General features: G+C 31.5%; 2 protein-coding genes across 2 annotated transcripts; both read right to left on the bottom strand.

Moving 5' to 3' along the window:
* Window positions 1–1,782: 1,782 nt before the first annotated feature.
* LOC137919384 (multiple C2 and transmembrane domain-containing protein-like) lies at window positions 1,783–7,790 on the bottom strand. The gene is made up of 14 exons (XM_068762446.1): window positions 7,281–7,790; window positions 7,033–7,192; window positions 6,793–6,941; window positions 6,574–6,714; window positions 6,302–6,491; window positions 5,799–5,977; window positions 5,137–5,341; window positions 4,180–4,325; window positions 3,764–3,915; window positions 2,996–3,054; window positions 2,798–2,907; window positions 2,611–2,720; window positions 2,424–2,521; window positions 1,783–1,888 (listed from the first exon to the last, which is right to left on the bottom strand). Exons 1-14 carry the CDS (start codon window positions 7,724–7,726, stop codon window positions 1,835–1,837), a joined length of 2,199 nt encoding a protein of 732 aa, XP_068618547.1. The 5' UTR covers window positions 7,727–7,790; the 3' UTR covers window positions 1,783–1,834.
* Window positions 7,791–71,927: 64,137 nt separating this feature from the next.
* Window positions 71,928–237,063, bottom strand: LOC137919157 (collagen alpha-1(XVIII) chain-like). The gene is made up of 26 exons (XM_068762139.1): window positions 236,861–237,063; window positions 142,149–142,228; window positions 138,850–139,397; window positions 99,595–99,666; window positions 99,293–99,343; window positions 96,186–96,273; window positions 94,278–94,324; window positions 93,769–93,879; window positions 86,483–86,638; window positions 85,656–85,853; window positions 83,169–83,336; window positions 82,318–82,435; window positions 81,572–81,658; window positions 81,419–81,462; window positions 81,093–81,302; window positions 80,329–80,472; window positions 79,973–80,071; window positions 78,013–78,271; window positions 77,043–77,143; window positions 76,613–76,705; window positions 76,109–76,252; window positions 75,595–75,725; window positions 74,876–75,055; window positions 73,760–73,903; window positions 73,384–73,467; window positions 71,928–72,209 (listed from the first exon to the last, which is right to left on the bottom strand). The coding sequence occupies exons 1-26, from the start codon at window positions 236,872–236,874 to the stop codon at window positions 72,104–72,106; spliced, it is 3,477 nt and encodes a 1,158-aa protein (XP_068618240.1). The 5' UTR covers window positions 236,875–237,063; the 3' UTR covers window positions 71,928–72,103.
* Between the last annotated feature and the right edge of the window lie 9,185 nt (window positions 237,064–246,248).

The raw sequence follows: 246,248 nt of genomic DNA, 5'->3' as shown, positions 1-246,248 counted from the left end.
GGCAGCAACACGTTCAACACATTAACTTTTTTTATCAGAGTATTTTTTTTAAATCGATGTCAATTGTTCTGACATTAACATAACTTTGTAGACTATCACAAACCTCCGACACAACACAGTTTCAGAAAAACTTATATCCGGTCTACAGCTTAACATCTTGAGGGATCCGAATATTTCTGCAGTGCAGGTGACAATTTTAACTTTGTAGTGCCTTGTTATTTATACCACCAACAAGACTAAAAAAAATATGTGTCTTCATAATCATTTTAATCGAAGGTTATCCACTGTTGGACATGGGCCTTCCTCATTCATGTCTAACAAAACTTCCAACGAAGCGACCTGCTGCTAGTATCTTTCGACTATTCTAACAACATATTTAATGGAATCAGGCGTTATTTTTCAGAAGTCCATCCTAAGTAAGAAAAGGACCAATATTTAGCCACTTCCGCACAAGCAGTGGTAATTGTGCAACAAAGTGCACCGCCCGCCAGCCCGCTTATCGGTGTAACATAACTCCTGAAGATGCCCCGTGGAGGGGTGAAACAGGTGTTGAGTGATTTAACGGTGGTAGTTGTGTAATCCGCATTGTTTGCCGCATGCGCATTTATCAGCGGGCTGGCGGGCGTCGCACTTTGTTGCACGACTACTACTGCATGTGCGGAAGTGGCTAAATATTGGTTCTTTTCTTACTTATTCTAACAACATTGTGTATCCATCCTGTTCGTTGATATCCGACGTTGTGTTTGCTGGTTTGTTGTCTTCGCTTTAACGCTTAAGGGGCTATATGAATAGATCTATTTTATAATAATTAATTTTTAACTTTTATACATATTATGTATTTGATTAGATATTGTCAAGTAGCATTCGGTTCTAAACTCGTGTAGCACTTGAAGATTAATACAGGATCAGTATAACGTCGCCGTTAATCAGTTGAGTAGGATATTAGGTAAGGGCTCAATGTTTGCATACTAAACATGCGATCACGATGGGTTTGCTAATAGATGTTTCCCTGGTTAGCGCGAAGCAGTTGCAATTAGAGCAGGCATTTGTCACCACTGATGTATTATGATATTCGAGTGTAATGTCTAGGTAACATTGATATATCGATATGAAAGATAAGTGGAGCTATAACATTAAGTGCATAGGACAATTTACAATTAAGCGATAATGCTTTTGTGACGTTCAATGTTTAATAATAGCAACAATTATTATATAAATAGAAATTAAATTAAATAGGCAATAGATGAAGTACAATGGGCGGTGTTATCGCACACAGTGGTTTCTAGACAACTTCTGCAAGGATTTGTTTATTTACACATTTCCTGTCGCGTGGGCCGTATACGCCCCGCGATGGACTTTCAAGCCATTTGGTATTATCATTATAATGTAGCAGTGCAGGGAACGTGTTAAGAGGAAAAATAGAGCAGGTACATAACAGATTACTTATAATACGTATGTCAGCAAAATAACTGTACATTATTATAATACATAAACTCCACAGTAAATATATAATATATGCCTATGTTAAGCTATAAGTAGCAGTATACATCTTTGCTTGTTATTGTAGTATATAATACTACAGTGACAAGCAATGATGTTTAGTTTAGATTCAGTTTTAAAATGTAATTTTTTGAGATCTTCAAAGAAGCCTAATAATTTAAAAACAAAATTCCTCTTATATTAAAACAAGGTCCAGTTGTTTTAAAATTACCATTTTTAAATATCAACGTATCAAGGATTGCAAAACGATTAAGAATACAAGAAATATTATGTCAGATTATCTATTTTAATTCTTAAAAAATGTACACGCATTATATTAGTCAGATCTTGAATGTCACAGTTGTTCATCTTCAGATAAATTTTCCACTGTAAACGGTTCCCAAGTTATCTGTAAGTGAAAAGCATAAATTAAAATATGGATAGTATGTAAAATATTATTAAGTATACAAATATAATTTATTGACGATATGATTTAGATGAACTAGAATATTGAAATGGTAGTGGGGAGGTCACATAGCGTGCAGAATAGGCGGCTGTTGGGGCCTTATGATTCTGGAGTGGAGACCACGAACCGGCAAGCGCAGCGTGGAATGGCCACCTACAAGGTAGATAGACGATCATGTGAAGGACGTCTGAAATGCTAAATGCAGCCCGCTTTCAACCGGTCCTATTAGAAATTTGTGGAGGAGGCTTTTGTCCAGCTGTGGGTGTACTTACAGTGTCAAAATCTAATTTCGAGAAAGATGGATTCAGTAAAAATTTTGGCTTTGCCCAAATAGATGAGACGAACCTTTATATAATATTATATAATATTTCAAGACGATTATCGCTGGAGGGATCCTGAGCAAATGAGAAAAAAAATCTGGTGTGGGAACGTATTGTCACTGTCTTTAACATCGCTTATAGTGGAGAAAAATAATTACCAATGTTTCGTCATCAGGCACTCTTGACAGTAAATCTAGTACTTCATTATTTGGTACTCTGTTTGGTTTAATAATTTTTCTTGTAAATTTGTGCACACCTGAGAATACAAGTGTAATATTCAAATATTTACATTTTATAAAGAAAATAAACAAAATAATTTTACTTTTAAAATAAGATCGTACTAACCCCATATCATTAGTATGTACTTAAGCGGCACGAGGTACATAACCATTGTTATGAGTAATATTAAAAATATTGCCAAACAACTCACGAATGGGACGGAGAAATTGAAAAGGCTGAAAAAGGAAAACGCTCTTTAGTATAATAGGGAAGAGGACGCTGATCGTAAGTGTTAATTAAATTTCATTTTTACTTTTTAACGCTCTCTCCGAGACTCGCAAATTTTCCTATTACGTTTTGTACCGTTTGTACCATATCTTGAAGTGAATTAATTTTCTGACGAAGTGTTAAATTCTTTTCTTCCTGGAAATATAATGGATTTTTACTAATAACACGTATTAAGTCAAATTATAAAAAAAATATTACAAAAAAAACTTTTTATTTATTCTACCTTTTCTTGTTTAGAAGTGTCATCGTGTTCGATCGAAACGTGCTGTAGCCTTCTTCTCACTGTAAAATTAATATTTAAAATAGGAATATATTTAAATAAATTTTAAATTATATTAAGTATCTCCAATAAAACTGCTTGGTAACAGTTTGCGTTTTCCGTCCACCTTGATAAGGCTGTCCTTCTATGTACTACTCCAGTATATACAGCAGTGAACATCCTAAGAGTATAGTGAAGATGATGAAAAGATCAAATAACACCGCACCTCCTAAACATGTAAAAAGAAATTTGAAATTACGTCATTCCGTAAATGTTAGCTTTTTATTGTTTTGATACTCTTTTCAAAGGTGTTAGTTAAAGATACTATTTCAATTGCAATAAAGCAACGTCAACCAAACCGATATTCCCTTAAAAAATCGTCAGTGAAAATTTTAATCTATAAACAATCAAAACGATTTACAAGTTTTCGCCAGAAGGCTTATATTTAGAAGAGTACTACGAGTATTATTTTACTCGTAATATACGTATTTATTTAAACTTCTGCTTGTACCGTAAACCAGCAAGACCAAATGTATCATGTAATAGAGACAGTGTTGTATAAGGTTTAAAAAATATAATCAGAAGTTTAGTTTAGTTAAGAAATCTACGGTGAGGCCTATATTCAACAGTGGACGTCATTCAGAAATTTATATAAGAAGTTTTTTTTTTGAGGTTGTCATCTAGGAATGAGATAAAAATATAAAAACCGAAAATAAATTGTATAAATCATACCATTAAACATAGGGTTATTTGAAGGCTTGTACCAAGCGAAAGGGATTAGAAGAAGAAGGGGCAGCATCCAGATCTTAAAGAACCAACAAAAGACTAACCACGCAGCCAATGCCAGTATATTACATTTCATTGACTCCCATTCGAACATAGTCCTGAAATATTCAAATTAAAGATGTAATATACACAAAAACAATTTTATTTTTGACTCATAAATGCAACTTTATTATAAGTATTGCAACATTAATGAAATTAAAAGGAGCATAGCAGTATTTACATTGGTACCAACGAACCATGAATAGCGTGAAGCGAATCGAAACGTGAACGAGCATGTCTATGTTTAATAATAATAGTATTGCACGTTGCATTACGAAATTAGAATGAAAGCATTTAGGTACACAAAGGAAATAAATTCTTACTTAAATATTTGGAATGCGCTCATAAACCATGAGATAATTGCTTTCGCCCGTGATATGTTACGGGCAAATGTATGCCTGTCTAATTTCTCTTCTGTTTGCAGTAAATTGACTTCTTTGGGATTAACAACACGAACAGATGCTTTTACCTGAATAAATAAAAAATAGCAAGAATGGTAGAAATGTATACACTTAATTCTAAAAATGATTTTAATAAAATCCCGCAATGTGTGAAGATGGAGGTCTTTGACCATTGAATTTTGCTGGTTATGACATAGATTTGAGTCGTGGTTCTTTACGCTGGTCTTTATAAAAAGAATCACGATCGCTCAAAGAACAACGGAGCAACAGCTTCGCTGCGAGAACGACACTGGAAAGAAAATTTTATTGGAAGAACCAATGTTACTGTCGCCGAATTGTTAGTCTGAATTGACAGTGGGTGGCGTACGTCGCTCGTACAACCTACGAGAGTTGAGATTGAAAGGTTTTCAAGCTGCGAACACTAGCTTGTAGACTCGGCATGGGTAAGTCTCCCAATAGAACCGACGATATAGTCAAGATCGCTCAAAATCGCTGCATTCGGGTAGCGCAATACTGGCCGTCGTGGAGATGTTTGTGGTAGACCTTTGCCTTGCAGTACGCATACATCGGTTATTATCACACTTATTTCAGTGAGATTAAGCGTTTATCTTTCAACTAATATCATTAGTTTTTTTTTAAATACATTAATTATTATAAGTTTTATATATATAAATGACTTATCTATATTTACTCTACGTTAGTTAAAATGCCAAAAGAAAACATAAATATACAATGGGCACATAAACCTATGTTCTTTGTGTACATATACAAAAAGAAAAGAAATCCTATTATAATCATAAATGCCGAGGAACATTTTTATTTTTGTAAAACGTAACAGTTACGTCTGAAGATCGAAAAATATCTTAACGATTCACTTACGAGATTCCAAGTAATTCCCATTTCCAGCAGTATTCTCGGATTATTTCCCTTTGCCCTCTCCCTTTGATTGATTCCTTTGAGTGCGTACCATTTTTTACTTGGGTTTTTTATGTTCAACAACGGTATTGAAACCTTTCCTACTTCCTCTGTTCGTTTTTCATCCCAAACTATGACTTCTAGCACCGATGTTATATCTGTTACATTGCTATAAAGGTAAGCGCAACTATTAATACTTTTAACATTTTGTTAGAAAAATTGCTAGAAAGTCTACTTGCGAAAATTTTTTAGTATATTATGGTACGCAGAAGAAGCTACGCACATCCTCTAGAATTTGTGAGCACTGGTGATCCTGTGTAATGAATGCAAAAAGAGGCCAATAAGTAGAATTAGATGATGCGCCATGATCTAAGAAGAGAACAAACTCAAACGGAATTTTTTGTGACCACTTTTACAATATCCTTGACACAGAGGTAAAGCAATTCATTCGAAGCATTATTATCAATAAAAACTCCTTCACACAGTAATACAATATTCTTAAGCTTTTGTTTAAGCCAAAGTAATATTGTTTAAATAGAGCCATTACATAGGAGGGTATTGTAAAACTTTACTCACCATAGTTGCCCACAAACCTTAATATGATATAAAATTCGCACTGCACTTACAAAGCAAAGACTTTCATCCAATTAGGGGAGTTTGTTTTATACTCTGTGTGCGTGTAGAGCCTCTCGTTGTCCAGCTTTAATATACAGCAGCAGTCGCTGGTGGATAATCCTTTAGCACCAAAAGCAATGACTGATAGCCAGCCTACGTCACTAAACTTTTTCCACGTTCGGTACCATTTCTGAGGAAAACATAAATAAGATATTGAAAAAGGACACAAGATACATAAAAAGATCAATCAATTAATTATTCGTCTGCATGTAATGGCAAGTTGGTATGTTTCGGATTGGAAAGTAAAGTAGCAAGGAAGTTTAGCGGGGACCAGAGATCGATAAACGCAGAGTAGGACATCCGCCTATAAAGTGAACACACGATCTCGTATAGGTCATCGGAAGATACAGGATGCCTGGAAAACGGTCCTCTTGACTTATGAAGAGGCTCATATTCAGCATTGGATCCTAAGGCTGAAATGATGATGATAACAATAAATAAAAAAAAAACTTACAAATTGTTTTCGAGCTACACTCATTCTACGTTGGATGTTTTGGTAATCATCAAGATCGCAAATTGTATTGATCAGCGTTGTTCCACTTATCGTTAGTAAAAAGAATAATTGTATGGGCGCACCATCCTCCAGATCAATTCGCATCTTATGTGTTTGCTCATTTCTTAAAAGGGACAAATCGATCGTAGACCTATAAAGTAAAACGTAATTGAAATGAAATAAGATTTGGATAACGTTACAGCAATCTTGTAATGTAAAATCGATTCACTAACTTGCCAATGAAAACGTCCCGATCCCATAAGGAAATTTCCAAAAGTGTTTCATCATACATGTTCATATTTATTAACTCTTGCCATTTAACCACAGATTTGCTGCTTTTTACTAATTTTGATTTTCTTTTTTCGTTACCTAATCTATAATTAAAACATTTTGTAATTGTATTTTAAGGTATTTTAGCATCCAGTTGATAATGTAATTAATGTTGTTATTACCTTAAACGACAGTACAAAAAGCGAAGTTTTTCATCAATGGGTAGCATCTCGAAACCGGATGCCTCAATCAGTGCAATAGTTAAAGTTGCAAACTTAGTTCTTTTAAAAACTTTATCGAAGTCATGGTCGGGAGTGTTTGTAAAAATTAACTGAAACGTTTCCAAAATATCAATGTTTTTATAACTACTTTGATCGTAATGAAACAAATTTTCATAGTCTATCTTAAATTATGTATGTTACCTTTTCGACTCTTTCACGAGCCTCTTTCTTTTTCTCCTTATTAGCATTCCGTTTTTCCTTTACTGCTATAATTCGTGAACCAATTTTTTCGCGTATAAATTTTTTAACAGGTGTTGATGGCGGATTCATCTCATCAATTTCCTTGTCGATATCTTGCAGTCTAGTAAAATAGGACAAATAAGAATAAGAACAATGCTACAATTTTTTATGAAAATTTAGAGGATTTACTTGATTTTAGATTTACTTACGACTCTAAACTTGTTTTCGAAAAATTGCTCATATCAGCAAGAAAAATTTTTTCAGTGGAATTATCTTCATTTTCACTTTCAAATTTTTCATATTCTGTGACACTTGATTCATGTTCAGTAACGATTATTTCATTACAAGTAATCTCCTGATACGTGGCACTAACTTTTTCCATATTTTTGACGGTCATCACTTCTCTTTTCAGCTTCTTACCGTTTTCAACACTATTAAAAAAAACTTCGTTTTCTTTTCTGTCGTCTTCTAAACTTAGATGTCTTTTTGGCTCCATGTAAATGAAATTATCGTTGAGGGATGTAAGCATGTCGATTGATTTAGATTTCTCAATCTTTTTCTGCATTTCATTGTACTTGTTTTGTATTCTTTCGTGAAGTTTAGGAAAATGCCTTTTTGCAATGTTACTGTACTCCTCCTTGTGCACATCATCCATTTTACACTTTTTTCATATGAGAAATTATGCTCCTTTGCCACTAAACCCGGATAGGAAAACACCGCTTTACGTTTAATAAACGACTGCAACGTTTCGCTATTGATTGAATCACGTAATCTATGTCCATTTTATCTTATCAATTGTTTAGTTATTGATTGTGTTATATATTATACTATCTTTAGCGATTTTTATTAAAACGAATATTTTGGCAAAATCATTACTTTTTTCGTTAATAAAACTTTAATAATATATTAATATAGAAAGTTGCTTTTACAAATTTACTGTTTTTTTTAACCAACAAAAACAAGATATTTATACTTTTTAATTATTTATGTACTAAACATAAGTATATCATTATTTTTTAAGTACATGACCGAATTTTGGAGACCATGGATCGGGAAGCACAGCGTAAGACTATAAGGTGGACAGACGACCTTGCTAAGGTCGTGTGGAGATGCTGTATATGGGGCAATTTCCATCTTATTGGAAATCTTTATAAAAGCCTTATGTGCAGCAGTGGAAGTTCTACGGCTGAAATGATAATTAAAATAATAAACTGACTCTTTTATAATAGAAGTTCTCAAATATCATCTATTTTTAATTCTGCGTCTTTTATGAAGTTAATTTTTGTGTGCCACAAAAATTAATACTAACATAATGACTGGAAGTGTTACTGTATGTTAATAAAGTTTTAAAATTTAATGTTTATTGTATGTATATAACATAGGGAATATACTAAAAATAATACGATATTTCCTTTGTTTATCCACATTAAAACAAGTTATTTTTTAAAAAAAGTACCTGTTTAATGAACTTAATAACGCTGACCTGAAATCTGTAACATCAATACTTTTACAGCGATAAATAATTAATAAATATTTGAGAAATGCATTATAAATTTTATCTTATCATGTAGCGTTCAGATAGCGTGAATTTTCCGGTGATTTTTTTTAAACTGTCACCAAAAATTAATTGGAAGACACAGATTTGTAGATGCTTCACTGTCTGTTCCTGTAGTGGAGTTTCTTCCTATAATACCCTGCGAATCGGAGAAGAGACAATAATAAAATAGATTAAAATGTTTAATAATAAGTTGACGATCAATAAGAGTACTGTTTAAAGTTTCACTGTTGAATAAATGAATTTTATTTATATTTTACTTTTTATATCTGGTATTGCACTGGTTAAAAAGACATTTATTGTGTCGTTCCTTGGGCGAGGTTTTGCTTAGCAGTATACATCTATCGTTTAACATAATTAAGAAAAGGACCAATATTTAGCCACTTCCGCACATGCAGTGGTAGTCGTGCAATGAAATGCACCGCCCGCCAGCCCGCTGATAAATGCGTATGCGGCAAACAATGCGAATCACACAACCGCCACCACCAAATCACTCAACACGTGTTTCATCCCTCCACGGGACATATTCTGGAGTTAATATAATGATGATGCTAATTGACCCGACAGAAGTTTTGTCCTAGCTGTAACTAATCAATTCTAAACTTAATAAATAAAAATATGTTATTTTATAAACACGCTGTTTATATTAATGCTTTTTATACAAAAATTTTGCACTGTATGATGCGTAAATAAATAATTTTGTTGTTTTTCGAACATGGGAACAGGCGACATAAAAATGGTCATGTTAAAACATGGATTTTCTAAATGAAAACCTCAAATACTTTATCGGCGATACAAAAGCAAGCCCGTCTGGAAATTATAATTTAATTTCATTACAACATTCTATAAAGTATTAGGAATCTGATACTAAGAAGATGAATGAAATCCAAATCCTTTCACGCTCTGTGTCCTCAATCCGGTGGAATTTGTAAATGGCAAATAAGCAACAGTTGTAGATCAGGCCAAAAAACAACTGACAAAAATGGACCCTGTGATATTTCAGTATTAATAATTTAAATTGACTTTTAGAAAAAAAAAATTTTACATTAACGCCTTTCATTAATGTGGTAGCAATTAAACTTATTTTAACAAATTTATAAGTTACGTTTTTCTTAGTTATTAGAGTATTGAATACAATGATTACTATTCATTGCATATCATGCAATGCAACCATTTAATAGCAGTTAAGTAATATTTCATATCTATTGCAGATCAATTATTCTCGCTCAATAGAATTCATTCTCTTCGTTCATTAATTTCACGGATGACGTATATATATATAGATTTAAAGACAACATTAGTACGTCCCTCAAAGTGAAGTTTTTTGATAAAAATAATACATTACCCTTACATTCATATTATTAGACATTACTTTATAATATTATAAATAAACGCTATTTTGCAAATTCATTTCTAGGAAGTTACAATTCTGTTCGTTATTCATTCTGCAGTTAAAATTAAAGCTACATTGAAAAGCTTTTTATATTCAACATGAAAGTAAATTTTAACACAAGACGTCTAATTCTGGCCTGCGGGATCTGCTTAGTTGTAAAATAAATGTACTATGACGTCACCGCGAGGTTGAAATATTGCCGTGTCGCGTGCGGGGGAATCCCTGAATTTTGTCACGTGCGCCGCAAATTATATGTTCCGGCTTGCAGCTCTGAAATGTAAGAGGTTTTTAATGTTTAACAGAAAATCTTTTTCCGCCTAAATAATGTACGGCTTTATCTAAAATTACGATGAGTTGTATCTCGCACATACCAAATTTTTTGTTAGATTTTATACGTTAGTAAAATATTGATAACTTATAATAACCTAATCTAATCAACGATGCTATAAGAAGAATATTCATTATTCTATAAATGACGTTACACCTTTGGCGTTAGAGAGAACATAATTTGGATGTATCGTTTTCCTTATCAAAATATATTTATTTGTTTTATTTGTGCACCAAAAATGTTATTTGCCTTTTGTTATATTAACCAGTTCAATAATGTGAATAAATCAGTCACAAATATATCAGACAAATATATTCACATAATGTTATAAATATTTTTGTACATCAAAAGAAGTTACTGCTTTCTGGCTATTTCAGCCAAGTTATACTGAAAGAAGTAGAAAAACCTTATTATTAATCAGTCACAAATACATCAGACAAATGTAACCTTATAATATATATTTATTGATTGATTTTTGTTAATTTTAGTCAAAAAAAAGTAAACCACGACAATTATTTACTTAAAACAAATATTTTCCTAAAACAAATCTTTGTCAGCTTTTTTTAGTCCTTGTTTTTTTGGAAAAAAATTGTTTTCCTTTTAAAAAAATCGTTCATAATTCATCCAAGAATTAAAAGAAAAGAATATAGTTTTGATTTTTATAATAAAATTGTGTAGATGACAGCTCAAAAGTTGATCGCAAAAGATGATGTAGTGGATTTGACTTGATCTAATTTCGATATTTTATTAACATACAAGTGACGTTTTTAATACATGATTTTGAAAGTCCTGTCAGGCATAATTATGATTCGACAACCAAGCCGTAATACGTTTATGTGTTCCGGACATATCTCTGCGAGTACAGGACATAACTTCATCTAACTTTGTCATATGAAATTGAGTTCCAAGCTTTGGTTCGTAACGAGCTTGCGATTAAAATTTTGCTCTTCGCCGTGTAGTTTTATTATAATAATTACTTCGCATGCAATTTCGGCGATGTTTTGATGATGTTTTTAAAACTGTACGTAAATTTGATATTAACAAATTTAAAACTCATTACATGAATATTTGGGGATGACGATACATAAATTAAAAAAAATATTTTTGGACGTCGCAATTAGTTGTGTGTATTTCTCATAATGAGGATAGTAGATCTTACTGTTCAATGACCACTGTTCTGCATGAATCATATCTCTATCTCTTGCACTTATGAAAGACTGGTCCAGAACGGCATGATCTTGGTCTGACTTTGCATGAGTCAGCGTTTGTAAGTGTAAACGTTATCAAAATTATTAAGAAATTGGCGCTCGATTTGTCTATATCTATCTCTATGTATATTGATCAATAAATTGCTACAAAGGATTTTACAATAGAGCTTAAAAAAACATGAATCGTCAAATAAATTGTCTAAAGATTTGTAAAAAGTAGACAAACATAAAAATCACTTGATAGTAGCCACCTGATAAGTCACGTGGATATATCTCTTCGATAACAAAAAATGTCTGTTGGTGATTAGATTTCTGATTTCCTACACGAACCTCTATATATATCACGGTAGCATTCATTAAAGATCTTGGTAACCGAATAAAATTATTTGAATTAAATTTTATTTATTGTTAAATTTGTTTAAGTTTAATTGTTATAATTATGGAAATGTTTCATAGTGAATTATTTTCATAATTATAAAGCAGAAACCAATGTTATCGCTAAAGAAGTCATAAATGACCTGACTACTATTGTTTCTATAGATGTTGATACTGTTAGTCCGGGAGCTTATATAGCTTCATTGGTGCCAGATTATAGAACGAAAAGGCCCGTGAACATATCAAAAATAAATATTACTGGTCGCACGCATTTCAGTGTCATGATGATGCTCATAAATAGGACACAGCCCTACATTTATAGAGGTCTGTAGTGTGATAGTTATGTTTGCGGCTTTGAGACGGCAGCGTGGGCGACTCGGCGATCCAAGGAAAGATCCGGATCCTTCCCCGGATTGCCAAAGCTATTCGCGATAAGGGGGCGTAGGTTGCCCTCCAATACGGTTCGTGTGGTGTGGTGAGTAATGGTTTGTTCTATTGTGAAGTAAGCGGTATCATGTGCGGTGTGTCGCAGGTGCAGTGATGTTGTATGGTTAGAGCTCGTTGGGTTGTGTCTGCAGCGTGTGGGGTGTGGTGCTTGGATTGTGGGAATCCTAAGATTGGAGTTGGTGTCCTTGGGACGCCTTGTTTTGGTATTGGTTTGTGAGTAGGTACGGGGGAAGTAGCGTAAACCACTTGTTATGACGGGGTAAATGACCTGAGTGAGGGTGACTTAAAGGGCAATGGAGAAGAAGCCAGTACGTGTCACTCTCAGGGACTATAACACAAACAAGGAGTTCAGAAATCAAAGCGAAGTCACAGTCTTAGAGTGGCAAAAGTAAAAAAAAGAGGGAAAAGGCCACATTTCCAGAAAAGGTAAGGTCCTGATACAAGCTCTTGCTGGAATCGAGACGATAAGACCCAAAAAACAATATGGGGAAGACCATAAATGCGTTGGAAGGAGTAACACAAAACATAGATCCTCACTGGCCAAAGCAAGAAAAGAGAAGAAGTGAAGGAAGTCTACGTTAAATTTATAGTCGAAGAAGGCTAAAAAAGAAAGAAAAAATCCTAGAAATTATTCAAGATTTAATTTTTTTTGGCTTATAATTTCAAAAGAAGAAATTAGACGCTTAAAGAACATTTGCCGTGACAAAGACGTCATTAACATACAAAAAACTGTAAAATTTAATGCTCTGCTAATTACAATAATCCTTAGAAACTTTAGCCACAAGGCGTTGGTGTAACGATTGGAACTCCTTGTTAAGTTGTGAATAGCATCTGTTAAGCCACGTCCGTTGTTGGATCGCAAATGTCTTGCTTTAAGATAATAGTTTCAGTTAAGTTGATTATGTAATGTTATAAATGAAACGAAATTAAAAAAAAAACACGAGTTAGTTTATCATAAGTTAGGTAAAAAGAACTAATTATTTAGTAGAGTTATAAAAGATTTTTAATCTTCATCTATATAGTAATATATATGCTTTGGGATAATATTAAGGTACTCTTCTGTAAAAGAGTATCTATCGAATGGGACCAGCAATATATAAACATACAACAATAAAAAATGTGGTAAATATTTACGTATTTAAAAGTACTCTTATGGAGTTTCTCATCGGTAAATGCTTCTATTCCAATGATCATTTCTTACATAATAATTCATTATTACTGTTATTTTAAAGTAATATAATTGATTAGACTACGAAGTTCTCGATATTTTATTTATTTTTACTTTTGTAAATATTGTGCCGTCCAGTAATGTCCCCGACTTGTTCTTTTAATGTGGGCGACACCAGTAAAACAAATATGAATCGTTTAATTTTCATAAATGATATTACAATCTATTCATATATATTACAGCTTACTATAAATTACAGCTTTGTTGGTCTACGTAAGAAATTTTGATACTATCATCACATCTATGTTCGTTACTTTTTTTCGTAGTTTCCTGGTAGAAACCGCGAGTAAAACTTATTGCGCTAAATGTCTTTCATGGTTGTATCTACTCCTCAAACTTGAGTGTTAGTACAGAGAAAGCATGTAAAGATAAGAGCGGACGCATATTTTCTATCGGCCACTTTTCTAAATCATTACTTTTGAGCCTAAACCGGAAAGGGGACGTTTCTAAAGTATCTCGGGTTTCAAAGTACAAAGATATTTTACGACCGCTTAAGGTACAAAGTGCTCTTCGGAGAATGTCTGCAAAGGGACGGTTCTGTTGATCCTTATCAGTTTACGCTTTTTGCCTACGAAATTGTTAGAGATCATAATAAAAGTTGATTGAGGGTAAAGTTTTTAGGTTTTTTTTTTAAAGACATCTGCCGCAAGAGTAATTCTGTAACTCAAAATTTAGGCAGCAACCAAACTATTTTAGTGCGTGCTAGTCCTAGTATTCTACAGACGTATGTGCGTCGCAAGGCGGGGCAGGTCTACAAGCGTCAACTTCTCAAATCGCAAATATCTCGTGTGCGTCGTGACATTTACATCCTAGGGTATAATTATGCCGTTTAGGAAATTTTAGATTTTCGAATAATGATAGCGAGTACGATGCGTAAACTAAGCAAAAGTGAGATTGTGATCTCATTTTTGAATTTAAAAACCTAGCCATATGCTTATATTGCTTTACAATAATTGACGGTAACAAAACTCATCTATCCCTTCACTTAAAAAAGTGCGGTTAAAAGAATGCTTCATTAACGTAGCGGGTAAAATATAACGGCAGCGAGTAAATAAAACCAGACATTATCACTAGTATTATTTTTAGAAAACGATACCATTGCATCCCTCGTGAACGATGATAGGTCGCCTTGCGTTCCTCAGGCTCTGCAAGATAGTGTTACAATAGACAATCGATTAAAATAAGGTGTCAAAAGTATGGAGCAAGAAATATTTAGTAAAGGATGTGAAGAAAGGGAAAAAGAATTTGTGAGGTAAGAAATCTGAAATAAGATTTTTACCAGTAGTGTAGCGTCCCTGTCCCACACATGGCAGTAAACAAATAAAAAAGTCAATGATGCCCACGGCTGAACATAGGTCTTTTCTATTAATTTCCAATAACACTAGTAAGAAGTTTCCCTCTTACGTCTTCTAACGGTCTTAATGAGGTCCTGGGTAGACAGACTTGTAGGAGGATGGACGCTGCGCTTGTACCCTGCCCATTGACCAGTTCAGCTACGACAACAAGTCAATGTCGGCTACTTTCGCTTGTTGATCTCCTAATTTCTGATTCGATCGTAGAGAATATTCTAGAAACTTATTGTTGCCGTCACGATAGAAGACTGACAAACCTTCATTAACAACTATGATGCTTCGATAGGCATCTTCTAGAATAAAATATATTAATGTAGGATTTAGCATTTTGTATTTAGTCCAGTCAATAATTTTTATCACATATATGCTGATAAAAAACAGGAGACATCCCGATGACAGTTCTTGATACGGATTTCAACCGAAGAAATACGGGCGTAAAATTGGTCAGAGCCCGGTAATAACTCAACCGATTGTCGATAACAGCGCCGCTTCGAATTTCTTTTCAAATTATTTAACTCATATTTGCGTATGATTTAAATGAAATCGACGAGATAGATACTCAATTAAAAATTTTAAGGTAATTAATGCGATATAAATTTTTAGTTATACATTGTTAATTTGCATATGTGTGAATAAATTTAAGTGACAAAGAAGTTTAATTATTCAACATTTTAGTTAATGTACGAACATACCAATCTATATATAGAGTGTATATATTGAAGTTAAAACCGATTTTTTTTTATAAACATCTCAATCTGTGCAAAATCAAATGTCTGTCACTACAAATAAAAACTAATATAAAATAATGTAAATATATGTTTGTATGTATTTAAGTGCGTATATACATGAATTTATATAGTGGAAATGTTTGAAAAGTCGTCTCTGAAGGGAGTTTTCATAACTGTTTGTTCCCTTTGAAAAACTTTTAGCTAAAAGAGAAGGCCTGCTTAGTGTCAGCTTAAAATATTAATTTGTAACGCAAAACAAAGTGCTGGGGTTTCCTGGAAAACAGTTACGGAATTGGTAACAATATTTTTGTAATTCTTCCTTTGAAGAGTCGGGTAAAATAGCTTTTACCACGGAAGCTTAAAAATACCTGTGATGAAAGCATGAACATTGTGTTCCGATCGGAAAAGTCTTATGAAATAACTTTTGTAGTAAATGATTACGCCTACAAGCAATGAAGAGCAAATATATGCTTTAAAATTACAGACAAGTTATAGCTCGAAAAAATATCAGGTATCTTAAATTTTAAGTTATATTTCGTTTATTTCATTGATTCGTTATCCATTACAATTTTATATAACGTTTTTTTCCGCTTTTAACTACCAACTCTCCTGATGGAAAGTGATGTTGTCGAAGATGAAGCACGCAGACTTAGTAGGTATCTATTTACTCTGACCCTAAATAGACTTGGGTTATAACTTACTGGAAATAAGGACGAAGACAGAAGCGTTCCTTATTTGGACTATGTGGATCAGAAATGTTGAGTCGAAATGCTTGGTAAGCCTCCAAGGAAACTCCACAGAGTAAGAGAAATAGTAGACCGACTTTCTATTCGTTCTACGGAGAAACGGGGATGGTGGTATAAGGCTGTGAAGTTCCGCAGCGCATTCGCCAAAATGAATTCTGTAATAAATTTGACAGGCTTGATACTCGCCTGTGTTGTTCAATTCATATTACTGTACATATAAGTAATGATTCGTGTAGGTTATTAGAAACAGGCTAGGCTTGAATTGAAACGAGATTCAGATCGACTTCACTATAATAGCATTTATCAACTTTAAGCTTCCAGGGTTAAAAAAAATGAGAGCACCATCCGCACAGAGCCCACAAAAAATTCAGACGGGTTTTTTATTACTGTATTCGCAATAACTTTAATGTCGTAGTAGGGAAATTCATTCTTAAGCTTTAATGTAACTTAAAAAAAATCTTTTTGACTATAATTGCACAATTTATATCTTTTTTGTATCAAACTGTCTCATTTTATTACATTTATAAACAAAAATAATTGATCGCTTAATTTGATGAAATTCAGCTGTGAATCGATCTACCATGATAATGGTTTTACAATAGAAGTTTATCTTGTAGAGAATTGAATCGAAGCTATTGGAATCGCAAGCAACTTTAAAACGTAAGCTCTGGCTTGATTGATAAAATAAACCCGCCATGTTTTCAATGCGTGATTAAAAATTGATAAAAGAATCGACTTCTGCATACGTGGTAGCAATAGACCTCTAGTTAATATAATGTTTTATCATTGCTATTTACTTGTACCTACTATTAGTGTTTTGTTATTCTTCAAAGTCGTAATAAATGAGTTTTATATAGTCCAATCCGTTGTACCTTGACATATGTATGGGCGCGGCGAGACGAGGGGAGTTTCGGCTGTTCCGTTGCGTCAGTCTATCATCAACGGTCGCGGCGGTGGCGTTCATGTTCTTTTTATTTCGGCCCCCATCGCGCTGCGTTTTTTCAATGAGCGGTACAGCGGTTTCGGCACCATAATAATTTTTTTCTTTAATCTAAAAACAAATTGCTTGTTGAAATATTAATACAACACGCACCCTAATCCGACTGTGATTCGTTTTTTCGACAAAATACTGAATCATCAATCTAATATATTAGGTATTAAAATATTTCATTTTCTTCGTTTCTATGGCTTATATTTGATTCGGAATTTCCGTCATCGTCCCGATTGACATTGCTATAATGAGTCGGAAGGCAGGAAACAAGAATTGCGTATTGAAATAAGAGATATTTTTAAAATTTCAGTCGAACGAGGAAAATTAATGTTATGGATTTACGCTCCTGACTTTTTTTCCTTAAAATTTACCTTATTAGTACAATAAATGGAACAGATTTCGTCAAATATTGATAGGAAATTAATGAGCTTGCGTTCAAACGCTTTGTAATGATTGAAATTGAATCTTTATTTTTTCAAATAGACGAACATTGAACAATTTATTTAAAAATTTGGGTAGTATTTTAATTTTAGTAGTATATATGTATATCATTATTATTTTAGTATAAAAGAATAGAAAGACGCTGTATGTAGACCTTCCAACCGGTTCTATTGTAAATCTATGGGGGAAGCCTTTGTCTGTTAGAGAAGGTTCTACCAAAATGATGAAGATAATGGTGATGATTAAACATGCGTTGCTTCATAGAATGATGAATATATTTATTTTATGCTTATAATTAATAAAATTTTAAAAATAAATATAAGTCTATGGGAGAAGCCTATGTCCTGCTGTGAGCATTCTATGGCTGGAATGGAAATGATGACGTAAGCCTGGTTAAAAAATTACTAAGTAGTAAACAATAGGATTTTTACCTAAGAAAGCACGGATCAATTCCTTTAAGTAGATTTATTTTTAGTCATTTTTAATTTGTAAGTTTAACGTGTATTACGAAACTTATTCGTTTATTTCATACTTTTTAAGAAATTTTTACAATTAGCAATACTGTCGACCAAAAAGACGATGACCCAGCATATTGCCGTGCGTTAAACCAAACACTGCAACGGCGCTGTTCATCTGTCAGGAATATTTACTAGTTATTGTATAATTGTAATTTTTTATTAATAACGGATACTTCTATTTAAGATCTTACAGGGACTAAAGGAGACGCTGCAGCATATGCTGTCCAGCCGGTAATTGAAAAACCGCTGGTTTTTACCCTTGTAAAACTCAATGTTTTATTGCGCAAATTTAAGTATTGCTAGACCATTGTAACAAACGATACTCTAGCGGGAGTGTATATGTAAAATGAAGATAAAAAAACAAACCGTACTTAAACCATGCAATTAATAATTACAACAATTCTTATGTTATTATCATTCACATTCATAATGCGATATACAAAGACCTTTCATAAAAGTCCCTCATAATTCGATTACAGCGAGGGTCACGGGACTTCCGTTCACGGCGCAGGGTTTTCTTTGCAAATTTACGACGACATTTGTAACAGTAAATAGGTTAGTGAGTGCAGATGTGGCTCCTTTTATTTCATTTTCTCTTCTACCGCCTCGAAATGTTTTTACGTTAAAGATTATTTTCATTAAATATGGATAACGATATTACTGATTTGTACGACTCCGAAGAATTAGCGTTTATTGAAGATTGGTATGTTCGATGTAAAAATACAATAAGCAGATGGTTCATTGTGTTATCGAATCGCCGAAGCGCAAATAGAACTATAGGATATTTGAATCCTTTTTTTACTCTTGTTGTGCTTGAAAATTTTATGATAAGAAGAATTTTTGCGATTCGCATCATATGTATAATCATAATACTACGTACTGTACAATTCATAGTCGGTATATATATGATAATCAGGTCTATGACATTAACAAACTAAAAATATAAAAAAATAATAATGAGGTGGTATTCCTTTTCTCTAGACGTAAATTATTAGCTCTCTTTTGTGTACGGTATTATAATACAAACTTTAGTGGCTGTTTCAGTCCATTGATGCCCGTTGTAAGCGATACGCCTCCCCCAAAAATATTTAATGGGCGATACACCATCACCGCCTCGCTTGGCAGGCAGGTTGGCGATCGCAGTGTGATGTTATGATACGCAGAGGACGCTGTTGCTCATACTTTGGTAATTTGTTTGTGGGCAATCCTATATAATTCATGCACCGAGTGTCAATTATATATAAAAGATTATATGTATATATATATATATATATATATATATATATATATATATATATATATATATATATTGTGTATCACGAGAATCGAACACGCGACTTGTGATCACAAGCCCCAGTTCTCTATTGCTGCGCCACCACTGCTCAATACTATGCATATATAATTAACTGCAAAAATACTACTTTTAAATAAAATTATATGTCTATAATTATATGTCGATATGACATGGTCTGATACCACGATAGTATTGAGATATTTGGACCTTAAAGTATTTTTAAGACTAAAAAGTCTCTATTAGGGCACAGGCGAGTTACGTCGGAAAGCCTATTATCGCGGTTTGTTCTGGTAAAATGTGATGATATCATTACTCAGCCAGTTGTGCGATACCTAGATTTAAGAATAGCGGAGTTTTAATATTTTATAGACTAGATTCTTATTTTTCGTAACGGAGAGAGGTAATAAAAATAAAAAATAAATAAATAAACGAAAATCTCTTTCTTTAATTTATTTTGTTAAATTTTCTTCCAACTTCATTTAATTAAAAATATTATGTTGTTGTTTCGAAGTGAATCGCTAGGAACCGAAACAATAAGCATCAAAAAAGCTATTGATTAACACTTAAATGTGTTTTGCAATAAAATTAGGTTTATCGAAATTTAAAAAATATAATTTAATATTTCATTAAATACACCACATTTTCCACAGAACAATAAATTTGAAAGTTCCTTTAAGAAAATACAATGCTTCTTTCATTGCTGTTGACCTTTGTATGAATGAAAATAAAATTCTTCTGGATAAAAGCAACAAAGGGGAGTAATAAAATGCAATACGTAAAAGCTTTCGTACTGTTACGATATTGCACAAACGACTTGACCCAAATCACTGTCGAGTCATATAAGAATGAGGCCACTGTGTAATTATACAAAACTGTTTCTAGTTTAATGGGAAGTGATATTTCCGTTGTTCTGTTGTTAATGTTTAATTAAAACTTCTGTAGCGGCAAAATTTTAGAGAACTAATTTAACATATGATTGTGAGAAACAGAAATTAATTAATTTTTTATCGTTCTTTCGTAAACTAGTATAGCGCATCTTAGATATTCGCGCGGTAAGACGGGGAGTATCAATTGTTCCGTCCCGTCATTCCGCTGTCAGCGTTCATGCTTGTTTTTTCTTCAGCCTCCATACGCCACGTTTTCTTAAAACAGCGGTACAGCGGTTTTGGTACCACTACAGCAATTATTTAGATTACTTACATAAATTATACAAAAATAAATATTGTAATTATTAAGTTATCGCAGTCAAGTTCTAAATTTTAAATTATTGACGTTAGTAACGTGCACAAGAATGCGCCTTGACCGTGAATCTTTTGTAAAAGATAGTACCTACTTTGATATCATCGCGATACGCATCCTCTTACGTTTTCGCGAAACATCGAAGTTTAATGTAAACTAACTCATGGCCAACTCTGTATAATCGTACTTCTGATACTCCGTTTATGGCAACCTCTCCGTTCTTCTCATAGAATCACAGTCGCTCTCTGTTAGTTCCGTCTTTCTGTTTTTCAGTAAAGGTGTAATGTCAGCTCCTGTAAAGCCCATCTCGAATCCGAATTTGCTCTTATTCAATTATCATCTTTTCATCCTTAATCTGATAATTCAGAATTATATAACTAAATTATATAACTTTGAGAAGGAGGTCAATTGTTCACAGCAAAGTACAAAAATTCTTCTAATTTAATATCCCGTGGTTTCGTCTTAAACCAAAGTCTGCGATTAATTTGCATAACCAGTGTTAAGTTACTGAATTAAAACATGGTCTCTCTTTAGCATCTTCGGTAAACTCTTAGCTATCAAATTTCTCTATCGAATTAGGAATGAGAAGGTTCATCATAGACGGATAAAAATAACCGATATAGCCAAGCGGATTAGTGATAGCGGGTAGTTTAATTAGCAGTGGCAGAAAAGATAGCAGCTGAGGCCTTAAAGACCGCGGACCTGTAAGGGCAGCATAAGATCTTGTTAGGTCGACGCTGAATGCAGGTCGCTTCTAGCTGACCTTATCGTAAATTATTGGCAGAGGCCTTTGTTTAGCAGTGGTTGTTCTGCAGCTGAAATGATGACGGTGATATTAATAAACAAGTGTCGAATGAATTTATTTAAAAAATATGAAAATATTGTAATTTTTGCATACAGAGTAAAAAAATAAGTGATATAGACGTCAAATCTTAAATTGTATGCAATAACATTTTTCACAAGTTTCCATAACGACGTGCATATTTCAATGTCAAGATGAAACTTATATTTTGCGGAAACGTGACACGCTTCGCAGTCGAACAGGCGGGCGCTGTAATTCAAGTGGGTCGGCAAGTTGCAATAAGAACGTTACTGCAAGCTGAACTGGTGCTTATAGCTGTTTATTAAATTTTATTTTTATATGATGAAAAGATTCATATTCCTTTTTGCATGTACAAATAATTAATTATAGCAGCATTCATTTCTTGTTCAGTGAATTTACAGATTATCTTTCTTTGATTTCTATGAAACGCTTTGATTCTTCTTAAGAGATATATAGTTAGACATGATAATTTAAATGTTTGCCGCATACGCATTTATCAGCGGGCTGGCGGCGGTGCACTTTGTTGCACGACTACCACTGCATGTGCGGAAGTTGCTAAATATTGGTCCTTTTCTTACTTAGGATGGACTTCCGCAAGGTAACTCCTGATTTCATTAAATAAATAAGAAATGTGTAATTGTATTTGTGGTTAGAAATTATTTTTTTAGAAATGATACGAAGACAATTGTACATCCAGTGACAGCATCAAGAGTTTAGTTCATTGAAGCAGTTTGCAAAAATGGAATAAAAATATTTTGATTACAGTGTTAATATTTTAATTAAACCTCTTTATCAAAACTTAAAAAACGTTTTAGTTTTAATCTTAAAGATCACACATATGTAAATTTAAATTTTGGTTATGTATTTTATTCTATTTGTAAAAAGCAGTCATTTTTATTTTTGATCCATTTTTTTAGTACTGGCTTAACAAATTTTTTTTTACTGAACTTTACTAACCTATGTTACCGGTAATATACATACATTTGTACAATAGATAATAAAAAAACGACTTTAGCAATTATTAATTCAAAGTTAAAAACTAAAACAAATGAAAAACTTCTACTGGAATATTAGAGAACAAACAGGAAAGTAAAGAATAATTAAAAATTCAGACATTGTAGAAGACTATGGATTATTGGGATTTAATAGGTTAAAAAAACCGGCAAAAATAATGAAATCACTTATCATTTAATCAAATATTGATTAACTTAGGTTTCAGTAAAATAACTTTTTTACTATCAAGTAGAAGGAAGGACGAGAAAATTCAGTTTCCTATTATGAAACAAAATTTATAATAACAACAATCGGGCTTAGTTACAAACTGCAGATTGTATTCAAAGCGACTGAAACTTGAAACCTTTTGGTACGCGATGTCAATCACCAGAGTGCTAGAAATTGTACGCGGACAATTTCAAAAACCGTATTTCTTGTTGAATCGGCAAAATATAATATTTATCGTAGTTCATGCTGTTAATAGAAGAAAAATATAAACAAAAAATTGAAAGTTAGTTAAGACTTGTCTTCTTAAGTTATTTTTTACATCAGTTTTGTGAATCAATATTAATAATAATAAAATAAAGTGGGTTTATTTTATATTTATTTATTGTTTTATTATAAAATATATATAAGACCTTTCCAATCTTTTATAGTCGACAACTCAAAATTAAGTTAGTTCGTAAAGCGCCATCTACTGAGAGAGAAGAAAAACCCAGTGGAGATTCTATCATTTTATTTTTTAATAATTTAGAAAAAAAGAAAAAAAAACAGAACAATTAATTTCCAAACATCTCTATCGGGAATATACGCTGAAATAGAGTAATATACCTGTTAGTAGAGTCTGCGCTTAATAAACTTATTAAATTTACCTACAGAAGAATTACTCGCTTCGTTCGGTAGTTTGTTAAATCGTATACATTGACCTACGAATGAATAAAACATTTTATGTAGCCTAATAACGGGCATAGCTAGTTTAATTTTATTACTTAGATCAAGTCGATTAAATATTTAATAAGACTTCTGTCGCTTGTACATGTCTTCAAAAATTTCGGTACGTGATCAAAGTTTTAATAATTTCTAGTATAAACTTTAGTGTTTTTTAGTTTCTGATTGGGAGCAAAACTACTATATTTGCGATATAACACAGTCAAATTAATTTTATAATATTTAAAGCGTTATGTTTTTTCGACAATGTGCTTCACATTTTTATGTTATAAACGTTATGGTTGTAGTATATTTTACAGCTTTGCAACATGTCGTGTCTCATATAAAGTAATCATTAAATTTGTAACCGTTTTTGTGTGTACATTTGAATTCTTATCGACCTTAATTTAGCGTGCTAAGTCAATTATTAGTGAAGAAGTCAATGACTAGGGCAATAAATTATTGACGGACATGTTTCGTCGAATTCATTAGGAATAATAGAGGTTTAAATAAGTTTTGTCATTATAGTTTCTTTGCGTCCGAGTTTGATTCACCTTTTCTCAGGTCTGAGGCATTCATAATCCGAACTGGTGGTAGATGCATCTTGACGTCAATAACTGTAATATTCATCCTGTACTTAATAATAAAATCTTTTTACACCATTGATTATTCACAAGTGTAGTGATAAAAGTTATATACAAGTATCGTATTTGCAACGCACTGTCTCCGCGTTTATTACGTCGCGGAAATTACTTGAGTTCAGGAAATACAGTTTAAGATTGCCACCCCTTCGCAATATCCCGTGCAGCACTGGAAAAGTCAAAGTGTACAGCGACGTGATTTCTAATAAATTATTACACTCTTTTCAAACGAGACCTAGAAACATATTTATAAGTTAAGAAAGCGTTCCTTTTTTATTATTTATTTAGTAAGATTTGCTATTAAATTGAAATTTCTTGTTAACGTCATTGGATATAATTTACGAAGGAACGAATTTAAGCGTCGGAATTCTTCATTAAAAAAAAATAAATTTACGTTTTTTAGTCACGTATTTGCGTTATATGTATTCATTTATACTATTGTCTAGTGTATTATAAAATGATCATTTGTGATCGTCATGAGAAGCTGGAAAAGTCAAATTGAATAGAAACTATAATTAAATTAAGCTCCCTTTTAACGACTTCTTTTTTTAAAGCTTTGTGGATTCCAATTGCGCTTGGTCTAAGGAGTACCCACAAAAAACTCAGACTGTTGCTTTGTGATGGTTTTCACAATATCTTTCACTGGGTCCAAGGACGAGCGCTGATGATGATTTGCCTAGACCTCTTTATAGTAGCTAAGGTCGGGGGCTCGCGCAGATTTCTTGTCTCAAATCTTTATTTTATATATTCCACCGGATTGGGAGACCGATAAGCTCTAGATTAATTTTAAAAATGGTTTAAGGAGTGACTGTATCCTTAGGGCCATCTTAAAAAACTTCAGCTTGGACTACCTATTGATTCGCGTTTAGCTTGCGATTTATGGTTGCCCGAAGGTACAGTCGGTTGCTTTTAATGTATTATAGGGAGAGTTTCTTCCACTAACAATGCAACCACATTTAAAGGCGTAAACTGTGCGTGTATTAGAAAACCGTGGTAAGTAATGGTTTTATGCGTATCTATTTCAATTGATGATGAAATATATTCTTCGACACGATCATAATTTCAACCGTAGGACGTACACAGCTGAACGTGGGCATCACAGTTGATTTCCAATGACCTCAAGTTAAAGCGTCCAGCATTCAGATTCCGACGAACTGTACAGCGTCGTTTGTCCATTTTACTCGTCTTACGCTGCACTTAACGATTATAGGTCTCTACTTCAAAACCTCAAGGTTACAGCGATCATCTATTCTGCACGCTATGTAGCCTGCCTATTGCCACTCCAAAACATTGAATTTTAATTGAAATAAATTCTAGTTTTTTGGTATCCACAAAGCACTCATACATTATTTTAAAAAGCTAAAGGCGCCTTTGCTTATAAATCACTGAAATTAATTTTCGTTAGCATTATGTGAAACCACGTCCACTTCTGTGTGGTTGGACAAATCCAAATAAAACAGTGTCCTACCGCAATAAGCTATTATTAAGGAAATATACTAGGATTTTGATGATGTAAGTATATCATGCTTTTATGTCCGACCTCCGTAATTGCTTGTAATAAAACGTCCTTATGGGGTAGATAGCTTTCATTATTTCTAAGTAAAGGTTGTTCGTTGTAGAATGGTCAAGCATAATATTTTATTTCTGGTATGTATAATGTTTACCACTGTCATTACAAATTTCAGTGATAATCGTTGGTGGGTTAGTCACTTTGTGTTCACAAAATAATCGTTGGAATGAAAAACGAAGGGACTATTTTCTCGTCTGTAAAATTGTTATCGATGAACATGACTCAGAGATAATTTGAGTATGTAAATAGAAAAAATGAAAAAAAAAATTATAACAACGTTCATGATCGTTACCATTTAAGCCGTAAGAATTCGTCTCTGACAGGTTTTAGACGGAAGGGGTAGGAAGTGGCCAGCTACTAGCGTCTATCGAAGATCATATAAAGAGTGTACCTTGTTGGAGAGCGTACTACGAACATTTTAAATTTCCAAGACGCTGGGCTATTTCGGTTACATTCGTTTGTCTTGTGATGTCCTCATTGTGTTCGATTTCGTAGTGAAACGCCGAGCAGAGCTTTCTTCATGACTCATCGAGCGGCTGTGGGACCGAAGTGAGAGACCACGTATCACAGAAGTAAGTCATAAAATTAAAGCTATGGGAAGTAAAAATATTATTTCAGAAAATTTACAGTATGTAATATATTGAATAAATATCGAGAATATGAATTTCGCATCCGTAAAATTCATATAACTAGCATTCAATTTACTTTCTATTCAAGATTTATTTGTTTTATAGTTTTAAAGAACAAACACTATTCTCTGTAATTCAAATATTTGCGGGTTGTATAACTTCTTTCGTTTTTTTTTGATTGTAGTATAATAACTTGAAATATTAAGGCCGCATTTAATGATTATATTATATAACTTTATTACACGCATTTATTTTACAATGTTTGATACACGCAGTAATTTAGATATCATTATTAATTTCATCTAAATTGACTCAAATAAAATAATTGTGCCTAACAAATGTAAAAGAAAACTTATATCCTTTTATTAATTACTTTGGAATAAACTTACCTTCTGATTTAAAGAGTCTGCAAGCTATTACATTTTTAAAAATAAAATTCGAGACCTATCGGCGGAAGAATCGACGTAACGTCTCTCTAATTGTGTATTAGATAGTATATGTAACACAGTTTTTGTATAATATTTACACACTTGCCTACTAGTTACCTCTACACCCTGGCTTGAATGTTAGAGAATGCCAGTAAGGCTCGAGGCCTTCCTCCATAATACGTTGGGTGAAAGAGTAAATAAGTGAAAAAATGAATATGAAATCTTGTTACCATATCGTGTGAAGGTCGACGGGAGAAGGTGTGATAGACTCACACGAGATATTTGAAAACAGATGGCTTGACTTTTATGCACCTCCGACTTCTGTCATTGACATACCTCAGGAGTTGATTATCGTGCTCGCGCTTTCTAATAAACTGTTAGACTATTACTGAAAGGTGTAAAAGAGAGTATACGTATATACATCATAATTTTATTGAAGGTTTATAATCTATTTTATCTAATGTTTGGTGCCAAAATATTTACACGGTGATTGGTAACAGGTGGAAAAGCTTCAAAGGTTACACACCTTATACTGATACTGATTTATGTGCAAAAATATTTACAGCTTTTACTCTTGTTTTCAATGACCTATATGATCACTCTGACAAGTGTCACATTAACTTTTTTCTAATATTCTATTAAAGTATGTATTAAAAGAAATGCGATAGACCAATAACTTCTGGTAGCTTAATCCTCAGGGACTTTTTAAAATTCTTTTCACGCATTACGTTATTTATTATTTTTGAGACCACTGATTTTTTATAAGCTATAGTATTATACAACAAATGAGCTATACATTCACCCCTTTAAACCTTTACATCTTGAACCAATCACCCAGTATATAATACTTCATAACACTGCGTGTTCTATTATGCGATTCACGTTTTCAATGTTATTAGAATTTTAAATTCTTTGTAGCGGTTCAGCCGGGCTTTATTTATGTTAACCTTTATCTGACCTATAAAAGTTTTAATACTGCTGACAACTCGTAACATCTGCGCCAAATACTGCTACTCGAATGTAGAATACAACACGGGCAAATCCCACTGTAACGCGAAGCTGGGGCTTTGTCGAAAATGTTAAGGTTTTGCACGTATGACACACTAAGGCTTTAGTTCTTCTTGCATAAACGACTTCTTAGGCAAACAAAAACTTATGCTAAACCCTGAAACGGTAATAAAGAAATTTTCAAAGTAATTTCCATACTTTCTTTTCTATTTTCACATGTGTAGATCTGTTTCAGCTATTGAACTTTTTCTAGACATCTTTAAGCCTCAAGCGATTGTCTGTCCCCCAAAACTTTTCAGAAACAATTATACTTCTATCTTTGAAACATGTTATAAAAGAAACGTATGTTGTACCCGCGAAAATTTGTGCCGATGCAACTACCGAAAACTTAAAATATTTCATTTGCATGTATAAAGTCATTGAAGGTGTCTTACATATACTAAATTTTAATAAAAGTTTGTGATTACTAATTTTGGCTAATAGATGGTTATTTTTATTTTAAAAATAGTGCATCTCTATAATTACTTTTCAACATTCGCTAGCCTTCTTATTTCGTGTTGATAAATTACGAAAAATATTTATTTTAAATTTTTTTAATTACTTGGAAAAACAGAAACTGTTAAAAATGCCTTTCTAAAGTTTAGGTAAGTGAGCGTTCTTTTCTTTATGCACGGTTTTTATAAACATTTGTATGTACTTAAAAAGGATTATTTAGTACATTGATCAATTTCAAAGAAACTAAAAAGACATCAGTAGAGGTAAGCAAAGACGCTATCTAAATTCCATTTTTTTAAAACTTACATTTGCCGAATTCGAGGTTTTTCTGTTTTTATACAATTTGGGATACGCTCCAGAAAATCACTAGGCCTAATGACCTGAGAGAGAGAGGACTTCAGCTTGCTTTGTATCTCGAAACGTGATTGGCATTACGATTCAACCGTATGTAAAAGAGGATTATCAGGAGAATGTGTAAAACATTTGTATCGTTTTAGAAAGTATTAGTGCTTGGAGAAGTAGTCAAAAAAATCATTACAATGCTCACTCATTATAAGATTAAAATCTGCATACTACGTCGCGGGATCATCAGTTTACAATCGGGCAACGTTGTCGGCGAAGATGAACGTTGAAAAAAAATGTATGATAAATTGACATACTTTTAGTTTAATCAATTGTATTATTACCGAAACCCTTGTACTGTGTTTTAGGTACGGGCAATATGGACATGCTCTTTTTTCCTCGGCTCTAACTCGTTACGTTTTCCTAAAGCGCAGTACAGCGAGTTCGGTAACATTACATCAACTTTATTACAGAATCTGTGCAAGATCAAACAAATGTACGAGCTATAATGTAAATAATGTAAATGCACGACTACGACTGCATGTGCGGAAGTGGCTAAATATTGATCCTTTTCTTATTAGGATGGACTTCCGTAAAATAACGCCTGATTCCATTAAATAAATGTACGAGATATTTTGGAATCTTTAAACATGATGTTATATTTTGTATGACGCTTTCTTAAAATCATTCATTATTAATATCAAAAGTTAAAAAAACGTTACAGTTTAAAAATAATTATTAGTAATGGTTACAATATGAATTTTAATAGTAACCACATATTTATATCTTTATTTTTTAACAAGATTTAGAACTATATAATTTAACCTATCATGTTTTTTCAAGTTTCTTGTCATTATGCTACTTTCAGATAAGATTCTATACCTCCAAAACGATCACGTAATCGACTATGTTCCGTGTTTTCTTTAAATCCCATAACAAAAGAAACTATCGTAGTTCGTAGAGCGGACCACGTGTATTTCTCTTCCCTTGGCGGAGACTTATTTCCGTGGCGGACGTGACACATCGCGAGCGCGCAAATACAGACAGTGCCATATTTTGTATGTATACATAGCGTAGAAATCGTTTGTTCTATGAACAAGAATTGACAAGAAAGTAAATAAAAATCTAAAATAACATTTACGTTTTGCTGCATATTTTATGTCATGGCTAATGTTGTTTAACCCGTCATTTATAGTTTAATGAAATATTCCGAGGTGGCAGGTTAAATGCATATCTTTTATGTTAATTTAGTACTTTTAGTGATGGTAAGTTTTAGTTTCACAAAAAATAAAAATAAGTATCTGCTTATGAAAGATTTATTGTTCTTCAAAGGTACCTAAAAAGTGCAAAGGGGTTCCTTGTACCTCTCAGTGCGAGGCCATTTTTATCATAGGTCTAAATAATCTTAAAAAATATTTTAAATTTGACTCAAATCAATTCTAAAGCTTGTTACATTTTAATGATAGGTAACTACGAGTATATCGTCAGTTTACTCGTATGTAGCACAATTTTGTTTAATCATTGTTGAAGTGCGTGTCTTACGGCGATCATCACTGAAATTAGTGTAACAACGTTTGAATTTGTTAAAATAATTGTAAATTCTGGTACGAAAGATTTTAAACTTTAAACAATAAAAGTTTTATTAAATCCATAATGATACTGGATTGTAATTTTTAATTTGTCGCCTATTTGTAAAAATTTCGTTTTATAAAATTTTACTTTATATATAAACTGGCCAATAATAAAAAAAATCATTGTCACCAATGCAGCTCGAGTGATAAAGTATCGGCGTGCGACATTACGTTATTTGTTTAACACTGATTTCCTTATCCACTGCCATGCGATCATAAATCATGAATCATTTAGATGAATGTTCTATTCAGTGACTTCGTACAACGGCCGCTAAGAGGAGATTTTGGCTCAGACTGTCATTTGATAGTTGACAAAGAATTTAATATTATAATTTATGCATACACGCGGGAACTTTATTTCAATAGGTTGATATTATCGGACTATATATATATTTTGAAGCTATCTCTTAAATCTATATGCAATGCATGCACTAAAGATTCTTGGCGTAATTTGAACAAGTATATATTGAGAAATAAAATTTCTTTGTTCCGTTCGTAGTTGTATTTCACATCCAAATCAAAAGTGGCAGAATGCGGTTTGAACGTATAGGAGTGTCAACTGCTCGCTGACTTATTGTATCCATTTTGATAGATGGGCAGTGGTTTCGCACTACAAGGATATCGCCGCTAGAGCCAGGGTTTAAAATTGTGGTCGCTTTTCTCTTCTAAAACGGATATTTGTCTCTGTAAAGAAATATCGACGCTACACGGATGGTTGAATTTAAAGTTTGAAAATTTCGATTTGATAAAAAATATCTGTTAGACATTTTTGTGACACATATTATAAACGACAAATGTTTCATCCAATTTTTTATTCAACAAAATCTGCGTTCGGATTATATAAAAGCGTACAATTTGTTCTAGATAATTTTAGCATTATACATAGTGAGCAGAACAGATGGCCGTTTCCCAACAGCCCAAGAATTCTTTTAGGATTGTTCAAAGACCTACTTTGAATCAGCCTCGACACACCCTAATCCTCTCATAGTTAACGCAACACGCTTTTCCTCTCGCACCTCCTTCAAGACCGGGAAGAGATATTCTATGGATGTCCTCAACGACCCCATCGCAGGGGTTCCTCAATCTAAGCGCAACATCCTCTGCAGGCACTCAAGACACACTCACATTTACTAACCTTTATACTCACACGTGTATAGTCCTGTATCTTCGTGGGATTGTAAGTGTGCAACTAGAATTACGAATCAGTATATTTTGATATGTTTGCGGACCTTTCCGCGATCTTGTTTCCGATGAAGCTATACAAACCCCCTGGGCTAACAGCAACTAGATCTTCAGAAACAATATACATGACCGTTGTAGCTTTAGGGTTCCGAAGAGGAGAGATGTTCAAATGTGAAGATATTGAGTATCAAACAAAACGAACACTGCAGTCTACGATGTTTATTAATTATAAAAAAGATTATTTTTTATTTAAAGAAATATTTGACGTGTAACGAACAAAAACGTTCAGGCATTAAATAGTAATTTTCCAAAATCATCATTTCTGCCTATTAAACTTCTACAAAATGCGACCTATTAAAATTTTAACACCAGTGATAACTCATAACATCTGCGCGGAATAGTACTTAGTGTTTTAAGCATACAAATTTTCAGTAATGTTAAACGAAATGAACTTTCCGTGTTCATTTCAAACTTTGTGCTGTTAAATATTTACAAAAAACTTAGGGTTGGAATGTTAAGGGTTACGTGTTATTAATAAACAAGTTTGAACAACTTTTATTTCAAATGGCATTTTTTGTCGTGCTCTATCAAAAAAGTCATATCAACCAAAAATGTTGTTTGATATCTCTAATGTAATAGTAATTAAATATTATACAAGAAAACAATATTTTTCTTCAAAAATGACGGAAGGAGTTGAGCAATGACAGCTCGGCAGTAGAGTTGCCGGGATACATTACATAATTGACACTTTGTGTATTGATTATATAGGATAGCTAGTGCTCATAAACAAGTTTCCTCTTCTTACCATAATGCCACACTATGACCACCAACCTCCTGCCAAGCATAGCAATATAGATATATCCCCCGGTAGATATCTTTGGGGGAGGCCTATGCCATGCAATGCGCGTCTACGGGTCTATACAACGATGCTATATCGGAGAAACAACCTCGATGATGTTATTATAAGAGTGTTGTCAGTGAAGCTGATATAATTTTTATAGTCACAACATATTAAGAAAGCTTCGAAAAAGATTCTCCGAAATTTTCTTATAATCGAATAACAGCGTAACAAAATTTTCACAGACCCGAAAACTTTTGCGGTACAAGCAATATCTCCTTATCGCCTGTGTCATTGGTGTTTCGAAATTTATTATTTACAATTGTTTTTAATAATCGCATAATTACAAAACATGTGTCTTTTTTAGAAAAATCAATTTTCAGCAATTTCACAATTTTATGCGAACATATATTTTTTATATTTAATTTAAAATAAAGAATATTGTAAAAAATGTGTATCTCATCTTAACTTAATTATAAAGAGAAACCCAAATTGTCACTTTAATTTACGGATGGAAAAAAAACTTTTGGCTCTATTTATAATACAACATTCTATTCACTTCTTTTTTCCTAGATATTTAAACTTAAAAAGTAGAAAAATTTTTGGTTATAAACATGATAAAATGAAAGTGAAAACAAGGTCAAATATAAATTGACATGTCATCAATAAGGTTCATTCTATGCATAAGTATTATTAGTTAGTTTTGCTTGATTACTTTTATTTATTAATAGTACTTTTTTCATCATTAGGAAAAAAATAGATGAAATAGGCAAAAGGAAGCTAAACCGCAAACGTAGATCTTTTTCTGTCTATTATTAAATAGAAAACAATTTTACGATATTTCAATGCGATAGCTTATCAAGTCTAAAACCAACAAACAGAACTTTACAGTGTTATTGCGCCTGAACGAACGTCGGGTGTACATGAACATGCATCAATCAACTACGACGTCAATTAATCTAGTCGTAATGAGGCAAAGCCTACGTAATATCCAATTTTGTGTACTGTCGAACTTTGTACGGAATGTTTCATAACACGTGCGGCAAACCCCATACTGACTTGTTTTCTAGCGTGATTATAATACCGAAATGTGTAATTATTACTTTGTAGCTATCACGCTTCTTATCGCTGGCCACTACGCTTGGTTTCGATTGAAGTTGATGCTATTAGCCCGAGGACTTTTATAGCTTCATCGGAATTGAGTTAACGGAGCGGAATGGTCCGTGAACTTAAAAATAAAACAGAAGCTGGACAGACGCATTCCAGTTGTACGTTGACGTTCGCACGTAGTAAACCGCTCTACCCGAGAAGAGCTGTGTAGTGTTGATGTTGTATATGCGGCTTGGGACGGCAGCGTGGACCTCAGGCGAGCCAGGGATGGATCCGGATCCAATTTCGGTTCGCCCACGTTGCTACCACGGCCACAAAACTTTTATGTAAAATAAAGTAGTAGTAGGTAGGTCACGTTTGCGCAGAACAAACGGCTGCTAATGCTTTAAGATTATGGAGTATATATCTATATATATGGAGTATATATATCACTCATAAGGTGGTCAGAGGACCATGGTAAGGTCATCGGAAGGCGCATCCTGCGCATAGGCCGCGACCAACGGTGGCCTGTGTCAAGCAGTTGATGTGATGTGACTGACACGATGACTTTGATAATAATAATCTATCTATCGTTACGTAATTTTAGATTTTACATTTAGATTTAACATTACTGTTTGACAAACAGCAATGTTAAATTATTACTGTTTACTATTTTCAAAAGTTGCGAAAGTTAAAAATTTTAACTCACTCAACAAAGCTGGTTTTATAATTTTAAATTTTATTTGAGCACTACGTGAATACGATTAGTATATTTTAACATACGTTGAAAATAATTTTACAGTTTATGTAACGAATAAAACATCTAGTTTAAATAAAACACTCATTGAACATATACGTATTATATTAATAGTTATTTTAATTAATCCTTTTTGCAACAAAATATGTTTTGAATCTGAATTGAAATTGAATAATAAATAAAACACAAGCGCTTTGAATGGTGGAAAAAAAGTTTTATTTGCTCAAAGGCAAAGCATCTGACATCTGTCGCGTGACGTTAAGCGTTGACGAGGTCTACAACGGTACTTGCGTGCCTAGAAGATACCTATTCATTCGTGACTTCTAAGTTACAGCTAGCTAGAAATAACGACGCCGGTAAATGTTCCATTCCTGGCCTATTCGTACTATGAAAGTTGCAGCCAAACGCTTAGCGCGAGTTTGTTTGGATTTTTGTTGATTTGATTTGGTTGGTATGGATATCGTGAATCCGTGTGTTTTGATGCCCAATGGAAGGAGGGAGATAAGGGAGTAAAAATATAACAATAGGGTCAGTCTACGAGACAATGAAAATTCGAATCACCCAAACCTTGACTCAAAAACTTAACAAGAAGACTGCGGTTAACGGTAATATCAGAAACACTATGTATTCAACAACATCATCACCTTTAGCCACAAGACGTCCTCTGCTGGACATAGGCTTCCCACGGGGACCTCCAAAAGGACGAGTTGGAAGGGGCCTGCATCCAGTGTCTTTCGACGGTTTTAAGGATTATTTACTATGTGCTAGTATTCATAATGAAATCTCATCATTTAAAAATAAATTTAGTTTGAAAGGAATATATTCAATATCATAATGCATATGAATTTCACAAACAATGTAATTAGATGCTTGCCTTAGGAGAGGCGGTAAGGAATCTCTAGTGTTTTGCGATAATTGTAACCCATTCATTAAAAATAATGGTTTATAGTAGAACAACATTAGTTATTACACTGGGAGGTCTCATTTCGCATGACGCCGTTCATTAATCGACGTTGTAAATTTGAGCCGCTCGCTCATTCGACATGGGTTAATCGGGATTAAAATATATCGGTCTGCAAATTGAAGTCTGATTCTGCGGGCAGATAGCGTAATCCGTACTGTTAATTGGTTTTGTGACCGATATTATCATTCTTAAATTTATTTTGATTCTGTATGTTATGTACATATATATACAGATAATACGTACGACTTAATGTTTATTTCAACTCGAAATAATCGTCTTTTATTATGAAGAATATTTCATTATGTTCAGCAGGATACTAATAGCTATTTATTATTTTTAATCCATCTCCAATAGTTAATATTCACTCATACGGTTTCCTTAGGTAGACAATAAACAAGAAAACATTTGAGAGATATATTCATACACGAATGGATCGCCAAAATCATATAACTTTAATTTTTTGATTTAATTAATTACTTAATGTATCAAAATAAAAGAACATCTTAATTGCCGCAATGGGTAACCTTAAAGAGAAACGAAAAAGCGTTAATATTTATTCTCAATATTGTCATATATAAAAATGTATTAAAAATTAAATAGGTATACTATTACTAATGGATTTAATCCTTTTTACTAATAAAAGTAAACAAAAATGATGCAGATAAATCTGTTCATACTAACAGTTATTTATTTATAGCAACACTATCCCTTAGGATGAAAAAAGCCAATTGCTCAGTAGACTATCTCTGTAAATTGGTTTTGTATTTGGGTTGCTACGTTTGCAGAATACCAATATCGAGTAAATACATACTTCCACTTTTTTTAAATAGATTCCCGGAATAATATAATTTTCTCATACATTTCTGAACAATCGCACGTACAAACCGCGAGTATAAAAATGTTTATAAAATATTATTTATTCTTTTTATTATTTTGTACTCTATTGTACACCATAGATAATAATTAAACAAGAAACAATTTAAATAGAGGTACAAGAGGCGGTCTAATCGCTTGAGGCGATCTCTGCTAGACTACTTTTGGATGGAGGTGAGAAACATGAAGGAAAGGGCAGTTTTGGGTGTACATTCATACAAATAATTACAGTCAAAGTGTAATTGGAACAATAATGGTTTTAATTATTGTTAATCATTTTGGACCTCATGACTATGCTCGGAATTTTTACATGAGACTGAATGAAGGATGAGGAAATCCGTGTACGAACGAAAATAACATTGCTCAACGGATTAACAAATTGAAGTAGTTTGATATATAGCGCGCAGAAGAAAGACTGCAGGCACCTTAAATATATAGAGTCACATCACGGAAGGCAAGCTCATCGTGGGAGATGACTTTGTTAAAGTTGTGGGAAGATCTGCTTGAAACATGGGGCAATGCCAGCTGTGAACGCCTGTATGGCAGGAATGATAGTGAAGATGATATATCAAATTTGGAATACTGGCTACAGAATTGTTACTTTTTTTTAAAGGAAACAGTCATAGGATTATTTAATTTATCATCTAATGGATTCAGGCGTTATTTCGCGGAAGTCCATCCTAAGTAAGAAAAGGACCAACATATAGCAACTTCCGCCATGCAGCTGTACACGGTACAACCGTGGTCTTTATATGTGCTGATTCAATTTCTTCATAACAGGTCAAGTCAAAATAATTTACCAGTCTAATAAATCAAAGGTATATTGTAATTACCCTTATTAATTTAAACTTTTACACTTCATGTCTAGTCAAAGCAATATTTGGATAAGGAACAGTTCGTTAAAGTCCTCAAACCAAGTAATTTCAAGTAATTTGAGGTACTAATCCAAAGTGAATCGGTAAACTTACTTAACAAGAATATTAAACTAAGTTGGATGGCCTACTAACGAAAATTTGTACTCAATAAATAAATTACGATATTAATTCCGTTCTATCAATTTGTACTGAAAGAAGTAATAAATAACTCAATTCAAAGTAAAAGATTTGTGAAGTATCACCTTAAAATTAATAACTTGTATCGTGTTATTGAAATGTAATAAAAAATTTACACCAAAGATATTTTCTTTCTTAGATATCTTGTAATAACTAATGGATATAGATACGAGATACAAATTATTAGAAAATTAATAAAAAACGATTGCATGTATTGATGGGGTCGTGCTTATTGGGTGTGGTACTTGGCAGGCGGGTTGGCAAACGCAGTGTCTAATGGCATCTTTTGCAAGCTTGTTTGTAGCTGTGGCAACCTCATATAATTAATACACGAAATGTGAATTAATTAAGATTATATTCCAGGAATCGAAACCGCGAACCACAAAAGCCTCTACTGTAGGGCTACCACTGGATTTATATTTATATATAACTAAAATGATTTTGTTTATTACAACACATTTCTGATACAAAATTCGGAGAACCTTCTTTATATATCCAAATGCTCTGGCGGTTCAAGTGACAACTCTTTTATTTGTGCAATCGGTGCGTCGTTACACTATCAAAAATATCTTTTTAATTTAATTTTAGTGACTGTATACTTAGTCTCATACGTTACGTAAACACACGCAATTCATTGACAAAAAGGAAAAAATATGTGTATACATATTTGTTTACATAAAATATATACATACATAACGCTGGGAATGTATAAAATATGTTAGAATTACGTGATCAGCGCTATTTGTTATATACGAGTTATATATTCCAAGTAAAAATTTATGTGCGTTGTATTTAAAAACCAAACATACATCCCAACGTTTAAAACGAGAATAAATTAAGAGGAGGTTGAGAACTAAACAAACTGCGGCAGATAGAGCAGAGAAACAGTAATTAAATGAAATACGGAAAATTTAACCGCGTTTCGTTCTATTTTCATCAAATCTTTTGGTATCATATTAATTTATGTAATCGTATTTCTCAACTTACGTAATCTCCAGGGTAAAAACTGAAAAAAAAATATATACATACACACAAACACACACACACACACACACATATATTTCTTTAACATATGTGGGGCCAGTAGTTGTTTTTTATCATACTTATTTATTAGCCGCTTAACATAATTTGGCGAATTATTTTCTTCTTTATAATTTTATGAAATGTATACGTAAATTGAATTTAATATGCTTGTTTTATGTTGACAATATTATTTAACCTGAACGTAAACAAGCTAGAAGATGTTTTAGTGGTCATGTTATAATTTAATGAGATTAAATTATTCCTCGATGAGAAGCAAACATTAGTTATTATTAATCTTAATAATTAACTATCTTGTGAATTGCGTATTAGTAAGATAATTACGATATTGACCAGAAATATGTATTGAAAATAATTAGACCTAAATTTTCAAATTTAATACCTGTAATACAAGGTGATTGGTTTTAAGTATACGAGCTTTGAAAGGCTTAATATATTGCTGTCAATTGGTGTATCGCAAACTCAGTTCAAAAATGTAATGATAACACAGTAAGATGAAGAATCTTTGTAATCCGAATTACTATTTAAATTCATTATTGTCTAGCGAAATAATCACAGTTGTCAAAATGCTTTCGTTTATCTGTCAATCCATCGGTCCACGCAAGCGCAGTCTAAGGACGCGCGGCGTATGATTGGTAGGCGGTTGTCAAAATCGCGTCTCACGCCGAAAAATATTATGAAATATAAGAATGGCGAACGGCGTCAAGTGACATATGTGTTGTTGTTTGTGAATTTTTATTAAATCTTTAGTGCTTTATGGAATATTGAATTAAAGACAATCTTATATTAATTTTGAATCAATGTTTAGTATGTACAAATGAGTGGTGAAAGTTTTATGTAAAAAATTATTTCATTCGCATGACAAATAATTTATTACGGCGTTGATGTGTCTAAAGTTGTAGGTGGATGACTTTTAAAATAAACTGTCCATCTTTCATCCAAGCGTTTTAAATTTTGTGCTCCAGCTCGTTAGGTGTTGTCTCTAACATTGCCTACCGAACCTGTTAAACTCCACCACATTTTTGTGTAATCTATCCTGCAGAATTTGTAATACTGGAAATTAGTAGCTTGCCGCATTAAAACAATATTAATGCAACATATTTCACAGTGATCACTTTATACAATATGAATGGATGTTGTTTAAAAGCTTTAAAGCTTTTGCTGACAAATGAGCTTCGCTTTCGATTATTTAATGCTTCTCCACCTATAACCAACCAACCGGTGTATTATTAAAAAGAAAATTTCTCAATTATTTTCAGTATTTCATGTTACTTCATAACATAATGACCTTTTGTTGGATTATTTTATTTTATGGCAATGTTTATTGTAAAAGTAATTGTTACAAACATCTCTAATTAATATTTTATTATACTAATTAATATTATTCATTTAACTATGTGGATTTTGGTAAAAAAAGGGTTGAGTTTTACACGTGGGAACGATGTCTGTAACGCCCGTGTCATGTTCATTGTTAAAAACAATGCGAATAAATGAATTTTAATACATTTTTCGTTGAACACAAAACAGTTTTTAACCAATAGGAATTTACGTCAGCTATTAGACTCCACTATGTATCGCTGAAATGGTTTCGTAGAAGTCTAAAAAATACATTTCACATTCAATCACTGGGATTTGGCCAAGTTTCATAACTGCGATATATTTTCAACGTATAAAGCCACGTTAGCAATAACAGGGTTTTCTTGAAAAGTTTCATTGCAGTCCACTTTCGTTCGTTAGATTGCCAGATGCTTCTAAAAGAGGTTTCTGGTGTTACTTGCTTGAAATATATTGAAAGTAAAATAAGAAATATACTTTGAAATATATTTTGATTCCACCTACCGATTTTAGTTGTATTGGCGTTTAATATAAATTAATGCATAGTAAACTAAATAAATAATAAATACCGAGCAGACTAGACGAGAACTAGACGTTGTGGAGAACAAACTCTCATTGACAACGTTCATTAGGGCGATGGTACTTAACCAGCGGCCATGAACCGGTGGTATAACCTTTTGCGAAAAAGTAATGTTGTAGAAGAAGGTAGCAGAAAGAGAAGAGGAAGAAAAACATTTGATCTCCTCATACGTAGCCGGAAACCTTCACGTCGGAGGGGGTTATACCGCACCCTTCTGCAACCCATAACAAGGCCTGAGCGAGGGATTATGGGTGATCTGCTGCACGTATGTCCTGGTTCTGCGGTAACGCGCAAGCTAAAACTCGAGTGTTTATAATAACGGGTGGGAGTCTGCAGCTCTATCCTAGGGAGTTGAGGAACTAGGGAGTTGAAGAGAAACTACGGTAGTATGCGTGGACATCTCGGAGGTCCAAAAAATGGCATCGAGGATAATCGTGCGTTTTTAACCGAAAGAAATCAGGCGTAACTCTTTCGTTGCCCCTGTAGCGGAGGCGTACCCCATGCAGTATTTCCACATGAGAAAAAATGTCATGGTTGCATGCCCTTAAAATTTCAATTAGACTATTCATTTTAATTCAGTTATGTTAAATAAATATAGACAAAATTAATAAAACATTTAATACGGAAAGAATTAAAACATTTCAATGACAGCGATAAACTGGATTAAATTTATAAGGAACTATTGACGTATTTAATGTCAGGCGTATTTTCTACTATGTACCGATATAATTTCATTACACCGAGTTCCCGGCTTCTATAGATTGTAATGCGGAATGGTGGTTAACGAAATTATTGCGATTTATATTAAATTTCATAAGAGTATTAAGTTATTGAGTGGTCATTTGAGAACGTAATTAAAATTGTTTTCCTTTGTCGTATTGTAATCATTGTGAAGTTTATTTAAATAAATTTATTCAAGTAAAGATTTACATGCACTTTTGAATCGTCAATTAATTTTAATATTATAAAATGGTCAGTATAGTCAGTTAGTGAGCAAGCTATCACTGATTCAGAATGCAGGTCTGTTGAGGTGACCCGACCAGAAATTGAACAGTCGCTCTTTTTAAATAAAATTTAACTGTGTTCGATATCCTTATTATATCAACATTGCAAATGAGTCAGCAAGTTTAAGCATTATTAGCTCAGCGCTAGAAGACTAAGACTCGTTGGTTTAATAGTAGGTTCGATTCCCGTAATGCAATCTTATATAATTCACTCTTTGTGCAGTAATTATATAGGATTGCCATTATTCATAGACTAGTTTTCAGAGAATGGGCAATAGCTTCCTCTGCATACCATAATATCAAAGCGATCGCCAACCTATCCGCCAAACGTGGCGATTATGGAATATCCTCTCAAAGATAGTATTGAGTTAGGCCTATGTCTTTCAAAGGGCGTCTGTCGGTTGATAAAAAAACCAAGTTCCACATAATTTAAATCGACTAATAATTCTGGAATGCTATACTAAGATTTACTAAATCTTAGATTTATGTATTACTGTTAATAAATCATTTTTTATTTATGTTGAAGTGATGATCAAACTTTGTATATTTACTTTGTTAATATTCACTGTTTTCGTATACGCTTACTAAGCTCGAGAAAAGAATCAGTATATTAAGCTTTCATATTTAAGCAGGAACACATTGTTATTTGTACGAAAAAGGGAATGCTAGTGAAGGCTTTGTAAGGCTAGTGATTCGGTGCATTCGTGAAAGGTTAAAGAAAGGAATTTTAGAATATGTAGCGACAATAGTAAACAAAAATTTAGAAATTCATTAGACGTGTCGTTCTAAAATTTTGGTACAAAATTTCACCTACATTCATTTTTTCTATTTTTATGGTTGTGTTTTAGCAGCGGTTAAAATTTTAACATTATGATGCATAAGAAATTGTAATGAATAATTCAGTACTAATTTTATAACGTCTTACTTTTGATAATGAATTTGATGATTTCATTAAAAAGTTTATTCTATTTACGATATTTATAGACTTTTAGTATTGTAATTGTTTGAGAAACAAGTCCAACTTTTAAGTACTGAAGGATAGTAAATATTTATCTCAGCTAGAACATAATTAGATATGTATTCTGTCAATCATATCATAATCATTATAACTATCATTATTTCACATATAATCGAACACATCACAGCCGAAAGATGTGTTCTCCTGGACAAAGGCCACTCTCCCAAAGATTACCAATAGGATTATTTGGAAGTAGCGTACATTCAGCAACTTCCAACGACGTTAACAAGACTGCCTGTTCACATTGTGGCTGGACATCCAACGCTCGTTTGTCCGTAGTCTTCACTCCAGAACCTAAAAGCCCTGACGACAATCCCTTCTGCACGCTATGTTGCCTGCCTACTGCAACTTCAATTTGCCAATCCGCTGGGTTGTCGGTTAATTGCGTCCATTTACGGATCTCGTTAAAACCTCCAGCTCTTCATAATTCCTAAAGCTCACAGTCGGTTTTCAGATGATTTTCAGTGCCGTAAGTCACCACACATATCGTAAAATTGTATTAAATATAATTATTATTGCATTGAATGTAATAACAATTGAATTTATGCTCTGTGAAGGAATCGAGTGACCTATTTGTATACATTAACAGAGCCCTTTCATGTTGGGGATCAAACTTCTTAATTGGTAATTAAAGAAAATACTAAGTGAAAATACAATAGCAACTCTCTTTGTTTTAAACAAAGCGTTTAATTTATGAGAGGCTTCCTTCGTTTTATATTAACAATTGTAATAAAAAAAAATTGTTATATCAAAGACTACAGTCATTTTCCCACCCAACCCACCTACCACCTTTATATCCAATAAAAATATTTAGATATAAAATATCTTGAGTCTTTGTTTTGCTGAGCTTAGAGCCAACTCGAATTTTGTCCTGTGGTTTTATCAGGTACGGTTTTTAGGTTTTCAAACTCATTTGATTTTGAGCAGCTTAATTACGTACTATTTGACATAAATATTCTAAATCGATTTGAAATTGAATAAAAATATCACGTGGTTTTAAAACAGATGAGTAATATTTTCGATATAAATCACATCGACCAAGTGATTATTGTAATTTATTGAAGTAACAACTATCTACAATTATTGACGTAATGGTACAATATAGCCATTACTAATAGATACGAGGTTTTAAAAAAGAATAAAAATAATTGGTTTCACAATTACGTTTATGTCCATACCTTAAACTATAATTTGAATACCGTGTTCGAGTTGAAGTTGACAAGCGGATATAAGGCTTTCAGAAAGTACTGTCCCGTTTTTATAATTTTATGACTATCATTATCATGTCGGCCGATGAACGTTCACTGCTAGGCATAGACCTCCCATATAGATCGACGCGATGAGCAGTTCCAGCTACTTCTCGCAACCTTGACTATGTCGTCGGTCGTTCGAGTGTGGAGTTTATTCACGCCGCTGCTTTTTATTATAGGGGGGCCCCCACCAAAAAGGCCACTCTCAAAGTGGCCAAGACACGCCCAACCAAGAGGGCACACCGAACAGCTACTGCCAGGAGGCAGTAGCGAGAAGAAAATCAAGATCAAGACAGAAGACGAAGAAGATAACGCCGACGCAGACTCCATCACCGCCATCGAAGGAGGAAGCCGCAGCAATACAAGCAAGTCCCTCGCAGCGCAGCCACGCGTCGAGAGACGGCAGTAGGATAGTCTAAAAAAATTTTTAGCTCGCGGGTCTTCGACCCGCGAGCCCTGTATCCGACGAAGCTGTGAAAGCCCGCAAGGCTAACAGCAAGAACATCAACAAGAAAACTGACTTTTTATTATAATCCAAACGGTTAAGGTGAATAAGGGTGATGATATATTATTAACGTATGTTGGCTAAAATAATTGTTTCTTAAATTATTTGGTAACACTGCATTAAAATAATATAATTTAATTGCATACATCAAGGGATTTTCATTTATTTTTACCGTGAAATTGCTCAGGCCCTATTTATGGAAATTAAAATTTGTATCGTCAACTAGGTGTACTTATAATACAGAATTATTATTACAATATACATAAATAATACTATACGTATATCCTTAAAAAAATGAGTTCCATTATAATATTTCTTTAAAATGATATTACTGTTATATATCTTTTATCTATTATTAGGTTAATACAATAGATGTGAATGTGCCCGAGTGAAACTGGATCCTCACTTTAAAATAGGAAAAAGTAGTGGCAATATCACACAATTAATGCACAAAGTGTGAAATATATGAGATTTCGAACCCGGGGAACCGATTTTGTATACCTTCGCTTCGACTTAATCGAGTTTGTAATTTTTTCAATAATAGGATCCTGTCTACAATAGAATATATATAATAGGAACTTAAACAATATTTAGAAAGCTTCTATCGATAGGTTTGAAAGAATTGTCGTAGAAAGTTTGTGTGCAGAGAGGTACACCGTAAATGACTTCAAAGATTTTATATTAGAAATGATATATTCCTCTCTAAGCTATTTCATTGTTTATTAAATAAGTAAGTGTTAAATTATTGGGAAATATATAAAGTGCCTCGGACATTCTTTCATGTTCATTCATCATGACGTCAATAAGAGAAGGGATCTATTATCCTATGTCAAATAAACAATTTTCGAATTTGAATTCATACAAACGGGGTGTTTCTTACCATCGGATTAAAAGCAAGTACACCTAATGTAAAATAATTAAATTAAAAGCAATAGAATTTAATGTAACGTTGAAATATTGTTCTGGCAGGACTGAACTATTCATTTTAGTTAGAAACTGCAACGGGTACGCCGAAGCTATTGAAACTTGAAATCTGTTCGAATGAGATGTCAAACGTTAAGGCGATGGAATACGGAAATAAGTTTTGATTTAATATATATTTGTTGCAATAACATAATCCTTGTATTAAAAAAATTAAATATACATAGATGATAATTAATATTAACCATATTTGGTTTTCTTGTTGCTAAAAAATAATAAATGTTTTAAAAAATAATAAATTGAAAACATTGAATTCTTAAATAAGGAGTGATTCAAGAAAAAACTGTTGTTCGGTGTCGGCTAAAATAAAAAAATAAGTGATATTTATAATATTGTATACAATATAGCGTTTGTGGTACCCTTTATTGATTTACGACCTTTTATTACTAACACTAAGATTTATTACAAAAATAGCCGAATACTCATGAGTGTGAAATTTATCTTCCTATAATCTCATGCACTTCCCAGATTTTTGAACTTTGAAACTCTGGATAAGTTATTGTGAATCTTGCAAAAGTATAAGCATAGAAACATTACAATAACAAGACAGAAATACTATAGGCGGTCTTAACACAATACGAAATTTCTTACAGATAACCTTTTGATTGATTGAAAAAGATTTGTATTTCAATACAGGCGTGTCAACTAAAACAAAATAGAACAATTATAAAATTTATATAAATGAAGATGTAGCTGTTAGTGTAAAATTATCTGATTATGTATAAAATATTGATAATATGTATACATCGAATGTCATAAATATAAAAAAAAAAAATATTTGAAACTATTTAAAAAATAATTGCACAATACATCGTTACAATTTTTATATTTTGTTCACTGGCACAGTAGTATTTAAAAGGTAATTTAAAATAAATGGTAAAGAATATCAAAGGTAAATCGACGTAATATAGGTGGTTATGTGAAAAAAAACTCCAATGAAATCTTGTTTTCATCGTCGAAAAAAAATAATACATTCTCCAGAGTAATTTGACATTGCCAGTTTGTTGAAAATCGAGAACAAAGGATTCACAAAGCCTTTAAAAATATAGGTGCCGTTAATTTTGTTTGATGATAAATTAATAAAAAAGTTTCAGTGGGGTAACATCATTTGCATAATTTTGCATAACAATCATCCGGCTTTGTTTGTATCGGCGGAACCCCTAAATGAAGCGAAATTAGTTAACGTACCGTAATTTATCTTGCAAATATGTTTTCTCTAGTATAAAGTTAATTACCAGGGGCAATCTTATATTATCAATGAATAAAGTTTGAATTACACAAGATTAGATCCCGGGAATTGTATCCGTGATCCAATCTTGTGTAATTAAATCACACAACACGTGTTTCACCCCTCCACGGGGCATCTTCAGTAGTTATGTTACACCGATTAGTGCCAAACACAGAGTCTCTGTTAACACTAACGGGGGTAGTTGTGTAATTCGCATTGTTTACCGCATGTGCATTTATCAGCGGGCTGCAGGGCGGTGCACTTTGCTGCACGACTACCACTGCATGTGCGGAAGTGGCTAAATAATGGTCCTTTTCTCACTTAAAAAAGCATTTGTCAAAATGGAAAATGCAATAATCTGCAATGCGTATTGATATGCTCTATAGCGTATTACATGTAATACGCAGTCTTAAATATTTCCGGGAATATGATCTATAATGTTCTTTCATAAATATTCATTATTATTTTATGTATAACCAATTCCAGCGTTTCTCTGAAGTTTACTGAAAAGCTTAAACATAAGAAAATTTGTGGTATCTTTTCAAAAATGAGTTTAAATAATAAGAAGGAATACCTTTTTTCATTAAACTGATTAACGTTAATCATTCATTATCAACATTATTATTTCAGCCGTAGTACGTTCACTGCAGGAAAAGTGGAAAGTGGTCGGCATACAGCATCTTCAACAACCTTATCATCATCATCAGGTCATCTGTACACATTGTTCGTGGACTTCATTAATGTTTAATATCCCATAATATCACTTTTTACCTAATAAAATATAAACCAACGATTAATTAGACATTTACTAGGCGTTAAGATATATATTTCATTACATTAAATACCTATAGTTAATTGAGTCATTCAGTAAATATTGAAAATGTACATATTATAAATTTCTTTCCCAGTTATTTTAATTAAGTCCTATTTGCTTGAACAAAATAATTAAAAGAATTCATCGTCTGGAAGTGAACGAGATTTTCATCGGTGCATTTTAATGCTTTATAAACATGGCTCATTTTCTTTATAATTGTGCTTGTAAAACAATATAAGTAAGAAATTACAATACTTCATGTAATTAAAAAAATGTTTTTTTTTTTGTTTTTCATTTCAACCAGTTCACGGGTAAATAAATATTAAGCTACTACAAAGAATTAATTATTTATAGTTTTAATCAAATTTTCAGGTGATTTCAATATGAGGTTTTCGAAAGTTTTTTCACCTGTTTTGAGTTTTGGTTTATATCAATTGAGGAAGAATAAAAATAAAAATTATTATTTTATGTAGACATTTTGATATGACTTTATGATTCATAATTAAACTAAATAATTTTATAAAAGAAATACTTTTTTTTTGTTATTGTGTTTAACATTGGTTTTTCATTAGACACTTCAATGTTAATTGTGGTATAATATAACGTATGTTATGTATTCTACAAACATAGCATTAATAGTTTTATGTGAAATGATCGTGATTTTTTCTACAATTTTTCATATATTTATTATATTACGTTTAAGGATTAGCTGGATTAAAAATAACGGTGACATGAGGCATATTATGTTTAACGACAGGCTACTGTTGTAATGGCTTGTTATGAAATAAATTTGTAAACCAAATAGGTGCGGTTACATTTAAGTATTATAATTTTTCATTTGACATATTAAAAATTCAGCTTTACTGTTACGTTAAATGTAACAAAATTTTAGTTCAACTTAGAATTTAATTAAGATGAAGGTATAAAAAAGAAAAATATACTTTTAAACGCTGTTCGACTCAATAAGCAATACCGACAAGCGAATGACTGCAAGATGTCATAGTGGCAGTAGAGATAAATGCAGTTATTCATAAATTTGAAAACTCTGTTTCAAAATCTTGAAGATAACATTAATTGTTTAAATCTCTTTTTGTATTTTTTTTTCAATTCAGAATAGAATGAAGTTAGTGAAATAAGAATTTAATTTATGTTATTCACAAATCAAAGAGTTTTTTATCCGAAACATCAATTGGGTTATCGTCAGGGATTACAACTTTAAGTTCCGCATGAATACGAAAGTACGTAATGTGACTATTTAATATTTAAAAAGCATTGGTATCTCGTGTACTTTTTTTAGCATTTTTGAACTAAGGTTTATTTACGTTTTCCTCTACCCGTCTTTTTTAACTTCGAATAACAATGGCAACTCTTAATACAAAAGGAATAAACTCTGGTTCAAAACGAACTGGAGTTTTCATACGATTTTTTAAACTAACTGGCTAACAGTGTACACTTTTTATTTTATTGTTTTAAATGATGGGATCATAACATTAAAATACTTTTTGATAATGATGCTTCGAAAAAATATTAACACTTTTATTTAAAATACAGAATGATTTATAAAGGTTTTCAAACTTTAAAGAAGTGAAAAGCTTTGAATCTTTTACACCTATTTTTACTCACTCTATTAAAAGTGATCTCTTTGATGTACGTAATATTAATTTGGTTTTTCATTTAATTTAATTACGTTAATGTTTAACATTGGAAACTATTGATTTTTGGATAAGGTGTATAATACCATAATTGACGGAAAATGCGCTCTTGATCCACTCCTTTAAAACTTTTACAGGTATAACTAAGTAACCCACTTTATACGTACATACATATTATTCAATTCTATATTAAATGGTTTTATACTTCACAGCAGATTTGTATTTAAAAAGGAAATCTTTACGGTTTACAATTTTTCTTCTTAGATATTGGTTATCATGTAATAAAATATCGCTATATTATGTTTAATATAGCATTCAGCAGTAAGCCGATTCGAATGCTATTCGCGGAGCGTCTAAAAATTTAGCCGTAAAAGCAGGTGTCGGAGTCAAAGGTTAAATTTGTTATTCTCCTCTTACATTTTGAAGTGGGGATATCGTCAAAAATTCAGGTCGACGTAAATTAAATACGACTCTTGTCCGTACCTCGTAAAAGTTCGGTAAAAATTTTTCGTTAGTAGGAAAACTATGAAATATCTATTAAAACGTTGTCATTTATTTACGGCTTGTTTGGTATAGGTCCTGCTACTCGGGTAGGTTATTATTTTTAAATAACAGGGAGTTATTAAAACTAGATAAACACATTGGGAGGAAACCGAGATGTTCTAGAAGCAAATATTTATATAATACTTTTGAGTCTCATATATCAAATATTAAAAAGAAAACGAGTTTACCAACTCGCGAGATATGTTCTTATGGTAAGAAATAATTAGAAAAATTACGAGGAAAATTCCACAAAGCAAAATTCAAACATGATGCTTAAAATTCGACGCCAAACAAAACAAAAAAGACTTATACGTCTTTTTTGTTTTGTTTATTGTATTAATACTAAGTTCATGCAGTGTATGTAATGTAAAAAAATTTTTTTATGGTTTTCGTTCTTTATTATTTAATTTTTTTATTTGAATTAACTAATAACTATAGTAAAGAAGCTTAATAATTACACAATCAACACAATTATTGAATGAATAATATAAAAAAGAAAGAAAGGAATAAAATAAAAAAAACGAAACATTTCATTTCATAGACATAAATACGTTTTATTTTTTATAATTAATTGCGACAAGCTATTTTATAAATTTTATAACACTGGGAAGTCTATAAGGAAAGGTAGTATAAAATAATACCTGAGATATATTATTAAAACAAAGTATCAAATACTCGTTGACTTATCGTATCCGTTCTGATAGATAGACAGAGATTTAATGCTACAAGGATATTGTAAGATGAGCTTTGTCTCGAAACTGAGATGGCTTTCTCTGTTCGAAACTAATATATCACTTTCAAGCAATAGTGTGAGCGATATGTGTGACAGTGATAAGAGGAAATGTACTTTAAGATTTATTTTTTATTTACAACGCGTAAGGTTTGTGACAGAAAAATATGTTTGGTAATAGGTTTGAAATTATGTTAATACTTAAAGGTATAAAAAAAATCAATTTATTTTGGCTAACTTAAAGTTACTGCTTTAAATTAGTCAAATAAGTAACGAATTAGTTCAGACATCATGATGAGGGCATTTGAACCGCTTATTTAGTAGCTGAACTCACAGGCTTTCTTGATAATCTTTACGGATATTCTATTAAATAGACATTTCACAGGATTTGGATACTGCCAAAGTTTTAGGTCGCTTGAGCGTCTACACTATGGACATCATATGCGTCATCATATCAGCAGTGGAAAATCCACCACTGGACATATACCTCTCCGATAGTTTTTAAATAGGACCCGTTGGAAGCGGTCTGCATATAGCTTCTTTCGCTTTTACTGTAAAGTGACTAATAGAAAAGATAGTGTCAACGAGGGCTGAACTTAGACTCAATAGGTTGCTATTTTCGCACTAAGACCATAAATGTACTGGCAACACCTGGATTTTTAATTTCGAGCCTCAGTGTGGAGTACGCCAACAACGGACTAATACAGGAAGATGGTGACTTACAATACTAAAATGTTGGTTACAATTATAAGATCGCATTACTTTTAAATATTGTACTATCAGACCGAGCAGCTCGATTATTCGATGTGTGTTAATCGGAATTAAAATATACTGGTCTGCAAATTGAAGTCTGATTCAGCGTTCGGAATACGTAAGCCTTGATAGATTAAGTTTAATTATTTTTGCAACCGGTTTAATAAAAATATTAATTTACCGATTAATATATTTGGACTTCTAGAATGCCCACAAAGCAGTCACTGTCATTGCAGAATTTAAACACTAAACAGCTAAACATATAGTATACATAGATGAAACAATATTCACTCGACACTTCAGCGTTTATATGAAGTTATATTCATATAACGAATTATATATAATTTAAAAAGTTAGTAATTATAAATGTTGAAAAGCAGAAAAATATCGTCACAAAAGAACTGACAAAATGGCCTTCATAACATAGCAAAAGTTTTATAAAAAGCACGAGATATCTATGATATATTAGTCATTTATAATCGTCAGCTTAAAATCAAGTTTACACTAGTTTGTAACACGCCATATACTAAGGAGAACTAACAAGAAACCCAGTGAAGTAGGTAATTTTTTATATGATTGTATTAACAAAATTTTTCTCTACATACCAGTTCAATATAATACACTCTATTATATTGGCTGGTGTAGTGGTTTGTAAGTTTAATTATAATTCTGAATTCGTGTAAACAATATCTAATAATATTTTTATGAATATTTGAAAAAAAAAATGAACTGTCATTGGTATATTGAAATTACCACAAAATAAATAATAAATAGCTTGTAAAGCTACACTCTGTAAGTGCTGTCATCGTAAAACTACTGTGGCGTGTGCGATGTGTAGAATGGACTTTATTCAAACAACACTTTATTTTCAGGCAAAACTATTTGGTTGTTTAAAAAAGCCAATAGCTCAGTGGACTCTCTCTGAAAATTGATTTGGATTTGGGTCACTACGTTTACCGAATACCAATGTCGAATAAACTGATCAGTTTTCCGCGCGTTTTGAAAATATATTCTCTGAGTTATATTCCGATTTTGGCCAATGGTCTTGTTTTTTCAAAGCACTATTAAGTTATCGGAGGTCTTTTCTTGCTGCCCTTCATTTAACATACGTAAATTGAGATTAAGTTACTTTACTATGCAAATTGAAATTGATTTCATTGAAAGATAGTGCATTCTACCGTAGTAATGGTTTCAATAACTCTGTAAATCTTTTTCGATTATCATAATGTAAAAATATTAAAAAATGTTTAAATTCATTCATAAATGTTTTGTTAATCTTCAACTTTTAGCTTTGCTGATCACGGGATTTGAAAAAGAGTCGATAATTATAAAGAAAATGTTTCCATTATCAAAAGTTATATGACTGTTGAAATCTTACCTTTTTATATCTGTTTCATTGTCTGTAATCTTTTAAGATTATAACAATACAAAACATTATTTTAATACTGTATATAAGAGTAGACGTAATAATAACGTGAAAAGAATTGAGTTTTTAAAAAGTAAAAATTACACACAAATATTAAACAAACCGTCATTATCTCTGTATTTATTTCGCTCGCAATCTTTTTTCTACTTCTCTGTTTCTGTTTTCTACTTGTCTGCTTGTTTTTTTCACTTTCTTTTCCTCTTTCTTCTTCCTCTCTTTGTCATTTTCAACCAGCCGTCCCTATCGTTTATAATGGAATAGTAATTGGTACAGCGATATATAATAACTCTAACTTCTGCAGTGTCTTGTCTAACTATCGTTTAGAACTATTACTAATAACTAACTGTCCCGACAGACTTTGAACAGTCAAAAGTTATTGATCGGTAACATTGCAAGAGAATAAATGACTTTATTTGCTAATTAAAAGTTATATGAATAAGTAAATTTTTTGATGGATAAATTCGTAAATTTTCAGCATGTGAACTGACAAAAAAAAACGTTTTTAAATTTGTAAACTTTTTACGAAATTTTATACTTTTTTTTCGTGAAAACCTTCTTCAAAGTATAAGGAAACTTATAAAAAAGATAAGTAAAATCGGTAAAGTCTTTCTAAAGTTATGGCGTAACCAAGGCAAATAGAGATTCATTTTTATATTCCATAACATAGAACGCAGTCCCAGCTGGTAAAAAAAGAAAAGTAAATTTTGTTTTAGGAGTATTTATCAGAGATACACACAGTGTGCTCGTTTGTCAGCAAAAAGCTTCAGAACTTTTACACCACTATGTATAAAGTGATAATTCTGCAATTTGTTACATAATTTTTAGAATACGACAAGCCAATTATTTTATACGAGTATGTGTAGTATGTCCGATTTTATTTTTTTCTTACTATATTATAGTAATGTTATTAATTATTTTTTGAAACCATTAATTTTTGCATAAGGAGTACCGTTTAATAATTGATAGCAAATGAGCTATTTATTCATCCACATTCCATGTCATGTGGGGTGCATACGATCCCCGCTGCACTTTCCAGCGCTACCCTTTTTCAGGCACTTTGCAATTCTCATTGAAAAATAAAGGATTATTAAAAAATGAATAGTAGGTTCGAATATAGATAACTTCACATAACGTATGCGCGTACGTAATGCACATTAAAATTTATAGCTTTTCCTCCTAATTATGGATACTGCAAGTACTGAAAAAGTGTGAGGCATACTGAAACGACTTTTTTATTTTTAAAGTGTGGGTCGTATAAGCCCCACACGACCTTAATGGAAAATCTTCAAAGATTGCCGCGGCACGGAATGTGTTAAAAGCTGTTACATCTATAACTAATTGAATTTTATATCTAAAGAGTATACAGTTTGATTCGTAATTTAGAAAATAAGACTGTATTACAAGGCGATCTATATATGTTTTCAAATTGTTCTAAAACATAATATTATTCAGTTCAAACTAATAATATCAAACAATAAAGCGAGAACAATAGAGGTATTTTAAAGCAATAGATTTTATTTTTTTGTTTTTGTTGTTGATGGTTTTGATAATTTTTGTTAAAAAGGCAACTTTAATACCTACTCTTTGAACTTAGTTTAGCTAATTAGGTTAAGTAACAAAACTAAGTAAAAAACTTTTTGTGAAAATATTCAACATTGTTATTTCAGTTTATATTGGTTAATAAAAATTTTAATAATGAAATGTTCTATGGTCAAGAACTATGGTTGTTTCCTTTACTAGTTAAACAATGTCTACTAACAATAGCTTTTATACCATTTATCATTTTCATCATCTGGGTCATTTTTTCGTTATAAGAAATTAAAATACCTGTAAATTGATAATTAATCTATAGCTGAGCTCAATTACGTTAATATAATGATTTTCACAACGTTGTCCTATTGGGTATGTTAGGGTTACATTGTATGTAATGCGCCTGATATTGATAAAGTTTTCGTGCTGTAAAAGAGACCTGTTCGTGCAAAATAAGCTGTACATTTTTAGCAAAAAAAATCCTAAATAATATATTATGAAGGCACGTAATCGATATATTTGTATGTATGACAGTCGAATCAAATAGCATAAGTATATTAATATATAAATAAGAGTGATGTATATAAAATTGCACTAAAAAAAATAAACTTGTTATATTCTAGCTTTTATAAAATTAGTTAATTCTTTTGTTGGCAGCTTTGTATGGTATTACAATACACTCCACAGATTTTGTTAAAATAAACTGAAATAATAAACGTAAAAAGTTTATTGAACAAAATCTTTAAAAAGACCTTATTATACTGTAGAGGATTTTTAAGTAATAATAAAGCTTAGGAATTAATTGCCCTACCGCCGTATCAAGGATTTCGTTAGAGTAATAAGAAAAAAAACTCGTCCGAGTTTGGACTTTTCACGAGTATGTATCAGGAACCCTTGTAGTTTTAATTCAAAGGATGCCATAATAAAGAACTTCAATCGGATTATAGTTTCTAGCAAATAAGGTTTTTGTAGAATTCTTTTAGAAACGAATCTGTAATAAATAAATGAATGAATAAAAACCACGAAGAGTTAAGTTTTGTAAGACAATATCAAGCAGCTTTTTTCATAATAAAAAAATTTAGAACTCCCTGTTGTTGTTAATAAATCCCACTCGAATAAACTGGACAGGTTCGTAATGCAAAATAATTATTTAAAGTTTTAAACTACATAGCTATAGAATGGTCGATAAACTTGCAAATAAATTATTTCTTCCGCTACACTCGAGTCGCTGTTCAAAATACCAAGTTGCTATTAATTTTAAGAGTAAGTTGGAGAACTGGTTGGGAACTATTTGTACCAAACTTTGTTGACTAAAAGTGGCCGCCAGCGGAAACTATAGATATAATAAGTAACATGAGAGCTTAATGGAAATTAGCGTTGCCAGATGTGACAGTTTAAGAGGATTACTGCAGAAAATTTTGTGTGCAAAGTTACAAATATTTCGGCTATATTATTAAATTATAATAAGGTTTATAAATTTTGTCTGGTTACTATTTAAAATCCATCGATATGTATTAATCTACTATTACACTCCGTCCACGACAAAAATACAGTTAATTATCGTTGTCTTAGTCACGCCTTTTAATCAACCATATGGTTAATATTTAGAGTGTTTGGTTTTTATTCATGTACGAGAACCTTGGTATTTTATTTAACACCTAGCAAAGCCAGAGCACTAAACAAGTATTGTATTAATAACATTTAAATAAAAAATTAGGACAGTAGTAGTCCATCGGTAGAGGACTGAGACTTGCGATTACAGGTCGCAGGAATACAATGTTATATAATTCACACTTCATGTATTACTTAGAAAGATTGCCACTGCTCACAATAAAGTTGCAAGAAGTTTATTTCTGAATATAAACCTTCACCGTACATTTCCAACAGAACCGGTTAAAAGCGGCCTCTAATCAGTATTGCGATGATGTTAACGGAGTTTCGGTATGTGATCTTCACTCCAGAACAGCCAGATAGCTCATGATTGCAAATACACTCTTTGCCGGCGGCCGTCCTACGCTATGCTAAAAGATTCTACATCTTCTTTTAAAATTCTTTGATACATGCTAAAAATGCTTGAAAAATAATATCCGCGAACAATGATGCAATTTAAATATATATTAATTGTATTTTGGATATGTATAATTAAAACTTGATGTTTGTTTTTAACTAAAAATACAATATTATTTCTTACTGTATTAAGTTTATTATTTTGTCAGCTAGGTACATGCCGATTACACCAGTAAATGTGTGAGCATTTAAACAAGAAACTGTCAAAAGCAATATTTATTTAAAATTTATTATGTTATTAATTGTTTCAATTTTATGATACAGTAAAATTAAATAAAATAAGTTGTGTGTTTTATGTATACCACGAAATTAACAGAAATCAGCATTTCCTCTCCCTTTCGCGATTCCGACTTTTCAAAAGCGCAGACAGATGAACATAACTCTACCTGTTCGCATCTGTAATTTTAATGAACCTTGTGTGAACTCCATGCCAAAGGCTAGTTTAGCTGTACACCTCTGATCGACCATGTAGCTTTCTCTTAGCTTCACGGTTCATGACTAGGCCCTAACTAACGAACCTCTCATCGCAACATCATTTCTGTTACAGTATATTAACGGCTATGTACTTACCCATAGATTTTCAATATAACCTTATAATTTTATGAATTTATATAAAATATTTTTAACCGTAATAACATAAAAGTTATGCTTTTTAATTTTTATTGACCTAAAAAATTTAGTAAACAGTTTAGAATATTGTGTTTAATAGTCGACCACTGAACAATACGAAAAAGTTTTCGATTCGTTATTCCATTGAGGGTACAAAACGATGCCGCTTAAATAATACTCTTTTCAACAATTTTAAATAAAACTTCGAGAAATGTTAAGGGAATTGTTCCGATATGTTTTTACTTGTATTTAAAAAAAAAATCTTCGAGAAAATGGTTTAAGCATTATCTTTTTTATATAGAGTCCAGATTGTTATTTTTAATCACAGAACATATAATAATTAATAATTGTACAATTTTACTTTATCTTTTTTATTATAAGCGCCCTTCAGAACAGTATTGACAAAGTTATAATACTATAGTTTTTGTGCAACAATATTTACACATACTATAAATTTCTAAACAATATTGTATGTATTTGCAAACTATTTTTCAGCTCTTTTATACTATCTTGACATTTCAGCCCATAGATGCCCACAGCAAGGTCTAAGGCCCGCAAAGATATCTATGGGGGGATATACCACATTCGCCACGCTTGGCAAGCGGATTGGTGCTCACAATGTGGTGGTATGGTACACAGAGGATACAGCTGCTCATGCTTTGGAAACTTGTTTGTGAGCGGTGATAATCCTTTAATTGATGCATAAGTGTGAATTGTATAAAATTGTATCCCGGGAATTGAACCTGTGACCTAGGGTCACAAGTCTCAGTTCTCTACCTTCGGACTACCACTTCTCAATGTATATAAGTATTAATGGAAAACATTATTCTAAAATTGTTATCAGATTCAAGCTTATAGTTAGAAAAATGTAGCAAAAAAACTTCTGGAAACGGTTAATATGAAAAGTGTTTTTTTTTTCTATTCAATATTTTACTTATTTCAGTCTTGAGATGTGACAGTAAAATGTCTTTAATGTAACGTAAATAAACACAACACTTCGAAACGCTGTGAATAAAAAAGCCAATCGATACTAAATGAATGTAACTAAAAACTTGAAAGGCACCGTATCCAAACCCGCCCGTTACTTAAAGCTTTGTGATCTAATTTCTCTCTAATGAGACTGCACAAGTTGTTGGCAGCTTAATGAATTTCAATGCCTACGAGAGCTCTTTGCACCTTTCAATTTGTAAAAAGTTTAATTTTTTGTATTTTTAGCGAAAAAACAGCACAAATGACCTGACCCGTTCTAATTACCAATAAATATAAAAATATTTCTCTGCTTCTTTCTTTTATTAGCAACCGTCTGCGTAAGTTATATTGACTTTTGTTCTAACACAATCATATTTAAATCACTAGCTTTATTACAGCATAGGGTCTAATTTTTTAAAGTCCAGTGCAGGAATTATTTTACTGCTAATTTTCGATGTAACACAAGTGGAGTTTACACACAGTACGCCAAACAGTTGGTCGCTGGGTTTTTAAGGTTCTGGAGTAAAGCCTTATAGAAACCAAGCTCGAGTGCTTTGATGGGAAGTTTAGGAAGTTCATATATCGGTGAAGTAAACTCTTCACTAAATAAATATTTTTTTATATGTTTAACCATTTAATATAGGATAGTATCAACTATTTATAACTATGATTCGTTTTTGATTAATAGCTAAGCGACTGTTTATTAAAGAAATCGTTTACTTTAAATCAAAATTGTAATGTGAAATTTTCCTTACTAAAGTATATTAGCGAAGTATAAAAACTAAAAATACACAATCTTCTTGATTCATAGAATCAAACAAATTAATGTCAAGAAGACTAATTTAATTTGTCAATAAATTCATGGAATATAATACATTACGTTGCATTTTTAAGTTTACTTGTTTACCGAGTAAACATAAGGTACGGTAACAAAAATGTGGTTTAGATAACGATCTCCGTTCGAAAATTGATTTCGATTTGTGTAACTTCGTTTTCCGAATAGCAATGTTGAATAAGCAGGGGATGCCGGCTTTTTCCCAGTAGATTCCCAAAATGAATACGTAATGTTCTCTTCTATATTCGCAACTGTATACTACTATATGAATTTAATATTATTCCAACATGGCGGTGCACTATATTTCTGTTCACGAAAACGAATAAATGTATTATAATTTTTGATTTGTTTGTTTTTGTTTGTTATTTTACGAGCGCATATTTAAATTTCAGTCGTTCAACGAATTGTAGAGACGGTTATACTCAGGATTTCTTTACGATATCGAAACAGGAATGATGAGATTCGTAGATGAACGGAAGAAAAAAAAAGAAATTTCAATTGAAATAGGGTCGGCAACTTGAAAAAGCAGTGGGTAGGTCACATAGCGGATAGAACGGTTGGCCGCTCCATAATTTTTTTAAGAATTTGGTGATTATAGAATATGTGTCCACGTTCCAAAAATCAATTTTCAATAACGAAGTGCTACGCGGTCATGCTGACACATACGTATGTAATAGATATTAATTTTATATATATTAATATATAAATGGATGTTTCTGCCTGTCTATCTGTACTTGATAGGTTCAAAAACTATACATACAATTTCTGTAAGAATTTGGTAAATTATTAGGCATATCCCTTCGTTTACGTTTGATGTATCAAAACTTTATTTTAGTTCGGAATTTTAATCAGTATTACACTCCAATGCATGAACAAGTACACCTAGTATTATGAAAATTATTTTAATTGTGGATAAGGTGGATTATATGATGTATTTAACTTAATTCCGAAAATATTTAATAACTTAATTCAGAAAATAGCATTAATTTGCCTTGTGTCTATAGTATATGAGGTTACGAAATTTTACTGTATTATTTATTGTACACACGTCGTTAACCAATTAATAAACATCAGGAACCTAAATTTTCTTCAACAATAGGCCATGACAAATAGATTGTCGATTATCCGAGCCAACTTCCCACTCGAGTAGAAGGTTGATTTGTTGAGAACAATTGTAATGGCACTTTGCCAGTTCGAAATCAGTTGTATCACGGACAATCGTGAATTTCTCTTACCACATTTGCAGACGTGCATAAGTGGACATTTAAATTTCTGTTATTATAACTAACTTGTCGATTTTTGTATAAAAATGTTCTTAGTTTTTCTGCTATGTTCTCTTGAGAGTATGATCAGACAAGGATTGAATTATAGTAATTTTTGTTTGTCATGGTAATAGATCACCCATTACGTTACTCTCAAAGACAAAAATATGTCATGATCCTGATATTAAATCAACATTTTTTTTTATTTATTAAAGGGGCATCAGATAAAGTGATTTGACAGTTGAGTAACATTTGAATATTTTAAGACATTGATTTCATTCAGTACTTCAGTAGAAACGTCGCATTCGTCGATTGTAATTGAAATTTTTGTAAATGTCACAAATAAAAATAATCTTTATTTACCTTGGGCACGCTATAACTGTACTATGCAATATTTCTCGACTGCAAAATTTATTTATTTATTTTATGCTTAAACAATAAAATATCGCTCTGAAATATGGGGTGTTAATTATTTTTTTCTATTGGAATAAGTAACGGATATATGTTAGCTGGCAATAGTCTGACAGAAACTAGCTTTTTCGTTCTAATAGATATTGGAAAAAAGAATCCAATTGTGGTTGTGGTTTTAATTCGGAAGAAAACAAAGCTTAAAATCATCTTGCTTTACTTATCTCTAGGTAAAGTTTTAAACCAGTACTGGCCGTTTATATGAAAACAAACATTAATTTTAAAGAGAAACCTTTAAAGATCTAATATTATTTTCATGTATATTTTTTACACAAAGGAATAAGGTTTAAGTGTCTAGTCCACAGTTGTGCAGTGTTAAAAATAAAAACTTACGCGCTTGCTTCTTACAGGAACAAGATAGCAAAATTATTAATCCAAAAATAAGCTTAGCATAGTAGTTAGTATTTCTCTTGCTATAGCTGTCTTATAATCAAATTACAGTAAATACTTAGAGGTTACAAATTGATTTGAAAATAGCTGTTTCTATGCTACCTATTTTTAACAATTATTTTTCTACAAATGCGTCTCGTAAGGTACCGATGTGAGATGTTATCCTTTTGAGTTGCGGTCACGTGCTTCATTGCCTTCTCTGGTTACTTGAGTCGGTCAGATATTGTGAGGCATCTTCTTCTAATACTACCTTTTTAATAGGAGTCAATGCGATTCCTATCCACCGGCTTTAAGGTCTACATCACAATATCAACAAGATATAGATTCATAGTCATTTTATATCAGTAAAGCAGTATGTCGATGCGCTGTTATTATTTACCTGACGTGTTTTTGTAATAACGAGCCTAATAAGTGTCTAGCATCCATTTAAGCACTTGTCAGTTCTGATGGTTGCCAAATTAGCCGTGTAACGATGTACCAAAGAGTTCGTAACACGTAGGCGCATGTCAGTTTACCTGTCGCTTTGTTGACTTAATGAGTTACATTTCCAGCGACAAAATCCTGCTGTTGACGTTGCATGTAACGTGTCGGGATATAAAGAATAAAATGTTATTAATTTAGGATGGAAATAGAGTAATTTTTATGGTATAAAAGGTTCATATTTAGCTTGTGCGCTTAAAACTGATATTTATTGGTTTCAATTATGAAAGATTGACAACATTTTATGTTTTATTTATTTATTTACATTGCAGTTTTTTCTGAAGTTTCTCCTTTTTAGAAATAGCTAAAGCTAGCTTCGTCACACTACAAAGAAGGAAGAAATAAATGGAACTTAAGAACTTTTTAAACTCCATTTAGATTTCTAATAATGCAAAGCTTTACTTATAATTTGATGATTTTTATTGAAATTCTTTATTGTACTCGATATTTTTTTAATTACATTCCCACGTCTTTTTTTTGACAAATATCGATAGTTTGAATGCTAGATTTTAATTGCAGTTTTACGTGGAAAAGTGTTGTTTTCAATAATTTTCTAATTAAATTTTACTCATTACTAGAAGGTTGTTATAAAAAATTAAATTTGCAGTGTAGTTTCCATTCGTAATATAGATAAATGATTAGCAAAGGTAGTCATTGAATGCTTGCGGAATCAATACGAAAATACAACGTTTTTCATAGGACCAAAAGTATCGTTTTCCCGTGTTGAATATAATATCAACGACATTTGCGTAACAAATAGAATTGCAATAAAAACCATTTTTTGAAATATTATGTCTTAATTTAATGAAATTTATCGTTTATTCATAGCCAGAGAGAGAGACAACGTTTGCCTGGTCAAGCCTAGTAACCAAGACATGTTTATATTATGAAGCAAACAATATTTAAGGACTTAAAGATTAAAGATCGGCGCAAATTCGAATATATCTAATTATGTCCTAATGTAAAAATAAAAAAAAAACAAGTTAACTTAATTTGAGTACTACTCGTTTTGTGGTTCGTTAACCATCAATTAAAATAGTTTTGTTTAAATGAAGATTTAAAATTTTTTTGCGTTAGTTTTCGTAACTAAGAAAAATACAAAGAATATCCACGAAAGCATTTTATTTTAGTACATTGTCATTTAATTAACTATGTTCTTTATGTAATCCATCGAAGTTTACGTATGACATCATATCAAAAAAGTATTTATTATTTTAAAACATTATTTGTAACATTATGATTTTTAATTTCGACACTAAACGTTTAAGGTTTTGTAAAATTTGATTTAAAACAAATGTATGTTAACAGATTTCCACTTATGTACTGACTCACCATAACATCTCTGCAATCATAACGTTTAGTAACCTGGAATTAATATTATTAGTAGAAATATTCATTTTGCAAGTAGGGCTTAGCTAAGAATTTTGTAGATCTGCCCAAAAGTGGGATTGGGGAAGCGCTCATTAAGTTCGCAAACCGGGCGGGGAAAGCTAGTGTTATTTTATGACTATTTATAACAGGTTGCAGATGACATAATTGAATATATAAAATTAAAAGATACGTTATATTAACAAAATAAAAACTTAATATGATGTGCCTTTTAGAAATTTTTTTGATAAGCAAATTTTTACTACCCATTAGTTCACGACACTGCTAATGCAAAACCGTTTTTGTATGTACAAATAATTGTGTCATAAATTATTTAGTGTTTGTTGGCGTTGGGAGATTAATCAAAATCGCTGACATAGTGCCTAGCTTAAATCTGAATACGTAATCATGACGTCAGTTGCTGTCATAGAATGAAATGAAATTCGAATAAGGGCGCTGACAGTGCAAAAGCGATACTAAGCGGAGCTTAAATTGTCACATTTCATGAGATTCGGGCAAAAATTTTTGTACCGGAAGATGTAGGTACTTTGGTTGCGTTTAAGCGTCTTATATAATCGGCACGTTAGTCCAATGAATACACAGTTGATATTTGAAGATCGGAGTGTGATATGGGTTCAGTGTCAGAAACATGCGACATACCGAAACGCCGAATATTCGAGAATTTTTTGGTTAATCTGTGATTTGAGTTTGCGTTTATAAAGTTAATAACGAATATTGCCGCGTTTATTTAAACGTATCGCTAACATATCGATAATATTCTCAGAATCTTTAATTACGTTTAAATCTTTAATTACGTTTAAAAACAGATTGAAGATGTTCTAAGCTAAAATTTCTTTGTAAGTTTCGTCTGTCAAATTAATGTAAATCATTTTTTTTATGTAAAGTTTTAATGAAACTTTTTACACAGAATGTTAATGACTCTTGAGTTAACATTTTGAGTATAAAAGTCAACTTAGATCAGCTTGGCCGGGCCGACTTACCCCTAAGGATACATCATAGATTCGAATTGCAGATTTAAACAAATTAAAATTGATAATGCGTTTGTAAAGTACTACATATAATAATAATGTACAAATATTTATTTTCCGACATAGCTCAGCAAGTTGACGTGGCAGTGAGGCAATATAGCGTGCAGACCATATATATAGCCTACTGGGGCCTTAAGGTTTTAGAGAGAAGATTATGAGCTTATAAGAACTGGAGATGCTAATGTAGAACGTCCACCCACAAGTGGACAGATGACTTTTAATTTGTTAAGAATAACTGGACGCAGGATGCTTCCAACCAGTCTTATTACAATTGTATGGGGAGGCTAACGTCCAACAGAGAACGACGATGATGTATGGGTAATAGTTGTGTTATTTCATTGTATAAATACACACACGTATATGTGTATATATTTTAAATTAAAACGTGATGTGGTTATAATTAAAATCCCCAGGATCTTTGTGCATGTTATTGTACGTGTGAGGTGTCTATAAAAGCTTTTTATCTTTTTTAGAATTTTTACTGAATATTTAAATAGTTTTTATTTTAAATTATTTTTCTCGTTATCGAGTAATTAAAAAATAATTTCCATCTAAAGTCCCTAGTAAATTACCTGTCCCATAACGGACATCGCCATAGTGATGGTACCGGTCTGTGGGCGTACACATTACATATTTCTTGGATGAAATAAAGTGACAGCAAAATGTAATCTCTAATAATTTAAAATTATAGACAAAAACTGCTTCGGCTACATGTTTATCGATAATATATAATAGTATTCAATCTACAACCCTTGCGGGACTTTTATGGAATGATGTTGGATGAATGTGACATGAATGTGAGAGCCTCCAAGTTTAACATACCGACAAGAGGACCTGAGTAGACTTGAATTGGTGGGTTGCTAGTATTTGGGTAACATTATTAGAACTTCGGATGTCCTTGGCGCTGTAAAAATAAGTGGAAGAAGAACATATAGCAATTCTTCCATGCTGGAGGCGTGTACTTGACTGGTTGCGAATTTTTTATATTTTGCTTGTCTTATTGGTACCAGGTTGATAAAAATCAACAAACAAAAACGGATCATCTTACCATTTTTAATTGGTTTATTCTTGATTATTAATATTTTACTACAATAAAGAAGAACTTGTTTATAATTTATTAGATATGTTATTGTTACTTTAATAAAACAAAATATCTTGCTCTTACAGATTATAATGTCTTTGAAAAATTATAACGATGATAATTATAAATGTATTTTAATAACTTTATATACTTACATTACATTACATTTTAGTAAAGAAAGTATTCATTGAACTAAAATGCTAACTAGTCAATGAGTAGTAAGAATATTTCATTGTCAACTTCAGTTCATACATCTCGCGCTGGATTGTCGTGAGAAATGGTTACATTTAAAGGAAAAATATGAAAAGCAACTTCGGAGTCTGCGCTTAATTTCTCTAGAGGACGCATATTATTAGTGTGACGAATATCTCTTACTGTGATTGGAATTACTTCAACAAACAATTTAACAGAAGGCAAGAAGAATTTAAATCTTAGAAAGAGTAACGTCGTCTTACAGTCCATTTAAATGCATTTCAAGCGGTTTATAATAAATTTCGTATAAAAAGGTTGAAGCAAACCTAGATCTTAGAGTTAAGAATTAGTAAATGACTTACTTAATAAACTAACTTACTAAGTAAATAAAACATTGCATTTCGTAATCGTCAAGTAATTGCCGTTCGTTTGTGGAGAAGACATCTATTTAAAAGCCGCTAACGAACCATACATACCAACCATATAATGAAACTGTCAAAGATAATTAAAAAAGTAATAATTAAAAACATAGGTAATTATCTTTGAAGATTAATTAATATTTTTTATTGTTTCCTCATTTTCTCCTCATGATAAAATGAATCGGAATTGTGAGTGAAAATTTCCTGTTTATTTTACCAAGAATTATTACAGAAATCAATTATGCTATCGCTTATTTCAATTATGAATGTAGACGTCGTTATTTTTTAAAAATATCTTTCGCGATTATTTTTATGAATTTAAAATAACAAATCATAATTTGTATAACATTAATTATGTGAACAGATGTTATTAATCGTTTATTACATTTGATTTTTGCCGGGTAACCAGTTTCATTATTGGTAAGTAAATTTTCAGCACGAATGAGAGAGACTAAGATAAAGTGGCCTTAAGGCGTAATTACGGAAGATTGGTGATGAATTTGCTCCGTTCAGAATGGAGGGCACTGATATAAATTTCCTTCTGGTTACTTTATTAAATTTTCTGAAACTTATAAAAGTTGGTTTTGATCGGTAATCCAGCGCCCAAAAACTCAACGAATTTTTTAATTTTCTTCTACATTTACGTAAATAATGTCGAGGGCCACAGCTTATGTAACTGTACTAACAAATTATCTTTTTATAAATAAACTTTTGAAATACATCGAGATTATTTCTATTTTTTATTACTAGCCAAGAGTTTGATAGTTTTATGCTGTTAGTTCACTCTTTGTACTTAATTTTTTTGATGATAAAGAATAAATAAATATTTAATAAATTGTGAATTAGCATTGGATATGTATGTAATAGAAACTATATCTAATAACTGTTTATTTGTAGCAAATGGTTTTCTACATTGTTACAGAATATAAGATTACTAAGGTTAAAGAAATAAAATTATCAAAACTTACTAACACACCATATTACTATAGTTAGTAAGTGAGAAATCATAGATATCAAATAAAACTTGACTGTCCGAAACTCAAAACAAAGAAAAGCTTGTGTGAATTTTGAGCTGATTAGTTCATCATTTCACCAGTCCGGGCGTTCACTAGACGTACTGGACATAATCTTCTCTCTTAGATTTCCAACAGAATCCACGAGAAGCGGCTTGCATCGATCAAAGTCTTCTGACGATTGTATATGGTCGTTTACCTTCAGCTGCGCTTGCCGGTCTATGGTTTCCACTCCAGAACCTCAAGGTCTTAGCGGCTATCTATTCTGCACCTTATACTAATTGGATAGCTCAAGATAGTAAGAGGTAAGCGGTCTTGTTAAGTCTGCGGGTTCTGAAAATCTGGATCAATATTATAATACATTGAGCGTGTCATTTTGACGTACTACTCATTGTACGCTTAGTTGAAAGTTTTTCTTATAATTTTAACATAGGCATATTTATTGCTTCTGCTAATAATTGCACTCTTTTCCAAGCGATTTATATTTTTTCGCAACTAAATAGTAAGCTATAGTTAATTGGAATCATCGTAAAGAGTCAACTATTGTAAACAATTAAATATATAATCCTAATTAATATTACTACGCGATCGATGCACCATGACACAATAATATATGGAAATTTCAAGATCGATTTAAAATATATATAACGCTACATCTCGTAATGGACGTTTTACTGACTAAAATTTTGTGATGGTATTCTAATAATAAAAAAGAACAAACTTATAAAATTACGTTTTCGTGTAACAATTATCTAACTGGCTTTAGAGCAGTGGTAGATTAGCGGTAGAAGACTGAGACTTGCAATCGTATGTTGCGGGTTTGATTCCTGAGACACAGTGTTATATAATTCATACTTTGTGCATGAGTTATATAGGACTGTTTAACCAATAAGTTTTCAGAGGATGGCCAGTCTGCTGCGTACCTTTTTGTGGAGTTCTCCTGCGTGCGTTTTTGCGGAGGCTTAAGCCTTGCAGTCGGCGTCTATGAGCTGAAACGACTAAGGTCATAAATTTAGTAAGGTTATAAATTAATTGTAAACATTTCAATTTCATTGACACATGAAAAAGTAGACTATCTTGAAACGAAAAAGATAAATGTGATCATAACTGTTTGCGAAAATGAATAACATTATTTGTGATTGATTTCCCCCGGGAATGTTGGTAATACCCTCGCGTCTGACATCACTACTTACTATGATTGCAATCAATTTCAGCACGTCCTTCCAGAAGCGACTTGTATTTTTCTGCTTACATGTCATGTATGACAAAAAATATTAATTTTTATCGATCCACTTAATGAAAACGATGAAAAACGGTCTGCATATTTTCCAATAATATTATTACTGAATTTTACTGTAAATAATATCGGACTTAAAAAACATGCAAAAGACTTTTATGAAAACGAATAATAATGCTGATATTGGGTGGAGTTAAATAATATTATTCGTGCAGCAAATGCAGTGTATAATAAATAATAATTATGAAAAAAGTGTAATTAATGTTTCAGTAATTCTTTATTTAAATATAAACACATTGTGAATATTATAGGGGCGTAAATGTTGCGGAGTAGTTTCAATTCAGTAACTTAATTTTTTTGTTTAATATTATTTATGCGATCCATGCTTTGTCTGCGCTTATTAAAGGTACACATTGTTAATCTGTAATTATTTTTTGTGTAATAAATTTTGAAGAATTAGGTTTTTGATATTTTATAAAGTCTTAGTTAACTATGTTTATGGTTGATCAAATGTGTATAAAATTCTTATTTTTATTCGAAAAAAAGTTACATAACTTCTGTCACAACAAAGTCGAGTAAAGTGAAAAAAAAAGCAATAAAGGATAACTTAAGTTTATTGTCATTTATTTTTACTTGACATAGTCCTATTTCGCATTTCACTGCTGCGCGAATTTTTTGATGTCAAACCTACACAGCAATCATATATAACATGTTACTGTATTTTTACTTGCCATCATCTTAATTTTTTTTAAATTTCCATACAGATGCGGCGCATGATATTTTAAACAGAGAAATAATAGAAAAAAAAATTTTATATTGTACATTATAACCTCCATATGCCTTTATTGTGTGGCGACTAAAATTTAATAAAGCGTGTCTTACTGGTAAAATAGTTAAATAAATATAAAGTTAGAGGAATGGTAAAAGAGGACTTCGTTGGCTTATTGTGCAGTAATTGTTATTTATTCGTAATTATGTAATATACTTTCCACGTACGTGTGTGTGTGTGAGTATTTTTGTATATAAGTATGTGTATAGTAATGTATGTATTTGTATGTATTTCCGTCTTGAACTGCCCTGCCTCCTTCAATAGTTGCCCGGTAGATATCTTACTTCATATACATACTTCTACATGAATTGTTTCTTTTTTATGTTATTGTCTATGGTGACCAAAAAAGTGTAAATAAATAAAATAAGGGATCATACACTTCAGACCTGTTCAACATCTATCCATAATATGGTAAATATTATAAAAAATGTATCTATTTATATATTATATAAATAGATACATTATTTAAGAATAAAAATGACTATTGAAAGAGAAAAACTTGCGTTAGTAATAGCCCAATACTTTTAAACAATGAAATTCGTATTTTACACTGCGAAACAACTGGCAGTGTATCATAATATTTTTCTCATTTTACTCCACACCATTTGATCTGTAACTACCCAACAGTTATAAATGGGCAGTTATAAACTAGTCAAAGTGAAAGGTATTTACCAACAAACTATTTATTGCCAGAGTCATAAATTTTGACACTGCAGCTTTGCAAATGCTAAAGGCAATGGAAATATGACGTATCACTACAACGTAAAATAAATTTGAGGCAATGGTAAGGGAGTAAATCCTCATTTATACTTGTTGAATATACACAGTATATACATTATTAATTTTGATTTTATCCTATTTATTCGATCAGAACTTATAATCGATTTATATTTTATTTATAATGTAGTGTATGCTTCAAAGTATGATTTTATTAGACGAACGATCATTTGGACGAAGGCGCCCAGCTAAAATTTCGTTTTTAGTAACTATGCTTGACGACTTTACCAGCCTGACTTGATTCGGAAGACGCGGAGGTCATTCACCACGGAGTGACCAAGCTAAAGGATTCCATTGCGGAGACTGCAGAATGGAATGTCACAACTTGCTTTAATATCATGATGTTATATTCATTTATTAGCTCACAACAAAGCGTTCCTTTGCCATAAATCACATATTTAAAAAACCATACTTGATGTATTTTACGAAAGTGAAGACCATCGTGTAGTGTTCAAGTCTCTTTAAAATGCACTGCACTGTAATTAAAATCCGTGCAACCATAAGCAAGAGATAGTCAGTTTTATACGAACAGAATCGTTGTGAACAATATATCGATACGAGCTGTTCATGTCTTTTACCGTGCTAGGACTGCTGTGTTCCGGACGGAGATTTGGGACTCTCTTTCAAGTGTAGTTGTCGACTATTTAAGAGAGTTTGGTGGGTAGGGTTTCGACATAGCCCTGTCCTCGTCTTAAAAAAATAGGCTATATTGTGCAGACTATTATTTCCTCGCAAAATAAGAAACAACCTGGTTGTGTAGTTAGCCTGTTTATGTTTCGAATCCTTTGGAAGTTATGAACGTCGTTTGTAATACATTAGCTAAAAAAATTGACAAAATTTAACATTATCATTTATTATCATTACAACCGTAAGACTTCTATTGGTGGACATAGGTCTCCCCTGGGGACTCCCAATAAGGCCGGTAGGAATCGGCCCCACATCTAGCACTTTTTGATGACCTTAATGTTGTAACGTAAAGATCGTCTGTTCATCTGTAGGGCGTCTCAACTATAACTTAAGTTTAATTGAAACATAAGCAACGTAAAAAAAACTTTTATGATTCATATAACACTTAATAAGAAAACTTTTCTCGTCAACAGCTTACATACTTCTTGCTACGAGATAATTATGATGTTTAGATTTCTTTAAGACCGATATTACTGCAAATTTATAAAGAATTTAGATCTGATAATTTTGCGTTTTTTTGAGCAAACTTTACGTGTGCCTCTTACGAGCGTCATAGCTTTTTAGAGAAGCTAAGAAAAAATATCTAAAAACATGTCTTAAAAACCAAAGTTAATTGTAAAATATTCGGAAACTACCTATATTTTAATAAAAGACATTATTCACAGAAAATTTAAATTTAATACAGAGCGTTATTTAATCAATGTTAAAAAAAAATAAAGTGTGTCCGTCAGTATGTACCAGATACATTCAAAATCCAATATTGTTTTTTTTTCAGTTTATGTTTGAGGTATCAAAACCGCTTGTTTAAATTTTATTTACATGCATAATACAGCAACGCGTGAATCTTGTTTTCTGTGTAGCTTAATCCTTTTAATAACGTTCTTTTTATAAAAATTACGATTATGAAATATAATCACGCATTTAAATATATATGTATTACAAGTCTTATCTATTATATGGCTGAGAACGATCATACCTATATAGAAAAAGCAAGCTATAAAATGCACACGTACACAATTATATTTATTAAAATATCTTAACAAAAACGAATTTATTTTAAAAAGAGAAGACAAGTTAAGTGTACCTTGTTCTAAAAGTAATTAGGAAATCCATAATCAAGCCCACATAAATGATAAAGAATTAATTGATAAATAATTAAAAGGAAAATTAAGATTTATAGCAGACAGGGGTTTTTAAATTTTTTTGTATGAACTAAGTGATATAAGAATAACTTACAAAATATATTATAAGTAATAATAAATAATTTTCTGTCGCTTCCGCGATTAAAGCGGCAATGGAACCAGTAGTCACTTGGATGAGTCTATGTGAATAGGACTTTTGTTGCACCTTATTCTCTTTGTGGGAAATTTGGATATATAAGAGTCATAGCACTATCTTTATAAGTACCGAAGCAGGATGTACTCTCGACTCGTAACAAGGGTAAAGAAACAAAACACTGTCTTCAAAACATTTATTCTATTTATTGTATAAATACGTCAGTAGTTCTTAATACATGATTGATTGATGTCAAAAAGCTTAGAATACTAAAATACGTTTTCGTAAATGCTGATTGGTATGTCATGTTTATTATTTATGTAATCCTTACTTAGTAAAAACAGTCCAATTGTATTTATTATTTTATTATTAAATAATTTAAATCGATTACAGAAATTTTGTTCTTTGGCTTTATATCATAAATTTAATTAATATATTGTTCTACAACGGAATCATATTTGTCTAGTAAAAAAGACTAGTAAACTAATATACGAACAACTAGTGGTAAAATGTCACTGCGTTATTTCTATTTGTAATAAGTACTTATTGATATAGCTATGTATAGTTGTATTAAACACTGATTCTAGCAAAACAACAAAATCAGACTTGCATACATTGTTTCTAAACTCACATGGCACTTTTAATCTAACTACAGGTAAGAATCAAATAACGCAGATTTGTTCGGCAGACACACTAACGCATTCATCTAGAATACATACAATCATAGCCTTGATGTTAGATATTAAAGATATCCCGATTCAAACATACACTTCGAGATACTGCAACAATTTTAATGTACAATATTATTCTAAATAAATTGTTAAATAATACATTACCTTAAAATATTAAAAGATATTTTTGGAGAGTCAGTTAATGTCATTTTACGCTGAATGTTATTATTGACTCTAATTTGAATTTTTAAAAGTCATTCGATGTTATGTAAGAAATCTAACGTATGCAATAATAATTCAATTTCTTTAAATATCATTTAATATACATTGTCTTTATAATTATCTATAAAGTATTATGCTATTTATTTCAAAGCGGTATTGCGTTAGCGACAAGTTAAGCTGTTTTTATTGGTGAAACTTAAATTACATTAACAAACCGCGTATATCATAAGTAAAAGCAATATTTACAGTCTCAAATTATATTCTTGGAATACTACTTTTTGTAAAAGGACTTATCACAAGAACTTAGTTCGATTCGAAATTAATTACAACCAATGTCAAAATACTAAAGATTTTTTTTCAATCTACAATATATTTTTTTCGTATCTGTTACATCTGTGAATGTATTGAAATTAGTAATAGAACAAATTAAACATTGTATTATTAAAGTGATCGTTCAACTCTAAAATAAATGCTAATCAATATAACTTTGAGTATCTTAATTTTAATATTAATAGGAATCTCGAGTGAACACAAAGCTAGTAGCTCAAGTAATCTCATAATTTAGGCAGCAGCTGGTAAGATAAGAGTTCGCAGTACAATTTGCATATTAAAAGCAATAAATGGCGCTAAAAACTCAAAGCCTGTTTTATACTAGTTTTAAATGTCCCTATAAGGTTGAGCAAATATATCATTTAATAATTGTTGATACTCTTCGGCGTTGTAAAGATAATCTTCGTCATCAATTAGACCTGTATTGTTGTATCTGTAACCAATAAAAATATTGTTTATATTGTACTTCATAGGCTTAGGTACTTAACTAAATGTTAACAATATGTAATATTTCAAATTTGATATTATTTTAAGCAAAAAAAAAAATTGCCAGGTATCGCAAACTTTTCATAAAATCATTGAAAATAATTTCCGATAAAATTGAGTAGCGCGATGTTATATCAGAGAATTTAGGTCAGTAACTGTTTTTATATCTCTGTTTGCTATCTTTTACCCATCATGTTCATCTCTGTTTCCACGAATTTTGATTCGTTTTTTTGTGCATATTTTAAAGTTCTTTTTATGTATTTATTTCTTTACAACATTTTTGTTAAGTAAGACAGTTTTTATTTGAATATAAATGACTCTGAACCGGGTATCAGCCTGGCTAGATCAATGCTTTCTTTTCAATCTTCATAGAAAAAGCTTTAATATAGCCGCAAGACCCGGATTTTCAAATTAAAAGGAATTGCGTAACGAGGCAATGGTCAAGGAAGGAGAAATTTGTGGCGATTTCAACATAATTAAATGTAGACAATACACACAAAACTTTAATAACCATGAAAATATGGTTATTAAGGATTTTTGGTAAAAAATACCCTGAACTCGTAGCAATATTATAAATATTATTTTAAATCTCCCAATTTCAACTTAGAGATGGAACCTACCTCACACTAACGATCTAGTTGTATTATAATTTGATCATAAAATAAAATGTTTAGTATTCCTCAACGTACCAAGCTTTTAATTCTTCTTATTATTTAATTAAGTATCTGAAGCATAGTTATGACTTTTAAAAAACATAAAAATGTAAAATTATCCTGTAGTATAAATTTTAGCCCCTAAATTTACTGTGCTGTAGATATTACATAGTTAAGAATGTAGTTAAAAGCAAAGAACGAATTGTTCCATTAGCAAGTCTCGTTTCCAAATTGTATTTTAATAAATCTGATTAATTATAGTTGCTAAACTAACACTATAAAAACATATATACATAAGATATTTCCATATACGAAGACTTGAAATTTGATTAGAATATTCCTTTCGCTGAGTAGAGTTCATTCTAGATTTTACAAGATTTCACCCACAAGGAGTTTGGGGTTGCGTTCATTAAGTACGCGTAATGACAGAGAACAGCTTGTATAAATATAAATAGGGCAAATAATTACCTTCGTAGATCGCGTTTTTTTCTGTTGTTCGTGTGTGATGTAGCTTCAATACAAAGAACTACGAAATGGTTGTTGCATGAGTATCTGTAAATAATAATGGTGCTCTCATATTAATAACAAAATAGATGATAGAAAAACATATTTTTTCTTAGATTTGTTTGTATGTGCCACTATAAGGTTTTTAAAATATTTAAAAAGCCATTGGCATTATAATCTAGACAAGCAAATAGATATACATATTTTTACGGAATACTTAAACCCAAAAAGACAAGTTGAGCACTTTAAAGAAAGCAAGATTTTTACACCTTTATGTAAGCTTCATAAAATTAGTAACTCTATTGTAGAGTAGAAAAATAAAGCTTCCTGCAAACTTTACCTTTCCTGGGACAGCAATTTATGCGAGTAAAGAGAGGACGCCATTCCTCGTGCCGTGGGATCGCTTGTCTGCCATTCGTCGCAGAATGTATCCACAGCTCTTTCTCCGCTTGGGTGTGAGCCATGCCATATCAACTTCTGTGGCCTAGCGATGAAAACATATAGTATGTATTTAACAAATATGAAAATTGAAGTAAATATCTATAAACAAAATAGTTATATTGTGTGAGAGAGTAATAAATTTTAGTGTATGTGAGCTGCATAACATAGATTATATTTTACCATCATTCCTTCGGCGTATTTATTTCTTAATGCAGTCTCTAAGTTGGAGATAAGAATTTTCTGTGCATTTTATACGCGTCAAAATTTTACATAAAGCGTTTTGGTTGCGGGCCATTCTTTACACATTTGTAATCTAATAATCACATTTCAGTCCATAGATGCCTGTAAGGCACTGGCCTCCCCCAAAGATACTATAAAGGGATATAATATAACCGCCACACTTGGCAGATGGCTTAGTGATCACATTGAGATATTATGATATTAAGAGGATGTTGCTGCCCATCCTCTGAAAACTGGTTTGTGAGCAGTGGTAATTTTAAACAATTAATGAACCAAGTATGAATTATATAAAATTGTATCCCGAAAGCAGAACCCGGAATATCGATAGAAAGTCTCAGTCCTTTACCACTGGGCTACCACTGCTCAATCTTACAGTATAACTAGAAGTTTGGAATTATTCTTTACTACACTATTAAAATATATGACGTAATTACCTAGACCTGTTAGTCTTCCATACCAATAAATAAACAAATAAATAAATATTTAGTTGAATAATTATACTTTTTGCAAGTTCTGCTCACTTCTGGAAAATTGTGCAAATAGTTATATTCAATGTATTCCTTCTTGATTTACGTTTTGTTTCTTGTTTTATTGATTAGTTTAGTGGAAGATATCTAAAACTAGTCTAGCGTCATTTATCTAGTCTTTTATTATCATGTTAGAACAATATAGTTTTTAAGATTCTATAAATATGTGAACTTTCAATATTTTCTGTCATGAAAAAAACTATGAATTTTTATGATAAGTATTACAGTATTAATATATTAAGTCTTACCAGTTTGAATCAGTCATCACATTCTTATCATTGAAACTAAATATTCGCGGAGATCCGGACATCAAACCTCCACTGCCGTCAAATATGTCCGAAAAAGACTTGAATAGAATCTCTCCTCGGGTATTCACAATTGGCAAATGACGATCGGAGTAACGCACCGTGGAATCAAGGTTTTGTATCCTGAAACAAAACTTACACATGAGACCCTTTAAACAATATCACACATCAAGTTTTATATGACTGTTTTAGATATAGGTATATCTATAAAATATTGTTAAATCTGTCCACAAGTAATACACATTTTTCATTATTTATAATTTTGTAAATGGGGTAAATATTCTCAATTTAAAAAGCATGATAATGTTTTCAAAAATTTTAAAACTAACAAAAAAAAAAAACACCAAAAACAAATTATCCTGATATGTATTTATTATTACTTTTTTCCATCAATATTGTATATTTTTTTACTTTATGCAATTTATTTTAAATGATTTGTTTAATATTCTAGTAAGTTACAATAACTGCGAATGGACCTAGCTTAATAAAATAAAAATAAGTAACGTTTTATTCTAGTGCGATACATATTAAACAAACTCGCGGAAATATTTTAATAAATGTGTGTAACTTTTTTTCCCTTTAGTTTTCAATTTTTTTATTATCATTGAATATACACATAATTGTGTTTGTATGCCTATCGATTTAAAGTTAAATTAACTTACCTGCTAGTAAGTAAAGCTTTAAAAGTGCCTTTTAATCCGGCGCGTCTGGCCTGCCTATAACAGGAGTAATCAGCTCGGCGCACTCCATGCATGTTGCCGGACAAGGGCTCGTTGAGTGCAGCCAGTCGCAACTTTAACGTAAAAGTTTGTTTAACTGCGCACGTTAAATACAATGCTCACTTTGAAATGTCGCTTGTACAAATCGAGGTGTTAAAGTGCTAACTAATTTTAGAATCACACGGTAAATTACTCGTAAAGTTTAACTACAAATTACATAGTCTAACTATTTAAATTTATCTACCACTTAATACTGATCTGTCTTGACAAGCTGAAAGAGCCATCACTTGAATTGGATTTCAGTATGTTTATATAGTTATTTTCGTAATTGTACGAGTTTGTAAATATTTATAACTAGCATAAGATCAGCAATTTATATATCAAACAATAAAGAAGACATTTTATTTTTTGTATAACTTGAATTAAATAATATGATGAAGCTAGTCATTTTACTTACAGTCGGTCCCATTATCGTGACAGGGGGAGAGTTTTCCACTAAGTTTGATATATGCGGGACATGGACTAAACTCGCTGCTGGCAACATGTGGGCAGGAGGCGTCGCAGTAGGCGGCGGAGCTGATTGTGTTACCAGCGAACCGAGCTGTTGAGAACACATAACACCGTTAATGACATTTAAATTTAATAATAAATGATATGTGAAAATAATAAATGATTCTTTTGAATTCTAGGATTAATAGATTAATACATCTAAACAACTGTGTCTGCTTTTTGTTTGTTATATTTAACTGACAAAGTTATAGTAAAAATTGCCGCAGAAAATATTTTCCTTTTTTAAAATAAAAAAAATATTTTGTTCAGTACCTTAAGTGCTTTCTATTAACTAAAAGTAATCTTATATCGCGAAAAAATCTATTTTCTGTTTAAAATAAAATAGAAATAGTACTGCTCCTGTTAAATATGTTAACCGAAATTTTTTTTAAAAAATATTTAGATTACTTACCAAAACATATTGCCATCCAGAGTTGACTTTAACAAAAAGCGCTTGTTCTTCAACAACATAAGCCAATGCACCAACTGGACTTGTTGATGCGAGCTGAAATTTTTTATATCATTTAAAATAAGGCTTTACTTAATATCAATTACTATGCAATAAAATTACTAGAACGAAGCGTAGAGTAGTTGAAATGTTTCATCAAAAACTAAGCGACGCAACAACAGCTTTTGATAAATTAAATATTTTGAACGACTGCTTTGGAATAGTTTAGCTCTTGTTCTAGAATCACTTTTTATTAGAATTTTCAGTAAGCCGACTATTATGTTACTTTTAGTCGGTAAATATAGATTTTCGATTTTTGATTTAAAAAGATTTTTGAATACGTTTTTATATCTGTTAACACACTTAAGTAAAATAATAAAGTATTAAGTCTCACCCTCATCATTTCTTCTGTTGTTTGAAATATTGCCGCACTCGGTACTGCTCTATTATTGCTTTCATCTACATGATGAATCTTTGGTTCAGCCGTTGGGAATGCTGTTATAATATGAAAATATTTATTACAATTATAATTATTTACGTCCGTACCTTTATTCCTTAAATATATTTATAGGTAGCACTAAAAAAAATACTTATCTGGTAACATATAAAAACATTGGCTAGATAAAGATAAAGTTTCATACCATCTCCATCTATATTTATGCATTGGTGTTTATAGCATCAGAAGGTTTGATTTACAAAGAAGAAACGTGAATAGTGAAAAATATAATGAACGATCTAACTATATCGATATACTTACAACCACGATCACGAGACCTGTCTTTTAGATCTTTTAATTCACGAAGCGCTTTTAGCTCATCTAGTGGACTTTTGGCAGCTATTCCAAGCAGCGTTAATAAAATGTTAAAATTTAGCAACAATTTAATCGCAGCATTCCACATATTTATCATTTGGACTTTTGAACATGTGTTTCCTCATAGATTTAATAATAAAAACAATTGGAGGTAGCCGGCAGCCAGTATCAATCAACGACTTAAAAAAAGTCTGTTTACCTTACTGGTGGAGAACTTTCGCAGTGCCTGCCGTTTTATGATCACTCCAAAATCTTAATAATTAATTTACTATAGAATTATAAATATTGTTTTTTTTTTGTAATAGTAATAATTGACAAAGGTAACAGCGATATGAAGATCCAGAAGTGACCCGTTACGAAATACAGATCAAGTGAAATCACTCTCGGAATTTCATCTAATTTGTACGCGGGAATTGCTTCAGGGAGAAAGATGGTTACAGACTAAAAGGAAGAGTTATGAAAAAGGTACATTATAGAATTTGAAATAATCCGTTTGAATTTATTTAAATTATTTAAAAAAATCACATTTTAAATTTTATAATGTAAAACTTACCTGGTTTTCCATAAAATTTAGTACTTCCATGTGATGGGTATTCTTCATAGTAGCTCAACCCTGGTTCTCCTTTGGGACCCACAATAGAAACTCCAGGAGAACCCGGTGATCCTGGAGGTCCAGGAGGACCTGGCGGACCGGGAACGTATTGAACGGCATCAGATCTTTGTGCAGAGGTACCAGGTGGACCCGGCGGACCAGGTGCTCCCTTTGCTCCAGGCGTTCCATCATAGCCACGTTCTCCCTTTTCACCTTTGAACTATAACAATTGAATAATAAAATTCAAATTCGTCGCGTTACTTAAAAATTCAGCGAAGCCTAACTTAAGATTTTGTTTCTTATTATTAATAACAGCAGAATAGCTAAAAATGATTATCATCACCATAGATCATAGAAGCAATTTCAATCCCGAAGTCAAATGATATGAAAGTACGAACATACATAAGTCCATAAGTATGTATACAAATTTAACGGTGCTTGAGGATGTTGAATAATTATAAGTCGGAATTTAGTAGAATAAATAAGTGCAGTGCTCAAAACTATGTTTGTTCTTGTTAAAAACTTTCGTTTCGTGAATCCCAAAATAACTATAAACTAAGTGCATAGTTTTGTCTGGAAAATAACTAATTGATTAGATCTAAAGTCATGGAAAAAAAGGAATTTTAAAGATTTTAAGATTAAAGATTTAAAAGAAATCTCAATAGAACGCCAAATACCGACTAAATGAAAACGGTAGATATTTGCACTCTTTCTGTGTTGGTATCTTACAAAGATTTTAAACATCACTAATTTTCTTTAGTTACACTTTACACTAATTATCTTTTAATTCAGATAACCAATAAAAAGTATCCGAAAAGCTGCCTAGTTACATATTCTGATCCGCCCCAAAGTGTTCGAAAAAAAAAATACATTAAAATATAACATTACGATAGATTTTTATAGCAAACTGTATTGTAAATTATTTGTTAATAAAAGGCGTTTAATAAATACATAGAAAAGTATTTATCAGTGGCGTACACAGATTATTAATAACATTACAATATGTTTCTTGACAGTCAAATGAAGCAATAAAAGTTATGAATACTTTAGTCTTTTCAAAGAGATAAAAAATATTTCTATATATCAGAAATTTCGACCTAGAGAGACGATTTGAGTTCTAAAACTTTTAAGGGTATCATTAATTTTTACGCTCGACGGCGCCAAAGGGCAAGTGTAGGTAAATAATTTGTATAAATGATATTATTTAATTTGTTTTAGTATTTAAATTTGTTTTTCTGGTCTTTTGTTATTTACAATAGCCTGATGCAATACTAAGTTAGGATAAAATAACATCGTAGTTTGTAAAATTACGAAGAATGTGTTAAACCAAGGGATGAGCCGCAACAATCAGAAACAAGCACAAAACACACAAAACAGTTAACAAATCGGTTAAATACACTCTGTAACCAAACTAACAACAATTTTACACACATTTACTAAAGAAATTTTTAACTAGCAACAACTTTTGTTACAATTAGTGGACTGCCTTTTGAAAGATAATAAAAAGAAGTATTTCGTAAATTGCTATAAATATCTATGAATCAATAAAATTTTGAATTGATTGAATAGATTACGTCTCTTTTGGGATAATTAATTTTCTTAATACTTTAGACGGGTATTATTTGTTGATTATTTAATAATCCAAAAAAGACAAAGTTTGAAAGTGTCATGTAATAAACTGTTTATTTAAAAATAAATTATATATATTTTGTGAAAGATGAAACGAAAGTAAAATAATAAATATAAATGAAAAAATACCGATGGCATTATTTTAGTTTTTTTTATCATACACAATGATTAAAGGTAACATCATCATCATCTTTTTTGGATTTCCAACAAGACGGGTTGGAATCATCATCAGTCATCTTTTCAACTTACTTATAATATTCAATTATTTATAAAGAATGTTAAAAGTACTTGCCATGGATACATCAAGAATATTAACTCCTGGATCGCCTTTTTCTCCTTTTGGACCAATAGGTCCTGGTGTACCAGGGGGACCTAAGGTTCCCGGTCGACCCTAAAATATAAATCATAATAATTTGTCTAATATTTTAATTTATACATTTTTATATACTATTACTAACCTTTACGTTCTAATAAGTATGCGTGAAAAAGAAAAAGGATTTAGTATATCTTTTACACGAAAGAAGAGTAGACAACGCAACATTTGAAAAAGTAATTAGCAAGATCATAACAGAAATCTTGATTGTGCGAAATATGAGCAAGCAAGTTTTTTTTCGAAAATCCATTATGTTTATTATTAAGTTTACTTACCACCCATCCGGGTAGACCAACGTCGCCTTTGTCACCATTCCGTCCTGGAGGACCTGGTATACCTTGAAGACCTTGAGGGCCGCGGGGTCCCGCCGGCCCTGGTCTGCCTCTTCTTCCACGAGGTCCAACGTCACCCTTTTCTCCCTGTATTCATTTCAGTAAACTGTTGGTATATTTAGCGGTCTAAAGAGTGAAACCTTTGTTTGCTAAAGGCAACATAATAGACAACGCTTTCTTTTTTGCATTAAAATGGAACGTAGTATTAAAAACAAAGATGAACCAACAATATTTATCAAATTTAAGGTAGAAAAAAAAACAAAAACCAACTTTATAACCATTCTTAAATATAGAAACTCGTGTATCACCATCATTACTTTCAGATGTGCACTCCTTGACATAGGTATCCAAGATAGATTTCCGATAGCACCGTTTACTACCGTCAAGTAGCGTGTGTATTAGCGTTTAAAAAATTACAACAAAATCTATTTGATTTAGTCCCAGCAATTTGGTGATTATTCAAATAACATGTACCGTATATATTACAATTAGCAGCATCACATTTAAGCTTTTTAAAAAATTTCGCCAGCCTTTTTGACAAGCCTGCTTATCAAAACCCTCTTTTTTTCTCCAATCTTTGCCAATGTAAGTTAGATTTTGTATGCAAAATTATACCCAAATTTTAAAATTTTTCATATGATAGCCTAAAATTCGTCGTTATTTTTAAATTGAATTTTAAATGTGATTTTTTTCCGCATAAATTTTACCTTTATAGTTAGAATGTCTGATCCTGAAGAAGTAATGCTGACTGGTCCAGGAGGACCTCGTTCTCCCCTGTCTCCTTTTAATCCGGGGATACCAGGAGGACCTGCAATTCCTGGCATTCCCGATGGTCCAATATCACCTCTTTCACCTGCTTTACCATCCTTCCCCGGAAAACCTGGTGTGCCATCGTTACCTTGAATACCCTTTTCGCCCTGTTAACACATAGATCAATAATTAAGTATATAATCGCGTAAAAAAATATTTAGAAATAAAAATTGTTAAATTAACTTTGAAAACTTCATATATTAAAGAAAAAGTGAAGTGTTACCTTTTCGCCTTTTCCTCCTTTTTCGTGTTGTATTTGCGAATGTCCTATATAAAAAATCAGAATATAGTAAAAATTACAATATATTCAGTATATAAAAATGTATTAACAAAATATTACTTCTACGCTATATTAAAAAAAAAATCGTTTACCTACCTATGTGTAAAAGTTCAGCATGTTCAGCAGTAAGGCTTGCGGAAGGAGGTGCGGGAGGACCTGGAGGACCTGGCATGCCTCGTTCCCCTGATAAGGTAGCAAAAACAATTTAAACGATTCTTAATACTTCGTCGGTATAAAAATATATAATGTCTATAAAAAATAAAAATATAGCCAGTTTGTTTTACAAATGTAGTGTAAAGATGTATTCTTAGTGGTGTTAAAATTTGAACAAATTTCATGTTTGAAGTATGAGTTTTAAATAAAAATAGTTATTATAATATCAATCACTATTATTATCATCGATAGCTTTAACAATGAAGAATTTTTCTTCTGCGATTTCATGGCTTAATAGGTTATTTTTTATTTAAGGGATGCTTATAACTTTATTTTTAGAATAAAATTTGAATTTTTATTAATGGAGGACTTATTAAAATTTGCTTTAAAATATTAGCTATCGAAACGGGGTGACCAAAACATCTCGTCTTGCCGCGCGTTTGCATGAAACACGGTACAGCGGCTTCGGTAGCACAATCCCAATATTTTTCGTCATCACATGAAATCATTGAAATACTTTCGTAATGATATTTATGATTAATTACACTTTTAATGGCCATTTATTATTTATCATCATTTTTTGGTACCATTTACACTTATAGCTAGGTCAAATAAGGTTAAAGATGTAATTGTAATATTTTGTCTAAAATCGTTATTCTCACTTATCAAAATATTTGAATTTTATTTACCTTTTTCTCCTTTCTCAGCTGAACGACCGTTTGCACCAGGTAAGCCTGGGCGACCATCGTGGCCTGGACTGCCGCGTTCTCCTTTAGGGCCTCTTTCGCCCTGTGGACCTGCATGTCCCTAAATGAAGCCAAATATATTCAGACACGATAATAAAACAAAATGATTGAATGATTTTTCAGGTACGCGGTTAAGTGTAAAGTTTAATAAAATATAATACCAAGTAAAAGGACATTTGACCTTTGACATTTTTTTGTAAGAACGACTACATTAATTCACATTTATTCAATTTTTTGGAATAATTTTGTTATGGCTAGTAAATACCTATTTATGTTTGAATAATAGGGAATGTGCCGAATATGTACGCATGCTCAACAGTTTTGATTTAAGCATTAAAAATCTGATTCGTATTAAAACAGGTATTGTAAGACAGTTACTTCCGATGTCTGTATCTATGACGTCATATACTGACAGCCATTCTAAGTAATAGTTTTGTATTGTTCAATGTCCGATCCAGGAAAATAAAAGGTGCATTCAAAAATTTTTATTGATCGAAGGCGTGGAATTTTGGTTTGTCGACTTATTTACATCGTTGATAATGTAACGTACGCATCAAAAATTGTTAAGTTCATGTTAAAAAAATTAACGGTTGAGTTTCTGACCGACTCTTCTGAAACAGATCAATATTTTGAGCCAATGGTAGCTTACTGCAATTAAATGCTTACTAGACTAAAAGTATTTTAAATTTGAATTTGAATGAGTAGACGCCGAGGATGTCCAGGTAGCCCCCTTATATTTTTTAATTTAATTAGGTGTTAATTGGGCTACAAATTAATATTGAAAGTTTACTTACTCGTTCACCTTTGGCTCCGTTTTGACCGGCTTGACCTCTTTCGCCTTTTTGACCGGGAAATCCCCTTTCTCCTTGTAATCCTATAGGACCCGGAAGGCCCGCGTCTCCTTTTGGCCCCGGCGCTCCCGGTCGGCCTATCACTCCTCCATATGACCCCAATAGTGATTCCTTTATAAAAAAACGATAACATAATTTTTAAAAATTATTCAATCGTGGCTAAGTGATGAAAGCATGATGCAAGCGACAAAAAATAATACAAATTAGAATTCTGTCTATATGTATTTTGATGAGAAAAAATTCTGATCAAAATTTGCTATCATAAACCGTCATAAAAATAAGTTAAACCACCACTGCTTTAAAAATTCCTTCATTATTTACTTTATAAAAATATGAAAAATAAGCAAAAATAATATAAAAAGGTAAATATGTACATTAATTTTTATTCCAAATATTTTTATTATTAGAGCAAAAGAGATTATTTTTAAGTTTATTTACGATGTTGAAATCTAATTGTTTTACCAGAAATTTAGGTGATCTATATACATATTGTAAAAATGGGGTAGTAATAACAGACTCCAGAAAACTATGTTACGTATTTTTAAATTAATTGTCATTAAAATTAGTAAATGATTTTTATGCACCCAGTAATGTTATTTCAGTTACAGTGACTGTAAATCCTTTGTTTGTATATATCTTCAAATTCATTTAACCGTTTATAATCCTATTGTAAACGATGTATATTATATCATACATGTATCATACAGAAACTTCCTGATTTTTAAATCATTAATATAACTAGCTATTAATTTTGTTTCAAAATGCGTCATTTAATGATTTCAATAGATCTAGATTTATGAGAAGCTCAATTTATTACAAGTCATGTTAGTTTATGTATAATATAATTCGTACATAACTAAAATTAAAATTGTTTTACGAATCTAATTTAAATAATCAATAATAAATAATTTTAACCGTGCCACATTATCAATAAGACTCAAAAAAGCAATTACGAAAGTTTGACTGAATCAAATACATCAAACGTTATTCAAACAGAAAGACAATCGGTCGAACCGAAAAGCCATTCCTCCTTATTTCTAACTCAAGCAACTTCCGTTGAAAAGGTAATCAAAAAGGGAAGATTGCTTCTTTGATGACTCTTATCCTCAATAAATGTTATACATAGCTACAATATCTGAAAGAATTTTCATTACAGATTTTTTTAATAAATAGTAATCATTTTTAATTGAAAATGGGATGTTATCAGTAAATCAAAAAAGTATTTACGGAGATTCATTTTTATACTAAAGTTATAAGGAAAATAAGTGACTTACCTTATAAATTTGTCTAGGTTTCCAATTAGACTAAATAAACAGAAATGAACGAACGCATGAGAAAAATTATTCCAGTAATAAACATGGAACGACAAATTTAAATGTTACTAAAATTTGTTTAGATATAAGTAAAAACAATTGCAATTATTTTTAAAAAAAAAGTTCGTATTAGAATTTCAAACATAATAAAAACTGTCATTTAGAACTAGGTCTTGTAGCCAGTCTTTTTTAATGAAATTAAGGAATTATTATTTTTTACATGTTGTAGTCTTATCATAGTTGCGTCTATGTAAATATATAAAAAAGACGATTATGTAAATAGACGTATTTTACAATTAACACAAACCGTACTATAATGCGTGTCTGTTAAAAAAACCATAACATCTCGGTTATATATTTATTTAAATACAACCGCGAGAAGAATACAACTGGCGCCCAACGTGGGACCAAATCGGATAGACATCCGAATGCAGCTACGAGGCTGTCCTTCCTCATGTCCCTATCGACATACATTGCCTATATCACGCAGCGTCAAAATACCACGCGTCCTACAAAGTTTTATTATTTATTAGATTCGATAATTCAGAATACGATATTGCATCAATATTTCAAGGTAATATAGAATTAAAATTTATGTAGTTTAAGCGAAAGTTACTAGTGGAGAAATATTATAAATAGTTGTCTATATGTACATATCCGCACAATAACTGCTATTGATATATTTTTAATGTTGTTACGAAGCTGTTAAAATTATTTTTTTTGAGATACCAATATAAAGTTATAGGCACTTCCTTTTCATATAAAGGTAGAATATCATTATTTACGAATACCAAACGATACGGAACGGAATGTATGTATACATATTATTCAAACGCCATTTATTAAATTGTAGAAAACTGATATGATAAATTATATTACATACGCCTTACTCATAAAGAGATAACAATAAGTAAGTAAAATACAGTTCTAAGTTACGTAGGTATTTAGTAATTGTAATAATTTTATAATGACATCCATTGTAAAATGCGATATAACTTGTCAAAATAGCGCAACAATTTTTAGATTGGAGACAATTTTCGAACGTGTCCTTAAATTCTTTGATCGACTTATCCAAGAGGGATAGACTCGTCGTTGTATTAGGAAGAAAAAAACTTACTTCAAAGTTACTGTAGTCAGAGGGCCCAGGTGGACCAGGCAAGCCGGGTGGACCAGGGCTACCTGCTCTCCCGTCTACTCCCGGTTCACCTTTTGGACCGGGTTGTCCTTCAAGTCCTCGTGGTCCAATGTCCCCTCTGTCGCCTTTTTCGCCTCGTAATCCGGTCGGACCTCGCTCACCAGGCACTCCTGGCAGTCCCTAAAGACATTGTTATCATTAAAAATTATTAAATAATATCACAATGTAGGCTCCAGTTATTAAAAAGTATAATTATAATATTAAAGCGTTAAGTTTAATATTATGATTTACTAACGTAAATTTTGTGTTGGATATCTGACAGCCACACACATACAATTCTATCATTAGTGCTGAAAAAGTCACTAGAAAAATGTGTATTAGAACATATAAGTGGTGAAACATCTACCAATCTGTATTGTGTTCACGCTGTGAATCACGATCTCTTGAATTCCGGTTGTGGGAATGTTAAATATTAATATTTTTGCGGCTTCAAACTCATCGAACGGCTTGTCTGTTCGTGGAAAATAAACTAAATAGAAGCTATGAAAATGTGCTAATCTTTTGTGATTTATAGATGCGAACAAAAATTGGCTTTAAGTTTTTTAATGTGCGTAATTATAATTTTAAGTTGTAAAATATTCTTTAAATGCTTAATTATATACTGTGAATCGATGCACGATAATGTTTATGTTAAACTTTTTATATCAATATAAAGGAGCTAAATTATAAAAATGTAACCAAAAACTCGAGTAACAATTTACCACTTGAATTTTATATCTAGTTTAGTTTATTTGTAAGATTTTACTAACAGCAATTCCAGGTGCACCAGTTCTGCCCTCGATGCCCATAAGCCCAGGCGGTCCAGGAGGTCCTCGCAATTCCGGAGCTTTTTCCAGCAGAGTTAAAATAACGCTGGAGTTACAACCGCACTGCCCGAGGGAAACATAATGCTCACCGAAGATTTGCTGTAAAAATATAATGTACATGTCACAAAAATATTAATAAATACATAAGTAAGCGGTCAAATGTATTTATTAACATTTTTTACTAGTTTGCAGCATAATATAGAGAAAAGTTCTTTAAACCAATTAAAACTAGAATGTGTAATTCTATAATAGCTTCAATCTAATAAACTGATACAGTTTGTGTAATTATAACTTGTAAATAAATCATAGTTTTAAGGTCATAAGTAATATGTGAATTAGTTTGATTATTTTATATGTATATTAAATTTATTTATTGGGTATAATGTCTTATTGTTTTTTTCATGATACAAACCTTTACTTCGCTCTTCTGTAAGACATGAGAAACGAAAAAAAAATATTAATGTTATAGTTTATATAGCTTTCGCTCTACTTAAAACAATGCTGCACAAATTTTTGTAACACAAAATTAAGGGCTTGTGTTCACTTTCGAAGTATAATGACTTTTAATAATCATATTTTAATTACTACTTTTATTAACTAAAGAACCCGACGTATTTAATATTATAAAATTATATAATATACCGGAATATAATCTTATATATAATTTAAACTTTGCGCATTAATTATACAGAAATGCTACTGTCCACAAACATGTTTCCAGTGGATAGGCAGCAGTATCCTCCGCTTACCATAATACCGCACTGGGATTGCCAAACCGTCTAGCAATCGTGGCGATTCTAACCTTTTTTTTTTAAATCTTCCATAAAGGCTTTCTGAACATTATTGGGGAATCTATTGGTTTACTAACTCGAGAAAGTGGAGTTTTAGGTATCGTAATGGAAATGGTTATACATTACGTATTTGTTATACATTACGTTGTTTTGTAGATTACATCACATAAACTATTCAGGCGAAGAGGTTTGTATCTCAATTCCTTAAATATAATTAAACAACAAAAATAACTGACTAAAATTTCGAAACAAAAATGTTTATAAAGTCAATTTAAAGAGCTTAAAAAACAGGTGCTTAAAGCAGTCGAGCGTGACAAGTAAAGTACCTCGAATTGTACATTTTAAATGTTCCGCTTCGTAAGTTGAATCGGAAATTTAATGGTGTTCAGGATCATCACCTATGAGTTATGATGTTTAAAGATTTATAAAACATTTGTGTAACTAAGTTTTAAATTATTGATTTATCTGCAAGAAGATTTTTTTGTGATTCAATATATATTGAATAACGACTAAGTAAGTAGTAGTAAAAAATAATAATAGTATTGATAGTTTCATCTTTTATTCGGTTAATATAAGGAGATAGGAATTAGCCGTCAAAGCTTTAAAGGAAATAACGTGTAGATCCTTTTCTGTCCATTAATAAAACTTAAAATCAATAATTTCAAAAATTAAAGTTTTATAATTCAGATTACTGAATACGAAATTAATTGTTGTTTACTATCTGACTCTGCAGATTTTTACTGCTAAAAGTTATTGCCCTGTCGCGTTCCAATAGAAAAATTAAATAGATCAGAGCGATTTCAGATCAGTGATGATATATTCACCCTTTTAAAGAAAAGAAATCGACAATATTGTTGCCTAAAAAAGTTACGTAAGTTATACAGTATCGGAATTCGTACAGAATGTGCCGGTGAACAAAATCAAATAAATCAATACCTCAAAACGAGTGTTGGACGCGCGCCAAGAGCTTAATAAACTTTGTTATAACCGGCCCGTTCAATTCCGTACCCAATGTGCAATACGTCAAGGTGGCTTATAATTTAATTATAAGATTATTTGAGAATAAACCTTCATAAATATCTTAACCGAGTGTTTCTGTAAAGTTGTCACTTCATAATGGGTTAAAAATTCATGTTGCAAAATTTCGTTCATCTATAAATTTTTAAGCTTCAATAGCTTTTATTAACTATACGCTTACGAATATGGTATCTGAATGTAAAAAAACATATTTCTTTTATATAACTACCTGTCCTCCGGTATCTTCAAATAGCTTGCACAGCCGTTAGGGGTTCAAAATTTTATTAAATTCTTTATTGTAATTTTGAACATGCTAAATAAATATTCTGGCTGTGTTATATACCTACTTGTAGTAGGGTTTGAAAATATGCATTTTATTTATTTAACGCTCCCTCAACTCCTTTTGCGGGTAAAATTTCGTAAAATCCGTCTACAATTGACATTTTTTAAACAAAAAGTATGTATCTACATAAATATGAAGTCTAATCTTTTTGATTCCTGAGATATCGTGATGAGTTAAAATAGTTTAAAGATATATAAAAAAAGATATTACTAATCTTAAAAAAAGCCTGTGTTAAAAGCTATGATTCATAAACCAATTTTATATTCAACAATTGCAATTTACAATGCCTAAAGTACTCTCTGTAAGACAAAGTTATATCCTGTAATAAATTTTTAGTCAACATTTACAGCTGCCTTTTACTATATATCAATCAAAGGTCTACAGAACGGATTTATCGAGTCAATGCTTTTATTTAATAACCCCATGATTATATCTTAATTCTCGGAAAAGAAAATTTGTAATTACAAAATGGTTTGTGAAACTTTCGTATCAAGATACTAATCTTCAATACCATTAGGCATTTCCTTTTATAAATAGTTATAGCTAAATAACTATTTATAAAAATAAATAGTCGTTTCAGCCTATAGAAGTTTATTGCAAGCCATAAATCTCCACAATTGCTATATCTATGGGGGATATACAATAATCACCACGTTTGGCAGGCGGGATAGCAATCTTAGTGTTAGTGAGCAGTAGCAGTCTCGTGTGTGGAAAGTTTGAATTAAAAAAGATTGTATCCTGGAGATCGTATCCGCGGCCTACAATCGCCAGTTTCAATTTTCTACCGCTGAGCTACTACGGCTTGCAAGAGCTGTTCATATAAAAGTTTTGTAACTTTTGTTTTAAAATATGATTGTGAAATATATACTGCTTTTACAAACGAAACTATTTTGGTACTGACTAATGGATAATCAAATAAGATTTAAGGTCATTAAAAGCTTTAATTAATATAAGAGAATTTAAGATTAAATCCGATATAAGGGGATTCGCAGGTGAACCAAAGATACCTATCTAGCTCAAGGAATTGCACGTATGAAGTGACAGATGGTGCACAAATCTCGCGGCGTTTGGAGCGGAAAGTACTCGTGTGGCCGACTACCACAATTAAACGTAGCGCAGGTTCCACTGGGTGGAACGACGACACTGTTAAGGTCACGGGAAGTCGCTAGATGCAGGCATCATTAGACCGGTTATCTTGGCGCTATTTGGCGGAGGCCTATGTCTTGCAGAGGGCGTTTATTGGCTGAAAAACAAAGGAAGAACGAAAAAAAAAAAAGAATTTAATTGATACGATTTCGTTTACATATCCCTTTGTTTATTCTAACAATAATGTTTATTATCATTTACATATTTATTTAAAAAACAATTAAATCAAACAAAAAATTAAAAATTTCATTATTACCTAGTAGATTGCAAGAACTCGAACGGTTATAATGGGTAAAGATACACAGTGAATAGGGAGCCTTAAACGACTCAGTTCTCGTGAAAAGTTGAAGCAAGAGGTTATTTCAATAGGCTATTCATGTGATGTTTTGATACGGCTAAGTGCACTGTAACATCAAAAAGCTATCGTGATATCAAAACGACTTTATTCATTACATGCGAACGAATATTTATTGGAAAATATTAGAGATTTGGAGCACTATATGATTGTGCAGCTAGTTTATGTTATGACTTTTTTATTTTATTATTTCGCAGTGAACTCTTGTATATTTCTATGTATAAAATAATTAAAATTATTTATGATTTTACCGGTAAAATTAGAAGTAACACATTGCTTTATAAGTGTTCAAGCAATCTCAGTCTCGTTATGGTTCGGTTTTAGGTCAATAGATGTCGCTTGTCCGCAATATAAATCGCGGTACGGTATGACCAAATGAAGGGAAATGAGATGTTTTAAAATTTAGTCTCACTAGATTACAATTTAATTAAAGTATTCACTAAAAAGTGGCGAATCAAAGTGAACGTTATTTTTGATACGAAATTAACAATATTAGTCCAAATTAGACATGGACGACTAACGTTGTCGATTAGCTTCTTTTCTTTCTTTTAGTAACTATGTCGAAATCTTTATTAGAAGTTTCAATCTCGGGTCGTTACATTAGATGTTTCATTGGCCTAGAGACGAACTCTCTAGTGAACGTGTTACTAAGTGATTAGACGCTATGAAGACTTGTAATGTTCCTTACTATATAAAAAATAATAGCTCCTGTATCAACAACGAGTAGAGATAATACTAACTACACCCGTATAAAAACCGTAGTTGTGCTGACAAAACATTGCTATGCTAAAATCATAGCAAGCTTTACGTGAAAGATGATACTATAGGAGAGCACATTGGGCTCTAATGGCATTTTTCTCATTAAGTATATTTGTTATATTTTAGTAGTTACAATTAATAATCCTTATCATCATTATGATAATCTTCAATTCAGACATATGACGTCTGCTGTTGGACAAAGGGCTTTCCCAAAGATTTTCAATACGACCGGGCGAAAGCGGCCTACATTTAGTATCTTACGATGATCTTTTGAAGGTCGTTATTCCACCTTATGAGAGGACACATAACCCTGCGCTTGTCTATTCGCAATCTACACTTCAGATATTTAAGACTCAATATAGTGAATGATATCGTTAATGAATTAATAAATGTTTATGATGATGTAATGTAAAATAAAAAATTGAACATGAGAAAACAAATTAAACCGTGATTTGTAAATAAAACATTCAAGTAATCAATACTAAGGTTCAATAGAAGTAGTAATAAAAATTTATTGTTTCCAATTAATATAGCCGCATGCATACTGGAGCCTAACCTTCTGCGCAAATAAGAGATTGTGACATTGTCTATTAATACAAGAGCTTTGATAACTATATCGTCGATGGATTTGACCTAATATTCGTGATACCACAAGCATTAGACACTAAGTGGTATACTGTAAGTGAAACAGATGCCAATATTCACATCGACACAACCCGCATTTCATTTTTTAGGTTCGTGCTCTTGTGTTTTTTGATCTGCCTTACGTTGCTGTTCAAGTTACATTTATAGATGCGGGTTCAAAGGGTCAGGGCTCAAAGGGCGATTACTTAAAATCTACTACTAAAATCTCTGTTAAGGTAGGGTAGCTCGTATACTCCCTGAGGAGACCGCAAAGGTATAGGCGGATGTTCCATGGAATTACTAGACTCAAACGCCCCCTTGGAGGGTCATCGGATTGAACTGTCACTCGTAGATAATACCCGTTTAGCGTGATTGCTGTCCTATACTATCAAAAATATATATCTTAAATTTAAAATTGCAATTGAAATAAGACGAAGGGTTATGCACTGAAAATACTAAACGGTTAACCAGAACACCTCTGAGCGTTGTTATAAAACCGTACTAAGTTGCCAATACTTCATTATTCAAGTAGGATTTTAATCACAATTATTTTAAGATTAAACCTCGATAATTAAAAAAAATTTGTAAATCTATCTACAGTATATTAAAAAAGATGAAAAGTAATTTATATAATGTCGCAACTCGTAATAACTGCTGACCGAATTCGATGCGGTTTTCTTGTTTGTTTATATTTAAAAGCAAAATATTTTTTTTAACACCACATTATTGAAATTGACCAAATGAGAATATCATGTGGAATATATCGCCAATATTTAAAATACAGTATTCGAAAATGTGTATGTAATGTTTTCGTATAAATGGGATGAAATATTTTTTTAATATGGAGTGACAAGAATATTATGAAATGAAAATATTCTTGCCTGTTGTCCCTAGTCCAGAGAAATAAATAATGCAAGTGCCTTAACCGAGGTTCATGAAGTCGACGAGCTTTCCCACCTTTGAACTTCGTAAAGCCTTAGATATCGATGGGTAAACAATAATTGAACAAAATGCAATTATCTATCTAATATATAAAATTCTCGTGTCACGGTGTTCTAACTTGAACTCCTCTGAAACGGTTTGACTGATTTTTACCAAATTTAATATGCGTATTCAGTAGGTCTGAGAATCGGCTACTATCTATTTTCTATACCCCTAAGTGATAAAGGTTGTTCACACTTATTTATGTTATTTTTTTACTACATGTTATTTTTTTTATGATACAGCATACAAGAATACATACAACCATAAATTTTCACCCCTCTACGATCAACCCTTATTTTTTATTTGTAAATTAAAATATCAATTTTTTTTGCAAAACAACGTTTGCGGGATCAGCCAGTATATAAATAATATTAATTTTAGTTTAATTTTTTAATCTTAATTTTTAACAAGGCCTGTTAAGTCATAAATTAAATTACAACAAAAATTATCGCGTCTATTCTACAATATTTATGAAAATAGAGCATTTTATAGACATGGCTACAGTGTATTATTTACTTTGGCATTAACCTTTCGTGCCTTCAGGTTAGTTTCTGTTAAGACTCCCTAGTTCTCTGCCACTTAGAATCCGTTGAAGTTACAAACGCCAAAAGGCAAAAGGCGTTTAGAGGTAATAAAACCTTACCTATTACGAAATGGATTGAACTGTTTTACAATTTAGTAATCGGGTTTTTAAACATTATATCTGAATTGTTTGAATTTTAAAACATGAATAATAAATGCCTTCATTATTCTCTGGTTTACTAAGATATGGTATAACTTATTAGCTTGTTGCTGTTTGTTGTAAGAGATAAGTCGTATGATTGTATGTCACTTATGTAAATTTAAATAATAAAGACTACTCCACTTCGCCACTTCTACTGTAGTGGCGAAGTTTATATCTATGATGATTTTCATTTAAAGATTAAATTGAGTTACATTTAATACGGGCCAAATGTTAAACATTGACAGACAGAAAGTAAATAATAGCCCCTGTGTCCATGGTAATAATTAATTAGTGTTTTGGGCACTGTAGGTACTTCAATAATTGTCTATAATATAATATAATATAATATAATATAATATAATATAATATAATATAATATAATATAATATAATATAATATAATATAATATAATATAATATAATATAATATAATATAATATAATATAATTAATCAAATTATAATATAATTATTTTGTGCAATACTTACGTCGTCCCCAGAGCCAGAAAGTTCGTGGACAGGTACTGTCCCCGGTGTCCCAGGTGGTCCAGGAGGTCCTGGAGGCCCAGGGGGACCTCGAATAGATTCCCCTGGAGGACCCTAAGAAAACATTTATTATTTATTTCACATACTACAGAAAATTACAGCTTAGCTACTTAAAGTAAATCGTCTTTTTTGTCTTTATACATATAAATACACACACACACATACGAGTATATATATATTTATATATATTTATGTACATGACGTACTAATATAGAGTATACACATTTGACAAAGTTGTAATACTATAGGGATTATCACTATAACAACGACTAATAAGTTTAACTTACTGAACATACTCGTAGTCTACAACAAATATGAGTTTATTTAAAAATTATATGAAATCAGTAGTTTGTTACAGGAAAATTAAAGTATACAGAGAATAAAACACGTTTTATTGTTGTTTTGAATGGTTTTCCTAAATAAAATGAGAAGGTTCGGTAAATTTTGCTTGCCCTTTGTCCGCGTTCGCCTTTTTCTCCTCTCAGTCGGGTCGGGTATCCTGAAATACAAGAAGCTTATACTAATTTCTTTGCTATTTTATTTTCTAGTAAGAGTTTGAGATTTCAATATGTAGATATGGAGAGAAATAATGAAAGTTATAATCACGTAGAAATAAATTAAGTGGCTTAATTGCATGATGAAGGAAGAAAGTAAATTTTAAATTGAACACATTCTTTGTTTTTCACAAGTACGAACGACTTCCCTTATTTTATCTTAAAATTTTAATATGTTATCGTAATAAAATATTTATTTTTAATTATGTTAAAAATATAGTACTTGATATAAATAATTTGTAATAAGTAATCGTATTTAAATATTTTTCTATGATTTATACTAGTTCTTAATGTTTTATGAAAGTTAATTAAAATACTTTAAGTATGTTTTATTTTGTAACAGCGTAATAATCTCGTTTTTTAACTAAAAACTTCTTCCTTAACTGCCACAGATAATATCTATAATAAGAAATATTTATCAAGAGTGACGTTTTTTTCTAATGCGCTTTTACTTCAGAAATGTTCAATGAACAATGGCGAACAAAAGACAAAAAAAGAAAATTATTTTACCAATTCATTTTTGATTTTATAATGTCGTATTTAATAATGTCAACCAAATACTTGAAGCAAGATGAATAAGATTTAATTAAAAAAAATATTTCTGAAATACGTAAAAATGTTTTGCGCAGGCCTTATATCCACGCTTGTTTATATTTTGACGCCACTTTTTTATTTGCTGTACTATATCATTACTTTTACAATAACATTTTATTTATCAATAACGTGTTTAACATAAGGGTATCGTTATCGTTCATAACCTCATAGGGGTGTGGTGATAAAAAATGTAACCGTTATACACAATTCATAAAGAAAATTTGTTCTCAATTCATTCCTACATTGAACTTTATCCAGGTAATACTATGGTTATTTAATCATGTTATTATTATATATCAACTTAAACTTGCTTTATGATGTATTTGTTGAAGTAGTCTCTTAATAGTAGAAAGAAAGAAGAAAAATAAAGATTCATCACAGACGTAAGAACAAAAACATACATGTGCTTGAGATGACTAAAAACAGAAGTAAATGGTAGTTTACCACTTAATAAAATGTTATGTGGTGGAAATCACTTCACAATGCTGATTTTCAGTGACCATCTAGTTAAAAATAAAATGACGATGAACTATGCAACGCAGTAAGAGTTATGGAATTAAAAAAACGTAAGAATAACTACACTATGACCGAGTCTCAGAGTCAATGGAATATTTATTGTTTAACATATAAGTAGTCAAGTAAGGCTACGGAATCTTTATGACAATCTGGGTTGTCTTAGTATAGAAAGAATAATAATTCATTGAGCGATTCAAAATTGAAGCATGAAATTTTGTTATACAATAAATATGTTCATACGAATATATATAAATATGTTTTTCTTGTTCTTATTTACGTAGTCCCTTACGATGGGCCTCATAAGAAACCTCAAGGTCACCGAAAGAGCGATGGAATTAAAAATCAGGAGAACCCCTGAAAAACGTCACCGACATAGCTCGAAGAATTGCTCGTTCAAAGTGGCAGTAAGCAGGGTACATTGCTTGTGCAACTGATGGCCGTTGAGGCAAAAAGGTTCTCGAGAAATCACGAGCCGGTAGACGCGGCGTCGAGTGGGGCACTAGGTGGACCGGCGATAATGTGAAGGTTGCGGGAAATTCCTGTATGCAGGCAGCGTAAGATCGATCATCGGCGCGAACTTTAGGGAAAAAAATTTATTGTACGTGATCGTCTATTGGCTTTTCTAATTTGACAGCTTTCGTAAATAATTTTCCAAGAAGAAACAATTAAAGTTGAGGTTTAAAACATTACTCTTACCGTCTAATCCCGGTGGCAAAGGAGGGAAGGGCGGCGGCATGGTGCCATAACGGCCCGACCCTTCTGAATCGCCTTCTTCTTGATCCACCTGTTCAAATCATAACTAATGATAATTTAAACTCATAAATTAATGAATTATTAATATTCCTCATTCATTAATTAATTTATATCCCGGTATACAGCAGCACAAAATTAGCATTAAATTGGCAACACATCTGTTTTATATTTAAGATCTTTTTCATTAAAATAAAACACTGAAAGTCCAGATTGATAAAAAAACAATAATGAAATAATGTACTAGTCATTAAATAAATGTTCATTTTATTTTTACTTAAATATTATGAATTATAAAAGAGGATTATTATCTTTTCAACATAAATGCACATATGATAGTTTTGTATATAAAGTAACGATTATTTCAAATAAATCTGTCGATGAACAATTCGACCCGTTTCATAAAAATGTAACTTGGGCCGATATGACTATAACCAACAGAAAACACACAAGTCGTTAGCAAGCGACTTAAAGAAGAGTGTTTGAATGTTTACTCGGTAGAACAAAGGTTCTGACGAGGAACGGCTCATGAACATTATATCCCTGGTAATGTAGCTTCTTCGGCGTTTGATTACAGCGTCGGAAACTGAGAACTCGCGAAGCGAATACGTAATTTGCGCGGCTCTGTCGACATGTGAAATAAGAATAAAGATTGGGTCGATGAGTGTCAAACCCTACTTTCATGTTCGCTTAATCAAGTATCTTGTTATTTGTATCATACGGCCGAAAAGGAAATGAAGGAATAACAAGATTCACGAAAAAGGATCTGTTTTATGTACTACAGCTTATATATGTTCATCGTTTGTTTTTAACTTATTTTTTCTTTTAAAGAGAAACTGATGAGCACTATATAACGTGAAAGGTCTGTTCAGAAATGTTTTTTTTATGACGCGTTATTGTAACCAACAATGAGCGTAAGAAGTATTTAGAATTAAATAATATGTTTGAAAAAATCATTTTTCTCTCGAAATATCAAGGTATTGAATCCTGATAAGTAACGATAATTTGAAATTTATAATACCGTAATATTAAGATAAGATTTTGGCTACCTTTACTAAGTTTTTATTATTTTAGGGACTTCTACGTTTCGTTATATTGGCCCCAGATGTCACTCTCGCAGAAACAAAGCTTACTTAATTCTTTGTTCATCTTAAAATTTGATCTGCTTGATCTTTCAAATATACCAAACTTTAAGTTTTATGGTTCTATGGTTAAAGATATTGATTTATTGATCAAAATGTTATAATAAAGAATACATCAATAGTTTAAAACTTGACCTTCATATACAACACGTATAAAAGTGTGTAAAGTAGAATAGGTCACCGTCCATCGATTATCAGAAATAGGGTTTGGTATCGATAAACTTTAATATCTACTGCGAAGAGCAAACACTCGATATTACACAGGATGTAGATACATTCGACAACGAAACGACAACAGTTTTAATAACCCTCCTGTATTCCCCAACGGAAAGTTTAACGGTGGAATGTGTCATGTAATATTAGTAGGGACCTGGATGAAAAACACACTTGGTGACAACTGCCTTTATAGGTCACTGCGTCGTGTATATTTTGAAATATACGAGAATTATTTTTGCTCAGCTTCTATTTATAAATTCTTTGAGTTGTAATTTATCAGTCTTTTGTAATTAAATACATATAAATAAAACATAAAATAACATGGGAATTGAAATATAATTAACAATTTAAATTCAATTATTAATGTTTGTGCCTCCATGATATTTTTGTTAATGTTGGCGTTGGCTGACATAACACTCATGACTAAATATTATACTAAATATTATATTACATGTATTGAGATGTGAATCTATTTCAGGGCGTTCCGTTTTATATCCGACAAATAAGTTGTTAGTCGTTGGATGCCAGTAACTTGTACTCGTACTTTAATTCACAGGAGAACAATTAGCGATTTTTCTTAATGAGAATATAGAGCACAGTTTCTTTATTTTAAAACAACTTTACAACATTCTTGGAACATTAGAGATATTAAAAAAATTACTTTATAATTCTATTGTGCTCTAGATACGTCTATATATAAATTCTCAGTATTTGATGTCACCGACATAACAGTTAAAGGAGTCATTATGATCCCGATTCGCAATGATGATACAGACCTGCTCCTAAATACTTTCATTTGCTGTTTTAATACGTCAATTATTCAACCGCGTTCTTTACGAAAGATAACTGTACTGCGGTCGTTGACTTTTAATTGTCGCAAGTGCAAAAGATAATGGTCAACAAGGGGTTGTTGTCTAGACACATATACAGGGTTTGCAATTATTGGCGCAATCAGAACTTGTACTGTATTATTATATAGTATCACTTTAAGGTACTGAATAAAATTTGTGTGTGTATTCTACGTGTCGTTGAAAATATCAGTACTGTTGAATGTTTATTACTTAACATTTTATTATTTATTTATTATGTATTTAAATTTTAAAGCTCGTCAAAAAAGGACGGAAGGTGCTTTCTACCGGCCCTGTTGGAAATGTATGGGAGAACCTAATGTCCAGCCGTGGACGTCCTGTAGCTGTAGTGGTGATTTTAATTGTAAATTATATTATATAATTTGTTATCTGTTTATTAATATAAATGTCAATCTTTCTGTAAGCATATGCGTGAAAATAATCATATTTCGTATAAAAAAAGCGTACAATGTTTTGTACAGAACCACGATTTTCGTTATAATTTTTTTATAAAAAAATACTCGTATGACAATTAAAAATCTAGCAAAATGTTTGTATAACACAAACAAAAATGGACATATTCAATTTAGTGCTAACTTTGTGCTTTATTAACTTTCTTAATATGGTTAACGTCACATTGAATTGCTTCATTTGCTGTTAATGCCATTTGTACAGGACGATCACAGGTGTGGTGTTAAAATAAATAAATAAAAAACACTCGTTTCACAAAATAAATATCACCATTATCATACCGTGTAATTTAGTTAGTAAAGACATCGCAATAATTGTGTTAGTACGTCACGATGTGAATTGAAGCAACAAACCAAAAATAAAATAAAGTAATCACCAAAAAATTGTCAATGTCTATCTCGTCTCCACCGCTGCCGTTACCGATTTCCTGTCAAAATGTTATTTAGTTACACAATAAAGACTTCATAAGTCGCAAAAAGCAATGTGTTCATCAAACTTTATTGCCGGAGGATTGTGTGAAATTTCCTCTCTACGGCGAGTTCGTAAAAAACTTTTACATTTGTATGATATTTTAGCTTTCGTATAAATTTCGAATGATATTAACAAGCAATGAAAAATATCTAAATATTAAACTATAGATCAAGCAATTTATAATAAAAATAAATCAAATTGGCTTACCTCAAATGTATTCACACACTGGACCTCGGCTTGTGATGGTGATCCGTATAACTTGAGTTCTTGAAATGCACCCTGTACCGCAATCAAGGTTATCACATGGCGCCACAACGATTCCATCACGACCGGCAATGTATCAACAGGTCCCCAGCATTCCGTTTGTAACTAAGCGCTCCTCTTGATTTTTTTTAAACCAAAGTATTCATAAAGTTATGTTACGATTTTTGATAATAATATATATAACGTAATTAATTTTTGTGTTTTCGTAAATAATAATTACAATAACAGTTGTAATTCAAAGAACGTTAGTTGTTACTAATTCAACCGGAAACTCGAAACACATGCGCCGACGCAGTACACGCGTGTCAGTCAACTCGGTTGCGACGATGCACTAAATTTAAAATGAACACTAGGTCCAGTACGTCCAAAAACTTGTACCTCCTGCAATCCTGCTTTAGATAAGCGTTACAGATGTTTTATAGTTCATTATAAATTGGCTGTCTTGACTGCATTACCTGTGTTACCAAAATGTATTGTTATGCTTTTACGTATGAATATATAAGAGCTTACATTAATGATATTACTCTATAATATTTTTTTTAATTGTATACATTTTAATGATTCAAACTTTACGGCTTATAAAAACTATCCAATTTTCTATTAATTTTTTTTCAGTCATCATCAATATATTAAGCTTTTAAATTGTAACCTTTATGGTAACAAAAAAGACACTTGATAAAGTTTTACGAACTCCAGTATTAAATAAAAAAATAAGAATATAAAAAAATGCTTACTTTTCATTGCGAAATAAGCGAAATTAAAATCACAAAATGAGAGAAATCATCGACATAAAGACAATGTAATGTTTAAAAAGAAAACATATATTTTCTATTTTCAGCCAGCCCCGTAGACTAGATTCAGGTAACATATTAAAGTATGCAGGGCAAAACACAGAACAGTCGACTTTCATTAATATTTCTACAATTTTGTTGCGATGAAAATTTCTCTAGAACGTTACGTATAGCTATATGTGTAACTCTTAAAAATCAAACGAATATACATGTAACATCAGTTTTTATTTTCCTATGGTTTGACATATGGAAGGCGAATTTCTTTCATTGTTAAACTGTGATGCATTTTATTGTGTATATCTTTTGATAAAACAAGGTATATTACAATAAATTTAGTATAATGCTAATCGCATAATGGCAGTGAATAAAATACAATGTCGATTTAGATCGCGAAAAACATGTATAAAATAGTAATAAAAAAAAATTTAAATAAAAGATTAATTTTGTACTAAGCTATCTCGGCTACGTAATTTCGATAACTGTTTATAATTAATTAATGATAAAACGTCATTGAAGAATAAAAATAATTGAATGAATAATTAAATAATTATTTCGTTAGAAGTCAAAAGAAACATTACTCTGCTTAATTAATATTTTCAATTTAGGCGCCATGAATATTTTAATTGAACTGAATTTTTGAAGTATTACATCAATTAAATTTAAGTTCCTTTGAACACAAGTAATTGGATCTTTCTGTTCTGTCCTTTATAATAAAATTTAGAATGAAGACATTTGTTATTTTTTTAAATAAAGATAGTTGTATAGTACATACATTGGCCCTTTGCTGATAGATACAGTTATATTATTTATATCAGATGCAGTATAATATATTTAGATGGATTGTCCTCCAAAACCGCGGAGCGAAAAAAATGGGCTTTAATAAATATGTTTTCAAAAGTGGAATTACATTTTTGGTTGAAAAAGGAACATGCAACTTTTAACTAAGTTTGTAGTACAAAGGTGTAAAAATTCTCAATCTCTAGAGTATTTTCATTATTTATTGTTCCATATTATTTACTCCTAGTAACTATGAATAACCAATATTTAAACAAAACAATTATTCAAAACTCTATATTATTATAATGCTTTTTTATGAACGTAACTCGCCTATTCCTTGTTGCAAATGCGTCAACTTAAATAAATAATGTTGAAGTTTTTCCAACAAAAGAAAAGGCTACATACAATTGGCCACGTGCTAAAACATGGAATTTTAAAATTGATGCCAAAACTATCAATGGCTGCACTCTTTACAGTGTCCCTAAACATATAAAAATATTGAATGAAATTGGTAGAGTCATTCTTAAGTTATTACGTGACCAAGGGAATTGGGAATTTTTTCTTTTATGTATATAGATCACGAAGAAATATTTATCAAATTATTTTCAAATGCATTTTCTCAATATTTGTCTTAAGAATGAGAATATATGACAACATATGCATATTGTATGCTTTATCATCTTTAATAATTAGAAGCATTAAAACATTTCATCACACCTATATCACTATTGTAAAATCCATTCAATATTAGTCTATTTTGTGTTTTATGGGCTACGTGTACGTGAATATGGGATTACTCATTAATCTTGATTATAGTAAAATTAACGTGGGTTGGTAGCGAGTCGAATCAATTGTTAATGTTTAATCTAAAATGATTAGGTAAATATAATAAGTTAAGATAAATTACGATTTACTTTGCCATAAATACTTAATTTCTTTGATCCTTCACCTTATTTTAATTTACTTAACTTGTTTTAACTTGCTCATTGAATCTACATTGTTTTTAAGTAGGGAAATCAATTTAAATTCTTACAAGAGCCTAAAAACAAAGTTTGGATACAAGGCCCTTTTAAAGTTCGCACTAACCCATCCGTTTAATTAACGAAGCACGTTTACCCACTAATACTATTCTCAAACTACCCGAAGGATTTACGTGACTATTTATCTTTTACGTCCGGGATCTCCGAGATGGCGTTAAGATGTTTGTTATCTCTTGTAGCACACTTGTAATAGCTTTATTAATTGTATTTATCTTCTTTCTACTTTCATCCAAATTTTCTAAATAATATATTAAAAAATATTTCATCGTTTAAGTAATCTGAATGTTATTTCAAATTTTTAACGAAGAAAGAAAGATGGCGCCACTTGATGAAAGATGACGACACTAGTCCAGCGTTTAGTGAATGGCTCAAGAACACATCAAATGACTGATGAAGTAAAACATTGATGGGATCACGTATGAAATCTATGAAATTCTGTGCAGCGATCCTTATGATCCTGGCTCCTTTTCCAATGGTAAACGACTGTAGGCAAAGAATAAATAGAAGAGTAGGGTAAAGAGGAGAACAATAAATTAATAGTTCCTTAAAAATGTAGGTATATATCTAAGGAGCTGTGTACATCAAAACAATGGAAAGTTTAAGAAACACAATTAATATTAATAAAAGTAAGAATTATAAACTCCAGGATGAAAAAATATCTCATTAAAATTTTTACTAAAAGCGGATGTTTTTAATATTCATGAGACACGTCAGCGTACCTTTATTACATTATCACCATTGTAATTTTAGCCAAGGGTTAGGTCCATTACTCAAGGGGTAGGGGTCCTTTTTAGATTTCCAATAGGACCGGTTTAAAACAGCCAGCATTCATTGTATTTCGACGATGTTAATAAAGCCGTCTGTCACCTTATGGATGGGCATACTAGGCTGCACTGATCTGTTATCTCTTTTCCCCAACTTTAAGGTCCTAGCGGTCATGTTCTCCGCCCTATGTGACCTACTCACTTCTATTCCAAGTTTGCAGTGAATTGGGTTATACGTGTAACATTCGTTCAGAAGAAGAAATGAATCTCGTCATTAGTCTCTTGCGTCCTTGATTCGTCTTGTATATTATCGAAGCCTTCTCCATTGTTCTCTGAGCGACTGTCAGCTTGACCAGATTGGAGTGCTGTAACTCATCACTGGCATCCCATGTTGGTCGTAGATCTTCATCACGAGGCACCGAGGTATATTCCGTATTTATAATATGGTCATTGGTTTGGTGGTGTCGGTCATCTATTGATGTATTATATTGTAGATTATATAAAAATATCGTTTACATATGGTAGATGACGGTCATTTGATGGTGGAGTTCGTGTCTCATTATTTTTTGCCGTCAATACATTTTAATTAAAAACAGTAGTTTTGAAACATCTTCGTCCAGTATTTACTATTGAACCAAAGTGGAATCTAAAGTAAATAAGCTTGAAGACGGCTTCAAAGGAAAAGTTTTTAAACTATCCTTAATCACTTTACTACTTTTAATCTGACTTCTTTAGATTCTATTTCTAAGAGCGGTGATGGATTAGTAGCTGTAAGTCGGTCCCAATTTCTAGTAGGTTCGATTAACAACTTTATTAACTTCAGTTATTATTTTATACGCAATACTTGTTCATTACAGTTTTATAATAGAAATAGAACACACATTTAAACGTATTCTTACACAAGCGACCAGCTATCTCGTAACCGATTCTTACAATACGCTAACATGTTTTTGGTTGTATTAAATAGTCATCTAAGTGATAAAAGAGATATTGAATAAAAAGCATCTTTTACTTTTCATTAGCTACAGTTAAAAACATAACTCAATTAAAAGGTCAAAAGATTAATTAAAAAAAGAATTGCTCGAGTTTTTCTTGGATTTAATTAATTGATCATTTCATTAGGATCGTAAGAAAGAATAATGAGGATGATGGAGATAGATGATAAGATATTTTTTGATTCCATTTGTAGTTAATTAATTTTTTAATTTTGTAATTATTTTTTACTTATATTCCTAATGAAATTGTACTTGTAATTTGCGATTATTGACAGACTCGCACAATTATTGTATATGTATATAATAGAGATAAATGTTTTGATCATGTAATAAAGCCAATCACACATTACAAATAAAGTTGATCTCATAATTAATGCTATTCACACAATATACAAATAGATAAACAAGTTGCTCATAGTAGGTGATATACTTCTTTCCAGGAAAAGTGGATAAAATTAGTTTTGTAATAAACGGTAAAATGTTCACTATTGCCATACCTTCACAAGTTGTTACATACTTCTCCAATTTGCTAATTCCACTAGCTACGATGCCGTTAACCCTGAACAAAATCTATGGAACATGTTAGTCACTCTATCAAAAAAAAATGCTTTTAACAAGACACATTCAATTTGTAATAATTTTAAGATCGACAATAAGTTTTATACCTATAAAACATTCATTGATATCTTTATCGCTTCCAAAAATTAAGGTTCATTTCATCGGTAGTAACAATATGAATATAATGAAAAACGTGATTATTGTTTGTCAAAAAAAACTGGAAGCAAGCCGTTTTCAACAGGTCATTTTGGAAACCTATAGCAGAGGGGAGGGGAGGTCTATGTCCAGCAGTAAACGTCTTATTGTATAGCAGCTCTCAGGAAAATAAATTAGTCAGGTAATGACTTTTAAAATATACTTCTAACGCACACACACACACGTTATGTTTTAACAGAAACACTTGATCAAGCTTGAAGCGACTACCGATAATAATAAAACGCGTTAGCATAGTTGAAATAAATATTAAAATTGTTTGTTAAGTTTTTATTTTTGTGCATAGTATTTTGAACGTAGATTGATACCAATTTTTTTGATAAATATGACTAAAGTTAAAAATTCTTAAGGAAGTTTCGCAACATAATGAGATCAACAAATATTACTATGGGGGATTGATTGGTGTGGAACGTAAAAGGTATAAAAGTGCAAAAGCTTACAAAAAGCTTTTTTGTTTAAACTATAAGTTCATTTATTACTAAAAAGCTTTAAATTTTTTATACCTATTTCTTATATAACCATATAAATACATCAATCAGAAATACATTCATTTATTTTTTCTATTTGAATACGATTTGCCAATAATTTCTATCAGTACAAAGTTTGCAGAGACAAATAGTAGACAATAATTTATTTTAATATGTTAAAATTCGAATTTCGATAGCTTTTTGAAACCAACGATTTTGTATAAGGTTTATCGTACATTAATTAACAGCAAATAAGCTATACATACTGTATAATAAATAAGTTTTAAACTATTTTCAGAGCTTTTTTCTCTCCTTGAATATTTTTTGCAAAATAAAAGTGGCCTAAGTTATTCCTTATTACATTAGCTACTCAGTATGAATTCCGTCAAAATAGGTTCAGCCACTTCAGAAATTAACCGGAACAAAGACAGGCGGACCGACAAAAATTAAACAAAAATTAAAAAAAAAAAAACAATAAGTTTGGTATATGTACCGTTTTCATTTGCAAGTATTAAAAAACGGTTAAATTATAGATATTATAATAATACTTTTACCTTAAGTTATATTACTTTATGTTTCATATACAAACAAAATGAGTTCAGTAAGAGAATTTGTTTCGATTTTTCTGAAGATTTTATTTGTCAATAAAATTCATTACTTTCTGTAGACTTAATTCATAGAATAATAATATTAATATTATTTTTGATCGATGGTATATAATGCTAATTTTAAAATCAACTTATTAATAAATGGTGTTCAGTTCTTCATAAACAAAATACTTAAAATTGCTGGTCTATATATAGTTGAAGATAATTTTATATCTATTTCTATTTGTATATGTGTATTCTATTTATATTTGTTTTATATCTATCTATTTGTAAATGCTAATACCGTTCTGACAGTTCAGACGTGCCCAGTTAAACTAACTTCTCTCGGCGGCGCCGCAACCAATTGTTAACTGCAACTCAATCTGCTAGTTTACCAAGTTCTATTTGCTAAAAGTAAACATAAGTGCGAAGTCTCGATTACGACTTCCTTTTCAAACAGAATAAAAAAAGTGACTAGAAATGTGTAGCCAGCAAATCATAAACGTAGTGTAATTTTTTTAGCGGTAAATTTAAAGCGAGCTTAAATAATACAAACAACGGAACATAGATAACGTGGTTTCAGCCCACAGATGCCTACTTCAAAGCATAGACCTCCCGCAAAGATATCTATGGGAAGATATACAATAATTGCCACGCTTGGCAGACGGATTCGCGATTGCAGTGTTGTATTATGATATGCAGACGGTGCTGCTGCCCATCTTTTGGAAACTTATTTGTGAGCAGTGGTTATTCTCTATAATATTGTATTCCGAGAAAGCAGCTTCCGACCTATGATCGAAAGTCTTAGTCCTCTCCCGGTGGGCTACCGCTACTCGCTATATTGGTAAATGAAATATATATGAGAAGACCATTGAAAAATTTTCGCAAATAGAAAATATACCTAGTTAAGATTTTGGTACGCGAATAATAAAGTTAATATGAATATTAACTTTATATTTCATTCATTTATAAATCATTTCATGGCTTTTAAGCCATAAATTGAAAAAAGAGCATTTATTAAAAAAAAATTGAAGACATTAATCGACTAATTTTATACTTGCACATGTTTTACGAGCTATGCATGGATACGCTAATTCCAACCTCCAAGCAGCTGGACGTGAATAATCATTGATCCATGCGAAGAGATACTATCTTGCATGGCATGGTTTCGTAATGCTTATTATATAGGTGGATATTTTTGTGTGATTGTGATGGGCAGGGCAAATACCAGTCAATGTTGCGGCCAAAATTTTTTAAGTACTATTTTTAAATACAGTGTTTATATTTCCGCTGTGTTTTTCTTCCATTCATAATGCATAGAAATTAAAAGAACCTATTCTGCCTTTTATGAGGTATTCCGCACCTGTAACTTTTTAAAGGTTCTTGAGATTTAGGAGAAAATATGTAGTTATTCTTAGAGTAGACTGCCGTTTGGTGGAAAATCATATTTTGTTTATATCAAAGATAGCATATAGCACAAACATATCAATACTGAAAGAACTGAAATGACATCCACCAAAGATATCTATGAGAGGATATACAGGATATAGGAGGTTTGCGATTGCAGTGTGGTATTATGGTAAGCATAGGATGCTGCTGCCCATCCTTCGGAAACTTATTTATGAGCAGTGACTATCCTATATATTAAAAGCACAGTGTGAATTACATGTAAGACTATATCTTGGGAATCGAAAATTACCTAACTACTTCTGTGTACATAGACTCAATAGATATCTATAGGGTAGTTTCCATGCTATACGGGCGGTTTGGCGATTTCAGTATGGTATATAATCCTGCTGCCAACCTCTGGAGACTTTTTTGTGGGCAGTGGCAATCCTATACAATTAATGCACAAAATGTGAAGTATGTAAAATTGTATTCTCGTAATTGAACCGGTGACCTACGATTGCAAGTCTGTCCTCTTCCGCTGCCGCAGCCACAATTGTTAGCAGACACATAAACATGTGCTTTTAAAAGTTAAAATTTTTTTAAAATTAATCGACCCATTCGGTGACCCTGTTATTGGTTTATTATTACCGTAAATTTCCTGTATTTCATGAGAACTACAAAACTTTGCAGAAAATAAGTAAACTCTCAATAATAGAATCAATGAAACTAAATATTTATTAAACTACATCGGTATAGTCTAGCTGTTGATATTTCATCGTAATGTTTTTTTTTTTATTTGTTAACCATACAATCCAATCCAATAAATATAGAAAAAATTATAGGTGAAATGATAAATTCAAAAAACCTTTCCTGCTCAACTGCATCAACAAACTTTTAATTGGCATAGTTTATCAACTATTTTTTCAAGTGCTGTAATTGATGGAACCTAGAGTTAGGTCACTGTTTGGTCATACCAGTTGAAATCAAGTTAAATACGTTAAATTACAACTGTAATAAATTATTATTTTACGAGTAATATTAAGGAATTTGTTTTTGATTGTCTTTATATCAAGTCAAAAATTATTATCTAGGACTGGAACTAATAATTAGTTCTCCAAACTAACGTAGGTGATAGAAAAGATGATAAGAGAAATATTAGGATATTCTTTAATGATAACTTTTAAACATAATGGTGGTGGTGGTCAGAAAAAATGGAAAAATCAATAAACGAGAGTCAAAAAAATATTAAAGTTTTGTACGAAAGAGACTCAATGCAAAAGCTTTAAATTCTTAGACAAAACAAAAAAAAATCGTATTTTTAACGTTGTCATTAAAATGCAAAAAACAAATAATATTTTAATCGAATTTAGTTATTAATTTGCTTAAAAAATGTTCCATGACATTATGTGTCAGTAAGTTAAAAATGTTTTAAATTTAATGATCATAACAAGAAATGGAAAAAAAAAAACTAGAACAATAAAATGCCACAAGCAGGAATTTTTGTTTTCACAAATATATAATTAAAAATAATTATATTGTATATAGCTTTTTCAGCGAGGTGAATAATTAAATAACAGTGTTATATCCAATAGCTCTTACTCAATTGATGATGCGTGGTAAGATGCACAAGATTTCAAAAGAAAATCATATTTATTAAGGACATTTTATGCAAAACTGAAGTTAAAATACCACACACAAAGTCCCTAACTTTATTTTGGATACGTAGCATAAATGTAAAAAAATTCTTGTTTCAGGTAAAAACTTTGCTAAAAACCTTAAAAACGGTGACTATACATGTCTAAGAAAAGGTAATAAATGTGAATGGCAGTTGTTAAGTTTTAAAGTTACAGTTAAAGTTTATAAGATTAATTCAACACTTTCGATAGAAATTCAAGAATTCAATTGCTTTTGTGATTATTTTCTTGGAGACACTACAAACGAAATGTAAGATAGGAAATAGACGACCGAAAGAGAATTTACCGTAACAGAAACTTCAGGTGATAAAGTTAGAATTCCTCCTCCAGAAATTATTGCACGAATTGAACTAAAATAGTGCCATTTTACGAAGCAGGAATATCTTAAAGGTAAGAACTATACGGCCGAATTTATTGGATATTTAAAATCTAATACAATAAACTTTATTGTTTATTAACATGAAAATAAATATTTTACTAACCATTAAATGTAGGTCAGTATTTAAAAATACGTAATGCAGACAGACTCTTAATCAATGCGAGATTACTGTGATATTTGAACACCTTTTGAACCGGAAAGAAAGCAAAAACTTTACCCTATTGTTAAAGTAAATAGATTCTATACTTCAGTGTCTTATAGTAAACCTATCGACAAAGAATCACGATTACACTGTAATTTAATAATGGTTTTATTATATTAGTTGTCACAAAACATCCTTTAAAGTAAAAAATTAACCTTTTAACGTTATTTAGCGGTTCGTATATTTCATATGCATGCTTAAAATAGCCTCATCCTTCCGACAGCTTGCGAAAAGGTAAATTTTCAATTAAGCTGTAAAAGCGGTAAGTCTAAAGGTACTGTAGATTACTTGAATATAAAGTCTAGCCTAAGATTGCTGGCGGTGAAAGATATTTTATTTTTTATTACCTTTAACGTCTAAGACTTTTCCCATTTTAAATTTTCCAAACGATTTCTGTATCTCTAGAATTTCAATGAATTGAATAATTTATAACTAATGAAAATAGAATGTAGAAAGTTTCCACGCGGTTTGCTAAAATAGAGTTTCAGATACTCTGAAACTGCTTTGTCGATTTTAATCACCGTCGCAAATGACTTTCTTGAAACTGAAATGAATATTCACGACAGAAGAATATTTCAATAGTAATTGTTATTCAAATGGACAAATGAAGTGCACTTTGAGAACCCAAAAACAAATAGTAGCAATAGTCTAATATTTATCGCAAAGCTTATAGCACGGCGAATAGATTAAACTGTAGTTATATCATATGTATGTTGGTTATTTACTTTGTTTTCAATCCACAAGTTTAAAAAATCTTTAATATTAACAAAAAACAAGAGCAAATTCTTCACAATCTTTAAATAAAAGTTACGGATTTTTAATGATGATACCGATACTTCCCTCGCGCCTACCTCAACAACATACAAATGTACAATGAGTATATCCCTGATTATTTCATTGACTAGATTGAAGTACTTGCTTATTTTAAGTGTGTGGTCTAAAAGTATTATTGGTTCCTAGGGATTGGTAAGTTCATTTAAAAAAAAGAATGGGTCCAGTTTAGGATCACCACCATTATAACATTAAGGTTTCTGTATAGTTTCACCTACGTGTCTTTAAAGAGCGTCTAATCAGAAGCTGCTTCCGGGAAAGAACAAGTCTTAGTTGTTTTTTCCTTTTTTACCCCCTTCCACAAAATTAATGGGTCTTTTGTTTGGTTTCACTTATTATATAGTTCAATTTCCGCACTAGATTTGCGCAAACTATCAATATTAATAGATACATATAGTTTCTAATGAAAATGTTGTCATTTTTATAAAAAAGTACTCTGATCTACACTACTGCTACAATTCTTTAGATAATATAGTTTCTGATGTTCACAAATATTCAACAATTAGAAAACCAGTTCGATCGATTGGTTCATTTTAGAATCCTACTTGAAATTCAATATAAATATTGAGGACAAACCTTAAGATCTTATATTAAAAAGTTCGGGGATGGTGTTCGTTGTATCTTTAACTGCTCGCTCAAGATTTCCATTGTCTGTCTCTAAAGTTATTTATCGTGAGCAAATTTACATACGGCCACACAAGAAGCAGATCCTTTTGTACAAAAGACAATATCCGAAACCGCTTGGAAGTCGGCGGATTAACATATTACTAAAATAAAGCTAAATTTAGAATGAATATTTAAAAAAGAAAAGGTACAATAAAACGAGAAAAATTGTAACACAGAGAAACTTAAATTGTAACAGTTGAAGAAAATATATAATAAAGAAGAGTTATTTGATCTAATACACAACTTTTATGAATCGATATCATTAGTTAATATTCAAAAAGAAACAGGTTCTTCGAATTACTCAGTGAAAGATTTATCATCATCGTAATCATCATTCTTCATTTTAGCAGTAGGGAATCCTCTGCTTTAAAAGGACCTCTCCCAAATAAAACTGATTGGAAGCCAGCGTTTTTTAACGAATTTAGAGAGACCAAAAAACGTAATTACCTTTTAATTTATTCATTAACATGAAGTATAGCAAACTGGTGCCCGTAATAATAAAATGCTGACACAGACGGGGACCGATCCCAATTTTCACGTTAATACTGATTTTATAACACTCGTGATTATTAATTACTATGCTATCGAGTACGTTCTCATATTCATTCAGTCTACCAAATAATGAAGTTATACACGAATAAATGCTACGGCGTCATGATTAATTCATACATGCACACACAAAAACACACACACCAATCAACACGAAGAAATTTATTCCATATAAACAGTTATTCTATAGTTTTCTGTTTTAGCTTACTTTATTTTTGTCATTAGTATTTTTTTCCCATTTAATCAACATGTTAATTTTTATTTACAGATGAAACCTGGACTTCGGCAATAAAGGTCAAGGATAGATATGTCAGTAGACTGAACAAATTTTGTTAACAAATATTTATTTAAACATTATGTGAATAGAAACACCACATAACTAAAAAATAATAAATTATTTGTAATAAATAGTTTTGTAAACCTATGACTACATTTCATAAACGTAAATGTATATACATAGAAAATTAAGCTTAACACGCGATACCTCGACCATAAATTTGATGTTTGCCTTTCCACGTTTACCCGAAGTGTAAGACTCTACTATATTACTATCTGCATACTCGCAATACACCACGTACCAGGTAGGTTTATAAATGACAAAATCATATCTGGAGTTCTTTCAGCCGCTGTTTCTTTCAATGTTTACGTCCTTTGAAGTGTTAGTTATAATTACTATGATAATAAATTAATTGCAGCATCAGAACGAACAACAGGATAACATTATTCATAGCTTAGGCATAATTTAAAACTTCATAGTGCACTTAAAATTGCTCAAGTTTATGTGTTACGTTTATTATACTGTACGTAACTGTAATGTTAGATTTAGAAGTTCTTCCTGTAACCTATTATTAGCAGTTCAGCGAGATAGACCTTGGATCTTTTAATCACCCCCAAATCGGAACTGGCATTGACTGGCTATTCGTTCTGAGATCTTTTGGAAGCCCTTACACCTGGTTACTCCATGTAATGTTCGCTTAACCAATCTGAGAGCTACGCTACCAATTTACTAATAAACGCCCAGTGCCGAAACTCACAAGGAAGACTTGAAGCTTTTAAGCAATAATTAGTTTTTAAATAGGTTAGCTTTAGCGTTCTGCCTCTTAAAACCTGGTGAAAAAGTAAGTATCACCAAGATAAAAAGAATATCGGAACGAAAAATGTAACAAAACTTCAATAACATCGACGAATCATTTTCTGCGAATACTTGAAATGTAGCATATAGAATATTACTAACTCTTGTATCTTATCTAAACTTAAAATATTTCCGGAGCTTGACATAAAATCGCAATTTTAGAAAGTTTCAAAAAGAAAGTTTTCGAAATTTTCAAAGTTTATATAAAAGTGAATAATAATTTTATAACAAACAAGCATATTCAGAGAATTATTTTTGTAATCAAATATTATAATTAATAACATCTCGTGTAATAAAAATCTTGACACTAGCAAGAACTGACCCTAATTTTTAAAATTCATGATGATTTTATTACGTCCACGGAGCATTTTAATTAAAACAGCTTAAAAAACTGGAAGTTGGAAGTTGTGTTGGAAGAATTTTAAATCGTGTACAAGGTAAATTTTTTAAGATTTAATTTCTTATTTGTTATACCATATTATAAAACTGTATTTTTTTAACTATTAAGACTTGAAATAGATCGGGAATATTAATAAAAGGAGTAATTAGCAGTGCCACATTTTCTCTGCCTTGTATTAGATTAAATAAATGAAATAAAATATTTGTAACATATTAAAAATTATTTTACAACATATTATTAATTCGTCTCTAGTACGTCGTTAGTAGCAGTGCTGAAATAAAATTAAATAACACATTTAAATGCAGAAGTAAGCAAGCAATAGCAAGGTAATATAACAAGGAATTGAAAATTAAGATAAATATATTTACGTTACCACAATACAAGTGACATTTGTTTATTAAAAAATGATTTAAAGGTGTGTGCGGGTGTTTGTATGTTTGAATATGAGAGCATTGACCTAAAATTGTAAAAAGTAAAAAGGTGCTATAAAATTTGTTTTTTTATCATATTGAAGCAACGTTTCACTATGGATATTCATCGTCATCATCATTATGTCAGTCAATAGACATACTGCAAGGTATAAGCTTCACCCAAAGTTCGCCACAGTGACCTATCTTACGACGCTCTCATTGACTATGTCGCCGGTCCATCTAGTGGGGTGCTTGCCCACGCCACGTCTACCGGGCTCACCCATCTCGCCTGCTCAAGGCTCACGGAGCATCAATTTTTAAATGCGCTACCCTCGTATCCGTGTGCGACGTAGTACCAAACTCACCTCACCCTACTCCGTTATCGGTTCAACTAAAATTTCTTCGGAGAAAAGGACATCTTTCTCCGAAATAAAAGAGTAGATAACAATTAGTCAATACAATACAGTCGAGCAACGCATCTGAAGTTGATAGTTTTTAAAAATTTATTAGCTAGCGGATTTCGCATCGGCGAGCCCTGAATCCGAAAATGCTGTAAAAACCAGAAGGGCTAAAAGCATCCAGCACCAATCGAATATAGCCTAGTACCAGCACGCGATCGCCACCCGAGATCCTTTCTACTCCAATAAGCATCGGTATGAGTATTACAATATCATTAATTAAAAATGTTCAACCAAAATAATAAAATAATCAATAGGCGTGTATTCAATAACTTCAATACCTACCAATGATTAAATTTAAGGTAGCTATCATTAATACAAGTTATGTTGTAGTTACTAGTGTTCTGATATACACTGTTAAAATATACTACTCGTAGAGCATTCAGAGAGAGATCACGAGTCGTAATCAACCAAGCCGGCCCATTTCTGCTTTGTGGATGTTACATAAATATCTTTCTGGTATTATACCCTAAAATATACTGTTAGAAACGTTTACCCTTTGCCTTTGTGTGCAGTATGATATTGTAATCGCAGAAAATATGCCTCTAATGTAGACCAAACTTGTGCATTGTGATTGTAAGGCAAAGTAATTATTCTTTCTTTTACTAATATATCTTCCCGGTGAATATATACGGCGCAAAACGTGGTTGCTTACAATGGGCCGCAGAGGAAGGATCACGGTCAACCAGAGACCGGTGGGTCTATACTCAGAGTTTCGCTGCGAGATCTAATTATAAATAAAGAGATTTGCAGAAAAACCAAGTTCACCAACCTAGGTCTAAGAATTGCTCGTCTGAAATGACAGTGGGCGAGGCCCGTCGCCCATGCTACAGATGGGGCTGAAAATTTCTTGAGTGGCGACCACGAGTCGGAACACGCGGCATGGGCGCTCACGTCGCGTATTCTTCTAGGTTGACCGATGACATAATTAAAGCCGCGGGGAATTACGTTGTGGGTAACGCAAGATTTGTACATCATGGCTTAATGACTATGGAATGTTTATTGTGCTAGTTAAATAATACACCGGGTTTTTACGTGTAGCCGTGTTTTTTAAAAAGACTTAATGATTTGTTGCAGAAACGATTTTCACAGTTTTGACGATTACATCTAATTTTAAATACAACATAGTGTCAGAGAATCATTCAAAAAATGTCTTCTGAGATCCGAACGCAGGGGCGGTTTAAGCGATAATTCTTCTTTCCTATGCCATCAGTACGTGTTTGTTTATTTTAAAAAAATAAATAACTTTTAACAATCAAGCAATTTTACGCGATCACGTCGCTATACGTAATTTAATATAAATTAGTGTACATGCTTACGTATTTAAATAAATATATAAATATTCCAAATATGTAGACAATAATATAAATATATGTGCGTATAAATGAATAGAAAAGAAAAGAAATGAATAATTACAAGAGAAAAGTGAACGAGATTAAAATGGTTGAATATAATAATAAATCAAATCGAAAGTAAGATTTTTATGCTAAAAAAGCTAGTTGTTTCCTATGTTGTTTTAAACCTAACTTCTTAATTAAAATTATTGAGAGGTTACAACATCAAAAAAATTACTATATTTTTTGAAGAAGATCTATAGTGTATAAAAAGTTTTTTAGTGGTAAACATTAAAATCATTTCAAAGATAAGCAAAGCCTCAAAAGCTACTAAATAATTTACTCTGTTTTTTAAATTATTTTCATTTCCTATATGTGAGAATTTAATATGTAAGGGTGACTGTAAAATTAATTTTTAATAAGGTTATTCATTGCTGCCATACCGGTGAAAATTCTCGTAGCGCCTAACACCTTTTCGAAAATTAATCACCTTGACACAAGGGTTAAGGTTATTGTGTCCCTAAATGTATCGCATTATAAATCTCGTATTATACCCGATAATGAATTTCCTGGCCGTATTCTAAACCAGATTTCCGACATCGCTTTCAAATTAATAAAGGCACTTAACATTCATATTTCCATAATTCCCCACATTTTACGATTTCTGAATATATACATGTAAGACTAGTTCTAAATATAGACATGTAAGAAGAATAAAAAAAAATATCATCTCTGCCATAGGATATAGATCCCCTCCATTGATTTACGAATAGACCAATAGCAGACGGCCTTTATCCAGCGTCTTTTGACCACCATCGCCTTTCGCCTGTCCACCTCGTTCGACGCTGTCTGCCGGTTTGTCGTCTCACCTTAAGGCATCTTTATCCGCTGTTCTATATTTACTTTCGACCGTATATTGTATGTATAAATATGAATAGAGAACAATTTTAGAGCTTCAAAAAAATATTTTATATAAAAAATTTTTCAACAAATAGAAAAATATATCGACTATATTAAGTGTAATACGTAATATATGTGACAAATATTTTTGTCCAATGACGTTTGTTACAGTAAAAACACTGCATGCATACGTGTTAAAGACATAAATATGAATTAAAAACAAGTTGTGTTTCGCGTACTCCATTCTTCGTAAATTTATGACGAAGGCGGCATGTGTTAGAAATTACCCTTTAAAGGAATACCTAAAATTATGATTAATGGGATTTGGCGTATTTTGTTGCAGTATTTATTAGACAATATTTCTTTAGGAAACGAGGCACATAATGTATTGCTTATACAGTCACTATATTCATTGAAGTTGATCTTCCTACAGAAGTTTTTGTCGACTATTTTTAATGGCCTTTTGTAATGCTACAGAAAGTAAAAATTTGATAATAGTAAAGAAATTATCACTTTCAATTATTCTACGAAAAAAATATTTATCCAGGTGATTGGTAAAAGGTGTAAAAACTTTGAAAGCGGTACTGTATACTTCATTTTTTAGCGAAAAGCTTAAAAGCTTTTAAATCAATTTTCAAACGCCCTGTTTAAAATTATCACTCTGAAATATATTACATAATTTTTATTGACTTGCTAGTTACTTCTGACAGTATAAACATTGCAGGGACAGAAAGTAAGCTAAAATGTATTATTTCGAATTTTAAATGGTTTCTTCACTATATTATCATTACGTTACTTATGTAGTTAGTTTTGGAACCATTGATTTTTGGATAACTGTACCATAGATTAAATAACAGCAAATAAGCTATACATTCACCTGTTGAAGTCTACATATGTTGGTGATTGTTAAATTGTTATACTTTTTATTTTACTGAAGAAAATTAAAATATTTATGTAATAAAAATCTTATAAATATTATAGCCGTATTCTTCTCTAGATAAAAAATTAAAGTAGAGAAATAAGAAATAAATTAAAAGCATTATTCCGTCAATTGTTTTTGAACGAACGAATACATATAAAGGTCGGCTCAATTTTATCTGGATTTCGTCATTAATACTTTTGCCGACACGATTGAATCGAATTGAAATAGCCACGGAGACCCTTTCGGGCAACGATAATGGAAAGCTTTGTAAAAATTATAGCTCACAGATCATTTCGGCAAGTAATGACGCCCGTTTTCGAATAATATTTTATTCCCTATAATGAATTACAAGTTGATAATATTATTCTCATAGCAAGCGACATGAGATGTGATGAATTTTTTTATTGTAGCGTATGAAGACGACACATAAAGCTAAGTTGAACCTTTTTTTAAATAAAAAAGATACTTTGACATATACATAGAACGGTGGCTCTTTTTGCATAAGTGACGATGCCTTTTAAACTGGAACACAATGCTGCGTTATAATTTTGTGGCTTTGACAAGAAGGTCATTTATTATATTAAAAGCTCGCTACCGTCACAAAGTCTGTACTTTAATAGATGATAATATCTTTTTTATTTTTATGTTAAAAAGTATCTAATAATTTTAACCTTCATGCTGCATTGAATAATAACTTGTGTTCCAGTTTCAAAAAAAAATTTTTTTATTATAGAGTCTTAACGGGTATAGTCAGCTACATTAAAATCGATACGAGTCATGAGTGAAGTCAAACGTTTTAGCAAATAGAAATTTAAAATTCTACTCATATAAAATGTGAAAAACGATTCGTGTTTTGTCTTGATTTTTTTCATTAGGTGTGTACCAAATAATAATAAATCATTTACAAATTGTTATTTTAGATCTTAAATAAGACAATAATATTTATAAATTAGTAAGTAACATGCTAATATTTAGTTTACGAAACATTCTGATAAAAATATATTTCTCTTATCGTTCATGGTGTCAAAATTGGTGGATTGTTTGACTAGAGATCGCGCCCTTCTTGCCTTTTCCTAATAAATTGAGTATATTTAAATAACTGTTTTTTTTGTGTGTTATGATTTAAAAATCGATCGATTTCATTTATTGATTTATTTATTGTTAACCTCATAAGCATAACATAAAACATAACAAATACGTGACTTATTATTGCCTTATCGATTCTTCTGCAATTTCTTAGAAACACCTTAAAAAAGTCTTAAAATCGCTCAAGGACAGAAGGATGTCGACTGATATAAAAAAAGAAGAATGTTATAGTATAAAGAATTAGCAACTGGTATAACTGATAACGTATAATATATTTAATAATAATACTTAGTTATATACTTAGGGTAGTATATATTACCCGAATATTTAATAAAAATACTAATACTTACTCTATGTACACACTAGATGTTAAAATAGGACCCATTAGTATTAGAGACAAGAAAGAAAAATACACATCTAAGACTTTTTTAACTTTTCAATAAGTGTAAAATTCATTGGTTATAGTTATTATTGTAATATATTAGTGATATAATAATAATAAATATTTGTAATATAGTAATAATAATAGTATTGTTATTATTTATTAGTAATAAGTTCAATGATTTCCATAATAATCTTATAAAAGTAATTACCAGGCATTAAATTCCGTTATAATAAACGCTGTTTTTATAAATAAGGATATATATCTGAAAAAGACATAATTTTAGAAAGCGTGGAATTTCAGAAGTCGGCTAAAACTCTATCAATTTGAAAATTGACATTAAAGAGTATTTTATTTATGAAATATAAAATTTAAAAATTAAAGAGTAGAAATCGTTTGACTGTCGAACGCGGAGCACGTGCCTTGATGTAAAGTGCGCACTTGTGACTGTTTGTAACATGTTCAAAAGCAATAATTGCATTAATCAAATTTATTTCTGCTGAGTTGGAGAGGCAACTACTCGTGATGAAATCCAACCTTTTACATATTGCATGCGTTTGTGTACTTTGTGTTTTAATTTCCTTTTTTATGAAAATAATTAAGTAAAATATGTTTATTTGAAACTTTCACAATGTATACGTTATTAATAAATGCTTTGCAGTAAAAACTCACATAGTTATTCTGTATTTTAATATTTATGTGTGTACTGTGTCTATTTTAATTCGACATTCTCAACAACACTCTACCCTGTGTTAAATTTAAAGCATGTTACAGATTTCTTTCTCGAACAAAATCTGCAAATAAACTATGACTAAGTTAAACTTGTGTAAGTTACTTTACGTATTTATTTATAAACTAGATGAAAACATTGCCTCTTTACGAATTGTTTAGGAATGTTCTTGTAAAACACGGATATATTCGCTGGACCACAAATGCGTCACTTAACACGTACAGACGTTTTAGACGTTTTGGGATAAAACTTTAAAATTTTAATACTTGGGAATTTTAAACGTACGTATATTTTACGGAAGTATACATAAAGCGGATAATCAGACAGTAGCAGGAGCGCTGAAAAAAGTCAACGAACAAAAAACTTAATAATTTTATAAAAGAGGTTCGAAAAAATGCAACAGAAGCCTTATTCTATTCTAGAAGCTACACCTGATTGAATTCACATTATAGACCTGTAATAATCAGTTTGGAATCCTTGAGACTTGACGGTGATGTCTTCTAGATTTCAGTTATTCCTAATAACAAGAATATTGCAAAGTATTATATTAAAAGAGCTTTTTGTTTCCTAGGAAACAAATTTACCACAAGACCATACAATTAATGTGCACCGTTATTACGAGGAAGTTAAAGAAATAACAAAAATTCACACTATATTTGTGTGTAGAAACGTGAGGTATATGGCCGAAATCTGGGTGAAACCTCCTGAAGGATCTAGACTTGTTAAGAGCAAACGTCAGTTCACTTCTGAAATGCTTTTAAAGCAATATGGGTGATATTGTTGAAATTTTTAGTTAGGTAAGGAAAAAAGTCTGATTGAAGAAAGTTAATGTTTACCTCTACCAGATATCTTTATTTTTACATAACAAAGAGACCTCTCAAAACATGCATCGGTCTCACCCCCCCCCCCACCAGAATTCTTAGAAGGTCTTTAAATTAAAATTAGAAGTCAACATCATATGCTTAATAATTAAATATATATTTATGTGATAAGGTATCGTCTTCTCCAATATCAGAAGTATTTAAAAATAAATTACAAAATTATTAATTGTGTTATGAAAACCAAAAAGGTTCAGCATCAAAAAATATTTTATAAATAACTTAATTATTATAAACACGTTAGAAGCGTAATGAAGTACAACATCAACACCATACATTGCACCATTGACATAGAGTGACAATGCTGTCATATTCTAAAACTTTAAAACTAAAAAAATATACTTACTTTGTCAACAATCTGTGGCGTTGATTTCAGTTGACTGTACATCTCAGCTGCACCAACAGTGTCATGTTGTGGAGGATCAAGGAGTCCCATAGTCGATACCACTGCCAAACTAATTCCGAGCACCACGAGCAAAAACAATGTACCAATGCACATTGTAGTCTTGTTAGATAACACCATTGCCATCTTTGTAGAATTGTTTTTCGCAAAATGTTCTCACAAAAATAATGTTAGTTTGTTTCACTTAAAATTCACACAGTACTTACTTTTTTCTGTACATATAAGGATCAGAAATAAAAAAAGTTTACATCAATATTTCTATCTAAATTTATAATTGAAAAGGTTTTATTGTAACATGAGTCACAATCTACGTCATAATTATACCGTACGTTTGTTTGACTTTAGTAAATCCACGTACTAGTTTTTGGTATTATTTTTTTCTAATCTGGATCTACACTTATACCTTATTGACTTGAAGAACAAAGCGTGAAAAGCGCTTGGACTGAAAGCCGTTTACATAACTTATTTCGTGAGTTCCTCTTAGATCACTTAGGCGGGTGCTCTACTGAGTGACTTGTCGCATGTGCTCACGATAGGGAACGTCGAAGAATCGAACTCCTTTAGGGAGGTCAACAGGACCGAACCTAGGCTTGATCAGTTACCTTGCTAATATTAAAACAACTTCGGAAAGTGCACGTAGTAGTCAGATCTTTTTACAGAGGTAAGTAATTCCGTAATAACAAATTTTCGGCTTTGGATTCATGAATACCTCTATCTCAACGCCAAAAATGAGTGATGAAGAATTTATGAGGAACAAATTACAACAGCCTAAGTAAAATTGAGACGTGTAGGAAATTTAAATTCCGTAATACAATAACAACTTTAGTGAATATCTAATATAAATTTATTTTTATTATTTAGTGAAGTAATATAATTAGTAAATTCAATTTAATTAGTGAAAATGTAAATCTTTCGAAAGTTCCGAAAGGGTCAAACCATATTCAGGAATGAAAGAAGTATTGAATTACTTTTTTAGAAGTATTTGGTCAAGCAGTAGAGACTTCAAACAGAAACGTTTTAACTTTTCCGATTTCACAAAACATCAACAAAACGTCCGCTTGCGGGGACTCCAAAGCAAATGCTTGAGATTTAATCATCTTTAATTAAAAAGTTACGAGATACATTAAATTATGTTTTAAACTGTGTAAACAATTTTACGAATTCTATATTTATTATATAATATAATATTTAATGATTTTTGATTTTTTGTTTTAATGTATTATTTAAAGAATATACTACAATTAACTTAAAATCAATTTTCGTATATATTTGTAAATCATTTTCATTTTTCATTACAAATTGTGTTTAATTGATGAAATTTTCTGAAAAATGTGATTTGTTGTATAAATAATAGAATAACGCATCTTAATAAAAATAAATATAGACAGAAAAAAATACATGTCGTAAATTATGTGTCCTAGTTTTATTCACGAAAGTGTCCATCACTCACACGTGAGTGTAGTAAGGTAACTAAGTTACGTATAGTGTTTGTAATTTTAAACCTTTACCAAATTTATTTTATTACATTTCTATTTATCTAATACCAATAATAACCTTAATAATGCTTTCATAAAATTAATATTTTGTGATAAAATTTGATTAAATTTATGTAATAATCATTTTCATTTTTTTGTAAGGATTGTAAACAAAATCATAACAGACAGACAAAAATAAAAACTTGATCATCAATCTATTTAAGTACATTTTTAAATTTAAATAAATAATATTAGTCATTATAAGAATACTTATAGATGGATTTTGATAAATGATAAAACACGACTATTTGTAAAATTTCTTCTTTTCCTTCATCTCTAGCGTTTCATATATATTCTACTTTTAGACGTATTTGCGATTCCATAAGCCGTCGACTAAAATAGCCATTGTAGTTGTTTGTGCCTGATATATGCTTATAGCCAGCGCTTTAGTGTGCGTAAATAACGCAACACAATGATCAACGCAGAAAACTGCATAATATTCTATTCAGCATAGGCCTCTATTGAAGGAGTGAAGCGATGTGAACATTTCCGTCTACAAAGCCGCTTATAATGCGGGACGCGACAAAGTCGACTTCACTGTCAGGATATTTCTATAGCACGGGTAACTGTCTGGTGCAGAGGTGAGCATTTTTCTCTCTATTCATGAACGAATAAACTAATTTGCTTGTTAGGATTTATTTTGTAGTCTGATTTTCATTATTTTGTACTTAAAAATTCACGAATAATTCATTATAATATATGTACATATTTACATTATTAAGTACAAGCCATTTCATGTAATTTCATAAAATACATTTTAGGTAATTTTTGAACATATGAAAAAATAGACCGTCCAAATTTATATCAATTACAAGTAAATAAAGTTTGGAAATATGCATTTTTAAATGCACGCCCTTCAACTCCGCTTGCGGAAGGAATTTAGCAAAATTCGTTCCTAGTTGACTTCTACCTGGTGAAAGGAATATTCTTAGCAATTTTGAAATCTCTAGCGGCAAGTTAAAGTGGCTGTAAGCTGGTCAGGTAAAACGCAGAAAAGATGAGAGACGTAGGACGATGCAGCGAAGGATGTGTACCTCGTCGGTGGACAGATGACTGAGGTCTATGTTATGTCTATCATATGTCTATGATGGGACTAAGATTGTCAGAAAATGCTATTTGCAGTCTGCTTCTTGCCGGTCGTTTCATAAATCTACGTAATAATCTAAGACCTTCCGTTTTTGTTCGGCAGAGCAGGTTTTTACTCTGAAATTAGGACGAGGATGATGAAAGATTTCAAGAGTTGTTCTGGCGTTTGGCTAACCAAGATTTTAAATTAGAATATCTTGGTTCATAAGACTGCGTTTGTATCCCGTTACTTTGAGGCCTTATTACCTCAGAATTTCTTTGAATTATGGCGTTCTTCACATATGTACACACGCACTCACACACACGACAATAGGTTAGGTAGCTCGTAAAAATATTGTAAAATTAAATAACTATGCCCATAAACTTTAATAAAAGATCCAAACACTTATAAACTGTTATAAGTAATAAGCGCCTGATAAAATATTGCGGCAAAATTCATTTCATGAAATTCGTCTAATTTAAAAGGAAAGCGATTTAAATAATATTATTTTCAATAAGATAAAACGACAAAACAATGTATTGTTTTAATGTTTAATATTTATATTCACTGTTTAGTTAGTTGTTTATATTTCACTCGATATGTTGTATAATGTACAATAAATCTTACACGTTTGTATTACCTAATAAATTTAAAAAATAAATATCATCAAAGATATTTATTTTATTTGTTAAGTATTTATTTACAAAGTGCTATAAATACATTTCTATAAAAATAACTAGGGGAAAGCGAAGAACACCAGTATATAGAAAAAGTCCGTACTACAATAGAAAGTCAAGTTCACAGGATTATGGCCTATACATACACGCTGCTGAAAAGTGTAAACGATTGTGAAATGGGTGATACGTGGAAGAGGTCGTGACCTTTTGACTACGAATACATGTGTACAGAGAAATTCAAATGTCTATATAACAACTGACAAAAATAATTTATTCAAAATTGTATTAATAATGTCCTTTTTTATTTTTACTATCAAGTCTAAATGTAATGACTGGTCTGTTACCCTTAAACATATTTATGTATTTTTAATAATTGAAATGTTGGTAGCTGTATTATAGCGGACAAAATTGTAATTAATAGTCCAAATTGTCTTTATCAATAATGCTTAGGTTGGGTTCAGCGCTCGAATATTATTTAAATATAATATATACTCAACCTCCTTTTAGTGTCATAACTAACATTTTATCTCATAATTATCCATACGTCAATTCACATTATTTTTTTACCGGAATGAATTATTACTATTATTATCTAAATTGTAAATCGTTCCCATGTTTATTAAACATTTATTGTTTTATATATTTTGCTAACTATTTTAGGAAATTAATTTGCTTTATTAATTTTTACACAACATTTTATTTCTTTATTAATATGGTATTAATTTTATAAGCTGTCCATAAAGTCTAAAATAAAGTTAAAAATAAAAATGTTGGTTTTAAATAAGAGTAAACAATAAACATCATTCACACTCCGATAACCTTCACTTAATTAATTTAAAACAAATAGCGTTTATATAACTTAACCGAAAAACGTGTCGCGGTATCGTTAAAAGTTGAAAACAACACAATCTAACTCGTCGTAATTGACAACACTACAGGAACTGTCAAACTATGCCGCCGACGCAATTTCACCCGATAAACGGCAAAGGTAATTTCAAACTGCCTCACATAAGCAAAACGTTGAACACGTGCACGGAGAGCACTTTACTTTTAAACCGGAGCACCGCTGTACCGGTATGCTGCGAAAACGTTTCTACGGTGCCAGCTAAGTCAGTACTAAAATCTGGTAGCATCAGCTGTTCAAAGAAGTCGATATCGGTGGCGTCGTCTAGTCTGCCATGCTGACCTCTTTATCCGAAAGCCTATTGACGTCTATTTGTACAAGAAACAGGGAGATGCGTCAGATTATATGTGAAGAGGAGCTTTGCGAACGACCTTTTTTATTCGTCTATTTTCATTCGTATTACAATTTCGAAAATGTTCCAAATTATTCATGACATATCTTGTACCTCTTGACAGATTAGGTATACATTGTTAACAAAATAATTGTATATGTATTTAAAAGTATTACTGGTAAATTGTTATATGTGTATTTGAATAAATATTTTAATGATATATCTTTCAATGTTTATAGCTCGGTGATAGGCGTTTCTAGTTCTCTCTTTTGTATCGATTACGTACAATAGATATTATCCTGCTTAACAAACGCCATAATGGCGTCGCTCCGTCTGCAGACCTGACCCCGTTGTCTGAAGCTCCGCAGTGATCTACTTACATTTGGCGTGGCTTTTTTTATATAACATAAAGCAAAAAATGGAAAGATATTAATTTCAATGTATATTGATAACGCGTTTTATTATAATAACCGTTACTTATATTGAATATTTAGAGTTTATTTATAACGCAAAAATACATGAAAATAAAAATATTTGAAAATCCTTTACGTACCCTAGTCATTGTCGGAAGAGATAAAATAAGAAAGAAAGATCGAGAACTAAAAACCGCGATTGATTACACAGATATTACCTTCCTGGTACAATAGTGTATCATGAGGCAAACCAAGGACAGAGCATTTATTTAATCTTTTTTTAATTGCTAAAAAATAAAATATAAAAAATAATATAATAAAGCTCATCAATGGTTGCTCACGAAAATTACAATCATCTAAAAAGTAACCGCAAAGAAATTTTTGATTATTATAATGATTTACGGTTTTGAAACGTGGTTCTATGAGCTACGGCGAGGGCTTTGCTAAGAATTTATCTACGAGATTAAATCAGAATAAAGGAGAACCGTGAATGAACGAAAGTAACAGCCCGGCGGATTGGCAATTTGATAGAGAGCAAACTACATAGCACGGTAAACAGATGGCTGCTGAAGCCAGGTTTTGGAGTGGAAACCATGCACAAGGAAAGATCGATCCAACCACTATTTGGAAATTTATAAAGTTAGCATACGTCCAAAAGACAAAGTTCTATTGCTAAAATAATTTTTGTGAATTAATGAGAAATCTCGTTTCAGTAAAACTAATCACCCTAAAATAATCTGATTGTAAATATTTTTGTAAGCAGATTAAGATTTACGTAACTTCACATTTATTTCATACATCTGCCACCTCCAATATGCTCCGTGTAATTAAAATTTTAACTAAGGATTAAAGCTACTAAACGCAGAGTACTACAGTAATCTTATAATAAGATAATTAAATGTACTATTTTCCCATGTTTACACTATAACTATATTTATTATTCACGAAGAGCAAATTATTTAAAAAAATGTTATTATCATAATACTAATGATGTATGTATTCGAGGTTTATTTTAAGACGAAATATTTTTTTTTCTGAATAAGTAGGAAGGTAAATTTAATATAAATCAATGACGTATCATGTACGTTCATTTATGAAGCCCTGATGTTTTATGGCAATTTGTGCCCCAATATTCTAGATTGGCAATCGCTGCGTTGGAAGTTCACTTACAAGGTTACTTACAGAATAGACGGTCTTGTTCAGATCTGAAGACACTCGATGTAGATCGTTTGCAACTGGTTCTATTAGAGATCTATGAAGCATCCAGCAGTAGACTTCCTACTACTGAAATAATGATGATGATGATGATGGAGAATATTTTATATTTGGTGGTAAAGGATATATAAACATTAATTATTAAAAAAAATGAAAGAAAAAATGCGATGTCATTAAATCAACGTCTCTATAAAATCAGACGAAACAACTGAATGCGGTGCCAATAATTTACTAGGGGAATGCGTGTAATGTCGTTTTGTATAGCTCGTGACGTCATTCGCGTAACCGCATGTCCGCACTGACGTATGCGTCGTAGGCGATATTCAGTTAATCTCGTCACGTCAGTCCCGGCGAGATATGTGTACCACGTGACGAATGTCATTTTAATACAAAAAAAAATGTGAACGCGAATGTAAGGTGTATACGGTTCGCATGCGACACAGTGTGTGATCCAATGCGATCATTTTACTGTGATATTGTTCTTTACCCACTCTCCTGTGCCCATTGTGCCCATGAAATATAAGAAGAAGATAATATTTACTTAAAAAACTATAAAGAAAAATCTTTGAATAACAAGCACCGTACATTTCTGTACCTTTACTTATGTAAAGTACTGGCTGTCACTCGCCCGCTTTGCGTGGCCCGCACTGCTTTTTGTGGGTGTAGTTTTATGAAATCTGTACTTGTTAATATTTAACATACGAAAAAAAAAATAATCGTTTTGATTTATATATATAAATCTAATGACAGAAAAATTCCATTTTCCTTACTAACTCGAATTTTGTGAAAACCGTTCTTAGTCTGATCTATCCTCATCATAAGAAATATTGCTACTTAATTTCAAGTATCAAAATTATATGGGTCCAGACATACCGTGATGATAGACATATGTAGAAATATTTTACTTATACTAGATTTTCAAGACCTGATACATAACACAATCTTATGATACTAAAAATCGATAAAATAGAGATAAGATAATTTTGTTTACAATCGTCACTCTTGGGACTAAATAAAGGCTTAACTTTTAAAATTGTATGCAGGAATATTTATTTCATTTACATTAAGTTGTGTTTAAAATACAGGGTTCGTAAAAATTTCTTTGCTTCGGCAATGGTAGCAATCTATCGACAGTAAAATCTTTTTTTCCGTGTATTTTTTTCCGTTATTTTTAAATATTAAAAGTCTTACTGGCCCAATAAGTAATGATATGTTTCAAACCGTGAAATGAATAAAACTGTTTGATTTATGTACTTGTTTAACCCTGAATCATTTGTGGTTACGGCCCGAAGGATATAAATAACAGAGATTTGTTTAGCTGCATTTGAAATGGGTTCACGGAAAGCCCACTTTTGTCGATTTTATTATAAGTGCTGACGGTTCCACGCAATTCACCTTGCTAATATTACAGACAGTGCCAAACACAATAATGTTTAGCAGAATAGACGTCTACATGATATTGATATTGTATCGAAATAGTAAATAATTTCAAGTTATTTTTATAGCAGCATTAGTTATGTCCACATATCCAGATTTCAGGAGAAATTCGCAGAAGAACTAAATGCACCGAAGTAGCACGAAGAATTGCTCGTCTGAAGCGGCAGGGCGGGGCACATTGCTCGAGCAATTGGCGGAAGCTGAAGCCCAAAAGGTATTCTGGTGGTGAGGTGGTACACGTGACGTGAATAGCCTTCAGTCTTGTCGTGAAAGTCTATTAACATAATCATGATGATTAGTTCCATTTAGATATCACAGGGGTTTGCTCAGAGCTACAATACACCGGTCTGCCTCGGAGCGGAAAGAAAGTATTATAAATTGGCATCTTTGTCCCTACAGGAGACTACCACCAGCTCGGAAAGCAGTTCTGCTGAGGAGAGCCGGCGAGAAGCAAAACAGTTGCTCTTTAGAAATATGGTTTTTTATAAGGTTATTGTCACACATTTAATTATACGAATTGACATCAGTATAGTATTCTCGTAAAGAATAATGTACATTCACCAATAACATTTTTTAAAAATGTTTGTTTTAAATATTGAATCCTATTGTTCATACGAATTTATTTTAATGTGCTCTTTGGAGAGTGTTTAAGAATATCCAATTTTATTTTAAGAAACTGTGATAGACACGATCTAAATACAAGGAATAAAAATATGCTGTATACTACCTAGTAGCATCTAATTTTCGTCTACAAAGATTAAATAAATCGTTTATGGCACAAGGTGTACGTATCTATAATAATTTTTTTTGCATATATCGATGTTATTATCCAATGGGGTTCGTTCAAGAAAGTAATGCGCATACCATTTATTAAGCCTTTATACTAACATTAAGGCGTAAACAAGAAATAAGACAATGCTTAAAATTAACAATATTATTAAAGTAAGTTTGAAAAAATAATATAATTAATATATTCAGCAAGCAAGCAACAAATTAAAGAACACGAGTAGAACGCCCAGGGAAGTAAATTATTTACCACTTTTTGAGTGTATTGAACAATATCGGTGGCGTTATTGGAATTAGATATGATATTATATGATAAACATAGTAACTTAATTGGTGAGTCGAATTCGTAACATTAACAGTAAAATTAATGTACAGTAGAAAAACTGGTACTATATTGTTACTAAAACCGCAGGAGGCGGAGCGAGGTGGAGGCTGACAAACAAAAGAGCATGAGCGCCACCGTTGCAAGCGTTTACAAAGGTCTGTCGGAACGGAGCGGCAAATACCGAGTTAGCAAGAGCAGAAAAGTTGCTGGCTCCCCGCGCTCGTACCTAGGGCGTGGTAAAGCGGTTCCAGTGCTAATACAAAAAAAAAAGCTTTAGTACAAGTGCTTGGAGGAAAAAGCAATGAATATGAAACACTTAGTAATTGAAGACATAAGTAAGACTTGTGGTGAGTAGTGTAAGATATAGAGTAGCCAAGGACCCAAATATTAGTGACGTTAAAACAAGCAAAATACTAATCTATAAAGATGGCTGGTAAAAATGGCTGAAACCAATAACATTCCTGATGAACGGAGACGTTAAATTGTAGATATTAATTTCTGCAAAATTTAATTTTTTTAATAAAATTATTTTATTATTCATGTCTGAATTGTTAAATTTGAAAGAATTAATGTTAGCAAATGAAAATTATTTATGATCATCACTAAAACCATGTTTCATCGCTGTCATCAGCATTTTTGCTTGAAAGACATCCACTACAGAACACGCCCAGCCTATCACAAAGATTTCCACTTTAGAACCTTAGGGCCTAAGTGGCTACCTATTTAACACGGTATGCGGCTTGCTCACTGCAATATGATCTTGCCAATTCATAGAGCGGCGTTGATTACTATTGTTCATCTACGCAACACTAATATAGAAGACTTTTTATCAAAATTTACAGCATTTAACAAAATGTGAAGTCTATTTTCTTGTATTTTTATCGAACCGATTCCCGCTGTATGGATTATATATATTCTCAAATAATAATCCGTTGGTATTAGATCGCACGATCGGTCCAGTTAATTAACTGCTGGTCGGCGTGAAATGATTTTATTGCTTCCTGTTGAAACCACATGTGTTATTAATATCTATGGAAAAATATATTTCTTGTCGAAAATTTCAATGTATTACTATCTATGTATTAACCATATCTATACTAAAACTATTTTAATAGTGTAAAAAAAATATTAAAAATATTTAACCTGGCATTTGAAAAGTCTTAGTATTTATCATTATTTTTACGTATATTTTTTTGTTTTATTCTATTACAAGTGGTCTCCACAGAGTTGCCAAAAGATATTCGTTCGTCGCAATCTAATACAAAAATATAAATTAACGTTACAATGTATTTTTATATTATTTACTGAAAGATTTAAAGGTAAATATATATATAAAAATTGTGATCACTAAATATTGAACGATGTTGCTGTGAAACGAAAATATACGCGAAATTGGCAGCGCGTAAACTGTTAAAAGCTCGGAGTTATTAGTGATATTTAAAATGCGCAAAGCTTCAATAGTTATTTAATTTTTTTAAACTGAAATGCGGAAATATGTAATTTTTTTCTATAAGAGCGTTATTAAAATTTTTTCTTATGATATGAAAATTTTTGTTTAGATGATTTACTTATATGTAATTGTTATTTTATAAGCATTTTAATTCTAATAATATATTTTATATTATATATAGAATTTAGGCTACAGACATTAGGCTTAAAGTCATCCAAAAAGCTTCGGACAGACCGATGTATTTTTATTAGTGTTCATTTATTATTAATCAATTTATTAAAAGAAGAAATAAGCCATATATTACCTCAACTATTGATCAATTTAGTGATTCTTGTTGATATTGAGAATGCGTTGATGGTAATAATTCTTCTGTCCTTAGCTACGGTTACGAGAGGTGCTACAAGCCATTCAGGTGTAACGCACAAATATCAGGCTGAATGCAAAATATCGTCAACAATTTTGTTCGTTGGTTTGAATTTAACGTTGGCTCTTAAAGAAATTTATGGTCCATTAACGTACTCGTTTAAATTTATTTTCGTATTTTATTTTTAAGTTAAATACACGATTTTCTGTTTCGCAGTTAACGCGTTGATAACTTACAGTACATTGATTTCGCTGAAGAATTAACAATAATAAAATATATTTACAAATCCAAGGAATATCGTAAATTGAATTCTTGCTGTCTAATACAAACAAATGGTAATTATAAGAAAAACAAAATTTAAAAGACAAGAAGTAACTAAAACCACCGTAAAACTATTAATTACAATTGCATAATTTAATAAAATAGTTACTACATCAAAATTTTGAAAATTAATTCGGGTTATTAATTTAATTTAATTTTAGTTTAACAGCTCAACATATTATCAATGATGCAGATTTTTGGTTCCTGTATTGGTTGTGTTGCTACAAGCTATAGAGCAATGGCAGCCCAGTAATAAAGGACTGTGACTTGGGATTGTAGGTCGCAGGTAGATTCCCGGGATACGTTATATAATTCACACTTTGTGCAAGTTTGCAGATAATGGGCAACTGGGTCTTCTACATACTATAATACCAAAGTACTAACCCCATCCTACCTACTAAAAGTAGAGGTTATGGTAAGCCTCCATGGATATTGTTATGGGTGGCCTGTATCTGCAGTAGGCATCCTTGGTCTGAAATGACTACAGGCTATGTGGTCATTTAAACTCTCTTATTTAGCATCAACTTAACAATGCTTTACTTAATGATAGCTTAGCTGGACTTTCTTATCTGGAAACATTAAATCACATTTACGAACTTATATTAAAATACTAGCAGTCTCCTCATCTTTACGCGCGACCCGCGCTGCCTTTTGATGGTTTAATTTCATAAAAACCATCGTAGATAATTTTCAATATGCTAATAAAAAATAATTATAATTCTCATAGCCGTATGGTTACATTGTACATATCGTGATGAATTAGTGCAAAGGTGGTATATATATATACATATCTATATATATATATATATATACATATATATATATATATATATAAATATATATATATATATATATATATATATTTATTTATACCACTATATAAATGTACACCATATATGTGACCTTTCAACGGGTCTAATTATAAATGTAAGGATCCAGCAGCGAACCTCCTCCGGCTGAAATTAACGAATAACGTGAAGAGTATCGGATGAAGACAAAGACAGTCCCAATTTCGCTTCAGATCTAATTTCTACTCAACAGGAAAGGACTAAAATCGAGTCTCGATGTATCGCATCTCAATTAGTTAATATTTTGTTTTTTAATCGAAGCTTAAATAGAGTTATTATTAAAATAGAAGTCCCTCAATCTTGAAGACTAATCTTTTTTCTGTTATTTGCACCCTTTTTAGTTACATTTTTGTTAATAAAATTAACGGGTTACAATCGTACTCGTAACACGTTATGTTTATTTGTGACCTAAACTGTAATAGAGACATTTGGTTTCCATTTGTAAGTTCAAAAGAACTTAGTAGAATAATAGCTCAAGAATTATAAAAAAATCATTTTTGATTAAAACTAACTAGTTAAATAGGCAACTATACAATAAACATTTATATATTTTTTCTTATAACATTTATACATTTATGTTACATTAATGCGCAGACTTAAGTAAGTAAATAAGTAAAATATACATAAATTGAAATAAAGAATACATACTAAGACATAAAAAATTATATGAAGCTTTTAGAAACAGACTAATATTTTGTTGATCAGTATTGGAGGTATTTTTATTAAATAGGTTTTTTTAAAAAATGAATTGCATCACATTATTTTGTTTATAACAGAGTATGAAGAATTTCAATTAAGATTTGTGTATATAACTTCAATACGAATAAAACTGGTAGTAGGAAAAAGGGTAAGGTTAGTTTTTTCTATAACAAATTCTTAAGCGTTCATAAATTCGCATTTCTCCGCGTTCTTTACATTCGAAACGAGCAAAAAGGAAAGAGATAAACTGTGTTTCAGCCATATTAATTAAAATAAAAACTTTACAATATTTTTAAATAACATCAACATAGTTTTTTTTAAATTAAATGTTAAATATTGTGGCTAAAATATAGTTTAAAATGCTCTTTGATTTTATTTTTATTAACTTTATACACAATTACGAAAAATTTACAATTTTTTTTACTTTCACTGAGACTACAGATTTGACATTAATTAAACTATGTCATGTATAAACACTAGTAGTCCAGCGGTAGTGGCCTGAGACTGGCGATCGGAGGTCGCAAATTCGATTCCCGGGATTCTAACTTAAATAATTTAAACCTAAATGCACGTAAATAAGTTTCCAGAGGATTGGCAGCAGCGTTCTCTGCGTAACATATTACAATGGTGCGATAGCCCACCCGCCTGCATAGTGTGGCGATTATAGTATATCCCCCATAGGGAGTCTATGGGCTGAAACGACGATAAGCAGAATATGTAAAACAATAAACTTGTATTAATTTCAAATTATCGAATTTAATCAAGTTATTTTTTTTATATATAGTTATAAAAATATTTTTTTAGGCATTCTATTTTTGAAAAGACGGGCTTTAGGTTTTGGTTTCAAACTCGTAAAAACATGAATATAAAAGCCAACGTTTAACTTTAATACTTAAACCCGTTATAATAAAATTTATTTTTCTCCATCAAACTTGACTCGGAATATAGCGCTCGTCTAAAAGTTTTCATTGTTGAATAAAACATTCATCCCCAACGTGAGAGAAGAACTAATCATCAACTTTTCAAAGTATATTTCCCCGCAACGTATACAATGGACTCTTATTACACCGTCTGAGTGGATCGTGCTGCGGGCGGGTCTAAACAAACACGGCAGGCTACCGTTCAATTCCTGGCGCATGCATATTTCACCACGCAGAGACTCCTGCGTGAACTTTTACCTAGAAGGACATCTATTAATAATGAAATATCCCAAATTGGAAAACGAAACTACGCATTAAATCCATTTTACTCTTCCAAGACATAATTAAATAATCTTTTGAATATTAAATGTGCTTACTACAAAAAAGTATTCAAAATGCATTTATTTTTGAGAAAAAATTGCTACAAACTTACTGTTAATTCAAAAAACTCCATATTATCACCATCATCATCATTTTAGATTTCGTCAGTCCACCTTGTGGGCAGAGGTCCCAAGCTGCGCTTACTGGTCCACGGTATTCCCTTCAGAATCTTAAGTCCCCAGTGGTCATTTGTTCTATGCGATATGTAGCCTGCCCTGGTGGTCTGGTGGTCCAGGTCAGTTACTTATAGTTTCGTATAGTATAGACTAGATTAACAGCGTATGAAGAAATATACACAAAATTGTAAAAAATATTTTATCGCGAAATTGTAACGTCCCTGCCCCACGCAAGGCAGGGAGACCGAGAGACTCAACAACGGGAGCCATAAAAAAACGATGAATGAGTGAAAAGGATGTAAGATGTAAGAGCAGCAGAATTTTAATAACGAATTTATTTATAATAATTAAGATGTTTAAAATAAATAACAATATTTTTGCACAGAAAGCTAGCTTAGTATCTGTGTCAGGTTACCCAGTTTTAACCACTAACTTTGTTGTTTTTGTTTTGCATTCAAACCGAGGATATTCCTAAGTTGCGGCTAAGTTTTAAACAAATTTATGTGAAAGTTACGATAGATGTAAGCCTGAATTTGCATAACATTTCAGAGTTTTCATTTTATAATTAATTCGTCTATTATACTCGTATTACGTACGTGTTTTACAAGAATTACAGCTTTAAATTATTTTTTAATCAATGTACTATCACAGTCGATTTTAAAATTCAAACTATCGTCCACTTAGAGTCATTTATAGTAATTACTTCTGATATTCTTCTTACAAGGTACACAATCTTGTAAGAAGAATATCAGAAGAGCACAATTTTCTAGAAATAAGATTCAACTCGAGATACTCTGTTATATCACCGCCCTACGCGAAATAAAGCTACAAAGGGTTACGTAAGTCGAATTATTTTGTGATCACTTACACAAATATCTTTTATGTGGACAGCTAAGCAATGTGTTCTCGAACTTTATTTGTACTTAAAAATCCTTTATCAGTTTATTGAGTTTTTCTATCGGTTTTTGTATAATACAAAACATTATTACATTTATCGCACCAAATATTCGGAGGAATTTATTGAAAAAGCGTACACAATTTCCTACAAAACCGTAATTATTAAATGGAATCTCTCTATCTGTCGCACTGCAAGACACAGCCTCACACAGAGATCGCCACAATGCCAGGTCGTTCGCTGTCAGCATCCAGCGAATTTCCTCGACCTTTACTGTTTTCGGTTAACCTGGTGGGGCCACATGCTCCACCAGCTCATGGTTGCCACAGGAGAACCTGTCGGCCATGATGGCCATCAGTTTCATGAGCGTTGTGCCCCGCCCATTGACCCCTTAGACCTACAATTCTTCTAGGTATTCTTTAGTTTTAAAATGTTTTGATATGCAATATTAATCCGAATTTTCATTTTATGTAATATTATCAAAAACCATTACTTATGCAAGCAAGTTCATGGGAATACGGAATAAATTCAGTAACAATTGTTTCTTTAAACATATACATCATTCGATTGATTATTTAATTTAATATTTATGTATTTTTAAATATGCTGTTGATTCATTCATACAATTCCATAAATGCTAAACGTGTTACAATCATTTTTATGTCCGTAGTCCCGCACGGATACCCTAGTTTCGTTAATAAGGTACGCGATGCGAGAATTTTGTTTATTTCTCACCAAGGTCTTTGTCTACACGGTGCAAAATCGTACGCCTCGTTTCCCGCCCTTTATAACAAGGCGTTTACACTGGATTAACACAAGCATTTTTCTTATTCTATTTTCTTTTGATATTTGTACAATTTGGTATTGGAAGCCTAAAGAGGCCGTCGCATTCTTGTTATGGGAGAATATTATTGTTCTTTTCGTTCCATAACCAAAAAAATAAAATAATACAGCGCTACAAAAATAAATTTTAAAAAATAATTGGGGGTATCGAAACGCTATCGTGAAAGATAAAATCTACAAAAAAAATTTACTACTAAATAATAAAAAGGTGCAAAAGTAAAAGTAACAACAATTAAAATATTTAAAAAAAGTTTTAATATATATAAAGATTTTGAGTAAATTAAAAAAAATTAAGGCACAAAAAGGTTTAAAGAAATTTAGTAAAAATAGCTCTGTTATTGTTTTAAATTACTGCCATGTACAGCTTTTATATAAATTTAAATAAATATAGATAAAGATAAAATCTAGTAAATTATTTGAATCGACAGTAAAATCATTATTTATTGATGCTTAAAAATAAAGCCAATCAAATAATCCATACATATTACAAATTATCGATCGATGAACGCTTTCTAGTAATAATTTTGAGGTTTAGTTAAATAAAACTGAGCTTATTAAAATGCTTTTAAAGTTTATAGCACGATTAAATAGAGAATTCTGATCCGAATAAATTCTTATTGGTTTTTTAAATTGAGATTTTTAATATATGTATAAAATACAGTAGTTTCGGCAGTGTCAACGGTATTTTCATATAAATGTTTAAGTTAGAAACGGATAGAAAGTGAGCTTATGAGAGAACAGTACAACAGACCGGAAATAAGAGAATATTAGTAGAACAAACGCCTTTATGATTGATAGTGTATTTATTCAGGTTAGCGGTACGTTAGTTTGTTATGCAACGATTTATGAAAACGTAATGTAACATCATAAATGAGGTTTCGAGTATATTTCGGACAATTTCGTTATATGGGAACGATACGACTATTTAATTATTTATTTATCCAAGAAAAAAATAAGCACATATGTCTCACATTAAGAATTATGATAAGTATTAAATATCATGATAAATATAAATGCGTTTCTCGGGTACTAAATATGCCACAAATTATGTTAAGGATATACAGTAACGTGTTTTTATGGCACCGAATAGATTACAAATTAATAAATTAGAAATCGAATCACGTGTATAAAATTGATGCTAAAAAAGAGTGCAATATTAATGTGTCAAAAAGCAAAACTGACCAGAAATAAAAAAGAAACAAACAAACAAAAAAAAAACTGTACTTGTCGGAAAATACAGTAAAGTTTGATTACCCACAAAATATGGGACCTTTTTAAAAATGGGGGTTCCAGTTTGTATTCTATTTCTTAGTGGACATACCGAATATATCTGAATCCCTCAATGTATCTATAAATTGATTACGGTGAGTTGGCAAGTGGCAGTGTGCAGCCAACATGTCACCTAAAACAGATGTCCAATGGGATCTCAAAGTTTTAGAGTGGACACAACGAACCAATAACGACAGGCTATGACATCCAAAAAATTTAGGCGGTGGATTTGAAAATTAAAGAGACCGATGTCTAGCAGTGAACATCCTGAAGCAGAAATGATAATGGTAATGGTGGTGATATGATAATTAACTTGTGGTCAATTGTGTATGTCAAGAGAAGGTTAGCAAATTTAGTCGGGTTGAGCATTTATCAACTTAAAGCTGCGTGAGCTTTTAACGCTGCAGCTAATCTGAGAAGAGCCCACAACAAATGCAGACCTTTATATAAACTTTATACTTTATACTTCTTAGTATATTCCTTTTGGTTAAAAATTCAAGTGCTATTATAATAATAGTTGGCATAAATAGTTTGATCTGATTAAATTTATTTCAAGACTGTATATTTAGAAAAAAAAACTCCTGGCTATTACGTAGTTTGAATTTTTAAGTAGTATTTTTTTAGCAATTGAAACTGATTAACTATGATAAACTGTGATTTTCCTTCACTATGGTGTTTATTTATATTCTTTACGTTTTTTACTATCCATTTTTTATTCCCAACATTGCAATTATAATTTTTGGCAATTTATTGTTTACATAACTTTTTAAATTGTTTACGTAATAATTTAGAGACGTGTAATGGAAGTGTATTGTTGTTTTAGTCTACCAGTCTGCTTTTAGGACAATTTTTGTTTGAACGACGTGATTGACATCTTCCCCTGGTTTGGGACGGTTGAGTTTTGAAAGTGCTTAGCTTTAGGCTTTAGGCTCCCTCATTTACTCCGACTTGCGCTGTTACATTATTCATTTGATATAAAGTGATGATTCAAAATTCATTTGATTTAAATTCTACGCGACATTCAGCCACCTGTTATTGAGTATCTTTTAAGTATTTTTATAAATCATTTAAATAAGTTTACTGCGAAGTTTACATATTATATCTCTGTAGTATATCTCTTTACTGCAATTCCCTTGATTTGGTTACTGGGTTATACCATGAACGCAAATACAGATTTAGTGTTTGCACCAAAGTATGAAAGTTTAATGTTGCAAACTTAACTAGACTCAAGAACTATAACCAAGATATAAGTTTGTTTAGCAATGTCTGTAAGCGATATCTTGAAACTGGCACAAATTTATCAAGGAGAATATATTTTTAATAACATGACTTTATTTCTTAAAGTAAATAAACTGTTGATACATTGCGAGTCGTGTTGAAATACTGAAAAAGATATACTTAATAATTTCAAATATTAACTTATGTAAAATGTATTTATTAATATAAAACTACGATTTAATACTTACATGAAAAGCTCCCCGGATAAGTGGACCAGCTTGTCCCACATATAACGTCGATGCCGAATCAAAGACCAACTCTAGCGGATTCCTCTTTACTGTCACCGTATCGAACTCGTGGCAGTTCAAAAACAACGTAACATTATCTGTTGTTACCCTCAAAGCGAATCGGCTCCATTTCTTCGCGAACGACGGTACGACAAACGACGCTATTGTTTGCGATAAAGCGTAAATGTTAGCGTCTGTGTACAATAGAGAGATATTCGTAAGCCCGGGACCTGAAGGTATGAGTTGAACGCCCAGTTGGACGACGGTTTCTAAAGGATTAACGACAGAAAAGAGGAACCCGCCATCTTTGTTGGCGGGACGAACGGTTGCAGTTATCGAATATTCGGCATACAACTTTTCAGGCATGAAAAGTCGATATGGGGACTTGATATCGGAGCCCGGTTTGAGGCCGTATGCAGGAAATCCGTCGAGACCTTCGTCGAAGTATTGAGTTTTCGGATTACTAAATGGCACGCCGATCGCACGGAGCAAGTCGTATTCTGGTATGTCTGGAATTCAGAAACAAATTCTCTTACATATCTCGTATTGTGTAAGCATTGTTAATCTTTTTCTTAATTTATACATATACCTTGAGACTTAGGCATAAACATAAGTCTCAAAAAAAATTATTTCAAACTAATAAGCTACGTTCTATAAAAAACTATTTACTAATGAAATGAAAATGTAAAATATAAAACTTATTTAACTTTAAATATTTCAATATTGTCTTGTTAAGATAGATGGATATTATAATTGTTAACATCATTTTGGTGAATATTTCTACTGCTTACTGCTTAAATATTATATTCTTAGATTAACAGAATAAAAAATTAATTAATTCGCTAATATATCTTATTATAATATATTTTATACATGATATAATTGTTTTATTTTCGTCATGCATTTAATATATTTCATATTATTATAAAAAGTACACAGATTGTTGTAAATATTGATAACAATACAGTAATGTTAATGTTCACAAATAGTAATTAATGTAATTAAAATTATTTAAAATACTATTGTTTATAGTACTCAAGTTTTAATTGCTAAGAGCTTAAATGAATATAGTCATAATATATTCTTGCCCAATTTATTTTTTTAGATGCTAGAATTGGATAGAGACTAGAATCAAATATTGTTCTCCTATAACGCGACCTTTCAATATCTAAACTTTCAAAGTAGAAAAGTAAAGTCCGTGATAAAATTGGATTTGGTACCCAAATAAACTATAGATGGAGACAGTAAGATGCTTACGAAAGTATAATGAACAACAGATGTCATCTATATAATAAACATATTGGAATGGCACAGTTCACTCAAACCTCCAAAACATTCTCACCCTACTTCGTCTAATGGATGGACGTCTGTCACGATTAGCTGAGTGTAGGATGCTGTATTAACACAAATCACATTTGCATATATTGCTCAACCGAAACATTATAGAAATACTTAAATTAAGAGACCGCGTAATCGAAAACAATAATTTTTAATGGACATAAAGAGTTTCAATTTTCATTTAACATACATCTATAACGAATAAAGTATGTTTAGTCACTAATGAACTTAGTTCTATATTGATTAGTTAAAACCTTATTTAACTACTTTAAAAGACAATTATTCTGTTCAAAATAAACGACGAATTTTAATCAGAATCGAATGTATGTAATTAAAAGCTACGATTGAAATATATCACTTGATAAGATTCTTTATTGTCAATTAGTTGATTGCATTGACCATTTAGCTGTGGTAGCCCCGCGGTAGAAGAATGAAACTTTTGAGCGTAGGTAGCGGGTTCGATAACCAAGATATAGTCTTACATGTAATTCACGCTTAGTGTATTAATTATGTAGAATAGTCACTGCCCACAAATTATTTTCTAGAAAGAAGCAGCGTCCTCTGCATGCCATAATACCACACCGCAATAGCAAAATTGCCTGCCAATCGTGGTGATTACGGTATATCCCCCATAGATATCTTTGGGGGAGGCCTATTGCGTTGCAGTGGGCGTCTACACTCTGAAACAAATGATGACGACGCTTTACAATGACAGTTTTATGTGTTTTTTATTTTTATAATATACATATTTTTTTGAACCATTTACTCTATAAGTTACTAATTTGGTACTATTAATTATTAAACTAAAAATATGTCACAACAGAGAAAACATTATTTTTTCCTTCTACGTATTTTTCATCAACGTAATTTTACATCAATTTCATTTCCAGGTAAGTGTGAACCATTACTTAACCACACGAAAAAGGCGTGTGTATTATTAAAGAGTCCATTTTATTAATTAAAATTATGCTTACTGGCGCACCTGTTTTACAAATCAATTGCCTTGAGACTTCCCACATCAACACTTTGAACTTCTTTTAACCAAAGAGTTTCTAATACCGTACACTGATCGCTACTAGAAAACACACGGAAATCATAAGATAATTTATGTTAAAAATTATTTTTTTATTAATACTTAATAATTTACCACCACTGTTAAAAAATAACGTAATTTTTAAATTTATTTATAACTATGCTACAGTAAGTTTTAACTTTAAATATTATAATTAATATTAATAATGACAATAATAATAATTACATCGATAATGATAAAAATGATCAAAACGATGACGATAACGATGTTAATAAAGCTATAAATGATAACAATAATATTAATAAAAATAATAAAAGTAATAATAATAATAAAAAAAACTTTTGGAATTTCGAAATTCGGTATCAATAAAAAATTTTACTTTAGTTTTGGATACCGATCGCTTACATCAAGACCATGAGGTCGTTAAGATGTTGTTATACATTATTGTGTGGACATATTAGCATTTTGTAATCAGAACCACATGTTTCTATTAAAAGCCGTCGGCACTTAACTAATAAACATATAACCAAATTAACTCATTTATTTATGTAATTGCCAGTTGTACAAAATAAATTAAAAATAGGGCAGTACTGGCTCAATGCTTATTATGAGCTGTGACTGATGATCGTAGATTATACGTTTGATAAGTGAAAGCTTAAAAGAAAAAATGTGAAATATTTGTTAATCGTTCACCGATCTGAGAGATATCTATAGGCATATTGGAGGCTTGAAATATAACTAAAGATTAAAAGGAAAATATTTTTAACAAAATAAGGTGTTAATTTAATGTAGTTAACCGTACACAAATTTTACGATTTAGAATATAAATCTTATTAAAATGAAATTCATTCTTAAGTAATGAGGTTATAAATCTAAATTTATAAATTACCGTTCGGATATTTCGATCCAAATAATCCATCGTTGGCTGAGCATATTGTCGAATGAAAGAGTAGTATCAACCACATGAATCTGAAACAGAAAAATAATTCTTAATAACCAAAATATACTGGAAAGTATGTAATTAGTATTAATTAACTTCACGTAATCATTAAAACTGTACCATTTATATATAAAGTACGAAATATGCATACATCTGAATATGCATACATATGAATACTTTTGAACTTTACGCCCAGTAATCACATTAGCTACGGCCCCTTTCAAATGAAAGTAGCTTTGTCTATACACTGCTTGCCTTATCTGTTTCGTCAGAAAAAGACCAACTCAAAGACAGGCTATTGCAAAAGATAACCACCACTAGTAATTAATTTCAACTAAGACAATTAAATTGAAGTCTTTTCATTTTAGTTTACATTTTTATTTAGTTACTCATAAAATTATCAGCATATCCTTTACAGCCATCACATAAGAAATATCAAGAAGCCCAGATTGATAAAAATTAGAATCAGTTTAAGCTTGTCTGTAATGGCAATCTTCAACTTAAAACTATGGGGGTTCTAAACTCATCCTGATCTGAAAAGAGCCCCCAACACTCTCAGTCAGGTTTTTTTTTTTAAATCACTTTCACGATGATCCTTTAGACAGTGGTTAGTGCAATTCATTCCCAAGCTTAATTGTTATTTATAAATGCTTTAGATCGTATTAAAATTTATTTAAAGATTTTTTAAATTCCTAACATAATAAAGAGACATACTGAAATGTATCCAAACTTAAATGTTGACACTGCCACAAGCGAGTTGCTAATCATATGGAGCATAGTACTAAAACAACGAGACTTGCGAACGTAGATCGTGGGTTCAATTACCGATAGATATATACTTGGCGTGTAATATAGAATAACCACTCACAAAAGGTAACTGAAGGCATTATAATGAAAACGATTTATAATCAAAGTGACTTAATTACATCTATCATTTAGCCACTTCCGCACATGCAGTGGTAGTCGTGCAATAAAGTGCACCGCTCGCCAGCCCGCTGATAAATGCGTATGCGGTAAACAATGCGAATCACATAACCGCCACCGCCAAATTACGCAACACGTGTTTCACCCCTCCATGGGGCATCTTCAGCAGTTATGTTACACCGATTAGTGCCAAACACAGAGTCGTTGGCACTAATCGGTGCATGTGCGGAAGCGGCTAAATATTGGTCCTTTTCTTACTTAGGATGGACTTCCGCGAGGTAACGCCTGATTCCATTAAATGTCTATCATTTTGCACTTGTACCTGATAATACTTGGTAACATTGATGCATACATATTATCTGATCAGTCTAAACGATGAGAAAACATAAATATAATGCTATGGTTAAAAAAGCAGCCGAAATTCCAATTACACCGTTTAAAAACGACAGCGAGTCAAATACGACAATTTGCAATTCAGATCGTCGTCGTGAATGTTAGACTGAAGTGAGCTTTAATTGATGCGAATATTGGAGTTTTATTGGTGTTCGGTGAAGTCTCGTATGAATAAGTTCATTGAAACATGAGTCACTCCGCTAAGTCCTTACGTGTCGCTTGCAAGTTCATCAAACGTACATTGAATTTGTATTCATATTGAAATTCACTTATTAACATCAGAAAATGTTACGTGGGCGTGTTTCCAAGAATACAGTATTTTACTTTAGTGTTTGTTGTACGCATAAATGTCAAGGCATACATTAATCGTAATCCTATAACTGTATGGGACTACAGCTGTTTAAATTCTCTGAAACACGTATTTGCGTTTAATATATTTTGTGTCGATTTATTACCCTTTTAGTATTCAATAGAAACTTAGGATATGGTAATTCAATGTCTATAGTAACATTTTTCCTATTTATAATATTACTTAAATTCTGAAGCTCTAGTAAGAAAATTAGGAAATTCAACTACTCATATTTTATAAACGTTTTGTAACAATGAATTTAGTTCTTTTTTTCTCCTTTTTAGCCTATAGACGCCCATTGCAAGGAATATGCCTCCTGCAAAGATTGTGACGACGACAGGTCCAGCGCTACCCGCATCCAACGACTTCCCGCGATCTGTGTGATCGGTTCATCTAGTGGCATACCCACGCCGCGTCTACCTGCTCGTGGTCGCCTTTGAGAACCTTACGGCCCACCAATCGTCGGCTACACGAGCGATGTGCCCCGCTCCCTGCTACTTCAGTCAAACAATTGTTCGAGCTACATCAATAATTTTGGTTCTTCTGCGGATTTACTTATTTCTAATTTCGAAATCGAATCGCAGCGAAGCTTCGAGAAATAAATAATAAATAAATTTGTTTACTTATATTGAAATTCCGAAGGGTTTTTAAGGAATAATTACATTGTTTAGTATTTAATAGTTTTGTATTTAATTGTCTTATTTTGGATTATTTGAACTATGAATACTATTAAATCTTTGCGACAAATAAAAAATATCTGAATTGTTATGTAATAAGTATTTATGCAAAAAAAAAATTAGTACAATTAGATTACAGAGTAATCCATCTAAAGAGGTCTGTGTTAAATATTTGGCTTGAGTAAAACATAAAAATTTTTATAAAAAATAATGCCTTCAATTTGGATTTATGAAAATTTAATTTTTGCTTCTTTTTATATGCCTTTGACTTGAAATTAAAAATAAATATGTATCAAATAATTAATAGCCTACGATTAAAATAATCGTGATGATGATGTAAATTTATCGTAGTAAGTAGTTTAAAAAATTAAAATAAAAACGTAAAACCAACTAATTTACTTAATGATATGCCATGAAAATCTACATTTTTGTCAACTTTATTTAAGACAAATTTAAATGGTATATCAACCATGGTTGACTTAATCTTCTGTAAATTCTAGAGTTTATGTTCTTAATACTATACCTTATTCACATACCTCCCACTTGCCTATTAGGATAATTCGGTGCTTAATGAGGCTTATAGTGTGACTGGTAAATTATAGTCAATAGTTTAATGCAAAACTACAATAATTTTTCGGATTAAAGTTTTAAGTCGATAGATTTCATTGTTAGAATTACCCATGATTTTAAAGTTTTAAAAGTTGTTTTTTTGATACAGAACATTTCATTATAAAATTTTAGGAATAATAGATCTATCTAGCTGACATTATTAGTAATTCTTTGATATGCAAACAATTAAGAACATTTCGTTCTATTCATTTATATTGTGTCATCGTTGAAGAATACTTGAAATTAATGTCTGATATTGTTATTTCTCTTGACAACTGTCTAATAGCGTTAAATGGCGAATCTTGTAGCGCAAATTCTGAACAATTTAAATTCACAAAAGCAATTTATTTTATTTTCGAGGTCAAATTCCAGAGCGAATTGTAAACGGTCGCTCGCAACTGAACACTCGGTTTGTTTTAGATTAATCTGTTCAATGATCACCGTGTAGTTATAGTCGATGGAACGCTTCATGCGACTGAACGACGCGACCTATTCCCGGCAATAAAAGTAATATAACTTCATTGAACTATGTTTTCTAAAATAAATACAATCAGTACTGTGTAACTTGCTTTACTATCACATGGCAAAGGAAACCATTGTCAGTAAACATGTTAGAAATTCTACAATAAATCTAAGCGCCTTCAAAAGTTTGCAACCTCATGTTCGGTAAACTCGTGAGTACCAAAGTACAAATAGCAGTTGTCAGTAACAAAAAAAAATGTAAAAATGTAGTATATTTACAATATAATCATGAATTGATTGAATATGTTCATATTACCCAAGACTGTATTACTGTATGTTTATTAATGTTTAGGTGAATGATATTATATTACACTTTCATCATTATAACGTAATAGGTCATAGGTACAACGCAAAACAAATATATACTTACATCATGTCTTTCGCAACGAGCCTTCCAGGCTTGATGCAAGTTTATAGATGCTGTCTAAGAGATGATTGAGCAATGCAGCTATAATCCGCGACTGCAGGCGTTTGAATAATAATTTAACATGCATAACGTTAAAACAGACATAATTTACCGTGAATTACATGCAAACCGCTAATAAACGCAATAGATATAAACTATAGTAATAAAATAAGTCGTATTGTGATTAATAATTGTCGTTGAACGTCTTATTTGCAAAAAAGAACGTGAAAGCTTCTTTTCTATCAGTGATTGTTTTTCTGGAGACATTAAATCACCTAGATGGATGTATTCAGCAAGTTCTAATATTGGGATTATTTAAATAATGATCAAATAATATAGAACAAGTATGACATTAATATTATTATAGTATTATATTCATAATCTAATGTTAGTTCTAAGTTTAGGATTACATTAAATAAATTAGTACTGCGTGCTAATTTATCGTTGTTAATATTAATAATCTATTTCTATAATTAGTCATTTTATTCACATGTATTGATAGTGTATACTTTACAATGTTAATCATTATCGTTATTTCAGCCGTGAGAAGTCTACTGTAGGACCCAAGCCTCCCCCATAGATTTCCTATAGGACCCGTAGAGGGCGGTGTGCATCCAGCAATCTTTTTATAAAATATTGTTATATAAGGCGGAATTGCAAAGGAAAATATTAGTTGAGGAACGTCAATTTTTTAACTTAGCTTACAACTGTCCAATGCTGATCAAGTCGCAAAGGGCGCTTATCATTAAACCTTTTTTAAGGTTGCGAAGTTTGAGAGTTCTCTGGGATACCCAGTCTTGGGCAGCTATATTACAATTTCACTTGATTAGAGGAACAAGAAGTAATAAAATGGCAAGTGCTACTCATTTTAATACTGATAGACAACCTGCACAACTGTCTAATCGTGTTAAAAAATTAGTGCTACATCTCTGTCTTACTCATGACCTTTTATTTATTAGATCATATTAAAATAGGAAGACGCATCCCATTTTCTGAAAGGTTTATTTCAACTGGTCAATCTGAAAACTACTTCCTAATTTATTTAAAAATTAAAATAGCGTATGTGTATAATGAAATCAGTCATATCACCAGAAATTAACGTTTTCTTTATCAATTTTAATTTGTTGTAAGTAGAAGTAGATAGTTTAATATTTCATAATTTCTAATATGTAAAGACTGAGTATTTTTCATTACCACGTCAAACCTACTGTGTTTTTTTCTGTTTTATAAACATATTATTTTTGTAAAGAATTTTTAAAGTAATTCGTAATTATTGTTTGTTGGAAATATTAATTTGTTATTGATTGAGGAAAGTAGATAAATTAAGTAACAATATTAATTGACTATATTCCATACACGAATAATAAATATTTGAACGTCTTACTATTAAAATAGTATTTAACATTAAATAACTAAACTTAAATTGGTCAAAGAACACATAGAAAGATTGGTTTGGGCTTAATACTGTTATCAGAAAAACTCCAATTCACAGTACAGTAAATGCTTTTATTCTACTTTTAATACTATTACAGGCCTACTAGCATAGTTTCCACTAGACATTTTATCAATTCGATGGTTATCGAACGAGTGACTGAGCTCCCGACTCTGTAATCAAAACGCTGCTTCAACTCCCCCTCTCTCAATCCTTTTACTGGAAGTTGACACAAAAGAGTGACGGGGTCGAGTAGTGTTGCCATTTAAGAAAAATAAAACTACCTTTTATAAAATTATTTCACTATTTATTTACGTAATTATAATACTGACGCGATAAGCTTCAAGAATCCGTGACCTAACGTAAAAGCTTTTATGAAAGTGTTATACAATGCATAAGCACCGCTAACAGTAATAAATCAAATAAAAATGTGTTTAGGCAATATATTTATTAGCCGTAATCTAAATTGTAAGTGCATTATGCATGCATCTGTCTTTTACATTTTATATATTATTATTTTTCCAAATTCCACATGGTATTGCGAACTGCGTAAAGTAACGGGCAGCATGAATCGGCATCAATGAAAAAACAGGAGTGGAGTAACTGTTCCCATTCTTGGTACTCTTATAATGTCTTGTGTTTATTAACTTTAAGCTAAGACAGTATGACTAATCATCTTTTATTTGTTTCACTAACAATTAGTTCCCAGTTAAAAGAGCATTTGTATAAACACTGTCCACATGAATTTTTTAAATATTATTTTTACGATAAGATTAGTTACTGGTTAGATTAATAAAAAAAGTCTTTTACTCAAGTATTTAATTATCTCGTGGATACTATGATAGTTCAACGATTTTAAAATTTCTTTCTTAACTTTCAGTTTAAAATAGCATGAAGTCTACGTAAGCTATTTTATATGTCGATTTGCTATAAAATATGTTTTCTCAAAAATTTTCATTACATAAATTTTCATTTTAATCCATAGTTATTAGAAATTTAAATATAATAATATATTTCGATATTAAAAGGGCGTATATTTTGAGTTGAATAACTTGTATGACTAAGTTATTCAAGTCTGAGGAGATTGATTTTAATACTCGTTGATAAATTATAAATTCATCTCTTATATAATCTTAACGAAACCTTGTACTTCTCGGTTGACAGATATTGTGCAGAAATAATTCATTAAATAGCTTGAGACGATGTCTTATATAGTCGATATCAGAATAATTAATTAATTTCAACAGTTTGGTTTCGTCTAGGAGCGGACGAGATTAATTACAGCGTGCGGAACAAAAGTCACGGATGCCAATCCATCACCGAATCGTTGAAGGGGGTTGGACAGCGGTTCGTTTCACTTGGAATAAACGTGTTGGTATGTAATTAATGGCGATAATATATTAATTTCTGTATAAAAATATTCCTTAGCCTTTTCATGTTTATTAAGATATGCATTGGATTGGAAGCTCTCTCAAGTTTTGACTTTAACACTGTACTCGGAAAACGCACTGACCTAACAAAATTAAAACATCTCTTACTAATATTTATTACACTTGGATAATATTCTCTATGTTAACATTATTACGCAATATATTAATGACAGTGTATATTATAATCTACTATAGATACATAGATACATTACAAGACAAATCTCAATTTATTTATTTGTTTTATAAAGTGAAGGCCAATATCATTTTTTAAAGAATTATACAACGCACATAGATATGCGATGATAAGTGAGAGATTTTGTATAAAAAATTCTGCCAAAACCTGAAACAGTTCAAGTCCACGTGAGGTAAATGACTAAGCTTGCAAAATGTTGTTTGATGGTAGAAATAAGCAGTAAGTAGTAGCAATAAGTAATTTAGTTTAGTTTAAAAAATAAAGAGTATAATATTTTATTAATTTTATTCACTTGATTTTTACTTCATTCGTAATATCGTATTTTTTTCTTAACTCATTGCCATGATCTATTATTTTTATTTGTTTCAATTGTAAAGAAATTAAATATGTTTCCCTTTTATTAGTGCCTGTGTTTGAAATTGCATGTTGCTGCAGTTGCATGTCAATTTGGTATAAAATATGTTTTCTCAAAAATTATCTGAACTAACTATAGTATTTTTTCTTGCGATTGGGGATCATTTCGTGTAAATTTTTAAAAATGTTGCCATTTCTCCTTGTATGATGCTTTTGCGTTTTGGAGATCCTTGATTAAATAAATTTGTAATCGCTCAAGATATAAAATATATAAATTGTAATGTTCTAAACTTGAATAGTAATTCATATACCACATGAATAGTGAAAAAAAATGATAATTGATAAAGTACAATCTAAATTTTTCATTAATAATTCGCTTTTCATTGTTTTTCGCATAATTTAACAAAATACGATTACGTCGAATATTTCGTCCAATGTTACACAGAATTTGTAAAATTTGCGTTTTATTTGTGTATTTTGATAAAAATAGGATATACAAAAGGAAGAATTAAATACTATACGTATATAAACTTTACAATTGTATTAAAATTGAAGCCTGTTAGTAACTTAATTTAATTATTTTTATTTAGATTATTCGCATTCTTTGGTATACCGTTCTACTAAATAGTTTCATTTGTCCTTGAGGAAATAAATAATGGTTATTTTATAGTTATACGCTGTCCGAACTATTTGTTTATATGTTTGTACTAATTTAAAAATACAGGAACTAATTTCAATGGATCTTCAAGTGATAGACGAATAAGACTCATTGTTGTTGAGCAGGTAATAAAAAATAGTCTTTTTGCATTCAGTTAGTGTATAAATTGTTTATTAGTTCACACGCTGCGCTAAGACCAGACATATTCTTTATTGAAAGTGGGATAACTTGTAAAAATATGAAGAGTAAATCAAGTAGACTTTTAAGATCTAAATTTGATATATTCTTTAGTTTTCACGCCAATGATTATACGATTTGATTGTTTATTTCGTTCATTTTTATTTTGCAAAAATTACTTAAATTGTATACGTAAGAAATAAGTAAAAAAAGTATTATACCGTCAATGCATTATAGTTACATCATAATATCGCACAAATGAAGCATAGCGTTATTTTCAACATCAATTCAACCGGATTTAAAATGTTAAAGAAGGGAAATCTCAGTATTGCGTGAACGCCGACTTATCTTGTAGCAGTCGGTTGTTTATCTTTTGAATGGCAAAGTAATCTGCCCTTTCGCTACCGCACAACTATCAGTTCCTTCTTTCGTTCGCTTCTGTTATCTTGCTTAACTAATGTAATTAGAGAATCGATAACATTAAGGGGTATTGAGGCGTTATTACATAAAAGGAAACACGCTAATGAAAGGCAGCGTGGGTCAAACACATTTGTAAAAGAAAGTTCACGTTAATGGAATGATTAAACATTTTTGCCAACTGCCGTTTTAAGTTATACAGAATATTTCAGAATGAGTTATATCGAACTATGCTTCAAAATATTGATTTCGATAATCTAACTTTTAATAGCCACAATGCCTTGTGAGCGTTAGTAGCCATAGTTTTAAGTACGCCATATTTCTCTATTAAAAAACTAATCGCACTCAAAAGTATTGCTTTTAATTCTACCGAGTATTATTCAACACAAGCTAAATATGTTAACGCTAACTTAATAATGCTTTAACTAGTGACGACGTAACTTGTTATTAGATTTTCTCTTTGTTCTCATTGGTAGTTGACTTAGATCAGTTTACGTGAACTGACTTCGATATTCGGACTCAGAAAAACTAATTAAGTGATTTTTTGTGGGCGTTTATCACGTTAGGTATAGTTACAGTTTTATTCTAGCATTGACGAAAACACTGAAACGCGCCTTAAGTATAAATATAGCAAGACCAGAGGGATAGAGGCTATCCTGTCCTTACGACTTTGAATAAACCTCTGATAATACCATCCTCCTCTATAAACAGCAATAGAGTATAACGTTAAAGTCAATTCAATAAAAACAATAATATTAAAAATTCCAGTTACTAAATCTAATGTATATACGCAATTTGACTTCTAAGGCGCTAATGCTTATGATCAAATTATGAAAAATCATTTTTTTAATGTTTGAGATTAGTCAGCACATTCTACGTTTGATGAGTAGTAGTATATGAGCAGTGGTACCCTAGTGGTAAGGACTGTGACTTGCGATCGTTGGACGCAGGTACGATTCTAGGAATACAGTCTTACATAATCCACACTTTGTTCTACCGCTCACAACCAAGTTTCCAAAGGATGGGCAGCGTTCTATTCGTACCATAATACCACAATGCGATCGCCAACCCGCCTGCCAAGCGTGTCGATTGCCCAGCTGTAGGTATCTATGGGCTGAAACGATGACGACGATTCTACGCTTACAAGACCTATTTTCATTTAAAAGGTTATGGGAATCATCGAAACTGCCTGATTTTTGGCGGAAAGCTACCCAACTTATTACATTAACGCCCTTTACAAGGCATGAAAGCCACGGTTAGGTTTGCGATTACAGCTAAGTGCATTATTTGATCATAGTTTTTTGAAGAGTCAGAGCTTAAAACAAATTACCTTTTTATATACATTTAGGCACCAAAACAGTGATCACTTTTTAATGATCGTTCGAAATATTTGAATCATTGGATTAACTACTAAATAGATTTTAGAATTTAGTTAGAGATTTAAGTTTTTAAAACCTTTGGCGCTTGTTTAAATACAAATGATAATGAGAACAATCGTTACCAGGTTTCTTTTACATAAAAACATTCAAATGTAATGCAGTAGTAAATGAATGCCATTTCATGTTCCATAGGAAACGAATACAAATGTATAATTCGTCTTGACTTGCACAGTTATTACGTTAAAAATGTAAACAATCTGGCACGTGGTTTGGGTTCACTGACTTTCATTCAGTCAATATTTCACAACAAAATGATTATATATAGTTTTAAAACCCATCATCAAATAAAGATAGCGTTTGATGTATATTTAAGACGGAACGAAATTGACTGCCAAGTTTATGCTGAACTTGACGCGCTGTTTCAACGTTTGAAATTCATATCTTTTGTAAACATCGAGCTGTTTAAAGTCGCTTGACGAGAATTTTAAATAGGACCATTTAGAGCAAAGGCGTTCTTTAAAAACATTTGTTTCTACTTTCATTCAAATCACACCCGGCTCACCACGATCCGCGATTACGCGACGGAATGACGGCGAGTGCTAATTCCAATACGTGACTGCGGCCGACGAAGATAAAATCCACCACAGACCGGCGCTTTGCCACATTTGAAATGCGCTTTATTTTAACTTATTTCTTTACATTACACATATGCTATATTTTTTATCCTTTGTTTTGACTTAGGAACGAACATGACATTAAATAAGCAAGCATCTAAAATTATAATAATGACTTTTGTATACAACTAATTATTAACTTCGTTTATACTGTGTAAGTTTGTTGCGTAATAATCTAAATACTAAAATGATGTACTATTTTTTAAAATACTGATTTATCGGATATTTTTAAGAAACATTATTTTTAATTATAGGTGTAATGATGGCATTTTTTAAATATATTATTCTTTTAGAAAAAAAATTGATTATAGTAAAAAATGAACTTGTTAAATAAAATGAATATAATTTATTTACGTGCAAGTTACAGCGTGATAGCGTTGTAATTACTTGAAAGTTACACATATTTTTGAGAGCATAGGCATATTTTGGGAGTATGGTTTATGGTATAAATGGCACCTATGAGGCCAAAAGTGTTGTGGATTAAACCGACGCACCATTCATTTCTAAAAACTCTCCGAAACTATATTTTTTAGAAGAAGAGTAATCACCATAATAATGTTAGTAATAGGGATAATGTAGACATCTCGCTTTCTAAAAGCGTTTCTGGAAACCTACGCTACCTAGAGATATATAGTATTTTATTAATTAATTAAACGTATCTTTAAATATTTACAGATGAATCCATGCAAAACGAAAATTTAATTATGAAAATAAAACTTCAAATTAAATAAGCGAATCCCATTAAGTGGAATGTGATAGGGCTCTTAAAATCCGGAGTCATTAACATGAAAAAGCATGGCTCGTTTAACTGTTTAGCTTTACCGGCTACTAATTATCATATCTCGTAATTGGTGGTACACATCAATGATATTAATAAGAATTTATCTTAGGCAATATTTTTAATGCTTAAGTTACGTTCTCGATGTTCCGTAGGAGATAACAAAAGCGGTATATTACAAACGTGCTTTATATAAACAGCTACCAATTTCCAATATGTGAACACATTTAATTATTTATCATTACTTCATACAAGAACAGTTTATTGACAAGGTATGCGGATTAAATTTATTATACAGAAATAGTTTTAATGGCAAGACTGGATTAAAAGTTAGAAGAAATAAGTATTTATCCTCCTATAGTATTGCGGCTTATCGTTTATTTCATCTAGACCGAGATTATATCAATGAATCAATCTACTAATATTATTTGAATTATATTTTCTTTGATAAAAAATTATATATTTATATTGTAATATTTACATTTTTGAAACACTATATTTAAAACAGTGTCATTAATTCAAAATAGAAAAAAGAAAAGGGTTTGTATTGACGCCAAGTTTCGTGACATTCGACTTATTGTTATGAAATCGTTCTTAAATAAAGTGTTTTTGCTTGTATTTGTATGGGAGTTTAGTGAGGGCGTCTTTATTAATATCATTTTTAGGTTTTAAACCTGTTGGGAATCATTGTAAATATATCAAAATTATACTTCGATTGCTCTACAACATTTATCAACTAAGTTTGTTTATAGATAGACATTAAATATTGATGTTCTTAATCATAATAAATACCACGGGATCCAAAAAAAATATTTAAATTTAAAAAAAAGTTCAATGATTTAAAAAAAATATTAATAGTAAGCTGAAAGTACATGTAAGCAAAAGCCTTAAGATCTTAAGGGTATATTAATTTTTACGGAAAATTTTAATTAAAGCACACGTTTACGAGATTCAAAAATAATTGCCTCGGAAGATTCTTGACTTAAAATGAAGGCGCTGTAGTCATTAGACTATGTTAATATTAGGTTCCCAAGCGTGAAGTGCTCAAAAACATTTTGGCGATATCAATTAATTTAAAGCTAGTGCCAAACTAAGTACCTATATTCCAATTGATGTAACATTCCGCAATAATCATTCCTTTCCCACTTATCTTTTCAATTTCCAACGCGTAACAATGGGTATGGAATCGATAATCAAAGCAATCAAACAATATTTTGTGTAACCTCATTGGTATCCAAACCATCTCCAACATGAATAACAGTTAAAAAGTATTATATCATGCCCACGATGATCCAAACAAGTTGAACTCTCACCTTGAGGCCCATTTGTAATGCACGTGAATACGACTTCAAATTATTTAGGCATCCGAATAATGAATGGATGAAATTTTTTAAAAACCGTTTTTGAAATATAGGAATAATATAATACGTTAAAAGATTTACGGTTTAATATCTCTGCGTAAATTATGTGCCATGTATTAACGAAAATAAAATGTATTTTTCAACAGCATGCTATTTTAATACAAGCCTTTTGTTTTATGGTATTTCATTGTTGTCGAAACTATAAATCCATTGTCTTCTCGCAGGTGCTGTTAGAATTTATGTCGGAAATAATAGTTTTTAATGTCGGCAGTAGTAATGTATTACAAAATGAATACGCACCTAGAAATATTTTTTTTAAGTATTTTTCAATTTCATTGATTTCATCCATTATGAACATATTCTGAACAATAACACATTAATTATGTAACTGTTTTGTCAAACTGGATGTATTACGTTACTCTTGGGTTCGCCCCCTAGATATACTATTATTTTAAAGTATAAGTGGTGATTGGTGATTGTTTAGATCATTTTTCAGCAATAGCTTTAAAGCTTTTACACTTATTTAAATAGACATGTGTAAAGTAAAACTCTGTTACATGAATTTATTTTGTCTATTGGAATGCGACAGACCAACAACTTCTGGCAGTATAAAATCTGCAAAGGCATATAGAAGAAAGTAATTAATTTCAATATGTAGTAGTCCATTTTAATATGTAGTAATCAGTATTTTGAAAACGCTTTTTCTTACCGTGTTATCATTACGTTATTTAATATTTCTGAAGCCATGGATTTTATGATAGAGTGGACCATATTTTTATTGACAGCAAATGTGTAATACATTCACTCATTTAATATTTTACACTTAAGTACTTGTGATCATTGTGCGTATTTTAATTTTGCTTTTTCTACTAAAAATCATTGTACCTAGGTGCAGTTAAAACTTAGTTTCCCGTGGAATTATTTATGATGATCATTTGTTATGTTTATTGCAATAAAGAGCTAAATTATGAACTTAATAGATAAAGTTTTCGTCATAATATTTAAGAGCTAGAATAGAATGAGAAATGAGAACGAGTTGAATTTGATACATTTATAAAACATTACTGTAAAGTTTAGCCAAAACTTCGTTCATTCTAGTATTAAATGGAAATAAGGTTGGCAAACACCCAAATATTGATGACCAAGGATCAAATGTCCATAGCGCATAAGATTTATTGTCAAAGATAAATGTACTAAATTTATGTGTAGCAAAGTTCACTCGCTGTCATAATTTACTGGTAGTAAATGTCTTTTTAGTAGCGGTAGGTCCATTCTGCTAAGGAGTTTAAGTAAGTGCAGTTCAGTTACGTTCATACTAGCTGCTGTAAGTAGTGTTGTTAAAGGCATGGTCTCTTAGTATCTATATTCTTTGATTTATCATTGAAAGTAACGAGTTAGATCCTTGGCACGTACATTGCGCTTGCACTCTTGACCACGCCATAACTTGACCAAGATTTTACCGATTTCGTTACTCTTTTTTAATGTTTGTATAAAAACAGAAAATCACACAGCTACTTGAAATTTGTTTTAAAATATTACTTTCAAAATAGCACCAGAGAGTTTAACAGTTTGTTTTGAACTTCACGGGCAAATAAATATTGTTTATAAATGATAAATATGAAATATTCATCGATCAAAAAATTAAGTTAATCTATAACTAGTACAATGAGTCTAAAATATGTGCTAATAACTTATGGCAGTACAATTTTTGTCGAAACAGTAAGTAGATCATAAAAATTTTTGCCGTTGCTCAAAATCTGGAACAAAAACATCGCAAGAAAATAAACATGTTTATAAGCTAAAAACACTAAGATACAGATGACATATGTCTCTGAATTTTAATCAGGTTGTTAGAAAATGCATATACATATCAATTTCTTATATTATTGATATAATGTGAATAAAACTATTTTTTCTTTAGAGTTGTAAATGAGCTAGATGTTGCGATAGAATACTCAGACCTCGACGTTCTTAACCCTTTCTATATGATAAGACACTAGCACCTTCGGCTCTCTGTTTAGCAGTAATATATTATATTTTAATCAATAACATTGTACTTATTTATTACATACAATACATTGTACTTATTGTACTCTATACGTTGTATGATGATTTTATTTTGTTATTTTTATTTATTGTTATTTAAGTTATTTCATTTTTTTAGTAATTCTAGCATTATATGTTCCTTAATATAAATGTATATACACATCCACCACCTTCGCTTAGGAAGGAGTCTTATCTAATTTTATATCTTTCCCTATGGAGAACAACTACGAAGCTGAAATGCGGTTGGAGGAGATTTACTATTTACATAGATACTGAAATGTATACACCGCTTTGTTCATTAGCTCAGATCTGAAGTTGTATATGATTTTGTTTTATAAAACACGGGTTATTGAAAATCACTTCAGAGAGGTCGGATTTACCAACAAATAATCCGATAGTGTCAAGCGATCGAGTCGAGATTGTTACGCGTATCAATGGACAGACCGAATCGAAGTTTAATAAAGGAATAATATTTAGCCACTTCCGCACATGCAGTAGTAGTCGTGCTACAAAGTGCACCGCCTACCAGCCCGCTGATAAATGCGTATGCGGCAAACAATGCGAATCACACAACTGCCACCACTCAACACGTGTTTCACCCCTCCACGGGGCATCTTTAGGAGTTATGTTACACCGATTAGTGCCAAACACAGAGTCCGCACATGCAGTGGTAGTCGTGCAACAAACTGTACCGCCCGCCAGCCCGCTGATATATTAATGCACCCATATAGCCTCAGAGATCCCCCCTATACCTTGCACCGGCGTCTATCGGTTAAAAAAAATAAAACCAGAAACACAATCGCAGCCTTACTCCTGTAGTGGATTAAGTTGAAATAATATTTTGGACCAGTGTGCAGTGCTAGACAATACTGAAGGTAATGAGGTAGATAGAAATAATATCTTAGGATCATACAATTGAATTCGGTGCAGGATCAAAAAGTAAAAATATTTACAAAAATAAAGAAAATAATAATTTCAAAATTGTTTTCCAAAGATTAGGATATTAAAGCTATTTGGTGCTTTTCATGAAACTCACTGTTCGTTAGTAAGACTAATATATCAGTTCTTTTACAATAGATTTTTACCTTTTCAATAGCATAGATTGTAATTTTTTTGAATTCTATATAAATTTGTAATAACTGTATTCAGTTGTATATATACTAAATACCTCAACCTATAGATATATAAAATCAAACCTAAAGATAATTAAATAAATAAAAAAAATTGCTTTCTCCACATTAATTTTCCAAGAAAAAACACAGACAATTTGAGGTTGTGATAATATTCGTTGAGCAATCGTTTTGACAAGAAAGATTCCATTAATTTAATAAATCAGTCAGCGGAAACGTCTCCACGGGTTACTGACTTGAAAACAAGTTTACGGTGCACTCAAATAATGTTTCAAGTTAGATAAAAGGCCCTTAATTGCTACAATTGAAAGTTCGAGCAAAGGGAAACTTAAAGAAACGCTTGCCTAATAAACGTTCAAATTGACGACTTGTTAAGGCAACCTGAATAAACATTGGGATACAACTGAATTTTTTCGTGTGAAAAATTATTTTTTCTTACATGAATTCTCTTTTAATTTGTAATATAAAATAAAAAAAATTCTCGCTTAAATAACGCCCGGCAAAATGTTTCTAAAAATCTTTATACAGCTTTTTAATTGCTCTGGTGTTAAAGATGTTGCCTTCGCTAAAGCATCAAATATTGTGGTAAGTATCTAATACAATGAACGGCAATGAAATTTTCTTTTACATCATACTTATACATTTGATTTAAGCTTAAATTTTTGAATTAGATCAATATATGTTATATGGTGAATTGTTTTAGGTGAAAAACTTTCAATACATAAATGCATACTAAACATTTATTGATAGTTCATTTACTATAGTATATTGGTGGTTTTAGAAATAATAAATAACTTCATGATAATATAGCAAGAAATAGCGTTTCCAAAATTAGGATTAATTATTCAAATTAATTATTATTTGCTATCTTATTTACTATCCGTCTCTGAATTTTGTACTGCCAGAATTTTTAAATAAAGAATCGTTTTAAATAGATGTAAAAGTTTTAAATGTTTTACTATACATTACACCCCTTAAAGCTTTTACGCCTGTTTCTAATCACCTTGTTTATATCGGAGAAATAGCCTCAGGAGTGCTTTTAAAAAGTGTGAAACATCGACTTTGCCGGCATGACTAATGTAATTTCGGCAACCACAATACACTTATAATACAGTACTATAAATACGTAATACCATTTTGTAGTTCGTATATTTAGCTACCGATATTTTAGTTCATATCGAAAATTGCACTTAACAATCTAAACTTCGTTAAAAATCAGTATTAGAAAACAAAATCTTACTATTAAATAATACTACTAAAATGCAGATGTTTAAGGTTGTCCCAAATTATTCATAGTTTCAGAATATAAATGTATTTGTTGAAAATTCAAAAGTGTAGTTCATTTCTCGTGGTGTATCGCCTGAAATTTTGATGGAACCAGCATTATATAAAATTTCCGATTCACAGTAAGTTGATAAATCTCAGCTCTGTGGTATCCGCGAACCTGTTTTATGTGTTTCACATTTTTACGCTTGTTGTTACATCATAAAATATCCGTATAACATCCCTATTGACATCTTCATGAATTATTAAGAGCATGAAATTTCCCACTTGGCTAACAAAAAAGTGAAATGTCACCTCCTCGCTGTGATCCCGAGAGGGTGATACTAGCGCGGGTATTCTACAGTCTTCCGAGACATTTACGTAAACTAGGCTGTATCCATAAAACGCCGAGTAATTCAGTATCCCTCCGAGGCAAGACTCTTGTGGAACGAAAGTTTGAGGAATTACGAGCGAATGTTATTCATCTATAAAACTTAATGAACTAGAAATAAAATGTACGCCCCCTTTCGTTCTTAACATTATTTTAGCTCAGTACCATAAATATAGGGTAATTATTATTGATTAAATTACTTTTATTTGTTGTAGTCACTGATTCACGGCAATAAAATGTAGTCTCTCACGTCAGGCCTCATTGGTAAACTTTAGTCTCTCAACGAGATAGAGGGCATTAAGGTTCCGGAGTGGATGACCCTCAAGGTGAACAGACTATATAATTTAGGTTGTCGGGAATTAGTTGCAGCAGTGGACATCTTAGACGGAAATAATAGTGAAGCGATTATCTGTATATTGTGTTTAGTTGTGTTTTTAAAATAAACTCTTTGGTAAGGTATTTGTTCATTTCATTTGTAAAATAAACTTTTCCATACGCTATTAAGTCCTCTATCAAAAACTATCATCATCCTAGAATTATCGGATTGCTACGTCATTCTTTTATTTCGGGCTTTGTAAAAAAAAGACAAGCTCTGTAATATTATTCGGCGCAATAAAATTTTGCATTTAAACTTTTCTTTTACACATTACGACTCAAAACTTCGATTTAGGAATGTAAATTAGCTAATTACGTGAATTTAAGCTGTCTGGTACTATTTTGAACGAGTCTTACTAAAACTAGTGGTCGGCACAGGATAGCGAATTTATTCTAACAAAGTAATGGACTTAATTCCTGTCCCGGATATCCGCGTAATTGAGGTATAATTGACGGCGTACGCTCGTTAATTTTTGCTTTATTTATGCACCCCGTTCGACTTAAACGCTTTTTACATTCATCGAACTACCGTGTTTTCGTAAAACGTGAAACACGAAAAAAAATGTTGCATTTTAATGTTCTTAATTCTTTCGTTCATTTTAAAATTAAATCAATTATTTCAATTTTAACAAAAATTCGTGGAGTTGTGTGATACAAAATCATTTTCGTATAATTATATTGGTCAATGTTAGTTAACGAAATTAATTATTTTGTGAAGCATTCGGAATTGTTCCTGGAATAATTACTTACAAAGCAACGTTAAAATATCGGTACGGTTTTACGAGTGGAGTTCTTTACTGCATACAAATACTAAAAAATGAGAAGAAAAAAGGACTTGTAGCCTATTGTTCGCGTACACTATTACCGCGCCTTGATTTTGTATCGGTTGACGCATTGTTTACAAAACGCTAGAGGTGTTCTCAAAACACGCTACTTTGAATACTAATTGAAGATTGGTCAGACGAAAAGACGCGATGTTGTTCATGTCTTATCAATTTTCGATACATTTCCATGGAATATTTGGTACAGTTTATAAGGCAGAGAGAAGTTTAATTGAATGAGTTAAAACTTAATAATACATTTCTCTACATATCATCACCATTTCATTATCATTTCATCTGATTTCAGACTTCCGAAAGGATAAACAGGAAGCGGCTTGCGTCCACTTTTTTTCGATAACCTTAACAAAGCCGTATGTCCAACATGTGTAACCTTATGTATGGACGTTTAATGCTGCGTTTGTCGGTCGTTGGTCTCCACTCCGGACCCTTACGGCCCATATATACTATATGCTTGGTAATTAGTTAATTTTTATTTAATTATTATTATTAATTACAGACTTCTAAATTAACATTAAAATTATTACAAACCACACCACACAATTTTTGTGTCATTTCATAATTATGTCAAAATTTTTACATAATGTTTATTTTTTATATCGTGTTTCTGTAATTGTACCACTGAAAGGATTAATTAAAAAACAGCCATTTTAAATTTATTGATAGATTACTACTCTAATTCAAAATGACCTAAATACAAATTTGTGCTAAAATATAATTAAAACGTACATACAAGAGCTCTTTATAATTAATTAGTAGCATATAAGTGTTACTGTCTTACGTGGTTATAAACTTTTTACTCAAATAAAGAAGTAGGAATGGAAAGCTGTAACGCCTTGTATTTTGCATTTAAATTGTTGTAGCTGTAAAAAGTACCACAATATACCACAATATAAAAAGTGCGAAATCTTCTTTTTCTTCCTGCGGCGATATAACCTTTTATAAGTTTTTGCCACATCCATATTCCATCTCGTTCTTTCCTTTGCCGATCTTTGCCAAAATGTCTTCCTTCTGATGTTCCTGATCTTCCTCTATATATTCCAGCCACCTCCTCCTCGAGCCAAGAAAAACCCTCCGGAGTCATGCGGGGTTCATCTGGAGATAGTTTTTACAGCTTTGGTGTTAGACATGCTTTCCAAATGTCCTGTCTATCTAAGCCTTTGTGACTTGCAGAAACTGACAATCGTTTTGTTTCGAATCAAATTGTTTAGCTCGTAATAAAACCTTACAACGTACAGTGTTAATCCGAAAATCGCCTTCGAGAATTTCCTCTTGAACATTTCTAGATATATTTCGCCTTTGTTTCATCGTCCATGTTTCACATGCAATAAAAAGCGCAATATATCAATTTCATTTAGGTGAGCGATTAGCCTATGTTATCACTTATTAATACATGGATCCGTTTTGTTTATAAACTTATAGAGCAATGATCATTATAAAAACAAGTTCGATATTTCTTGCGATAGAATCATACAGTAGAATACATAGCCAAAAAACACAAAAAAAAATTATGAAATTTTCGTCTTATTTGCACGATTACTTAGGGCATTCGATTGACTTATCATATAGTATTAAAGTGTTTAAACATTTAAATACATGCTAATTTTTTTAGTAATAATTCTTATAGATTATGCCTCACGTTGACACAAGGATTAGTTAGAGCTAGCAAAACTAGTATAATCTAGATTTTGTTGACACGAACAACACGGCACGTTCTAGACATAGAATGTTGTAGTAATTGGGTAAGTCGTTACTTATAACTAATTTTAGAGGAACCAGGTCATGCGCATTGATTTACATTGACTTGCCTGTTGCTAAATTTCACCGAGAGTTAGTTTGTAAATATATACAATAATGTTTGTAAATATGTATTTGCTCTATGAATGTTAAACTCGATTAAATGTTTATTGAATAACCAGATTTAAACTGACATTTACAAGTGTATATGTAAAAATATGCAGAATTGCGGTGTTTAAGTAAAAATGCATAACTCTAGAAAAGTGCACATATGCAGTTATATCTTAGATCAAGTGATAATATATATTAACGAAAAGTATAGAAACTGAAAGTAAAAACAGAATGCCTCAATCTTTGAAAAAATATTACAAATCTGTTATATCACTGTCATATATACTTACTAACAAATATAATATTTATGTTATTGATATAATATAGAAGAATATATATGTCATCATCATCATTTCAATTGCAGTCATAAGAACTCCACCGCTGGGCAAATATTCTCCATATTCTTCAGATAGATCCGGTTGGAAGTGTCGTTGTCCACCTTGTAGGTAGACGTTATACGCTGCGCTTAGTGGTCTGTAGTCCACTTCTTAACTAAGGCCAGTATAGCTGGTATGGCCAGGATGGCCGCTGGGAAGATTTATTTTTCGCGTTATATTGCCTGCCCACTACTATTTCAACTTGCCAATCTACTGGCCAATATCTTTTACTATCGTTCGTCTACGGATCTCTTTATTTCATATGTATTATACATGTATATCATAAACGAAAAAGTATCATAAATTAAGGTAATTATTTTAAGATGAAAAATAAACATTTTCCGTTTGTAAAATATTATAACGGTATATTTTATTAAAATAAATTAACATGAAATTTGTTTCTCTGTAAACCGTGTATCCGGGATAATTAAATTATTTTTCAAAAGTGTAATTAGGTACAATTGTTCTCAAGTTATGGAACATTACAATGACCGATGTTAATGAGACAATTATAAATTTCAATTAACTGGTTAGGCGTAATATCTTAAAACGAGACACGGAAGGAGCTCGTCCTGTTATAATTGATGATATCTGTTATCATCGCGTATGACGGTCTGTTAGCGACGTCGGCTAATTGAACCATTGTGACATGAGGAGCTAGCATTGTTACGCTCTTTTATATAACGACCAACTTACATTGAACTGTGGATGTCTGTCCAAACAATATTACATGGCTTCGTTTAAATTGTTTTCGGATCGAGTAAAAGCTCCCGTGATGTGGTGTGGTCGCATAGGCTGTAGTGATTAACGATAGTATTTTTAGTTCTTTTTCGGAATAACATCTTTTCTTTTTTCCCTTATTTACATTAAATTTAAAATTCTTTGGTATGCTATCCAAACAATTTCAAATTTAATTCCCTCTTAATGCTATAACATCAGCAAAATCTAAATCTTCGAGCATAGGTTAATTATATCGTGATTTAAATCATAAAAATAATTTCATACTAATTGCATATGATGTAATTATTATTATTTTAAAGAATAATCACTGATAAACAAATTTCTTTGTTTATTTAAAGTGTCATTACATAACCTTGGATTATTCGTGTATTGATGATCATTTATTTATATTATTTATAAGAAATAAATAAATCCGCAGAAGAACCAAGATAATCGATGTAGTGCGTAGAATTGCTTATATGAAGTGCGACATATATTGCTCGTGCAAACGATGGCCATTATGGTCGAAAGGTTCTCGAGTGACGACCTCAAGCGGCAGACGCAGCGCGAGTGGGTCCCCACTAGGTGGACTGAACATAGTTAAGTTCGCGGGAGATCGCAGGACTGGTCATCGTAGCAAATTTCAGGAAAGGCCTGTGCGATGCTGACTGAAAAGCAGAAGAAGAGGATTGATATTTTTATCCACATACGATAATTTAAGGTGATAACTTGTATAAGTCATGAGATAAATGCCAATTGAACTCCTCTTTCGAACGGCATCCTTCAAAAGCTTTGAAGGTTCTAAACGCGGTCTGATGTAAAATGGGCTTACAACAAACTCAGATGAGTTATTTTTGTGATCATTTTCTCAACTATTTCTAAAACAGTAGTTCGAGTAATTTATTTTTAAACTTTATTAATTCAAAAACCTTTGCAATTTTATAGAATTTCACGTAGGTTTAGTATTATAAACATTTGACAAATTGTGAGATTGTGCGACACATGTGTATATGTAATCAAATCTTATAAATATTTGATAAATAATTTTTTTTATTAATTTTGAATTTTATAAATACCTATTAATAAAGAAAGTCTTAAAATTCATACATTAACATCAATAAAGCTAACCAAAACGTATTATTACTTAAGAGGGTTCATGAACTTAATCATTAATTACGTCGACAATCCAAGACAGCAAAGCATTTAAGAAGAACTTATCATATTTCACTCCGTTATATGTGACTCACTATTTCATACTAAGAGATTGCCTCATTGAAAAATTCTCCGACAAGAACAATCTTCAGTTCTTAATTGGCAAAAAGAGCAAATAAAGTAGAAATCGTTACTTGAGACTATAAAGGCGCTTGTTAGTTTGATTTATCAAACATTCAAGATTTTTGAATAAAATTCCATCTCATGTCAAGTTATAATAAAGGCTTGTTTAAAATACCTTAACTTTTGATTCTTGAGCCACGGCCGGGGCTATGCTCAAGATCTTTCTCAGAGATGACGAACAAAAGTAACTATTAAAGGAGCAATAGGCTGGCTACATAGCGCGCAGTTGGCTACTAGAGGTTTTAGAGTGAAGACCACGGACAGGCAAGCGCAGGGCAGGACATTTGCCCACAAGCTGGACAGACGTCCTTGTTACGATGGAAGATGCTAGATGCTACCCACCTTTAACCGGTCCCATTGGAAATCCGTGGGGGAAGCTTATCCTTCATGCTCCTAATATGATGATAAGCTTCTGGTTTTTCTTACTAGCACAATAAATTTCCTAGTGCTGCTGGTAGTAAATACCTTTGCTTTTTCCATTGGCTATTATCAGATGTACTTCTGGTTATTAGTACTGCCGGTATTCTTGAGAAGATTTAAGATTACCGCTTGATAGTACAGATTTTTTTATGTGAGGTAATATTTTTTTTAAGGCATTTATTATTTTCCTAGATTTACCGGTTCTTAAGCTCTATTATAATTAACATATGCTGTTGGGAATCGAACCTTTAATACAGTACGTAAGTCTTTAAAGACATTAATACTACAGTTTAGCAACGCCAACTTATGAAAGGTGAGTTCACTTTAAATCTATCACGGTCCAAAATGTGTAAATAATAAATTGGTAATAATATTTTAAATAAGAATGTATGTACTGGAACGTATTCGCACGAAAATTCTTTCGGTTAAAAGGTAAGAAAATAAATTTTAAAAATTTGCTCATATTCAGTGTCGTTGAAAGTTTAATACATTTTTGATATAATTATGTAAAAAAGAATTATTTAAGCACATACAGAGGTCACCTATATCATTCACGTAAATAAATTTTTTTTGAAACATTTTAAGGATACCCAAAACACATTCATGACTGAGCGATAATCAACCCTTTTCTACTTTAGTGAAAGCGTTAGATAACATTCTGTTGTTTACCTTAGTAACAATTTGTATTGTCTATGTAGTTTTATCGTTTCTACTCGTATGTTAAATGTTGTTTCTGAAAATACTTTATAGCAACATAAAATTTTATTTTAACGTGACGATAACCCAGCGTTTTAAAATTTGTCGAAATATATTAGCTGGTAATCTAAAGTGCTTTAAATAAACATACACATATTAGTTACATTTATGTTATCAACAATGCATTATTACTCTTTTAACAATTGCGTTGGGTTTTGAATTAGGAATTTTAGTCACAATTTATAATACATATAAGATTAAAATCACCACAGATTATAAAACTCTGACACAGATAATGTAAATAAATAGCATTTACGCACGTATTCTTAGACGACAGACAGACGTTCGAGTAAGTATTTGTGGCTCGGCGACCTTTTACGCCCGTTAGTCATTTTAAGTACTGATACTTTAAAATTGCCGCGCTAGAGATCCAACCAGTTTGAAACTTAGATTGGTAGACCGTTTCGGCTCGCACGTTTAGCAGCGCAGTGAACAGAGAGAGGCAATCTTTTTATTTTAATCACTGTCGGAATGCTTAAGGTGTTTTGAGTGACAGCCCAGGTACATTAGCGAACGTCCTTGCGCTATTTCACTCAATGGAGCATACGCGGAGTCGAAGGACTCTTTATAGTAAATTTAATATAATTAAATATGTACAGTCAAATAGTGTATTTTTATTGTACATTTTATATTTTTAAAGACTTTTTTGTTATTAATATTATCAAAAAATAGATATTGTAGAGTCGGTTTATAATTACAAATTAAAAGCGCTTAAGCTTAAGTGTTGAGACGTATTAAGAGGCAGCTGCTATGTAGTGTTGATTAGAGCTTACATGATTTATGATTAAGTGTTATTAATGTTGATAAAGCGATCTAGATGCTCTTGTTATCCTGTACGTTGGTTTTAATTTGATTTGATCGAATACCCTCGTCAACCTTAAATACATAATATTAACGTAAGTTTATTCAGAATTAGTTGTATGAATATCTTTCTATCTGAATTAGATGCATTCGACGCTGTGATAGTAAACATGATGAATATAATATTTTCTACCGTCTCCTCGAGCTTGTCGTAAACGCTGGTAAAAAAAATACTTACGGACGATGGTCAGCAACAACAAAGTATAATATACAGTAAAGTAAAATAAAAACTTCGCTTTTCTACTTGCATGTCAAGCGTGGTGAAAATTGGCTCATATCCCCGTATGAGTAAAGATAAAATAACCAAGCCTTGTGTCGGCAGCTGCTTTTTTCCTGGCAGGGCTAATGCCATGGTAATCGCGGAGCAGGCGGTGCCATGAATCTCCTGCAGACACTTATTGGAAGACCAATATCTAGCAGGGGAAGTCCTACTATAAAATTTTTGGTGTAGAATAACGTATTATGTGTAAATAAATACCAATGATTATCTTCTTCAATTTACTTTTCAATGTAGTAGTTTAATATTTTAAATTCTACGGTCGGTAGCAAACCCGATACATGCAAATTGAGATCCTTGTAACTTAATATTTTAATTTTTTATTGTCATTTCATTCAATTGTTTCGTTTTTAGTTTGTTGAATTGAAATGTATTCTTTACATAATGATTTTTAGCAAATGTCATCTCCTTGCGTTATGAATGTAAATAATGGAAGATTAAGAATACGATTACCTTTTTAATGAAATGTTTAACTACACAAAATAAAAGACCATATCCGTGATATATAACGTGCCTTGTATTAAGTGTACGTTTATTTAAAAAAAAAAAAAAATTAAGTATGCTATATTCAAAAACAGTGAACCACGAATATTTAGACTCAGACTTTGAACCTCGGTATTTTGGCAAGATGCGTAACAGGATCGCAGGCTACCTTACCTATATTTTAAATGCAATAGACTTTTCAGACAGTGTATCAAGATGTAAAATTTTACTTTAAAAATAACAACAAAAGATTATCCATTCTTTACACATGGCTATATAAGAACATGGCAACATTTTAAATGTTACAGAAAAGTTCCCGCAATTGGGCAGATTATAGCCGAAAATTTAGACCAGGATTCCATTCCAGCCAGTCTTAGTACAAAAGCAATTAATATTCGAGTGACATAATCATTTATGTCTACGACATTAACAAAGTAATTATTAACACCACAGTTCGGCAGAGAAATTGTAAGAAAGACCGCGTGCGGCGAAGTATCCTTCTATATATTTACAGATTCCATTTGCGGCGCTGGGATGCGGTGTGAGACGTACAAAATTTTCTTCGTGCCTCCCTCGAGACTTAAGAAGCCGTTGGATTTTACAGAAGGAAAAATACTCAATGCAAATGTTCAAACCGCCACGTAAGCGTATTTTGTACAGAATTGTATTTCCGTGGTTCTGTTGCAAATAGGATACCGCTTTGTGAGGTCAAGATTTTATGCTCTTCGAATATATTTGAAACAACAATAAAAAAGGTAACAGGAAACGGAAATGATAATCCGGTTTTCTACAATCTCGTAATAAAATATGCTACAAGATTATTATCTGAATTTGTTTACGTAAATAAAAAAAAAACATTTTAAAGATACAAGCATCTATTAAATTATTTCTAAAATGTTTTTTATGGTAAAAATCGTGAATACGTCATTATTTTATAAAGTCACATTACATTACATGTAAATAAAACAAAATAACTCTTCGACGTCGTTAGCTGCATGTTTTTACATTTTAATTATTAATGTACCGATTTACACCCAAATCCATTGTCATGTTTGATGGGTCTGCCCTAATGGCTTGTCAGACACACGACTCTATTGTTTTCTGAATAATGCGAACATGTGTATGTAATTACCTGTCTTTCATAGCACGAAACCTTCTATATTAATGCATAGGGGAAAAAGGTGATGTGAAGTTTTTGTTTTGTTGGTACTATTTCCCTTTGTTACGAAAACATAGAAAACAATTTATAAGTCATTAGATAGCGAATGGCTTACTGATCCAGGAACGAGGCGAGTCTTTGTAGTTTGCCTTGTGTGAATTATTATATGGTTGCTGCTTAGAAACGATGGACAAAACATGGTGATAAAAGCGCCGGATACTATGGCTAATAACTCGAATGAAATTTGATACTGCTGCCTTCATAAAAAATTATGAACTAAGATAACAAACACATATTTGTTTCCGATAAAAAAACTAAACTCGTTTCTAAAGTACACAAAAAGTAAATCATGTTTAAAGTTGACAGTAGCGTGTTTGTAAAACGTTATACAACTTCGAGTCTTCTACAATATGTAGCATGAAACTCTGGGCAGATACATTCTATTTCATGATAGCTCACTGGTAATGAAAATAAATATTTCTTTTATAGTTATTTGCATTGCGATTTAAAGGAATAATTATAATTTTAATAGTAATCTCAAGTATCATATATCTTTGATTTTAATCACTTTTTAAGTATATTATAACTTTTTATTACGTTTATTTTTTTATATAGATAATATAAATATAGTTATAATTTGCAATCGATAATACTCATACGAATGTTCTGCATGTCTATTTTATATATAAATGCTAGTTAGTATGAACAAGTAATCGCTATTAACAGAATGTAAGTGTTTGTATGTAATAAAGGTTTATTTACACATAGACCATGTTTGATATTTTTGAAAGATATTTAAATAATTATTCGCCATGAAAAAATAATTTTAATATTGCTTCAGGAATAGCAGAGATCTGTGTATAAGAATTCTATAAATATCCTAAGATTCCTGATAACTGTTAAAAGTAATTATTAACCAACATCTTATTAGAAACTACTAATCTTTTAAGAAATGTTACTTTATAGCCTTAGTTCAGTTAATCCTTATTTCCCGTCGTTCTAATTACTTTTAAACGACTTATACCATGTAGAATTTAAATGTTTTTAACCATTTCAACCACAAATGGATACGACCAACTTATCTGCATTGCTTTGTATTTTAAACTATTTTAAATATTCACACTATTTGGATAATGCGCGCAGCTGACTGAAAAAGAATTGGGGCTTTGAGATGTAGTGCTAGAGGATAATATTACGCATACCTTGGTCATTAAGTACCAACAAATTCATCTTCGACCGACTCAAGATCAGGCTTTCTACGATATTTTGGTGACGAAACTTAAGTTATTTTGACCACATCGCAGAGATCTAGATTACATCGACGTTTAATAATTTTTATTTTTCTTTGAATAACGTTTCGGATATAAATGCGATGGTATAGAATTCCTTGTAGGAAATAATTTTTACCTTTTACTTCTCTTTAAAATCGCGTCATCGATATATAATTATAATGAAAATATTGAAAAAAAAAATTAATTGTCCACTTGGAAACGATAGCTGTAAACTGCAACAAAGTCAATGTATTCTTTATTTACATTTTACTTAGCAGTTTTAATGTTTGTTTATTTTATGATTGGTTTCAAATGTTCGCATGTGTAAAATTGTCTATATGTATAATAACCAGACAAGTGGGACATTTTATTTGTTCAACATTCATACAATATTGCTGTAGTGGCATGTGTTTGACAACAACTTTTACTTTTCCTCTTCCTAACAGCCAGTAACAAAACGTCACCTTCAATATTGTCCGATATTGCTGTTTGAAAACGGTCGGACGTTATCTATCACGAAATATAGGAGGGACATTGATTTGTGGCACCCCAAATCGAGCACTCAGCGTTTCCTACGAATGTACAAATGTTCAAAGAACTTTTGCCTTTTGTTTTGGCACGAGTACATTCGTAAAGTTAATTTTGCACTCTGCGTTCATGAATCATGTGTCTCGCATTAAAGTATAAAGGCATGAATAAAAGAGATGTGAGCCCCGATGAGTTAGCCTACTAATCACGTATTCTTATGTCAAATGATTTCATTAAAAATTATATGTATTTTTCAATGATTATAACAAGCCTAGATATTTCGTAACGTCAAGGCTTTGGCCTCACAGTCAATTAAATTTTTTTTTTTTTGGTTATAAACTAAAATGACTTTTTAAACTTACCTTAACTTAGTTTTAAGTAGACGATTATTAATGATAGTAGTGATCTCATATAATAAAGCTACTTTTGCTTTAAATTAAAAAAGTGGACAAGTTAGTTTAGCCGATCTCGAGTTTTTTTTTGCTTATTTTTGACAATTCATTTTTATTTATACATAGATTAGGTAAGAACAAACATGTGCAATGGTTTGATATTTTTAGCTTGTTCACAATATAGCTTTATGAAATTTCAAATTCGTGACTAAATCGTACCCGTGCCATATAATATTTGTATTTAGAACGCTCCGAAATACGTTTCTGTACAAACGTTATTTTACATTTTATAAATAGCGTTCAACTTTAATAGATGCGGAAAGGAACTCTTGGTAACCCGTTAACCGCGAATTGAAATATCAAACTTATTTCCAATGCGACTACGAAGGACCTTTGTCGCGTCAATTTATTGACGTTTCCAAAGCTATATTTCAGTTAGTTTTACGTTCACTTGATATTATTTCTCCTTGCCCAAAGCGCAGCTGACGCTAATTTGTTGATGTTCTTAGAACTTCTCCCAGATGTTCTCATTTCACGCAGCGTCATATTTTATTTCAATTCACGTCGCATAAACTTTAGTTATCGGTTAACGACCCTTGTTTATATATTTATAATATCGACAGATCGATTATTTTTTCTCAGATTTATTTAATTTAAATTTATTGAGCCGTTAATTATTATTAATATAAAGAAGCTTTTTGTCAACAAAAAGCTTCTAAATTATAACCAATTGTTTTGTACATAAAAATTAATCCCAGTTTCTCATGATTACACTATACCTGAAGACTTTAACATTTATATTTAGCTCTTTATACAATTTTCTTAATACTCTGCATATAAGAAAAACATAGAAAATTACAGAAAGTGCTATGACTTTTATAACATCAGCTTTTTTAACAATTCACTTTGATAGTCGCGCAGTTTGATAGTTCGCTATGAACTTTGCACTTTTGACAAATTATTAAAGAAAAAAAAATCTCCTATTATTTATTTTATAAGAGTCTGACACGCCGATTACTTCTGGCTGTACAAAATCTGCGGTGGCAGATAGTATAAAATAAATAAACAGTAAATAATTTTTCCAATTTTTTAACCAATTGCAATGTTTTAAAAATAATTTTCATTGTTATATTTGATTTTTAGTAAATTTTAGTGATATATTTGTTTTTTTTTATAAAAAAAAATAATCATACGTTCGTAGTTAAAAAAAACAATGAAAAATTAAAACCAAAATGAAACAAATAGGCTTATAAATATAAACAACTCGTAAGTAGGTTTCATACCTAATTGATTGCCATTAAATATCTTTTGAAACTAAAACCTCCATTGTTTTACTCACAGAACATCGCAGAGGAGTTAAGTCTATTAAGTTCAACATTCTCGAAGTTAACAACTTTCTGAATAGAGTCTCTAGTTAATTTCCCCACTAGAAGATACTATTGATTTACTTTTATTATATGCTGCCACTTCGCTTCAGTTGCCGCTATTTTGGAACAATGACTGTTTTCTTGTTATTTATTATTAACTTAGGACATATCCTAATTGAAAAATTATTGGATGATATTTTTTAAATATCCTCCGTCAATATCATGTCAATTGATGTTTATCAATTACAAAGCATCTAACTTCCAAAAAACATCGTCATGATGACCAATGTTGCGTCGCTTGTTCACAGCGACTTTCCCCGACCACGATCATTACTATTTAGTCGGTCTACCTGGTGGTGGGATTACTCATGACGCGTCTACTGTCTCATGCCTCGCCTCTCTGTCACTTCAGGTGAGCAACTCTTCGAGTTACGTCGGTGTACGTTAAAAAAAATTTTATTTAGAAAATGTAAGTGTCGAAAAACCGACAGGAAATAAATAATGAACAAATCTTACTTTACTAAGGAACCACGTCGGCGACACATAAGTTCTATGAATAAATAAGGCCTCCATGTTTGCTTCAAAGTTTTTGAAATCCATATAACAACTAAGGCAGTGCCGCTGAAACATGTAAGCGGAAGTTGGCTTGATTATGTTAAATAAGTTATGCAAGTTTCTTACATATAAAAGTTAAAAGAAAATCTAAGACAAAATTATCTTAACAAGGAGTAGCTTTAATATACACTTCAGAATTTATTCAATTATTGATTTCTTATTAATTATGAAACCTAGAAAATTTATACACAGTTAAAATTAATAAAATGGTGTTAATTCAATGGTCGAGAGTAATTACTCAACACAAATTTATTTATGATTTTTTATTTCATTTATTTCTTAAATAAATTTCAACTTCGCGAGTGATCTCGGGAAATTATTGCGGTATATTTTTAATAGTTAAATATTAATTAAAGCATTTATAAATAAATTTGGTTATCTAGATATATACAACGGATAGTTTTTTAAATATTTCTATGGGTAAATTTACGTGTCGTCGTTCGTTTTTTTTTTTCATTTGTTAAACAGTCTTGGGCAAATGTATTATAAATTATTTACCGGTGTTATTATTTAAGACTTAAAATGAAGACAAAGTTTTATCTTTTAATAATTAGATCATGAATGATTGGGCAGCGTCTGTGCAGCTTGTACTCTCAGTTTCAACTATCGTGTTTGTATTGTTTGCATGTAATTGATTTTGTTACTCATACTAAACAACTGTTATATTTTATAATAAATGTAAAATGATTACAGCTGCAAGCAGACTTTATTAAATAAATAGTAATATTTTAGCACAACATTTGGTGAAACGACTCCGAAAACTTGCGATCGTTATCTTGACCGGGAACAATATTAAGTGTAAAATATTTACTTGGAGCTGTAATGACTTCACGCTCACTTGGCTGGCGACACTGTTAAAGTTGTCAGCATGAGATAAATGGCCGACAGAATTATGTAGTGTTAAGTTTATCAGCGCCATTTCAAGTGATATTAACGAATGGAATCTTTAATAATTTATTAACTTGGCAACGTATGCGATCGGCATTCGGTGTATGTTAGATTTATAGGTTTATAATTAGCCCCGGAATTTAGATTGAACCGGAACATACATTTATTCATTTGTTATTGTAATTAAATATAAAACGGCGACAGTAAAGGCTGTGATGTTGTCTTTTAGGATCTGTTTACTATCATTAACACGTTCGCGCGCTGTAATGCATGACAAAATTTGGTATTTTGACACACGTTTTTTCCATACTAAGTCCATAGGCGTACTTGCGTAGGTCCGCTTACCAATACCATACCAAATGACAGAACGTCTTCAGGCGTCGCACGTCCTAGGGCGTTCTGGCAGATTTCTTTCTATCATAATAGGAAACAATACCGCCCGTCGACGTACGGTGGATTACTAGATTTCAAACTTGAACGCCTGTCGACGTAGTGTCGCGTTAGTTTTTTATCTTCTATCGCCCAACGACGTACCGCGCGCGAACGTGTTAATTTAAATAAATAAATCGATTTGATTTTTAATAGTCTTGTTACTCATTTTAAATATCAACTATAATTATTTTATGGAGACGATTCCTTGTAGTTAAATTTATATAGAATTTCATTAGTCATTAAAAAAAAAACATTATCAATTACGACACTAGATTCATGGATGCATATTTAATGAAATGATTTTATAAAAAATCTATCATAGTCTGCGGCTATCTCCACCTAGCGATATTTGTTATTGGCAGCCTGAGTCAATATAATGGTGTTCTTCGTTGTGAAAACTTTTATCATGTGGTACGCTTTCTATGGTTTTAAATTTTTGGACCTCAGCTTCTAGAAAATGCTGCAATGGAGTTTGTGAGCTAACATTATCATTTCAGCCATATAAAGTCCACTGTTGAACACAGGCTTCCCCCATAGATTTTCAGTGGGACCTGCAGGAAGCCTCCAGTACCGACAAGGTTCTAGGTTACGAAAGATATTTTTATCGATTATGTACAAGGCAAAATCTAACATATGTAGATCTATCACATCACCGATTCGTACGTTTAGCAAAAGTTAACTAGGATCATCAAATGTTTTTGCATTGTCATTCATTTATTAAAATTATAATTATGAATGTAGAATTTTAATACTGAAATACTTTCCATAATAAGGTAACTCTTTAATTTTAGGTAAAAATGTTTCCAAATATTACGTCTATGGATGTTAAGCATTTGTATCCAAATACAAGTTCTTAGTCTTATGAAAACAATATTTTATTTTCCTTGCATATTGCCAAAAACTATTTACTACTAATGCTTTCTGGAGTGGTAGTAATTTATAGTAATAATAAGTGTCAGCCCACGTCGCTATCCACTCAAGGGGGCTTCTGTCATACCAAGGAGAGTCCACCTAAGCGATCTTGAAGCTTGCTGGTCTTCCAATCCTTTGATACAGTGGTATGTAGTAAGTAGAGCCGATGTTCCTCTGGAGCTCTCAAGCTATCATAAAAGAGTTTTTAAGCCAAGCACCTTCTGCGCCCTACCTCCTCGATACCGTGGAATCTACAAATGACACTTGGGCAGAGGCGTAAGCCAGTAAAAAAATACCTACTATTATGTGAATGTTCGAATAAAAATAAATTAAATTTTAAAATAACATATATTAATAAAAACTAACTTGTATCTACTATTGCTTAACTTAAAAAGAAATATTAGCATAAAAAATACATTGTACCAAACAACACGCGTGTCACGAAAATTTGACCTTTCACAATGAGCCGCGGTGCACCATCCGTTGATAAACGTTGATGGATGACTTTTTGCTGCTACTATTAACCTCCGGCTACCGCTATAATTGACTTCAAATAAGTCAGTGCACTGCAATCCACCCGCAGGTGACGTCATGATTATTAATGGCATTCACTTCCGATAATAAAAAAGATATTATCGTTTTATCACGCACGCTCTTTTAAATTATTTAACAGACTTATTTAACGACTGCTCTGATGCTTATTAAGAGATTCTTATACGAATAGAATTTTAATAGATTAACTTAATTTTAAAATTCAACGAATCAAAGTTTTCCTATGACATCACCTACATCTTCCATTAAATAATACAGTCACTAATTTCTTTATGCATAATATAAATTTTAATATTTTTATTGAACATTGTAAATATTGAACTTTGGAAGCGTTTGAAATGATATAAAAAGCTTTCGATATTTAAAGTGGGCGTAAATTTTAGAGAATGCTATTGGTATTTGAGAGGGAAGAAATACAGAGAGTATAGTACCGTACTTTAATATTAAAGTTAAATAATTACAAAAAGTATTCTCTACTAATGGCCTTCATGCAGTATTTGTATCATTATATTGCAAAAAACATTTTTTTTCTTACTTATGACACAGTTATTCTAACTACAAAAATCAACTGTACCTATAAATGTTATTACAACCTATAAATTTAATTTAAAATAAATTATAAGTAAATATAATTAAATAAAAACTAGTGTTTCTTTTTAGTTTATGCATAATATCTTTTCTTAGATTTATCATCGTCATTGCAGCCGTAGGACGTTCACCGTTGGACTTATGCCTTCTGCGTACACTTACGAAAGGACTGGATAAAAACGACTCGCATCCAGCGTCTTTCTACGACTTTTACAGAACGCGTGTCCGGATATGCGGGTGTCCCAAACTACGCTTGTCGGTCAGTGTTTTTCACTCACGAAGCTTTAGGCACCAGCGGCCATCAGTTTTGCGCGCTATGCAGTCTGCTCACTACCGCTTCAAGCAGCCAACGTTAGTTTCGTTCGTCCCTGTCTCACTTTATTCCTGAATCGATCTCGTAAAGAATTCACAAGCATGACTATCTCCATAGTTAGTTAGTAACCATGAGCTATGAGAAACTATTGGCAACCATTAATTGTAATTACTTGATAGGTATGCACGATTATTTTGAATTGCATTGCTGTAGGCAGATCAAATCACTTACATATTTTACTTACATAATCAGGCGTTTGATCTGCTTAGATTGTAATATTCTGGTTAATAGTACAAATATATACAAGAGACAGACAGATAAAATAGATAGACAACATGATGTTAAATCTGATATCATATCAATTGCTTTATGTTTATGTATTTTACACGCTTGTGATGGATTGAGTTCACGAAAGAGTACATTATAGAACATTTCGGCAACAAATGGTTTGTACAAAATTTTATTTCCTCTTTATGTTAATTTACGTATATTTGTAGCGTCGATCCCCTTGTGCGCGGGCACGTGTGTAGATTTTTATACAACCTATTTATTATAAAGACGTAAAAAGTAAAAGAATAAATAATAATTTGTGAATTCACGAAAGTTACTATCTCAACAATTTTGTCGTTTTGTTTTATTTCAGCTAACATTTAACTTGTCTTTTGTGGATTTTTTTATAAAATATAAACTAAGCTTATTGACGTTTGAGCATTTACGTTGATAAACTCAACACTGTAAACTAAATTTTTATGTTTCATGTAAAGTTGAATAAATCCTCCGAAAGAATTAGTGGATTGTAATTATTATATCCATCCATGGATAATCGAAAAGACGTGCTGCGAGATGAAGAGCCAAGCTCAAATCAAATTCACTTTAAAATCGCCTACAATTTGCACCATATCCCTTTTTATCTTATCTCACACCCATACGCACAAGCGAAGCAAGAACAAATCATAACGGATTGATTATAATGTTACACCTTTCTCAGAGACTGCAAAAGAAAGAAGATTCCTTACTCGGTGATATTCGATGCTGTTTCCCTTTATATTTTTTTTACTTGGTTTAATAAACACACAGTAAAAAATATAAATATAGAAAGTATACAAAAGAAAGTAAACAACACTGTGATTACTTGAGAATTAATTATTATGATTGGGAGTAATTATTCCTAGCTCCTTAGTTCGCGATACTTTTATACTAAAAATATCTATTTGTTTAAGAGTTTTACTGTAAACACGTGCGCCACAGCGAGTAAGTGTTGACCATTATTGTTTCGCTTTGCAGGCAAGTTGAAAGTCTCTCTGTTATCCAGACGGCTATCAGAACAAGGCTCAGCAAAGTTAAGTTTCATTAGTAGTGGATGCTAATATAACATTTACCTAATTTTTGTAGAATATATTTTAAAATGGACCAGTCTAGACTCGTAGCTGTGAAAACAGTGACTGTGGTTATTCGCGTACGATAAATAACGCAGAAACAAAATCAAAATATGATGGCCTCCGGATAGCACAGGAATATTCTAAAACATATCGTACAAAACAATTTTAAAGGACGACGGACAAGTTCATTGAACTCGGAACTCGGTAGCTAGTTAAAATCATAATTTATTTTAAGGTAACCATTGGCAGTCTCAATACTTCATAGTATTAAAATAATACACGAACATTCGCTTTAACGTAATTATTACAAAGAACCAATTATTCTAGCAGAGATATAAATTTCAATAATATCAACGGCGTTATATTTTCTCTCCATTACCGTTTCTCTAAATAACAAGTCGGTGTAATTACATTTATAGCGATTTAATTCTAAGTCTCACTTAATTTCCCGTGGTGATTCTTCTGAGTAATGTAAGGTAGAATTACGTTGTTGTAAGTGGTATATACGCGTTCGCTTGTAGAAAATTATAACATTAGTCACATAGACGTAAGTATAGAGGCAAAAGCATTTAATTTCTTGACGCGATGGCTGAAAATTGATTATTGGGTGTGTATAAATAACGATGCACCGACGGCATTATGGCTATTTTAGAGAGGAACGTTGCTGGAGATTCTTCCATATCTTTTCTTCTTCCTCCATGGCTAAGTCAAAGTAATAGTAATGACAGCCAGGTGAAAATCACCCATCAAATCGAGGTTCGGCTCTCTCGGATGTGGTGCCAGACCAAAGGGAGACCCATCTCAGGAGCCCTTGTATCAGGTTACTCTATGAAACATCCGTCTAAACGATGTAACAACTTGATAACCTCCCATTTCGTTAATACAGTAGAACGTAATGAACAGAGCCGAGTTTACCGAGTAATTTCTTGAGTTTAGATGGAGTTTAGATATAAGAGGCTATGCCTATCAGCGCCCTGCCTTCTTGAACCTGCGGGAACTGTAAATGTAAAAGCAAATTGAAGTTAGCATCTCCCATCTCTGTCAAGATGTTAATCTTTTAGTACAGTATTAAATTAATGTCTTTTAGTACAGTAGTAAATTCTCCGCAACTGTTGTGTATTGTAATTATATTTAATCGCCGATTATTGTTAGTGGCACCAGAGTTGCTGGCATCACGTTTTTTAAAAACATTACTTTGACAAAGTTCACAAAGTTCTTGCAAAGAAATCCCTTATATTAATGTAAATGAATAAAAATAAAGTTTCAAAAATGGGGCAGATAATTTTACTTAAACATTTTTTATCGTTTTGGACAAAATAAGGTTTCGCTTTTAAAAATAATGAAAATTAATGTCAGTCAGATGTCCTCAATGACCGTCAATAATTTGACGAATACAGAAACTAATAAAGTTTTAATTTATTTGATTTATATTATATCTCACGTTACGCGCTTGAAGCATTCTTGAATGAGTTAATAATAAAAATATGGTGAAGTGATATCGCGAACAGAAGTATTCTTCACAGGCCGTATCTGTTGATAATAGTTACTCGAATGAACACAGCGCACAAGTACCCTCCCTCAAGTTCCCTGTTGTCGAGTCCGCCAACGGACGCGGCTTCGACTTTCCTATATCCCGGATCGTATCTTAATTAGTTGCAGAACTTTCTATTATTAGATCACTACCATTTGTTAAAAATATATTTTTGTGAAAAATGGTCCATTTGTCAATAGTGGCATCGTGTTTTAAATTATTTGTTACGGAAATAAAAGCCTATAACAATGTTTATTTCATAATTTATCAGATTAATTTTCAATCGATTTGCAATCGTTTTTTTAAAAAATAAAACGCTGTATAAAACAATATACCGCGTATTGTTTTACAGGGTTTTACATAATTTTAATATCATGTTATGTTTGTAAATACTGAAATTTACTTCATGCATGACAAATAAGTACTTACCTTTTCTTCACAGTAGAGCATCACGAAATGCTTATTGTTATATTTCTGCTCGCCTGTTCATTTTTGCGAGTAAATAGCTTATCATTTTGTTTGTTATAGCTATTTTAGTCGCTCAGCAAGCCATAGAAAGAACTTTGATCGGAATTTCTTAACGAGATAAAAACTGTAGACTAACAAAAGTATCGAGCATAGCCTAATAGACAGGCATGTTGTCAAGTTTAAGTCGAAGTTAGCACACAACTAACGAATGGCCGCTGGTGTCTTAAAGTTCTGGAGTGGAGTCAATGAACCGGCAAGTCCAGCGTAGGTTCGTGGACATCCACGAGCAAAGTGAACAAACAGATCATCATACTGTGATCGTCGGAAGACTCTGAATGCAGGCCGCTTTCAAGTGGTTGTGTCGATATCGTAAAGTGAAGCTATATGCAGTAGTGAACGTCCTATGGTTCAAATAAAATACGATCATTTTTATTAATGCTTATTTTTATTGTTTTGAGTTTTGAGCGTTTTTTTACAGTAAATTATTTAGAATGTCTGTATCTAGTCTGTACGTAGTCGAAATGCAACGAGTTTAAGATTTTCATTTACTTTTTTGACATTGATTTAGCCTAAGAAACCCAATTGTTCCTATTTTGTTGGATTGGCGTCTATATATAATAAGATCGATTGCTACTTTCATAGTTTTCTACAGTTAAATCTCACATATCTTCTTGAGTACTCTTTGAAAACCATAGTCATTTTTTTCAAATATTACTAACGCTGTCTTATTTCATTCTTATTACATATTTTGTCGAACATGGAATAGTTTTTTTAAACAACATTACCAGTGATAACTCCAAATATATAAAGAAATGAAAAATATTAATAATTCAAGCTCTTATACGTGCTACATAAAATCCGTTTTATTTTAATTTAAAGTTGTAAATTTTTAAAAGGTATTTTTGGCCTGTAGTAATGAAAATGAACAGGAATTACCGTGAAAAGGTTCTAATAGGAATTCATTTTACTTGTTTTCGGTAAATAAACTATTTAAATGTTTGTATATAATGTATACAATGTCTTCGTTAAATAAAGTTGCGAAATATTTTCTAAAGTCCTCTCAATTATTTTTTATACAATACCATATAAATTATAATTTAATTACTCGCCCTTCTGTTTTTCCTGTTCGTTTTATGAAGATTTCTTTATTTGATATCGTAGCGACTACAACAAAGAAAGAGATCAAAGTCAGAGTGATTAAATGTCGTTGAAAAAGATGTAGCATTGCGAAGTAAGCATATTAAATTCTGACTTATTGTAATCGGAAGATATTTCATGAAACGTAAATAGTTACCTTTTAGGATTATGAAATGCGTGACTTCGAACACCAAAACGATCGTCGATTTTTTACAGATAGTCATTGTTGTTACGAGTTTTTAGATCGCTTAAAAGGATGCTCCTTGGAGTGACCTCAAGCATGAGTCTCCGAGACCTTGGTTTTTGCTGTCATTCAGAACTCGTTTAGCATTAGAAAACATTAGTAGAAAATAGTTTTTGCTTACTTATTAGTAAGTAAAAGAATACATATTTTTCATAAGACAAACTTTGGTTTAAATACAAATGCTTAATATCCATACGGGGAGAATAAGTTGCGGATGAAAGTCTAGCGACGCTTCGATCTACGACGATTGTCTTCCTCTGTAGTTTACGAGCCGACCCCGCATCCCGTATTCCAGACAATTCCTAAATAATAAATTTGCTTGGCCCATGAAATTGGTCTGTTCATAAACGTGATGCGGCTAAAAGTGTACGGTTACACTTTGAAACGAACACTGCCACACTTTTGGAGAGATTAATTTCACTTCTTCATTTCCGAAACCAGCATCCGACGTAAACTTTGCTCTTTAAACAACAATATCGATGTCGGGGAAAAAACCTTTACAAAATAATTAAACTTTTTATTGAACCAACATTGTGAAAACGCCATCTATCGGGAGAAGGCATTACCGACCGATTCATTAGTCACTACTATAAATTTCAGTAAACAAATTTATACTAGCTAGCAACAGGGTTCCAAAGTATCCCGTTTTGGCAGTGTTTATCTTATCAAAGTTCTGCTCCGCTAATCTTTGTTTTTTCAAATAATTTTGTGATTTCAAATGTTTTATCCTTATTTGTTTAGGTACTTTTTATCAGTCTCTTAAGTTTTTATGAAGTTTTTTGTATTTTTAAGATATGTGTTTTTCTATTTATTTAATTTTTTATAGTTATAATCAGACTCTCCAACGATCGTGACATGTTTAAAATTAAAAGGTTTCTCTCTGTTCTCTCTCTATCTATAAAAACATTCTGAATAAATGTGTCTGCAGACAGTACTATTTATTTCAAAAAATAAAATCCTGTAAAAATTAAAGAACACAAATATAACTAACTAAGCACTAAAAACTTTCCAAATGCAACAGAAAGTTTTTTTTCTTTGGTACCTCTTTGAAAACGAAAAAGGTTTCAGCGTTGAAGTGATATAATTATATAAATGTTTATATATAGATAAAAAAGAGCTAATCTTTTAATATATATTATTATACCAATAACAATACCTGTAAATATTTATATCACTAATGTAACTGTTCCCTTGTAATTGAAAGAGAAATTTCTCTATCAGAAAAAAAACGATTTTGGGACCAGTTTTTAAGTGGCGTCATAATCATTATATAATGATGATTTCAGCCAAAGTTCATCAGCTGCTGAATAAAGGTCTTCCACAAAGATTTCCTACTTAAAGGGGGCAGGAATTGGCCTGCATCCAGCGTCTCGTGCCACCTTGTAGCTGGACATCCTACGTTGAGCTTGTCGGTTCGTACCTGGTCTCCATTCCAGAACCTTACGACCCCAGCAGCCATCTGTCCTGCGTGCTCTATGGCCGTCCCAATGCTACTTCAGCATGCCAATTCATTAAAAGGTCACTTTAAAAATTAGGACATTTTAATGAATGAATAAAAAGCTATCTTGAAAATTTATTTCGTAATAACCTAACGAAAATCGTCCATTATCAGTATTTAATTATTTTAATGCTTTCACTCTAAGACTAAATACAAGCTATACTTCGGTTAAAGCAATAAATAATCTTAATCAAACTGTTGTAAAAAATGCATTTTGTTTAGTAATAAAACGCTTTGTACTACATTTAATGGATGTATCCTTATAGCTAAATAAAGATATTGTCATGCAGCGGTTAATGATGTCATGAAATTACTATGCATTTGTTGCGCCATCAGTGAACATAAAAACCGATAAAATCAGACATATGGGCCGTTCGTAAGTACAGCAGTGCTATAAAATTATTAATCTCGATTGAAGATAACATGGGGCACGTGCGTACAATTCCCTCTAACGGATGCAACGCGTCCAGTTAAAATGCTATTACTTACAATTAGAAACGTTTCTAACACTGTGAAAATCGATTTTTAACTCAAAACATACCAGGACTAAACGCCTCGATCGGCCTCGTACCAGTAAATTCTATTCTCTAGTTATTTCATTGCGTTTAAGGGATGACGATATTTGTAAAATAATTTAAGTATAATTTTCATTTTTAAATGTGGGTCCCTTATTTATTTATGTTAAAAAAAATTATTCATGGTTGTTCAACTCAGCCACGCTCCTTGACCAATAACATCAGAAAAAAAGAGAAAACCGCGTTCACATTAACCAGTTCAAAGAAGAAGAAGAAGTTAAAAAGTGGAGAAGCATATTTTGTTTATTGTAATAACTGTAATTCTATTATTGATATTGATTAACTGGTTAAGGATTGAAATCGAATGTAAAACAAAACAAAAAAAAATTTTAATGCCGATTTCTCTAGAACAATAATATCCTAAATTTGATTTTGAAAACATTTCAACTCTTAATTAATATCTGGGTTTCTTTGGCTTGGTTTGTGGCATTTACCACCCGAAAAGCTCCTTATATTGACATCAATGAGAGATGTTATCAATCCACCCAACATTGATTGAATTTGAATTTGGAATATTTTCTTGGCGTGTACAGCCGAAAAGTTTTTACTATACGTGTAATTGAGTAAACTCATTTTAATTGTAATGATATATTTCGTCTGAGTCTTTAGTTATTAATAAAATATGCGCCTATATATTAGTTAGACAATAGCGGTTGATATACGTATTGCTTTAAAAACATATTTTATTGACACTAGCATCACAATGTTTATCGGTACATTATTGTGCGTAGTATTTAATTGTATTCTTGCTTCACAATTCAATATATAAACCAAGTGGCACTGAAATAAACTCTGTCATTATATTTGCTGACCGCCATTCGATCGGACCGTATTATAATTTAAAAGCAGCGACTTGAACGTCGGGACTTAGACCGTCTTTTGTTAAAATTCGAGCCTCTTCAAATACAAAAAACATTTGGAACAGGGTCGCAGAGAATTGAAATGGCTTTTTAGGAGTGCTTGATGACAGTAGGACTCTCTTTTGTCTTTATGACTGTGCGCTCTTGATTATCATTTATGTCGTTCATTCGTCGAGGAATTCTAATTTAGTGTCATCTTTGTTATAAAATATAATTTAAATTTTAAATAACATTTAGCTACAAGATATGAATCAAAATTTAATATACTAGACGTTGGTGTTTTTTAAACAGTTTTTTAAATGTTTAATTGCTTTAGGAATAATAGTAAATAGTTTGCCCCGCCAAGTGGACCAACGACATATTCAAGGTCGCGTGTAGATCGGTGGATGTGGACAGCACAAAACCTGTCATTGTGGTAATCTTTGGGGAGGTCAAGGCCTTGCCGTGAACTTCTGTTGCTTAACATGGTAGTGGTGATGATTGCACCAAAAAGTTGGTCGACTAATTTTTCCAGTTAAAAATTTTACCTTAGATTTTTTTTTAATTATAGAGAAAAATAATCATAACTATCTATAGATTTTAAAATGTGTCGCTCATGTAATAAATGCAAAGATGCCTCACAAAGTTTTCCATTTAAAAACTAATTCCTGTCACAACCCATCACAATGCTGTTATTACAAAAGTTTTGCAAGTTTTATGTTTTTTCTGCCTTTTCTGTTAGCCTATTCATAACATGTTTATTCAACAGAATAACCACATGGAAAATTTTATTTTGAATGCATACGAGTTTTGTATCAAAAAAATATGTCATGGAAATATAAATATCGCATATTTTTTAAATTTTCTGCCTTCGCACCACTGATAGCGGGAATTTTTAAATGAAACATTGATATTAATAATTTTTAAGTTATTTACGTAGATTACAATAGAGGGAAGCATTTAACATTTAACATTATTTAATATATCTACAGAGATTTGTACGTACATTAAGTGAAAAGCCGGAGTTCAATCACAGATCTGCCTAGGGCGTATTGAATCAGGCTCGGCAGTTTGGGAAATGATTTCTTTACCTAACTCGACTGACGGGAGCTATGCAATCTACCAAAAATAATCTTGTCTAATTCTTTTACGTTTCTCTTTGTATGATATTTTTTGTGACACTTTTATACCGATGGTTATAGTATTTATTTGTTCTTTGTTGAGTACTTTAGATGAATACAATCTTCTTATTGTTACACGCATAATTATATACACAAAATTTACTTATTTATGTACGGCTGTAATAAAACAGGTAAGTTGTGAAAAATACATAGATAAATAAAATAGGTAAGTAGTAAGTTCTGTCAAAAGTCATAATATTAATGAGCAGTGATAGTTTACTGTTAAAGGACTGAGATTTGTGATCTTAGGTCACAGGTTCGATTTCCGAGATACATTTTTCACTGCTCACATATAAATTTCTTATTCACAAAAAAGTTTCTATAGAATGGGCAGCAGCGTCCTCTGCATACCATAATATTACTCTACGATCGCCAACCTACCTGCCAAAGATAATAACAGCTTAGCATTCCGACAAAAGGGCATCCGACAAAGCCTTGACATGGTTGGTTGCAATTACCTGACTAATACCACTACTACCACTTCAGAAAGCCTTAGGAGAAGAAGTGGTATAAAAAACTCCGGCAATGCTTCTATCTAGTACGATCGCACTATGTCGTAGTGATCGCTTTAGTTGTGTAGCTTGGTATATTTGTTTCTCAGGAAACAGTTACTTCTATCAAATATACTTGTGATCGCCTTAAGCCCAAGGATCGTTTTTTGTTTAAATTTTATAAAATTTAAATAAATAAACCGGAATATTGATTTTATTTACTACTACTATATAATAAATATTAGCCACATCGCAAATGTACCCGCCTAGACCAACACAATTAAAGTTGTGTTACATTATTAATCTCTGTTAAATATTAGGCATTCAAAATTAGAAGGAAAAATCTTGGACATAATATTCCCAAACAATCTTTTTAAATTAAGAAAACAGCAAACGCATAGTAACAATGGCTTAAACAGAGTGGTTTCCAGAAGTATTTTTCTGATTCAATGAGATAAGCAAAGCAATCTCCCGGTCACGAACGAGTGTGGAATAACATAACAGAGGATTTTGTTTTGATGTTGATTTTGTATAACATTTGAGGTAATTTGTAAATGAAATTCATATATGAAAGTGTATACAATAAGTTCTAAACGAAGTTTAAAAGGTAACACTTAAAAAGATTAGTGATTTGATGTAGTTGCAAGCGTGATTTGGGAACTAAAGTTAACTCTAAATACATAATTAAATAGATAAAATATTCTGTGCTGTAAAATAGATATTATAGAAGATTCTGTTAGCCTTTTGAGAGAAGACTGCCCTCTCCTCCCCCCACAGGTGATTTAAAATTATAAGACCTAATGGTAATTTGTATAGGACAGTGCTGCTGATTTCGATAACATGTTTATGCTACTCGAGAGCTAAAAATAAAATATAAAGATTTCCAATTGCTTCTATTCTCTTCCAATTTACTCTTCTACTCAAATCTCTTGTAAAGTTTGCTTCTTTAAATCCTCTAAGAGCCTTTTTAATTTAATCGAACTATTCCTATAAATATATTGTTTATTTTAATAATCTATAATAATTTCTTAAACATACATGGATAATGTTGATTGCTAACTTTATAACAACAAACAACTATTGACACTTTTTCGCACTTACTAGTCCATCTATTAAACAACTGCTTGCCCATGCTAGCACTACATAGCTACTAGCCCATAAAGATGTTCCACATTCTACTTCCTGTTTGTATGCCCAAGTAGTACTTCGTCCACTTATCGCTTTTGTGACAAATGTACCGATTCACACCTTAAGTTAACCTGGGAGCATTCACAGTAATTTTCTTATTTGTTCCGGAAGCTTTGAATTAATGGCAATGTTTGGTGTGAATGAATGCCATGTTTAGCATGCGTCTTCCGGTTTGAGTTTTTGAGATACGTAAATGGCACACTTAGGTGTCGAATAAGAGTGGACCTGCCACATCGCAAGAAACTAAGATTCCTGGTTCAAAAACATACTAAATACGAGACCATTAGACCTTTGAGACACCCGGGAAGGCGACAAATGCACTGGATGGTAAGCTTTAAAAAATGAAATCCCAATGCCCAAAGCAAGGAAAAATCAAAGTCAAAAAAGCTTTATTATAGTACCTTTATTTTTAAGCGTAAGCCTAAAATTTAGTTCACGTTAGTCTAGACCATGGATGCACAGACCGCGTCCTGCCGGTTGAATACCGGTGGCCCACCAACAGCAAAAATAATACCCTCGTACATTCGAAAAATATTGAATTCTATTCCAGAATAAATCCAAAAAATTTTAATTACCTATACTTCTGGCGGCCGGCCCGCCATCAGTTCATGATTTGCTCGAGTGGCCACTAGTCTTAATAAGTTTGTGCAACCATAGTCTAGAATAAACAGAAACTCATTGGGGTTTGAATTTTTTTTTTGTAGTTTGCGTAAAGAAATTTTATTTCGTTCAAAATTAGAACAATTCATTTCGTAACATTTTTACGGTTAACACATTTTTAAATAAAGTAATAAGCCTTTTGGCAGAGCGTGTGCTTAATAAATTTCTGCAATTTACGAAAAGAGGAAGAATCAAGAGGCGTACAATAAATTATAGTCAAAGAAAACAAAAAATAAAAGTAAGTAAACGCTGTATATTTTTTAGTTATAATTTATTGAGAGACTTAAATAATGAAATATTTATCTAGTCTATGATCGGGATAAAAACCATACAGATATTAACGTCTATATTTTAAAGCATTTAAAAAAGGCTTGCTTAGTTACATTTTAAGGCTATCGATACAAATCTTAATGAACTTGTAAATGGAAAATTGTTAAGTAAAAAACATACAAAGTGATGGCTGTTCCGTACGAACTCAATATAATCTTTATCTTCAACAAGTTAAGTTATATGCAGCCTTTTTTATGCTGCTATGCGTTGTCGTGACGGCATGAGAAATGCAAAATCCATTACAAAGCAATGCTAGCCTGTATAATTTTTAATCAAAACCTTACGTTATTAAATATCCGTACGTTGTAGTGACTGAAAAATGTGATTTGCCGATTGCGTTTACTTTCATCAAGTTTGAGATGGCAGAGTATTAAATGTGTTCAGCTTATACCTTATTACAATAATTAAGATCGATAATGTTCTAGGGTGAAAGTGCACCGTAATTTCATATGTTTCACCAAGGAGGTAACCAAGCTATTTTAGGCGACCATGGATTTGTTTAGCACAAAGGCACGTAAGTGAAAATCTTAGCAGGAGCTATCACTGGATACGCATTTAGTACTTCGATTCGAGAATACCCCAGAGAACTGAAACACGGCATGATCTATTAGTATTAGACAAATTTTGTACACGTAAGACTTGCCTTTGATCGAGTTGTAAATGTTCTCTTAAAATAAAATTATAGATAAAAGTTCCGATTGCCAAATAACTTATTTATGCTAAGGGTTATTTCACTATAAATGGCTTCATAGAAGATAGCAGTTTTGAAAACAATATATTCACCTCGCGATAATCAGATCACAATGTTGAAAGCACAATATTAATAAATATTTAATCTTACATAATTTTTAAAAAATAAATAGACATGTAGTCCTGCTATATTTCTTTCGCCTGCTCTTCTTAGTTCTGAGCCACTGATTATTCGAACAGGTAGTAGACTCGACATAAGTCGTAGAGTGGTAAGACAGTAAGAGACTCGACATAAGTAGTAGAGTGGTAAGACAATAAGAAACTCGACATAAGTCGTAGAGTCGTAAGACAATAAGAGACTCGACATGAGTCGTATAGTGGTAAGACAATAAGAGACTCGACATAAGTCGTAGAGTGGTAAGACAATAAGAGACTCGACATAAGTCGTAGAGTGGCAAGACAATAAGAGATTCGACATAAATCGTAACGCAATAAGAGACATAAACCATTTTATTATGTAGATATATATCTATTTTTGGCCAAAAATATTTATTTTTTATTTTTAATTAACAATAAATACATATAAAATAGTAAAATTATTTACTGAAGTATGATATTTCGCCGAGTACTATACGCCATTATTAAAAGCTCTTCGGCAACAAATAAGACTAGTCATTTAGTAATCTAATTCTGTTATAAACAGCGATAGAAATCCTTCAAATGAACGTGAAATAACAACCAATAGAGTTATGTAGACAGGCACTTATGCTTATGCTATAATAACAAACGAAACTATTACAACGTCAGCCACCGGTAGCTTACACTGTTGCAAAATGTTTACTTAACCGAGATTAGAACAAGGAAATTTAATTAGAAATGAGCGTGCGTCGACATGTTATAGCTTTCTATCAAGATGATTATCTTACTGAAGACAATTTTGATATGAAAACTCATTTACAGACATTCAGATATTAGTCATATTGTACATATATATCATAAAAAAGTACCCTTTAATATATATTTATGGACTCAAAATTTTGAGACAGCTTGCTAAGATTAAATCGAAAACAGCGAACCGCCGCTAAATTCAGAAAATGATAGTTCAGACAAAAATAAAACAAAAAGCAAGTTTAACGAGGTAAATCGTATCGAAAGTGGAGATGAACGATATATTGTTAGCAAGAGTTGTTTTAACCAAATTAGATATTGTCTATATTTGTTGATTTATTAACTACCTTGCAATATAAACTCGTAAAAGCTTACATTCGTAGTTCGTTCGTTTATATTATAAACAAAAGAAGACCGTTTGGCTGTATTGTATATTTATAAAAAATTGTTACATGATTAAAGAATTGACTTCAAATCTGCTATGTTTATAGCTGTGACATCATTTGGCCTTCACTAAAATTAACACATGCCAATGACTTCCATATAAGTGAAGGATTTATGATCAAAGTATAATAGCAATGGTTTAATAGATATTTATGATGCTATTGAACCGCAGAAAAGCTATAAGGAATGTAAAGGAAACAAAGTTATATTCCGCACCGATACGGCCGGGACTCCGGCGTCTGAGCAAATATTTGCGACGGTAGCGCGCGCTTGTTAAAACTACTTGAAGCGATAACGTACAAGTCGAAATTGCGTTAGCCTTTTCATACCAAAGCTATGTTAAATTCGCTATTATCGCGATAAATTCTATTTCTTTAGTAAATGAATAAGGTATTAAGGATTGACTATGCAAAGAGTCAGTAAAATTATTAAAATTGAACTAACGTTAATTTTTTCTGCTGTACTCGCCTAATGAGAAGTGGTAACCCAGCAGTAGAGGACTGAGACTTGAAATCGAAGCCGCGGGTTTGATTCCCGGGATACAGTCTTACATATAATTCACAATTTGTGAATTAATTATATACGATTGCCACTGCCAATAAATAAGTTTCATGAGGATAGGATGCAGCGTCCCCTACGTACTATAATACCACACTACGAAACGAGGTGGCTATGGTAAATCCCCCTAAGTTATCTTTGGGTGCGGTATTTGCCTTACAGTGGGCGTCTATGGGCTTTCACGACGATAAAACTTTATTTAATTTCTTCTTTTTTATTTCATTTTGTTGCATTAAATTCTGTGATATTTACTATTGTAAATTGTGTAATATTGTAAAATTGACTGGAATTTAATAAGAAAACTTAAAAATAAATAAAAACTATGTAGTTATTCGATCGTGGCAATAAGTACAAATTGTATAAAGAAAAAAGTAATGTGAATTAAACAATAATCAGAAATGTAAACATACGTCGATACAAAACAATGCATTAGAGTTCAATAAACATTTAATAGCCGAAAAATGTTTTAGTGTCCCTCCAAATGGTTTTCATAACCTATTAACCGCAATAAGTATCGGCGTGCGTGCTCGAATAGTACCAATAAATTTTAAAACACGATTATCTATTGTCTCGTAAATGATTTTAATTGCGATTCCATTCAATATATTAAAAACTAATTCACTGTTAATTCATATTTATTCTCCAATAATCGTATAGTTTATAAAAACTGTATCCGTATTGCATATCCATTACTGAAATTTATGTGTTATGTTACTAATTCATGCAATAATAATTTTAAATGGCTAGTTTTATTGCTATAAGAAGCATTTTCTTTTAGAAATATATTATGTGTTACCTTATATCTGGATAACTCTAATAATGTGTATTGTATCTACAAATTACATTACAATTATACATTTATATTAATATATAAAAAGAGAAAGAGAAAGAGGGTAACGAGCAGAGTTTAAATGAATTTACAAAAATGTTATGATAGGGTGTCTGGTCACAGATTTTAGTATATAACTACAATTATTTCAAAAAGTTATTTACGGTGTGGTAAGAAGATGATGCCGTTGGAATCACCGATCGTGCGGATTTAGTTATGATGTTGCTGTGGTCGAGAGAGCATTGCGCGTTCGCAAATTGTTTAAGATCTGAAAGAGGCATTGCTGTTGTTACTGGTCTCTAAGAATCTTTGACACTCGACTGCAACATAAAAACCATTGCTTTGAAACATGTTAACTGCTTAGATTGCTTTATCCACGAACGGATAATAATTAATAATTGTTTTTTTTTAAGTGATCGTGGCCTGGCGATGAATGTCAATAGTGAGAATTATAGACACGTGATTATGGATTTATTTTTGCCAAACCTACAACCTCATCCATCGAAATCATCACAAACGTAGTTCCAACAGAATGGTGCGACTGCACACACGACCAGAGCTTCGATGAACTTTATTTGGAAAGCTTTCACCAAAAAATTGAGTAGTCACTTTGGGGAAGGGGATCGCGTGACCACCGAGGTCACCCGTCTTAATCGGTCTCCTATGGTTTTATATGGGGCTTCCTTAAAGAGAGAGTTTCCAGTAGCAATTTCCGAATTTCCGCAAATATAAAAGAAAATGTTCGTTAAGGAATCGGTTCTTTTGAAAATCTAGTTATGCAGAGTGCAGCGTAGAACACAAGGCTCCGTTTTAAACAGCCTGCAAACTGACAGAAGACACTTCGACATAATATTTAAAAAATTTAATCAGCATTTCTATTTATCGTTCAATGCTTTTGTTAAAACTTTGTCACAAAATTTTTAACATTATACCCTGATCAGGTGAACTCGTGAAAATTTCTATACAGGTGTATAGAAATTTTCAGTGGTAATAATTAAGATTGATAATCCAGATTATTTACCACCCACTTACTACTAGTCATCAGTAACTATAGCATGAACTGAACTGGTTTTTCTAAAATCGAACTTATTGTGCCTATTATTAAGCTGTATTTTGATAGCGAAAATCATACTTAGACGTAATATAGTATTAACTTGAACGAGCGGTAGAGCTTATTTTTATAAATCGCCCATTTCTTTTTGATAATAAATTCTTGTACTTTAGAGCAAGGGTAATTAATGACTGTTTCATGGTCGTAGATCATGGGTTCAATCTAGGACACGTGCATGTTATGTGTAAATTATAATTACATCGCCGGCTAGTGAAAGTTCAAAGGAAAGCGTCCAAGTAAACCGTCAATAGATAGAAATTAAATCTTTAAAAAAATATCAACCGTAATTTTCTATTTGAATGACGTTGCATTTTACAGATATCCAGGTTCCTGAAATTAGTTTACAAGAAAATTACTTATCTATATGCAAGGTTCAGGCTGCTTACAACCTGTACTGTAGGAGATCTATGTACAGAAATAGACATCCATTGGCTGAAATGATAAACATGATGATGATTCAATGTTATATTGATATGTATAAAAAAAGTGAGCTTGATCGAGAAGAATTCAAAGTACGTAAGTAAGGTGAATTATTCTATCAATAGAAAAACTATTTAATTGTTATTTTAATGGTGTAATAAAATCGCTAGAACCAGTGCAATGTCACGACCGCGGCGTGCGGAATGGGCTTTAGTGAATTCGTTACAGAATTTCCAACCGCATAGAGTTCATTCCAAACATTATTATGGACTGAAAACTATTCCAGAAGTTAATTTGATACCAGTTAAAGTAGTAAACGTATTTACATTCGCTGGTCCGAGCCATTATTGCTACGAAAGTACAGCGCGTATTGCTTTTACAAATTTTTAATTAAAAAGTTACTCTTTTGTTAGATTCTCTTTATTTTAAAATCTTACTTTAAATATTTATTTAATTATTTATACTCTTTTGTAACAAAGTATATAAAAAAGAAAACATCTGAAATAGACGAAAGCGATGAAATTGAAAAGTATAAAGAGCGGTCTTATCACATTTGGTGATTTCTTTCAGGCAATCATTGGATGGAATTGACTTAATGAAAATAAAAAAAAAATCAATGAATTAGCCTAAAGAACTCCTTGGTGTCATATGTTGGTTATATAGCTGGATTATTAACATTATGATGTACGATATAGCGTCTTCACATCACAAAATAAAGCGGGCATGGCATTCACTTAGTTAAAAATAATACGACTTGTTCGTCGCCGAGCATTTTGATAAACAAAAACCTGCGACACTGCGTTTCAACCCGCCCCTTTGGGAAACAAGAGCTCTTTTTTACCATATTATTTCACTGGCTGCAGTGCTTTTATATAAATACAGAGACGGTTTTTTGACAGAAAAAGACGCATCGGTATACCAGCGATTTGGCTGTAAACAATAATCCCAACTATGTACAATTCTTTTGTGTTACAGTTAAAAAATAATTTTAATTTAAAGAATAAATGCGTTTTGTCTATATACGGTCATCTCAGCTATAAATTTTCGTTTACTTTATCGGCAATAGGGATAAAAGATTTTATTAAACTATTTATGTTATAGCCACTCCCTGAGGTAAATCAATTCGTAGTATACTATGGCAATAACAATCTTCTTTAATTATTAAAACCTCCTTCAAAATAACTGATACGATTTTAGAAGCACGTTATCAGAAAACGATTTAGGAAAGTAAATGTATATAAAACGAAAAAATAACGACGTTATCCCCTGCCGTGAACGTTTGAACTACTATTTACATAAACTAAGCAAAAGCCGGGCTCTGATGCGGGTCTTAGTCCGGGCAGCGTTAGCAAACAGAAGTTTGGCCTAAACACACTCTACTTTTTTGTATAAGAAATATAAAAAAACGGCGTATTTGTTTACACCGGGGAAAAAATCGGATAAAAGTTTTTTTTTTTTAAATTCTGTTTACAATGTCTTATATTTGATTAATTTTCCGTAAAAGTATGAATGTTTATTATACAGCAGAAGAAATTATCATAAATCTCTTCATTTTATAAAGTAAATTGTTGACGTTACGCAATTCGTAGTATCTATCTATGCGTTTAAATGCGGATGTATGTGTGTTTAGGCGTGACAGCGTTATAAAATCTTGTAATTTTTGAAAACTTATATATGTGGGATAGACACGTTTTTTTCAAACAAATGATTATTAAAAACATTTATTCTAGATGGATGAGAGAGATACTTTGGTAACAACTCCCTTATCTCTCTAATATATATAATATAACATCGATCGCAAAAAGAACGCTGTTACGCTCTCAACTCTAGAGGAAAAAGAACCTCTGAAACTTATATCGGAAATGTGTTGTATTTATGCCAAAATTACATTACTGATATGGACAAAGCGGATTGTTGTGAAAATATTTTTGAAGCTATTTCTCCGACTTGTACCTACATATGCTTACATGAATTTATAAATGTAATACAAATCTATGTAAATATCACTCATTTGTGTAAATAGGGGAGACCTATGTCTAGTGGACGCCCTACGGCTGAGATGATAAAGGTGATGATTTAGAAAATGATTTGCCTTTCGTTAGTCTCGCTTAAACGCGTCTCCCAAGATCATCTTTAATTATTTACTTTTGAACAACTTTAGGTTAAGTGTAATAAACATTAATCAACCTATTAAAATAAAATTTTAGGACAATTTTAATGAATGTATGTTTTTGTTATTTCATGAAGTACATTATTCATAAAGTGTAGTACTTGTGTATGTGTCGTAATTTTTAAAATTATTTCATTTATTATATAACCAGACAATTACAATGGTTATACATAGTGATTGTTTATAAGTAAGTGTAAAAGCTGAAAAATGTGCAAACTGCCTGAAAGTGTAGATCAATTTTCAGCAAAAGGTTATAAAGGTTTTAAACCTATTTACAATCACACCTGTATAAAGTGAACTCTGATATACGTCATAATAATTTTTCTATTGGAGATCAGTGGAGCGATAACTTCTGATTTCTGATAACAAATGTAAAGTAATTAATTGATATGTGGAGTAATTCGAATTTTAATATTATTTATAATTTCAGAAACCATTTATTTTTGGATAACGTGTACCGTACCGTACATTTATTGACAGTAAATAAACTAAACATATACTATTTTTAAGTTTTTACACCTATAACATATTACTCTGTATAATAATAATTCTTGATGAGATTACATAATCATTTGCAGCACTGCGTAAAAAAAGTCTTACGAAAGATTACAAGAAATCGGGCTATGTGGGTCCTGTAATAAATATAACAAAGTAAGTAGCGGGAGTTATGCGGGTTATCGCGTTTAGTTGACAAAATAATGGGTCACGCGAGGTGGGAAACACGTGTCGACTGTGGAAGATGAAAGAAGTGTTTACAGTTCTAATAGGCGGAGGTGGCGGTAAGACAGTATATTTTAGAATTTACAGTTAAAAACCATTAATGTAAATAACTCAATGGAACCGGAGGCGTGTGATTGCATTATTAATATCATTAAATATCTTAAATAGCTCTCTTCTTGTAATTTATGGCAAGGTAAAATACTTACAGTGGCTTATCTCTAAACAAATTAACGTTTTTTTTAAATTGCTACTCTATTTCAAACAATTTTTTTTTAATTTTAAATTACAGATAATTAAACATAACATTACAATTAACTAGCATACAGAGTAAATCTTATTATAATATGTAAATAAAGAATTAGTAAACATATTATAGGCCGCGTAGGTACCCCATTAGCTTGACCGACGACATAGTTAAGCATGGCAGTTTTATCTGTCGAAGCATAAAAACAACGATAGTATGGAAACAGAAGGACAAGCAAACGAATAGTTGACGTGTACATTGTACGAGATAATATAATTTTTGATAAATACATGTACTCAATCATATATGTATTTAATCATATATGCATTTACAATTGTCGACATTGCAGTCCGTAAACGTCCACTTCAAGGCATTAAACTCCCCCAAAGATATTGATGAAGGGATATACCGTAATGGCCACGCTTGGCAGGAGTGTAGGTGATCTGAGTGATGTAACACATTGGACATTGCTGCCCGTCATATGAAAACTAGTTTGTGACCTGTAGCTATCTTATATTATTAATACATAAAGTCTAAATTATAATTATATATATAAAATATATAATTATAAATGCAATCCAAATACGTTAAGTTTAAAGCTTCAGGAAAAAATGCAACACAATTATTTTAAAACATTTAAAATTAAAAATAAAAACAACAACTTAATACACAAAAAACTAAGCTAATGGTGTCAAAAATGTTAAATATTATTTACAGTTTTATATTTATTACTCACTCTATTACCTAAGTAATCTAATCTATGACATGGGGATTACATTTCACTATCAGCTGACGTGAGCTTTCTCAACGTATGTTCAATCTTTTTTAAATTAAATCTCGCGTAGCTCATAGGTATTCCATCGAGAATCGAGATGTGATTCTCGAACGTGTTATGGGCGTCCATCATGAGATTACACTTTTGTTTATAACGCTTGAGTTTTGTAAATATATGTGTATATGTATAATTTAGTATATGGTAAATAAGTAAACATCTTCATCATCATATTTTTACACGTAGGATGTTCTCTGCTGGACATAAGCCTTCTCCATATTTCTGTCACTTCACTACTTCAGCATCTTAACATCATAGCGACCATCTAGTTCTACGCACTATGAGGCCTCCTTACTGCCACTCCATCCCAGATCTCGCAAAGAAATCCCAAGCATAGCCCTCTCCATAAGTAGTTGAGCCACTATAAGAAGTGGTTTCTAATTTTTTTCAATTTTATACTAAAACCATTTATCTAAGAAACGTTTTTGTACGTAAAAATGTATTATTTAATGATTAGTGGATTTCATTTACTTCGCTTGACGCGTGTGCCTATAATGATTAATAGCAATGACTTGACAGATATTCTAGAAAATTTTTAGAAGAAAGTTGAAAGTGTGATCGATAAGTCTTATGACTTATGAAATTCTTCATTCTCATCTATGTTGAATCTCCCGTGTCTATATCGTTAATCGTTAGTTTAATAATCCATAATACCATCTACAATCACTTTATTAGCATAATGTATTGATTTCTCATCGACTTTTTTCATCTTATTTTATAGAAAATAAATTTAATTCCTGTCACTGGAAAATCATTTATTACTTTAACAAATGTTTTGTCATAAATATTAATTGTTTTATCTGCACATGCCAACATACTAACTAATATATAACAACATACTATCTAACTATACGTGAGAACCTTTATCCGCCTTATTATACATATAAAATATTTCTTGAATTAGCTCCAAAATTTAATGTAAAAGCCGTTGATATTTTAATGCAATAAAAAGTAGTCATTATGCCAAGGGAGCTGGGAACATAACATTAATAACATATTAACTTTAATAAGTTACTTATTAAATTATATTCTCCTATATTATTATAAATTAAAAAAATCTTTCTTCTCTAATATGTCACTAGTGAAGGTCGCTTTCGCTCTGAAGTAGATTAAACTGATTTATTGAATTATAAAAATATCTTTCAGAACTTTAATGATTTTGTTTTGTTTTTGCCATATTGCCAGAGGCTGGGTCATCCTTCTCCGCGAAAATGTTGACCCATTCTTGTAAAATTGCAGCACGCCTTAACGAGTGACAATCTTTGGCGCAATAAGACCAATCTCATAGGGTCTGGCATTACGATATCAGAGTTTCTCACTAGAGCACGGCATGGCATCTTTCTGCCGGCAAAAAGTTCGGCGTCATCGAGTTTCGTTGTTGTCTGCTCTCGGTCGAATCCCTGTGGACCCTGCAATACCCGTGGCCGTGACAAGAACTGCGGCAGCAGCTACTTCCTTTTTATTCTGTATAGTTTTGTTGTTTTGACGTATGTTTATTATATGGATACTCGTCACTTAAAACTTTTTATTGTTAAAATTTTTTAAATTTTTTAATTTATAGTCACTGAATAACTTCCATATGGATATAATATTTTGAAATAGCATTTTTTTCGTAACGTGTATTTTTTTTACGTTACATTATATTAAATATTTAAATGCTAATCAATATCTAAAGTTTATCTGAATAGTGATAGCGAGGATTTTTTATTTGTGACTAGTGATGATAGCTTTTCAAGTATTCCTTGGCTCTTTTAGTTCCTTTTTACTCAGTTCTCAGGTGTTTATGGAAGCTTTAATGTAGTCCATATTAATGTGCAAAGCGTTTCGGCTCATTTCTCCGATATCTGGCCTCTTTTGACTTATTACATCTACATGCCATCCTTATTCCAGAATCTTGGTTAAAACTTTGTCTACTTTCCATTTCAAACTCTCTTCCTAGATTTCATCTCATTAGAAATAATCGAAAGGTAGGCGGTAGCGGTGGTGTTATTAGCATATCTCCGCAGCCTCCTCAAACAAATGCTAGTGAACATCTATTTCTGAAAATAAAGCTGCATCATACCAAGGTACTACTTGGTGTGTATTATAGTCCTTCCCTCCGCATCGACTATTCTTCATTAGAAATCATCCAAAAAAGCCAAACTATAATCATAGGTGATTCAATACCTGCTTCCTCAAAAAACACTCCCGTTTTTTCTCTCTCAAGTCCACTTTTGAATCTTGTAATCTTTCTATCGTCCCACTTTCCGCCACCCACCATTTTCCGAACTTCTCTCCTAGATCTCATGTTTGGTTCCTCCGTAGACCACGTGAGTAAACATAGCCAATTTTCTGCAGATTCCTTTTCATATCACGACCTAATTTTTCTATCTCTCCGTATCCGTCCATTAAAAGCCTTATCCAAAATACCTATGCAGGGATGCTGCAGAAATCACCTGGGGTTCGCTAATCGCGATGGATAATGTTGTCGACAAGGTCAACATTTTCTATTCAAAGGTTGTCTGGTAGAGCTCACCTGGACCGATAAAACCGACTCTTGTACCATAAATTGTTTCTTTTTTTCTCTATTTATTATCTATGGTGTGCAAAAGTGTTAATAATAAAAATAAAAATTCAATCAATCGAAAGTATGTCCGTAAAAGCTTACTTCATCCAAATTAGAATTTCTTTAAACGAAGTTATGTTATTATGATATTTAATATTCAATAAGATCACGGGTGTGGTCTGTTGCCGATGCGAAATATGTAACTAAATTCCGATCGCGTATCATCCACTCATGTGTTCCGGCACTTAATCCAACAAGATTAAGTTCACTTTACGCTTAGCCTTGTAATAAGCTGAGTTAAATGTAAGAAACGTGTCGGGTTAGAGCACAACTTTGTAAGGCATAAAAACGAGACGCGAACGAGGAAACACACCGTCTGGGAGAATGAGAAAATGATGCAATAAAATTTTATTTCTCCCAGTATCCGAAAGCTCTTTATACGTGACGACAAAATGAGCTACTGTTCTAAAAATAAAAATCACAGGCAGACGTCAATGTTTCACGAAATTTCCTTCACTTTTCTGTAGAATTATATTTTATTCATAGATAGAATTTATTTAGGGTGATTAGTTACAGGTTATAGGTGTAACAGTTTTAAAAGGGTGATTTAAGAGGGGTATTAGTATTAGTTGTAGCTTATTTGTCAGCAAAAAGCTTTAAAGCTTCTACACTTATTTCTAATCATTCTGTATAAAGTTATTACTGAGAAATGTACTGCATTAATTTAATTTTTATTTTGGAATCCGGCAGACCAATATTCTCAAAAATAATTTTAATATTTAGTGATCCGGATATGAAAAACGCTTTCACTTACTATATTATCTTTATGCTATTTATTACTTCTGAAATAATTGTTTTTTGGATATGTTTTATTATACTTTAATTGACAGTGAATGAGCTGTATGTTCACCCTTTTATAATTTGTTTAACTACCGACACTGTGTACTATTAAGTATGCTAACATTTTATGTGTAACTGTTATTTGAAGTGTTTTACATAGGTTAAACGATTACGACATTTGTAAACTTTTCTGGAGGATATTGCTAAATATTCTCATTAAATCCTTTATTGACACTTTGACGGATCGTAAAACAATCACAACAAGCTCCTTTCTATTCGCTGTACTTACAGTGGATTCTAAAAACACGACCTATTTACATTAACTCCATTTTATGTTCGGTTCTGACTTTCTTTGTTTCAAATTTAAACGACGCTTAATTGTTTCTTGTAATGTCTATGTACATTTACTTTTTATTAGACAAAGGCCAATGTTTACGTAATTGGGAATGTCTCTTGTGATTCTTCTTTGTTTCTTTACTTTACGGATTCACAATTACCTCTAAGAACTTCTAAACAAGTTGCCCTAGTTACCAAAAAAAAATATTTATCGGACTTTTATTTGGGACCTTGTAAAATCCGAAATAATTTTGATATCACGGTATTTAAAAGAAAATTGGCTCATATAGTATTTCAGTGTGCTTAGCAAATTTGTAATTTTAATACAGCGTATTTTTTTTATTAAATTAAAATATAATATTATGATATCGTATATAAGAAAAATCTTGTTGTATGCATTTAGAAAACGTGTATTTTCTGTAACTGTTTCTAATCCAAGATTATTCAAAGTTACAATGCGAACTGGTTTTACTAATTGAAACAGCCGTCTACATCATTGAAGTTATTAAGAAGAAGTTTCTATTCGTTTGTTTATTAATTAAATACGCAATCCCACAGCATAGTTACCGTTAATGATGGGCTACTTTCACTTTATTCAATATCTGGTAATCGAAGACAAATGTTTACTTAGAAAGCAAATCTAAAGGCTGGATCAAAGCATACGTAGGTTACCAATCAACATCTACTGATAAATATTAATGATTCTCTTTACTTAAAACTAGTTGTTCTGGATGACTGTACTGCCAGAAGTAATTAGCCAGAAGTATTTCAATAAAAAAGAAATAAATAAATAAATTTTACAATTGATACACTGACAGCAGTGAACCACATTATCTATTTGCAGCTCAAGAACTGTTTTATAGCATTTTAAACATTTTCACATAGGAACTATCTTCAAAATTTTTCCGTGCTTTTTTTAAAAAAAACATACCAAATAATCGCGTGAGTAAAGGAAGTTGAGATTAATGATATATATTGAAATAACGATTTGTAAATATATTATTTTAAAAACTTATTTCTCTTGACAATAATCTGGTATTGAGAACAACTGTACTTAATAATTTCAAAAAATCTAAGTCGCTCTGAGTCTTGATAGTCGAAGATAGAATTACTCCTCAATCGGCGACCGTTCTTATCTATTTCTAAACTGTCCTATTTTCCATATAGTTAAACTGGAACTAAACGTAATATGAGCGTAGGATAATATATACATAATTAAAGAATTTTTTGGTTAACAAGAAAAAGTCGATGTTTAAAAATAGAACAATTAATATTGCTAAAGAAGTCTGTTAGTGGAAGATAATGCCCTCGAGCGCTCCGTATTGTAGTAAAACAAATTCCTTTCTATTTATTAAATATTCGCCGTGATACATTTATGTCTATAAATTCGTTTACTTAATAGTGAGTAGTTTAAAATATATTTACGAATGAGCCGTGCGCGTCATGTACGTTAACTGTGTCGATGTCTGACCTAATAGAACATTTGAAAAACATTACAGCATGTGTTTTTTATTCACATACGATTTAGATATAAAGAAACGATTTACCAACGGTTTAATTTCAGATACATAGCATTACAGTCATTTTATTCTACATAATGTCGTATACATTTAGTCTATTTTCCTGTTGGTATATCGTGTTTACACCTCATTTAAAAAAAACCTGTACCGTGTGGCACAATAAAAGTTAAAACCTGAACAGGAAAGGCTAGCTCAAAATAAATTATTTGTATTATTGTAATTTTATAATATTTGTGAACAGTTTATAAATTCGGCATTACTTACCGATGCATCAGATATTACAGTGCTATCGAAACGGCTATACTGCGCTTTGGGTATGCTCGCAGCTAAAAGAAGGGGATGGGGGAATAACGACCGTGCCATGCGCCTCATGTCTTTTCTTTTCGGATATCACCGCGGTATAAAGCGTCTTTGGCAAATATTTCAATATTCTATCATTGATTATGACTCCTAGCGATCAATGATTGAAAAGAGAATAAACATCATTCCGATCTTGCTGCAAATATAATTGCACTGTTTTGTTAGCGAATTGGAATAACAAAATATAATACTAATTCATCGGTAAAGAAGCCGATTTTACTTATCGCGGTAATAGGTGTGTCGTAAATATTTGTTATAAAAAGTAACAATAAACGTTAATGGTCATCGGTACCAAGATTACGAAGTTATAGATAATGTAGATGTGGCAATAATGTACAATAATTATTAATGGAATGATAAATTCCAGAAAAATCAACCAAAATTAAATCTTCTAACTAACGTGTTCCGTGTAGGGTCCTAACAAATATGAACGTAGTACTGTTAAAGAAAAATTTCATCTGTTTTATCAAAACATCTCTTGCAATCTACGTTCACGTTCTTATATGGGGGATGTACGTAATTTTATTTAACATTATATTTCCAATGAGACTTCGTTTTTATTTCTTAAGTTTAAATATTATACACGAATAATCTATTCCTTAATTTTTCTAGTCTTTCAAATATATCTTATCGTAGGCGAAATTAAATCGAAAAAAATAAATAATAGTTCTAGTTTTTTTTTAATGTTTACAGACTCGTACCAACCAATTTTAATAGTACTATTATTACGTGTAAGCAAGTTTTTTTCATCAATCATCTTCTTGAACTTAGCGCAAATTCTTTATGTCTATGGAAACGGCCTTGAGCTAGTTTTTTTAGAGATCAAGAATAAATCTAACCGTGCCAAATTTGAGCCGTAAGACAAAAAGCCCAAAAGTTCTACCAACTATTCCACTGATGTGTTGTAAATTGATGGCTCCCAAGTTTCACTTGTCTTTTCTATAACTCTCGATAGTTTAATAACTGTAAAGAAATTAAGTGAAAATTTTAAATTTGATCAATTCGATATTGTTTTTAAATAAAATAATTTTAAAAATAAATGATAACTCGCTAGCGTTATAAATGCATATAAGATTTTTTTTCACGTTTTGTGGAAAGTTTTCAGAGATTTTGCCTTTAAAAACGATACCTTGATAAACACGAATAACTTCCTTCAGTTTTTAAAATATACGACTATAAAAACTAATATTGACTCAGAAACAGACAAGATTCAGAATAGATCCGCACGTAATATAAATTAGAATTTCATGCGTTTCCGCCTAGAGAAGTAATATGCGGTGTCGGTGAAATAGGTTAAATTTTCAGACGGAAAGCTCTGCATTTTAACAAATTATTAAAATTGTTTAAATTGTTGAAGATTTAAAATGATTATCAAAGGAAAATAAGTAACTGAGAAATTCATGTTCAAAATAAATTAACCTACGAAATAAATTCTACATAATTAAGGTGAACAAGTGCTACAACCCGGTCAACGTAATAACTAGGAATAAATTCATAGCAAATTTATATGTGGTGGAGGTAGGCAAGATATATATATATATATATATATATATATATATATATATATATATATATATATATAATAGCGAAATCGCTCTGACTTGTTGAAAGACTTAGGCCAAAAGACCGAACATTAGCTAATTTTCGGAAAGGGTCATTTAAAATTTGTTTTGGTAGGGAGAGGAATCTGGTCAGTATAGCCGAACGCAAGAAGGTTCCTTAAACTTGCTTCGTCAGCCCAAAATATCGTATCCAGTTCCCCTCCCGACAAAGCGACGGATCCGTCACTACAAGGGTCAATCCATGGAATATTGAAAAATTACATTCCATCTTTTACTGTGTTATTTTAAATTATATCGGATCTTTTAATCAGATGCAATGTTATTCAAGAAAAATATCGATCACTTTATTACTTTTTTGCATAATAATTGAAAATTTAGTAATATTACCGTCGCATCAAGGTAATATTACAATATTTTAATTGAATTTTGCATAAGGTTAGCGTTTTATACTCGAGCTATTGCAAGAATGTTATATGATTAACAAAATAATTTAACGTTCTACACAAAAAGGTTTTATTATTCCTTAAATATGAATATTGACGGGTTAATGATAGTGGACGATGAAAATAAATAATAGATCCTCTGTTGGTAGGGCATGTTGGTCATAAATTTAACTTAGCTGTAGATCATTTATTAGGTGTGTTCAGAAAAAAAATAATTCACACTAAATTTTTTATTTTATCGGTTTTGCCAAAGATAAAATATATACTGTATAACTAAAAAAATATGCGTGACCATCTGTTGCTTTTCAACGTCATCCGTTAAGTAGGTGAAAAGTTTTGAATTAACTCTTTTCCCGTAATTTGATACGGTTTAAGGAAATCTGAGATACGCTTGATAAAATCATAACGAATTTTTATGTCAAAGGCTTCAAAAATAAATTAAAATGAGTTGTTTAGCGGTGAGATAAATAATGGCATATTTATATTTATAGCAAAGATTTATGTTTAAATTTTAATCAATAAGATTTAACCTATTAAAACATAAAATCTATAGCTAGTTCGTATGGACTAAATTTTTTCTTTAACCCCGCTGTAGAGGACTGTAACATGCGATGGTAGGTTGCGGGTTCGATTTCCAGTACAAGTTCTTATAATTCACACTTTGTGCATTAATATCATAGGATTGACACTGTTTACAAACAAGTTTCCAGAGATAGACAACAGCGTCCTCTGTGTATCATAATACACTGCGATCGCCAACCCGAATGTCAAGCGTGGCCTTTATGGTAAACCCCCATAGAAATCTTTGGAGCAAGCTTATGGCTTGCAGTGGGCGTGTATGGGCTGAAAAGACCATACTATTGAAATCAATGTTTCTGGTTGATAGAGATTGAATGATATAAGGAAGATGCTGCAAATTCGTGTACTACGTTTTCTACTATCTGTATATGCTAAGTACTGGAATTTATCTGCCACATGCCAAAAGGGATGCAAAAACCTTAAAAAACCGATGGTGAGAAAAGTCAAAACCAAAGGTATAAGATGTCGTAGTCCCGAATCAAACCCACTCGTTTTATAATACCAATCTTCACGCTGAGCACTGTTATGCCAAAGGTATGAATAGTTGTTGCAGCATAATGAATATGAGGATTGTGATGGGAACAATAGCAAGGATCACGATTGTCAGCAATGAACAACGATGCGGAGAAGGGAGGATCCGGTTGATACAAATTGGTACAGATTAAGAAAAGTGTAGTATGATTTTGAATTAATAATTCATGATAATATTACTCGTAAAATTGCTTATTATTACTTTATTTATAAGTAAATTGAATTAAATCAAAAATAAACATTGTCATTTGTATTTTTATATATAAATTTTATTACTTGGGGGCGGATAAAAGGCACAAAGCAAAGATCACAAGCGGGCACCCATTCATAAATCAATAATGGAGGAGGTTCGCAAACACTGGCTTCGACTCGCCTTTACCGACCGATGAACAGCGAGGTCGCTTAATGTTTACTTTACGCAATCTTTACGTTACATAAAAGCAGAATTTCAAATTATTTACAGTCAACTATTCATTTGTACATTGGATTGGGCAAAAAGTAGATTTGACTTTAAGTTATTAAGTTACCCAAATTCCGAAGTATGTATTCTATGGAAAATAACGTCCTTATTTATTTTCATTTGATCTTCATAAATCATCTATAAAAACTACGGATTTATTTCGTTAATTATTAATAAATTTGAAAAGTACAAAAAAACTTTTATGCAATAAAGTGACAGTCGAAAAAAGTACAATTATGTGCCATATTTTACTATATAATTAATTTTTATTATAGAAAAACATAGATACTTCAGTGACACGTAATTACAAAAATAAAATTTGATACGCATTAAAATAAAAAGCAAATCAATATGCAAAACTTGTGTCATTTTTAAACATACATATATTGTTTATGGTAAAATATAGCCTTAAATTCACCCTTTATCCTTTCATGAATCGCTTAATACGTGTATAAGGTAGTCTGTCTATCTTGATTAAATCCGCCTGTATAGTGAAGGAAACCAGTGATGTATGAACTTAAGAAGTTCGTGATATAAACATTGAGATAATGAAAAATGACTTTAGTTATTGAGAAATCAATTTCATCATAGTTCAGCGGTAAGGACAGAGACACGATCGTAGGTCATGGATTCGATATTGTAAATAAATATTTTGGAAATAGTTCCACTACTTGAATAAATTATCAAAATCGAAAATCTAAATTCATAGCATCTCAGAACACGTAGTCAAAAACAAGATTAAATAAAAAAACTGTTGATAAGATTAGTAGCTCACCGGTATAGATAGTGACTTGTGATCTAAGGTCATAGGTTTGATTCCCGGGACACAACCTTGCATGTGATTAACACTTTGAGCATTAAATATTTAGTATTGCCACTGTTTATAAAAAAGTTTCCAGAAGACAGGTAGCAGCGCCTTATGCGTACCATAATACCACACTATGACCACCACCCCTCTGTACAGTGTGACAATTATGGTTTATCCCCCCACATATATCTATGGGGGAGGCTTATGCCTTGCATTGGGTGTTTACGGACCGAAACGATGGCCAATTGCGTCCAAATTGAAGAGACTGTACAGCTGCAATCTGTGGACAGGCACAGGTAATAAAGGAAAACTAGTGAGTATGGACCAACATTTTATAAAATACTAATTTGGTCTTGTTAAGAAACGGATACTTGTTTGCAGATATTGTTGTATGATACTAGACTATATACCGCCATAATTTTAACCAGTGGCATTCTAATTGAAAATAACATAATTATTTGTAACACATTTGAGGCATTTTCTTTCTTGATTAATGGTATAATAAAATAATAAATATTTCGATTAATAAATACTGCTAGGCTGGTAAAAGACAATTTACATTTGCAACGCATGAAGTTACAAACGCGCCAAGTTTAAAGCGAACTGTCAAACGCGCGGACTTCATAGCAAACTGTCAGATGTCAGCTGTCATTGTATTTCCTGTTTTCTTTTGTTTCTTCGAAATTTTATAATTTTTATTTAGTTCGAAAAAGAGTTCGTTTTAAAGCGTTTTGACATGATTAAGCAAATTCAGTTTTCAATATATAGATACCAAATGTTTAACAAATATTTACTCAATGCCGTTAATATTGTTCCAAATCTGTCTCTTTCAATATTTATAACCTCCGACTTCACATCTACTATTTGAATACATCAAGAAAGAACTTAATGGTTTTCAGCCAGCGCGCCATAATTCAAAAGATCGTTGTAAAGTCAATACATAAAGGGTTAATGTTTTATTACACCGCTTGAAAAATCAAATATGGTTTCCAGTTAGATTTATGTGCAACAACACCAATTTCAAAGCTGATAAAATAAACAGTGGATATCAGTATTAGGAAACTATTTTTAACAGAAGACTCCTGAGTAAACCGTATTTCCCCAATCACGATATCTGAGTTTATCGACCTAAAGCCGATGTTTGAATAATTTATCTCACTTGTTTTCTCATTTGCAGGGAGTCCATTTCAATTTTCACTAACCCTTCCTTGTTTCTTGCAAGCTCTATTTGTGTAAGAAATAGAGTAAGGTTTACGGGCTTCTTGATTTATTCGGCATGATTTCATTTTACTGTTATTATTTCACACTTTACAGTGCTTTAAGCATTTAGATCTTCCAATTACAACGTTATTACTGTTCATTATATTACACCTTATTCAAATAATTTCTGAATTAAGAAAATCTCAGTTTTAGGTTAGTCGAAATATTATCTAGTGGTTAGAATAAATGAGTATTGTATTTATTTGTCACGTTCAATTTAAAACGTAGTGAAAAAATTATAATAAATTAAATTAAACCTGATTTCAATAACCTGGTTTGGCCTTAAGTGATTTATTAACTTATGTTTATTTATTTGTATTATTTATTTGTTCAACTTCAATTGAATTAAGTATAATCAAAGTAAGCGGCGATTTAAAATAAATGCCCGTGTTAGAAGCGAACGAGTTGCCGCATACGGCTGACCTGTCCGTCGCACCTGTCATTCCAAATGCAGCAGGCTAATGACTGTCAATCCACCATTTAAAGTAACATTGATTGAACTCAAAACCTGATTCGTTTTACCAGCGTTCAGAATTCTATTATATACGTTATAGATAAATCTAATTTTAATAATTTAACCCTATTAATATTAGAGAGGGCTGTGCTCGGAATTTTTGTACTAGATCAAACTAGGACATCCTTGGACGAACAAAAATAAACGACATAGCTTAGTGGTTTGATAAATACAAGTGACAAAGGGCAGGCCACATTGATGCTAGGCTTTTAAGATTCTTAAGTGGAGACTATAGACAGGCAACCGTAGCACAGAAAGTCCACTCACAAGGTGGACTGATGAACCTTGTTAATTTTTTGTCCTTGTTACTCTTTCGGTAATTTATGGGTGTTTTTTGTCCAGCAGTGGAAGTTTTTATGGCTGAAATAATGATATTTAAATCAGCCCCATCGATTTTAGACATGATTCTCTCAAATTTTCCTCGCGCTCGATTTAAAACTCTATTAGAACTTTTGTAACTGTCTAATTTCAATTGCGAACCAAGTTGATCACTTATTTTCTTTAAGTAAATGTGTATTTGTTTGCAAGTTATGGTCTCCCGAAATTGTATCCTGTTCTTTTAATAAACGAGTTTTACAAAAGTCATATTGTTAAATATAAAAATCTAACTGTTATACTTATTTTTTGTGATGGATACCTCGTCGGAGATCCTTTAATAAATAAAGCTATTTACCAATTTGTTAAGTACGAAGTTACCACACGATATTTCAGAGAAACGTTGAGTTTTAAGGTTCATAGTTTGGTGAGAAGTGGAAACCACAGACAAGCAAAGGCAGCGTAAGACTTCTACAACCAATCTTATTGGAAATATAAACGAAACACTCGCGATATTAGCTATTAATCAAGCAACTAAAATTTAACATTTATAACACCGTTTAATAAACGGAGTACACAAAACATTGAGAATACAAATATATTCTCATAATATTACAAAAAGCATTTGGATTCTTTAAAAAAAGAATATATATATTTTTGTTATTTAAGCACGAACAGCGCAAGCCGGGTGTTCATCTGATAGTGAGTGATACGTATTGGCTATGACAGCAACGCGTTCCGCTTGTCACCCAGAGACATACGTTGCTACGTTTTCGATGTCGTTGTCCAATCATTTCTTGGTAAGGATTAATTAGGATGAAATAAATATTACATGTTTTATTTTTATCTCATAGTTCTTATTCCAAATAAATGAAGGACACTTATAAATTTGAAACAGTAATTAAATCAGTATAGTACTCATTCAGGTAAACTGTTTAAAACGATACAGCGTAAAATAGACATGACAAATATTTTCCTGCCATATTTGAATTCTGTTATAATTCATTTAATAGAAAATGTATTTCAAAGAAGTATTACCTGGCTCGTAGATAAAGCTTGTTTGAATGAAGTGGAATATTAAATTCTCGTTGAAGAAAACTGTTGAGCGCTAACACTTTTCATGCAAATTAAGGCAAGGAAAGAGTGAATTTATTATAAGGAGATTTCCATTACCTGATACAGAAATTACTTTAAAATCTTAAAATACAGAAATGACTACATAAGATACCGTTCGATCAGTTTTAATCAATTTATTGCTTCATTTTACGTTACAATTTACTTTTTGTAGTTAGAGAGAATTTTTTTTCGATTTGTCACGAGTAGTAACATTATTTTTATCGATTATGAATTTGTATACATTTGAAAATTAGTAATTATTTTAAAACTCCTCAAAGGCATTAATCAAAAATAAAGTCTGTACTTATACGGCTATACAATTTGTGGCAAAATTAGCTTAAAGAAGCTTCAGTGTTACTACCGGTTGGGTAAAACCCCCAGACAATGGCTTTGCGTGGGCTTTGCAGACTAAGTAGGGAACAATGAAAGTTGTAAGGATTTGATGCGAGGAAAAGAGGTATAACTAGAAATGCTAACATCATTTACGTGAGAATATCTAACAGTAAATCTTACCGAGCTTTGATGCGGGGTTCGCTTTATGTTTATCCTTTGTGAAAATCTTGAATTAATACAATGGTTTCATTAGGCTTGCTGTTGCTCGAGTGTGCCGGCTCCTCTGCGGCACGTTCGTGTCATCAGCGAACGTCACCGTAGGATATGAGCTTATTGTTGTCATTTCGGATATTGTAAAAATAATTTATTAGATTTTCAAAAAATCTAATTGTCTATTAATGAGTGTTAACGATATTTTTGACATTAAGCCGTATTTGAGACGTTTAATTAAGTCGTGATTAGGAGTGCGACCACCGTTGCTATTAAATTACAATGTAAAAAAAATACAATGTGTCATCCTTCGGGATTTTTGATCAGTTTTAAGAAAGATTCAGGATTTTTATTTGACTTTGTATATCTGGAAATATTTGTTTTTTATCATAATTGTTTGTGCTAAATAATGTAGTTGTTTTTATCACACGTACCTTAGACTATTTGTTTTGACATGATTTATTTTGATGTAATTTAGTAATTACAGTAAAGCCAATATAAAGAAGCTCAATCTGATTTATGTTTTTGTCAAATTTGTTTGTTTTTGCCATTCTTCTTCTGAGTCAAGTAGTTTATGTAGACGATTCTAATGTATGTTAATATACACAAATAAACAAAAAATTATTGAAATTTTGAAGAAACTGTGCTCCATTATTGGGACTTAGGACGACGACAGTACAATTTGGTTTTATTTATGAATTTTATTTTCTTGCTTCCGCTTATTTACGTTCTGACTTCCTCTCGACGAGCCTGGAGCTTTTCAACCTGAAGATCAAGTTATTTTTGTTTGGCGAGTATGTGCTTACGTGAAGTTAGTCTCTTATCCAAGTGATAGCAATCTAAGATAATAACTATACTTAGCTCGAGGCACTCTGTTTAATGTTACTAGAGTTAATGTATCACCCAAAAATATCTATTCATCATCATCATTTGGACATCCATTTCTGAATATAGGCCCTCTGAAGATAAGCTGTTCAAGCTGTTCCCAATCAGTGCTATTGGAAGTATCTGTCGTTAATTAATCTGACGGTGCGGAACATTTAAGAAAAAGTACATTAATAACTTCATAGTTCCAACGAATACAGATAAATTAGTAGTTAAATTATTTGAAAAATTTATCTTCACATATATATACTTCTAATAATAAGGTGCAATGTTGAACAAGCTGACAAGGGCGCCACTGCACTGTGCAGAAAAGTAATAAAAAGTAAAGAATCTCTTTTTAAAATGCAAACAAAACAGACTTATTGGAAGCGACTCGCGGCGGAACAGCGGTGGCCCTTTGAGAAATACAGCAAGAGCTTGAACCATTTAATATGTCACTTAGCTAACCTCAATAAATAAATTGAAGCCGGTCATGTATCTTCCAGTGTTGCTCGGAGAAAGAAACCTGTTGGAAACCAGCCAAGTTGCGGTGTTCGTTTAAAGCACAATTGTGCATGAAAGAATTTCAATTACGGGACACACAATTTTCGTAGGAAAAAAAATACAATAGGTATACTATGATGAAGGCAAAATTCTTAAAGAGAAGTTTTAAAAATACATTCAATTTAGATAACCATTTGTTCTTAATAAACATTGTACAAATTGGAGTAAAGTTTATCTACTCTTCCTTTAATGTTTTTAAATAATATCATATTGTTATTATAAATATTTTTATTTATAAACATAAATATCAGAATTCCAGTAAAAATTTTGTGTATCTACTTTTGAGTAATTGAACAGTGCTAGACCAGCGATAGAGGACTGAGACTTGTAATCAAAGGTCGAGTGTTCGATTCCTAGGATGCAAACTTATACAATTCATACTTAAGCTTATAGTTACAAGACATCTTGGATGAACACAAATGAATCCTATTCAATCATATGTTGTTGGCCGTGGAACCAAAAATCAATGTTATTTATCATATGCAAACAATGAACGTAAATTAAAATGTTATTATTAACTTAAAAAGAGAATGAAAAAAAATTTGAATAACATAAAAAATATTTAGGCATCTTTTAAAATGTAGCCTTGTGTAAACGCAGCTATAAATTTCTTTACGTAGGTTTTGCTTTTTATATTTACTGTGTGGGGTGAATACAGTAAACAGCAATTTTAAAGATGTCCATAATTTAAACTTTTATTGATTTAAAATTTTTTGCACATGACATGTATAACAAAGGTGTTTTATTATAACAATTATAATTTTAATTTTAATACTAGTTTATCAGAATAATAATTAAAGAGAAGCGTAACGGTTCTTTTTACTTTTGTATTTAAAAAAAAAACTGCTCGAAATATCTCGGAAAGATGTGTTGGTTTTTACAACAGCAGTAAAACTATAATTTATAGACGAATTACGACCGAAATACCTCACTTGAGGAGCAAACATATTTACGTGGCCTTCCCATTTGGTAAGACACGGGAAGTAGTACCATTAACAAGAGCTCGCTAATAAAACGACATCACAATTCTAAAAATTATATTGCTCGGGTATTCACTCACGTCGTGAAATTTTGGTTTGCGAGATTTCTGTTTTCCACTTTAGTCTCATTATTTATTTAATAGAAAATGTCTACCAACTTCATTGCGAAGATTACTCCAACATGAAAAAGGACGCTATAGCAGAACTCGACGTGCCACTGATTGTTGAATACTAGCCGTCCTGACAGACTGTAGCAAAAAATATTTAACAGATTGATCACTTCATATATTGATCGAATGTGAAATAGATTAATTGAGACAAAATTTATTTAATTTTTTTAATCGATACACGTACGATCAGTATGTATCGATTAAATTAAAAGCTGCTTATTCAATCCTTTGCCCAATATCTGGTGGGTAGTAAGATATAAAAAAAACTCGACTAATTTTTAAATAACACCGTGAATCTGTAGCGCATGAAATGTCTAAAGCTAAATGTTAATGTGCAATTTCAAATTATTATAAATTCTCAGGGTTTTCTAGTTCTTGCGCAATTTTCTATATTTGAACTGTATTCTATGAAAGTGGTGTAAGTCTATTTTGACCAAAAATTCGTTAATTGTCAAAATTAATCCAATTTACTATGACATTTTTATTTATAAACTTTTTTTTAAAAAAATCTGTTAAAATTTTCATAGCTTTTATCATTACAAATTTTTGTCGTTAATGAAGTTACAAACTTAATTACTTTGAAAATAGAGTAAGTTCACTTTCCTCAAAGACACTATTTAGTATAAAATTGTACTACATAATTTCTTTAATGCATTTTTATATGTATAGCAATATTGTAAATGACATAAACATTTTTAGTTTTTCGGAGTCCCTGTATGAAATAAAGTAATAGAAAGATACGTATTGTAACGTTTTAGTTGATAATAAGTTTGCATTTCATATTATATAATTAATGAAATGGAAAAATGCGATTTAGAATCAAATTTTTTAAGAAATACCTAAATCAGGTATTTCTTAAAAAATTTCTATCTTGATACATGCCATTCTACATTTTTATTAATTTTGATACTGTATTAATCTTCCTTCATAGTAATGATCCCAATGAATATAAACAAAAGAAGAATCCTAAAATCAGATACTGAAATCAATTCTGATGAAAATAATAATAATTTAAACAAATATTTCAAAAGAAAGAAAATTATAAAACCCATGTTGAGTTCGGATGACAGGGATTTTTCAGATAACCACGCGTTAGATTCTACGGAAGAGAACAATAACATAAATACGCAAAAAAATAGAAAAATGAGGCGCAACAGCAGACAATAATATTACACAAATACAGGTGAAATAGTTTCAGCCAAAACATTTGAAAACATAGGGAGCGGTTGTTCCAAAAATTGTAGAACTCTTGTTAGCGAGTATAACTGCAAAAAAAATTTTCCCAAATTTTGGAAGCTAGCAGATTGTAAAAAGCAAAATATTTTTTTATATAAGCTGCCTAATGGTGGTAAATTTGTTTGCTGAAACTATTTGTAAACACTTTTAAAATATCAATAAGATGATAAGATTGTGTTTTAAAATCTAAAAATGACGGCATGGATAAGCGTGGCTGGATGCCAGGGTCGTCTAGAAAGATTTAAGGTGCCCACCTAACCCATATAAAGGGGTACATCCAAAGCTTTCCGCAATATGAAAGCCATCACGCACGATCTCTTAATCCTTAACAAATATATTTTACACCCTGAGTTAAAAGTCTAGCAAACGTACAATTTAAATATATATATATATATATATATATATAAATATATATATATAAAAAGTATAAGAAAGAAATTTATTCCCGTAAAAGAAATTACATATAGGGAGTTTTAAAAAAGAATTCGAATTACATATTCGTCAAAAATATAAAAAGCTTATTTTGCATAAAATGAAGCAAGATGATTATGTTTCTACAGAACCCTCTAACAGATGCAATTCTAAGAAGACGAAAAAATATCAACAGTGAACAAGTAAATTGGTTGAAAATATGTTGGATAAGGGTTTTAAACAGCAAACCATATACAACCTTCTATAAAATTTTATTTGGTGAGAATGTGGATTTTAAATCACTAAATATATTGCCATGACGGGGTAGACCTTTATATCATTATTCCAGACACATCTCATTTGAAAAATTTACAGACATGATTATTTTATTCTCGTACATTGCTCCAAAACTTAAAATACATTAATAGTCAAAGTATAAATAATTTTAATTGAATGGTAAATGTTGAAATAAAGCCCTTCTATTTTGTCATTTTAATTGATGAAATATTTCATAAAAAAATCATAAAAAGAAATTGGTTTGTTTCAATTCATAACCTGTAGTTAATATTTAGTAAATGTAAGATTTTTACTGCCTTTGAAAGTGCTGTAGAAAATTCCTTTTATAAAATCTTAAATATCAAAACCTTAAATATCTATATTAAATAAAATACGAAAAAAGTTATTTAATATGGTATACTTTCTCAGAAATGGCTCATTTTTCCATAAACATCTCCTATAAAGTTTAATAAAAAAAAAATGAAATCGAAAGTCGTATCTAATTTATGGCATTACTAAGAAATATAAAGATTAGTAGCCTAAATCAATATAAAACCTTGTAATAATTTAGTATCGGTTAAAGAAGAATGACGTTTCTAATATGGCTATTTTAAACGAAAGAAGAGTTGTTAATAAGTCTGTAGTTATATCGCAAAGTAATTTAAGTCTGTTCACTTTTATTTTGTCTATCTTGAAGAATTCCACATTGTAGTCAGACGGGAAGAGCGATGCAGACACGGAATGCCGGTCGTGCGTGCCAATGGTGTACCGCATTCAATTTACAATGTATTTTTTTTTAAATTGTTCTTCATTCTTCCATTAGTATTTAACAAATGAATGTCATCTTCGTACAACAAGTTCAATCTTCCATAATTCATTCTTATTTCCGATTAACTAAAAATAATATTACATCGGTAAGCGAAGCTATTACACAGAAATAGATCGGTGAAATTCTAATGACAGTCTTCACTCACCACTCGAGTCTCATGTTGTGTTACTTCCAAGAGGAATGCATTGGTACACTTACAAATCACACAATGGGTGGTCTACTTCAGTTTGTGATGGCAGACATAAACATCCGTATTTGTTTGGCCCGGTCAAAGTGTTTGCGCAATAAAAATCTTTTCGATTTAACCATATAATTACGCAGTATAATATCGATAGGTTTATTATGGAATTTGTATTGTGTGATTGTAAATTTCGTGTATATGTATGTGCTCTTTAGACATATCTTCGATAATAAATCAATAGTCGTTTAATCGTGATATGGAAGAATGAAGTCTTAAAGACATTGTTCATACTTTTAGATTATCTTCATATGATATATTATGATAATAGCGCGGATTGGTTAAAAGTATCTTTTCCTAGAAACCAACTACATAATCGCCCTTAAAACTTCTACATAATATCAGTATAGCTAACTATTTTACGATTTGACGCCGTTATTTCTAAATAAATTACTAGGTTAATAAAATATAAAACAAACGGAGTATTGCGCAATACTTTTTGTCTTAAAATATTTCAAAGTAGCTATGAAGGATTTTAAACTAAAAACTCTAGTACATGATCATATTCTGTAGACGGAGTTAAGATCATCTATCAATTATACTCTGAAAAACTATGTACGCTGTTATTTACATGTTATTGGTAATAAAGGCTAAGTAATAATTTAGTTTGATGTATACACATAGAAAAGTCTCCAACTTTTAGAACTACTAATTAGACATTGAAGCATCGTTTCAAATACAGGCAGTATAAGGAGATTTTGTTTTACTTGGTTTGAATTTAAAAAAAAATTGATAGTTATGTACTTTAAATCTTACGTTAATATTATGTCATTTTTTTCATGTCGCATGTGTGTGTGCATTTCTCCTCGGTTAAGAATATTAGACAGATTAAAAATATAAATAATGATTTTTTTGGAATATTGTAATTAATACTACTCCAATAGTAAATCGATTATTTCTTTTGAATACTTCGACAATAAACAGCACAATTTCCTGCCGTAAATCAATGTGATATCACAGTAAAATAATTAGGAACGGTCATAAATTTGCCGACGCAAGTACCGGCTAGTTATCACGGAGTCACTGACCTTCGTATTATGTCAGTAGTTCGGATCGATATAGACGATGAACCTAACTCATCGCATGTTTGGTAAGTTATTGTTTGTAATATGGATAAATATTTGTCATCAGATTTTTTAACACACTGTCTTTACACACCAGTCTTACGTAACATTTTTTTTCTTTACAGACTTACGTTAAATTAGAGTAAGGCAATAATTATACACTTCCCTTATGATAGGGTTTCATAGCTTTTAATTAATTTAATAGGCAGTTGATTGGACAAAATTGTAGACGAAAAGGTAATACACGCAATAATTATAGTTTAATTGTTTTGTTATTATTGTAAGTTTTTCATTTTATTTATTAGAACACGCATAAATGATTCATTTATATACACCAGTTTAACTTTTTTTGAACATTACTTAGTTTCATCGTTGTAACCATTTCAACCCATAGACACCCACTGTAAGGCATAGGGCTCCCACAACGATGTCTAAGTGGGTACATACTATAATATCCACGCTTGGCAGGCGATGTGGTGATCGCAGTGCTATTGTAGTACACAGAGAACGGCCCTGCCCATTCTCAGAACACCTGTTTGCGAGCAGCGGCAGTCCTTTATAATAATGCACCGAATTATGTAAGACAGTATTCCAAGAATCAAACCCGTGACCTATCATCGCAAGTTTGAGTCTTCTGAGCTACCAGTGCTCATTATTTAGAATAATTTAACTTTTTATAAGATAAGTGTAAAAAGTTAATTATTATATTTGCTTACTAGGCGCACGAAAATGACTATATATTCATAATTATTTTAGCGGCAGGAGGTCCACTGCTGGATATAAACTGGATATCCATGACGATCTTATCAAAGCTGTCTATACAGACTTCCTTCGCTACGTTTGCAGTTCTTTGATCTCTGCCCCAGAAGACTAAGACTAGATATTTAAATTTAATTCCAGACAATCTATATATTATCAATTGTTAAGAAAAATAGTCAGCGATTGCGGTATCAGCGCATAGAATATTTCCTACCTACTCTCGTGCTTACTGCAACAGCCGGCTAAAGAGCAATGGGCAGTAGCATCACCCGAAAATAATGACCGAACATTTGAAATAAATATATCTGTGCTCACTAACACGCGTGCCTAGCATACAGACGATCGGCACATACAACTAGTATAGTAGACATAATATATGTATACAGGTTAATTAAAAATAATTAGTAAATAAGTTATTTGATAAAATTTATTCTTCTGCAAAATATACTTTAGCTTATTAGCATATATATGCAAATATAAAAAATATTATTTATACACTAGAATAAAATCATAAGTATTTAGTTGTCTCGCGCTAGTCCGTCACAGTTGGCTACAAAAAGACGGGAGGAGTCCCACGCTAGCGTCTAAAGTATTTACATAAAGTGGAATAATTAATTGCAAGCTAGAGGACAAAGAATGGGACGTCCGCTATTGATGTAAATGAGGTACACACTACTTATTATTCGTCTATAGGTAAATTGTATCTCTTCTATCGTTTTAAATAGTATCAAAAAGACAGTTTGTTGTCTGAGACACTGTTTTAAGCACATGTTATATAAAAAAAAATATAATTATCACGTATGTTTCAATATATCCATCACATTTCAGCGTAATTGCATTGTAAAACGACACATTATTCTTCTTTTAAAACACTACAGAAACGATAACTTTTTGCATACATTTTTACAGCCTCAATTTTAAAATCCAGTTAATAAATATATATGAAGGAAAAGTATTAGAGATGTAACTAAGACTAGATGCATTCTGCATCCTATCATTTCAAGCTCGCGAAATTGCAATTGCTGTTTTGGTGGCAGTGATAGACCGATCCAAAAGAAATTGTCGAAAACAACGTATGTTTGGACATTTATTTTCAATGACTTTTGTTTTTCTTTGCATTATTATAAAAGATGATTATAAAAAGTACATTTGAATTAAATGTTATTGTAATGTAATATGTAAATTATTTTTGTAGCCCTGCTTATTGCAGAGAATATAAGTCTCAATCTATCGTAAAACATGAATATAATTCTTAATGTACAGCTGCTTCTTCATCACTCATTGTTTTGTTTTGATTTCGAAACGACTATTCCGTATGCTAACGAGCGTCGGCGATTGACACGAAGTCTTAAATCGGATCAAGTTTGAAACCAAAGAGACGAAGAATCCAGCCAAGCATTCAAGATGTAATCTGATCATGAAATAAGTTTTTGACAATCCGACGTTATTGATCATATTGATTTATTAATATTATGGTTAGCAATACTTTTTTTTTAAATTAATTAAAAATCCTAAACGTGAAGTCAAAACCAAAAAAGCATGATGGTGTTGTCTTTTGTAAAACACATATTTACCAGTCATGCAGTACATGAAACTGAAGCCGTTTTTACATAAATAACAGGTATTTATTAATAATAAATTTTATCTACAGATAAATTAGACGCTCTGAAAAAATGTATGTTTTATATATTTTGTCATTGAATTTCGCCATACCTAATCACTTTTGACAGTATGTAGTCTGTGGAGGCAGTTTTCTTATAATAAAAGTCAAAATTCTTATCTATTACTACATCGAGGTATCAGAGTACAGGCACCGTAAATAATAATATCTTATAGTTTAAGAAATGAACTGGAAGGTCTCATTAGCTACAAGGCTAATGAGTCGTTCCTTCTTGTGTCTCAAGATGCCGCTGCATAGACTTTGCATACTTAAAACCCAGGTAACGACACATTATAATTGGCAGAGAGAATCACCTGTCAGTCAAAAACTCGTCATGGTACATGCGTAATAACGACCTGCGTATCAACTTGGAGCAGCCAATGATTAACCATTTGCTAAAACGGGTATTTGTTCATTATTTCGATTTTGCCCCTTAGATAACAAATTTGTTCAATACCAAATGTTTCGATACCGAGACACGTTTTCAAGTCTTAAGACAAAAAAGTTAAAAAATAAATTACGTCGAAAAATCAGTCCGTCTTCGCCGCTCTATAATAAACTATGATAAACCACGGAAGACTGACCTTTCTGAACAATGTGATAATCTCTTCCGCCACTACCTGCGCTAATGTTTTTCGAAGTGGTGGTAGTATTAGTCAGGCAGTAGCAACCTGTTGCGGTTTGCCCACCTGGTTCTTCTGGAGTTCCTAATGCTGAAGGTATTTTTAGTTATCACCCAAGCCGACGTCTCCTCTCGGGGTCCTTGCGCCAATCCACAAAGGTCGGCGACCTCGCCTTTGAGTAACAAATAATGTCCTAGTCTGGGGCTCTTGAGAAACCCTTCGATAAATGCTACATACTACATAAAACAAGTTACCAATGCCATATAGGTAGCAGTGTAAACCAAGTCCGAAAATTGAATTATTTATCGGCAAATATACGCATTGCTTAAATCACTGTATAGTAAAAATAAACAAAATTTATTCTTTTTTACTCTTACGTAAATAAAAAGAAAAGATAAAAAATATGTTTCACATTTAGTAATCCGATTGGAAAAGTTCGGGTTAAATTTTAAACAGAAAGTTAAAAATGAATTAATCTTTCGTTCTCATGGGAGCGATGTAGAACTGATATCATCTCTAGATAATTGAAGCCATGATCAGCAACTCATCTGAGCGTACAAATCGTATCGTAATCGACTAACAAAGATCCGTGCGAGCTATTTATTTTTTTTCGGAAGAAAAGGATAACACGCTGTGTTCATCTGTTTTTAAATAAAAATATATTAGATAAATATAGATTTTAACTTGAGGCTTCGTAACGATTAAAACTATTCAGTTACTTAGGCATGTTATAACATATAGTAACAGCTAATAGCTAAGCTAACGTGGTTACAATAATATTGTTACGAAATAATTTTAATTTCACTAAAGAAGTTCACAGTTTTAGTGGTTACGATCAAGGCCATGTTTGTTTGTTTATTTCATTTATACCTCCACATTGTGATATGGATATTTATAAAATTGTATATTTTTTGTTAAGCAGTAAAATGTGTTATTGCTATTATTGAATTAAATAAATTTAGTTTTTAATCAAACGCTATGAAATTTTCGGTAAAGCAGTAAGCGCAAAATATAAAATAGGTATGCAATGTTGCGTATATACTTATTTAACGTACCACAACGTACCAGGGCATCTGAATTGACAATACCAAAATTATTTTCGGTAACTTCAATGAGTTCTTTGTTCTTATAATTCTTCGGAATTTTTTTTAACGAAGTAATTAAGTACAGTAAAATAAATTTCAAAATCGTCGGTCTCTCTAATTAAAAAACGCGTGTACGTCATTCGTCTGTTTTGTGGCGTTTTAATTTAATACCACGCCATAAAACTTTGTTTGTACAGTTAACGTTTTCAATGCCGCCGCATAATCTGCTCATGAAACAGCTAGCTGTGACTAATTCGTCTATTCAGAGAATTGAATCAGATTTTTGTTTGAAACGCAATGTCATAGTTCCCAGACAAGGGCCTAACTGTGCTTGTATTGGACGATTAGCACATGCTGAATTAAATTGATTCGACTGTAACAATTTAGATCGTTGTTAGATAGCAATGACGTTAATTGCAGTATTCATAAAGTACCATATCATTAATGTTAATCTATATAAACATGTATACTATATTATTAAATTCCGTCGCTTAAAATAAACAGAGTCATTTTTCTATAATAGGATAAATAAGAAGCTTATTCACAAAATAACAAATGTAGACTACAAATTTAATTAAATACATAAGAGAAATAAAGAAAAAGGTCCAAAGCCAAAACTTCGGGTGCTTATAATCATACGTTTAAATTTAGTATTATGTGTATAGTTAAAGAGAAAGAGTTACATTCCTTTAATGTAACTATAAGTAGCTTATTAAGCGTATATGTGTTTTGAGATAGAAGCCATAACACAGCCTTGGTATTCAGTGACCACCACACGTGACCCAAAAAATGGAAAAAATAAAGCTGTTTTTTTTACAATTTAACTGCATATTGATTTGTTTGTGCTAAAATTTTGTCAAGCAATCAAAAATAAGCTCAAACTAAGATATTTTTATATCAATAGTTTTTAAAAATACAGTAATGTTTTTTTTTTTTTTGTTGCTTGGGTTTTCGGGTATATCACGATATCTTCATCATTGCTAAATATTATATCAATACCAAATGACCGCGTCGTGACTTAAAGTTGATTAAAGTTGTTACAACATCGCACACACTGAAATGTAGACTCATCTCTCGGTCCACTTGTCACGTTGTGATTATCTGAGCTGCAATCATTTGGCACAAGATTCGCTCAGCAGTTGACCCTAATGAGACTTAATCGCTCTGTACTTATTTAAAGCGATTGTAGCGTTATTAGGATATGTGTTTCAAATATGTACATAAAATATATAAACAAATATGAGTCGCCGGATGTGTTGTTAAGCAGAAAACTCGCTGCTCAAACAGTTATTTAAATAATATTTCCATTTTTTTTATTCACTGAGAAGACTCTCGTGCCTGGAAATAGATTTGTAATGAAAAGAATAAAAACTGCATAGAAAATTTTAATTAAAAACAGTTTGGCGTCAATCAAAATTAAAAAGGCGCGTTGGGATGTCGCTAAACAAAAATACCTTATACTACACACACGTGCAGCTGAATCGACTCACAAAATAGACAAAAATTGTGTTTTTATTTCAAAAATTTTAAAAGGTACATGAAATGTTTTTTTAAAGCCTATTCTTTTAAATTTTTATTAACACATCATTTTAAATTAATCGCCACTTTTCAAAATACCGTGGTATGAACGTACTATAGCCCCACTATATACGAAACTCACTATATACGAAAGAGTTAAAAAAACATATTCTTAAATAGTTATTTTTTATTGTAAGAATATTAATACGTTATATTAATAATCAATAAATGAGAGATAAATAAATAAAATTCAGAGAGATAGAGATCTCTGAATTTTATTTATATATTTTTCTTTCTCTTAAAAATAGTATTTTTTTCTGTTGATATGTCCGTTTACCTGATTTAAAACGACCTGTTTTGTCCTTGTTCGGAAAATAAAAAGTTTCGCATACCACTTTGTGCTTGATTATACACAATTTACTACAATGAGACTGTAATTTATTCGGAAACACAAATCCAAAAAAAAAAAAAAAACTAAAAATAGCTTCTGTTTGTTATTTTTATTGAGGTCGTTAAAATATGGAAAGTAAATATCTTGTATAATTAGCACACTATTGATGAATCCAATATGGACTTGGAGTTAAATTGAAAGGATTTATTTGTTACGTGAGTGAAATATATGGTTAGAATCCAATCTAGGTCTCGCGATCAAAGAAGCCTTATGACCTACCCGTATTGGTCAACCAACAATTACACATGAATGATTCAGACTGTTTTCTCTTCTTTCTGTACTCGTAAAAAGCGGTACGATGTCTGCGAAATTTTATGTTTATACAGTCTACATACTGATTACAAATGTGCAATACGTTAATGGTATTATATAAACAAACGGACTTCGTGGAGCTTGAGCCTAGCAAAAACTGCCGCGACAAGGCTGTCTCGTTGCATCGTTGACAAAAAGCGTTAATGTACACCGCGCTGTCTCACTTACATGCATTTATTGTACACTGACCAGTTGGTGTACTGAAGCGATTTAAAGACAAAGAATTCAGTAGAGTCGTCAATGATTTTTTTAATTTTTAGGTGAATAAAAAGATAGGTGCGCTCGTTTCAATAAACAAAAGTAGAGATTGTTGTTTATTTCACATTACTAATCAATCGTAAACAGGTAATTTGACCACGAGGTGGACTGACAACTTAGTTAAGGTCGCTGAATGCAGGTTGCACAAACCGGGCATCGTGGCGATCTTTGGGATAGGCTAATGCTTTGCAGTGGGCGTCTATTGGCTGAAAAGAAGAATAATAAACAGGCTAATATCAATATTTTTAAAATTCTTCATAATATTTATATTTTTGTGTACAACCTTTGACACCGCAATAAAGTAACCCTGCAAACAAATGAGAGTTCTTTACTTACATCTCAAGTATAAATTTATTGGTGTTCAAAAATGGCGCTAATCGTTAATTTTATTTTCATACATATTTGTTACAAATTTAACGCTATAAAAAATTGATGATTAACCACGGATAAAAATAAATACCTTAAAGTCATCTCTATTTCATCAGGACAGGACCAACGAAACGTCAAAAATATAGTTTCATATGTAAAAATATGACTTCGGAAAAGCAATGATCACTTGAACTATTTTCGATTTTTAATTTTAATCACATTTTAGGAATTCTATTAATTCTAAACTCACAGGTAATGCGGTGATTGCATGACCGTAACAACTGGTAGATTTTGTTTTTAGCACCATATTATTTTGTTTCCTGCCATCACGACGACAGCCAAATAGCAATGAGACTTTCTTTGTTCTAGTTTGATGGAATTTAGTGAATTAATTATCAATATGTATCAGAATTATTTTTTATAATTGTTAGGCAGCATTCTTAAAGCTTATAATAGTAGATATATCACTGGAGACATAGACAACAATAACACATATCAAAACTATTACCATCTGTGAAATTATTTTATTGACATTTGGGACATATCATAGATTACATCATTTATCACACTTTTTTCTAAGTTTCTAGAAGTAAATAAAATAAATTCGCTTCTTAATAATGCGAATTTTTGTCTATACAAATATTATTATTAACATATTGTTATATGCATTATATATTTATCCGTACTTGAAAACCTAGATTTAGGTTATAATTAGAAAGACACTGATATCTGTAATATTTATATTAATAGAACACTAATAAATCCAAGCCCTCGCAAATTTATAACTGATATTTATAGAAATAAATATTGTATTATTTATTCATGGGAAACACTGAAATGTGTTATTTTCTACGACGGTCACATTTTGTAATAAAAATAAACTGTTAACTAGAATATTGTGGAGTTCTCAACTTCAAGTCATGAGAGACGTATGTCTCATAAGTGTTTGTTTTCAAAGAACTCGTCAAAACAAAAGTAGTTCAGCGGGCAACGCTACATTATTTTCCATCAAGAAAAGGGATTATTTGAATAAGAAACTGCGTACTCGCAGCATCATTTGTCAGGCGGCAGTTCCATATCGTTAACTTTGCTTGTTATAACTTTATGCCACTCTGGGGTGCACGGAATTCAAATAAGTTTAATCAGCTTCGCGTAAGGTATTAAAACAGAAGCGTAATGATTTGCATATATTAAATTTTTTCACGTGCTTTCTGCTAATACTTCCTGTTTTCTATCCCTTCAACTTGCTGTTTATTTTGTAGATGTAATCTTATAGATTCCACGGATAACAAAGTATCAAAAAAAGTTTATTAATTCTTATAGTAAAATATAATTAATTTAAATTCTTAGTTTATAATAATTTACGATAAATAACTAAGTAATAGATATGGAGCAACGGTTTGTTAGTGTGCAAGCCACTTAGCCCGCTAAAGAGATGACCACTGGAGTTATGGAATGAAGACGACGAAAAGTGCAGCATAGAAATTCCAATCACAAGGTCGAAAGACGACGTCGTTACACCAGGAGACGCTGGATGGAAGCCACTTCGAACAGTCCTATTGATTATTTATAGGTGAGATAAACATTCAGCAACTGTTGCGTATAAATGAGTATTTAAATGAACGTTAATTCTTTATAGATTTATTTCGACAATATGAACTTTACAAACACCGAAACATTTTTAATAATAAATTTACAAATTTCAATTAAATTTGATTAACGGCTGACAGTAAAATATTTGTGTAATATTTCATGTTAATGTTATGAATATCTTACTTCCGCATACTTATCGAATCGGCTTAAAGCGGCTTCCCCCCCGGTTTTTTACTAGTAAGCTAAAACAGATTCCAGTCACGTCATGACAAACCGCCTGAGTCATGTTGTTGAGACGTCGTATATTTGAATTCTTAAGTTATAAAGTTTCTACGCGATTTATGTCTTTTCTATCGATTATGCTTTAAGTTTTTAAACTTTATATTATCATAGTACAACAAAGTAGTTTTAATTTTTTTTTGTTGCTATTAATGTTTATCTTTACCAATGTATGCAAAGTTTGTGTGTAACAAGTCACAAAATGCGGCCCTAGTTGTTCGGTATTGTTGTTTAAATGTGTTTATGTGTCATATGTAAAAATGGAATTAAATAAATAAACAATATTGATAAAAATAACAATCAGAATTGTTTTTTAACACGTTCCGTGTATTAAATGATTATTTTGTTTAATTCATACATACACTTCATGATTTAGCGTTCTTTACTTAGAATTTTTTTCTTATTAGTTTCATATTGCTATTTTGTAGAATTACGGCAGAAGCCTTGTCTATTTTACGATTTTTAATTCACTACTCGATGATTCGCATTGTTTATTACCAGTGTTATATCTTTATTTACATGTATATTCATGGGGAACTAGAAAGTAATGTCCTCTATATGATGATGATTTCTTTATCCTAAAATACTGTTTATTATTATTGTACGAATAACTAGCAAATAATATTATGTACAAACAATATGTGTTAAGCCCTCACCCAGGCCGTTTTGTTTTTTTTTTTAATTACATTAAAACAGACTGGCATGACCGCAACAGTGTAAATCAGAAATTTGGAATAGAAAAATTCATTTTTTCTCTCATATTCATAAGACACGAGATGGCAATTCTCATTGGCCTTGTAATCACACTGGCTGTGGCGCACAAATGGGAGCACAGAAATGTTATCGCGCCACTGTTAGGAGGTTGATATATGCATGCGTAGCATTGCTTTATCATTCGTAATTTTTCATTTAAAGGTGGGAATTATTTACTTTCGTCAGTAGTAAATAAGGGCCTTCAACAAAAATAAATAATTTAAAACTAGACTCATTCACTGTAAGATGTCCAATATTAAGTATACTGTGAACTTCAAGAGGGATCACTGTTAAAAAAACTCTCTATAATTCTAAAAAATATTTATTAGATATACGCTATTTACAAGTACTATCAATATTATAATACTTATGTTATGGCATTTTAATAAAACTTATTTAAGTAGCATTTTAAAAGTATATGTTCTAAATAACTGAATTTCATCCGTCGTTACTGCGTAACTGATTGAAGACTTTATAGAGTATGTTTTAATAATAATTTATAGTAACGAATGCGTAATGATATGACAAATTGTTTAATTGATTTTGTAGTCCTGTGTTAAGCAAATTTAAGTTAATTTTTTTTAAATATTTGATTATTCTTTCACCCCAATAAAATAATTTATTTATTTTTATTTTTAAAATTTATGAATAAATAATAAGTAATTAAAATATAAATTTCCATAGTCTTCTCATCTTTTAAAATTATTTTAGCTTTTTAACTAAAACATTAAATTTTATAAATTAAATAAAGACAGATTATATTTGATCCAATCATTTTTACAATTCACCAATTAAGAGGCTATTGGCTACTGATTATGTTACCTCTGTACAGTCAAAATACTGCAGCCTTTTAATAATTATCAGTGGGCAGATTAGACTTTATATACTTTACAAAAAGACACGCTTTTCATAAACAAATAAACATATTTTTTTCCTGATTCCTTTATTTAACTTTTTATAAATTTTTTATTAGTATTATTTTTCATACTAATTTTATTTATAAATAATTTTCTTTTAACTTAAAATTATTATTTTATAAATATGTAATTTAAAATTTAAAATATATTAAATTATTTATAAAAATATATTAGTTATTAACAATATAATTTCAAAAAATTAAATAACATTTTAATCTTACTAAAAATTGTATTTTAAAATCTTAACTTTTCTAAATATTAAATATTTCATAAATAAAAATTTAATTACTATTAATTTTATAATAAAAAATTTCAAACTAATTTTAATTTTATTTGTAAAAAAATAGATATATTTAAAAACGAATAATTTTTCTTTTATTATTAAAAATTAAAACGAATTTTTCAACATTAACTTTTTATTTAAATTAAAATAAGAGACTAAAAAAATATTTACGTATATAACTTTTTAACATCGCTTTTTTTTAATTACTTAAAAGAGAAATCTTTTTTAAATACTCTTTCTTTTTTTTAAAGTTTTAATAGAAATTATTAAATTTTAGTTACTTTTAAAACCAAGTTCGAGTTTTAATGTTGCAATCGATACGATTAACTGTTTTTCCCTAACATTTCCCCACAAAATATAAAAAAAAATCATTGATTTATGTCGCTTATGAGCGTGGCCAATTGACAATTGAATTTTGTAAAATGATGCAATCGGGAAATTTGGTTCATAATAAATATATTGCTCATTTATAGCCAATGTGTGAGATGTTGTGCCGTCCTGAAGAAACCACACGTTAGTCATACCTATAAATATTGGAAATTAAAATCACGAAGTAACCAAGATCCTCATTTAATAATGCAATGCATATAATCTTTTTTAAATGCCTTGGTGGATAACTCCTAATACTGGAGCAAGTTTTTCTTATCTTTGGCATGGTTCCTTATCATCTTCGAATTTTTTTGATATATTTTTTTTCGCAGGCAGTCGTCAACGTCGAAATCATCGATGGAATCAATCACAGTACGTTATTTTACATAGAGCATTATTACTGCAACCTTTTTGATTCTGCAATTCTCTTTAAATCTCCTCTTAGAATAAAATGGGAAGTGTGTCGCTTTTAAAATAACAATTATTCAGTACAAAATTTCAATTTTCAGTACAAATTCACACAGATAAAAATTTTGAACGCCACAATAAACACACTAATATATCATTGCTGTTTATTTACCATTATTCGAGCCACACATATTGCTGGAACTTACTTCTGACAAACAGTGAGAACTTAGTAGCATACTTAATGTTTGATAAACGAATCCGGGGGCACGGCTAGTTGTGTTGATTACAAATACCATAATATAAGACGGCTTAATACGGTACCGGGTCGGTTTACTAAAGTGGGTTTATGCAAATCATTCAAAACTGTTCGACCGTTAATATGAAGATTAACAAAAGATTAGGTGACCAGAAGTGTTGCGTCACTCTACAGAGAACACTGGCATGTGTTACGGATAATTACACATTGATTTATGCTGAGACCACTTTAAGTATGCATTTAGTGTGAAAGTACTAAAAGCATTTTTTGTAGATTTTTAAATTATAATCTATTTAATTCCTAATTCTTTATCAATAACAGTGAAACAGTTTAAGAAGTTACAGTATCGTTGTCGAATTTATTATCTGTGAAAACTGACTTTGAGTAGATGAGTTACTCACTACTTTGGGTAATCGATAAAAATTAACTAGGGTATTGATAGTGATTTTCTTACCTATCTACGACTAAGTATAAAACTTTGTGTTGTGATTGCAATTTAAGCGTAAATAAGTTCATATTCACAAGTTAAAACAAATAACAACTGATCTAACTTAAAAACTTTTGAATAGATTTTCGTGCTTATCAGCAGTATAAAATAATGTATATTAATACTCTTTTCACATATGAAATATTGATAACTATCTGTGGAAACTTTTAAATGGTCTTCTTTTATTTATGTCTCGTTATTATGATTTAAACTAGCCGTATCTTTTCCAAAAAATAATAGGCGTTTATTGTAACTCTAAAATAAACAAAATACCTCTAAAGTACATCAGTGAAAGACGCACATCCGACAGATAGATAGCCGTTAAACTTTAATCAAAGTTCTAATAAAATCTAAATTTAAACAGAGGTCTCTAATTAATCTTGTAACGAGGGTCGAGTTCGGAAGAAAGGAAGTCACAAAGCTAAAAAAAGTTAGTTAAATTTAATGTGTAACGAACGCAATTCTGTTTATAACGAGTGTAAAAAAAAGTTTTCAAATTTATTACATTCAGTGCTAAGTATAAAATAAAACTCGCCGTCGTACCGTCAGTGTCAATAAATACATATGTGATGACATGGAACCGCTAGCTCCAATATCGAAATAAATCTACTACTAGTACAACTTTTTAAGCAGTTTCCATAGATCTGTATAAGTTCGCAATAAACGAGCTGATTTTAAATTACTCTTAATAAGATAAAACGAATACGAACGTATGAAACTCAAATCAATCTTAAAAAATATGTAATTTTCTCTCCGAATTGACTATTAAAATTGATACCCAAAGAATTCTAAGATTTTGAATTTAAAAATTAATAAATTAATTAATAACTCAAAGTACTATAAATGGATTTCGTGTTGATTTTACTTTTATAAATATTACTTAAGATTTAACTTTTGTTACACGGGCCGTTTCCATCAGTCCTATTAGAAATTCATAGCGATCCTATATATCTATCTTAGGGCGTCCTACGGCTGAAATAATGATGATAATGAGTATATAGTTTTACTGTTTCTGTTACATTTCTTTTGTTATCAACTCTCCCAATCTTGTCTCTATAAATGGCTGTGTTATTTTTTTATTTATTCATCTAATTATGTTTTTTATGCTATTCTACAAGGTATAAAAGTATTTGCGGAGATTTTTAATCGAAAAACCTAAAAAAAATATTTTACAACTTTTTTCTACAAAAATTATCAGTCTTAGGTTATCCCACCGACGCAGAGAAAGTAAAGTACACTGCATTCTTTCTTATTATAACCGTAGGAGTGGCCTTACAATGGATCGCACAATGGCGATTATGGTAATAATATCATTATATATCTCCAACATAACTCGCACGCTTGGGATGGACAATATTGAATGAAAATTTATAGCTAAAAATACAAAACGTGGTTTTGATGTAAGTTCCACTACGTACCGATGAGTAAATTTATATTCACAAAAAAATAGTTTTGATACATACAGAGAGATTTTCTGGTACCAAAACTAATATAATTTAATTTAAAAAATGCATTAATTATTTGTTACCTTCCGTGAAAGAATCTGTCGTTTGCAAAAAGGCGTTTAATTCTTTTTCTTTTGTTTTTGTTTCATTCTTTTATTTTTTTTTCATCGCTTGTTGGTGCACAATAAAAAAGAAAATAAACCAAAGAAAACCTATAAATAAATATCATGGCGGCAGAATTGTTACGTTAAAGGTTATATTTACGCTTCTATAGTTAAATTTAATATAAAAACAAATACACAAAAATGTATTAACAATCAAATCGTAATTATAAACGCTAATGTAAATTTTATTGTTATTAAACGATATTTACACCGAAAATGAATTCATAAATTGATTCTTTTTTACTCTAAAGAATCCTTTTGTTAACGAGAACTGGTTTCACTTAAAGAAGGTAAACCTATGATGAGATAACGAGTTCGTGTAAGTATGTGGCGTCTTTAAGATCGGCATTCACTATATTTTTATGATGCGTACATGATGTCTATCTAAAGAGGGATAATCCCGAATTGAAGGGATAAATGACAATTACTTACCCCTATGCGTCACAGCCGAATGAGTCCTGTACAAACAAATGCCCCTTACAAATCCTTCGCTTCTTTTAATACGTGAAACATAAATCCCGTGTCACACCGAGTGAATAATTATGATCCTGGAATGTCTCTCTGTTGAATAACACGTTGTTTTTTAATCTTGCTATTGCTCAGCTATAAAAAGACAACTTTTTAATGATGAATGTAGTGATATTTTTTAAAACAAGTTTTCTAAATTTTATATTAAACCTGTTGTCTAAGATGAATTGTAATAATGTATTGTAACAAATAATTGACTAGACGTGTAGATATACAACACGTACGAGGATAGTACTACAGTTAATAGTAATAATGAAAAATAAAATAATTTACTATTAATGATTATTCACCCGAATGGCCTGTGTGCACCGTCTTCCCATGACTTTAAAAAGATCGTCTGTCCACATTATGGGCAAATGTTTTTTGCTGCATTCACCTCTCCATGGTCTCTATTCTAGAAAGTTAAGGCCTCAACGATTATCTTTTTCGCACTCTATGTTGCCTGCTTACAGCCACTCGAACTTACGAATCTGCGGGCCTGAGCTTTCATTCATCTATGAATTTGGTGGTTATCATATATTATCGATGTTTTATGTTTTTAAATATACCTCGGTACATCAACCTACAATTGTTGTAAAAGTATTAAAAGTAAAAACTTACGCAATACTATATGAAAATCAATTTTGTCATCTGATCAAGGTGCCTAATCTTTCATTTTAGACATCGAGTCATCGGTAACCTTGTATGATACGTAAACTTACTTTAAATGAACTCGCTTTCCACACTAATACTACGTATCTATTTCGTCAAAGTTTTTTTTTATTATTGCCGTATGCTTTTTGTCCGTTAAGATTTATATCTTCATCGTATTTTGAGTTGATAGAACCCTGAAGTAATTTAGCCTAGTTAGTCTACAACACATCTACAGCATTGTTACTTCTGTTTGCAGAGAATATGTTGATTAAAACTGGTAATATGAAAAAAGGAGAACGAGAGATATTGAGACGGATAAAAGAAGATTGAGGTTAAAAAATAGTATGTGAATAAACAATTGAGTTAAAATTGTCCGTGTCCACTCAAGATCGAAGAAAAACGAAAAGTCCCAAAAAAGGAGGCCAAAAAAATTTACCAAGTGTCCGTATAAAAAACAATAACTATTCGTAATTTATATATAAATATGTATATATTGCTTTTTATAGCTTTTATCATCTAATAAATGATTTTTTTTCTATTCGTCGATATGCAATTCTACAATACGTCAGCAAAGTATTTCTATTTACATTAGCAGGTATTGTGTTAGTTCAACAATATGTCAGAACTACAAACTAATGACTCTTGGCAATAAAGATAGTTCTTGGTGTCGTCTTAATTTTAATAAAGTTAAGGTTAAATACGGTTCTGTTTATTAATGTGATAACATAACACGTGTTTGTACGTGTAGTTGAGAAGCTCACGACACTTTCACATCATCAAACACACAAACTACACGCAATCTAAGAACAAATACTCCCGGATTATACAAATCAACGTCGACGACACCGCCTGTGAGTACGATGACCTTATATTACTATGTAAACAAATATTATTAAGTCAATGTCAATAATTAACTTTTATTTCAATGTAAATTTATAAAAATGTAACCCATAAACATGGCCTCCCCCATTCTTAACACAGCTCATACTTCTTGGTATAGCAACGAACGTTATGACATATTTAAATTTAGACGTCTAATGCAAAAACATCCTGACATCATCTCTGCCTATCAACAAGTGACGTGAGTTTAGTTTGTTTTTCCGCTACATTTCTTGGGAAACAAATTTAATAGGAGACAATTTTATGTATGCTTAGATTAAATGAATTATGAGTCTCACTTTATAGTCAGACGTTTTAGTCGCGAGTAGTAGCTATATTTATAAACCTATTAATTATTAACTCTTCAAGTTTAATAGGAGCTTTCTTTTTTTTATACAGTAAAGTCAAATAACGTAAGCACTGGTAGCCCAGTGGTTCGATTTCCGCATTACATTCTTATAAAATTCACATTTTGCGCACTAATTACATAAAATTGCCTCTTCTCACAAACAAGTTTCCTGACGATGAGCAGCAGCTTCCTCTGCGTACCTGCTACACTGCGAACGTAAACCCGCCTGCGTAACTGTGTATCCCCCCTCCCCCCGTTGTCTTTGGGATGGCTTATGCCTTGTAGTGGAATTTTACAGGCTTATACGTCCTAATAAAGCAAAGATGTCAACTGGCTGTAAATAAAAGGTTCTTCTACTTCCTCTTTTCTTCTTCTTCCGATGGATGCCCACTCCAAGGCATGGGCCTTCCTCAAAGATCGCCACGGTGACCGGTCCAGCATTATTTATATCCAGTCTTACCGTGACAAACTATGTCGTCGGTTTACCTAGTGGGTATATATGATAATAGACTCTTACTGATGCTAATTAATCATAAAAAAATATCTGTACGTTTCTTTTATTACCTTAACATATCAGAAGGTCTCACCTAAGGAGATTAGTTTAAATAAATTTCATACTGTTTATTGCACACGTAACAAAAAAATACACAGATAATAACTATAAAAAATACAATAAGTACTAATTACTCGCACAAAGCCACCATGAAGCAATGATCATTGCACAAACAAAATTTGTTTTTGCGGCTGTATTGAAAATAAATTTGATATTAATCATAAAAACTACAAGCATAACATTAAATTAAAATTACAAAAAAAAATATTTTAATTATCTTATACTGAGTTGTGACAGATGAACATTAATGTAATAAACCGACTTATTTATCTGAATAAATGCTTGTAAGAAAACTATGGAGGCGACTTCTACGAGTAACTAAGAAACATTGATGATAATTAGCAAATCAAATTATTTATTTTATATTTTACTGACGTAGTGTGTCGTTTCATCGCTAAAGTCTAGTAATGTTACATTAGTTAATTTTAAAAAAGGGATTTTAAAAAACTTTTCTATGTTAAGCCAACATCAACTTCGGGTAACTACGTATCAGAAATTCCGATCTCGGGCGATAATATAAAACTCAAAGACCGCTTAACATGCACTCTTTAGTAAACATTTAATAAATTAAAAAAATATTTTTTAAAGATTTGTTTATATTTTTATTTTCATCGTATGAAGTTTTCCGATAAAGACGCTAACATCTATCATCATTATCATAATCATTTCAATCGTAAGACGTCAGCTGGTGGGCACGGGCCTCCTTTTTAAACTTCCAATAGGACCGATTACAAGCGTTCTGCATTCGTCTTTTTACAGCCGTCATAAGAGCATATACTCGTATATACACATAATATATAAATTATTAAGTATATCTTGTGGTATTAGTTTTAGATATGAAAACTTTAAAGGGGTGGATGTAAAGCTTATTTGCTCTCAATTAATGTTTGGTGCATCCAATTTAAAAGTCAGTAGTTTTATGATAAATACCGTAATGATAATATAATAACATAAAGCCTTTTTAAAATTCAGATTACTACATTTTAATTCTTATTTAATCTGTCTCTGCTGACTTTGTACTACCAGGATGTAATGAGCCTATTGCATTCCAATTAAAAAAAAAGTATGCACAGGCAGATATTATACAAGGTGATTGTAATATCTGTAAAAGTTTTTTGCTAAAAATTCACTTCTTTGAAGCTTTTACACTTATCTATCTTCTTGTATATGACAGTGATAAATGTGTATTCGAACGTAATAAAAAGAATTTCATTCAAGTGTTTGAAATAACTTTATAATTGTAGTCGAGTCAACAACCGATGGTATCGATTATTTGAACTATTGAACAAGGAGCGGTGAGAACGGCTAAGTGTGCGCTGTTCGCCGCACTCTACTGTTATATATCACGCTAAGATAATAGTCTGCATATAATCAGATGTCGCAATACCAAAAATAAATCTATGACAGGTTATATACAAATAAATCTATTTCAAAATTAATAGTATTTTAAAAAAATGTACTTTATACTTAATGCTTTAATAATAAATTTAACAAAGATGTTACAAGTTGCATGATTTTTATAAAAAAAAATGAAGTATACATGTAACAATAACACACACAGAAGTATACAGAGTTCGAAGTATATGTAGATGATAGATATATGTATATATTTTTGTTGACATAGTAACGGGCATGCGCAGTCGATGTCCTATTCATAAACAATGAGAACGTGAAATGGCTTTATAAATTCGATTCAGTAATTATTACTTGGCTATCTAAATCGTAAATTATTTCGTATGAAGTGATTAAGAAAATATTTTATATACATGACACCTCATGAGGAATGAAAGACTATTTTAAATTGTTTTCAACTGATATCATTCGTTTGTAATAGTAAAAACAGAAGAAGATAATATCGTAAAAAGTATAAATAATTTTGCTCTATATTTTAAAGCATTACTACAAATGACAAAAGGGATGGGTTTATGAAAATAGCTGGAGTTATTTTTACATTTAAAATTCATCGCTGTATTGTTTTAGCTGCGGTGTAATCTAAATATTTACTTACTGTAAAAACTCCATCGCAAATATTTATTTCGCCAACAATTCCACAGTCGTCCCTTAAAATTTCTTCGGATTAAACTTGCATTTCAAAACATCGTATATACGGTTCGTTATCAGCAAAAAACACTTTCACTGTCGCTTCAAGTACGATACATCGCTCTGTTGTTAAAACACAAATAACCGGCGTTAAATTGAGCGACTGTCAAAATCACGTGGGCCGGCACATACACACGCAACGCGATCGGTCGCAAGCGAAAAACGCTTTCCGCAGAATGCTTACCAAAGCGCATGACATTGACAAAGCATATTATTCATGTAGCGTACTAGCCTCCCACACAGTTCGTGAAGAACTAAGCGCAAGTTGTCGAGTTGCACGTGGCCTGTAGCTTACGCGACGACCGCCCTTCCAAAGCGACGCAATTGCACTGCGAAAAGAGACTTTCTCCCGTCACGGGAAGACAGTATTTTGTCCAAAAACAGCGAGAGAGCAAACGAGATGAGCCGGAATATGGGACGTAACACACAGATTATTTTCGTACTGTCGTTTAGTGTGCGTAAGATGCGTGTGTGTTTGATTCGAAAAGAAAAGTGCATTACTGTGTGTTATTATCCTTGTTTGTTTTATATTTGCTGCGTCACTGTTGCGTTATTCGAAAATTTTATTTAACGTGAGGCGTGAGTTAGCTGGAATAAAAAATCACCGAGCCATTGTTATCGGTTTATTGAAAAAGTTTCTTCGGTCGTAACGACAGTGTCTTTTTTATCTTCCTTGAATTATTCGGAATTCGGTCCATTTTATCTAAGCTTATTTATTTTCAGCCTCTATTTAATTTTTTTAATTTAATATTCACGTTTCAATAACTTTAGACACGCGCGTAATGCAGAATTATACAAGCGGAAAGTGACCTGTGGGTCAGTAAGCCAGGCGCTCTAAGGGTCACAGATGATTCGTATGTTGTTAATTTGGTCGTTGATTGTGTTACGAATCGTTTTTAATATTGCGGTGTTGATCATTTAGAACACTATTTCGGGATAGTAATCTATTTTTTAATAACGTTTTTTTTCACCCTTGAATATTTCTTCTAGATTTCGAACACTAAAACAAATACTGGAAACTATCTTAAAGAGAATGCATATGAGTCTCTTCTGCAAAACAGAAGTATACTTCATTGTTTATTGTCAAAAGCTGATTTTTCAGTAATAGATAAATACTTTTTGCCGGTTGATATTTATAGCTTCACTGTGTTAGCTTGGCTTTTTATAGAGAATTTTAGAGTAGCTAAATTCGGGGGCTCCCTTGAAAGCCTAATCTTGGGCTGTTACATTATTTATTTCACCGGGTTGGAATGCCGCCAAGATTGCTGAGGCAAACTCTCGATTAGTGTCTAGGCAGGATTAGTTGCCTTTTTTACAGCCTCTGAGAGGAAACCTCGGCTTGAGCTATGACTCGTAAAGTGTTTAATAATTAGATGCAAGGACGTCCGTGATCGTTGGACCTCGAGATGATCGATAAGGCGCGGTTCACCGATTTCGCTAGCACAGACGATTAAATAGGATTTTATTTGGGAATTAATAGCATGTGTGAGTCGCCTTTACCATCACTTGATAAATTAAATGAATAAAATAAATGTTATTCAACATAAAGCAAGTCTCAGATTTTGTCATTATTTTACTGCATTTTCTATTATTTTTCAAAATTTACGCCTAGTTTTGATAAATAATTAACTAAATGATTTTCAAATATAAATTATGGTACGCAACACAGCACACAACTTCTAAAATATTTCCCGTAACATTTATAATGTGTTACATAAAAGAGACCTATGCCCAGTGTACATCCTGCGGTTGTAATGTTGATGACGATGATAATGGTTTTTTATTGCAATAACGTGGTTACCGTTTACCTCTACGTCAGTCGTTCAATTTATATTATCAACGGACAAGCTGACATCGATTTGTGAATCGAAATGGGTAATTAACCAGAAATATTCGTAATTATCATTAACCAATTCGAAATTGAGTGTTTAATTACCTGCTTAATATACAACCACAAAACATGAAATCGTTTGACATGCTGAAATAGAAGATGGACGTTTAATTTCGAAATTCGTTTCCCAATTCTAAATTTGAATTTGCCGCATAACCACCATACTAGGTCGAATAAACAGTGCTATTCTGAAATCGCTCGACATCGAGTCACACAAATGTTTAATCATTTAAATGCACTATCTGTTTCTAATTCCACGTAATAAGTGAATTGTGCAAGCGACTATAGCTCTGTAATTTATGCATCCGGTCGGAATGAGATTGGAATAATTTTATCATGCCTCAAATTTAAACGATCGAATGTGTTGATTTGATCTCGTGTCAGTCATCCATTAAAATACGCGTCCGATACTCAATTAAGCTAAGAAGAGTGTAATGAAACTTGATTCGTTATCTGTAATGTTAAATCCATGAATATTATCAGTATAAAAATCGTTTCCATTTAACAAGATTTATTACTTATAATTCTTTCGGAAATTTAGTAATATTTTGGCCAAGTTAACCAGAACGAAAAATAAATCTATGCAGAGATTTTTGTCCAGAGTTGAGAGAATTTTTCAAGATCCCTCAGTTTTGAAATAATAACTTAAAACTGACAAGAACTAAGTATAATTATATCAATATCACATTGTACATCATTAATGTATATCAGGAATAATATTCACCCTCGCTTAGTTTAAAATTAGAGCGGTATGCTCGCTGGTACCTCCGCTGCTGATATAAGCTGCCCCAGTAGATTTTCAATAGGACCCGTTGAAGGGGGCCTGCATCCAACGTCTTCCGACTATCTTGTCCTGTCTCATCTTATCTCAACAGGTTGGTTTCCGCAACTAAACGGCACTACGTTCATTTTGCGTCGGGATTGACTTTACTCAAGCCAACCTAACTCCTCGAGAAATCCTAGCAGACCAAATATGTATCTACTTTCGATTACCGTAATAAGGTCGTCTGCCCATCATGCGTGGGTGGACGGAAGAGAACAGTATCTACTCCCAAACCTTAAAATCCCAGCGGCAATTTGATATGAACGCAATGTGGCTTGCCTACTACCACCTAAAATTGCACTTACAACTTAGACCGATGAAGATATAACAGGCCCACAAGGTTAATAGTGATGACAATAATCATAAACATGACTTGCCAATTTACCAACCTGTATCGTTACTTTCATTCGTCAACAGATCTCCTCATTTGATCTCTAAGAGCGTATAATTTACACTTAACAAAGTACACGGTAACGATATGTATCATCAATACAAACAAAAGAGCTTGTCACGAAATTAACATAAAGTTACGAACAGCTCGTTATGTAGGATCAATCGTGACTTATATCCACCCACTATCCAATTCACTTGGTTTATGCGAACATGATAGTTACTGCTCAAAGGTGAAACAATGGTTCCCACCATTGTTCGATTAATCATTACCTTTCTTTGTTTTATCTTTAATTTTAAGTCGTCATTTATCATTTAATGTATGATTGGTAAAATCCAAAATTTTTCTGATTGGTGTAGAGTGAAAATATTTTACAATAACACTATTGCAATGTATATAAATGACCGAAATTGTTTTTTCACTAATAGTTATTGCACATAAATATTTTCTATACTTTTGATCTGATTTGATTATCTAAACTCATACTACCTTTCAAATAACTGTTAAAATAAGTTATTCCCGTAGTCACATAATTTGTGGGATATTTGAATATAGCACAAAAACCCGGAAAAAATTAAAAAAGACTGTTGTAACTTGCGCGTTTGAGAGTTTGCTTTATAAAATCGGCAACGAAATTAATTAATGAATTTCACATTTTATAATTAATAAAGTCATCACTCTTCAATACTTTATGTTCATTATTTTTTTTCTATTGGATTATGACAACTCAATAACATGGTGTTGTACTGCCAGTCTATCAGAACAGGTAGTTGCTAATCACTTTGAAAATGCAGAGGATTGGTTATTTTCTCTAAGTAGCTTAGACAGTGTTCATGCAATCTCTGTAGAATATACCGTCGATACTTCATACGCAAGAATCATTTTAATACGGTGGGAATGTTTTTCTAAAATTTTTTGAAAAGCGGTTGTAACAGATTTATTTGCTTTACTGCCCGTTTCACGAGTGTACATATTTTTAAAAAAAATGTGGTAGTGAGCGAGTTAAATAGCTGCTGTGTCGGCAAATACAACGTAGTAAGTCCACCCAAGGTGTTAGGTGAAAGTGTTAAGGACCTCGGATGACGCTGGATGCAGACCGCGTGTCTCTAATGGAGGAGGCAGTGGACGCCCTATGGTTGCCATTGTGATTTATATGATTCATGTGTGTGATTTTAATGTATTTCTACAGAGCACGAAATGTTAATTACGGTTCTAATAGAAGATATTTTAAGATCTATCTAATCAAAAAAGTATTTAGTTACCCAGATATTTCTGTCAATATAAAGTTAACTCAAATGATGTAAAATTAAATTGCCATGTAACGTCTAAAGTTAATGATTTTGTGATTAAACTAATACAAAATAATTACTGGCCTAATTAGAAATTCGGCGTACACGCCCCATTTATGTCCGATTCGGGGCGTAGTGCCCCAGCTCGGTGCGACGGTCTCACGTAAATTTGTCACATGAAAGGACGTTTAATTTGCTGTTTCACTAGCTGCTAATTACAACTTTGATTGCTGCGGTTACGTTTAAACGTGTCACGGACGAACGGAACCATTCCTACATGGATTTCATTTGCTGCTATGTAAAAAAAAAATCTTCGGTAATACGTATGGAGATATTTTTACTTTAATTAAAAGCAAATGAGAGATATTTATAAATACATTTAGTAGTGGATGTATGTATGCCTAGTTAACATTTTTATTTACATATATATAAATAAAAATAAACCGCCAAATGGGTTTTCAGGCATAGAGAAAGTATCGACCATTTTGGATATTTTTAATGTTTTCTTGATCATGGTCTCAAAGAATGTATTTAGGAAAGTTTTTAACTAAGATAAAAAATGCATAAAGTGCAAGAAAAGTAATCATAAAAATCATTATTCTTTCCTATACAAATCAAAGTTTAAATTAAAACAACAATAGCAGACAAACCATTTGACGTCAATCAAAACAACATAGACATTAGAATGCACAAAAAAAAACAAAGTACATTTGCAACACGAGCATTGTAAGGAAATATAATCTCATTATTACTTTTAGCTTACAAAATAGCAAATTCATTTTTGTTATTAGTTGTTTTATAATAAGCAACCCAAGTTAATTAATTAAATTAGACTGCTACAAGTCTCTGTATTTTCAGAGTATGAGTGTTAAAAAGAATTCTGTAACTTAGTAATTTAAGTAATTTTGGAATGATTAATATACATGTTACTGCTATATCGAAAGGCATTGATGCTTAAGGCGAGGACCTAATTATTTGTTATAATGAATTAAATCTTGCTTCTTGAGAAATCTTCCTATACGTTATCATAATGAGACCTTTGTAATCAGGCATCTACAGATTTCTGACTGTCTTGTCAGTCCGTGGTTTCCACTCCAGAACTATAAGACATAACGACAATCTGTTCTGCCCGTTACGTGGCTCACCCACTGCCAATTCAATTTTATCAATAGGCATATTTGTGCCTTATGTCTATTTATTTTTTTCTTCGTGTGCTATTAACATATTTGGCAACAAGGCTCGTGTCGAGGTTCTTACAGCGCTATGACAAGTACCCGTAGAAGCTGTAGTGTATTCGTAACGTAATTACTCACAGTTGAAATAAATAATTCAAAACCAACGTCATATATAAATAGGTCCATTAAAATGATTATTGATCATGGTAATGGTCAAGTAGTCGCTTGATGTGAGCAGCTCAAGATCTGTTATCATGGTGATTTTCGGAGGACACCTATGCCTTGTAGTAAGCGTCTATCGGCTTATATGGTAACGATAACATGACTGTTGATGGTAAATTTTTATCGAGTATACAAGTCCTATTTTAAAGAGTATGCAACTTCTGAACTATTTCAGCGACTTAACATGGATCAGTTTATGTCACATATTTCCATTTTGGATCCTAGAGAATGCCGGTTATCTCACGTTACACAACCATCAAAAGTGTTTTATAGTTCATATAAAGTATGCACCTGTCGACGACTGAACTTGTGACCTTTGTACGATCGTAACTATATTTAACCTTTTCTTTTGAATAAGAAATTAAATTGAATTTACGTAACAAACTATTTTGCTCATAGAATATTATTCCGCACTGTAATAACTATAAATAAAACTTAATTGTGCATCCGTATAACGTTTTGAATGTAAGCAACGCGAATTACAAGGCAACGTGCGAAGCTTGCTTGCTTTTCTGAGAGCTATGTGTGATTCGAATGCTAATAAGTTAACGTTGATTAATGGCTTTTGAATGGACGCTTGACTTTTATCTGTGAAAGATAATAATCTACATAATACCCACGATAACGACTAAAGAGCAGCATGATTTCATATTTATGGCCAGCTATATGGGAATAGTTTTCATTCTTAGAATATATTTTTTATAATTGTGGAACGTATATGACTTATGTAGAATCAAAGGATGTTTTCCTTCACATTTTCTTTAAATTTTGGTCTTGTTTCTAATTGTTATAAATATACTTTTATTTTATTTTTAATAATGAACGCACCCGTCTTTAAATGTTGATGTGTTGTTAAAACTTTTATAAAATACCTTCGCTAATACACTGTTCATTATTCTCTCAGTTTATAGAATGGACTATCATCATTTCGACCGTAGTATATCTAATACTGGACATAGATTATCACACTGCATTACTTTTAGGCAAGCCTACCACCGCAGACTTCATCATCGTTTAACATCTGGCGGAACAGAGATCATATATAATATATAACTACTTAAAAAATGAAGCTTCTGGAAATTCTCCATAGATTTCCAAAAAAGACCTACTGGAAATGGCTTGCATTAACGTACCTTTACATTAGAATTTTGTTCCTCTTTTTTAGTTGAGAGGAAGCTTTTGTAAACGAATTAATAGCTATAACTTAAGTTATATTGGCGCTGGTTTAATTGTTATAATGTTTTTAGTGATTTGGATAAGTAAGTTTAAAGAACTTTTATTTAATAATTTACGCAGTTCGTGTTTTTAGTTTATATTAACTATATTAAAACAATGGTTACTTCCCACAAATGCATAGGGTTATATTGTTACAACCTTTTAAAAGAAAACTATTGTGGTAGCAAAAATGTTTTTAAAAGAAAATGTAGTAAAATAGAGATTAAAACGTGATATTCACTACTAGACAATTATTAAATTTGCTAGAGATTTTTTTAGGTAAAGCTATTTAATAAAACCTAACTTTTATTAAAATGAAGTCCTGATCAAGAAACTAAATTAATTTTAGCATTTTATTAAATAAAAAAGACAAAGTTTTTACTTAAATTAAAATACGCGACTAAATTCAATTAAGCACTCAAATAAGTTAAAATCATATGGAAATTAGTTCAAATGTTTATTTTTTATTACAGTCTTCCACAACGACAGCAAAGATAAATATGATTACATTAGCAGAAGGTACTTCGGTCACGCATAAAATCACTTTTCATTTCACTATATTAATTAATCAACGTCTAAGAAGGTTTGTAAACAAAACATCACAGTCATTCTACGCTTTCCTAAAACGTATTTGATATAAATCATAACGGACAGGATCTTTTTATTCTCGGTGCAATGACCGCTGGTACAAAAATATCCGTTTAAATTAAATTTTCAATGAACCTTTCAGACTCCTCTTAATGAAGAGTCGGCTTTTAAACAGATCGGCTTGTAAATCTTTTCAAGCGTATCTGTAAACGTTAGTAAATGCATTAATATGTAAAAAATAACAACACAGCGGCTTGTGTGTGGTGTGATTAGTACTGATGCCGATACCGATTTAAAAATCAACTTCACTAACCAAAAAGTTCGTGGATACGAATATATTTTACGCTTGCTAATTAATAATGAAGCACAGAGAATAGGCGGTTGAGAATTTAAATTGACCGCGATGAAATTTATCGGATTTTTATTGTTTAATTTTAACCCATTTTGGGTAGTTTTTATTTATTCATCGTCATTTTAGTTTTAGCCATAGAACGTCTATGGCAAATGCCTCCCCATTAAATTTCCAACCTCTCCGGTTTTAATTTAATATTAAGTTATTTTAAAAGAATTATGTGTGTTCTTTAATTAAAGAAAAAAGTATTTGAAATTTGCCACAAGGTAATTCAATGTAAATTGCTATGAAATACCTTATGTTAGTTTATTAATTGATACTTCGTACAGTACTGGTTGGCTATATTTTTATAAAAAAAAAACAGGTAAAAACCGTTCCGCAAAACCGCGTACTTAACTGACTTTCCTACTTTCGATCTCCTTGGTCTCCTCTTACGAGGTCAGTCGGATACCGCAGACTTCCGTTCATTGGCGTCCCGATATAGCGAATCAACATTTCGCGTGAAGTTTTAATAGTTAGCCAGTTTGAGGGCGCTGTCTTTATGGCATTTTTAAATGCTATTTAAGGAAGTTAAATGTATTAAGCTTCAGCTAATTTTTCCGTTTATTTTTTACTAACGGTACTAACTCTGTACTCACTTTCCAAGTAAAGATATTGGTATTACTTTTTTCAACATTTCGCGTGAGGTTTTAATAGTAGACCAGTTTTAGAGCGGTGTCTTTATGGCATTTTTAATGCTATTTAAGGAAATTAAATGCATTAAACTCAAGCCAATTTTTCCGCCTATTTTTTACTAACGGTACTAACACTGTACTCACTTTCCAAGTAACGATATTGGTATTACTTTTTAAAAAAATCAACTTGTAATACTATTACTATATTCTTATATTTTCTTATTTATATATATTTATATATTCTTGAAGAACTTACGCATATTTTCAAAGAAAACTTGTAATTTAAATAAATACGTGACAATACGCGGGCTTGAGGATGTAGAGCTCGTAAGACACTTCCACATTTGTTAACTTAGTTCGAAGCTTCCTTCCAGAACCTCAACATGGGCCTTTACATCACATATAATATTACTAGATTAAGTGAATAGATCGCTACGTTTTACAAGCTATTGCTCATTTAAAAAACAGATGCAAGAAAGAAACATACGATATAGGTACGCTTTAAGCATACGAGTAGCTTGTGTTTAAATATAATTTCGAACTAGTATCTGTTGCCTTTGGATTTTGTTTTGAGTGTTTATCTAAGAACCATTTTTGTTGTTATGTTCTTTAAAATATTTGTAAATGATATTATTAAGATTGTTTTATGCATACTTTACTTTTAATTTAATATAAA

This window comes from Battus philenor, unplaced genomic scaffold (genome assembly GCF_028537555.1).
Source record: "Battus philenor isolate CCGP_79_NKW_IND1 unplaced genomic scaffold, ilBatPhil1.0.hap1 SCAF_16, whole genome shotgun sequence".
Taxonomy (NCBI): Eukaryota; Metazoa; Arthropoda; class Insecta; order Lepidoptera; family Papilionidae; genus Battus; species Battus philenor.
This window is presented reverse-complemented; position numbering and strand designations above follow the sequence as displayed.

Bases quoted from the DNA above. Each gene is read 5' to 3' on its own strand.
- LOC137919384 (XM_068762446.1), bottom strand. From the start codon at position 7,726: ATGGATGATGTGCACAAGGAGGAGTACAGTAACATTGCAAAAAGGCAT. The intron at 6,942-7,032 runs GTAACATACATA...GAAACGTTTCAG, and splicing joins CTCGTGAAAGAGTCGAAAAG to TTAATTTTTACAAACACTCC. The intron at 1,889-2,423 runs GTAATTATTTTT...TTTCACTTACAG, and splicing joins TGCCTGATGACGAAACATTG to ATAACTTGGGAACCGTTTAC.
- LOC137919157 (XM_068762139.1), bottom strand. The intron at 81,303-81,418 runs GTAACACTTCAC...ATGTGTTAACAG, and splicing joins AAGGAGGAAAAGGCGAAAAG to GGCGAAAAGGGTATTCAAGG. The intron at 77,144-78,012 runs GTAAGTTTTACA...ATATTATAACAG, and splicing joins TAAATTTTATGGAAAACCAG to CATTCCCAACGGCTGAACCA.